At 43.5% G+C, this 288358-nt stretch overlaps 7 protein-coding genes across 9 annotated transcripts in view; 2 read left to right on the plus strand and 5 right to left on the minus strand.

Annotated features, from left to right (window-relative positions):
* Window positions 1–2363: 2363 nt before the first annotated feature.
* LOC135513926 (palmitoyltransferase ZDHHC8B-like) lies at window positions 2364–110238 on the minus strand. Its single transcript, XM_064936961.1, is given in 12 exon segments — window positions 2364–3462; window positions 4300–4432; window positions 4435–5443; window positions 6091–6197; window positions 14367–14484; window positions 14741–14876; window positions 15808–15899; window positions 16103–16205; window positions 16527–16699; window positions 17915–18072; window positions 20320–20441; window positions 109946–110238. Coding segments are annotated over 12 exon segments (2412 nt in total). The 5' UTR covers window positions 110050–110238; the 3' UTR covers window positions 2364–3305.
* A 488-nt stretch (window positions 110239–110726) lies between these two features.
* Window positions 110727–118523, plus strand: LOC135513927 (serine/threonine-protein phosphatase PGAM5, mitochondrial-like). Its single transcript, XM_064936962.1, has 6 exons — window positions 110727–111280; window positions 111513–111691; window positions 111889–112014; window positions 115031–115119; window positions 116267–116400; window positions 116632–118523. Exons 1-6 carry the CDS (start codon window positions 111069–111071, stop codon window positions 116780–116782), a joined length of 891 nt encoding a protein of 296 aa, XP_064793034.1. The 5' UTR covers window positions 110727–111068; the 3' UTR covers window positions 116783–118523.
* Window positions 118524–119115: 592 nt separating this feature from the next.
* Window positions 119116–129618, minus strand: LOC135513928 (ankyrin repeat and LEM domain-containing protein 2-like). The gene is given in 14 exon segments (XM_064936963.1): window positions 119116–120867; window positions 121027–121158; window positions 121628–122234; window positions 122237–122560; window positions 122762–122952; window positions 123040–123146; window positions 124964–125145; window positions 125267–125330; window positions 125437–125559; window positions 125846–126034; window positions 126358–126551; window positions 126764–126958; window positions 127488–128026; window positions 129476–129618. Coding segments are annotated over 13 exon segments (3051 nt in total). The 5' UTR covers window positions 128011–128026; window positions 129476–129618; the 3' UTR covers window positions 119116–120647.
* A 939-nt stretch (window positions 129619–130557) lies between these two features.
* LOC135513929 (golgin subfamily A member 3-like) lies at window positions 130558–146822 on the minus strand. Of its 3 annotated transcripts, none has more exons than XM_064936966.1 (24): window positions 146599–146822; window positions 144729–145071; window positions 143736–143903; window positions 141974–142086; window positions 140949–141697; window positions 140562–140670; window positions 140046–140352; window positions 139691–139893; window positions 139468–139605; window positions 139118–139279; window positions 138534–138902; window positions 138349–138426; window positions 137971–138234; window positions 137690–137784; window positions 137276–137492; window positions 136933–137076; window positions 136424–136621; window positions 136147–136263; window positions 135795–135934; window positions 135420–135552; window positions 135072–135194; window positions 134767–134931; window positions 133153–133310; window positions 130558–132797 (listed from the first exon to the last, which is right to left on the minus strand). In XM_064936966.1, exons 2-24 carry the CDS (start codon window positions 144901–144903, stop codon window positions 132602–132604), a joined length of 4521 nt encoding a protein of 1506 aa, XP_064793038.1. In that variant the 5' UTR covers window positions 144904–145071; window positions 146599–146822; the 3' UTR covers window positions 130558–132601. The 3 variants fall into 3 exon arrangements, with proteins under 3 accessions (XP_064793038.1, XP_064793037.1, XP_064793039.1); XM_064936965.1 differs by having other exon boundaries at window positions 143610–143903; XM_064936967.1 differs by lacking the exon at window positions 143736–143903.
* Window positions 146823–153765: 6943 nt separating this feature from the next.
* LOC135513930 (uncharacterized) lies at window positions 153766–197353 on the plus strand. Its single transcript, XM_064936968.1, has 7 exons — window positions 153766–153899; window positions 165780–166780; window positions 171026–171077; window positions 171609–171741; window positions 189075–189229; window positions 193079–193327; window positions 193575–197353. Exons 1-7 carry the CDS (start codon window positions 153819–153821, stop codon window positions 194403–194405), a joined length of 2502 nt encoding a protein of 833 aa, XP_064793040.1. The 5' UTR covers window positions 153766–153818; the 3' UTR covers window positions 194406–197353.
* An 84-nt stretch (window positions 197354–197437) lies between these two features.
* On the minus strand, window positions 197438–219965 carry LOC135513931 (E3 ubiquitin-protein ligase CHFR-like). Its single transcript, XM_064936969.1, has 19 exons — window positions 219844–219965; window positions 219203–219337; window positions 218062–218161; window positions 216700–216809; window positions 214501–214560; window positions 214148–214366; window positions 213667–213768; window positions 213385–213580; window positions 212995–213149; window positions 212670–212832; window positions 212437–212537; window positions 212000–212077; window positions 211590–211706; window positions 211408–211491; window positions 211093–211163; window positions 210687–210774; window positions 210258–210365; window positions 202376–202448; window positions 197438–201937 (listed from the first exon to the last, which is right to left on the minus strand). The coding sequence occupies exons 2-19, from the start codon at window positions 219309–219311 to the stop codon at window positions 201895–201897; spliced, it is 1977 nt and encodes a 658-aa protein (XP_064793041.1). The 5' UTR covers window positions 219312–219337; window positions 219844–219965; the 3' UTR covers window positions 197438–201894.
* Window positions 219966–284608: 64643 nt separating this feature from the next.
* Window positions 284609–288358, minus strand: part of fbrsl1 (fibrosin-like 1) — a 502878-nt gene continuing 499128 nt past the window's right edge. The window contains 4 exon segments of the mRNA XM_064936970.1: window positions 284609–285709; window positions 285712–286829; window positions 287011–287275; window positions 287943–288026. Coding sequence (XP_064793042.1) covers window positions 285474–285709; window positions 285712–286829; window positions 287011–287275; window positions 287943–288026 — 1703 coding nt within the window. The 3' untranslated portion in view covers window positions 284609–285473.

Genomic DNA, 288358 nt, shown 5'->3' on the forward strand with positions numbered 1-288358 from the left:
ACATTGACACTTTTTTAAATGACATCCGCTTTGTATAACTTTACATTGCTTCATCACAGTTTAATCGATAACATTTTTTACACTGTAGCATACAACAAACTAGCATACCCCCTTCCCTATATCGGCTATGGTACTTATTCATTAATTTACTTAAGTTATAAATTAACAAAATCCACTCAAAATACAAACATCCATTCCAAGCTTGAGTATCTGTATAAAAAGCAAGATGTATCAAACATTTTCGAAAGGTTGGAAATAAAAATATCAATAAAAAAACTACTAAATAGCAATGGGTGACAGGTTTTCATGTAGTAACACAGCTGAAGAATTTTTCCACTCTTGATATGAATCATAACAAAACAATTATACATGGATTTAACATAACTTATTATGGGTAGACCTATTATACTAAAAATACTAAGTCACAAAAGTAATAAATTGCCTATTAGATGTTTTGGCGTTGCATGGCTGACTGGTTAGCTGGTGGGAGTTGTCCTGAATATGGGGAGGACCGTTTTGTTGGGGTATTCAGGGTAGATCACAGATAACAGCCACCTCTGTAACACTCAGTGGCAGAGGCTTTTGTGTATCTTCTTAGCACTGGTCTGTGTCGGGGGTCACTCAAACATGATATGGAAATCAATAGATAGTCCAACATTCTATGTTACTGATAACTGTAGCTTATGGTATACTTAAGCATTAAGGCACGAGGGGATGTGGTATATGGCCAATATACCATGTCTAAGGGCTGTTCATGCTCACAATGCAAAGTGGAGTGCCTGGATACAGCCCTTAGCCATGGTATATTGGCCATGTACCACAAACCCGAGGTGTCTTTTTGCTATTATAAACTGGCTATCAACGTAATTAGAACAGTAAAAATAAATGTTTTGTCATACCTGTGGTATTGGGTGTGATATACCATGACTTTCAGCCAATCAGCATTCAGGGCTCGAACCACCCAGTATAAAGGGAAATAAATACTGGAGCTCAGCTAGAGTTGAGATGAATATGCTCCTGTACTGTAAGCCCTAAAACACCACCTCAAAACTCAGAGGATAAATGTAGTTGGAGAAATTCAAGACCTGTGTCTCTGAGTGCCACACAGCACTGTTGTATTGCCATTTAACAGTTTGATATCCATTCAGCCCATCTTGTGACGGTATTAGAACAGTATTAAAGATTGCATTGATCTAACACTGACTGGTGCGATGTGATATTTTCTCTGTGCTGCTCAGTAATGGCCAACATGTTGTTGATAGACTAGACAGACACGGTCAGCACCTTGAAAGCACCTTGAATTCATAAGAGGTATGTGTATATGCTTGAATCCAATGGATTGACGCGGTACGCTTGAATCCAATGGATTGACGCTGTACGCTTGAATCCAATGGATTGACGCTGTACGCTTGAATCCAATGGATTGACGCTGTACGCTTGAATCCAATGGATTGACGCTGTACGCTTGAATCCAATGGATTGACGCTGTACGCTTGAATCCAATGGATTGACGCTATGCGCTTGAATCCAATGGATTGACGCTGTACGCTTGAATCCAATGGATTGACGCTGTACGCTTGAATCCAATGGATTGACGCTGTACGCTTGAATCCAATGGATTGACGCTGTCGCTTGAATCCAATGGATTGACGCTGTACGCTTGAATCCAATGGATTGACGCTGTACGCTTGAATCCAATGGATTGACGCTGTACGCTTGAATCCAATGGATTGACGCTATGCGCTTGAATCCAATGGATTGACGCTATGCACGCTTGAATCCAATGGATTGACGCTGTACGCTTGAATCCAATGGATTGACGCTGTACGCTTGAATCCAATGGATTGACGCTATGCGCTTGAATCCAATGGATTGACGCTATGCACGCTTGAATCCAATGGATTGACGCTATGCGCTTGAATCCAATGGATTGACGCTATGCGCTTGAATCCAATGGATTGACGCTATGCACGCTTGAATCCAATGGATTGACGCTGTACGCTTGAATCCAATGGATTGACGCTGAACGCTTGAATCCAATGGATTGACGCTGAACGCTTGAATCAAATGGATTGACGCTGTAGGCTTGAATCAAATGGATTGACGCTGTACTCTTGAATCCAATGGATTGACGCTGTACGCTTGAATCCAATGGATTGACGCTGTACGCTTGAATCCAATGGATTGACGCTGTACGCTTGAATCCAATGGATTGACGCTGAACGCTTGAATCAAATGGATTGACGCTGTACGCTTGAATCAAATGGATTGACGCTGTACGCTTGAATCAAATGGATTGACGCTGTACGCTTGAATCAAATGGATTGACGCTGTACGCTTGAATCAAATGGATTGACGCTGTACGCTTGAATCAAATGGATTGACGCTGTACGCTTGAATCAAATGGATTGACGCTGTACGCTTGAATCAAATGGATTGACGCTGTACGCTTGAATCCAATGGATTGACGCTGAACGCTTGAATCCAATGGATTGACGCTGTACGCTTGAATCTAATTGATTGGTGCTATATGCTTGAATCCAATGGAGTGACGCTGTATGCTTGAATCCAATGGATTGACGCTGAATGCTTGAATCCAATGGAGTGATGCTGTATGCTTGAATCCAATGGAGTGATGCTGTATGCTTGAATCCAATGGACTGATGCTGTATGCTTGAATCCAATGGAGTGATGCTGTATGCTTGAATCCAATGGAGTGATGCTGTATGCTTGAATCTAATGGATTGGTGCTGTATGCATGACTTATTGGGTTAGAGGTGGCTCCCCATACCATGGCTATTTCAGAGAATGTGACTGAACAAAGACATGTGGCATCATCTGTATGTGTAAGGGTGTCAGTGTATTAACCTCTCGCGGCCTGGGTGGGAGGTTAGTGAGTGTGATCATACAGAACAGCACCTAGACCGCAACTGAGATGCTGTAAACGCCAAATTTAAGATCACATTCAGACTGTCCAATGATGACCAACGCAACAAGCCACAAAATTCAACAAAACACTCAGTAAGAACATCAGCCCTCAGCCCATCAAACACACACTAATCACTGCGCACTCCTCCAGTACAGACACAGAGACCAAGGGCTAGGCACGGAAAGAGCAGAGGTCCGCCAATAATTCCCAAGTAGGAAATGCTATGTGCCCCTGATTGGACAATATCGAATAAAAAAAAGGTCAAAGGAAGAAGAGAACCCTCTCTGTGTAGCACAGTTGTTGTTGTCATTGGATGTGGATGCCATGAGAATGCTGCCTCTTCCCTCAAGGTTTGGCGCCCCGGGCCCCAGCCCTTTCACACAGATATCTCATAGGTTGTGCCACCCACCCCAGTCACCTTTTTGACATTACTGTGGCGGCTAGGGCTGAGAGTGGTGCCCTGGGCACTGGAGCTGTTGGGTCCTAGATGGCAGTCTGTTTGCCCATTCACTTTACTTTGCATCATGGCCTCTCTGAATGGGGAGGGGCAAAAAACAAGAGGGCATAGTTATTTGAAGTGAGAACTAACTTAGATTTAGATATACATGCACATGCAGTATAAACACAGATCACATGGAAAGAAAATTCAGTTGTCATACCAGAAAATGTGTGTATTGTTCTCACATGCATGTTCTGGTGGTGTTAGTAGTTGGTCTTGTGTGGCTGGTCCCTGGAGCATGCACTATGTAAATGGCCATGACACGAGTTAGAGAAGTAATGAAACACATGCCAGTGTACCTGCTGGTGCTAGCATAAATTACCATGAGTGGTGTATTCATTACCCCAAAATCAGAATGACATTTTATGAAATAAAGGGTAAAAACCACAGTGTGTTGTTCGTGATAATCTAGGTTTGTACGGAGTTTCTGTAGGTGCTAAAAACATGCAGAGATGTAGATGTTGATATTCCCAGATGGAAGAGAGTGACAGGAGGGAGATAAGCATGCAAACAGAAGGAAATGATAGTGGGGTAATGCAACTTTATTCATCATGACAGACAACTTAGAAAAATACAAAAGTTTTTTTCTTACTATGAAAGCAAAACATTAAAATCCAGTGACAAACACCATGCACAGTACTTCATTGGATAAAAGGGTATAATATCGAAGGAAACTGTATGTATACAGATGCTACATGTTAACACCTAGCCTAAGCTCTCTCATCCTCACTACTCATCCACCGCTGGTTTCTAACCAGGCAGCCAGCAGGGCTTCGGGGCTTCCTATGGGGAGTGAGTTCTGTTCCCTCCCCCGCGCCTCAGCTCATTTCATGCACTGCAGGAGACGTTAGGGGTATGTTAAGATTCGTACCTTGGGCCACCAAGGCGGGGTGAGTCTGTTCTCTCCAGGGCGTGGATGAAGGAGAGTTTCTTGTGGGTGTAGGAGGGGGATTGGGGCATGGCAGGGGAGTGGTGGGGCTGGTGGGGTGGGGAGCGGCAGGGGGCTCAGGGACCCTGCCTCCCTGCATGCTGCTGTCAGCATGCAGGGAGCTGGAGGAAGTCCTGGGGGCACGTGCCAGAGAGGAGCCACCAGAGGAGCGCAACACGGGGGTCCGAGGCCCGTAGCTCACCACCCCCATCAGGTTGTCCCGAGAGCCTCCGTAGGCTGGAGGCGTGGGACCTCTGGAGCTGGGGTCCCGGGGACTATCCGGGTAGCATGTGGGAGGCAGGCCGTACCCTCCAGAGCTGTCGAACATGCCTGAGTCCTGAGCCTGGGCATAGGACTGAGCCTGGGAGCACCCCCCATGGTGCTGCAGCTTCTCCCTCTCCTCCATCTCCTTACGCTCCTGGATGGAGGCCATGATGGTTTTGGAGAGGTTGTCGTAGCGCACCGGGGACAGGTCCCGGTCCTGGGGGGACTGCCTGCCCCTGCTCATCCCCATCCCCCTGGAGCCCAACACCGGGGACAGGTCCCTGTTCTGCGGGGACTGCCTGCCCCTGCCCCTGCTCATCCCCATCCCCCCGGAGCCCAACACCGGGCTGAAGCTGGGGGGGACCTGCTGCTTCTGGATCTGAGGTTCAGGCCCCCGCACGTGGCACATTTTGGTTGGCAGGTAGGGTGAGTGCGAGCCCATAGAGGGCATGCCGGGGTGGGCCATGCACTCGGCTGCGGTGGCTGGGGAAATGCTGGGGTTGAGCAGGCTGTCGTAGGAGAGGCTGCTGTTGCGGTTGGACAGTGGGGAGAAGACGCTCTTGTAGGGGGTGGAGGTGACTGTCTCAGGCTGCAGGACAGGCAGCTGGCCCTTGTCCCTGCGCTGGTGGACCTGCTTCAGGTTGAGGGAGCTGGAGTTGATGGGATAGGAGTCCAGTTGCAGTGGGGAGGACTGGAAGGAGCGGTGGAGAGGGGCGTTGCGGTAGTCAGGCAGGTCCAGGTTGGGCTCTGAGCGGTAGTCGACATGGCAACGGCCCTCCTCCAAGATGGCTGACGCCTTACGGTGGTCATCTGGCATTACAATCTGACAAGACAAAACAACACAGAAGTAGTGAGAAATATGAACTATTATTTTGACTAGCCATACATACTATAATGACATTTTTGTTTTGTTCTGTATTTTACCCCCTTTTTTGTCTCATCGCTGCTACTCCCCAACGGGCTCAGGAGGCGAAGGTCGAGTCATGCGTCCTCTGAAACATGACGCGCCAAACCGTGCTTCTAAACACACACTCGCATAACCGGAAGCCAGACGTACCAATGTGTCAGCGGAAACACCATTCAACTGACGACCGAGGTCTGCCTGCAGGCACCCGGCAAGCCACAAGGAGTCGCTAGAGTGCGATGAGCCAAGTAAATCCCCCCTAGCCAAACCTTCCCCTAACCCGGACGTCACTGGGCCAATTGTGCACCACCCTATGGGACTCCCGATCACGTTCGGTAGTGATAAAGCCCGGGATCGAACCCGGGTCTGTAGTGACGCCCCTAACACTGCGATGCAGTGCCTTAGACCGGTGCGCCACTCGGGAGGCCGTAACGAGAACATTTTTATAAAAGATTGAAACGGCTGTTCATTTATATGCAGTCACACTCGCAACTGTGCAGGAATAAAGTCAAATATTGGGTAAGCCTGTTTGCAATTACTATTAGAATTCAGTAATTTAGTCTGACCTTCTCTCCTGCCGCATGGTAATGGACTTTAGGGATGGTGCCGAACGAGGGCCGGTACTTGTACATGGCCGGGGTGGAGGGATGGGTCTTGCCGGACAGGGAACTATCTGGAAGTGGAAGACACAGAACAATGTTACTGTGAGAGACAGACTATTATCTGGTGTAAGGATGTAAGCATCCATTTTATGGTGTGTTAGAATTGATAGGGCTGTCATCATCAGAGCCTTTCATGGCTCATTATGTTGTAAAAGTAGTCTTCACCTCAAGCTAAAAAAGAAAAGAAAGAAAAGAAGTCATTCAAAAGCTAACATATAAAGACAATCATAAGAAATCCTCCTTACATTGAAATCTTTGCTTTTACAGCACAACAGAACGTGGACATGTCCGAGCAAAGGTAAATATTGTGGTGCTGCATTGATTTTGTCATTTCAAATAATGCAGTAACATAAAACACCACCAAGTGGCAGTAGAGCTACTGTGATGGGAAAAAAACAGTCAGGAAGGAGCTCCAGACATAATGCACCATGACACAATAGATCAGGAATGGAGGTGGGGGGCCACAAAAAATCTGAACTCATCCTGAGGGGCCGAAGTGGCTTACAGGTGTGCGTACCCTCACCGAGTCCATAACTAATCTGGAGCAGATTGACTGAACCAGGCCCACTCACGACAAATGACACGACATTTCTCCTCGCTGATGAACAGCGATAGAGGACTGCCATGCTGGAGTTCATTCATCAAGCCTAACGAGCTATAAGTCACGAACTAGCACTGAGATGGAGCGCTTTTAGGAGGCCAGAGAGAGCAGTTCGGTGCAATACACCAGAGAGAGAAAGAAACAAAAAGAGACAGAAAGAGAAACACAGGGAGAGAGATACACACCAGTGATTTGTGGGTTGACTCATAACCCGCAGTCCTCGTGGGTTTAGGGTCATGAAATATTGTGTGGATGAAGAGCGGGTTATACATGTATAATTCTTGTGCAATTCATATCTACAGGCTACACCGAGGTTTCTCTTTCATAATAATTTATCTGACATTATAAACTGGGTGGTTTGAGCCCTGAAAGCTGATTGGCTGGCAGACATGGTTTATCAGACCGCATACCATGGGTATGACATAACATTTATTTGCAGACTCCACGCGTGCTGTCATGTGCCTTTTTCCTCAGGAGTGGCTTCCACCTGGCCACCCTCTCATGGCCACCCTCTCATGTTTTCTCCATCTCAGCCAATGAACTCTGTACTTCTGTCAGAGTTGTCATTGGGTTCTCTGTCACCTCCCTGACCAAGGGCATTCTTGCCCGGTTGCTCAGTTTGGTTGGATGGTCAGCTCTAGGCAGAAGTGACCATATTTTCTTCCCAATGATGGAGACCCATGTGCTCTTGAAAACTTTGAACACTCTAGAAATGGTTTAATACACTCCCCCAGATATATGCCACATCACAATTCTATCATGGAAATCTTATGACAGTTATTTGGGCTTCATGCTATAGTTTCTGCTCATGCTATAGGGTCCCACTGTAAACTGTGGGACCTTATATAGACAGGTGTGTTTCTTTCTAAATCATGTCTAAACAATTGAATTGGCCACAGGTGGACTCCAATCAAGTTGTAGTGACATCAAATATGATCAAAGGAAATTGGATGCACCTGAGCTCAATTGAGCATCATTGCAAAGGGGTATGAATAGTTATGTCAAATAGATATTTCTGTATTTAATTTTCAATAAATGTGTTAAGATTTCTGTCATTATTGTGTGTAGATGGTTGAGATTTTTTTATCCAGGCTGTAACAACAACATATGGAATAAGTTAAGGGGTATGAATACTTTCTGAAGGCACTGTATCCTCTCACATAGCCTAATATAATATTAGCTCCTGCAGAATTAAGCATACCTTGCAGTAAAATGATACACCAAATGTACATTTTGACTCAGGAACAGGAGTGGAGAAAAATGATTGATTTCTTCCAGCATCTTGAGAGAATGTATGCACGGTTAGGGATCGTATGTCAATGTGTTACCTTTATCAGCATCATAAAAACAGTATATATATTTTTTTTTTACCCCCTTTTTCTTCCCTCATCGCTGTAACTCCCCAACGGGCTCGGGAGAGGCAAAGGTCGAGTCCTGCGTCCTCTGAAACACGACCCACCAAACCGCACTTTTTAACACCCGCCCACTTAACCCGGAAGCCAGTCGCACCAATGTGTGAGAAGAAACACTGTTCAACTGATGACCTCGCCACTCGGGAGGTGGCTGATAGCTTATCAGAAACATGTTGGGTCGTTTTCACTGCTTTTCATTTCCTTAATTAAGCAAGTCAAGTTGACGAACAAATAACCGACCAAAATGTTGGAAATTATAAGCAGAAACGTATCTAAATTAGGCTTTTAAAAAAACATCCTGCACCCCTTCTCAAAAAATCGTTCCTCTGTCTCCGACTGAACAGCGCATTTTTAATTACTCTACTGTATTTGCAGGTTAGGGTCGTTCACGAAAATGGATCTCTCCTACAGACAGTGAGTCCTGTGGCTTGCTATATAAATTGGCTTGCTATATAAAGTGGCTTGCTATATAAAGTGGCTTGCTATATAAAGTGGCTTGCTATATAAATTGGCTTGCTATATAAAGTGGCTTGCTATATAAAGTGGCTTGCTATATAAAGTGGCTTGCTATATAAAGTGGCTTGCTATATAAAGTGGCTTGCTATATAAAGTGACTTGCTATATAAAGTGGCTTGCTATATAAAGTGGCTTGCTATATAAAGTGGCTTGCTATATAAAGTGGCTTGCTATATAAAGTGGCTTGCTATATAAAGTGGCTTGCTATATAAAGTGGCTTGCTATATAAAGTGGCTTGCTATATAAAGTGGCTTGCTATATAAAGTGGCTTGCTATATAAAGTGGCTTGCTATATAAAGTGGCTTGCTATATAAAGTGACTTGCTATATAAAGTGGCTTGCTATATAAAGTGGCTTGCTATATAAAGTGGCTTGCTATATAAAGTGGCTTGCTATATAAAGTGACTTGCTATATAAAGTGGCTTGCTATATAAAGTGGCTTGCTATATAAAGTGGCTTGCTATATAAAGTGGCTTGCTATATAAAGTGGCTTGCTATATAAAGTGGCTTGCTATATAAAGTGGCTTGCTATATAAAGTGGCTTGCTATATAAAGTGACTTGCTATATAAAGTGGCTTGCTATATAAAGTGGCTTGCTATATAAAGTGGCTTGCTATATAAAGTGGCTTGCTATATAAAGTGACTTGCTATATAAAGTGACTTGCTATATAAAGTGACTTGCTATATAAAGTCGGCAAACAGGAATTCAGTTATTTTTCTATTGAACGTTAGAATTTGCAAAACGTGTGACCTAAGCGACTTTGAACGTGATATGATCGTCGGTGCCAGGTGCGCCAGATCCCGTATCTCAGAACGGCCGCACTCTGTTAACCGGGAATGGTGCGACAAACAAAAAACATCCAGTCAGCGGTAGTCCTGTGGGCCACAAGAGATCAAAGGAGAATGGCAAGAATGATGCAAGCTAACAGGCGGGCCACAAACCGATAATGGCGCAGTACAACAGTGATGTGAAGAACGGCATCTTGGGACGCAGAACTCGTTGATCGTTGTCACGGAGAGCTATTGCAGCAGATAACCACACCGGGTTCTATTCATATCAGCTGAAAACAAGAAGAAGAGTCTCCAGTGAACACACGATCAACAACACTGGAGGCTTGAGGAGTGGAAAAACATAGCCTGGAACATGACAGCGAGTTCAGTTTACTAGAGTGGTCTGCGAAGTCCCAAGACCTCAACCCAAAAGAGCATCTTTGCGATAAGATGGAATGGGCCGCCGTCCAATCTGCAGCAAGTGTGTGATGCCTTCGCGCCACCATGGACCAACATCACTGTGGAAAGTTTCCACACACACAGAGAAACAGACACAGATTATTTTCTTCTCAGGAACATATACAGGATACTACCTTCTACAACATAACCTTCACTCCAAACCAAAACCCACAACCTGATTTTGGACGGAATCACCTGGAAGGCTTACAACTACCAAATATTATTATTCCAACACAATACAAATGCTCTGGAAAACAACAGAAACCTGAAAACACCATCCAACCTGGAACTGAGTCAGTAATGTTTAGTCTGAAGCTATATTTTATTTCCAAAAGCCAAGGAGAAAAATACATGACTTTACTTTATAAGGACTGATTGCTAAATTAAGGTCGCCAAGCTTGATACAACTTCAATTAGCACTGACGTGTCAAGTGAGAGGTGTCAAAGCCCTTCAGCCCTACAATGGCAGGAGAGTCGAACAGTCTACTCCAACCAAATGCAGAGGCCTTAGAAGATGCCTCCTGCTGTTCAGAGGTCATTCAAATACACTACCCTGTGTATGTAAAGAATGATAAGATCACAAAATGAAGCTCCTTATGGAAAATCAAGAGACACTTTTTGCTGACTATTATAAAAATGGGAACATCTGCAACCTCATCTTCCACACAAACCATCCCCTGGCATGGCACAGTGCTATATTAGCACACTACCCCTCTTAAGAGAGGTGGTGTTAACGAGGGGTGGAAACTCAGGATACTAGACAACGAGGACTCGGAGTCAGCTAATTTAATCTCTATAAGTCTGGAACAGTAATGGTACAGGGTAACCCCAAACAGCTTCAGCTGGACTTTCACCTAATCAAAGAATCAGGAGAAGCTCTCCCTTGAGAAAGATGCCCCCACCCCGAGCGGGTCAGACCAGACCTCTTCATTATATAACCCCACAGACGAGCAACCCCAAGCGGAAAGTCAACCTCCCAGCACAGAGTACTACCCCCCCATTGAAATTAAGGATACATTTACCCAGCTGGAGGTAAGGCAGGTGGAGCTGGAACAGCAGGTGTTTACACTCCAGTCAGCACAGACCCAGACAACATTCCAGCACAACAACACCCTCTTAACCAGACCCGGAGAGCTGGAGGTGGAAAGAGACATGTCTGCACTCTGGACTGTGGCGAGACAACTTCAACAATATAAAAAGAAAGAGCAGGAGAAGAACAAACCACTAGAGAAGAAGATCAGGCTGTGGGAGGAGAGGTTGAGGGGGATGGCGTGTGACAGAGAACAACCCACTAAAGAGGTGGCCACCCCCACAAAGAAGCCAGCAGAACAGCCAACCTCAGCTCCCGACAAAAGACTCGACACCACAGCAGAACAGTCTTCCCCAGACCCTGGCCATAGTGTCGACATCAGGCAGAACAGACAAATGAAGAACCCCATGCCCAGGGGATCTCACCCGCTCTGAGCACCCACTCCGACCTTCTGTCTGAGGACCAACTAGGTTCACCTAGCCACATAATAATACACACAAACGACCTGAGAGCCCAGCAGGAAAGGTTGGCCACAACACTTCTACTTTCCCCAATGCACAAGTGGTTATCTCCACCCTGCTACCACGAAAATACTTACACCCTGCTACCATACAGCGGGTAAACGCAAGCATTTCCCGTGACTGTGCCTCAAAACCAAATGTTTTCCTGGCCCATCACTCCACCATGGACTTGAACAGCCTCTATGACCAGGCCCAACCCCCACTCTTACACTAGCCCAAGCCAATGGCATGTACCAGATGCTCAACAGGCTCTGCTCACACTTACTGGTCTGAGGCCAAACCACATGACCAACAACATTGGACATTTTATGGAACACAAAGCCTTCACTATCTCATCCCGGAATATCCAAGGCCTGAGGTCATCTGCCTTTGGCCTAAAGAGCAGGAAACTGGACTTCATTAAAGAAATCGGAAATACAGACATTGTCATCCTACAAGAAACCTGGTATAGAGGAGACTGGTTGCCCTCTAGGTTACAGAGAGCTTGTAGTCCCATCCACCAAGCGACCAGGGGGTATGGTCGCTCAGGGGGTATGCTAATTTGGTAGAGCAGACCGAACTCACTCCATTAAATTAATCAAAACAGGAACCTTTTACATTTGGCTAGAAATTCAAAATGAAATTATCTTAACAGAGAAAAATGTCCTCCTGTGTGCTACCTATATCTACCCACTAGAATCCCCATACTTTAATGAAGACAGCTTCTCCATCCTCCAAATCAATCATTTCAAGGCCCAGGTACATGTACTAGTCTGTGGAGACCTAAATGCCAGACCTGGACAAGAACTTGACACCCTTAGTACTCAGGGGTACAAACACCTGCCTGGAGGTGACAGCATTCCCTCCCCCGTATGCCCCCCTAGGCACAACTATGACAACATAACCAACAAAAACGGGTCACAACTCCTGCAGCTCTGTCGCACGCTGGGTATGTACATAGTCAACGGTAGGCTTCGAGGGGACTCCTATGGTAGGTACACCTATACCTCATCTCTTGGCAGTAGTACTGTAGACTACTTTATCACTGACCTCAACCCAGAGTCTCTCAGAGCGTTCACAGTCAGCCCACTGACACCCCTATCAGACCACAGCAAAATCACAGTCTACTTGAACAGAGCAATACTCAAATCAGGAGGCATCAAAGCCAAAGGAACTGAGTAATATTAAGAAATGCTGTAGATGGAAGGAAAGTAGTTTGGAAACCTACCAAAATACAATTAGGCAACAACAAATTCAATCCCTTTTAGAAAAGTTCCTGGGTAAAACGTTCCACTGTAATAGTGAAGGTGTAAACTTGGCAGTAGAAAATCTTAACAGTATATTTGACCTCAGCTTCCCTATCAAATCTCAAATAGAAAACCGAAGAAAATGAACAACAGTGACAAAATCTAAGAAAGAAATTGAGAAACATGTCCAACCAAAAGCATAGAGACCCGGAAAACCTGAGTCGACGCCTTCACTATGTTGAATCACTAAAACAATACAGAAATACACTATGGAAAAAGAAGGAACAGCACGTCAGAAATCAGCTCAATGTAAATAAAGAATACACAGACTAACCACTTCTGGGAAAATTGGAAAACACGAAACAAACAACGACACAAAGAATTATCTATCCAAAATGGAGATGTATGGGTAAACCACTTCTCCAATCTTTTTGTCTCTATAACAAAGAACAAACAGCAAAAACAAATACATTATCAAATATAAATCTTAGAATCCAGTATTAAAGACTACCAGAACCCACTGGATTCTCCAATTACCTTGAATGAACTATAGGACAAAATAAAACCCATCCAACCCCAAAAGGCCTGTGGTGTTGATGGTATCCTCAATGAAAGGATCAAATATACAGACAACACATTCCAATTGGCTATACTAAAACTCTTTAACATCATCCTTAGCTCTGGCGTCTTCCCCAATATTTGGAAGCAAGGACTGATCACCCCAATCCACAAAAGTGTACACAAATTTGACCCCAATAACTACTGTAGGATATGCATCAACAGCAACCTTGGGAAAATCCTCTGCATTATCATTAACAACAGACTTGTACATTTCCTAAGTGAAAACAATGTACTGAGCAAATGTCAAATTGGCTTTTACTAAATGATCGTATGACAGACCACGTATTCACAAACTAGAATGCTATTTGGCCCTAAACAGAGAGTACACAGTGGCAGAATACCTGACCACTGTGACTGACCCAAACTTAAGAAAAGCTTTGACTATGTACAAACTCAGTGAGAATAGCCTTGCTATTGAGAAAGGCTGCCGTAGGCAGACCTGGCTCTCAAGAGAAGACAGGCTATGTGCACACTGCCCACAAAATGAAGTGGAAACTGAGCTGCACTTCCTAACTTGCCCAATGTATGACCATATTAGAGAAACATGCTTCCCTCAGATTACACAGATCCACAAAATATTTGAATATATTTAATATTTTGATAAACTCCCATATCTACTGGGTGAAATACCACAGTGTGCCATCACAGCAGCAATATTTGTGACTTGTTGCCACAAGAAAAGGTCAACCAGTGAAGAACAAACACCATTGTAAATATAATCCATATTTATGCTTACCTTTTTCCCTTTTGTACTTTAACCATTTGTACATCGTTACAACACAGTATATATACATAATATGACATTTGTAACATCTTTATTAATTTGGAACTTCTGTGAGTGTAATGTTTACTGTTCATTTTTATTATTTATTTCACTTTTGTATACTACCTACCTCACCTGCTTTGGCAATGTTAACATATGTTTCCCATGCCAATAAAGCCCCTTGAATTGAATTGAGAGAGAGAGAAGAGTGGAGAGAGAGGGGAGGAATGTAATGACTTTGCATAGATTGCCCATTATTACCTTGGCTGGACGTCAGCTGGCTCTTCAGCTGGTTGTAGCGTTCTGCTTTGGGAGGTAGCGGAGGCTGGGTGTCTAGGCCTTTGTCATCCACGGCCAGGCCATCCAGACTGATCTTGGACTTGACAGGGGAGATGACGAGCGGTTAAAAGTGGTCTTAAAAGGAACAGCAGGTGGAGGAACAGAACCAGGGATAGGCCAAAGGATATGACTGGGGGACAGGGTTAGGTCAAGGGACTGGCTGGGAATAGTACAGTTGAAGAGGACTCGAAAGATGGCTCGGTGAAATATAGACAACAGGACTGGGAATAAAACCAGGAATAGGACATGGAACTAGAAATATGACTGATGTATCTACTGAATGTACCGAAGCTTACTTTAGACTGGAGGATACTGGTGTGGATCCCGTTGTTGCTGACCTTGATGCTGATCTGTCTGTCAGAGAGGTCTGGTCTGATGAATGGGGGTTGGATAGAGACAGGGGGCTTCTTCCTGGGGTCCACACCATTGTACCTGTACAGAGGAGAGGAGAGACGACTCATCGTATGAGAGTTAGCCTGAGTCCCAGATCTGTTTGTACGGTCTTGCCAACTCCTGTGTTATTGTCAGGTGACAATGACATAGGATTTGACAAGACTGCACAAACAGATCTAGGACTCAGGTTATATGGGAGTATGGGGCGAATTCAATGGTGGATGATGACTATAATAAAACAGTTTCAGTCTCCACCTGGGTATTGTCTATCTGTGGCTATGTATACTGTTAATTTTAGCAGTGTAATATCTCCCAAAAGGTCTCTTTAAATCAGGCTCTGGGGTCTGGCTGCTGAATGTGTGTTTGTGCTGTGCTTGATTTCCCCTTAACTTTTGTGTGATTCAGTTCTCCCAGACATCCTCTGGGGGTATAGGTGACTTCCTCCAGGCAGAGAAAACACACACACACACACACACACACACACACACCTCTTTGGACATTGCTGCAGTTCTATTTCAGCAGTCTACTCAGAATGACTACAGCAGAACAGGTACCATGGCAACCCCCTCGGTCTTGGTTACAGCTGAGCTTTTTTTAAACATTTATATTTTTCTTCCCAATTTCATGATTACAATCTTGTCTCATTGCTGCAACTCCCCAACAGGCTTGGGAGAGGTGAAGGTCGAGCCATGCGTCCTCCTGCTCGCTTAACCCAGAAGCCAGACACACCAATGTGTCGGAGGAAACACAGTTCATATGATGACCGAAGTCAGACTGCAGGCACCCGGCCCACCACAAGGAGTCGCTAGAGCGTGATGAGCCAAGTAAAGCACCCCCGGCCAAACCATCCTCTAATCCGGACCACGCTGGGTCGATTGTGACCGCTGACTTTTTATTGCCCGTCTATCTGGCTCCCACCACACACCACCCACACCCCCTGACCTACAGTAGGAAACCATGTCCTCCTTACCTGGGCGCCAGGGGAGCACACAGGACATACTTGATGTTGCCACAGCAACCCCGCGTGAAGGGATTTACTCCTCCACGGAACTTGCCCGTCACCTGAGGAACAGAAGGCTTTGTTAGAATGGGGGAAGACGCAAGGCCTGAACACACACACAGCTAGAACTAGCTAGCAGATTTGAGTTGGCAAGTGAAGCTGCAATGCTGATATTGTGTCCTGTGTGATACATGGTAGAATGTACTGTATGTTTGTGAGTGTGTGTGTGTCTGGTTAAGCCGCTCTCAGCTGTGCCCCTTCTCACCTGTTCGTTAGTGGTGCGACCTCTGGCGACAAGGACCATATGGAAGCCTGTCAGGCCCATGACTGGAATGAAGAAGAGCCCTGCTATACACATCACCACTAGACTTGATATACGTAGTAAAGGAGAGCGCAACGTTGTTAGGAGCCATTTTAGCAGCTGCAAGCCAACCTGCGCTGTCACCAACGACTGTATGGCTGCCACGGAGCCATTCAGACAACTACTTTATTTTCACAATACAACATCACAATCCACCCGCAAGGATGTGATTGTCAACCCATAGAAAATGAGGGGGCCATTCTGGTGGTCCATTTTAATGATCAGACACACTTTTCCCCAGGGCCTTCAGACCAGACCACAAAAGGCCCTAGTTTTGATACAATAGAAGGTGAAATGAGACCCGGCTGGCGTCAGTGTGGAAGGATACGTGACGGTGGTGTGCAACGTGCCCAGTTGCTCCATGTGGTGCAGTACGAACAGCAGGCCGAAGGAGAACACGCCCACCATGTGGATGCTTAGCGACAGCAGGAACAGGAAGAAGTAACGGTAGTTCCTACGCCCGATACAGTTGTTCACCCAGGGGCAGTGGTGGTCAAAGTCCTGAGGAGAGACAGAGAGATAGGTGTTTAGGATGGTGGATAGGTAGTTGTTCACCCAGGGGCAGTGGTGGTCAAAGTCCTGAGGAGAGACAGAGAGATAGGTGTTTAGGATGGTGGATAGGTAGTTGTTCACCCAGGGGCAGTGGTGGTCAAAGTCCTGAGGAGAGAGTGAGAGATAGGTGTTTAGGATGGTGGATAGATAGTTGTTCACCCAGGGGCAGTGGTGGTCAAAGTCCTGAGGAGAGACAGAGCGAGATAGGTGTTTAGGATGGTGGATAGTTGTTCACCCAGGGACAGTGGTGGTCAAAGTCCTGAGGAGAGACAGAGCGAGATAGGTGTTTAGGATGGTGGATAGTTGTTCACCCAGGGACAGTGGTGGTCAAAGTCCTGAGGAGAGACAGAGCGAGATAGGTGTTTAGGATGGTGGATAGATAGTTGTTCACCCAGAGGCAGTGGTGGTCAAAGTCCTGAGGAGAGAGAGAGAGAGATGGATGGGTGTTAGGAGATGGTCATAGGGTAGAGTGGAAATTAACAGGATCATACTACATGATAAAAGCTCTTCCGTGTATTCACACACTCCCCAGAGATGTTTCAATCAATTCCATCATCTCTGATTGCATAAGTCAGATTTCTAGAGTTTCTGTACTTTAGCTGACTTTGTTTTTGATTGTGGTTGAGCGTCTACTGAAGAACACAGAACCAGTGTAAGTAGTTTGACTGAAATATAGGAGGCTACCTCACAACCTTTAGTTCAAAGTGAGATTTCAACTATTTTATGGAGAGATAGACTGTACATGAAAGAGTGGTGCACAGCCGCATCAGTAGGCTACTGGGAGAGCAACACAGCCGCATCAGTAGACTACTGGGAGAGCAACACAGCCGCATCAGTAGGCTACTGGGAGAGCAACACAGCTGGAGAGTGGAGCTTCAAATGGGAAAAACAAAGTTATGAAACCAATCTTCTGTTTTACTGAATGTTGCTTGGATGTGGTGTAAAACGTGATTTTGCAATCCACATAACATTGTTCACAGTATATTGACAGGTCTTATCTGTGAACACATACCATCAGTCAACTGAAGAGGTCACACATAGAAACAAGGATAACACCACATTGAAATGTCAACGGCTTACAAATGTGCTAGAGTGTGGTGTCTGTCGGTCTGTGTCTGTGTGTGTCAGTCTGTGTCTGTGTGTGTCAGTCTGTGTCTGTCTTACCTCCACACAGTTGTCACACACACTGCAGTGAGAGCAGCGGGGCGGTCTGTAGAAGTGACAGGTGGCACACCATTTCATCCGGACCTGAATTCCTTTGATCTCTACATTCTTGTAGAGAGGTGCCCGGAAATCATCGTCCTTGTCCTCATCCTCATCCGCTGTCACAAGGGGAGAGATCACGTTAGCAGGCAAGTACACACACAAACACACAATCTGATTCATGATTCCATTTGACAGGGGCAACAGGAGGTAGACTTAAATTAAACTCCCATGGTTCGCTGTCTGTACAAATTTACATTTTATAAACAATATGCATTTTGTAGCCCACATCTTTGGCATCAAATCTAAATTAAATGCATGTCACATACACAGTTTACAGCAGGTATAAAAGGTGCTAGCTCCCTCAACAATGCAGAACATGAATCAATAATATCAATGAAAAGAGTCAAGTCAAAAATAACAAGTAGAAGAAGTGATAGAATAGGTAGTATGCATTGTAATAATGGACTGGATTTACAAATATAAAGTGGGCAGTGGAATCAATAGTATATAAAAGAACAGCAGCGTTGACTCTATGCATGCGTATATATACACACGCACACACACACACACACACACACGTTTGAGTTTAAGGGTTGGTTGGATGTATTTAACCATTACACAGTAATGGTTAAAGCCCAGAGGGCCTGCATTTGGATGGATGACAACAAAACATGATCACATCAACTGCACACCCCACTCATTGGACTGCCACTGTCTTTCTCAACGAGTACATTTCCAGAGTTTATGTAGATCTTTGCACAATGGGCCACTTGACAATATTTCTATGTGAAGTGTATTGCTCTGGAGAAAGATAGGAAATAAAATGTGATGTCTTTTGGTTCATCAAAAAGCCCATTCAACCTGAAGGATGATCGTCATGGGATTCGTACACTTGGAAAGACCACACACACACACACACACACACAATCCTACTGAGAGGCTTCACGGTTGTTATGAGTTTTCAGACTCTTCAAATAGATTTAAAAGGTAACCGACTGGGAAACTGAATGTAAACATCTCCCCTGCTGTCTGCTCTTTAAAAACAATCGTCAGCAGACAAATTAAAGAGGCTTTATCATCCAATACACAATATAGGCCTTTACATTTCAAGGCTGTCAAGGCTTTACATTACAGAACAACAGAAGCCTTTACATTTGAACCTGGTAGTCACATTCACTGTACATACAGTACGAGTCAAAAGTATGGACACACCTACTCATTCAAAGGTTTTTCTTTATTTTTACTATTTTCTACATTGTAGAACAACAATTGTTTAACACTTTTTTGGTGACAACATATGTGTTATTTCATAGTTTTTATGTCTTCACTATTATTCTACAATGTAGAAAATAGTAAAAATAAAGAAAAACCATTGAATGAGTAGGTGTGCATACTTTTGACTGGTCCTGTACGTCATACACAGATTTACACCAATAGAAGGGAATAAACTGTCAGATACAGCCAAGCTCCATACAGCAGAGATGACAGCTCATGAGGATTGTATTGACAGGGTAGGATCTACGAAATATAACCCTGAGGCCCTACCGCTCTTAGAAGCAGGGATTTAACTGCAGTTTGTTTCTCCCCACACAGATACAGTGTGTGGAGGCAGGAGCAGTAGGATTATCCATGTGGCCACAGGCATCTCAATATAGTGGGCATGTGTTTCCCTCTGTAACACTCTCTCTCTATCAAACTACTGCAGCTCTCCACTCCTTACAACCACAGTAAGAAGAGACCACTTCAGGAAGATACATGAACCTGGCTGTGTCATATGTGCTGTAACCATTATTACCTGTTTATGGGGGGACAAGTAGTTCTTAAAGTCCAGAGCTTATTATGTTACAAACATGTTACAACCATAAGGTGTAAATGGGCCACATTCAACGATCATTATACTAAACATAGGGGCCGGGCCATCCCCCAGGAGAGTGGATGACACACACACTCACACACACACACACACACACACACACACACACACACACACACACACACACACACACACACACACACACACACACACACACACACACACACACACACACACACACAGTGTTTCCCTTTCTTTACCGTTACTAACAGCTGACTACCATCAAGTACTGCCAGTCTTTTTTCTAAGGCAGCAGCAGTGGGCCTCGTAACCTCGACCAGGACTTGGTCGCCAGGTCACAGGACCTGTAAGTCATGCATAGCATGGTGCAGAGAGGGCCCAGTTGTTAGCTAAAACAGGCATTGTGGGCTAATGGGTACTGAAAAGACCCAGACAGAGAGAGCGAGTGAGAGACAGACTGACAGACATAAAGAGAGAGAGAGACCCATTCATCTCATATAGACACTTTCAGTAGTAAAAGGGAACTGACCTTTGGGGAAGACTCCAGGGTCCATGAAGGTAGCCATGCTGAAGTTGGCCAGCACAAATAGGAAGACGACGCCATTGTAGAGAGGCACGGCGGGGGAGATCGTGTTGGTCAACCAGGGGCACCTGGAGAGGAGAGAGGACAGCAGTTAGGAAACTCCATTCATAGTTCATTCATACATAGTGATATCTGAGGATTCAGACATTTATTTTTTTATTTTACCTTTATTTAACTAGGCAAGTCAGTTAAGAACAAATTCTTATTTTCAATGACGGCCTAGGAACAGTGGGTTAACTGCCTGTTCAGGGGCAGAACGACAGATTTGTCAGCTCGGGGATTTGAACTTTCAAACCTTCGGTTATGAGTCCAATGCTCTAACCACTAGGCTATCCTGACATAGGAGGCACACAATGAATGACACACAAATGCACAATTAGATGTGCACATATGCATCTACATAAATTCAACAAAAAAGGAAACGTCCTCTCACTGTCAACTGCGTTTGTCAACAAACATAACAAGTGTAAATATTTGTATGAACATAAGATTCAACAACTGAGACGTAAACTGAACAATTTTCTCAGACACGTGACTAACAAAAATTGAATAACGTGTCCCTGAACAAAGATGGGGGGGGGGGGGTCAAAATCAAAAGTAACAGTCAGTATCTGGTGTGGCCACATTAAGTACTGCAGTGCATCTCCTCCTCATGGACTGAGCCAGATTTGCCAAGTCTTGCTGTGAGATGTTACCCCACTCTTCCACCAAGGCACCTGCAAGTTTCCGGACATTTCTGGGTGAGAATGGTCCAAGCCCTCACCCTCCTCACCCTCCAATGTTTGGATGTACCGATCCTGTGCAGGTGTTGTTACATGTGGTCTGCCACTGCGAGGACGATCAGTTGTCCGTCCTGTCTCCCTGCAGCTCTGTCTTAGGCGTCTCACAGTACGGACATGGCAATTTATTGCCCTGGCCACATCTGCTGTCCTCATGCCTCCTTGCAGCATACCTAAGGCATGTTCACACAGATGAGCAGGGATCCTGGGCATGTTTCTTTTGGTGTTTTTCAGAGTCAGTAGAAAGGCCTCTTTAGTGTCCTAAGTTTCCATAACTGTGACCTTAATTGCCTACCATCTGTAAGCTGTTAGTGTCTTAATGACCGTTCCACAGGTGCAGGTTCATTAATTGTTTATGGTTCATTGAACAAGCATGGGAAACCGTGTTTAAACCCTTTACAATGAAGATCTGTGAAGTTATTTGGATTTTTATTTATTATCTTTGAAAGACAGGGTCCTGTTTCTTTTTTTACTAAGTTTATATGTAAATATGTTGACAAATACTGATTCATACTGATAAAAGGATTGTAATCTGCCTATGAAATGAGGGATGGAGGGGAGATGCAAATGGGTTACTGCTGCACCCCCCTCCTCCTCCATACCCACAATCATCACCTCTACCACGCACTTTCATTTTCCAGGTATCTTTGCATATTTCACAGTATGTGATGATAAATAAGCCTGTGGATAAGATCAAGCTTGACACACAAAATGTCTTAGTGATTCGCGACGCACGCACGCACGCACGCACGCACGCACGCACACACACACACACACAGCAGTGGAAACAAGATTTTCAGTATCTTTAATCGTGCGCAAATGGGAAAACTATGCAAAAAGGAGGACACTGTGTAAAGCTGGAATTGCTTCTTCGCCTCTTGAGATTCAGAAATAATAACAATGGCATCATCAGCCATACATGGAACAGACCGGATCTCCTCTCATGAGGAAAGGGCTATACTTGGGTGCAGGGCTGAGCTATATTACAATGTCTAACATTTCCTGTAATTAGAGAGGGAGTTGCAGACAGACCGGCATGGATACAGACAGACAGCTCGTATAGGCAGTGTGTTCGTGTGTACCATCCATAGTGGAATCTCACTAAATCCTGGTTGAAAGATTCCTGCAATCAGGAGGGAATAAGCACAAAATCTGGGAATCCACCTACTGGGAGTTCTGGAAAACCTAGTCCAGGATTTAAACAGAATCATTAAGACATGTTGTGTGTCAAGCTTGATCTTATCCACAGGCTTATTTATCATCACATACTGTGAAATATGCAAAGATACCTGGAAAATGCTGCAATCAAGAATACCAAGTAAATGGAGAAGAAAAATGTAGTAGAAATGTCAAGACATTGACTGAGCCCAAAAAAGGTCTCTATGCCTCATCGCCGCTGCTGGGTCTCCTTCTAGAGGCCCACCTGAGCCACAATGCAGGGTGGTTAAGTGTAGCCAGCCATAGGTACACTGTAGATAGCTAGACAGACAGACGGGGCTTTCTGTTGGTCTAAATGAGGGAGCGGTGTTAGTGTACACAACAAATTAAATGTCTCATGGGGAAGAGGCAGCGGTTTCGAGGAACCACTCTTCTTTGATCATGCCCGCTCAATCAGCGTTACTGCTTTACACACACACAGTGCACACAGACTGTATGCACACACAGAGCACCGATTTCCTGGCATCTGTTAATGGAGGTGATCCTCTCTCCATCTTGCCTCTTCCTTCCCCCTCTGCTCTGTTCAATTATTCAGAGTGGAGTGTGTACTGTCGGTAGGAGAATGGGATGCTGTGCTAGGAGGCCTGGGGGAGCATGGTGACTCACAGTGATCCCCAGCACCCAGCCTCTGCTCTGGAGGAGGGCCAGTCAACCAGCCTCTGCTCTGGAGGAGGGCCAGCCAACCAGCCTCTGCTCTGGAGGAGGGCCAGTCAACCAGCCTCTGCTCTGGAGGAGGGCCAGTCAACCAGCCTCTGCTCTGGAGGAGGGCCAGCCTCTGCTCTGGAGGAGGGCCAGCCTCTGCTCTGGAGGAGGGCCAGCCTCTGCTCTGGAGGAGGGCCAGCCAACCAGCCTCTGCTCTGGAGGAGGGCCAGTCAATAAGCACCCAGCCTCTGCTCTGGAGGAGGGCCAGTCAATAAGCACCCAGCCTCTGCTCTGGAGGAGGGCCAGTCAATAAGCACCCAGCCTCTGCTCTGGAGGAGGGCCAGTCAATAAGCACCCAGCCTCTGCTCTGGAGGAGGGCCAGTCAATAAGCACCCAGCCTCTGCTCCAGTCAACCAGTAACAGGGACCAGAAACACCACCTGTATCAGTGCCCATGTGGATAGTCGGTTCCCACAGCTTCTGTGAGTATGGCAAAGCAGCGCTATATCATGTGGATAATACCGAAAAAAGGTAGTGAAGGGAGAGAAAATCCTAGAGGAGTACAGTGCACCGCGCAAATCTGCACTGCTTTCAACTAATAATCCCACTTGCCACGTAGAAAAACAGCCAGTATTATTATTATTATACCTACCTACCTAGCTACCTACCTAGCTACCTACCTAGCTACCTACCTACCTACCTACCTACCTACCTACCTACCTACCAACCAAACCTAACCTACCTACCGTTGAAGTCAGAAGTTTACATACACCTTAGCCAAATACATTTAAGCTCAGTTTTTCACACTTCCTGACATTTAATCCTAGAAAAATTCCCCTTCTCAGGTCAGTTAGGATCACCACTTTATTTTAAGAATGTGATATGTCAGAATAATAGTAGAGAGAATGATTGATTTCAGCTTTTATTTCTTTCATCACATTCCCAGTGGGTCAGAAGTTTACATACACTCAATTAGTATTTGGTAGCATCGCCTTTAAAATGTTTAACTTGGGTCAAACATTTCAGGTAGCCTTCCATAAGCTTCCCACAATAAGTTGGGTGAATGTTGGCCCATTCCTCCTGACAGAGCTGGTGTAACAGAGTCAGACTTGTAGGCCTCCTTGCTCGCGCACACTTTTTCAGTTCTGCCCACAAATCTTCTATGGGATTGAGGTCAGGGCTTTGTGATGGCCACTCCAATGCCTTGACTTTGTTGTCCTTAAGCCATTTTGCCACAACTTTGGAAGTATGCTTGGGGTCATTGTCCATTTGGATACCCATTTGTGACCAAGCTTTAACTTCCTGACTGATGTCTTGAGATGGTGCTTCAATATATCCACATAATTTTCCTTACTCACGAGGCCATGTATTTTGTGAAGTGCACCAGTCCTTCCTGCAGCAAAGCACAACATGATGCTGCCCCCCCCATGCTTCACGGTTGGGATGGTGTTCTTTGACTTGCAAGCATCCTCTTTTTCTTCCAAACATAACAATGGTCATTATGGCCAAACAGTTCTATTTTTCTTTCATCAGAGCAGAGGACATTTCTCCAAAAATAACAATCTTTGTCCCCATGTGCAGTTGCAAACCGTAGTCTGGCTTTTTTTATGGCGGTTTTGGAGCAGTGGCTTCCTCCCTGCTGATCGGCCTTTCAGGTTATATCGATATAGGACTCGTTTTACGGTGGATATAAATACTTTTGTACCTGTTTCCTCCAGCATCTTCACAAGATCCTTTGCTGTTGTTCTGGGATTGATTTGCACTTTTTGCACCAAAGAACGTTCATGTCTAGGAGACAGAACGTGTCTCCTTCCCGAGCGGTATGACGGCTGCGTGGTCCCATGGTGTTTATACTGGCATACTATTGTTTGTACAGATTAACGTGGTACCTTCAGGTGTTTGGATCCCAAGGATGACCCAGACTTGTGGAGGTCTACAATTTTTTTCCTGAGGTCTTGGCTAATTTTCCCATGATGTCAAGCAAAGAGGTCTTGAAATACATCCACGGGTACACCTGCACTTAAATCAGGCTAATTGATATTATTTTTCAGAAGCTTCTAAAGCCATGACATAATTTTCTGGAATTTTCCAAGCTGTTCAAAGGTACAGTAAACGTATGTATGTAAACGTCTGACCCACTAGAATTGTGATACAGTGAATTATTAGTGAAATAATCTGTTTGTAAACAATTGTTGGAAAAATTACTTGTGTCATGCATAAAGTAGATGTCCTAACTGACTTGCCAAAACTATAGTTTGTTAACAAGAAATTTGTGGAGTGGTTGAAAAATGAGTTTTAATGACTCCAACCTAAGTGTATGTATGTAAACTTCCGACTTCAACTGTACATACTTCCGTCTGAAGGACATGACACCTGCGAGGGTAAAAAAAAAAACACACCCTGTTAAAAACTCTTTATTTTTCATTCATACATTCATACATTCATACATACATACATACATACATCAAAAAAAGAAACATCCTCTCACTGTCAACTGCATTTATTTTCAGCAAACTTAACATGTAAATATTTGTATGAGCATAACAAGATTCAACAACTGAGACATAATCTGAACAAGTTTCACAGACATGTGACTAACATAAATGGAATGATGTGTCCCTGAACAGGGTCAAAATCAAAAGTAACAGTCAGTATCTGGTGTGGCCACCAGCTGCATTAAGTACTGCAGTGCATCTCCTCCTCATGGACTGCAACAGATTTGCAAGTTCTTGCTGTGAGATGTTACCCCACTCTTCCACCAAGGCACCTGCAAGTTCCCGGTCATTTCTGGGGGGAATGGCCCAAGCTCTAGCCCTCCGATTCAACAGGTCCCAGCCGTGCTCTATGGGATTGAGATCCGGGCTCATCGCTGACCATGGCAGAACACAGGCATTCCTGTCTTGCAGGAAATCAAGCACAGAACGAGCAGTATGGCTGGTGGCATTGTCATGCTGGAGAGTCATGTCAGGATGAGCCTGCAGGAAAGTTAGCACAAGGGAGGAGAATGTCTTCCCAGTAATGCACAGCATTGAAATCGCCTGTGTAATGCTCATTCTTTTGGCGATAAACGTGAATCCGACCATCACCCCTGGTGAGACAAAACCGCGACTCGTCAGTGAAGAGCACTTTTTGCTAATCCTGTCTGGTCCAGCGATGGTGGGTTTGTGCCCATAGGCGACGTTGTTGCCGGTGATGTCTGGTGAGGACCTGCCTTACAACAGGCATACAAGCCCTCAGTCCAGCCTCTCTCAGCCTATTGTGGACAGTTTGAACATTGATTGAGGGATTGTGCGTTCCTGGTGTAACTCAGGTAATTGTTGTTGCCATCCTGTACCAGTCCGGCAGGTGTACCAGTCCCGCAGGGTAGCCTAGTGGTTAGAGCGTTGGACTAGTAACCGGAAGATTGCGAGTTCAAACCCCTGAGCTGACAAGGTATAAGTCTGTCGTTCTGCCCCTGAACAGGCAGTTAACCCACTGTTCCCAGGCCGTCATTGAAAATAAGAATTTGTTCTTAACTGACTTGCCTGGTTAAATAAAGGTAAAATAAAAAAATAAAAAAAATAAAAAAATGTTTGGATGTACCAATCCTGTGCAGGTGTTGTTACACGTGGTCTGCCACTGCCGAGATGATCATCTGTCCATCCTGTAGCGACATCTTCGGCATCGCACAGTACAGACATGGCAATTTATTGCCCTGGCCACATCTGCTGTCCTCATGCCTTCTTGCAGCATGCCTAAGGCACATTCAAGCAGATGAGCAGGGACCCTGGGCATCTTTCTTTTGGTGTTTTTCAGAGTCACTAGAAAGGCCTCTTTAGTGTCCTAAGTTTTCATAACTGTGACCGTAATTGCCTACCGTCTGTACGCTGTTAGTGTCTTGACGACCGTTCCACAGGTGCATGTGCATTAATTGTTAATGGTTCATTGAACAAGCATGGGAAACAGTGTTTAAACCCTTTATAATGAAGATCTGTGAAGTTATTTTGATTTTTAAGAATTATATTTGAAAGACAGGGTCCTGAAAAAGGGGCTTTTCTTTTTTTGCTGATTTTAGAAACACACACACACACACACACACACACACACACACACACACACACACACACACAAACACACACAAAGTGCATTCATAAAATATTCAGAACCCTTGACTTTTTCCAAATTTCATTACAGCCTTATTCTAAAATGGATTGAATTTAAAAAAATCCTCAATCTACACACAATACCCCATAATGACAAAGTGAAAACAGGTTTTTAGAAATTTTAGCACATTTATTACAAATAAAAAACATAAATACCTTATTTACATTAGTATTCAGACCTTTTGCTTTGAGACTCGAAATTGAGCTCAGGTGCATCCTGTTTCCATTGATCATCCTTGAGATGTTTCTACAACTTGATTGGAGTCCGCCTGTGCTAAATTCAATTGATTGGACATGATTAGTAAAGGCACACACCTGTCTATATAAGGTCCCACAGTTGACAGTGCATGTCAGAGCAAAAACCAAGCCATGAGGTCGAAGGAATTGGTCCTTAGAGCTGTGTTGAGACACAGATCTGGGTAAGGGTACCAAAAAAATGTCTGCAGTATTGAAGGTCCCCAAGAACACATTGGCCTCTATCATTCTTAAATGGACGTTAAGAACCACCAAGACTCTTCCTAGAGCTGGCCGCAAGGCCAAACTGGGCAATTGGGGGATAAGGGCCTTGGTTAGGGAGGTGGCCAAGAACCCGATGGTCACTCTGACAGAGCTCTAGAGTTCCTCTGTGGAGATGGTAGAACCTTCCAGAAGGACAACCGTCTCTGCAGCACTCCACCAATCAGGCCTTTATGGTAGAATGGCCAGACGGAAGCCACTCCTCAGTAAAAGGCACGACAGCCCGCTTGGCACCTAAATGACTCTCAGACCATGAGAAACAAGATTCTCTGGTCTGATGAAACCAAGATTGAACTCCTTGTCCTGAATGCAAAGTGTCATGTCTGGAGGAAACCTGGCACCATCCCTACGGTGAAGCATGGTGGTGCAGCATCATGCTGCAGGGATGTTTTTCAGCGGCAGGAACTGGGAGACTAGTTAGGATCGAGGGAAAGATGAATGAAGCAAAGTACAGAGAGATCCTTGATGAAAACCTGCTCCTCAGTGCCTCACACTGGGGCGAAGGTTCACCTTCCAACAGGACAACGATCCTAAGCACACAACCAAGACAATGCAGGAGTGGCTTTGGGACAAGTCTCTAAATGTCCTCGAGTGGCCCCAGCCCGAGCCTGGACTTCAACCCGATCGAACATCTCTGGGGAGAATAGCTGTGCAACGAAGCTCACCATCCAACCTCACAGAGCTTGAGAGGATCTGCAGAGAATAAGAGTTTGTTCTTAACTGACTTACCTAGTTAAATAAAGGTTAAATAAAGATAAGAATGGGAGAAACTCCCCAAATACAGGTGTGCCCAGCTTGTAGCATCATACACAAGACTCAAGGCTGTAATCGCTGCCAAAGGTGCTTCAACAAAGTACAGTAAAGGGTCAGAATACTTTTGTAAAAGTGATATTTAAATATATATTGAATGTTTTGCCAAAAAATCTATAAACCTGTTTTTGCTTTGTCATTATGGGGTATTGTGTGTAGATTAAATAGGGAAAAACTATTTAATCCATTTTAGAATAAGGCTGTAACGTAACAAAATGTTGGGAAAAAATCAAGTGGTCTGAATACTTTCCGAATGCACTGTATATACATAGCCAGGGGCTTTAACTCACTGTCCATGGTGTTGGTGTGTTTGATGCTAGGCCTGTGGCGGTCATGACATTTTGTCAGCCGGTTATTGCCATGCAAAAGTCTGCCTGTCTCATGGTAATTATGCGTTAATTAACATAAACACATTTAGCAGCTTCAGGCCTCCACACATACAAGCTGCTGATGCGTGCCTTTGGAACATCTACATTTTAACAAGTCTAATAAACATTTTAAAATACACCATAACAATAAATCCATTATTTATTTTAGGTAAGTCTAAAGAAAGATTAACAGAATATGAGTCAGCCTACGTACGTTAGGCTATCTGGCTATGCGGCATGCCATTGGCTGTAGGCTTGTTCATTTAGCAGACAAGATATGCTTATAAGTCCCATGTTACCATGTTATATTATATGATTTTATAGTAGGAAGAATATAATTGAACTGTGCTGAATAAAATAGAAAGGATATTTTTCCCATTCTGGAGTGGCTGCGCATATGAAGGCTATGTTGAGCGTAAAAGTGATAATTTCAAACAGATCCTATAGGGTACGCTAGATTTAGAGTTATTTGGCAACTTTAGTTGTTAATGATACAAAACTTAGAATGTCTTAGAAATCAGAGCATACAGTATTTGGGCTGCATAATGTGACTATAGGCTATTAATAATTTGAGAACATTGCAAAAAAAGCTTGCGCACTGTTTCTTGCCTCAGGCTGAACAGCTGTTCTCTCATCAAGTGATCATATTATCATCCATCAGACTATTCTCAATGTAATAGTCTTTACTAATACAGTACCAGTCAAAAGTTGCAAAACACCTATTCATTCCAGGGTTTTCTTTAGTTTTACTATTTTCTACATTGTAGAATAATAGCAAAGACATAAACTATGAAATAACACACATGGAATCATGTAGTAACCAAAAAAAGGTCTGTGAATGATGTGTTTGAAACAAATCAAAATATATTTTATATTTGAGATTCTTCAAAGTACCCTCCCTTTCCCATGATGACAGTTTTGCACACTCTTGGCACTCTCTCAAGCAGCTTCATGAGGTAATGCATTTCAATTAACACGCATGCCTTTATAAAAGTTCATTTATGGTATTTCTTTCCTTCTTAATGCGTTTGGGACAATCAGTTGTGTTGTGAGAAGGTAGGGGAGTATACAGAAGATAGCTCTATTTGGTAAAATACTAAGTCCATAGCAAGAACAGCTCAAATAAGAAAAGAAAAACAACAGTCCAGCAATACTTTAAGACATGAAGGTCAGTCACTATAAAACATTACCTATTACTACGCTATTCAAAATCAAATACAAATGCACCACTGTAGGCTAACTCTAAGCTGCCTGACACAATCAATGAATCAACAGCGTCGCCGAGGCCTATACGTTCTTTCCCAGTATGAATAACAATACAGTCCACACTCAAAGGTGATTACTAGAATTAGTTTCATTTTAGAATATAGGCTAGACCAATTAAAGATATCTTACATTTGTAAATGGGGGGGTAACAGAACAGAGATCAACTAAGTTCTACAATGGTAGTTTGGGTGACAGTTTGGCTTCAATTTGGCTTCTAGGAGATGTTAGTTCGGCTTAAAATAGATTATCACAGAAAAGCAATACATTTTAGAAGCTGTTCCGCCTCCAATAAAATCCCAATTTCACCCTTGGTCTGTGAATGATGTGTTTTGCTCACAGTGATAAGAACACAGAGTGAGCTCCACAAAGCATAGTCATTCCAGCTGAAAGAGGCCATTAAGAGTACAGGAGCAGACCATGCAGTGGGTGGAAAATGTGACTCAGAGAGTAGGATACATAATTCATGCCACAGACATTTGTTAATTAAGTGGCAACAACAAATCACCATTAAACAATTATCAACGCCAATCACAAGTCTGTTTTACAGTAAACATAAGCACAAAAATAGTTTTTTTTTTTTTTTAACTACAAAAGTTGTCAAAAGTTTAAACAATGTTTTCCCTGTTTGGCGATGAGCTGAACCAAAAGGCCAAAAGGCCCACAACACACTGCTGGTGCCAAAAGTTCTAGAACCTGGGCACTGGGGAGGAAGAAGGCCTGCTGCAATCACCATGGTAATGAACCAGCCAGCCGCCACAATGTGACTGGAAGGTAATGAGGAGCTAGGAGGCCATTGGCCAGTCATCTGCATTCTACAGGACAGGCTGGCCAATTGGCCTTCAGCAGACAGGCTCATGGTTGGGTCCAAAGGCCAGACCCGTAACCCAAACAACAAACGGAACACAGATAAAACAGATTAATGGATCAGATGACAGGAATAAATGAAAATGAAAATCATATTTTACCATCGCCCTGACTTCTGAATACATCCTGCCAGTGCCATGGGAGAAAAATAAGCAAGCAGTGAAGATTATAGATAAATAAACCATACTTCCCTGGGCTAGCAGGCCCCGGTCATTACTAACACTCAGTCATATCGATCTACAAAGCCAGCCAGCTAGTCTACAGGCAAGGGCAGCTCTCTCTGGCAGCAGACCTCACTTTATCTTCATATGGGATCTCTCTGTAATATCAGAAACACCATGAGGATGTGCTGTTGCTGAACCTCTGCTGCTCTGTTCCTCCTTCCCATGGGGCAAAATGGCTCACATTATTAGAAAGTAACTTCTGACCATGAGGTGAATCTTAATTTCCACTAAGTCAAGCCTTCCCTTAGTCTCCCATTGACATCAATGCATATTAAGTTAACATTTTACTTAAGTGGAAGCTAGGATTCAGCTTGGTCTTTACCGAGCTGAGTGAAGACCAGGTCCTGGACTAGAGCCAGAGAAGTCAATTAATCATAACACTTCTGTAACAGTTTGAGAGTTTAGGACTATAAGGTTCTATCTGCATTTTTGTCCAAATTAACATAGCCTTGTTATGTTCAATGTTCTCTACCTACAGTACCAGTCAACAATTTAGAACACCTACTCATTTCAGGGTTTTTCTTTATTTTACTATTTTCTACATTGTAGAATAATAGTGAATACATCTAAAACTATGAAATAGCACACATGGAATCATGTAGTAACCATAAAAGTTGTTAAACAAATGTATTTTATATTTGAGATTCTTCAAAGTAGCCACCCTTTGCCTTGATGACAGCTTTGCATTCTCTCAACCAGCTTACTGAGGTAGTCACCTGGAATGCATTTCAATTAACAGGTGTGCCCTGTTAAAAGTTAACTTGTGGATTTTTTTTCCTTAACGCGTTTGAGTCAATTCAGTTTTGTTGTGACAAGGTAGGGGTGGTATACAGAAGATGATATTTTACCAAATAGGGCTAAGTCCATATTATGGCAAGATTCTAAAGATTCAAGTATTCTAAATACCCCAATTAATTTTAAGTTCAAACCAATGGGAGTTCGGGACTTTAAAGCCAATTATCTCAGAATCATAATTTTTCTGATAGAACCTTTTAGTTCCAAGCTCTCAAGATGGTTAGATAGAGAGGATGGTCTGGTACTACTTCAGTCTTGTATAGTGTAACCCTGCAGCCTTACTCAACACTCAGATCATGTCTACACTTGTTGTATTGATTGTAGCCAGATTACATGCAATTGTTATTGGACATTTCTGAATAGCAGAGATGTACAAAAAACAATGATTAGATAGTGAGGTTTTCGGTCATCATTGATGAAGTGTACAAACAATGCTCAAGGGATGAGCACCACACCACTAACATGCTCTAAATTCCATCTATGGGTGTTGGTTAAAATGTGGGGTTTCTGATAGCAAGCAATAGCTTCATCCTTAGAAATGCTTGATTCCTCAGAGTCCCTAACCATTGTGAGTATTACTGTACCTCCCATATCCTCTCAGGCCTCACCTTTCTCCAGTAAGGGAACAATGCCCCTATTGAGGTCTACCCAAGGACATATCCTCACATCATCACAAGCCTCACCCAGTGTCAGTTTAGGGACAATAAAGATATTCACATAATATAAATCATCCCCACCTTAGCTCAGGGACATAGATATTCACATGATAGAACCTCATTTTAACTATACACTGGCAGACTTCAGTTGGTGTTTGTCAGTATCGTTCTTGCGTATTAAGATTGAGTCTATACAATTATACAATCCTGTCAACTGCGAACTGGCACGTCAGCCGAAGCACAGAACAATCCCTGCTTTGAAAACTCAGCTGATCACGAATAGAACACTGAGATCTTCAGCGTGATCGGTTTGAGTCAGTTGATAACGCTAAATGTGAAAGAACATTTCCAACCAATCTAACTGAAATCTTTTCTCACAGTAATGGAAAACATATAAGTGGGAAAAAACAAGATTTGAGCGGAAAGCTGCCGGCTTTGAAGCTGCTTTTATCTGCTGGAGTGGTTCTGGGAGGGGGAAATGTGTGAGGGCAACGTCTGAGAAACCATCAAAGGGAATCGAGAATCAATCTGGAGTGCTTTCTGTATGCTTCATCTGAAATAAAAATAGAAACGGAAACAGCGGCAGCCAGGTATGACTTGGCACCTCAGACCAAACACTGAGGATGAAACGACAGACATTAACTACGTTTGGCTCTATTGTGACTAGATGAATCAGAAAACAATCATCAAATCACAAATTCAAATGCATAGTAACACCCCTTGCCCATTGTTAGTGAGGGCATTTTTGAGTGTGGCGCTACTCTTGCAATGGGCAGAGAGAGAAGTGCTTGTGGGGTTATTGCATGTTTCCACTCTTCCAGTCTGTCTGTCTGTGAGATTGTGCTCTCATTAATTAAAGTGTTAGTTAGGGTCATCCCTGCAGATGGAGACCATGTGTTGCTCCAGACTACCCACTGATCCCTCATGTCCTCTGATGGCCAGGCTCAGGCCTCGCCACCCTACCAACCCACAGGGATAGTCAGGCTCAGACCTCACCAACCCACAGGGATAGCCAGGTCTGAAGCGCAGCACTGATTATGTTATCTTTCTCTCATAATCAGGGACAGATTCAGACCTGAGCGATCAGGTTATTAGACTGAATCTTAGGCCAATCAAAAAGAAAACCAGCAGCCGCAGTACTAGGGACCACAAGCCGACCTTGAATACCCCTGAATATTCCCGAATACCCCTGGATACCCCCGAATAGCCCTGGATACCCCCGAATAGCCCTGGCTGCAATAGCGTCCTGCAATCTCAATCCCAACTCTTTCAAATCATCAAACCTCTCTTTTTCATCAGTCTCATCTCCACAAACAGATCTTTTCCCACCATAAAGCAGGAAAAAAAGAGAGAAAGAGAGCTTTTGCCTTATTGAAGTTATTTTCACTAGTAGTCGAACTCTCACTAACTCTCAGTGGTCAGATAACTCAGTCTTCACATCACAGGGTGTAGGAGCAGTAGCGGCACTGCTCACTGTGGCCCCGAGAGCTCGCTTTGTGTCTCTAATGCATGCACACTTCTGAGACAAACCACTCTGCGCTTACACACTTCACTTAGTATTCCACACACACCAACAGGCCCGCTGTCAATGGAGACAGCATAGATGAAAACAGCCTGTAAAATAACTGGTGACAGCAGGTCATACAAGAAGTGATTTTGCTGAAGGTAGGATGGGAAGGTGAGGAGCAGGAGATGAGGCGAGGAGCACAGTTTGTTTACTTGTAGGTATCTGAAGCTCGTTATTATGCTTGAAATAGCTTTCAGATGAATATAAATGACTGAACCTGGAGCCATTTAAGATACTTTGACTGATTAAACGTCTACTTCAGCTATGTATACAAAAGATGGGAGAGAGAGAGAAAGAGAGAGAGAAAGCCTTGGCTAAAGGCTGTTTCTCTATGACTAAGAAGCTGAAATGAGAACCTGTGCTGCTGTCGCTGCTAAAGAAAGCTCACTGCATTCCATCTAAGGTAAAAGCAATCACATTTACATAATTACATAACAGCCGTATTTGAGACTAAATAAAATGCTTTGCACTGTTGATCTTTATGTCCTGTATTTGCATATTCATTACCAACTTTCATCAACTGTAAAGGAAAAAATAAAATACTGTAACTCAAGGCTATTTCAATACCCTTCAAACTCGTGTTTTTTTTCAAGTAATCTTAAACTAATTCTTATCACACAGATGTATTATACATGAGATATTGTTGGCACCTCAGCTTAATGCAGCCTATAGGGAACATGTTTGTCATTTCCACAGTGGACAAGCACCTCAACATGCTAATGTGTGTGTGTAGGCCTGCTGGACATGGTGAGCATCATGTGGAGACTCAAGTGTGTGTTAGGGCCACACTCACCACAGCATTGTGGCCCCTAGGGTCTCCACGTCCACATCTATAGGGACTTTTAATCCTCTCCCCATTTGCCTGGCTGACAAGTTGGGAGTGTGAGTAATGCCCATTGTGCGTGGCAGAAGTTGGCTTACCCAACATCACATTCCTCATCAGTCTTATTCTAAGCTCAGACCTCAGGCAGTTGTTGGGGCCTGCTGCATGTGTGGCCACTGTAACATCCTGAAACAACCAATGGGCACTGCTGCATGTGTGGCCACGGTGACATCCTGAAACAACCAATGGGCGGATTCCATAAATCTTGTATACTGCACGTTTCTTAATTTAACACAAGGCCATGGTTTAAATGAAGAAAAAAACAATTATAATGAAAATGTAAATCCAATCCCTGAGGCAGCCATCTTTACTCTGTCGTTCCCATGTCAAATTGACTTTTAAAACATCTAGCTGGCCAGAGTTCAACATATTTAAAAAATAGTTTCACCTTCACTAAATTAGAATATCCTGCTACTTTCCTTCTCCTACTACTAGGTTGCCAGGACTCATCCCTGCAGCACACTGAGAGAACTGGGCTGAAACCTGAGGAGGAGACCCAGAAATACTAGACAACAACTCAGTCTCTGGGCCTTGCTGAGAGAGAGGGAAGTAGGGGGAGGGAGATCGAGAAAAAGAGAGGGGGTAGAGAGAGACAGAAAGAGCGAGAGAGACAGCGATAGACAGGGAGAGACAGAGCGAGAAAGAGAGTGAGAGAGTGTGCTATGAGGTGACCTGGGACCTGTCCATCCGTGTCTTTCCTTGACCTTGACTGCTACTCAGTGATGCTGTGCCCCATTGGCTGAGTGCGCATACCCCCTGCCTCCCTTACCCCTCCAACTGCTTGCCTCCTCTGACACAGTCATGACTGTTATGCCTTTAATCTCCCAGCGACATCTGCGAGCCATTCCGTGCGAACGAGTGAGGTCAGACCAACTCTCCAGTCACATCCTTTAGGAAGCTGAAGTTGAGCAGGACAGGACTGCCCCCACACGCTGTCCAACCTCTCTGACTGCTCTAACCTCCCTTCTCCTGGTTAGTAGCAGTCAGAAACAGAACAGAGAAGATCAGAACAAACTGTCCCTGCATGATAGATACAACATGGTGTGTAGATGATATTAAGCAGTGTCAATAAGCAGTGTCTGCCATGTATTTCACTTTATTTTGAAAACAAACCACTGCCATGATGACCATAACACAATGCTGTGTATTTCTCACTGTTGGCTGGTACAACAGAGCTGGCAGGGATTTATTGTTCAGCCTGCCATGCCTTCTGGTAAAATTGTATTTACAATGCAAGCAACAGATTTCGTAACACTGATTAAACGGACATAAGGCATGGTTTTCACAACACAATCCTCCCCCCCCTGCCAGGATGGGATCAAATCCTCTAGCTCCCAATCATCATCACTCGAGCATCAAGAGTAACCACATATTTAACAAACACAATGAGATCAGTTGTACACGTGAATGTCTGATTCTCAAATTCAGGTTTTTTAAATTTTTATTAGCATAATTAAACAATCAATTCTCAGTGCTTATCCTAAAATATTTTTCACAATGAGAGTGCACATAAAACAATTCATATACTTCACAGTATATACAAGGTAAGAGGCTAAAAAAGGACACTGGAAAATATCTTCCCATCTTAAATCCAGTGTAGCTTTATGTATACAGCTTTATATATACACATTAGTGATGCACAGATATGACATTTTTGGCCGATACCGATATCTTCATTGCCAAAAAAAAACTATACCAATAACCGATATTACATTTTTTTGCGGCCTTTTAAACATTCGAGTACAGTTAAATAGTTAACACACACACATGGATGCAACGATCTAAGGCACTGCATCTCAGTGCAAGAGGCGTAACAACAGTCCCTGGTTCGAATCCAGGCTGTATCACATCCGGCCGTGATTGGGAGCCCCATAGGGCGGCACATACTTGGCCCAGCGTCATCCAGGCCATCAACTTACTTGCCTAGTTAAATAAAGGTCACACACACACACACACACACACACACACACACACACACACACACACACACACACACACAAAAAGTTATTTGTTGGCCTTTACGTATGTCCCGATTGCCAATAAAACACAATAAAAACCTATTTCTTTCACTTACCTGCTGTGCGCTTTTGTTGTTCATTTGTTCAGTTGTTTCATTCTCAACCAGGATGGAACGTCGTTTGCGTCTTTTCGTGTAAAACCTATTCGACGTGTCAAAAAAGCTTGTTGACCAATCAGGACCCGAATATGACTGCACGTCACATAGTAATTTAACATGTTCGTACATTTTTATTTAGGTTATTACACATTGATTACACTATCACTCGTATTTCACATGTCACAACGATTCATCGATATGCATGCTATAATGCTGGTAAAATTGTCTCGCGCACCTACAGTGCTGGTCAGAAAAGAAAGCTTGCTAGCTCATGGATGCAAACAATGTTCTTCCCCAAATGTAGCAAAACGACAAATCTGTTTCAGTAGCTATAGTTAGCTAGCTATATATCTAGGTATCGTCATCTAAAATAACCATCATTTATAACACAGTTCTTATTTGATTAATGGTGGTCGGACCCATCAATGTGAAGCTAGCCACAATAAGGATTAGCCACAATAGTGGACTTTGCGGTTAGCCTTCAAAATAATAGTATAGCATAATTCTACTATTTTATTCATTTGCATCACTGTCAATGACATACTTTTATTTTGAATGAAAATCCATAATTCCACTATTGTGCCTAATCCTTATTGTAGCTAGCTTCACAACACAACACATCACTAGCCTTCACAACGCATCACTTGCCAGAGGAAGCTAGCTGGCTGCTTATAACATTGGCTTTGGGCAACAAGGTTAAGTAGCTGGCTAGCTATTCATTTTCATTAACTGAAGTTCAATTTCTATAGGTGAACAACAAGTGGCAACCTTGCTAATACTCACAAGGATTCCTAAGTCATTGCTAAGAATAATGAAAAAAAATGGACTGCAGTTTCTACTGGTCATTGTTTTCAAGCTGGTTGTATTGGTGCTAGCTAGGTACCAAGCTAAAGATAGTTAGCTACCCCAGAAGTTGCATTTGAACAAATTATGCTTTATTACCAACACAGTATTGTAAACACACCGTTTGTGTCTGGGGTTTGCTTGTTTGCAGACTTTTGTGTACAGCTTTGACAGTGTTACTGTATCTTTTTTGACACTCAAAGACCCAAACGGCGTTCCATAGTATTTATGTCGTGAAGCTAATAGCAGTGACGCTTTTACTGTGTAACTCCGGTAGGGCAACATCTGAAAAATCGCGCACTTGGTAATGTGTACCCACGACACCCACGACAGAGAACGGTTGATTGTCAAGGGCAATGAATTTCATTATCTTGGCTTTAATGGACTTCGCCTTTGAGTTGTCTCGCAGAAATGTTCTTACTCTTTCAAATGACTGCTCGACTTGTTGACTGCTCGATCCACACAGCAGACATTGTGTGGGCTAGTTAGGATTGCTGTGTTGCACGTGTAGAGCCACATTTTACGTGCGTTATTACGTCATGTACCTACGTTACATAGGTATGCACGGTAGCTTTGACATCGGTTTTTAACATCGGCGTTAAACTAGACATCGGTCGATTCCAATATGTTCACTGATATATCGTGCATCCCTAAAACACATAGGAGAGACCTTGGCCTGCCAGCAGCAGCAGACTAGAGAATACACAGGCTGAGGTTTGTCAAACAGATGAGTGAAGAGTCTGCAAGTAAAAATCACTGACGTTCACTCTTCCTCTCTCTCATTTCTCAAGCCAAGCTTCCTTGGTCAGCAGACGTTGCTGGTAACTGTGACGGATTCTCTGACTAGATGAAGATAGTGGACATTGTGATGGAGAGCCAAGTCTCGGCGTGACAGGAGACAGCTCAATCCACGCACGCACGCACGCACGCACGCACGCACGCACACAGTGATGGATGGCCAAGCATATGAGACAGGAGACAGACAGCTCAATGTAATATACAGTGCCTTCAGAAAGTAATCATACCCCTCGACACATTCCACATTTTGCTGTGTTACAGCCGGAATTCAAATTTGATTAAATATATATTTTTCCTCACCCATCTACACACAATACCCCATCATGACAGAGTGAAAACATGTTTTTTGAAATATTGAAAAAGAAATCCAGAAATATCCCATTGACATAAATATTCACACCCCTGGCAGCAATTACAGCTGTGAGTCTTTCTGGGTAAGTCTATCAGCACATTATTCTTTAAAACAAATTCTTCAAGCTCTGTGTAGTTGGATGTTGATCATTTTCAAGCAAATTGACACTACTGTTCAAAAGTTTGGTGCCACTTACAAAATGTCCTTGTTTTTGAAAGAAAATACTTTTTTTGTCCATTAAAATAACATCAAATTGATCAGAAATACAGTGTAGACATTGTTAATGTTGTAAATTACTATTGTAGCTGGAAACGGCAGATTTCTTATGGAATATCTATATAGGCGTACAGAGGCCCATTATCAGCAACAAACACTCCTGTGTTGCAATGGCACGTTGTGTTAGCTAATCCAAGTTTATCATTATAAAAGGCTAATTCATCATGAGAAAACCCTTGCAATTATGTTACACACAGGTGAAAACTGTTGTTCTGATTAAAGAAGCAATAAAGCCTTCTTTAGACTAGTTGAGTATCTGGAGCATCAGCATTTGTTGGTACGATTACAGTCTAAAAATGTCTAGAAACAAAGACCTTTCTTCTGAAACTCTTCAGTCTATTCTTGTTCTGAGAAATGAAGGCTATTCCATGCGAGAAATTGCTAAGAAACTGAAGATGTTGTACAACTACTCCCTTCATAGAACAGGGCAAACTGTCTCGAACCATAATAGAAAGAGTGGGAGGCCCCGGTGCACAACTGAGCAAGAGGACAAGTACATTAGAGTGTCTAGTTTGAGAAACAGATGCCTCACAAGTCCTCAACTGGCAGCTTCATTAAATAGTACCTGCAAAACATCAGTCTCAATGTTAACAGTGAAGAGGTGACTCCGGAATGTTGGCCTTCTAGGCAGAGTTGCAAAGAAAAAGCCATAGACTGGCCAATAAAAATAAAAGATTAAGATGGGCAAAAGAACACAGACACTGGACAGAGGAAGATTGGAGAAGATTGGAAAAAAGTGTTATGGACAGACAAATCTAAGTATGAGGTGTTCGGATCGCAATGAAGAACATTTGTGAGACGCAGAAAAAATGAAAAGATGCTGGAGGAGTGCTTGACGCCATTTGTCAACCATGGTGAAGGCAATGTGATGGTCTGGGGGTGCTTTGGTGGTGGTAAAGTGGGAGATTTGTACAGGGTAAAAGGGATCTTGAAGAAGGAAGGCTATCACTCCATTTTGCAACACCATGCCATACCCTGTGGGCGGCACTTAATTGGAGCCAATTTCTTCCTACAACAGGACAATGACCCAAAGCATAGCTCCAAACTATGCAATAACTATTTAGGGAAGAAGCAGTCAAGCTTATATTCTGTCTATAATGGAGTGGCCAGCACAGTCACCGGATTTCAACCCTATTAAGCTGTTGTGGGAGCAGCTTGACAGTATAGAACGTACAAAGTGCCCATCAAGCCAATTCAACTTGTGGGAGGTGCTTCAGGAAGCATGGGGTGAAATCTCTTCAGATTACCTCAACAAATTGACAACTAGAATGCCAAAGGTCTGGAAGGCTGTAATTGCTGTAAATGGAGGATTCTTTGACGAAAGCAGAGTTTGAAGGACACAATAATTATTTAAATAAAAAATAATTATTTCTAACCTTGTCAACATCGTGACTATATTTCCTATTAATTTTGCAACTCATTTCATGTATGTTTTCATACCCCAAACTTTTGAACGGTAGTGTAAGTCAAAACTGTAACTATGCCACCAAGGAACATTAATGTCGTCTTGGTAAACAACTCCAGTGTACATTTGTCATTGTGTTTAAAGGTTATTATCCTGCTGAAATGTTTGTCTCCAAGTGCCTGTTGGAAAGCAACCAACTAGGTTTTCCTCTAGAATTTTGCCTGTGCTTACCTCCATTCCGTTTATTTTTTATTTAAAAAACACTCTAGTCCTTGCCAATGACAAGCACACCCATAGCATGATGCAGCCATTTTTTTGTTTGTTGCTGTTTTACTTTAGTGCTTAATTGCAAACGGGATGCATGCTTTGGAATATTTGTATTCTGTAAAGCCGTCCTTCTTTTCAATCTGTCATTTAGGTTAGTATTGTGGGGTAACTACAATGTTGTTCATCTATCCTCAGTTGTATCCTATCACAGCCATTAAACTAACTGTTTTAAAGTTGCCATTTGCCCCATGGCGAAATCCTTGAGAGGTTTCCTTCCTCTCCGGCACTCTCCACATTGAGGAACACCTTAACCCAGCCAAGCGTTCACTACTGATTTAAACTCTACAGCTACTATTCCCCCAGGGGTACGCCAAATTCAAAATGTGATTCACATCTTCAAATAGTCCATTTAGTCCTCATCCAGCTGTAACGCATAGCATTCATTGCCATGTAACTGATGCGTTGTGGAAGTGTTGTTTGATGAAGGCATTATCTGTATAGTTTTTTTGACCTTTTCCCCCAGCATTTTCCCAGCCATATCCGCGGTAGCAGGAAGAATTAAGTCCTCCACAATAGTATGGGGCTTGCCTGTCCTAGCCACTTGATGAGGCGTTACAGCTGGATAAGTCAACAGATGTGGCAGGTCTGGCACAGCTTCTGGTATATGTCCGTTATGTTTATGGGGGGTCAATTAAGGAAGACATCCTCTTCTGCAAATCACTGGAAACAAGGACAACAGGAGAGGATATTTTTAAAGTACTGGACAGCTTTGTAACATCAAATGGACTTTGGTGGTCAAGATGTGTTGGTATCTGTACTGATACGCAAAAGCCATGACAGGGAGACATAGTGGAGTGGTAACGAACGTGCAGGCAGTTGCTCCCGACACCACTTGGGTACACTGCAGCATCCACCGAGAGGCTCTTATTGCCAAAGGAATGCCTGACAGTTTGAAAGACGTTTTGGACACTACAGTGAAAATGTTTAACTTTGTTAAAGCAAGGCACCTGAACGCCGTGTTTTTTCTGCACTATGCAATAATATGGGCAGCAACCATGTAACGCTTTTACAACATACAGAAGTGCGCTGGTTATCAAGGGGCAAAGTATTGACACAAATGTTTTGAATTGAGAGACGAGCTTAAAGTCTTCTTTACTGACCATAATTGTCACTTGTCTGACTGCTTGCATGATGACGAGTTTCTCACACAACTGGCCTATCTGGGTGATGTTTTTTCTCGCCTGAATGATCTGAATCTAGGATGACAGGGACTCTCCGCAACTATATTTAATGTGTGGGACAAAATTGAGGCTATGATTAAGAAGTTGGAGCTCTTCTCTGTCTGCATTAACAAGGACAACACACAGGTCTTTCCATCATTGTATGATGTTTTGTGTGCAAATGAACTCATGCTTACGGACAATGTCAAATGTGATATAGTGAAGCACCCGAGTGAGCTGGGTGCGGAATTATGCAGGCACTTTCCCAAAACGGACGACAAACAATTGGATTCGTTATCGCTTTCATGCCCTCCCTCCAGTCCATTTACCGATATCTGAACAAGAGAGCCTCATCAAAATTGCAACAAGCGATTCTGTGAAAATGTTATTTAAATCAGAAGCCACTGCCAGATTTCTGGATAGGGCTGCGCTCAGAATACCCTGCCTTGGCAGATCGCACTGTTAAGATACTGATGCCCTTTGCAACCACGACCTATGTGAGACTGGAATCTCGGCCCTCACTAGCATACAAGGCACAAACTGTGTGTGGAAAATGATTTAAGAGTGAGTCTCCTATACAATCCAACATTGCAGAGTTACAGTATGTGCATCCTTTCAAGCACACCCTTCTCAATAACCTGTGGTGAGTTATTCACCAATTTTGATGAACAAATAAGGTTTTATATGTAAGATGGCTAAATAAAGAGCAAAATGATTGATTATTGTTATTTGTTCCCAAGTCCTATAAGAGTTCTTTGCCACTTCCCACAAGCCGGGTTGTGACAAAAACTCACACTCATTCTTATGTTTAATAAATATATTGTATAGTGTGTGTGTGACAGGCTTACAATGATGGCAAAAAACAACATTTGAGAGTGCGCTGACCCTGCTGCTAGAGGGGGTACGCAGCTAGAGGTTGAATATTTAAAAAGTTTGAGAACCACTGCTCTACAGGATAATACAATTTTTTAGGAGATGCTAGATCTTTATTAGATCTGTGTTAAAGCTTTTTTTTTTTAAATATCTAATGGATTTATCGTGATTTGACATAATAGCAAAAAAGATGACCAACTTTTAATGGGAGATGCAGATTTAGCCCTGGATATTGATTCTAGCCTACAGTATAATCTGAAGTGTTTACCATATGAAGTTAATAATACCATTCCTTCCAACTCCCTGCTGTAATCCTAGGTGTGGAAAACAGATTTAATTCAGTCTTAATGATACAGTACTGTGTTAAACTACTAATATCCTCACCACTCGCCACACTCCCACAATACAAAACTAGACGATGTACTAACGGTCTCTGTCAGGCCCAATACAGCCCTATAAATGCAGTGCATCACCTCTGGCCATTAGGAAAGGTTTCTAGGGTGCAGTGCTAGCTCCACATTCCAACCAAGCCCACATGCCTGGGCTGGAGGGAGCTTGGGCCTGGGCGTGAGACCAAAGAGCCTCTCCCTCCCTCCATCCATCCCTGCCCTCCTACCCACAACAATGCATCCAGATGTGCTTCTCTGTGGACCACAGCTTCACACGTACAGCCACATCCTGGGGGCCATTCTAAAAACCGCCAGAGGTATACTGTAGTGGAGACAGTATTTACCTTGTATGTGTATTGAATATAGATCTAGTAAGGTGTAAAGTAAGAAATACTAATTGCTTTAAGCTGGAAGCTCCACCCACTTTCCCCAGACCATTCCATGTTGGGCCTTGATCCATCAGGAGTCCTGAGTTAAGGCAGGTGCAGTCAGTGAGCCTCCCCTGAGACTTCCCCCACCTCCCTCTCTCTCCCATCTCCATCCTCCATCTCTCTCTGCACCCAACCCTCTCTCCTCCTTTTATTTTGGAAATTATTTTTTTATTTAACTTTTTTCTGCTATTTACATAGTAAAAAACAATAAAACAACTTAACATTTACATACATTTCGACAAAAAAAATCATGACATCACACTTGCTCAGATCCACATGTTCCCACAGTATCCGCACTCAATGTTGTTTCTAATGCTTGTAAGACTCTACCCCATATTACTTGTTGTTTCTGTCTATAGACAGATGTTTTGCTATATTTAAATAAAGCATTTGATTCTTCCATTCTCTTAATGTTAGAGTATAATTTGACTTCCAGCATTTAAGTAATAGCTACCTCAAGATAAGTGAAAAAAATTATATTGTCCAACCGATTGGGTATCTCACCGTACCCCCATATGCCATATCTTGAAATATACAGATGGATTAAAATCAACTTACATTGTAAAACTTCTGACAGAAAACTTTTTAACTCTGCCCATAACTGTTGGATTTTATAGTACTCCCAGAAGGCAAGAATTATTGAGTCATTCGTTTTGTACTGTAGAATGTGAATTTTGTCTCGTATAACAAATTCTATACATTAGTTTATACTGGATTAAGCATACATTTTCATGAACTGTAATTGCATTCATTATGTTCCAACACTTCCTCCATCTTATGGCGATATCAGTTATTCTTTAGTCTTGGTTCCAATAGATTTTCTAAGTGATTGTCAGTTGGATAGGCTCCCTGCAAGGTTTTATATATCTCACCTATCATAGAAGCATATTTTTCTGACTCAAATAGGATGCCCTCAACATTGATGTCCAAAAGCATTCAGGTCTAAATTTCGTGATATAAAACTTTTAAGTTGCATACACTACCGTTCAAAAGTTTAGGGTCACTTAGAAGTGTCCTTGTTTTTGAAAGAAAAGCACATTTTTGTCCATTAAAATAACATCAACTTGATCAGAAATACAGATATTGTTAATGCTGGAAATGACCCTCTCTCCACTGCGATTCTCTGCCTCAAACCCTATTACGGGGGCTGAGTCACCGGTTTACTGGTGCTCTTCCATGCCGTCCCTAGGAGGGGTGCATCACTTGAGTGGGTTGAGTCACTGACGTGATCTTCCTGTCTGGGTTGGCACCCCCCCTCGGGTTCGTGCCGTGGGGGAGATCTTTGTGGACTACACTCGGCCTTGTCTCAGGATAGTAGGTTGGTGGTTGAAGATATCCCTCTGTGCTTTGGCAATTTTTTAAAAATTTGCTTTGGCAATGTGGATGGGGTTATATCCTGCCTGGTTGGCCCTGTCCGTGCGTATCGTCGGACGGGGCCACAGTGCCTCCAGACTCCTCCGTTCTCAGCCTCCAGTATTTATGCTGTAATAGTTTGTGTGTCGGGGCTATCCGCATTAATTTACTGTTTTATCCGGAGTCCTGTGTGAATTTAATCTCTCTCTCTTCTCCTCCTCCCTACAGTTTCAACTGTTCTGCCTGCAGCTATGGCACCCTGACCTGTTCACCGGATGTGCTACCTTGTCCCAGACCTGCTGTTTTCAACTCTCTAGAGTCAGCAGGTGCGGTAGAGATACTCTGAATGATCAGCTATGAAAAGCCAACTGACATTTACTCCTGAGGTGCTGACTATGATTATTATCTGACCCTGCTGGTCATCTATGAACATTTGAACATCTTGGCCATGTTCTGTTATAATCTCCACCCGGCACACCCAGAACTGGACTGGCCACCCCTCATAGCCTGGTTCCTTTCTAGGTTTATTCCTAGGTTCCCGGCAATTCTATTGGAGTTTTTCCTAGCCACCGTGGTTCTACACCTGCATTGCTTGCTGTTTGGTGATTTAGGCTGCGTTTCTATACAGCACTTTGCGACATCAGCTGAGCTAATCTGATTCTATTCTTTTAAAAGGCTAATTGATCATTAGAAAACCCTTTTGCAATTATGTTAGCACAGCTGAAAACTGTTGTTCTGATTAGACTAGTTGAGTAACTGGAGCATCAGCATTCGTGGGTTCAATTACAGGCTCAAATAACAAATCTAAGTTTGAGGTGTTCAGATCACAAAGAAGAACATTCTTGAGATGCAGAAAAAAAATGAAAAGATGCTGGAGGAGTGCTTGACGCCATCTGTCAAGGATGGTGGAGGAAATGTGATGGTCTGGGGGTCTGGTGATGGTAAAGTGGGAGATTTGTACAGGGTAAAAAGGGATCTTGAAGAAGGAAGGCTATCACTCCATTTTGCAACGCCATGCCATACCCTGTGGACGGCACTTAATTGGATCCAATTTCCTCCTACAACAGGACAATGACCCAAAGCATAGCTCCAAACTATGCAAGAACTATTTAGGGTAGAAGCAGCCAGCTGGTATTCTGTCTATAATGGAGTGGCCAGCACAGTCACCGGATTTCAACCCTATTGAGCTGTTGTGGGAGCAGCTTGACTGTATGGTACGTAAGAAATGCCCATCAAGCCAATCCAACTTGTGGGAGGTGCTTCAGGAAGCATGGGGTGAAATCTCTTCAGATTACCTCAACAAATTGACAAATAGAATGCCAAAAGGTCTGGAAGGCTGTAATTCCTGCAAATGGAGGATTCTTTGACGAAAGCAGAGTTTGAAAGACACAATTATTATTTAAGTTAAAATCATTTCTCACCTTGTCAACGTCTTGACTATATTTCCTATTAATTTTGCAACTCATTTAATGTATGTTTTCATGGAAAACAAAGACATTTCTAAGTGACCCCAAACTTTTGAACGGTAGTGTTTATTTGAATATGTTTCCATTGGTCAGTCCAAAATTGTATTTTAATTCTGTTATGGATTGAAACGCTGCTGGGATCAAAATGATATGTGACAATCTGGTATTTATTGTGTAGAGCTTTTTAGGGTCTCACGCTTAACACATACACAGACATAATCTGCTGTGTGCGTGCCAGATGGACTAGTCCATATTTTGCCTATTAGTCCTGTCTGACTAATAATTATCTGGCTAATAATGTTCCCCTCAAAGAATAAAATGGGACGTTGCAGTTTCTTCAAGAAAGAAAATGGGCTGTTGTGAGGGGTTTAAGGAAGATTTTTTCCCAGTCCACCCCTGGTGCGTGCTACATGGAAGCCATCATCACACGTCAAAGTGGGGTTCCATCTTTCTGTGGCGGTCTAATGTGCTATTGAAGGGCCACATTGGGAAACAAAGGAGTCCTTTGACAGAGCGAGCTGCAACTAGACACAACAATGACTCTATTTAGCAATTAAGCCTGGCAGCGTTAGGTTGGGAGAGCTCCCAGGACTGCAATATTCCCTGATCTCTTACTTGGAATGCAGAGGAGAGGAGAGGTGAGGTGAGGAGGTTTGTTTGGTGGCGGCGGCTGAGGGAAATAAGGGGGGTTCAATAAACAGAGCTGGCACAAGGTATTCTCTCTGTACCCAAGAACCACACTCAGTTACATTGAGAAATGAAATGACAACGCCGATATGACTGGGCATATTCACAGCGAAAGGAACCTCTTTAATCACGGATAGTGTAACATCAATATATGCAATATTGAGAGTGTCAATACGTTAAGTAATAAGTTGCATGTATTGAGTGGAGTGCATCACTCTACAGCGGTCAGAGAGACCCATCGAAAAGCAGAGGAGGTTAGTGGCACCTTAATTGGGGAGGACGGGCTCGTGGTAATGTCTGGAGCGGAATGAATGGAATGGTCTCAAATACATGGTTTCCATGTTTGATGCCATTCCATTCCCTCTGTTCCAGCCCTTATTATGAGCAGTCCTCCCCTCATCAGCCTCCACTGTTGAAAAGTGTCAGTCTGATCTGACCCCATTCAGGCGTCTAACAACACAGAGGTGAATGCAAATATTGGCCAGGGGTTAACACTAATCTCTTCTGTCTGGCCTGGGTCAAGTTCCGAACCAAAAAGTGTCCCTCCATTTTAGCTCGGTGCAAGGCACCAGAATGTATATTAACCAGCCGTGTCGGTCTGTTGAAACACAAGAGAGATGGATTGCACAGAGGAGCCTAAATACATGGTGGTGGTAACAAACAGGGAGGAGAAAGGATACTGTGTTAGCAGTAAGTCCCCATTTGTCCCGTACCCCTTGGCTCTAACCCTTCAATGTTTGCAGATCTGAAGAGTGGATATACACTCTTAGAAAAAAGGGTTCCAAAAAGGTTCTTTGGCTTTCTCCATAGGAGAACCCATTTTGGTTCCATGTAGAACTCTTTTGGGTTCCATGTGTAAAGGGTTCTACCTGGAACTAAAAAGGGTTCTTCAAATGGTTCTCCTACTTACGGGGACAGCCAAAGAACCCTTTTAGGTTCTAGATAGCACCTTTTTTTTGAAGAGTGTAGGTATAGGCTGGGTAGTGTTGGAGCTTCCACAATATTGCTTCCAACTTGAAAACGTGTAAACAGTGAAGGGTTAGGGCCAAGGGGAAGGGGTGGAGAGCAACTGGAAATGGCTGGCCGTGTTGTATGGGAGTTGCGGCGTAGGCTGGCCAAGCTTGCCTCTAAAAGTCTGGTTCCTTATTAAAAATATTACTGTGGAAGACCTATCTGGATTTGATAGACACTTGGTTTCCACTATCTGGCCTGTGACTGCCTGTGAGTAGACCAAATTATTCCACTGACAGGCACAAGAAAAGTGACTCCTAATGAAATTCTAGAGCAATATGTAGCTAAGGGCCGAGGCTGTGAGCTGCTTCGGGGCCGCCACCACTCTCCAATTCACAGGCACGCCTGACTGGCTGGCAAGAGCATGGCTGTGTCTGAAATGGCACCCTCTTCCCTATGTAGTGCACTGCTTTTGACCAGGGCTCCGGGAATATGGGGAATAAGGAATATAGTGCCATTTGGGATGCATCCCAGGAGCTCTGAGGGGGAAGCCTGGCTGTGCTGCAGGATAAACGCTGATGTCAGTTAACAGTAAATTCAATCAGGGTTTTACAACGCTCCTTTAACCAAGCTTTTTACCAGAATAAAATATATGCCCTTAGTTAGCAGATCCCTTCATTAAATCGTTGAGTGATGTCTGGGCGTGAATACTGCTGAATGTAGTTTAAATGAATGCGCTGGAGTACGTGACAGAATGAAGACTGATGATCTTCATCAAGATGGCTGTGTTCTTCTCAGAGAGTCAAGTTCCCTCATATTTAGCTGGGAGGAGAATCAATTCATAAATTAATGGCTGGATGGATGGAAAGAGGAATGATTGAACGAACGAACGAACGGGCAAGTCAATAGGAATGCAGCTAATATAAAAGCACCATTCCATTGCCCAGCAGTATAGTAAATAATGTTATTTCCCCTCCACAGCATAGGGTTACAGTGTTTATTTGGCCTTGATGAGAGGATTGCGAGTCAATGCATTTATTTGCTATGGGTGATGAGGGGTTTCCGAATTGTTTGCTATGGGTGATGAGGGGTTTCAGAGTTATTTGCTATGGGTGATGAGAGATTTCAGAGTTATTTTCTATGGGTGATGAGGGGTTTCAGAGTTGTTTGCTATGGGTGATGAGGGGTTTCAGAGTTATTTGCTATGGGTGATGAGAGGTTTCAGCTGTTAACTGAAGGTTAATGTGAGTAACCAGCAATTTTTGCCGTTTAGCTGGAGCACCATGCAGACCATTCAGCATGAAAAACAGACCAACAACCTCCCAAGCAGCAGAGTGTAGTGTAGTCTGAAACACTCTGAAAACAATGTGGCTAGTAAACGTGTGTTCAGCCAGGGCCAAATACTATTTACGACATCAGTACTGTATAGTTAAGTAGTGTCTCTGCTCTCTGCTTGGAGAGCACAGGACCTCTGACCACCGCATTGTCACCTATAACTCTCTCAGAGCAGAGCAGCTGTCCACACAGTATTACATAACAACACCATTTCTGCGTCCCAAATGGCACTCTATTCACGACATAGTGCACTGCTCTGGTCAAAAGTATTGCACTATATAAGAAATAGGGTGAATTTGGGATGCATTCCTTGGCTGTTATTACTGACTGGCTCATTATCCTACCATGAAGCCTGATGGTAAATGTTCTTTCTAGCCACACACCAGGGCCCTGCAGGTCAAATGTCTCTCTACTTGCTCCCTGTCCTCTCTCTGTCTGTGTCTGTGTGTGTGTGTGTGTGTGTGTGTGTGTGTGTGTGTGTGTGTGTGTGTGTAAATGTCCTTTCTAACCACACACCAGGGTCCTGCAGGTCAACCAGCTCCCTACTCTCACTGGGCCTACTGCTGGCCATGCTACTATACTACCACACTAGCCCCTCTCCAACCATAGCTCTGTTACAGTCAGAGGCAGCATCACACACACACACACACACACACACACACACACACACAAAACAATCGGAGTGAAGTGAGCATATCCACCGGGTCCTAAAATATCCCCACAGCTTCCTGTTAAACCCACATGAACAGGTGCTTCTATTTAAAGGATCAAATCCTCACCAATCCACTCCTGGAATCCCAAACATTCCTTTTTCACTCACTATACCCCATACATGTTGCAGTCAGGCCAGGGAAACAATGCCCATGATTCCAGGGTTGATTTAGGGTTAGCGGGAAAAATCACTTCGGAAACCACCACCCTTCCAATAGAAAGCAAACAACTATAATGGTGATTAGTCTTAGTGCTTTGACTGGTCTCTGGTTCAAGGGGACACACCTGAATTTACTTAGAGTGCACAGTACCAGGTCAAGCCTGTGCTGTGGATGTTCAAAGGCAAGAATGGCTGAGCGCTGACTGACACTGACATCCATCAAAGGCAGAAGTACTGTAGTCAGTATTCAGCATTTCTCTTAATCACTGCCATTAACCATGCAAAATGTGCATCCTATATTATGGTGGCAAAGCCAGTCTTTTCCCATCGGTGTCAGCCTCCATCCAGCTTTTCTGTTATCCTCACTCTGTGGACAATGAATACTGTCATGAGTCACTGGACTCAAACAAATAACCAGTATCATCTTGCTATAGGTTCTGTGAATATATTTTGTCATATATTGTGAAAAATGTCAATGTTAGGATGTAAAACGCTCTTGCTACATTAGGGGGAAAACATGCAATTTGCATAAGAATTGGAATACTACATAAGCTCATCAAGTGTGCTGATTACCAGTGGTGGAAAAAGTACCCCATTGTCATACTTGAGTAAAAGTAAAGATACTTTAATAGAAAAAGACTCAAGTAAAAGTAAAAGTCACCTTGTAAAATACTACTTGAGTAAAAGTCAAAGTATTTGGTTTAAAATATACTTAAATATCAAAAGTAAATGTAATTGCTCAAATACACTTAAGCATCAAAAGAAAAAGTATAAATGATTTCAAATTTCTTATATTAAGCAAAGCAGACGGCACCATTTAATTTTATTTTTTTCATTGACGGATAGCCAGGGGCACACTTCAACACTCAGACATCCTTTACAGATAGCCAAGGGCACACTCCAACATCCTTTACAAACGAAGCATGTGTTTTTGTATTTTGTCTTTATTTAACCAGGTAAGCTAGTTGAGAACAAGTTCTTATTTACAACTGTGACCTGGCCAAGATAAAGCAAAGCAGTGTGACAAACAACACAGAGTTACACATGGAATAAACAAGCGTACAGTTAATAACACAATATAAAAAAAAGTCTATATACAGTGTGTGCAAATGGCGTGAGGGAGTTAAGGCAATAAATAGGCCATAGTAGCAAAGTAATTACAATTTAGCAAATTAACACTGGAGTGATAGATGAGCAGATGGTGATGTGCAAGTAGAAATACTGGTGTGCAAAAGAGCAGAAAAGTAAATAAAAACAATATGCGGATGAGGTAGATGGATTGGGTGGGCTATTTACAGATGAGCTATGTACAGCTGCTCAGATAGTTGAATCTTAAAGTTAGTGAGGTAAATATAAGTCTCCAGCTTCAGAGATTTTGGCAATTTGTTCCAGTCATTGGCAGCAGAGAACTGGAAGGAAAAGCGGCCAAAGGGGGTGTTGGCATTGGGGATGACCAGTGCAATATACAGTGGGGCAAAAAAGTATTTAGTCAGCCACCAATTGTGCAAGTTCTCCCACTTAAAAAGATGAGAGAGGCCTGTACTTTTCATCATAGGTACACTTCAACTATGACAGACAAAATGAGAAACAAATCCAGAAAATCACATTGTAGGATTTTTTTATGAATTTATTTGCAAATTATGGTGGAAAATAAGTATTTGGTCACCTACAAACAAGCAAGATTTCTGGCTCTCACAGACCTGTAACGTCTTCTTTAAGAGGCTCCTCTGTCTTCCACTCGTTACCTGTATTAATGGCACCTGTTTGAACTTGTTATCAGTATAAAAGACACCTGTCCACAACCTCAAACAGTCACACTCCAAACTCCACTATGGCCAAGACCAAAGAGCTGTCAAAGGACACCAGAAACAAAATTGTAGACCTGCATAAAGGCTGGGAAGACTGAATCTGCAATAGGTAAGCAGCTTGGTTTGAAGAATTCAACTGTGGGAGCAATTATTAGGAAATGGAAGACATATAAGACCACTGATAATCTCCCTCGATCTGGGGCTCCATGCAAGAACTCACCCCGTGGGGTCAAAATGATCACAAGAACGGTGAGCAAAAATCCCAGAACCACACGGGGGACCCAGTGAATGACCTGCAGAGAGCTGGGGCCAAAGTAACAAAGGCTACCATCAGTAACACATTACGCAGCCAGGGACTCAAATCCTGCAGTGCCAGACGTGTCCCCCTGCTTAAGCCAGTACATGTCCAGGCCCGTCTGAAGTTTGCTGGTCAGATGAAACCAAAATAGAACTTTTTGGTAAAAACTCAACTCGTCGTGTTTGGAGGACAAAGAATGCTGAGTTGCATCCAAAGAACACCATACTTACTGTGAAGCATGGGGGTGGAAACATCACGCTTTGGGGGCTGTTTTTCTGCAAAGGGACCAGGACGACTGATCCGTGTAAAGGAAAGAATGAATGGGGCCATGTATCGTGAGATTGAGTGAAAACCTCCTTCCTTCAGCAAGGGCATTGATGATGAAACGTGGCTGGGTCTTTCAGCATGACAATGATCCCAAACACACCGCCCGGGCAACGAAGGAGTGGCTTCGTAAGAAGCATTTCAAGGTCCTGGAGTGGCCGAGCTAGTCTCCAGATCTCAACCCCAAAGAAAAACTTTGGAGGGAGTTGAACATCCGTGTTGCCCAGCAACAGCCCCAAAACATCACTGCTCTAGAGGAGATCTGCATGGAGGAATGGGCCAAAATACCAGCAACAGTGTGTGAAAACCTTGTGAAGACTTACAGAAAACGTTTGACCTCTGTCATTGCCAACAAAGGGTATATAACAAAGTATTGAGACAAACTTTTGTTGTTGACCAAATACTTATTTTCCACCATAATGTGCAAATTAATTAATTAAAAATCCTACAATGTGATTTTCTGGATTTTTTTCCCTCATTTTGTATGTCATAGTTGAAGTGTACCTATGATGAAAATTACAGGCCTCTCATCTTTTTAAGTGGGAGAACTTGCACAATTGGTGGCTGATTAAATACTTTTTTGCCCCACTGTACCTGCTGGAGCACGTGCTACGAGTGGGTGTTGTTATCGTGACCAGTGAGTTGAGATAAGGCAGTTTTACCTAGCATAGACTTATAGATGACCTGGAGCCAGTGGGTCTGGCGACGAATATGTAGCGAGGGCCAGCCGACTAGAGCATACAGGTTGTAGTGGTGGGTGGTAGAAGGGGCTTTGGTGACAAAACGGATGGCACTGTGATAGCAAACTGGATGCAGTCTGAGTAGAGTGTTGGAGGCTATTTTGTAAATGACATCGCCAAAGTCAAGGATTGAGTAGGATAGTCAGTTTTACGAGGGTATGTTTGCCGGCGTGAGGGAAGGAGGCTTTTTTTTGCGAAATAGGAAGCCGATTCTAGATTTCATTTTGGATTGGAGATATTTAAAATGAGTCTGGAAGGAGAGTTTATAGTCTCGCCAGACACCTAGGTATTTGCAGTTGTCCACATATTCTAAGTCAGAACCGTCCAGAGTAGTAATGCTAGTCGGGCGGGAGGGTGCGGGCAGCGAATGGTTGAAGAGCATGCATTTGGTTTTACTAGCGTTCAAGAGCAGTTGGAGGCCACGGAAGGAGTGTTGTATGGCATTGAAGCTCGTTCGGAGGTTAGTTAACACAGTGTCCAAAGAAGGACCAGATGTATACAGAATGGTGTCATCTGCGTCAAGGTGGATCAGGGAATCACCCGCAGCAAGAGCAACATCGTTGATATATACAGAGAAAAGAGTCGGCCCGAGAATTGAACCCTGTGGTACCCCATAGAGACTGCCAGAGGTCCGGATAACAGGCCCTCCGATTTGACACACTGAACTCTGAGAAGTAGTTGGTGAACCAGGCGAAGCAGTCATTTGAGAAACCAAGGCTGTTGAGTCTACCGATAAGAATACGGTGATTGACAGAGTTGAACGCCTTGGCCAGGTCGATGAAGACGGCTGCACAGTACTGTCTTTTATCGATGGCGGTTATGATCTCGTTTAGTACCTTGAGCGTGGCTGAGGTGCACCTATGACCAGCTCAAAAACCGGATTGCACAGCGGAGAAGGTAAGCTGGGATTTGAAATGGTCAGTGATCTGTTTATTAACTTGACTTTCGAAGACTTCAGAAAGGCAGTGCAGTATGGATATAGGTCTATAACAGTTTGGGTCTAGAGTGTCACCCCTTTGAAGAGGGGGGGATGACCGCGGCAGTTTTCCAATCTTTAGGAATCTCGGACGATATGAAAGAGAGGTTGAACAGACTGGTAATAGGGTTTGCAACAATGGCGGTGGATAATTTTAGAAAGAGAGGGTCCAGATTGTCTTGCCCAGCTGATTTGTACGGGTCCAGGTTTTGCAGCTCATTCAGAACATCTGCTATCTGGATTTGGGTGAAGGAGAAGCTGGGGAGGCTTGGGCAAGTAGCTGCTGGGGGTGCGGAGACGTTGGCCGGGGTTGGGGTTGGCCGGGGTACCAGGAGGAAAGCATGGCCAGCCGTAGAGAAATGCTTGTTGAAATTTTCGATTATCATGGATGTATCGGTGGTGACAGTGTTACAGCCTCAGTGCAGTGGGCAGCTGGGAGGAGGTGCTCTTATTTTCCATACAGTGTCCCAAAACTTTTTTAAGTTAGAGCTACAGGATGCAAATTTCTGTTTGAAAAAGCTAGCCTTTGCTTTCCTGACTGACTGTGTGTATTGGTTCCTGACATCCCTGAAAAGTTGCATATCGCTGGGACTATTTGATGCTATTGCAGTCCGCCACAGGATGTTTTTGTGCTGGTCGAGGGCAGTCAGGTCTGGAGTGAACCAAGCGCTATATCTGTTCTTAGTTCTACATTTTTTGAAAGGGGCATGCTTAATTAAGATGAGGTGAGGAAATTACTTTTAAAGAACAACCAGGCATCCGAGACTGAAGGGATGAGGTTAATATCCTTCAAGGATGCCTGGGCCAGGTCGATTAGAAAGGCCTGCTCGCAGAAGTGTTTTAGGGAGCATTTGACAGTGATGAGGGGTGGTCTTTTGACCGCGGACCCATAGCGGGTGCAGGCAATGAGGCAGTGATCGCTGAGATCCTTATTGAAAACAGCAGAGGTGTATTTGGAGGGCAAGTTGGTCAGGATAATATCTATGAGGGTGCCCATGTTTACGGATTTTGGGTTGTACCTGTTGGGTTCCTTGATAATTTGTGTGAGATTGAGGGCATCTTGCTTAGAATGTAGGGACTGCCGGGGCGTTAAGCATATCCCAGTTTACGTCACCTAACAGAATGAACTCTGAAGATAGATGAGGGGCAATCAATTCACATATGGTGTCCAGGGCACAGCTGGGAGCTGAGGGGGGTCTATAACAGGCGGCAACAGTGAGAGACTTATTTCTGGAGAGATTCATTTTTAAGATTTGAAGCACTGACCGTTTAGGCACAGACCTGGAAAGTATGACAGAACTTTGCAGGCTATCTCTGGAGTAGATTGCAACTCCTCCCCCTTTGGCAGTTCTATCTTGATGGGAAATGTTGTAGTTGGGTATGGAAATCTCAGAATTTTTGGTGGCCTTCCTAAGCCAGGATTCAGACACGGCAAGGACATCAGGGTTGGCGGAGTGTGCTACAGCAGTGAGTAAAACAAACTTAGGGAGGAGGCTTCCGATGTTAACATGCATGAAACCAAGGTTTTTTTGGTTACAGAAGTCAAAAAATGAGAGTGCCTGGGGAGGGCCTGGGTTAACCTCCACATCTCCCGAGGAACAGAGGAGGATGAGGGTATGGCTTAAGGCTATCAAAACTGGTCGTCTAGTGCGTTGGGGACAGAGAATAAAAGGAGCAGATTTCTGGGTGTGTTAGAATAGATTTGGGGCATAATGTACAGACAGGGGAATGGTGGGGTGCGGGTACAGTGTAGGTAAGCCCAGGCACCGAGTGATGATAAGAGAGGTTGCAGCTCTGGATGGGATAGTTATGCTTGGTGAGGTCACCGCATGTGTGGGAGGTGGGACAAAGGAGGTATCTGAGGCATGTTGAGTGGGACTAAGGGCTCCGCAGTAAACTAAAACAATGATAACTATCCTAAACAACATTGTACAAGGCATATTGACATTTTAGAGAGACATAAAGCGAGGCATAAAGCAATCACAGGTGTTGATTGAGAGAGCTAGCTAAGACAACAAAAGGGTAAGACAACAATGGCTAATCAGTTAAGACGACAACAACAACAGGTCAAATGGTGATGAATGGGCAGAGGGTCGGTTAACTACAAACAGTGCCTGAGTTTGAGGCTGGGGCCGACAGATAAACAAAAATAAACAAAATGGAGCACCGTGATTAATGAACAGTCCAGCAGGCATCAGCTATGTAGCCAAGTGATCATAGGGTTCTGTGAACAGCAATAGATGGAACAGGGACGCCGCGGGGTAGTCGTTACTACGCTAGCATGCCCGGGTAAGTAGAAGCGTCTGCTCCTACATCGGGCAAAGGCCGATTGAGGGCACAGCGGATGGAGTTACATCGGCGGACCAGTCGCGGTGGTACGGCGGGGGACCGTGTCAACATAGGGTCCGGGCCAGATGGTGAAAGAGGTATTGTAGTTGTAGTAATTTTGTTTGCTAGCCGGGAGATGCGCCTGGCTCGCGGCTAACTGGTGCAAGCTTCGGCTAGGTGCGTTAGCCACTAAAGCCACTTGGTAGTAGTTAGCTAGCAGCGATGATCCAATGCAGGTCCAGAGCTTACGGCATGGATCCGGTGGAGTAGTGGATTCTGGCCATGTTGGGCGTAGAGTACCGGAAGCATCGACTGAGTAGCAGAGTGATCACAGAGTAGGCCGGGAGGTGGGCCTGGCTCAGGGCTAGCTTCGGGGCTGGGTCACTCGGTGGCAGCTAGCTAGCTGTGATGAACAGGAGTAATGGTCCAGGGTTTACGGCAGGAATCCGACATTGTAGGGTAGAAAACAGTCCGATACTGGCAGGCTGGCAAGTATTATCGAGGCTAACAAAAATGGCTGGTGTCCGTGCAGAAGGTAAAGGCCGCTAAGCAGTGGCTAACAATGAGTAAATAGCTAGTAGCTAATTAGCTGGTTAGACTCTGATGGCTGGCTTTTGACGGCTAAAAGGTCTACAAAATAGCAGATCCGTATCATATTGGGTGAGGCGGGTTACCGGAAGGTATAATAATTTAAAAATGGAAAAGAGATTGAAAATAAATTGAAATATATACAAAAATACAAAAAGTAAATGAGAGGACGACAAACCACGTCTGCACTGCTACGCCATCTTGGATGCTAGTGAGTCCACCAGATCAGAGGCAGTAGGGATGTTTTGTTGATAAGTGTGTAAATTGGACCATTTTCCTGCCCTGCTAAGTATTCAAAATAAACTCAGCAAAAAAAGAAACGTCCCCTTTTTAGGACCCTGTCTTTCAAAGATAATTAGTAAAAATCCAAATAACTTCACAGATCTTTGTTGTAAAGGGTTTAAACACCGTCTCCCATGCTTGTTCAATGAACCATAAACAATTAATGAACATGCACCTGTGGAACGGGTGTTTAGGCACTAACAGCTTACAGACGGTAGGCAATTAAGGTCACAGTTTTGAAAACTTAGGACACTAAAGAGGCCTTTCTATTGACTCTGAAAAGCACCAAAAGAAAGATGCCCACGGTCCCTGCTCATCTGCGTGAACGTGCCTTAGGCATGCTGCAAGCAGGCATGAGGACAGCAGATGTGGCCAGGGCAATAAATTGCAATGTCCGTACTGTGAGACACCGAAGACAGCGCTACAGGGAGACAGGACGGACAGGATCAGTACATCGGAACATCACACCTGCAGGACAGGCACATGATGGCAACAACAACTGCCCAAGTTACACCTGGAATGAACAATCCCTCCATCAGTGCTCAGACTGTCCGCAATAGGCTAAGAGAGGCTGGACTGAGGGCTTGTAGGCCTGTTGTAAGGCCTACAATTCGCGTTTACTATTGAAGGAATGGGTTTCAGTGTGAAGCAAGGAGCTTTTAGGTCTTCACTAATTTGAAGGAATGAGCGTTACACCTAGGCCTGTACTCTGGAGCGGGATCGATTTGGTGGTGGAGGGTCCGTCATGGTCTGGTGAGAGAGGAGAGAGAGAGAGACAATGTTTACTTTGGGTGTTTCACTGTTTTCTTTTGCCTTCAGGGCTCATGATGAAAAACAGAGAGCTGCCGACGCCAACAGACCACCACCTAGCAGCCCAGCCATTGAGGCCAGGGCGATATGGCGTGCAGGTTGGGGCTTTCGGCTTTGACAACCACATGAAGGAATGATCCTATTGAACTTCAAGTGGAGGGTTAGGGTAGTCATTGTAATACTTGAGTAAAGGGAAACAGGCTTCTAGGGTTGAGTGTGAAGCAATGAGCTTTTAGGTCTTCACTTATTGAAGGAATGAGCGTTACACCGAGGCCTGTACTCTGGAGCGGGATCGATTTGGTGGTGGAGGGTCCGTCATGGTCTGGGGCGGTGTATCACAGCATCATCACACTGAACGTGTTGTCATTGCAGGCAATCTCAACGCTGTGCGTACCAGGGAAGACATCCTACTCCCTCATGTGCTACCCTTCCTGCAGGCTCATCCTGACATGACCCTCCAGCATGACAATGCCACCAGCCATACTGCTCGTTCTGTGAGTGATTTCCTGCAAGACAGGAATATCAGTGTCCAGCCATGGCCAGCGAAGAGCCCGGATCTCAATCCCATTGAGCACATCTGGGACCTTTTGGATTTGCGGGTGAGGGCTAGGGCCATTCCCCCCAGAAATGTCCGGGAACTTGCAGGTGCCTTGGTAGAAGAGTGGGGTAAAATCTCACAGCAAGAACTGGCAAATCTGGTGCAGTCCATGAGAAGAAGATGCACTGCAGTACTTTAATGCAGCTGATGGCCACACCAGATACTGACTGTTACTTTTGATTTTGACCCCCCTCCCCCTTTGTCCAGGGACACATTATTCAATTTCTGTTAGTCACATGTCTGTGGAACCTGTTCAGTTTATGTCTCAGTTGTTGAATCTTGTTATGCTCAGATATTTCCACATAGTTTAGTTTGCTGAAAATAAACGCAGTTGACAGTGAGAGGACGTTTCTTTTTTTGCTGAGTTTATAACTAGTACTTTTGGGTGTCAGGGAAAATGTATAGAGTAATAAGTCATATATTTTCTTTAGGAATGTAGTGAAGAAAAAGTAAAAGTAGTCAAAAATCTAAATAGTAAAGTAAAGTACAGACACCCCAAAAAACTACTTAAGTAGTACTTTCAAGTATTTTTACTTTAGAACTTTACATGCAGTGGAGTTAACAGGAGAGCGAGGATACAGCGTCGTCAGGATTACCTTCTCAAAGGGTAGCTTTAACAACCTTATCAGCACTGTCTGCACTTCTATTCTACTTTGAAAGAAAGATACCAGGGAATGCATCTCAAATGTACACAACTTTTGACTAGAGCTCTGTCAAAAGTAGTTTACTATCAAGGGAATAGGGTGCCATTTGGGATGCACCCAATGAGAGAGAAGAGTTCTGTTCTGCACTGCAAGGCAGTCATTAAAAAAATTAAAATGGGCAGCTAAGGGAGAGATTTCCTCTCATTCTCCTGTGAGTATGAGAAAGCGTCTCAGGCAGGTTCACTTATAGTGCTAAGGTGACTTGGCTGACGCTCGCAAGGGAGGGAGAGAGAGGGAGGGAAGAAGGAGAGAGAGAGACAATGTTTACTTTGGGTGTTTCACTGTTTTCTTTTGCCTTCAGGGCTCATGATGAAAAACAGAGAGCTGCCGACGCCAACAGACCACCACCTAGCAGCCCAGCCATTGAGGCCAGGACGATATGGCGTGCAGGTTGGGGCTTTCGGCTTTGACAACCACATGAAGGAATGATCCTATTGAACTTCAAGTGGAGGGTTAGGGTAGTCATTGTAATACTTTAGTAAAGGGAAACAGGCTTCTAGGGTTGAGTGTGAAGCAAGGAGCTTTTAGGTCTTCACTAATTTTGATTTTTTTTCCCCCCAGGCCACAGTTTGTCACTATTTCAACACCACTGTTTTCCCCTTCACCATGTTAGGGGAATGGATAGAATGGCTCTGGGTGCCATTTAAAAAAAAAACGGATTGCTGAAATAAAAAACATTTCTTCCAAGAATGAGAGTGGTACGGATTCGACCTAGAAACTAAAATGTGCTTGGCGTAATCCCTTTTCTCCCCTCAGTGCCGATCTGCAGGGAAGTCAGAGAACAAACAGAAATTATATTTCAACAGTCTTCATTACCAATGAAAATAAGGATAACAGCTTCCTCTGTCTGCTATTCACACAAGCAGAATGATGACCATTCAAAATATGAATTTCGTACATAGTGCCTGTGTGGTTGTCAGAGCACAATGGGACAGGCATGGGCTGCATCAGCTCAACATTTGTCACAAAGGCATGAGGAGCCCATAGTAAGAAAACTATGCCTTTATGGCTTTGTTAAAAAGCTGTGCACGTCCTCCATATCTCAACTTGGCCTGACCTGACATTAGCATCAGGATAGTGCAGTGTACACACTCAAATCGTAGTCAATAGATCCACAGCCTTGTCCATGACTCAAAGGTTTCCAACTGAAATACTTCAGCAAACAGACACCGAAAGACATTTAAGATGGAAAATAGTGAGTTCAGTTTACACTCAACATTAGATAGACCTACACATTGGTGGCCCTGAGGGGTTCCCTTTGAGTCGATGCAGACATTTGATGGGTCTGACTTATTAGGACTTATCCAGTCTAAACCTCTATCTCATCACCAGAGGCTGTAATGCTACTGTATCCTCAAAGAGCAGAGCTGGCAGTCAAACACTCACTACTTTATGCTCGGTTTCTCAGTCCTGAGTCACTGTGACTCAAACCCTGTAAATGAGAGGGGGACGGACGGACGGACGGACAGACGGACGGACAGACAAACGGACGGACAGACGGGACAGACGGACAGACGGGACAGACGGGACAGACGGGACAGGACAGGACAGGACACGGCAGGACAGGACAGACAGAGATGTCTGGTGACATCAGTGAAGTTATCGTATACTTGGGGAGGAAGACACAAGAGGGTCTGTCACTGTCACTTCACATGAGGAGAGGTGGTGAGATTTCACCTCAGCCATCAGATGGGTAGTAACAATGCCATGCACTCAGTGCTACTCTCTGGCCACACACAGGTCAATGATCTGGGAAATCCCTACGGACATGAAGAAAATATTTAAAAAACAGACAGGTTGCCAATTCAGAATTCAATCCACCGTTGAGACTGCAGAGTGCTCAGAAAATACTCTGGGAAAAACAGAGACACTCTAAATCGGGTGTTGGATTGATACAAGAACACGCACACACCAAAGGTCAACAAAAGAGCATAGTAGAACTGAAAAAAAGTCTGACAAATAATGAAAGAGGCACTGTAGCAAATAACATATTTACTGCAGGGATTCCCATGCTGACCAGGCTTCGGAATACACTGAGTGTACAAAACACTAAGAACACCTGCTCTTTCCATGACAGAATCCAGGTGAAATCCATGATCCCTTATTGATGTCACTTATTACATCCACTTCAGATGAAGGGGAGGAGACAGGTTAAAAGAAGGATTTTAAGACTTGAGACAATTTAGACATGGATTGTGAATGGGTGCCATTCAGAGGGTGAATGGACAAGACAAAATATTTAAGTGCTTTTGAACGGGGTACGGTAGTAGGTGCCAGGCGTACTGAGTGGTGTCAAGAACTGCAATGTTGTTAGGTTTTCCACGCTCAACAGTTTCCTGTGTGCATCAAGAATAGTCCATCACCCAAAGGACATCCAGTCAACTTGACACAACTGTGGGAAATATTGGAGTCAACATGGGCCAGCATCCCTGAGGATCGCTTTCGACACATTGTAGAGTCCATGCCCTAACGAATTGAGGCTATTCTCAAGGTAACTCAATATTAGGAAGGTGTTCCTAATGTTTGGTATATTCAATGTACAGTATATATATATATATATATATATATATATATATATATATATATATATATAATATAAATAAATCTGCTCAGACAAAATATGTTTTTCCTGTCTGATGTAAAATGTCAAATGAAATATCCCCATCCAACTGTACAAGGACACACAAACACATTAGGCGTCAATAGCACATAGATCAAGACACTGTTCAAGGACACACAAAGGTTGGGCCTCGATAGCACAGATTATACAAGAATATTGTCGCAGTCTGATGAAAACTTTGTAACAATTTTTGCCAATTGTATATATTTGTTTTGTATTGAAACCTCAATGTACTCTGAACATTTGATAACTGACTAAATAGCTTCTTAAGGTTTCAAAATGGTGTGTTCGTTAATGGTAAAATATGGCAGTTCCTTTTCAATTTCCTGAAAAGTGTCTGTTTGAGATAAGAAGTTTTCACCCGACAGCGACAATATTTTATCAACATGTATTTTGACCACCTTCCTCGTCCAGCATTTTGAATCCCTGAGTGCTCTCCTTTGTTGTAAGGCAGATCGTTGCTGTGGGGTTTTTGTAGATGTGTTGAGCTATGAAGTGTTATGCAGTCCTCCAGCTAAACATTAATGAACTCCCCAAGGCATGGAAGAAATAAATACCAATCTCTGACAGCGAGAGAAGAGGGGTGAAACATTTCCATTTAACAACATCTCGTATATCACACCGTGACAACAGTGTTGCAGAGCAAATTTGAAACAATTAAGTAAAAAAAATACTGTCTGGATAATTGAGGCTGGCCTGTGCTTCACCTCAGACCACATCGTAAACTCCCAATGGAGGTTCGCCCTCAGGTGAGCCGACAATGTGCCTCGGAGTTACGGAACAGAGGAATTATTTGTGTCCACAGAGAATGGCCCCTTCAGGCACCCTTACTGCCTCTCACAGGGGCATGATGGGAGGAACTGGCCCTGGAATTGACCTGGCCTCAACTCACCCTGCTTCTGAGAATCCAACACCAATCACATGTATTCAAACATTCACAATGAGGGGGAACGAAAGGAAAATAAAATGAGGTTTAAAAAAAACAGTTAGCTAAACATGAACAAAGTTGTATCTACTCCTAGCGACTGCCTGGAGCTGAAATGCATGCGTCGGTCTGTCCTCCCCATGAACATGGCTGGATGCAACAGGACACAGAGGGCAAGTTTCTGATCCCACTTCCAAAGAAATCAGCCAGCCAGCCAAAACCTCCACTCTCCACCGGACTTGGCAACTAACACAGGTTACAGCAAAGGGAGGCATCGAGGAGGAATGAGGGCCTTTTTTGCCTTTTCCCCCTCCATGAGTAAATGCACGTTTTATCTGACAACTCCCACCCTGCTGGCTGGTAGACCATGTGAAAAGATTCTGTGCCAGTTAAAAGACGTTAAATCAAAACTGGGATTCCCGAATGTGAAATGTTGCTTATCCTGTGTGAAGATGAGACACAGCATATTCCTGCACAGACAGCTGCCTGAAGGAGGATGAAGTTGGAGAGCTATCTCCGCTGTGGTATTACAGCATTAGTTAGGACTCTTCCACATCACAAAAAATATGGCCTCTGCCAAAGTAATGTCACTATTCATTGGTTAGAGAAATGACTAAGACATTTAATTCTCTTTCTCAATTTAAGATGATGGTTGACTGCCAATTAGAGCAGGGGGGCACTGCAACAGTATGCCTATTCAGGTTTGGCAGTATATAGAGAGAGAGAAAAGAGAGGAGAGAAGAGAGTGATGAAGGAGAGAGTTTGTGTGTGTGTGTGTGTGTGTGTGTGTGTGTGTGTGTGTGTGTGTGTGTGTGTGTGTGTGTGTGTGTGTGTGTGTGTGTGTGTGTGTGTGTGTGTGTGTGTGTGTGTGTGTGTGTGTAGTTCGAGAGGTTCTTTCCCAATCATTATGTCTGAAAGATGCAGAACTTCATGATTAAGGCAAATCTTTTAAATGGAAATATGCTTCATCTGCTTCCTCAACCTGGCCATGCCTCACCCTAGCCATCCTCAACCTGGCCCAGCCTGACTAAATAATCATAGGCACATTGTCAGTTAACTGATTGTGAGTCGCTCTGCATGTAATGTAAATGTCCCTCTTTCAGAACCAAAAATATACAATTAGTGCATTGCTTGTTCTTCTTCATAGTCCCTGTGATGTTCTGTTCTGCTGTTTGGTGTCAGTGGCTAGGAGCGGAGTGGACCGGGCCGGGTATGATAATACTCAACAACAGCATCCCTCTTTCCAGCCAAGATCCCCCAGGGTCCTGCTTATTACCAGTATACAGTTCATTCGGGAATTATTCAGACCCCTTGACTTTTTCCATATTTTGATTCAAAAATGTGTTTCCCCCACCTCATCAATCTACACACAATACCCCATAAAGACAAAGCAGGTTTTTAGACATTTTTGTTAAAAATAACAACACATTTACATAAGTATTCAGACCATTGACTTAGTACTTTGTTGAAAAACCTTTGGCAGGGATTACACCCTTGAGTCTTCTTGGGTATGACACTACAAACTTGGCACCCCTGTATTTGGGGAGTTTCTCCCATTCTTCTCTGCAGATCCTCTCAAGCTCTGTCAAGTTGGATGCGGAGCGTCACTGCACAGCTATTTTCAGGTCTCTCCAGAGAGACTTGTCCCGAAGCCACTCCTACTTTGTCTTGGCTGTGTGTTAAGGGTCGTTGTCTTGTTGGAAGGTGAACCTTCGCTCCAGTCTGAGGGCTCTGCAGCAGGTTTTCACGAAGGATCTCTCTGTACTTTTCTCTGTTCATCATTCCCTCAATACTGACTAGTCTCCCAGTCCCTGCCTCTGGAAAAACATCCCCACAGCATGATGCTGCCACCACCATGCTTCACCGTAGGGATGGTGCAGGTGTGTACCTTTCCAAATCATATCCAGTCAATTGAATTTACCACAGGTGGACTCCAATCAAGTTATAGAAACATCTTAAAGATGATCAATGGAAACAGGATGCACCTGAGCTGAATTTTGAGTCCTATAGCAAAGGGTCTGAATACTTTTCTAAATAAGTTATTTCTGTTTTCTAAAACCTGTTTTCATTTTGTCATTATGGGGTATTGTGTGTAGAATGATGAGGGTTTTCTTTTTTTGAATAACATTTTCAAATAAGGCTGTAAAGTAACAAAATGTGGAAAAGGTCAAGGGGTCTGAATACTTTCTGCCACTGTACACTAGTATTAAAATTCAAATCTCTTAACAAGTAATACAAATGTACGCTAACAGTACGTAGGCTTTTTTACATCTGCACATTTACATCACACCGTCACAGCAGAGCCTGTAGCCATTTCAGTCACTGGCTCGGTCCTCCCAGGTTTATAGTTCAGTCAAGAATGAATGGGGCTCTATTGAGCCTGGGCCCAGGGCTGTCTGTTGCATGCCTCAGCTCACAGTGGAAACTATGACCAGCCACCAGCAGGTGGAGAGAGAGAGAGAGACAGAGACCGTTAGGCTGGGTTAGCACCAGCGTGGGAGGCAGGCCTCTTAACACCAACCCTTCAAACATACAGTGTGAGAAATGCAGATGGCTGTATAATGAATCCTGTGTTAAGGTGCAGGGAATACATTTATGGAATTAACAGTGTTAGCACAGTGCTTATGACAACAGGAGCTGAGCAGGACCAGGTAATGAATAGTTACATGCTCCAGTGATATGGCTCTCATGAGAGCAGGGATTTCACTGGGGGTTTTGGCAGAGGAAAACATACTCCAGGGTTTAGGAGAGCCACGTTACTGCTGGCACATATAACTGAGCGTTTGTCCTCATTGGAAACATACAGGGAGGATTTCATGAGAAATGTCTGACTGTTCTTGAATGAAATAGCTATGACTGCTAGATAGTATTTTTGCAAAAGTAGAATTCAGTTCTAGAGGTGAAACTCAGTTTAATAAAATGTTTCCATGGTTTCCATGGTTTATTGAATGACACTTTGGAGGCTAGTGGATCTCCTGTCTTCAGCCTCCAATTCTGTATGCAACCGGATGTGCTGTGAGCTACATTTGAGGAAAGGGAAGGATGTTCAGAGAGACCCTTTCTCTCTGGTAATAAAAATCTATCCAGGGGAGCTGTTTTTTCTTTCTAATACCGAGAATGTCACCACTCAGTACAACACCATGATGTAATTTTGAGTCACAACTGACTGGGGAAGTGAGACTAAAGAATGTGTTTATTTAAACCCACAAAACTCCCTCATTACAAAATATATTTATTATGCAACCCCTAGCAATGTGTATATAGCCTACTATTGTTGGCGTCGGGCTCTCTGGCATGAGACACAGGAAAGAGCTCGTTCAGAGGGCACAGACATGCCACACATGCCCAGAAAAGGAAGCGTCACTCACTGCCGCAGAGGACCGCTACCCTACCCTCTGTCCTATGCCACCGTAAAATTCATCCAGTACCATGAACCAAAATAGTATATTTTTGTAATTGTGCAGAAGGAAGACAAAAATGAGCTGTGCAGTGAAGGGTGTTAAATATTTAGTGCGGTCCCTCCCGTCAGTGTTGGAGAGAAAGGGGCAAAAAGCTCTTCTCAGAATCTGCAGGATGATTCCAGGTCAGCTCAGAGAAGCAGGTCTGAGAGAGTAAAATAGATATTCCTCTATTTTAATCTCTATGACAGGGCTATTTAACAACATGTAACTCATCTCAGCCAGGCCCCTCTATGCCCTCCCAGTTGGCTTGTCTTTTGTGTGGTACTTCCTCCATGGGTCTCTGCTCTCCCTTTGGTTCTGTACTGTCCTCCCAGTGCACCTGGGCACCATTACCTAGGCTTCTCTGTATGGGCCCGGGCACCATTACCTAGCCTTCTCTGTATGGACCCGGGCACCATTACCTAGCCTTCTCTGTATGGACCCGGGCACCATTACCTAGCCTTCTCTGTATGGACCCGGGCACCATTACCTAGCCTTCTCTGTATGGACCCGGGCACCATTACCTTGCCTTCTCTGTATGGACCCGGGCACCATTACCTAGCCTTCTCTGTATGGACCCGGGCACCATTACCTAGCCTTCTCTGTATGGACCCGGGCACCATTACCTAGCCTTCTCTGTATGGACCCGGGCACCATTACCTAGCCTTCTCTGTATGGACCCGGCACCATTACCTAGGCTTCTCTGTATGGACCCGGGCACGGAGCAATCATTGAAAAATAATTGATTGATATTAAATTAAATTCCAACTGTGATAACATCTGGATAATTGGCTGTAAACCTTCACTTTCATCACAACCTCCCTTTTCGCTTAACGCTGTTCAATGATTCATGGTCGTTGAAGTCCACTGACCTCAGTGACACACTTCACGATCCAGCAGGCACATACAATAGTACAAGGGCATCTCAGATAATGTCCAGATAGATAGTGAGTGACAATGGAACTGCATTATCTATGATTCTGAATCTGACATCAACAGAACCAGTAGATGCTGGTTGATCCAGTACAGTGTGTGTTGGAGTGATGGAAATAGAAGGACCAATGAGAAAAGCGTAAAGTTTGGGCAGAGACACCAGCTGCAGTCTCCAGCCACCTAGTCAGCTGTTTCTCCTGGAATTCAAAGGCTGCTCTGTCGCCTGGCAACGCAGCTATTTATGGAACCCATTTAAATGTCATCTTGAATTTCATACAAACCTCTCTTGCCATCTATTAAACTTCAAACATCAATTAAGCCAATTGCAGCAAACAATTCAGCAATTCAATCCTATAGTCTGATCATTTTAATAATCTGATACAATTGAACAACGGTGACCATAATGGAAACTAGAGTGACTCAATTATGCCTTGGACACAGCTCATTCTGTGGGATCCATCTCTATTTTTCTTTTCTGAAACTATGCTTCAATGACAAAACCTGACAAAACCACTGTTTCTGAACTGCTTCTAACTAGTGAGGAACGTATGATGATGTCAGGGGAAAACCAAACTGTAGACATACAACGTATTAAATGAAATGCCATTCCAGGCAGTGAAGGGCATAATAAACTGTGCTACTAGTGCAGAGTTCGGCAACAGGGGGCCCAAGGCCCAAAACCGGCCTACGAGCAATCTTTTTTTGCCCCCCTAAGTTTATAGCCCCAAAAATAATATCTATATATTTTTTAGGCTTAGTTGTGGTCAATTTGCAGTGTACAAATAATTATAATTATATTCCAGCCCCCGGACCATCTGCTCCGACAAAAAAAAAAAAATATATATATATATATAAAATATATATATATTATTTAAATTATTTAAATCGGCCTGCAGCTGAATCTAGTTGCCTACTCCTGTTATAGGGCATCATGGTGGCTTTAGCACCAGGCAAGCCAGAGGGATACAATAATCCAGTGATTTCAGCTTGTAATGTGTGAAAATTGAGTTTGTTAATCATGAGGGAAGACCAAGGAAGAGAGGAACAAAAGACACTGGTAAGAACAGCATGTCTCTGTGGTTAGGTCTAAAAATGTATGCACACTTACACTCAAATCACACGTGTGAGTGTGCGAACACCCACGCATGCACACACGCACATACATTAGAGTTTTCCATGGTTTTAGTTAGTTAGTAGCCCTTTATTACACAGTACTGTAGGCTTCCACTCTGTTACCTCTTTCAGTAAGCGAATCAGAGGAGCGACAACACAAAAGGGAAGGAGAGAGAAGCACAATCACTAGGCTCAATGATATGTGGAGTCCTCTCTCTACATTACTGCTGTTTGAATTGATGCCTAGCTGCACAGCCCCAGGGATTACCCAGAGAAAACTAGATCTTTAGTTCAGAGTCACCTTGCAATTACTTCACTGTTCAGTCCCATTTATAGCGCAGACAGGTCACAGTTTGACTTACTAATACACACATTCAGTCACACATTCAACTCAAAACACAATGACGACAACATTAACACATAGCTTTTTGGGGCTAGTCTGACCCCTCATTGTGTCACTCTGGACTGAGAGTCCAGTTTGTTTTCTTAACCTGGCTGGTAATCCATTTGGGCTGGCAGTTCAAGTCTTTGCAAGAGCGAGAAGAAAAGTAACCTGAACCTTTGTGTTTGAATGGCTGTGTTTGGAGTTCACACTGCAGCTGAATGGACCGACCAGTGTGTGTATATGGGTGTGTGTGTCTTGTCTTTACACTGCTGATACAAGCTCTCTCTGTCTCGACACTCACTTCTGTCCCTCAGGGCTTACCTAGTAAAATAGACCTGACTTGACCCTTAAGCAGCACCACCATTCAAGGGATTACTCTATTTCTAAACCGGTGACACGTAAATTACTGCTTGTAGTGCATTTTTTTGCAGAGAATAGCGAGTCAAACACACATTTTTTAAATAGAATGGATGAAAACCATTTGGCTGAAATCCAACAATAGCAGACATGATCTGGTGGTGTTCTACAAATGGTCCCTGATGGGAAATACAACCTGTATCTTAAAGTGCTGACTTGCACACGTTACAGACTCCAGCACAATACAGCCCCAGGCAAGATTTGTACATACAGTTCTACCAGTGTGTTAAGTAGCCTAGCGGTTAAGAGCGTCGGGCCAGTAAAAAGAAAGGTTGCTGGTTCGAATCCCGAACCAACCAGGTGAAAAATTTGTCGACGTACTCGAACTAGGCACTTAACCCTAATTGCTCCTAGTAATTTGATCTGGATGAGAATAAACATAGTTAAAAGGTTGTGAAAGTGACAATGGTACACAAACAGAAGAAAGACAAAGTCACTGCATTGATTCAGCAACCAATCATGTCTTCTGTGGAAGACATTGACTTGTAAAGTTAAAGCTGCAATATGTAACTTTTTGGGCAACCCGACCAGTTAGTCACAAACTGAAATTAGTTGAACTATTAGAATTTTAGCAACCAGGAAATGGTGGAGCGATTTCTGCATAGTGCAGTTTAAGTGAAGCGTTTTTGTTATTTTGTTGTTCAAGCTGAAAATCACATTACAAGCAAACAGTAATAAAAAAAATAAAAACATAACTTCCAAGTGGAGTTCATCGTGAATGTGAGAGAATACACTGTGGTATCATCAGGTCTGCTGCAACACATCACCTATTTCAGTCCCAGACAAACAGGCAACTGGTTAGGGAGCAGAGCAGGGACAGAGAATCACTCAGAGACCCATTTTACATGCCAACACAGAACACCCATAATGACATCCCTGACTTTAGACCAGCCTTACTATAGACCTTGATTGGTCAATTTGTGACCTCCCTTGTTTAACACTTCATTCCAGGCTCAGGGCCTCATCACATCCCCCCAGAGGGCATCAGGGCATAAGGGGAGCCATTTCATGTTAAGTGACTGGAAAACACCTTCACAACAAGGTGCTTCAAATCATTTTGGAAGTGATATGTGTAACTGTGATTGTGTTTTTGAAGAAATCCCCTCAGCCCAGTGGAGGATGCAGGAAAGGACACCCGAAACCGAAAGCAACAGAGTCAAATCAAGCTTCCTTACTTGTGGGCTGTGAGACAGGATGTAAGGTTTCATAAACCACTGCCTCTCAGTTCTCAGCATTAGGTGCTTCCTTAGCAGTCTCCGGGTTCCTCCAGCTGCCACTGTTTTTACAGCGAGAGAACACAATGAATAAATGTATAGCCAGAGTTGTGTGTATGTGCCGATCCAGGTCTGTGAGTATTCATAGCCAGGGCTGTGTGTATGTGCCGATCCAGGTCTGAGGGTATTCCTAACCAGAGCTATGTGTGTATTCATAGCCAGTGCTGTGTGTCTGTGTGTGCGTGTATGCGCGCGCGCATGCATGCATGCTAACCTGTTAACCTTGTTAACCTGGTAGCCCCACAGAGACATATGACAAGCCTTCCCAAAACAGCCAGAGCTCTTCTAGTCAGGACACTCCTCTCCTCTGTAACATAGGGACAAATCTCTGCCATAATACACGCTTCATTAAGTCTTGGCGTGAAGGGGACTGGCACAATCACAGCATCAGAGCAGCACTAAGACACTCCACTCCATGTCATACTCAAAGAATTAAAAGAAAAAAAAGAAAAAAAAGAAGAGATAGCTCTAATGAAGAAACAGGATTGATACAGCCTGGACATCTAAATGGTAACTCACTGCAGTCTCATGGCTTCACACGAGATGCCACTATGATCCATTCACAGGTAGCTACCACAAGCCCATCAACTGAAGGCAAGGAGGTTCACATGCAGTACATCAGTTTCAATGGCCACTAACATATTGTAGTAGCTGCAGTATGACATAAAATAACTACGTCAGTGCGATTAAACCATTTTGAGTTCTTGATCACCTGAGTTAGAATACCTCATGATAAACTGCAGACCATACTATTTTTCAGTTTCCCTGCATTAAAATCTCTCCCAAAAGCGCTGCCTTTGGATATGCATTTTGCTGTTTGCTTATGGCCCTATACAGCTTGTTGAGTGCAGTCTTAGTGTTAGAACGGGTTTGTGGAAAATAGACAGCTATGAAAAATATAGATGAAAACTTTCATCTATAGCAGCAGTGTAAAAGAGGTAGGAGGGGGCAATGCAAATAGTCTGGGTAGCCATTTGATTAGATGTTCGGGAGTCTTACGGCTTGGGGGTAGAAGCTGTTTAGAAGCCTCTTGGACATAGACTTGGCGCTCCGGTACCGCTTGCCGTGCGGTAGCAGAGAGAACAGTCTATGACTAGGGTGGCTGAAGTCTACGACAATTTTTAGTGCCTTCCTCTGACACCATCTGGTATGGAAGTCCTGGATGGCAGGAAGCTTGGCCCCAGGGATGTACTGGGCCATACGCCCAACCTTTTGAGGTTCTTAGGACCCATGCTAAATCTTTTCAGTCTTTCCAGTTGCAGAGGGAGGTGTTTAGTACCAGGGTCCTTAGCTTAGTGATGAGCTTTGATGGCACTATGGTGTTGAATGCTGAGCTGTAGTCAATGAATAGCATTCTCACATAGGTATTCCTTTTGTCCAGGTGTGAAAGGGCAGTGTGGAGTGCAATAGATATTGCATCATCTGTGGCACTGTTGGGGCGGTAGTTTTCACACCATATTTACCCCTCCCTATCTGTACAGTTGAGGTCGGAGGTTCACCTACAGTTAGGTTGGAGTTATTAAAACTTGTTTTTCAACCACTCTACAAATTTCTTGTTAACAAACTATAGTTTTGGCAAGTCGGTTAGGACATCCACTTTGTGCATGACACAAGTCATTTTTCCAACAACTGTTTACAGACAGATTATTTAACTTATAATTCACTGTATCACAATTCCAGTGGGTCAGATGGTTACATACACTAAGTTGACTGTGCCTTTGAACAGCTTGGAAAATTGCCGAAAATTAAGTCATGGCTTTGGAAGCTTCTGATAGGCTCATTAACATAATTTGAGTCAAATGAAGGTGTACCTGTGGATGTAGTTCAAGGCTTACCTTCAAACACAAATCAAAAGAAATCAGCCAAGACCTCAGAAAAAAAAATGTTGACCTCCACAAGTCTGGTTCATCCTTGGGAGCAATTTCCAAATGCCTGAAGGTACCACGTTCATCTGTTCAAACAATAGTACGCAAGTATAAACACCATGGGACCACGCAGCCGTCATGCTGCTCAGGAAGGAGACGTGTTCTGTCTTCTAGAGATGAACATACTTTGGTGTGAAAAGGGCAAATCAAGCCCAGAACAACAGCAAAAGGACCTTGTGAAGATGCTGGAGGATACAGGTACAAAAGTATCTATATCCACAGTAAAACGAGTCCTATATCAACATAACCTGAAAGGCCACTCAGCCAGGAAGAAGCCACTGCTCCAAAACCGCCATAAAAAAGCCAGACTACGGTTTGCAACTGCACATGGGGAACAAAGATCGTACTTTTTGGAGAAATGTGCTCTGCTCTGATGAAACAAAAATAGAACTGTTTGGCCATAATGACCATCGTTATTTTTGGAGGAAAAAGGGGGATGCTTGCAAGCCGAAAGAACACCATCCCAACCGTAAAGCACGGGGGTGGCAGGATCATGTTGTGGGGGTGATTTGCTGCAGGAGTGCCTGGTGCACTTCACAAAATAGATGGCATCATGAGGCAGGAAAATTATGTGGATATATTGAAGCAACATCAGTCAGGAAGTTAGAGCTTGGTCGCAAATGGGTCTGCAAAAAGGACAATGAACCCAAGCATACTTCCAAAGTTATGGCAAAATGGCTTAAGGACAATAAAGTCAAGGTATTGGAGTGGCCATCACAAAGCCCTGACCTCAATTCTATGGAAAATATGTGGGCAGACCTGAAAAAAAACGTATGTGAGCAAGGAGGCCTACAAACCTGACTCAGTTACACCAGCTCTGTTGGAGGAATTCACCCAACTTCTTGTTGGAAGGTTGTGGAAGGCTACCTGAAACGTTTGACCCAAGTTAAAACATTTAAAGGCAATGCTACCAAATACTAATTGAATGTATGTAAACTTCTGACCCACTGGGAATGTGATGAAAGAAATAAAAGCTGAAATCACTCTCTAATATTATTCTGACATTTCACATTCTTAAAATAAAGTGGAGATCCTAACTGACTTAAAACAGGGAATTTGTACTAGGATTAAATGTCAGGAATTGTGAAAAACTGAGATTAAATGTATTTGGCTAAGGTGTATGTAAACTTCCGACTTCAACTGTACATATCTACCTCATACCTCTGCACATCGACTCGGTACTGCTATCCCATGTATTTAGCAAAGTTATCATTACTCATTGTGTATTTATTCCTCATGTTATTATTTTTCTATTTTTCTTCTCTGCATTGTTGGAAAAGGCCCGTAAGTAAGCATTTCACTGTTAGTCTACACCGGTTGTTTACGAAGCATGTGGCAAATAACATTTGATTTGCTGAGGCAAGTCATTCCTTAAACATGAGCATACTATAATCTGCAACATTACATAGGTAAGTGCTACTTATGAACTCCTTAAGTAAACCTTGCTTGCTGATGCACTTGACTTATTTTCCATCTAAACTCATTATCTGGGCTACATTGCTTCAGACCCCAAATACGGCCCCTGTAATACCAAAGTGATGAGGTCCATCTGGCTGGGACAGACAGAGCCCCTCTACTCAGCATGCCTGTCGTAGAGGAAGAGCTGAGTCACATACTGTTGTGTTGTGCTCTGTCTGCAGTGACAGATAGCAGCAGCACACCCGCCATGCACAGGTGTCATCCGACGAGTCCCTTCCCCACTCTAAGCCCTGCTTCATCTGTCTCATTCATACCCAGTGGAGCTGGGATCAGGGGGAAGTTAGGTTGAGTCCCAAAATGGCACCCTATTCCCTATTTAGTGCATTACTTCTGACCAGACTATGGTCAGAAGTAGTGCATTATATTTAGGGAATAGGGTGCCATTTGGAACGCATCCTAAGAGTCAGTCTGCTGAGGAACACCAGGTGTTCACACCATATGCAAAATGCACTGGCAACGCTGTGTGAATACTTAATGAGAGCAAGGCAACAACTTCCACACAAACATCACATGGTGGTAGCTACAGTACTGTAGGGGTAGACTACAATTTATACTTAGCTTTAAAACTGTCATTATTTACATTTATAAAGAAAGAAAGTAGCACACTCTTAGGTCTCTTGGGTGTGTGTCAGCTCATGCTTTTTACTAGATTATTTATGTTTATGACAGCGGAGGTCAGGTTGGGGGTAACTGGCTTTACACATCGTCATCACCACACAAACAGTTTAGTTAAGCTAGTTAGCTAACGATGTGCCTAGCCACTTAAGCTAGCTGACCTATAAACAAAGATTTATGTCATGATAATGTTGATGTAATAAGGTGGCGTCAGCTGACATGAATGTTTATGACTCATTAAGTCATTATTACTGTGTTATAACACAGGACCTGATGACAAAAGGGTCAAGTAAAGAGTAATAAAACAAGTGTTTGCAGACCTCTTTTCCGTGATGTGAACTTGTACTTGTCTTCTGAACAAAGTATGGTATGATTGAATTTAAGTGGCGTGAGGGAGAGAGTTGTCAGAACTGTTTTCACAGAATCTGGCCAAGATTAGTGAGGGTAGCTCTTGAATTGGTGAAAAAAATGTCCTCTGGGTGAGGAGAAAAGGTCTGGCAGCCAGCCATCTCTACTGAGCAGCTACTGGGACTACTGTAGTCCTCAGCCTGCCTCTCATAATCTTGCAGTGCGTTAAAGCAGATTGTGGATTAGCAACACCCATACACAGGGAAAGAAGGTGTTAGGAAAAGCCATGCATAATGTTACATATGTATTAATGCAGGTTCAAGAATATAGGGCAGTGAGGGGAGTGTAGAAACTGTATTGTCCGAGGGAAAAATAACTCTTGTGGTTTGTGTGTGTATGTATATATGTATGTGTGAGAGAGAGAGAAAGAAACAGAGTGAGAGAGAGAAACAGAGAGAGAGAGAGGGATAGAAAGTTGGGCATGGTTTTAAGCGGTTGGTCGGGTCCGACACCAATTGGCTGATTGGCAACTGCCTGGCTGCCTTTTCGCTCTATTAAACATTTCAATGAGAGAGAGGCCTTGCTCCAGTTACGAGATAGGCCTCACTCAGTCAACACTTAGCCCAGCAATCTGGAGAGCAGCTTGTGAATGAGCCAGAGAGGTGTTTAAATGGCAGCCGGTGTCACTGGCACACTGGGCCCTAATGGCTGACACAGAGACTGGGTTTCCACAAGACCTGGGTTCAAATACTATTAATTTCAAATACTTCAGTTGGGTTTGTAAGCTTGCCTTGCGAAAAGAAAAACGCAAACCCCGCTCATCACGAACTCGGATACCCCATGCGCCTTGACCTGTTGTTTCGGCCTGTTGTTTTCCGATGTTTTATATCGTTCATAAGAGTTTGTGTCAACACCTGCTACCAGTTAGCTAGCTTGCAATGGAGCCCGCTTCGCCTGGAATAGCTAGCAAACATTTCCAGCTCTGAAGAAGTTGTTTATTACGCTCTTGTCCGGGAAAATATTAACAATCCGGAGTTCCAATGCGGCAATTGTTTTCAGAATTCAATTCTGAAATAACTTGTCGGGAAAACGCAAATTCAAACTTTCTCGTTCTCAACTCCTGTGGCTGGACGCCGCTCGGGCTTGATGGATGTATCCTCATCTTGTCATCCATCCCTAACCGAATGTGCTACCTGGAACTTGCCTGCCAAGGAAGTTGTCTCCATCTGCTTCTCCTCCTCCATCTTGTAATGAAGTAGACGGAGAACAGCATGAGGATTGTTGCAATCAGCACTCGTCCCATGTCACAAGTCGTGGAAACCGAAGGCAGCGGCATTCTTCTAAGCAGACTGGAGTGTCTGCGAGCGGTCCGGAGCAGATTGACATGAGGAATAGTTTCGCCGCTCTGGTGCCTGATGATGTAATGGGCAGTTCAATGGTGAGAAATGTCTCAGTCTCTGAAGCAAAAACTGTGTGCTATCCAGGAGTACGACTACAGGACATTAATAAGCTGCTCCCAAACATTTTAAACCTACATCAGGACATCAATGAGCTGCTCCCAAACATTTGAAGCCTGCATCAGGACCTCAATAAGCTGCTCCCTAACATTTGAAACCTGCATCAGGACATCAATAAGCTGCTCCCAAACATTTGAAACCTGAATCAGGACATCAAGGAGCTGCCCCCAAACATTTTAACATTTTAAACCTGCATCAGGAAATTGAGTACTTCATAGTTAATGTGTGATTCAATGACATGATGAAGGACAGCTCATAACAGCTGAAGATGGATTTTAAAGAACTTATTGAGTCTCTGCTTGACACCAACAAATGCCCCACAAAATGTGGCCTTTTGCCCTCCCTAAATTCTAGCATTGAACATTTCAGCAAACGTTCAGTCCTCTGGCTACGTGACTACTGCAGCTCGGTGGGTGTAACATTTATTCATAATTTTGATACCTTTTGGAAACAAAGCTTGTTTTATAAAGAGGATGGAATCCACCTAAATCATTTGGGTTTCTGGATCCATTCACAGCATTCTAAGGCTGCATTGATACAATGACTTATCAATGACCCAAGCCCAGCTCAGTTAATCCCTACCACTGTGTCGAGGATGACATTCAGATACTGACAGAAAATCTCTAAACCCCTTTAAAAAAAATTGAATAAAAAAATCTCTGAAGCTCACTTCAGTCATAACATCTACAGAAAATACAGAAATGCCAATGGTGGAGGTGTTGCCGTTTATATTTAGAACCACATTCTTGTAAAGCTTAGACAACCTCATGTTAAATATTGTTGAAGTAATATGGCTACAGGTTAATCTGCTTCAACTAAAGCCTATTCTTGTGGGAAGCTGCTATAGACCACCACGTGGTCTATAGTCAGTATCTGGAGAACATGTGTGAAATGTAGGGCTGATTACAATTAGCTGACTGGTTGATTGTTTGGTAGTTTGGCTGTTGGTCGACCGAGATTGTTTTAGTCAAGCAGTAACAAATACATATATACAGTTGAAGTCGGAAGTTTACATACACTTAGGTTGGAGTAATTAAAATATTAGAATTTTTCAACCACTCCACAAATTCTTGTTAACAAACTATAGTTTTGGCAAGACAGTTATGCATTCTACTTTGTGCACGACACAAGTAATTTTTTCAACAATTGTTCACAGACAGATTATTTCACTGTATCACAATTCCAGTGGGTCAGAAGTTTGCATGCACTAAGTTGACTGTGCCTTTAAACAGCTTGGAAAATTCCAGAAAATATGTCATCGCTTTAGAAGCTTCTGATAGGCTAATTGACATAATTTGAGTCAATTGGAAGTGTACCTGTGGATGTATTTCAATGCCTACCTTCAAACTCAGTGCCTCTTTGCTTGACATCATGGGACAATCCAAAGAAATCAGCCAAGACCTCAGAAGAAAATTTGTAGACCTCCACAAGTCTGGTTCATCCTTGGGAGCAATTTCCAAACGCCTGAAGGTACCACGTTCATCTGTACAAACAATAGTATAAAACACCAAGGGACCACGCAGCCATCATAGCGCTCAGGAAGGACGTGTTCCGTCTCCTAGAGATGAACATACTTTGTTGTGAAAAGTGCAAATCAATCCCAGAACAACAGCAAAAGGACCTTGTGAAGATGCGGGAGGAAGCAGGTACAAAAGTATCTATATCCACAGTAACACGAGTCCTATATCAACATTACCTGAAAGGCCGCTCAGCCAGGAAGAAGCCGCTGCTCCAAAACCACCATAAAAAAGCCAGACTAGACTACGGATTGCAACTGCACATGGGAACAAAGATCATACTTTTTGGAGAAATCTGGTCTGATGAAAGAAAATAGAATTGTTTGGCCATAATGACCATCATTACGTTTGGAGGAAAAAAGGGGAGGCTTGCAAGCTGAAGAACACCATCCCCACCGTGGAGCACGGGGGGGGGCAGCATCATGTTGTGGGGATGCTTTGCTGCAGGAGGGACTGGTGCACTTCACAAAATAGATGGCATCACGAGGAAAGAAAATTATGTGGATATATTGAAGCAACATCAAGACATCAGTCAGAAAGTTAAAGCTTGGTCGCAAATGGGTCTTCCAGATGGACAAATAACCCAAGCATACATCCAAAGTTGTGGCTAAATGGCTTAAGGACAACAAAGTCAAGGTATTGGAGTGGCCATGACAAAGCTCTGACCTCAATCCCATAGAAAACGTTTGGGCAGAACTGAAAAAGCGTGTGCGAGCAAGGAGGCCTACAAATCTGACTCCGTTAACACCAGCTCTGTCAGGAGGAATGTGCCAAAATTCACCCAACTTATTGTGGGAAGCTTGTGGAAGACGACACAAAATGTTTGAACAAAGTCAAACAATTTAAAGGTAATGCTACCAAATACTAATTGAGTGTATGTAAACTTCTGACCCACTGGGAAAGTGAAGAAATAAAAGCTGAAATAAATCACTCTAATATTATTCTGGCATTTCACATTCTTGGTAATCCTAACTGACCTAAGACAGGGAATTTTTATTATGATTAAATGTCATGAATTTTGAAAAACTGAGTTAAAATGTATTTGATTAAGGTATATGTAAACTTCCGACTTCAACTGTACATATCTACTTCAATGACATCATACCCCCTGCACATCAACTGTGTACTGGTACCCCATGTATTTTGCAAAGTTATCGTTACTCATTGTGTTTATTCCTCGTGTTAATTATCTTTCCTTTTTTCTCTCTGCATTGTTGGGAAAGGCCCGAAGCATGTGACAAATAACATTTGATTTGCTTAGTCAAGTCATTCTATAAACATGAGCATACTGTAATCTGCAACATTACATAGGTAAGTGCTACTTAAGAAGTCCTTAAGTAAACCTTGCTTGCTGATGCACTTGACTAACACACACACACACACACACACACACACACACACACCTTAGTGAACTAATCCATTGCGGAGGCCTAGACTAAAATCCTATTTAAGTTTGATCCGAAAATGTGGTTGGTGGCTCAATATGGAGGGTGTGACGCAATTGCAAAGCCTCCAGAGGCATGCATAGGCCAAATCGAGCTCTGTACATCATCGCCAAGCGCATCCCAAATTTTTTTTACAAGAAGGAGGGCTCTGTATAGCTCCACAACATGATTGATTGACGGCAGAATGTGCTCTCTCCCGACTATTTGTGTTGATTCATTGTTTCATTGTGTGAATTATTTTTGTTTGGTTGTTGTGTATATCAGTTCCCCATGACATAGATCACCAGTAGTACATTTACCGTTAATTCCTATCATTTCTAATCCAGAATGTTTGTTACTTTGGTTGCGGTAATTTATTTTAAAGCATTCAATATTATTATTCCAGTCTTCCCATTATCATTGTGGACACTGTTTGCAGAGCGCACTACCTATGCTACACACACATTTTGGTTTATTTCATTCCATTTACGAGTTTTGTAAATTTAGTCATTGTCTTTCGTTTGAGCGCTCCTGTCAATGTTAAGTAAGGACCCGCACGCATAGAAATAGCCCTTTAGGCTACCTGGCCTGGGCGTCCCTGTCTGCGTCTGTAATACCAACATGTTTCAAGCAGACCACCATAGTCCCTGTGCCCAAGAACACGGAGGTAACCTGCCGTGGCTTTTGTGGCGCGATGGGTAACAATGCTTTGCGAGTGGCTGTGGTTGATGTGTGCAGAGGGTCCCTGGTTCGAGCCCAGGTTGGGGCGAGGAAAGGGACGGAAGCTATACTGTTACATTGATGCTGTTGACCCGGATCACTGGTTGCTGAGGAAAAGGAGGAGGTCAAAAGGGCGGTGAGTGCAACCGATGTGAAATGGCTAGTGAGTTTCCGGTTCCGGTTGGAGCGAGCGGTCGCATCTACACTTCGGTCCGCAGGTAGTATAACTTTTCATTACATTTCGTTATAGTACAACGGTTTGATTTGTCTAATCTTAGCAATTTCTTCTTAGCCAGCTACATAGCCGTCTTTGTATCAACGACAATTGCATAATTATCGTATTTCGTCGTCCTAACGTATCTGCCCAGCAGCTAGCTAAGCAGCTAGCTAACATCCACTGTCCACTAGCACTGTAGAAACTATTACACTCTACTGAACGACTCGATTAGCGTAGTGTCAGCGAGCTACATAGTTGTCTTCGTATCCAAGATAATTGTGCAGTTTAGAGTGTGTAGACTTAGAGTGATTATCTTAATTTACCGAGGTTAGCTAGCCAGCTATTTGTCGTCCTTAACGTTTGTTTGATCGTAGCTAGCCAGCTACATAGCCGTCTTTGTATCTAAGACAATTGTGTAGTCTAGAGCGATTTTCTAGGTTAGCTGGCCAGCTATTGTCGTTCTTCTAACGTAGCTAGCCAGCTAGCCCCCGAATAGCAGCACTGTAGTAACTATTACAGTACAACGGTTTGTTTTGTTTGATCGTAGCTAGCTAGCTACATAGCCGTCTTTGTATCTAAGACAATTGTGTAGCCTAGAGCGATTTTCTAGGTTAGCTGGCCAGCTATTGTCGTTCTTCTAACGTAGCTAGCCAGCTAGCCCCGAATAGCAGCACTGTAGTAACTATTACAGTACAACGGTTTGTTTTGTTTGATCGTAGCTAGCTAGCTACATAGCCGTCTTTGTATCTAAGACAATTGTGTAGCCTAGAGCGATTTTCTAGGTTAGCCAGCCAGCTATTGTCGTTCTTTTAAAGTAACGGAACGCAATCAACCTTGCTAGCTAGCCAGCTAGCCCCGAATAGCAGCACTGTAGAAACTATTACACTCGACGGAACGACTTGATTAGTGTAGTGTCAACATCGCAGCCACTACCAGCTAGCCTACTCCAGCAGTACTGTATCATTTCAATCATTTTAGTCAATAAGATTCTTGCTACGTAAGCTTAACTTTCTGAACATTCGAGACGTGTAGTCCACTTGTCATTCCAATCTCCTTTGCATTAGCGTAGCCTCTTCTGTACCCTGTTAACTATGTGTCTATCTATCCCTGTTCTCTCCTCTCTGCACAGACCATACAAACGCTCCACACCGCGTGGCCGCGGCCACCCTAATCTGGTGGTCCCAGCGCGCACGACCCACGTGGAGTTCCTGGTCTCCGGTAGCCTCTGGAACTGCCGATCTGCGGCCAACAAGGCAGAGTTCATCTCAGCCTATGCCTCCCTCCAGTCCCTCGACTTCCTGGCACTGACGGAAACATGGATCACCACAGATAACACTGCTACTCCTACTGCTCTCTCTTCGTCCGCCCACGTGTTCTCGCACACCCCGAGAGCTTCTGGTCAGCGGGGTGGTGGCACCGGGATCCTCATCTCTCCCAAGTGGTCATTCTCTCTCTCTCCCCTTACCCATCTATCTATCGCCTCCTTTGAATTCCATGCTGTCACAGTTACCAGCCCTTTCAAGCTTAACATTCTTATCATTTATCGCCCTCCAGGTTCCCTCGGAGAGTTCATCAATGAGCTTGATGCCTTGATAAGCTCCTTTCCTGAGGACGGCTCACCTCTCACAGTCCTGGGCGACTTTAACCTCCCCACGTCTACCTTTGACTCATTCCTCTCTGCCTCCTTCTTTCCACTCCTCTCCTCTTTTGACCTCACCCTCTCACCTTCCCCCCTACTCACAAGGCAGGCAATACGCTCGACCTCATCTTTACTAGATGCTGTTCTTCCACTAACCTCACTGCAACTCCCCTCCAAGTCTCCGACCACTACCTTGTATCCTTTTCCCTCTCGCTCTCATCCAACACTTCCCACACTGCCCCTACTCGGATGGTATCGCGCCGTCCCAACCTTCGCTCTCTCTCCCCCGCTACTCTTTCCTCTTCCATCCTATCATCTCTTCCCTCTGCTCATACCTTCTCCAACCTTTCTCCTGACTCTGCCTCCTCAACCCTCCTCTCTTCCCTTTCTGCATCCTTTGACTCTCTATGTCCCCTATCCTCCAGGCCGGCTCGGTCCTCCCCTCCCGCTCCGTGGCTCGATGACTCATTGCGAGCTCACAGAACAGAGCTCCGGGCAGCCGAGCGGAAATGGAGGAAAACTCGCCTTCCTGCGGACCTGGCATCCTTTCACTCCCTCCTCTCTACATTTTCCTCCTCTGTCTCTGCTGCTAAAGCCACTTTCTACCACTCTAAATTCCAAGCATCTGCCTCTAACCCTAGGAAGCTCTTTGCCACCTTCTGCTCCCTCCTGAATCCTCCTCCCCCTCCCCCCCTCCTCCCTCTCTGCAGATGACTTCGTCAACCATTTTGAAAAGAAGGTCGACGACATCCGATCCTCGTTTGCTAAGTCAAACGACACCGCTGGTTCTGCTCACACTGCCCTACCCTGTGCTCTGACCTCTTTCTCCCTCTCTCTCCAGATGAAATCTCGCTTCTTGTGACGGCCGGCCGCCCAACAACCTGCCCGCTCGACCCTATCCCCTCCTCTCTCCTCCAGACCATTTCCGGGGACCTTCTCCCTTACCTCACCTCGCTCATCAACTCATCCCTGACCGCTGGCTACGTCCCTTCCGTCTTCAAGAGAGCGAGAGTTGCACCCCTTCTGAAAAAACCTACACTCGATCCCTCCGATGTCAACAACTACAGACCAGTATCCCTTCTTTCTTTTCTCTCCAAAACTCTTGAACGTGCCGTCCTTGGCCAGCTCTCCCGCTATCTCTCTCAGAATGACCTTCTTGATCCAAATCAGTCAGGTTTCAAGACTAGTCACTCAACTGAGACTGCTCTTCTCTGCATCACGGAGGCGCTCCGCACTGCTAAAGCTAACTCTCTCTCCTCTGCTCTCATCCTTCTAGACCTATCGGCTGCCTTCGATACTGTGAACCATCAGATCCTCCTCTCCACCCTCTCCGAGTTGGGCATCTCCGGCGCGGCCCACGCTTGGATTGCGTCCTACCTGACAGGTCGCTCCTACCAGGTGGCGTGGCGAGAATCTGTCTCCTCGCCACGCGCTCTCACCACTGGTGTCCCCCAGGGCTCTGTTCTAGGCCCTCTCCTATTCTCGCTATACACCAAGTCACTTGGCTCTGTCATAACCTCACATGGTCTCTCCTATCATTGCTATGCAGACGACACACAATTAATCTTCTCCTTTCCCCCTTCTGATGACCAGGTGGCGAATCGCATCTCTGCATGTCTGGCAGACATATCAGTGTGGATGACGGATCACCACCTCAAGCTGAACCTCGGCAAGACGGAGCTGCTCTTCCTCCCGGGGAAGGACTGCCCGTTCCATGATCTCGCCATCACGGTTGACAACTCCATTGTGTCCTCCTCCCAGAGCGCTAAGAACCTTGGCGTGATCCTGGACAACACCCTGTCGTTCTCAACCAACATCATGGCGGTGGCCCGTTCCTGTAGGTTCATGCTCTACAACATCCGCAGAGTACGACCCTGCCTCACACAGGAAGCGGCGCAGGTCCTAATCCAGGCACTTGTCATCTCCCGTCTGGATTACTGCAACTCGCTGTTGGCTGGGCTCCCTGCCTGTGCCATTAAACCCCTACAACTCATCCAGAACGCCGCAGCCCGTCTGGTGTTCAACCTTCCCAAGTTCTCTCACGTCACCCCGCTCCTCCGCTCTCTCCACTGGCTTCCAGTTGAAGCTCGCATCCGCTACAAGACCATGGTGCTTGCCTACGGAGCTGTGAGGGGAACGGCACCGCAGTACCTCCAGGCTCTGATCAGGCCCTACACCCAAACAAGGGCACTGCGTTCATCCACCTCTGGCCTGCTCGCCTCCCTACCATTGAGGAAGTACAGTTCCCGCTCAGCCCAGTCAAAACTGTTCGCTGCTCTGGCCCCCCAATGGTGGAACAAACTCCCTCACGACGCCAGGACAGCGGAGTCAATCACCACCTTCCGGAGACACCTGAAACCCCACCTCTTCAAGGAATACCTAGGATAGGATAAGTAATCCTTCTCACCACCCCCCTTAATGATTTAGATGCACTATTGTAAAGTGGCTGTTCCACTGGATGTCAGAAGGTGAATTCACCAATTTGTAAGTCGCTCTGGATAAGAGCGTCTGCTAAATGACTTAAATGTAAATGTTAAATGTAGCTAGTTAGCGGTGACACCATAGCTAATAGCGTTTACGATCGGTGACGTCACTCGCTTTGAGACCTTGAAGTAGTGGTTCCCCTTGCTTTGCAAGGGCCGCGGCTTTTGTGGAGCGATGGGTAACGATGCTTCAAGGGTGACTGTTGATGTGTGCAGAGGGTCCCTGGTTCGGGGCGAGGAGAGGGACGGAAGCTATACTGTATAGGGATGAAGCAATAGGAAAGGCAAATATTACAATTGGCTCAGACCAGGGCAGCACGGCTGGCTCTTAAATCTACACAGAGAGCTAACATTCATAATATGCATGTACAGCGCTGTGAAAGTATTTGCCCCCTTCCTGATTTCTTTTTTTTTTGCACATATGTCACACTTAAATGTTTCAGATCAAACCAATTTTAATATTACACAAAGATAACCCAAGTAAACACAAAATGCAGTTAAGTGGTCATTTTATTTATTAAGGGAAAAAAGCTATCCGAATCTTCATGGCCCTATGTGACAAAGTAATTGCTCCCCTCTTGTTAAATCATGAATTTACTGTGGTTAATCACATTTTTTGGAAAGCTGAGTTCAATTTCACTAGCCACACCCAGGCCTGATTACTGCCAGACCTGTTGAATCAAGAAATAACTTAAATAGAATCTGTCTGACAATGTGAAGTAGGCCAAAAGATCTCAAAAAGCAAGACATCATGCCGCGATCCAAAGAAATTCAGGAACAAAGTAATTGACATCTATCAGTCTGGAAAGGGTTACAAAGCCATTTCTAAAGCTTTGGGACTCCAGCAAACCACGGTGAGAGCCATTATCTACAAATTCAGAAAATTTGAGTGGTGAACCTTCCCAGGAGTGGCCGGCCTACCAAAATTACCAAGAGTGCACTGAAGACTCATCCAAAAGGTCACAAAAGAACCCACAACAACATCTAAAGAACTGCAGGCCTCACCTGCCTCAGTTAAGGTCAGTGTTTATGACTCAACTATAAGACAGAGACTGGGCAAAAATGGCATCGATGGCATAGTTCCAAGGCGAAACCCACTGTTGACCAAAAAGAACATAAAGGCTTGTCTCACTTTTGTCAAAAAACATCTTGATGATCCCCAAGACTTTTGGGAAAATATTCTGTGGACCGACGAGACGAAAGCTTAACTTTTTGATCTGGCGTAAAAGTAACACAGCATTTCAGAAAAAGCTCATCTTACCAATAGTCAAATATGGTGGTGGTAGTGTGATGGCCTGGGACTGGTTTGCTGCTTCGGGACCTGGACAACTTGCTGTGATTGATGGAACCATGAATTCTGCTCCCTTCCAAAAAATCCTGAAGGAGAATGTCCGGCCATCAGTTCGTGACCTCAAGCTGAAGCGCACTTGGGTTCTGCAGCAGGACAATGATCCAAAACACATCAGCAAGTCCACCTCTCAATGGCTTAAAAAAAACAGAATGAAGGTTTTGGAGTGGCCTAGTCAAAGGCCGGACTTGAATCCGATTGAGATGCTGTGGCGTGACCTTAAAAAGTGGTTCATGCTCAAACCCTCCAATATGGCTGAATTAAAACAATTCTGCAAAGACGAGTGGGCCAAAATTCCTCCACAGCGATGTGAAAGACTCATTGCCAGTTATTGCGGCACAACCAGTTATTAGGTTTAGGGGGAATTTACTTTTTCACATAGGGCCATGAAGGTTCAGATAGCTTTTTTCCCTTAATAAATAAAATCATCACTTAAACACTGCATTTTGTGTTTACTTGTGTTATCTTGGTGTAATATTTAATTTGTGTGATGATCTGAAACATTTACGTGTGACAAATGTGCAAAAAAATAAGAAATCAGGAAGGGGGCAAATACTTTTTCACAGCACTGTACATCTCTAATACCTGAAAGTGGAGGAGAGATTGATTTTAACCCCCACTTGTTTTTGTAAGAAGTGGTGACGTGCTGAATGTGCCGAGGTGTCCGTTTAAACTACTAGCACACAGCTCGGACACCCATGCATACTCTACAAGACATGCCACCAGAGGTCTCTTCACAATCCCCTAGTCAAGAACAGACTATGGGAGGTGCACAGTACAACATAGAGCCATGGCTACATGGAAGTCTATTCCACATCAGGTAACTGATGCAAGCAGTAAAATCAGATAAAAATACACCTTATGGAAAAGCGGGGACTATGAAGAGACACACGTACACATGGATTCTATATTATAGATATGTGATAGTAGAGTAGTTGCCTGAGGGAACACACTTAATCCGCTGTGAAAAGTGATATGAAATGTAATGTCATGTAATATTTTAAAACGGTATAGAACTGCCTTAAAATGTTGCTGGACCCAAGGCAGCAGCTAATGGGGATCCCTAATATATACAAATACAGCTCTGTGACTAAAGCAAATGCAGGCTAAAGCAAATGCTAAAAGCATTTGAAATATGTCAAATAGTATTTGAACCCAGGTCTGGTTCCCACAGAAGACTGGGGACTATTGACTAACTACCAAACATACTTATCTGCTGGATCAGAGTTCTTAATATAGGGCAGATAAAGACAGGGCCTTTGTTCCACATGTGTGGGGGTGGAGAGGTTTACAGGTGTGCTGGGTTGTGTTCTCTAATAACAACATCAGACCTACCTGGTTTACCGCTGCTGTAGTCTCTACTCCGGACTAAACATCCTGACATGGCATAAGGGAGGATGTGTGTGTGGAGGCAGGGAAGTTAGCTGTTGTTGGATCAGGAGAGGAGTCAAATACCACTCTCACATATAAAATCAATAAGATGAGCTCATGTGGGAATCCCTGATCAGCATGAAGACACACAGGCCTGAGGCTCTGGTATGGAGGGGTGAAGTGGCTCCTCGGGGCCAAGGGGAAGTGCGCCCTGCACTTCTCTAGGCCCAACGACATGCCTCATTTGTCCCTCCCTCCCTCACCTCACTCACTCCATCCCTCCTAAACCACCTAAGGCAGATTGACTGTCATTCAGAAGGAGTTTTTCCATAGAAATGGACAAAAAATAGCCAACAGGTTCTGAATATATTTAGGCCACCAGAGCACCATACTATAACAGGAAGAAGAACTGTTGACTACATTCATAGAACTACTACCGTGTTGTTATAACAAACTGACTCAAATTGAATTTCTCAGCCTACTGCCTTCCTTAGAAAATGAACAGGAACATTATTATAAAAGATATCAGACTCTGAGCCAATGAGTATCAAGGTGCAGATCATGTTGTGGTTTTCCCTTGTCTTGAAACTCCCCATCCCGGATCCGGGATCGTGACTAAAGCCTCAGGCTCATTAGCATAACGCAACGTTAACGATTTCTGAAAATCGCAAATAAAATGAAAATAATGCGCCTACTCTCAAGCTTAGCCTTTTCTTAACAACACTGTCATCTCAGATTTTCAAAATATGCTTTTGAACCATAGCAATTCACTAATTTGTGTAAGAGTATGCTAAGCTAGCTTAGCATTTTGAGTAGCATTTAGCACGCAACATTTTCACAAAAACCAGATAACCAAATAAATAAAATCATTTACCTTTGAAGAGCTTCGGATGTTTTCAATGAGGAGACTCAGTTACATAGCAAATGTGCAGTTTTTCCTGAAAGCGTCTTTGTGTAGGAGAAATCACTCCGTTTTGTACATCACATTTGGCTACCGAAACGAACCGAAAATTCAGTCACCTACAACGTCAAACTTTTTCCGAATTAACTCCATAATATCGACCGAAACATGGCAAACGTTGTTTGGAATCAATCCTCAAGGTGTTTTTTCACATATCTCTTCATTGATATATCGTTCGTGGAAGCCTGCTTTCTTCTCTGAATTCCATGGAAAAATACTTGCAGCTGAGTTTTGCGCACCAATTTCGCGCAGGACACCGGGCGGACACCTGGTAAATGTGGTCTCTTATGGTCAATCTTCCAATGATATGCCTACAAATACGTCACAATGCTGCAGACACCTTGGGGAAACGACAGAAAGGGCAGACTCACTCCTCTCGCATTCACAGCCATATAAGGAGACAATGGAAAACGGAGCCTCAAAAAACCTGCTCATTTCCTGGATGCCGTCTCATCTTGGTTTTGCCTGTAGCTCACGTTCTAGGGCACGCACAGAGAATATCTTTGCAGTTCTGGACACGTCAGAGTGTTTTCTTTCCAAAGCTACCAATTATATGCATAGTTGAGCATCTTTTTGTGACAAAATATTGCGCTTAAAACGGGCACGTCTTTTTATCCAAAAATGATATAGCGACCCCAGAGTTTCAACAGGTTTTAAATCCCCAACTGTATATCAATATGTAATTAGTGCACGGCTCGTGTATAATCCATGAGGCGGCCGATCAATATCCTCATTCATTCTGACCAAGCTTCATTCTGTGCACCACAAGGCATCATCCCCCCGCCAGACAGACAGGGGCATGAAGAATATCATCAGCAAAAGGTATCTCCCTCCTCAACATTCCTCTCAGGCAGGCTAGCTAGTGCCTCATGACTGCAAACAGCATAAAGCAGGGGAGAAAGGTCCTCCATTTTAACACTGTGGATTCATAACACTACTGGTGTGTGACTGCTCTGTCTAACCTGCAGGCTAACTCACACTGTGTTCTCACCACGCAAGCAAAGCCACAGCCATTAAAGCCCTAATGACAACACACGCCACTTTAATTATGTAGAAAATGTCACAGAGGAAGGATTGTACTTTCCCCACAGCCATAGTTGGTTTTACTCCCACTTCTGCTTAATTGTCTGATTAAAGCATTTCAATCTCATTAGAGATTAAAAAATTAATGCTGGAGATGCTTTGCATACCTCCGTCATCTGAAATGCCACTATCATTTATGATTTATTAGCCTACATGTGCAATATTATAAAGCGAGAAAACGATGTGAGGGCAGGACCTGCACCAAGGTGAGCTAAAGCAGAGTTCTGTAGGAGGTTGATGTGAGGGCAGGACCTGTGCCAGGGTGACCTAAAGCGGAGTTCAGTAGGAGGTCGATATGAAGGCAGGACCTGTGCCAAGGTGAGCTAAAGCGGAGTTCAGTAGGAGGTCAATGTGAGGGCAGGACCTGTGCCAAGGTGAGCTAGAGCGGAGTTCAGTAGGAGGTCAATGTGAGGGCAGGACCTGTGCCAAGGTGACCTTCAGTAGGAGGTCAATGTGAGGGCAGGACCTGTGCCAAAGCTAAAGGGAGTTCAGTAGGAGGTCGATGTGAGGGCAGGACCTGTGCCAAGGTGAGCTAAAGCGGAGTTCAGTAGGAGGTCGATGTGAGGGCAGGACCTGTGCCAAGGTGAGCTAGAGCGGAGTTCAGTAGGAGGTCGATGTGAGGGCAGGACCTGTGCCAAGGTGAGCTAAAGCGGAGTTCAGTAGGAGGTCGATGTGAGGGCAGGACCTGTGCCAAGGTGAGCTAGAGCGGAGTTCAGTAGGAGGTCAATGTGAGGGCAGGACCTGGGTTTCCCTCGGTGGATGTGGCATTGGACCAAGTCTCTCCTGTCTCAAGCACTGGCAAGCTATAGTCCTTCCTTATCAGAAGACCACTTGCATAAAACTTGCACAGGGAACTGACTAAATAGGTGTCATCTAACCAGTGGAAGGACCGGTCAGAAACATCCCAGGGACCGGTGTTGGTCCACAGAACAGAGGTTGAGAAATAGTTTTAATCCACAGAGCCAGGTCAGGGGGCCTTGCCTCATCTGCTGTTCCCATCTGCCACCACACCTAAGCTGGGGGTCCTGTCATGCCAGCGGCCCCCTGAAGCCAGCTGTCCTCCCATTCCCCGGTCTCCCTGTCCCCCCTACCGGGACCTCTTCTAAGACTCAGTCCCACCTGCCCGCTTGACACAACACTACAAGCCAACAGGACCCTGAACAGCTTCTACCCCCAAGCCATGACTGCTAAATAGTTAGTTCATTAAATAGTTAACCAAACAGCTACCCGGACTATCTGCATTGACCCTTTTTGACTCATCACATATGCTGCTGCTACTGTTTATTATCAATCCTGTTGCCTAGACACTTTATTCCTAGTTATATATACATATCTACCTGGGTCGGCAGGGTAGCCTAGTGGTTATAGCGTTGGACTAGTAACCGGAAGGTTGCAAGTACAAATCCCTGAGCTGACAAGGTACAAATCTGTTGTTCTTCCCCTGAACAGGCAGTTCCACCCACTGTCATTGAAAATAAGAATTTTTTCTTAACTGACTTGCCTAGTTAAATAAAGGTAAAATAAAAATTACCTCATATCTCTGTACATCTACTTTGTACTGGTGCCTTGTGTGTGTATATAGCGAAGTTACCATTACTCATTGTATATTTATTATTACTTTTCTATTATTTCTCTATTTACTTTCTCTCTGCATTGTTGGAAAGGGCCCATAAGAAAGCATTTCACTGTTAGTCTACCTGTTGTTAACGAAGCATGTGACAAATAACACTTGATTTTATTTGATGGCCCATAGCTAATAAATGCTTCCAATCAGCCCCAACCAATTTTTTGATGTTTATATTTGAGGCAGTGCTTTGGAACACCAGGTGTGGGTTCTGATTCCTCAGCATTAATTCCTGTGTATACCCCCTCGAGTGGGAGTGTCCATTATACATTAAAGGATTTAAAGCAAACTCAACCTGGTGGGTTCCAGGAATTAATTTGACGAGTCCCTGATTGGTTAATATATATTGTCAGCACCTGGATCCTTACCCTGCTGACTGAGGTCTCTCCAACACATCATTACCTCAGTCAATCACTTAAGCCCAAGTTAAGCTTAAGCTAATTGCTCAGCTGGTTTGTATAGCTAGTATGAAGCTAGTACATAAATCAGCAAAGCCAGGGGTTATGGCACCCTATTCTCTATATTAGTGCACTACTTTTGACCAGACCCCTATGGGCCCTTGTCAAATGTAATGCACTATATAGGGAATATGGTGCCATTTCCCACCAGGATCAGGGTTGCATGAAGTCAGGGTTGCTTTAGGAAGTGTTTTGTTCTCATAGGAGGCAGCTGCAATGCTGTAGCAGCAACTCCTGACCTGAGCTATACACCTAGCAACTTTAAATACCGCCAAGCCATCTGAAAAGACAAAGTAAAGTTCCAATCGAACCATCAAACACATTAGCTAGCTCGGCAACTCTGCCCTGAATACAAAGCATGATGAAAGACTAAAAGGGGGTAACCTAGGCCTAATTTTTAAGCATTCGGCACATATTCTCACCTGTGCATTTTCAATTTGTGATACTGTAGCGATGAAATAATATGCTTAGCGATGGGGGACAGTAGACAGGCCTAGACAGCGATAAACAGCACAACCCTAAATGATATCATTACAGAGGAAGGGAGAGATTGTCAAGGGGAGGATAAACCCAGAGGAATCTGAGAGGCTTTGAACTGCTAAACACTTACCAGATGAATCCCGTCTCCTAGAAGAATTGCCCTGTCACGAAACGAAATACAGGACTTAAAATGCAGGAGATATTTTAACATAATGTAACAAAGGAACAAAAGAAGAAACAGAATGATTTCCCCTCCCTAAAATAAGTATGTCAATGTCACTAACCAACATCTAAACAACACACAAAGCACTGCTACTGTAGGAGGTGAAGGGGTGGGCAGAAAGACCAGGGCTAAGCTTCCAGAATGTTCACGAGAATAAACTATTTGTTATAAATCCAAATCAAATGTTATTTGAATTACTTAACGTGAAATGTTTATTAAATAAACAAAAGTTGAAAAAAGTAACAATAAAATAACAATAACGACGCTATAGACAACAGGGGTACTGCGTCCATGTGCAGGGATACAGGTTATTCGAGGTAATATATACATGTAGGTAAGAGTAAAGTGACTATGCATAGATAACAAAACAGTGAGTAGCAGCAGTGAAAAAGAAAATGCAAATAGTCTGGGTAACCATTTGACTAATTGTTCAGCAGTCTTATGGCTTGTGGGGGTAGAAGCTGTTCAGCAGTCTTATGGCTTGTGGGGGTAGAAGCTGTTCAGCAGTCTTATGGCTTGTGGGGGTAGAAGCTGTTCAGCAGTCTTATGGCTTGTGGGGGTAGAAGCTGTTCAGCAGTCTTATGGCTTGTGGGGGTAGAAGCTGTTCAGCAGTCTTATGGCTTGTGGGGGTAGAAGCTGTTCAGCAGTCTTATGGCTTGTGGGGGTAGAAGCTGTTCAGCAGTCTTATGGCTTGGGGGTAGAAGCTGTTCAGCAGTCTTATGGCTTGTGGGGGTAGAAGCTGTTCAGCAGTCTTATGGCTTGTGGGGGTAGAAGCTGTTCAGCAGTCTTATGGCTTGTGGGGGTAAAAGGTGTTAAGGAGCCTTTTGGACCTAGAATTAGTGCTCCCGTACCGCTTGCCTTGCGGTAGCAGAGATAACAGTCTATGACTTGGGTGGATGGAGTCTTTGACCATTTTTCGAGCCTTCCTCTGACACCACCTATTATAGAGGTTAAGGATGGCAGGAAGCTTGGTCGCAGTGATGTACTGGGCCGTACATCACTGGGGCCAAGTGATGAGGATGCAACCGGTCAGGATACTCTCGATGATGCAGTTGTGAAACCTTTTGAGGATCTAGCATGTGATGTGGTCTCACTTTCTATTAAGTGGTATAAAATACATGTATTGTTGCACTAACCACACATATAAGTATTACACTGTAACTACGCTGTACATGCCTTTGTAAATGGTTTCAATGTCGTGTGTATTATTGAAAGGGCCAGGGTAAAGCTTATTTTTTAGGTGTGTGTGTGACAGAGAGCAAAAATGATCCGAAGATAGAGAGGGAGAGAGAAATATAGAGAACGAAAGGGGTTGAGAGAGACACTGAACAAATATTGGGCATCCACTTGTGTCTACTTAGTCCATGTGTAAGCTCTTCTCTCAATGCACCCTCACACAGCATAATACTGCAGCTGCACTCAATGAAAAACATGAATACCATACCCCACACACTGGGTGCAGGCAATCCCAAGGTATCTTGATCTTCATCTAATCTAAATATCTCCTGTTTACCTCTAAGAGATGTATGGTTGCAGGGGATATTAAGAGAACAGGAGTCGTCTCCATGGCACCCTCAGTCCCAGCCCCAGTGAATAAAGTAGCTTGGGATTTATACTGGCATAACCTCCCTGTTTTCCATTATGGGCTATTTACTCTGAGACCAGGGGACAGTCTGAACTAGCCTGGTGAGGGGTTTTCCAGTCTGCTGTGTGGTGTAAAGGGTTAGTGGGGGTGTGGGGGATGGTGATGGTCGATAGAAACAATTCTATGCAACAACAAAAAAACACTCTACACTAAAACCATTCTGTGCTAAAAAAAACATTTTTTGTTTTATTTTAACTCCACACTAAAACCATTCTGTTAAAACCATTCTACGGGATCAGCTGGCGTTGGCAGACTCACTAATGGACACGGGGTTTAATCAAGACTTTAGAAATTACCTCTGAGAAGACACAAGGATTGCAAGCCACAGACAGGGACAAATAACACTGGCTGTGGCTCATGTCAGTGTCGTCCGAGTCTCCACCAACCATGTTGATCAAGACAGAGATACAAGCACTCAGTGGCTGATTTAGCTCCCATCCCTCTGATGTTCAGTCCTTAGTATGAAAGCCTACAGCAGTGCAGCTGGTGTGTCCGGATACAGACTGACAGATGACAGACACCACCTCACAGATCTGTTGAAATGGGGAGGCAGACTCTGCCACTTGCAACACTGACATACAATTCCAGCCCAACCCATCCCCATGGGCTATTTCAGTGAGGTCACGAAGAGAGAGAAGCAGCAGGACAAACAGAAAACATCCTTGGTCCAGATGAAATAAGAAAGAACTAATACTCCTTCTATACCCTTCTGCCCATAGAATCCTCCTGTTATCCCAATGCAGGGAAGATATCTGCAGACTTCCAAACACACACTATCAGAGAGCCCCTGCATCAATTAGATAACAATTCATGGCTGGAATGAGCCGAGCCATAACCAATTAATTTGTAAATAGTTATTTTAAATGGTCAGTAGCTAGGTTGCTATCCAACTGGTGACATATTTGAATGTGAATATTCTAAAAATCTGCATAAAAACAATATGCACATTTTCCCACCAGACGTAATGCACACATTATAGTACATTCTGGGGTTAAATTACCATGTACCGAATAAAACATACAAATTAAATGGGTTTCCATTTCATTTTCATTCTACTGATGTTTTCTCACCAAAATAATTTGCGTTATATAGTGAATGTGCCCACTCAGGTATTGGCCGTGTGCTCTAGCCAACAGCTAGCATATACAGTGCTGGTATAGCCAACATGATGGAATTATTATTGACAAAAAGAGAGAAAAAATGTGAATGAATAAATGACAGCCAAGCATCGATAATCATGTCACCAGAATAAGACCCTCGATATTTATGGGAAAGGAGCATCAAGCTCATCACCATGGACTTTCACCACCTTGTGAAGTTCATCATAATTTATTAAATCTGTAGCCTAATAAACTGTATACTTTGCCGAGCTGTAGTGGGTGGACCACACAACATATCATAGGGTGACTGCAAATTTACTTCAATATGAGAGTTTTATATAAAAATTTGCGCATTAAAGCGTTTCCACCGCCATTTCTTGCATAATACATTTTATCGACACAAAAAGATCACACCTTGTCTAGCGTGTTTCGTTTTGTTGACATTTGTAAAGATTACAGAGAAATTATCCTTTTCCATCAGGCCTGTTATGAAACGTTTTATCTGACATGTACTTCACCCACATAAAATGTTTGATGGAAACCTGGTTAGTGGTGTAAACATGCTGGTAACGTGGATAGGATTGTATCTAGCCAAGTAGCCATGTGGTCAGTGAGTCAATATTGGTAGATGAGATGGAGTATGAACAATCATTTCATACTGCTGTTGAGAGAGAAGAGTCACAGTAACGGAACAACGACAGCCCAGCCTCAGGTTGTGCTCTGATAACAATTATTCAGATTCTAAAGTAGTCTGCACCACTTCACACAGCCAAGGAAAACATTTCTCCCAGAGGAAATCCATGGCTAAGAATTGTCTGGACATTTTACTGTGAGGGGATTTTAATCACTATACATTTTTGACTAATGTTTCTGTCAAATGTGCTAGCCAACAAAACCTCTAACAAAACTTCCTCTTTTAAAAAAAACACAACTTTAGTATTCCTACTAATCATGACTGACACTGGAGTTTAAATACAAATATTATGCTTTAATTGGGGCCAATATAGTATCATTCAGGCTCTAAAAACCATTAGAACTGGTGCAAAGTGAGATACAGATTACAGTTCTGCTTGGTGGGCTGCGGTACCACTCAACATGCAGCTCACAAGCTGTTTTCATCTTAAACAGAGGAGAATCGATTTGGTCACACATTACAGCGTACAGCAGTATAATAGGTATTGTCTGGTCACCAAAGGCTCTGCATAAAAATCAACTACTGCAAATCCAGATTACAGTAAACCATTACTGAATTAACTCACTGACAAAAATATGGCTGTTATAATAGGGCTAGATAACAAATCAACTCAACAAAAATCCTTAACCACAAGATATTTTCAGGTAAGATGAATGAGTGCTTCTTCAACTCAGGTCTCCACAGTCAAATCAGTCCATGTGCATTGCACTCAGTCTATTCAAACTAAGTAAGGTGAAAAACAGACAAATTACAGAGTGTTGTTTCACCACTCACCCACTGCTGAGTATAGCAGCCAGGGTAGGCTGTGTATAGCAGCCAGGGAAGGCTGTATATAGCAGCCAGGGTAGGCTGTGTATAGCAGCCAGGGTAGGCTGTGTATAGCAGCCAGGGTAGGCTGTATATAGCAGCCAGGGTAGGCTGTGTATAGCAGCCAGGGTAGTCTGTATATAGCAGCCAGGGTAGTCTGTATATAGCAGCCAGGTTAGGCTGTGTATAGCAGCCAGGGTAGGCTGTGTATAGCAGCCAGGGTAGGCTGTATATAGCAGCCAGGGTAGGCTGTATATAGCAGCCAGGTTAGGCTGTGTATAGCAGCCAGGGTAGGCTGTGTATAGCAGCCAGGGTAGGCTGTGTATAGCAGCCAGGGTAGGCTGTGTATAGCAGCCAGGGTAGGCTGTGTATAGCAGCCAGGGTAGGCTGTGTATAGCAGCCAGGGTAGGCTGTGTATAGCAGCCAGGGTAGGCTGTGTATAGCAGCCAGGGTAGGCTGTGTATAGCAGCCAGGGTAGGCTGTATATAGCAGCCAGGGTAGGCTGTATATAGCAGCCAGGTTAGGCTGTGTATAGCAGCCAGGTTAGGCTGTGTATAGCAGGCTGTGTATAGCGGCCAGGTTAGGCTGTGTATAGCAGCCAGGTTAGGCTGTGTATAGCGGCCAGGTTAGGCTGTGTATAGCAGCCAGGGTAGGCTGTGTATAGCAGCCAGGGTAGGCTGTGTATAGCAGCCAGGGAAGGCTGTATATAGCAGCCAGGGTAGGCTGTATATAGCAGCCAGGTTAGGCTGTATATAGCAGCCAGGTTAGGCTGTATATAGCAGCCAGGTTAGGCTGTATATAGCAGCCAGGGTAGGCTGTATATAGCAGCCAGGTTAGGCTGTATATAGCAGCCAGGTTAGGCTGTATATAGCAGCCAGGGTAGGCTGTATATAGCAGCCAGGGTAGGCTGTATATAGCAGCCAGGGTAGGCTGTATATAGCAGCCAGGGTAGGCTGTATATAGCAGCCAGGGTAGGCTGCATATAGCAGCCAGGGTAGGCTGTATAGCAGCCAGGGTAGGCTGTATATAGCAGCCAGGGTAGGCTGTATATAGCAGCCAGGGTAGGCTGTATAGCAGCCAGGGTAGGCTGTATAGCAGCCAGGGTAGGCTGTATATAGCAGCCAGGGTAGGCTGTATATAGCAGCCAGGGTAGGCTGTATAGCAGCCAGGGTAGGCTGTATAGCAGCCAGGGTAGGCTGTATAGCAGCCAGGGTAGGCTGTATATAGCAGCCAGGGTAGGCTGTATATAGCAGCCAGGGTAGGCTGTATAGCAGTCAGGGTAGGCTGTATAGCAGCCAGGGTAGGCAGCATCCCAATGGCACCCTATTCCCTATGTGCTGCACTACTTTTGACCAGGGCGCATATGGCTTTTGGGATGCTCAACATAGTCCATTAAAACAATCATCAACAGCATTAATATCTCTATTCTGTGAGCATGTGTGGAGTGGACAGACAACATCTCAATCTAAGTGCAGGTGACATTAGGCAGATAATTTCTCATGCATGTTAATACAGAATTTACATTGTCTTTCCATTTGTGAACTATCCAAAGGTCTGTCTGACTAAAACTATGTGACAGTAGCTATAAGAGCTCCTCAGAACTACTACAAAGGCTGAGGCCAAAGACAAACAGAGGTCCTAGAGTGGCGAGGCTAGCCCTTCATGACCACTCGCATGTATGTCACTCTACTTGTTAAAGATGACTGAGTACCACAGCTCTTTCTGATGTGCCCATCTCTGGGGTCTGCTAAAGATGGACCGAAATGGCCAAAGATATGAAAACCCCACACTCGATCGGCCTATCTATCTCTTTCTCACCTGTGTCTGTTTCTATGGTTCTCTGGAGTACTTGAGACGTAGGCTACACTCTACCTACACACATCTCCTTTTAGAACTGTGAGACAGACACAGCTGTACTCCAGGCCTTCTTTCGATCTCTGTATAAATGGCACTTTTAGCACGAGGTGTCAGAAGCAGAGCTCTATTTCAACTTATTCCTGGTCGGTAACGAACCTGCCAAACAGTGAATAGAGGGGGAAACAGGGAGGAGACGCCCAGGGAGTGAGCGGTTGGAGGTCAAAATCAATCCCACATGTTCTCAGAAAGAGTATTTTCCACCACTAGGTGGAGAACAGAAACCCTGTACTTCCAATCCCAAGTGCCTCACTCCCCTTCCCCGCACTTTTTCAGCCACACTGCTGCTTTGAGCTGCTCTGGCTACATAGAGATGGCTTCATTTAGCCAAGCCATGGCATCACAGGGCACAAGTTATTTTTGACGGAGCTCAGAAAAAGCTTGAGGGCAAATAGAGAGACATAAAAAGAAAAGTTCTGAAGTAGCAATGCAGAAAAGCGCTCTCCCTAGCTTCGACACAGATAAAAGATTATGGCAAAATAAAGGAATTTCCCCCCTACTGTTTGAGGCATTGTGTTTGTCACATTCAAGGCAGAATGCAAAACGGCACAGAAAAACCCAAGCACAACATAAGGCTGTGTCTTCTCTCTAAGTTGGGGAGAAATAGGGCAGCAGCAAAACAGTTTGAGCCATCAAATCATTTTAAAGTCCAATAAGGCTCAGATCAAAACATATAAACATGATTCAGATTAAACCTCTGCTGCTTTCAAATCAATGCCAAAAACAACAAAACATAGATCAGTCTTTGTTAAAAGCACTTGGTCAGGCGCAGATGCATTACTGTATACATAACTTACAGTCATGCACACACCCAGTCCATTTCAAATGCCTAGCTGCCACATCTTATTAGAATTATACATAGCACTCATTTCAATAGCAACCTGTGCACGGCCGTGGGTAATGTCATGGAGGGTAGGCACGAGGCTGTGTTTTACCAGGCAGGAGGAACCTACTCTTTTCAGGACGCCAGACACGACCAGGGAAGCTGATCCGTCAGCATTATCTTAACCTAGTTGTCAGTCAGTGACAGGAGGCTAGGATGGAATCAGATTAGATGACCCAGCCTTTTATTCACTGGCCTCATTCACTCGTCAATACCAATGTAGGGGGAATATGTAAGGCATGCTTGTCTGTCTTATGTCAAACCTCTCTGACTCACTGCAGACAGGCTGTGGTTGGTTGGGTCTAGTTATGGGGTATGAAGTAATGGCTGGTCCAAGACATCTATCTGTGGGGAAGCAAAAGCTGGACATACCATGGTTATGGAGGAGAGGGATCTGATTTATGGTAGTACCATGCCATGGTTATGGAGGAGAGGGATCTGATTTATGGTAGTACCATGCCAAGGTTATGGAGGAGAAGGATCTGATTTATGGTAGTACCATGCCAAGGTTATGGAGGAGAAGGATCTGATTTATGGTAGTACCACACCATGGTTATGGAGGAGAGGGATCTGATTTATGGTAGTACCATGCCATGTTTATGGAGGAGAAGGATCTGATTTATGGTAGTACCATGCCAAGGTTATGGAGGAGAAGGATCTGATTTATGGTAGTACCACACCATGGTTATGGAGGAGAAGGATCTGATTTATGGTAGTACCACGCCATGGTTATGGAGGAGAGGGATCTGATTTATGGTAGTACCATGCCAAGGTTATGGAGGAGAGGGATCTGATTTATGGTAGTACCATGCCATGGTTATGGAGGAGAGGGATCCGATTTATGGTAGTACCATGCCATGGTTATGGAGGAGAAGGATCTGATTTATGGTAGTACCATGCCAAGGTTATGGAGGAGAAGGATCTGATTTATGGTAGTACCATGCCAAGGTTATGGAGGAGAAGGATCTGATTTATGGTAGTACCATGCCATGGTTATGGAGGAGAGGGATCTGATTTATGGTAGTACCATGCCATGGTTATGGAGGAGAGGGATCTGATTTATGGTAGTACCATGCCAAGGTTATGGAGGAGAAGGATCTGATTTATGGTAGTACCATGCCATGGTTATGGAGGAGAGGGATCTGATTTATGGTAGTACCATGCCATGGTTATGGAGGAGAGGGATCTGATTTATGGTAGTACCATGCCATGGTTATGGAGGAGAGGGATCTGATTTATGGTAGTACCATGCCATGGTTATGGAGGAGAGGGATCTGATTTATGGTAGTACCATGCCATGGTTATGGAGGAGAGGGATCTGATTTATGGTAGTACCATGCCATGGTTATGGAGGAGAGGGATCCGATTTATGGTAGTACCATGCCATGGTTATGGAGGAGAGGGATCCGATTTATGGTAGTACCATGCCATGGTTATGGAGGAGAGGGATCTGATTTATGGTAGTACCATGCCATGGTTATGGAGGAGAGGGATCTGATTTATGGTAGTACCATGCCATGGTTATGGAGGAGAGGGATCCGATTTATGGTAGTACCATGCCATGGTTATGGAGGAGAGGGATCTGATTTATGGTAGTACCATGCCATGGTTATGGAGGAGAGGGATCCGATTTATGGTAGTACCATGCCATGGTTATGGAGGAGAGGGATCCGATTTATGGTAGTACCATGCCATGGTTATGGAGGAGAGGGATCCGATTTATGGTAGTACCATGCCATAGCCCGTGGCAGATAACAACTGGGATATTGCTCTCCCTGTGAGGGGGTGGGAGAGAAGGGAAGGCTGGGAGGGGAAGGCATTTCTCTATCTTCATCGTCAGTGGAAACTCATCTTCAACAAATTGTTTGTGTTTGTCAGTTTCCCTACAGACGCAAACAAAAAAAACTCATGAACTCTAGATAGTATAAAATAAATACAATAGAAATTACATTGATCTACAGGCCTACCTCATGTAAATCAGAGACTCAAACTAACATAATCATCCTTATGTTTCTAATGAATCCCTCAATTACAAAGTATGGATGAGATGAGGCCATACACCACCATGTATAGCATGAGGCCATACACCACCCATGTATAGCATGAGGCCATACACCACCCATGTATAGCATGAGGCCATACACCACCATGTATAGCATGAGGCCATACACCACCATCTATAGCATGAGACCATACACAACCCATCTATAGCATGAGGCCATACACCACCCATGTATAGCATGAGACCATACACCAACCATCTATAGCATGAGACCATACACAACCCATCTATAGCATGAGACCATACACTACCCATCTATAGCATGAGGCCATACACCACCCATGTATAGAATGAGGCTATACACCACCCATGTGGCGGCAGAGTAGCCAAGTGGTTAGAGCGTTGGACTAGTAACCGGAAGGTTGCAAGTTCCACCCCCCCCAAGCTGACAAAGTACAACTCTGCCGTTCTGCCCCTGAACAGGCAGTTAACCCACTGTTCCTAGGCCGTCATTGAAAATAAGAATTAGTTAAATAAAGGTAAAATACTTGCCTAGTTAAATAAAGGTAAAATATATATATACCCATCCATAAAAAACCACCCATCCATAGCATGAGACCATACACCACCCATCCATAGCATGATACCATACACCACCCATTCATAGCATGAGACCATACACCACCCATCCATAGCATGAGACCATACACCACCCATCCATAGCATGAGACCATACACCACCCATCCATAGCATGAGACCATACACCACCCATCCATAGCATGAGACCATACACCACCCATCCATAGCATGAGACCATACACCACCCATCCATAGCATGAGACCATACACCACCATAGCATGATCCATCCAGCATGAGACCATACACCACCCATCCATAGCATGAGACCATACACCACCCATCCATAGCATGAGACCATACACCACCCATCCATAGCATGAGACCATACACCACCCATCCATAGCATGAGACCATACACCACCCATTCATAGCATGAGACCATACACCACCCATCCATAGCATGAGACCATACACCACCCATCCATAGCATGAGACCATACACCACCCATCCATAGCATGAGACCATACACCACCCATCCATAGCATGAGACCATACACCACCCATTCATAGCATGAGACCATACACCACCCATTCATAGCATGAGACCATACACCACCCATCCATAGCATGAGACCATACACCACCCATCCATAGCATGAGACCATACACCACCCATTCATAGCATGAGACCATACAACCACCCATCCATAGCATGAGACCATACACCACCCATCCATAGCATGAGAAAGTGGAAACAGAAGTGACAAATTGTGGAGGTTATGTAAACCTTTACCTTAAAATTGAACTCTATGGTTTCTGTGTATGCTGCCAAATCTGATGACTGTATTCAGCCCCAAGACATTTGATAAGGAGGAATTACAGTTCATCATATCTTACTGTATGAGCGACAGTACATAGTTATCGTTTCATGATTGATTAAAAAAAAATATAGTCCGTTTCAAGATTTGGGATTGGTCCATCAGCCATCAAACAACTATACTGTTCCTTTTAAAGTACAGACAGGATGTAGATTACAAACACAATCAGACATCACATTCCTGATAAAAAATCAACTGTGATAGAAATAATATAGTGTAGTGAAAAAGAGTGGGGTTAAAGTCTCAATGACCATGCAGAGATTAGTCATCTCCACGAGGGAGCCAACATTAATGAGAACTAATAAGGTATATACACAATTAAAACAATTATTTTCCATGTTATTGAAGGGGAGTAGAATTACATGCACAATAAATCCAACATTGCTTTTATATCGACCTGTGAGTCATCCTCATTCCTCCCATGTTCTTGCTGTAATATAGTACATGACTGTGAGGAGCCCTTTGAGAGAAAGAGAGAGAACAGCACAACCCAGCACCAAATTCATCTACCAGACCACTCCATAGCCTGAGGTGCTGCTTGTAAAAGAGGAAATATGGATGAAATTGTATTGCTATTTAATCTGACACGACTAGCCACAGACCCAGACCTGCTAAAAGAATTTTTAATGGTGAAACATAAAGATGCATGTATCTACCCAAACCTGAGGACAGGCAGTTGTGTAGTGATTTTATGAATCACTTTGGCATTGCGGATCTCAGTGAGATTATCAGCATCTATATGACACAGAAGACTGAAGCGTCCCCTATAACCTATCGCTCTCATGTTATCGGCAGTATATCAATCCTGTTATCTTCATCTCTGATGTTAACTCACTGTGACACTGCATGAGGAAGGAGAGCTCTGCTCTTTCCAGAGTAGTGACAGGATAGAAAAGCTGCACGGATGGAGAGAGAGACAGAGAGAGAGAACGAGAGCAAAATCTGAAGTCTAGTGATAATCTAAAAGAGGATGAGATATTCAAAATGTAAACAACACAAAGAACAAGGTGGGTGATTTAGCAAACCAGACAGACAGCCTAAATGCCATCATGCTATTTTAATACAGAAGGCTTATATCCTTTAAAATGATATCAAACAAACGGTGCTGATATCACTTTGCCCATATCAAAACAAACAATGTAGATTCAATTACTAAACTAACATCAAATGAACCTGAACCTCCCAATAAATCTGAACCACCCAATAAAGAGAGAGGACAGCAGCAGCAGCGCTTACTGAACCTCCCAATAAAGAGAGAGGACAGCAGCGCTTACTGAACTTCCCAATAAAGAGAGAGGACAGCAGCGCTTACTGAACCTCCCAATAAAGAGAGAGGACAGCAGCGCTTACTGAACCTCCCAATAAAGAGAGAGGACAGCAGCGCTTACTGAACCTCCCAATAAAGAGAGAGGGCAGCAGCGCTTACTGAACCTCCCAATAAAGAGAGAGGGCAGCAGCGCTTACTGAACCTCCCAATAAAGAGAGAGGGCAGCAGCGCTTACTGAACCTCCCAATAAAGAGAGAGGGCAGCAGCGCTTACTGAACCTCCCAATAAAGAGAGAGGACAGCAGCGCTTACTGAACCTCCCAATAAAGAGAGACAGCAGCAGCAGCGCTTACTGAACCTCCCAATAAAGAGAGGGCAGCAGCGCTTACTGAACCTCCCAATAAAGAGAGAGGCAGCAGCGCTTACTGAACCTCCCAATAAAGAGAGAGGGCAGCAGCGCTTACTGAACCTCCCAATAAAGAGAGAGGACAGCAGCGCTTACTGAACCTCCCAATAAAGAGAGAGGACAGCAGCGCTTACTGAACCTCCCAATAAAGAGAGAGGACAGCAGCGCTTACTGAACCTCCCAATAAAGAGAGAGGACAGCAGCAGCAGCGCTTACTGAACCTCCCAATAAAGAGAGGACAGCAGCAGCAGCGCTTACTGAACCTCCCAATAAAGAGAGAGGACAGCAGCAGCAGCGCTTACTGAACCTCCCAATAAAGAGAGAGGACAGCAGCAGCAGCGCTTACTGAACCTCCCAATAAAGAGAGAGGACAGCAGCAGCAGCGCTTACTGAACCTCCCAATAAAGAGAGAGGACAGCAGCAGCAGCGCTTACTGAACCTCCCAATAAAGAGAGAGGACAGCAGCAGCAGCGCTTACTGAACCTCCCAATAAAGAGAGGACAGCAGCAGCAGCGCTTACTGAACCTCCCAATAAAGAGAGAGGACAGCAGCAGCAGCGCTTACTGAACCTCCCAATAAAGAGAGGACAGCAGCAGCAGCGCTTACTGAACCTCCCAATAAAGAGAGGGACAGCAGCAGCAGCGCTTACTGAACCTCCCAATAAAGAGAGAGGACAGCAGCAGCAGCGCTTACTGAACCTCCCAATAAAGAGAGAGGACAGCAGCATCAGCGCTTAGTGAACCTCCCAATAAAGAGAGAGGACAGCAGCATCAGCGCTTAGTGAACCTCCCAATAAAGAGAGGGACAGCAGCAGCAGCGCTTAGTGAACCTCCCAATAAAGAGAGGACAGCAGCAGCAGCGCTTAGTGAACCTCCCAATAAAGAGAGGGACAGCAGCAGCAGCGCTTAGTGAACCTCCCAATAAAGAGAGGGACAGCAGCAGCAGCGCTTACTGAACCTCCCAATAAAGAGAGAGGACAGCAGCAGCAGCGCTTACTGAACCTCCCAATAAAGAGAGAGACAGCAGCAGCAGCGCTTACTGAACCTCCCAATAAAGAGAGAGGACAGCAGCAGCAGCGCTTACTGAACCTCCCAATAAAGAGAGAGGACAGCAGCAGCAGCGCTTACTGAACCTCCCAATAAAGAGAGAGGACAGCAGCAGCAGCGCTTACTGAACCTCCCAATAAAGAGAGAGGACACAGCAGCAGCGCTTACTGAACCTCCCAATAAAGAGAGAGGACAGCAGCAGCGCTTACTGAACCTCCCAATAAAGAGAGAGGACACAGCAGCAGCGCTTACTGAACCTCCCAATAAAGAGAGAGGACAGCAGCAGTGCTTACTGAACCTCCCAATAAAGAGAGAGGACAGCAGCAGTGCTTACTGAACCTCCCAATAAAGAGAGAGGACAGCAGCAGTGCTTACTGAACCTCCCAATAAAGATAGAGGGGACAGCAGTAGTGCTTACTGAACCTCCCAATAAAGAGAGAGGACAGCAGCAGTGCTGCGTAAACACACACAGCCCTATAAAGTGCACTACTGTTGACCAGAGCCAACTATTTAGGGAATCGGTGTCATTTGGATTAAGATCATTGGGGATGTACATTTAATTACTATCCTAAAAGTTCAATTAATGTGGTAGAGAAGAGATTACCACAAATGTTTTAAAACACCACAGACACCAGGAAACATCAAGCACTTAGCCCTGGATATTGTAATTAATCCATCTATCCAGCCCTCACCACCACCCCATCATGTTGGGGTGAGTAAGTACTGTATGAGATTAAAGACTCCCCTGGTTTGCTCTATGACATCCTATTGTATCATTATACACTTGAACATAACTTTCACAATGACCAATTTTTGTTACAATGTCCACACCAGCATACTATATAGTTAGAATGAAGCAATGTATTGGACATTCTAAGTGGTATTCTAGTATGGACATTGGATCGAACATTGCCCATACCAGCGTAATAGTGGTCATGGAGGAAAAGAGAGTAATTAATCAGGAAACAATGGAGTCTACTGGACAACTTGAGTATCGCCACGTTTAAATAAATCTATATTGTAAAGGAGGAAACAGATGTGGAAGTCAAAGATTAGATTTCTCTGTCTGTCCACATTGCTCTGGCTCCCTTTCCAATGTGTACTTACATGACTCCCTGGGAGATATTTTGCCTCTAAACACAACCAGCCACCTCTTCTATAACATATTTCCATAAAAACTGCTGAAAGCAGTACCCATCCACATGATCAATTGATAGTGTCCAGAAATCCATCTCACCCCCCTTTAAAAAGTGGATATTGGTCTTCGACAGCAAATGATAAGAGTTAGCTTCTGCATTTTTATCCATGGCAGGTAGAAAATGTATTGGACAATGGGCATTTGGTCAAGGTCATGGGGAAAGACGTTATACAAAGTGTTTGTGTCAGCACCCAGTCCAATGTTATAGCACATCTTGTTTCTGGAGAAATACCTAGAAGCTGGACCTACGTGGAGGAATCAGGGAACCTTGTCACATGGCATTATGAGCCTTATGTGAATGAGTGAATCATATTGTGGTCGTGGAGGACAGACACACTGTAAAGCCACTGACAGACAAGCCAGGCACAGCAGTAACAGTAACACTGGGCCAGAGCTCAGCTGGCACTTATACTATTCACAGTGTCTCTTCCTCCATGCCTGATATTACATGTGTGTGAAGAGCTGGCAATCACATGGCCCACAATGACTCACTCTATGGCTGGGAGAAGGCTCACAGGTCTTTCAACATAGTATACGTGGGGCTTCATATATGTGGTCTCCTGCTGTGTGTTGTGTTGTGGTGCACTGTGGAATGTTGTTTTGCATTGCGGTGTATTAAGGAGTATTGTGGTGTATTGAGGAGAATGTGGTTAGAGCGTTGGGCCAGTAACCGGAAGGTTGCTGGATTGAATCCCTGAGCTGACAAGGTAGAAATTTGTCGTTTTGCCCCTGAGCAAGACAGTTAACCCACTGTTCCCCGGGCGCCGAAGACGTGGATGTTGATTATGGCAGCCCCCTGCACCTCTCTGATTAAGAGGGGTTGGGTTAAATGCAGAAGACACATTTCAGTTGAATACATTTAGTTGGACAACTGACTATGTATCCCCCTTTCCCTATTGTGTAAAACATGTGTGCCCCACATACTTTAGTGTGGATGTGTACAGTTATTCCACCCCAGGGAGTTCCGTTATACATGGGCAAATCCTCTGAATATGTAACTGCATGAGAAATCAAAGAGCAAAGCAACACCAGGGTAAAATCCTAATCCTTACCCATCTGTTGGGGGTCAATGATTGGCCCATCTATCTGGCCCTGAACACAGCTTGACTGGAACCCCTGCTGCAATAGAGAAGCTGGGCAGAAAAACCGAGGTCTGGAAGATTGGAGAGGGACCTACGAAGTTTTCCACAGCACTGTATCAGCTACTGTGGTGACAATGCATTCAACTAGCACATCAGGGCTACAGCATTAGCCTACTTCTTCATCTGACCATTTGTCTATGCAAAGCCTCTTACAGCCAGGGAGGAAGCAGGGAGTTGTTGTTGACACTCCAATCTAGATTGCTGGGCAACAGGGCAAGCCAAGTCCATAGGTTTCCTATAATCTAAACCATTAACCCCCAGTACAAACACCATGCTACACCCTGAATAGTTTAGTCTGGGCAACATTTGAAACCATTTGCTTTACATTGCTTCTGTTGTTGTTTTTTGATGATTTTCTATTGGTTGTCTGCTAATAATTACATGCACCAGTTTCCCTTTTAAACAGCTGCTTTAAACAGCAGGAAGGAGAACAGTGTCATGGAATAAAGGCTGATTTCATAATCATCACATGAAATAACGTTACATCTGACGATTTATTTATCACATCGTGACTGCATGAGAACATCTGATGGTCCTTTTAGCAAAACATATGAGTCACACAACAGGTGTAGGACAAATAACATGTAATGTGGTGTGGCAAAGCTTCACTTTACAGTCTCTCGAAACCAGCCAGAGTAGAAAGTGACACCTATTTGTCCACAAAAGACAATAAATCTCACCAGTTCAGTCAAACCACTAGTCTCCATAAGCAAATAGACTCAGCTGTAAATCTAAGTGCAGATTCAAATTTGCAGCAGGCCTAGGCTGTACTCCAAATGTTACAATCAGATTATTAGCCGGTCTAGAAATGATGCATTTAAAGTAGATCACAGGGTGAATCAGAGATGCAATCCATGACGTGGGACCGTGTGTGTGCGTGTCTAGAACAAAACAAACAGAACAAAACAAATCAGGGTTGAAAAAAATAACTTTCACAAAAACATCACTCATTGTAAACCACATACATTTCCATAATGAAGGTGCAGCGGTACCGCTCGAAACACTACAACCTTCAGAGCGCATGCACATGAGTGACAGGAGTAAATGTCCCGTTAAACACTTAGATGTAGATTTCGAAGGCGAGGCAGTATTCCTATTCAATATTGAACTCATCCATAACCCAAGCTACCAGCTGCAACAATATTTATTCGCTGCTCCGTTGCTTGTTTTTCCCCGTAGAACTAAAGGAGGAACGAGCTGGCAAGTATGGCGGACTACGGCTTCATGGTAACCTATACCCGCTATGTGCCTACCCCCTAGGCTACTTCAAGCTTGAGTGGGGTGTCCAATGACGTTTATTCTAGAAAAAAATGAATTTGGGAAACAAATATAGCCTAAAGTTGGCCTACATGCCACAAAGGAGTTTCTACCATAATGCCTCAACACACATAAACATTGTTACCAAAACGAGTACAAGACAATAATAACATGTCCCGTGCACAGTCAAAACGTTTGATTAAACCATTCATAACAGCATAAAGATCCGAGCCGAAAAAGCAGTCTAAACCTCCAACAAAAAACTTCTAACAGTAATAGCCATTGGCTACCACCAGATCATTGGACCTAGGCTAGGACTGATACTAATGAGGACGCTTTATTATGTGTAGACTATTAGCAGAAGCATGTATGACTTAAACAAGGATAAAACTTACGTAAAAACGAAGAATAAGGTGGTGGATCCCACAAGAAAAGTGGCAGCTGTAGATACCGGGATGTATTTGGTGGGTTTAAATCTCTTTCCAACGCTGTTGGGCATTCTGTAATTTCCACATTCCTCAATTATTTATTCCAATTGGAGACGGTATACAGATGTAAAGATCCAGTCTGAAATATCTACATTTACCGATTCAGAAAATCTGTATTTATTACTGTTAAACGCACACAGATCCAAAGATAGTCAAGCAAAAATATACTGCGCTCCGAAAGACTAGAAATCCCACTCTAGCAATCCAGCCCACGAGTGAGGTCACAAAACCGCTTGAAAGGTGGAGCCTCGGTTGAAGATAACAATATAATATATTTTAAACCTAGTTTCATGCAAAACGAAGAGGACTGTGATGGGATGCTTAGGTTACAGTCAGGGGCCACACGTTTTATTCACCCTCAAATCGGATTTGATATATTTAATTTTGTTTAAAAAAATGTTGCATGTCTAAACCAGTCACTCATCACTATCGTTTTATGCAACTTTTGTTACATATACATTCCTTTTGACTTTGGCCCTACTGTGAGGGTAGAGAGTGAAAATCCAAAAGAGATTATTATTATTTATTATAATAAGGACCTCCACAAAATCTCTGCTCCCCTGCTGAATTTTCAGGTCTTTGGCATCTGTTTCATGGGCTGTGCGCGCCCTCTAATGGTGAATCATTTGTTAGTTTTGTCCAGCTTTCGCGTATCGTAATATCTGCGTTGAGCTGGTTCTTTGGCTCTAGCGAGACACCATAGTTCCAAGCACTGTATGTTTTCCTTTTTAATTAGCTGCTAGCTTGTTAAGTGATTCCAAGTAGCTTCATAATCTTTGACTGGACTTATTTTTAGCTAGCGATTAAAGAGTCGTTGGAGGGTATTCACTCTATTCCTGCACATAGAAAGGGTGTCAATCCACAGACCAGACCAGAGGCTGTCTAGCTAGGTCAGGATTAGCCGCTCCTCGAGACTGCTGGCTGCTCAGTTCTTGAAAGGGATCTCTTCTACTACAGACGTTGGGCGGCATTAGCAAGTTAGCTCGCTACCTAGAAACCGCACTGCACATAACCGATAGTTTTTCACAACATGTCATATCGGAGGACAATTAAAATAGTGTGTGGGTTCGCTGGCGGATCAGCGGTGCTGGTTGTTGCGGCTGCCGCAGCTGAATACCAGGGCTGTTTCGGCCACACGCGAGCCGCTCGGTGGAGCCTGTTCAATGTTTTGCAAGCTGCACAGCCAGCGGGGAACCGCACTGTTGAATCTACTGGAAATGCCTGGGACTTCAACTGGGATAAGTATGCCTCCTTTATTAGCTAAGTCTGATGCAGACTACTATAAAACATAGAGGGCGGTCAGATCTGTTCACGTGGGTCAAGTAGTTTAGTCTGACTGAGTCAGTGTGATTGATTGATATTAACAGCCAGCGACAACATGTTGACAGCCTGACAGGTCTGGGCTCTTGGCATGTCATCAAGAGAAGTAAACCGCAACACACATAACTGATTTGTTCCCTCTGTACTGTACTAGGCGGGACCCGTCCGCACTGTTGACAAATGGGAAGAAGAAGAAGGAGGTCGTCAGTGAAGACCCAAGCTCAGAGCAGGACAATGGGAAACCCAAAGCCACACGCAACATCCTCCTCATCAGACACTCCCAGTACAACCTGAGTGGCAATGGAGACCATGAGAGAATCCTCACCCCTTTAGGTTGTGTACCCAGTGCTGCTGTGTACTCATGTTGCTAAAGGCATGAAACATACACCTATTTCTCAACTCTACTCTCCAGCTCCACAGTTGGATTTTAGTGAATAAGAAGAGTATATTCAGCAGCACTCAACAGAGGTGGTGAAAGTGTTTCACAATTGCAGTCTGCTAATTTTGGGGACTGTGTTTGTGTTCTGCAGGTCGGGAGCAGGCTGAGTTTACTGGCCAGCGGTTGGCTGCCCTTGGGTTAAAGTATGACATCATGGTCCACTCCACTATGGCCAGGGCCACCGAGACTGCCAACATCATCAGCAAATACCTCCCAGGTCAGAACCATAGACCGGCAAACTTTACAGCTGAGGCGTATGCCGGAGTATATACAATATTTACTTTACAGCTGAGGTGTATGCTGGAGTATATACAATATTTACTTTACAGCTGAGGTGTATGCTGGAGTATATACAATATTCACTTTACAGCTGAGGTGTATGCTGGAGTATATACAATATTTTCTTTACAGCTGAGGTGTATGCTGGAGTATATACAATATTTTCTTTACAGCTGAGGTGTATGCTGGAGTATATACAATATTTACTTTACAGCTGAGGTGTATGCTGGAGTATATACAATATTCACTTTACAGCTGAGGCGTATGCCGGAGTATATACAATATTCACTTTACAGCTGAGGCGTATTCTGGAGTATATACAATATTCACTTTACAGCTGAGGTGTATGCTGGAGTATATACAATATTCACTTTACAGCTGAGGTGTATGCTGGAGTATATACAATATTCACTTTACAGCTGAGGTGTATGCTGGAGTATATACAATATTCACTTTACAGCTGAGGTGTATGCTGGAGTATATACAATATTCACTTTACAGCTGAGGTGTATATACAATATTTACTTTACAGCTGAGGTGTATGCTGGAGTATATACAATATTCACTTTACAGCTGAGGTGTATGCTGGAGTATATACAATATTCACTTTACAGCTGAGGCGTATTCCAGAGTATATACAATATTCACTTTACAGCTGAGGTGTATGCTGGAGTATATACAATATTCACTTTACAGCTGAGGTGTATGCTGGAGTATATACAATATTCACTTTACAGCTGAGGTGTATGCTGGAGTATATACAATATTCACTTTACAGCTGAGGTGTATGCTGGAGTATATACAATATTCACTTTACAGCTGAGGTGTATGCTGGAGTATATACAATATTCACTTTACAGCTGAGGTGTATGCTGGAGTATATACAATATTCACTTTACTTTACAGCTGAGGTGTATGCTGGAGTATATACAATATTCACTTTACAGCTGAGGTGTATGCTGGAGTATATACAATATTTACTTTACAGCTGATGTATGCTGGAGTATATACAATATTCATGAGGCGTTGCCGGACTATTTACTTTACAGCTGAGGTGTATGCTGGAGTATATACAATATTTACTTTACAGCTGAGGTGTATGCTGGAGTATATATTCAATATTGCCGGACTATTATTCACTTTACAGCTGAGGTGTATGCTGGAGTATATACAATATTCACTTTACAGCTGAGGTGTATGCTGGAGTATATACAATATTCACTTTACAGCTGAGGTGTATGCTGGAGTATATACAATATTCACTTTACAGCTGAGGTGTATGCTGGAGTATATACAATATTCACTTTACAGCTGAGGCGTATGCCGGAGTATATATAATATTTACTTTACAGCTGAGGTGTATGCTGGAGTATATACAATATTTACTTTACAGCTGAGGTGTATGCTGGAGTATATACAATATTCACTTTACAGCTGAGGCGTATGCCGGAGTATATACAATATTTACTTTACAGCTGAGGTGTATGCTGGAGTATATACAATATTCACTTTACAGCTGAGGTGTATGCTGGAGTATATACAATATTCACTTTACAGCTGAGGTGTATGCTGGAGTATATACAATATTCACTTTACAGCTGAGGTGTATGCTGGAGTATATACAATATTCACTTTACAGCTGAGCTGAGGTGTATGCTGGAGTATATACAATATTCACTTTACAGCTGAGGTGTATGCTGGAGTATATACAATATTCACTTTACAGCTGAGGTGTATGCTGGAGTATATACAATATTCACTTTACAGCTGAGGTGTATGCTGGAGTTTATACAATATTCACTTTACAGCTGAGGTGTATGCTGGAGTATATACAATATTTACTTTACAGCTGAGGTGTATGCTGGAGTATATACAATATTCACTTTACAGCTGAGGCGTATGCCGGAGTATATACAATATTCACTTTACAGCTGAGGCGTATTCCAGAGTATATACAATATTCACTTTACAGCTGAGGTGTATGCTGGAGTATATACAATATTCACTTTACAGCTGAGGTGTATTCCAGAGTATATACAATATTCACTTTACAGCTGAGGTGTATGCTGGAGTATATACAATATTCACTTTACAGCTGAGGCGTATGCTGAGGTGTATGCTGGAGTATATACAATATTTACTTTACAGCTGAGGTGTATGCTGGAGTATATACAATATTCACTTTACAGCTGAGGTGTATGCTGGAGTATATACAATATTTACTTTACAGCTGAGGTGTATGCTGGAGTATATACAATATTTACTTTACAGCTGAGGTGTATGCTGGAGTATATACAATATTTACTTTACAGCTGAGGTGTATGCTGGAGTATATACAATATTCACTTTACAGCTGAGGTGTATGCTGGAGTATATACAATATTCACTTTACAGCTGAGGTGTATGCTGGAGTATATACAATATTTACTTTACAGCTGAGGTGTATGCTGGAGTATATACAATATTCACTTTACAGCTGAGGTGTATGCTGGAGTATATACAATATTCACTTTACAGCTGGAGTATATACAATATTCACTTTACAGCTGAGGTGTATGCTGGAGTATATACAATATTCAGATCCAGGTCCCATGAGACTAACCAGTACCGTACATCAGGAGTGACCACATCTCCTTCTGGAGAGCTACCATCCTGAAGGATTTCTCAGACTGAATCTATCACTCCTGATTCAACTGAATCCATAGACCATATGGTTGAATCAGGTGTGTTTGTGTAGAGTAGGAGCAAAAGCCAGTAGTTCAGGAGAAGGGCTGGTCACCTGCTCCTATACATCTTGCTGATATTCACATCACCTGATACCAAGGCTTTATCTGATAACAGCCTTAGAAGCTTTGATCTCAGATATTTCAGATGTAAAAATGTCATGAATCATTATGAGTATTTCACTACTCACCGCGAACTAACTTTAATCTTCCGTTATGTTATTGGTTTAGGGGTGGAGCTGGTGAGCTGTGATTTGCTAAGAGAAGGAGCACCCATTCAACCTGTGCCTCCTGTCACCCACTGGAAGCCTGACGCTGTGGTGAGATGGCCATTCTGGGTTCTCAACGGCCTGTGTGTCTGTCATATTACCTCCTGTTCAGTGTCCCTTTCACTTGTTATCTATACTGAACAAAAATATAAACTCAACATGCAACAATTTCTAAGATTTTACTGTGTTACAGTTTATAGTTTACAGCTTCTATCTCAAGGCCATCAGACTGTTAAACAGCAACCACTAACATTGAGTGGCTGCTGCCAACACACTGACTCAACTCCAGCCACTTCAATAATGGGAATTGATGGGAAAGGATGTAAAATATATCACTAGCCACTTTAAACAATGCTACCTAATATAATGTTTACATACCCTACATTATTCATCTCATATGTATACGTATATACTGTACTCTATCATCTACTGCATCCTTATGTAATACATGTATCACTAGTCACTTTAACTATGCCACTTTGTTTACATACTCATCTCATATGTATATACTGTACTCGATACCATCTACTGTATCTTGCCTATGCTGCTCTGCATCATCACTCATTCATATCTTTATGTACATATTCTTTATCCCCTTACACTGTGTATAAGATATTAGTTTTGGAATTGTTAGTTAGATTACTTGTTGGTTATTACTGCATTGTCGGAACTGGAAGCACAAGCATTTCGCTACACTCGCATTAACATCTGCTAACCATGTGTATGTGACAAATAAAATTTGATTTGATTTAGAAGGAAATCAGTCAATTGGAATAAATTAATTAGGCACTAATCTATGGATTCACATGACTGGGCAGGGATGCAGACATGGGTGGCCCTAGGAGGGCATAGGCCCACCCACTGTGTAATGATCATGCTGTTTAATCCACTTCTTGATATCCCAAACCTGTCATGTGGATGGATTATTTTGGCAAAGGAGAAATGCTCACTAACAGGGATGTAAACAAATGTGTGCACAAAGTTTGAGAGAGACCTTTTCTGTGCGTATGGAACATTTCTTGGATCTTTTATATCAGCTCATGAAAAATGGGACCAACACTTTACATGTTGCATTCATATTTTTGTTCAGTATAGTTACAGCTGTCTGCTTGTATATATCATTCAATGCAATGCACTCAGAGGTCAGCTCAAACTCTCGTCTTACACAACCACTGTGGACCTTTCTACCACTCTACAGCAGTACCACGAGGACGGGGCCCGGATCGAGGCTGCCTTCCGCCGCTACATCCACCGCGCTGACCCCAAGCAGGAGGAGGACAGCTACGAGATCATCGTCTGTCATGCCAATGTCATCCGCTATTTTGTGTGCAGGTGTGTTGCTCTCCCGGGGCAGGCTGAAGCTGGACCAAAGCCCCATTCAACAAGATGATGCTAATCATCATGACTTTGTGTAGCAATTCCAATATACTGTATTATATCTTTTGCATTTCGTGACAATAATGATGTGCTTGCCAACATCCCATGACAGATGTGTATATTTGTTAGATCAGGGTGTATCGGTTGCTCTAACAGTCTCAATCTCTTTCTGTCTGTATGTCTCAGGGCCCTGCAGTTTCCTCCAGAGGGCTGGCTGAGGATTGGGCTGAACAACGGCAGCATCACCTGGCTCACCGTGCGCCCCAGCGGCAGGGTGGCACTGAGGACACTGGGAGACTCCGGGTTCATGCCCCCGGACAAACTCACACGGACCTGACCATGTTCCACCTACAGTATTCACTCGTTCTCTTTCTGAGAGGTTCAGATGTCGGTCGCAGGGTGAACTGAATGGCTCTTGATTTCTGCTTAAGTGTCTTGAAAGTTATTTTTTGGTGTTAATTTTGTAACTTCAATGTGCAATGAGATATTCTGTGGTGTTTTGTTGTGATCAACTCCCCTGCCATCGTTTGCCAACTAGGGGAAAGTGGGGTTAGTTGAGCCACCGCTTGTTTCTAGGAAACCATGCACAAAACAAATAATGTGACCAAATATTTAGGAAGAGGCAATCATTTCATGGAGTTTGGGAAGGAAGAAACCATATGGTAAGCAAGTTAGGGCCCCAAAACTGATTTTCACAAAGTTAAATGAATTTGTGTTATAAGTTCCATGATAATTTAGCAGGTGCTTATATTTGTCCTATTTCATACAACTACAAATGTATATTAATACACGTTTATTTGGAAAGGTGTCTTGTTTTTGTACATCACACCTCCCCCTGAGACACACTCAAAGAGTGGGGTCACAGCCAGGGTCTGCCATGATCAACGAGGACCGTGGAGCAATTAGGGTTAAGTGCCTTGCTCAAGGGAACATCAAGATATTTTTTTTTACGTTGTCGACTCTGGTATTTGATTTCAGTCACTGGCCCAACGCTCTAACTGCTAGGCCATCTGATGCTTGTATCTAAACCTATATGTAGATCGTTTTAAGATTGTTTTGTACAGCAGTTGGGGTCTTTAAAGCTACAATATGAGGTCCTAAACTTAGCATGAAAGTGCATCCTTGTAACTGTTTGGGCTAATATAGTCAAAATGTTTGCCTTGAGGTAACTTGAGCCAATACCACCATGACAAATTATGATTGCGTTTTGTCCGTTTTATACATAATATGCATAGTATTTTTGCAATGTGTCATGCATATGAACTCAAGATAGTGAATTTGTATTGATACAGAGCAGACATTATCATGCCTGTGTATTGAATTGTAAAACAAGAAGGGATCAAGCCCACCCCTTGAGGTTCTTAACAGAGCAGTCAAGGAAGTGAGAGGAGCAGCAGCAAGGAATGAAAACATACACTGAAGAGGTACAGTAACAAACATGTACCTGTGTGAAAGCGAGTCTGGCAGAGTAGCAGAGGAACACAAGGTCTCATCTGATGACTTGGAGTCTGAGCTTGATAAATCAAGAATCTCACGGACCAGTTGCATGGGCTTAGTAGCCTCAAATACAGAGAACTTGCCAATGAATTGGCCGATTGAAACGCCCCTGTCCCAGATAACTGGTCAAGAGATGGAAGGGTAAGTGATATTGAACAGCAAGATCTTTATCTGAAAGTAGGCATACATTTAAGACATTCAATATACCACAACCCTCCTTCCATTAATTAAACTTTGACCTACCAGCACCACCACCCACTTACCCCAAGGCGGCTCAATTTACCCTGTCCCTATGCTCAACTTACCCCATACCTGGGTTAGGTTGTGCCAAGAGTCCACTTTTTCTGGACAAGCTGTGTTTTCAAAAATGTTATGTTTATTTCCAGGAATACACAACATCATGAAATATATGTAGATATCATTGTTCGAAAGAATACTATATTTCCCTTGACATAGTGATGCTGAATGTAAAAGTTGCTCAACATACACCTCTCCCCAACAGAGTGAAAGAGGAGTATACAGAGTATGTGGTGCCCTTTCTGTCTTGATTTTGTATTAAACTGAAGGGGATTTTGTATTGATTCAGGTTTCTCAATTAACTGTTGCTGTAACAATGTCCTTAACTCAGAAAGCTGATGTGATGGTGACTGCCAGGGCCAACTCAACACTTATTATGAATGTAAACAGTATGCAAGTTTCAAAGACAAAGTGATAGGATTTTTAAACCAAAATCATTTGTCCAAAGTATGGCATATTTACTGTAGTCCTGTAAATGCTTCTCATGCTGTCCTTTTGTATTTGGATCAAAGCTTCCTCTTAGGTTTAGATACAGTTGTGTTCAGTAGAAACATGCAATAAAGGACACATGGTCATGTAAATGTTTTGTGTTCCTCAGCAGTACACTAAATAAGTTAGTTATAAAATAGGGTTAGCGTTAACTCAAGCTGGGACAAAAGCAATGATATTGTCTAACAGCAAATCTGATGCATCTTAGTGTTGGCATTACAAAGCTTGAAGGGATCAAATTAATATTTGTTAGTAATTTGAATGGTTTATGAAGTGTCATATTGTTAGTGTGCCACTGTCACACTAAAGGCACTCATATACAGTAGTAGAGAATAAGGGTGACACTGCCATTTAGGGCAATATTAGAAAGTGCTCAAAGGACAACAATTCAAAGATGAGGAAACTGTTTTATTGATTAATCAAAAGCAAATGAGGATCTGGACATACAGAAAAGGAGAAAATTCACAATTAATTGTTTTTAATCCTTTTTTAAAGAAGCACAGAATGCCAAAGCACAATAAGTATGTTTAAGTATTTAGGTGCAATTTGCAGGACTCCACATTCATAAAACATTTGGAGAACAGAACGAAATCTGTGTCACCTGTGAACACGAGAATGACAATACAATCCTCTCCATGAAAAGGTTGGTGCCTTTAATCAAGATTTTCTATTCACATTCAATATTACTCACATCTCTCATACTAAGAGTGACAATCTATATAGTAAGGGTGATTCTTATTCAATTTTGATTTAAAGCTGTTGATTTCTATATTCAGCTTTGCTGGCTGGCAGACCATTCTTTTTACAGCAGTTTGTAAATGGACCTTAATTTAACGGCGATACCTATCTTCATAGAGTTTAGCTACAGGTTCTTGCACATTCACATTTAGTAAGCCATTGATTACAAATGAGTAAACATGTCTTTGTTGCACTCTGCAGTAACCTCTTATGTACAGCTTGCCATTACTCTCAGACACCTTTAGAAAAACCAAGAACAGTTCAAGAAGTTTACCTTTCAGCTATTGTGTGAGGCCGACAGTCGTTAAAAGAGAAGTTAAGTGTGGAGACAACACAGAAATTACATGACACACAAAAACATTGGTACCTGGAAAATTAACACATCTATTTATGAATTAAATAACAAAATAAAAACATGGAAAACTTCAGTGTATTACCATATTCCCCATGTTTGCTTTGGAGCCATTTGTTGGGTGAGCTGCAGTCCGATGGTGGTTGCTATGCTGTTGTCAGGATGCATCAACTAACCAAACTGGACAGGATGTGGCTAATTCTGCATGGAGACTGACTGGTCCATCGTTTCAGAAAATTAAGGCAATTCCTGAACTTAGAAGAAACAAAATAACTGGCAGTTGGTTTAGTACACACATAAAAAGTTGGTTTTGTGCTACTGACTGACATTTAAAAAAAAATACTTTACAATATTGACATTTCTTTTTACTTCTTAAAAACAGCTATTTTCAGTTAAGTGAATCTTACCGACGATTCTATTCTGAAGTTTAACGAACATCTACTCAATGTTTTGGGGAGTGCAGCTGTATTACTGGTTATTAAAAAAGTTGACTGAGCTATGACACAGGTGTTTCACACTTACTATGAATAATATTAATTGTCAATTCAACACTCATACAGTACAAAGTACAGACTGAAGGAAACCTGGTTCTTTTTTTTCTTTTTTTAAGTCTGAGTGTACATCACGACCCGACATACTGAGAATCTTGTATGTATGCAATATATAGAAGTAGTACCATACATCATTAATACAAATCTTCAAGACACTTGTGCATATTTTGTTAGGTACATGGTTTTGAGCTCTGGCATATTTAACCACCGTGGTGGCAGGGCTGTAGCCTATTGTTTCTGGCCAGGGGGGGTTAGTCTCGGTCAGGGCTTGGAGTTGGCTAAGGGTCGTTGAAGTGCCTGAGGCGGATGCGCTGGATGTAGCTGGCATGTGCAGGGCTGTAGCGGTTGGGGCTGGTGAAGTCTGGAAAGCCTGTGTGTCGGGCGGGACTGAAGCGGCCACCAGCAGGGGACACCAGGCTGCTGACAGGAGAGCCATGTGTGAGGGGAGAGGCCTGATATACCCTGGGTCTGCTTTTTACCACTGCAGAGCTGGGCCAGCTGGAAGACAAACAGAAACAATACCACCACCAGTCTGCATTTATTTGGTTGTTTCCATACAATAGCAACTGACATTTAAGCACTTGTCAATGTGTTTCCATATTTACAAGGCAACTTGCAGGCAGTGACAACTGTTCATATACATGGAGACATGCATACCCTTGCATGTCTGATGAGGTGTACGTCTGCATTGTGCTTTTCCATTTCTGAATGCTGGGGAACTTCGAGGGGTCGATATCTGTGGCTTCTACTGCCGACAGGACCTGTCTGTCCAACTTGGTTGGTGAATCCCTGAAACAACAGACAAAACAAGAGAGGTAGGTTGAAGGGTTTGGCAGATTTGAATTTTGCTGTTTCTTTGCTGACATCTGTAAGCAGGAAGTTATCCCACTGTGCAGCTTCATTTTCCCCACAGAATACATAACAGCTCGCCTCTGCAGTCAGCTCTAGTACATTATCCTTAATTATAAACTTGGTGGTTTCGACAAAACATTTATTTTTACTGCTCTAATTATTTTGGTGACTATTCTATAAGGCACCTTGGGGGTTTGTGATATATGGCCAGTATACACAACAAGGCCCAAGGGGGTGTGATATATGACCAGTATACCATGGCTAAGGGCCGTGTCCTAGCACTCCGCGTTGCGTCGTGCTTAAGAACAGCCGTTAGCCGTGGTATATTGTCCATATATCACACCCCCTTGGGCCTTGTTGCGTAATTAAAAACCTCAGAACAATCACCCTAAACCTCATCACTCACCCTTCAATGAAAAGTCTTCTTCTGATGCGAGGTGGGGTCCGTGCTAGTAACTCATGGGAGTTGTCCAGGGACTTACAGGAGCTGGATGATCCTGAGCTGCTCAGATCCCTCCCCCCGTGATCCCACGACTTAGATCTGGAGCAGAGTGTGCGCCCTGACACGGTCCCTGGCCCCAGCACCCTAGTCCTTGGGCCCAGAGCCTCCAAGCTCTCCTCAGCCACAAAGTACTCCTCCAAGCTGCCGCTTCCACCTCTGGCCCTGTCTTCCATCCATACCACCACCTCTCCCTGCACCTCCCCACTCACACAGGTCCCCCTCCACACCCCCCCCTCCCTGTCCCCGGCCTCTGAGCTACAGCCCCTCTCAAACAATGAGTCTTCATTGGTGTCACCCCCCAGCGTGAGACGGCCCACCCCGGATGCCAGATCGTCCCGAGAGAGTCCTTCCCTGTGCCCACCGCGCCTGTGTCCCCCGCTCCTCCTCCTCTCCCTGTCTCTGGTGGGGTTGTCCACCCCATCCTGCAGGGACATCCTTTCAAACTCCACCATCAAGTTGGAGATGGGCGACAACACGCAGCAGGGGGATGAGGAGACGCGGGGGACATCATATCCCCATTGTGAGTCCTCTCTGCCCCCGTGGAGGGGCACAGGCCCAGGCCGTTGTCACAGATGGGCGAGAGGAGGCTTTCTGACACGGAGGAGCACAGGAGGTCTCGCTCGGCAGCTGTCTCGATGAGGTCATCGGGCAGGATGTGGAACTCACGGAGGCCCAGGCCGCCCACAGCACCCACCAGACTGTCCTTAGAACACGCCGAGGAGGTAATGCTGGTGAGTGCCGTATTCTGACGGTTCTTCATCTCCTCCAGGCTGATGTCATCACCCTCATCCAGGAAGGCCCCCACTGAGATGGAGTTGCAGAACTTCTTGGGCTTACCTGTAAATGGTAGAGAGGAGGGGAAACTGTTCATTTGAAGCACACAAGAAATGCATTTACTGGTCAATCTAAAGTTGTATGGGAGAATCAATTCAAGACCTTGATGGCTGTATCATCGCTCTCATTTCTCAAACTTGATCATCTGAATTCAATACCAGTACTATACAGTTTATCAATAGCAACTGGTGGTGATAACATTACCTGGGGAAGGGGTTCTGAAGCGGTTGCTGGTTTCGTTCTCCCCTGCCTCTTCATGTGCACGCTGACTGAAGTCCTTCTTGTTGAGGTACTCCTCCAGCTTACGGAGGCCGTCTGCTGAAGACAGGTCTGTAAAACTCTCCAGGAAATCCCAGTACTCAGCCCAGGGGTGGCCCAGCTCTCTGGCAAGGTCTCTGTGAGGGAGGAGAACATTACACTGTGGTTGAAGAAGCTGGAAAAAATTGAACGAAGTTGTTAAACTTCAGGCTTTCTAGACGTACCTGCCCACTTTCTCTGCTCCACGGTCAGGGTCAGACTTCAGGATGTGCTGGAAGTGCCCCGCCCTGTCTCTTGGGGGTGTCTTCCATACCCGGCGGAACTCATCTGCCTGCAAGGGGGACACCAATTAATCTTACATTTGGTGCACACGGAAAGTATTCAGACCCTTTCACTTATTCTACATTTTGTTAAGATTACAGCCTTATTCTAAAACATCTACACACAATACCCCATAATGACAAAGCAAAAACAGATTTTTAGTTTAATTTATATTTTATTTTAACGGAAATATCACATTTACATAAGTATTCAACCCCTTTACTCAGTACTTTGTTGAAACAGGCAGCGATTACAGCCTTGAGTCTTCTTGGCACACCTGTATTTGGGAAGTTTTCCATTCTTCTCTGCAGATCTTCTCAAGCGCTGTCAGGTTGGATGGGGAGCGTCGATGCAAAGCTATTTTCAGGTCTCTCCAAAGATTTTCGATCATGTTCAAGTCCGGGCTGTGGCTGAGCTAATAAAGGACATTCAGAGACTTGCCCTGAAGCCATTCCTGCGTTGTCTTGGTTGTGTGCTTAGGGTTGTTGTCCGGTTGGAAGGTGAACCTTCCGCCCCATTCTGAAGTTCTGAGCACTCTGCCGCAAGTTTTAAACAAGGATCTTTTTGTACTTCGCTCTGTTCATCCCTCATTCCCTCAATCCTAACTAGTCTCCCAGTCCCTGCAGCTGAAAAACATCCCCACAGCATGATGCTGCCACCACCATGCTTCACCGTAGGGACGGTGCCAGGTTTCCACTAGACGTTACGCTTGGCATTCAGGCCAAAGAGTTCAATCTTGGCTTCATCAGACCAAATAATCTTGTTTATCATGGTCTGAGTCCTTTAGGTGCCATTTGGCAAAGTCCAAGTGGACGGTCATGTGCCTTTTACTGAGGAGTGGCTTCCGTCTGGCCACTCTACCATAAAGGCCTGATTGGTGGAGTGCTGCAGAGATGGTTGTCCTTCTGGAAGGTTCTCCCATCTCCACAGAGGAACTCTGTCAGAGTAACCATCAGGTTCTTGGTCACCTGCCTGACCAAGGCCCTGCTGATTTCTCAGTTTGGCCAGGCGGCCAGCACTAGGAAGAGTCTTGGTGGTTCCAAACTTCTTCCATTTAAAAATGACGAAGTTCTTGGGGACCTTCAATGCTGCAGAAATGTTTTGGTACCCTTCTCCAGATCTGTGCCTTGACACAATCCTGTCTCTGAGCTCTATGGACAATTTCTTCTACCTCATGGCTTGGTTTTTGCTCTGGCATGCACTTTGGACTCCAATCAAGTTGAAAAAACATCTCAATGATGATCAATGGAAACAGGATGCATCTGAGCTCAATTTCAAGTCTCATAGCAAAGGGTCTGAATACCTATGTAATTAAGCTATTTCTGTTTTTTATTTTTAATACATTTGCAAAAATGTTTTTTTTTTAATGGTTTTCGCTTTGTCTTTGTGGGGTTATTGTGTGTAGATTGATATGGAAATCTTTGATTTCATCCATTTTAGAATAAGGCTGTAACGTAACAAAATATGGAAGAAATGAAGGGGACTGAATACTTACCGAATGCATAAGGTATCAGTTGTTGTTTTTTATACATTTGCAAAAGTTTATAAATACCTGTTTTAGCTTTGTCATTATGGGGTATTTTGTGTAGATTGATGAGGGAAAACAATTATTTTATCAATTTTAGAATAAGGCTGCAACATAACAAAATGTGGAAAAAGTGAAGTGGTCTGAATACTTTCCAAATGCACTGTACATCCTGTGTTTCAACAACAGCTCCCCATATGAAAATATAATGAGCTACAAAAATATAGAACTAAAGTGTAAAAATGGGTGATCAGAAGACAAAAAAGTGTGTGAGTTGAAAGAGGACATGATATGACAATGACCTTAGATGGGCTGAGTGGGCCAACGAATGCCCTAACTGACATCACTGGATCCATGGGACTTCGTATGAGCCTGGGAGCCAGCGAATGAGTAAGAGTTTCTGATGGCTCAGGTGACCAGGGAGCACCAATGACAGGCTGGGAAGAGTTGTCTGTGGCCCTCAGTAAGGGTATATAGCAGCGATCTGTGGTTGACAGAAGAGAAGGTGCCTTGGGGTAAACAAGTTGACAGAAGAGAAGGTGCCTTGGGGTAAACAGGGAAAAGAAAAAAACACAAGTCCTGTGATTGGGAGGAAGTGTACTTACCTTCCAAATAGTCACATATCTTCTGTTTCACCTCTTGGGTTTTGTTTTTTCTTTCACAAATAACCTGTCAGGAAACAGAAGAATTTCAAGAAATCCAAAAGTTATGTGGCTCAATGAGTAGTCATTAGCTAGCTTTAAAAAAAAAAAAGTATATATCTGGAGCAACTCACATCAGATGGCTTCTGGTTGTACTTGTTCTTGCAGTTTTTATCCGTATCAGGATGTGAACACAGGACATTCACCACTTCTGGACAACCAAACTTACAGGCAAAGTGAAGTGGTGTCTCAAAGCCCTGTGGCAGACAGAACCAGAGTTACACACATACACTATGAACAGAGGCAAGTCAATCCAAAACACACCAGTCGGTTACAGTTCAACATTTTTTTAAACACAGTTGGTCTGCACTCAAAAAGAAGCTTAATTTTTCAATTTCTTAAAATGATTTTGTCTGCACGGGGGAATCGGCTAAAAGCCTTATCTGCACAAATATTTTGGCTAGAAACCTTCTTCGGTGTTAAACCTACAGTTAAATCTATCAGCAGGTATATATGGAGAAAGGGTGAGATAAGGAGACTCACAGCTTTGTCTGGAGTATTGAGGTAAAGGTCTATGATGTAACGGATGCGTTTCTGCAGCATAGCCTCCAGGTCATCTGGGTACATGAGCCTCATGAAGTCAGGATTCTCTAGAGTTTCCAGCAGGAGCTGGGCGACACCCGGCTGATTCTCCTTTGCTGCCACGTGCATCACGTTGTACCGGCACCCCTCCTAGGAACACACAGTGGACATTGATGAAGGAAAGTAGTGCAGGTCAGTGTTGGGTCACAACTTGTTTGTCACAGCCACAGAGGCCTGACTTGAGACTGGGTTGTGGTTAGAAACATTCATTTGGTTGAAAAAAGGAAAACTAATAAGATTTATACTGAAATTGTCAGAGTAATAGATCAGTTCTGTTAGAACATTATAACTAATTTGGTCAACATAATTACTGAGTCATATTTGAAGGAGTCATATCTTTCTATCTGGCTGACTACCTATTTTTGTGATACTTCACTGTAATCATCTGCTGGCTGACTTCCTCCCTGACTCACCTGCACAACAGTGGGGTTGTCTCCAGAGCCAATGAGATAGCGTGGGTTGCTCCAGACCAGCTCACTGAAGGCTACCTCATCCCCCTTCTCCACAGCCTTCCTCAGCTTGGCTGTCAGATCCTGGCAGCGAGGGCTCTTGAAGCTGTTGGCCCTCTCCCTGTTGATGGTGTCTGCCTCCATGACAGGGACGTTGTCTAGTGCCACAGACAAGAGAGACGGAGACAACAGATTAAAACAGAGGTCATCAGAATATGTGATACACAATTTACTTGTTTAAAAATTTGGACAAGTCCAAGAAATGAATTGCCATCCAAACACCCTTGAAAAGCACTGACTTTGCATATTTTTCAAACTAATATATTTTTTTGTAAGGAGAGATAATTGTCCTTTTCAGCCCAGCACTCACCCTTGCAGAAGACCAGGCCTGGTTTGACAGGGGAGACACATGGGGTGGATTTACTAGGAGAGGGGTAATAGTCACAGATTCCCTTGGCAAATTTCTCAGCATCGTCTCGATTGGCAAAGGCTTTAAAGCGAGCTCCTTTCATCATCTTCACAGCCTGAAGAGCCTCCTTCTTATCACCATACACGTGGGCCCTATCTGGAAGTGAGAGAAAACAATGTACATTAAAAAGGTATGTTTCTATAGGCTATAGATAGCTCTTTATATCTACCTACAACGAGAAACATTCCAGGATGGAAACTTGATTCAAAATGGAAAAGATCATGGTCAGTTATTTTGCCGACATTACAAGCAAAGCAGCTCAAATTCTTACTACTAATTTTTTTGTTGCCATGCTAATGCAGAAAGCCATAAGGTGACAGGTGCTATGGATCTCAACCACTGACGGCTCAAAACCAAAATAACCCCTGAACAGCATGATGTCATGGAGAAGCAACATCAAATGTTTGAATTGGACTTTGAGCATAGTGTGACAACATGGTCAACATACAGAAGATGCGCACTGCACTTTGTGTAACCCAATAGCTAGCCAGCTAACAGTTCTCTGTCTTCGCATTTCTGTGTGGGAAAATAAACAATGACAAATACACGTTTGACCGATTAACAGCCCAAAGTGTAAATTGCAGGGGTAGTTTACATCAGCCCAGGTGAAATAACAGTTTCTTACCATTTCTAGCCAAGACATCCTCCCATAATGGACACACTCCATAGAACATTGGTAACACTTGGGCCATCTTTGAAGGAGTCTCTGCTGTATACTGAGAGCCAGTGTCTTCCCTATTGATATTAAAAGGGGCCCTTGACTTCACTGTCAGGCCAAGTTCCTCTTCCTCTGGGGGATTGAGCCCCATTCCGTAACCAAAGTCCATCTCATCACTGACAGCCTTCGGAGAGTCAGTGCCAGTCGCTGCTGATGTAGCACATGACGGCACTGGTTTGGCCTGCTCTGCAGCACTGGCCGCTGCTGCACTACTGCTTGTGGCTGGGCCTGTAGTGGTGGCATTACTGCTGCTGTCCGTCTCTGTGGTGCTGCTGCTGCCCTCGGCTCCCGCCAGAACGCGGGCCAACTTCCTCTCGAAGATGGCACGGGTGGTGGCCGTGATTGGACCGCACTTGAGGTCGGCCCTTGTGAACTCCTCTCGTAGCTCGTCTGCACTCAGCCCTCTCAGCCTGCTCAGAACCGCCTCCATGCTTCAGCTAGGCTACCTGTGTAGTCAGAGGGTAACACATTGTATGATATCACATTCAGATACAAACTGCTGTGTAATGATAGTGATAGTAAATGTTTCTATTTTGATTGAGCTACCTAGTCACCTCAATCAAAACGTCCTATTTTTTTGAGGATAAAAACTTAATTTGTTCCAACAGTAAAGTGCATTATTCTCATGATTCCTGTAATAGAAGTGTCTGTCCTGCCGCTGTGCCTGCCTGATTCGCTGGGACCGGATGTTGTAATGCATGAGCCTCTCACACTCTCTCCCCTTTCTCGTGATTGTATAACATTTCAAAATGCAATTGTTGGAAAAAACTACTTTGGAGGCAACTCGTTGTTCATATTAAAGAGAGGAGGGTCTCAGTTTTCTGAAGGTATAATATATCTGATATGGCTTTGAAATACGGAGCGAGAGAAATTGCGCATTGGCCATGCCGAGTAAACTACGCCTTAATGCAAAAATGTTTTAGGACATTACATTTACTGTTAAATGAATACATGGCTACTAGCAGTAGGTGCTATATTTAGTTAGCTATCTTGCTAATGTGTTTTGAGTTTCAACTTCCCCAGGTGGTGAATTAGAACCAATTGAATGAGGCCTATATATATCATATTAGTGCACAAAGAGATTAAGGCAAAAAATAATTCTACAAATTCTGGAGCCCTACTTTCATTAACCAAACATTCATAATTACTGGATTAAGTTGCATGTCAACATATTTTGAATCATGCATTACTGCTTGGACATATGTGTAACAACGTATTAATTGAATATCATCTCAGTAGTCTATTACACTTCCTAATGAAGCATTGTGAATTACTTTATAAAATGACTCAAACGTATTCTATTGTGTGACGCTGGTACCACCAACTGAAAAAGTTCAATATTTGTCTGGAACCCAGCCTTTTGAGCTAATTGACAAGTGCACCTTACTCCCCATGATCCTCGAGACCGACAATGAGTAGGTCTCTGCCATTAATGGACTGTTTCAAAGCACATAAATTCACAGCCTGACTCTGAATATGATGAAACCCCGAAATAAACTCAGTCAGCCTTACTTGATCAAACAGCGAAGTAACGCAAGTCTACATGCCGCTTGTTTTTTTGCAGGTTCACAAAACATGCAAGCCATGAAAGGAAGGGGCGATTCGAAAGCTTCGCACACAAAAAACGCTCCGATCAAAATCTAGATTTGTACGGAATAAAGCACGTTAAAAGCCTTTTGCGTTCGATGTTTTTAAACTTCCTTAGAATTCAGAGAAATCAGGGAATATTTCCAATCACCGTCGATGTAATCCTACTCATGCTCACGCCCAAGTGCAAGTCCTAATATCTATTTTTGTGCATTAACAATCTGATATCTCATGTCTTCATAGTGATGCTATTGATTCACGCTATCTCAACACATATTTGATGACAAAAGTCGTATCTACCTACTTACCAGACATCATCTTAACTGCTTATCGTTCATGATCTGAAATGTATTTTAATATTCAGCTGGGATAAACTGTTGAAACAGACACAATGCTCAAGTCAAGACCGTCTGGAATCGTCTCATTGTTTACAAGACATTGTGCGCATGCTCACTTCCGAGGGAGGGCTTTCGTTAGCGAACAGTTCAAACCAAACTAGTAATGGTGGTGTTGCTAGAAACAGTTCACTATGCAAGCAATGCATTTGAAAGGCAATAACGAAGTGACATTTGACACCTACCTATATGTAAATGCAGTACGTTAACTGAGTTTAGGCAAGCACGATTGAGTAATCTCATGTCCTTAGCTAACTGGCTAAATTAGTATGCTGACTCGCTAGCTAGTTACGCCGGAAGTTTAGCTTAGAAGACGCTAGCAAGCAACCCACTTTCCATAATATAACGTAGGTAGCTAGTTATTTTGGGACATGCTGCGAAAAGTATAACCCCACCAACAACATAAAATCATTTTAATACTTAAGAAAAAAAAACACCACCTAGCTACCTAAATTAGCTAACCGTGTAGTTATGACAAGTGCGTTACGAAGGAACAAGCTAACTAGCCCTACAACCAACAATTAGTTAGCTGTGCTATATTTAGTAAACAACTTGGATAACGCATTAATATATTTTATTAATGCAACGACTGGAACGTTTGGACTTGGAAATGTATATTATTCTGCAGTATTTGAAATGACAACAAAATGAACGTTAGCATGCACACCTCCTTGCTCTCCACCTGCCCTCACCGCGACGCTTTCAAACTATGTTGAGAAAGGACCCAGGTTTTGATTAACATAATGCCTGATCGAAATTGAGACTACTGTGAACAGTCTATGACTGCGTACTATGCTAGCCAGACAGTCTGGAAAAAACCGAGCAGAACATAAATCCTAGAAACAATTCGATAAGTACCTCCAAATATATAAGACATCTTTGGAATAGACCGTTTCGAAAATAAATTAAGCATGGGATCAATTCATTTGACTAATCAATTATAAATACTACAGCCTATCCATCAAATGTTAGGGAATTAAATAACGGACAATTGATGAATAGTGCAACTTTATGAGAAATACAATATCTTCCAATATACATTTTACATATTGAACAGCAAAAACAGCAAGGTTTATGTACATAACGCATTTATCCCTGCTCCATGTACCAAGCAAGGTTATGTATTCAAATATATAGATAACAGTGAAAGGTAGCTTGGAAAATAGTCAATGTTGGATTCACCAAGTCAACTAAGTTCGAACAGATTGTTACAAACCCTTCTTCAAAAACACAGTATGGAGCGCCATTAGTTATTACCAGTCAACTGAACACAGCTTTCCCTTCGACTAAAGGTTTTCCCTTCGCAGATATGTAATAAGCATGTTATTACAGTGTGGTTAAAAATAGTCAATTTACTTTTGACTGGCAAGATACAGGTTGTCTGGACATGAGTCTAACGGCATACAAAACATCAGTTACATTACAACTGCATGTGCTGTAGTTTATGATGTCCATTGCGGTCTACCTTTGGACTTTTAACAGTTGTCAGTTTGAATAAATATGCTTTGCAAGTTGCATATATCATCCTCAAATGTTTTTGCTCATCACACTATCAGATAATGATCAAAGTAATTCAATTATAGGACAAAGTAGAGAAAATGAAGTCTATTATATTAACCTCTGCAAAGAATAAAACAGTTTTCCTGGAGAGCAAATCAACCTCAAAAGGAATTAAACAAGCAATTGTGGGGTGGGCATTCTGTAAATATGAAACCATAGTAACAAAAGGTAATACATTTGAGTGCATCTCACTCATAGAAGTAGTAACATTGTGTAATAGTTCTTACACCTTCCCCTCCCTCAAAGTCAGTTACAGTAAGTTCTCTCTCCTTAATTGTGCAACATCAGTTGAGACTACCCAAATATTTAACATTAAACCATTCGGCTTGGAACTGCAAGCAGCTTAATCATACACCATAACCTACATTACATCCTGCACACCCACTTTCAACAGAAATAATGATACGTCCATTCATAACATTTAGTCCTTTGACAGCATACAAAATACTCCTCATTAAGGCTTTGTCATACACATTACTACAGTCCAAGCCAGCCAGTTAAACTCCGAATTTCTTACATAGTTGAGAAGAATTAAGTTTCCACAAAGTTGCAGAGCAATGATGATATGTTGATAGCAAGCTTTAAAAAAGAACAAGCAATTAAAAACCAAATAGATTGATGTCAATTTAATTTAAAAATGTGAGGCGTACTAAAAAGGAGAATGGTATTGATTCACCACAAACAGTTTGAAAGCCAAAGGGGCATTTGGCCAGATGATTCCCTAAATCCCAAACCAACCCCTAGCTTACAACCTGAGAAACTTGTGTAGATCAGAGGGGGAATATGGTTATTGCTTCACCGTGCCTTCCTATAGGCCTAGTAAACATTTTGCCATATTGTTAACACTTATCCAATCAGATTTACAGGATTGTCTAAGTTGAGGGACTAAGGGTCGATTTGGATTTCAACGTAAGTTTATGGAATGAGTGGCTCCTCTCATTCGCAGGCACAGAGGAATGGAAGAACAGTAAGAGGGACTACAGTATGCTTCTAACAGCATGCTTATCCATTTCTGCAGGCTTTAAAAACGGTCTCACGTATCTTACCGGAGCATGAGAAAGTATATCAAAAGTACCGGTATGTGTAAACAAACTTCTAGCTACAATAATTAAACCGGGGTATTGGTGAATTTGTATTGTTTGAAAGATACTTGAGAATAGGCCTTACTTGGTGTCTATGACTTCAAAACAAAAGACTGGTGGAATCCTCTAACAATGTAGTTGTCACTGTCATTTAAGATTCAATATTGTCATTCCTGAATTGTAAATAAATAAATATGACAGCCATAACAAAAATAGACAAAGTCCAAATAAAAATTAAAGCTATGGTATAAGTATAAATTACTTTATCCAACCACTGTCTGTGCTGATAATAATGCCAAATGTTGGCAGCAATTGATAAGAAATGGAGAAAAAAAAGAAGAAAAGTGCCCTTGTGGATAAAACTCCACTCTGTGCGTCTGCCTGAGAAAGTGCTGCATTACGATGGCTGTGCCTCCTCCTCCGCTCCTCCGTTACGGTCCACCTGGTTTAGAGGGGGAGATGTTATGGAGTCATTCTCCAGCGGCACCCCCAGTCGAGTCAATTCCTCCTCTGCGTTAGTCCATGACGTCATGGACTCGTGCACGGTGACTGTGTGCTCCTCCATTTGTTTCTGAAGGTTGTCCATCTCATGCCTGCATGAAACACACAACATTCACTTTAGTGTACTGGCATTTGATTCCTAATAGATAATTATAATACACCATCCACATGTGAGAAAAATACCTTTAGAGTAAAGGATTTCATGCATACATTCCTATTATTTGTCTTTCATTATGGTTATCACAAAACACAAGCTATTTTGAGTAACATGAGCTACAAAAGCATATTATCCATTCTCAGTTTACAACCGCTATAAACGGTGCAGTGAAATGCTTCTGTGCTAGCTCCCTCAACAATGCAGTACAATAACTAATAATAATCAAAAGTCCAATAAAACAGGTTTTCCATTCCCAGAAGTTAAAGGAAGACATGATGGGGAGTTCTTACTTGAGCTGGCGCAGACAGTTGTGCAGGTTATTGAGGGGCTCCTTGTTGACGGAGGCAGAGGGCTTGAGCAACTCATCCAGCAGGGAGGCAGGCACAGGGCAGTCTGGGATCTTCACCGGGGTCACTGGATTTGATGGGTTCGATGGCTCCATCCTCTGCTGCTCAATGAGGAATACAGCACAAAAAGAAAACTCAGCATACTGTCATAAGAGTGTCTTCAGAAAGTATTCAAAACCCTCGGCTTTCTCAAAATGTTGCTGTGCTATAGCCTGAACTACAAATGCAATTGAGTCACTGGCCTACACACAATACCCCATAATGTCGAAGGGGAATTATGTTTTTAGAAATGTTTACAAATTAACAAAAAAACAAAAAGCTGAAATGTCTTGAGTTAATAAGTATTCAACCCTTTGTTATGGCAAGCCTAAATAAGTTAAAGAGTAAACATTTGCTTAACAAGTAAAATAAGTTGCATGGACTCACTCTGTGTGCAGCAATAGTGTTTAACATGATTTTTGGATGAATACCTCATCTCTGTACCCCACACATACAATTAATTATCTGTAAGGTCCCTCATTCGAGCAGTGAATTTCAAACACAGATTCAACCACAAAGACTTGCGATGGGCACCCATTGGTAGATGGGTAAAAATGTGAAAAAGCAGACACTGAATATCCCTTGGAGCATGGTGAAGTTATTAATTACACTTTGGATGGTGTATCAATACACCCAAGTCACTAAAGATACAGGAGTCCATCCTAACTCAATTATCGGAGAGGAAGGAAACCGCTCAGGGATTTCACCATGAGGACAATGTTGACTTTATAAACCGTTAGTTTAATGACTGTGATAGGAGAAAACTGAGGATGGATCAAAATCATTGTAATTACTCCACAATACTAACCTACCCCTTTATCAACCCACATACCCATGTTACACTTTGATATTCTGCGTCTTCTCAAAGCCATGAAGGCGCTGGATGAGTTGTATGTTCTACCTACCCTTTCTCCATTTAAAGCTGCAATATGTGACTTTTTGGTAGACCCTTTGAAAGCAAGTCTAAGAAGCGGTTGATCTGTTCTATGTGCACTATTTCCCGGTCTCAGTTCAGTTTTGAGTCTATAACTTTCGGTTTTGTACACCAGCTTCAAACACAATAATTTGGGTTATTGAAAATATATTTCACAGCAGTTTGTATGGTACAATGATTCGCTACACTATGCATTGCTTATTTTGTCACAAACTGAAATTAGGCAAACTATTAGAATTTTAGCAACCAGTAAATGGCACAGAGATTTCTGCATATTGCACCTTTAACACACCAACAATATTTAAATAACATTACTACCACAGGGAGGTTGGTGGAACCTTAATTGGGGAGGATGGGCTTGTGGTAATGGCTGGAGTAGAAAAGGTGGAATGGTATCAAATACATCAAACACATGGTTTGATGCCATTACAGTCGCTCCATTCCAGCCATTATTAAGAGCGGTCCTCCCCTCAGCAGAATTCACTGATTACTACTGACGTAAAAATAAAACAGCGCCACACCTAACCCTGTTCTTCCTACTCAGTTTCGGCCAAGTAGCAACATTTCAGTCCCAGGTAGCTTACCTTTCGGAGGCGGTTCTGTTTGAGGTCCAGTTTGAGCTGCTGGTTCTGCAGCAGAACAGTCTTCATGCTGTTCCTCAGCTCCCCCACCTTGGCCTGCAGCATGAACTTATCCTTTCTGGTGCTGCTCAGTTCCTCCTGCACAGACTCCAGCTCCACCTTAATGCTCTAGAATGCAGAGCAAGGCAAAGTCAGGTACACAATGAACAATGACAGAGTTAAGGTGATCGTAAAGTATGCTTCTGTGGCTTAGATCTGTGGCGCTAGCCAGCTCTGTCCTCCTCAGTACACTGGTTGTGTGTGTGTACCTGTAGAGCTGTCTGCAGGCTGTCCAGCTCGCTCTGGCTGCACTGCTCCACCAGTTCCAGCTGCTGTCTCTGGGCCTCGATCTCCCTCTGCCTCTGCTCCACCTCCCACTTCAAATCCTCAACCTGGAGGAGAATATAGTCAAGTCAGTGACCGATGTCTCTTTCAACAAACAACTTCCTTATTCAAGGTCCTGGGTTGTGTTCAGTAGGGCACACCCTTTCAAAACAAAAATGTGCGTTCTTATTTCAAAAGTTCAGGCAGTACCTCCCAGTTTCAAACATTTCCTCCCTACTAAACAGGACCATGGTTGTGTCTATTGCGTAACGTTGTGTGGTATAGCTAGCTACCTCCTGGTTGGTGAGGGGCTGCTTGCTAAGCTGTTCATCCAGCTGTTTCTGGAGGATCTGGAGCTGGGAGTGGGCCTCTGATAGCTCCTCCTGGAACCTGGACACCTCCTGAGAGTGTTTCTCATCCTGAGCCCTATGGGGGGGAAGGAAAGGATGTTAAGGTGAAACAGGGTTAAAATCAAGGAGAGACATAAGATAAAAACTAAAAGATAACTTGGAGCTAGACAGGGTTATTACTTAAAATACAAGGACCGTGCATGCCCCAATGATTCTATCAACTAATAAGGCTAATCAAAATCTTCTCTTAATCTGTTAAACACCGCAGCATCATTCCAGGCCTTATTCATTAACTATAAACTGCAAATTGAGACTCACTGTAGTTTGTGTGCCTCGCTGTGCAGGGCTTTGACCAGCTCTTCTTTGGCCTGCAGGTCCTTCTTGATCTCACACAGCTCCAGCATGGCTGCCCTGTAATGCCGCCTGTTGTGGGCAGCCTCTGCCTTAGCTGCTGCCACCTAGTGGACATAACACATATTTACAGTCAGTCTCCAAAGGCTTCATTGAATGCATTACAGTATGCTACAATGTGGTAATGTAATGACTATGTTGTGGTTGGGCCAGTCTGCCACCTTCACTTCAGTGGCTTGTATGTGTATAATGTGTTACAATGTGTTAATGACGACAGATAATGACTATGTTGTGGCTGGGTCGGGTTCGGTGTCTTTACCTGCTCTTTCAGGTCCTTGACTTTGGCTTTTTCTTTCTCCAAGGCGACCTGTAGTGTCTGGACCAGCTGTTTCATCTGCTGGTCTTCCTCCTCTTTGCGTTTTAGTACAGCTTGCACCTGTGGAGAAGGGCAAGGAAGAGAAAAAAAACAATCAGTTCGTTAGCTTTTTAAATCAAAAAGAGAAACCACTGACTCAAAATGGTGTTACTTTACCCACAAAGCTATTTAATTGATCAGTGATCGAAGTAACTGAGAATGTAAGATTGAAGCCTTTCACCTGGAGGTTGAGCTGGACCAGGTCGGCCTCTCTCTTGGCCAGGGCAGTCTCTAGAATATTGGTATGCTCCCGCAGTGCATTATGGGACTGCCCTAGTCCCGTCAACTTCCCTTTCTCATGCTCCAGCTCCAGGGATAATTTCTTGTTGGCGTCTTCCAGTCGTCTAATCCTCCTCTTGAAGCATCGCGCCTCCTGCAGCTATGAATAAACAAGATAGACGATTTTACAATCAAGGTATCTAGGAAGCACAAGAACCATTGGATGCGAGTAATTTTAAGAGGGGTTGGGATAGTAAAACACACATTTCTGTTGGACATTTGTGGACAATGGACAATAAAGTAATCTTCTCTTCTCTTAATTGTCATTTGCCAGAGTCTCTCACATCATCGGGCTGGTGGTGTACTTATAGCCTGATTAAACTAGACAATGTAAAGCAATGGTGAAATGTAGCAAAATCGGTTTCGATGCCAGGATAGTGTATTTAGTTGTCATCGCCCAGACTGTCCCACCTCATCTTCTAGCTCCATTACTTTCTCCTGTAACTCTTCCAGCTCAGTGCTGGTGAGGGAGATGACCTCCTGAAGCTCCTTCTCTAGCATGGCCTTGCTGTGGCTCACAGCCTGGTGTTCACTCTGCAGAGCCTCAATCTTATCCTAGAACAAGGAGGTGGTTTAGATCAGCATTCAAACATCACAGTTGGCTACGGTTGTGCTGTAATCTGTTATTAGTATGGCCACAAGTTTTTCCTGACCACATGATCTGACCAGAAACAAACTCTGGACCCTAGTTCCTGGTTGTCATGTGATCAGGAAAAACTCTGGGTCCTGATTATGAGGTTAGTACTGAATGTACCTGCAGGGCCTGGTTGTTGCCGCCGTCTGAGACCTGGGCCTTGAGTTTGGCCAGCTCTGCCTCGGTGGTCTCCTTGTCGGCTAGGGCCTCTTGGAGCCTGCGACTCAGGATGCCCACTGCATTCTCATAGGCCTTGTGCTTGGCCTTCATATCCTTCTGCGCGCTGGTCAAATCTGTCCCCAGCCGCTTCATTCTCACCTTCTGCTCTGAGATGGCCCTGAGAGAGGAAAATAAAACAATTAGACACATTAGTGCACATCTAAAGCAATCTGAATAAAATTGATTATCCTGTCTGAGTAAGAGAGTTTCTTATGCCATTTACACAGATTCATAGTAAATCTGTTTGGGTCAGTACTATGGGAACAAAGCTAGCTCCAGAAGTTTGTCTGGCTGTAAAAAAGTTGTGTGTCTCACTTCCTGGCTTCAGACTGCATCAGGTCCACCTGTTTCTTCAGGCCCTCATTCTCCTCCGTCACCGCTGCTAGCTGGCTCTGGTCAAACTGCAAGGACTGTGGAGGGACATCAAAAACACACAATGGTTATAATCAAATGCCTATCAAATATAGAGTACTGCATTTTTAAAAGAAAGACAAGGTAAGGCAATGGGATGTCATGCAAGTACTGTCATGAGCGTAATGCAAAGAAACACCAAGAGCTACTAGAATGTCAGGCCTGTGTAGGACGGGGTCATGAACCTGTATCTGAGACTCCAGCTGATCCCTCTCGGTCTGCACAGACTGCAGGTGGTTCTCCAGGCTGTTCATTTGCTGCTGGACCCGAACCACTTCCGTCTGCAGCCGGCTCTGCTCCAGCTCAGCTTTCTGTTTCTCCCCATGGGCCTCCAGCAGCTCCTGCTTTAGTCCCTTCACCTCTGACACCAGACGCTTCTTAGTTGACTTCAGCTCGCTGATGAGCTGCTCCTTGGAGCTGGCATCCCGCCGATATGCCTCCACCATCACCTGATGGGTGAAAAATGGGAAGAGGTGTAAAGAGACGAGTCCTGTGTGTGAATGTGCATGTGTACACACAATCCTTCAAAAACAAAGGGTTACAGCATAGGGAGTGACAAGCACCTTTTGCTGCATGAACTGCTCTTTCAATTTCTGAGCTTGTTTCTTCAGGGTGCCATTATCCTGCTGCAGAGATCCAATCTAAAAAGAAAATGGCGTTTACTTTCTACTTAAGCGCAAACATTTTGCTCAACAGCCATAGAAGAGTGGGATTAGACCCTCTGGCTCCATGGTGGTTTGTTTCTCACCTGTGAGGATTTGACTTGGACTTCCTGCCTGAGCTGATCAAGGACATCTGAGGCCACCAGCACCTCCTCCCCCAGCCTCTCCGCCCCCTCGTCCAGCTGACTTTTATCAGCTCTGGCCACCTGGAGGGCCACCTCCAGCACGATCTTCTCATTCTGCAGGTACTGGATGTTCTCATCCTTGGCGTTGGTCTCTGTCTGCAGCTCTGCCAGCGTAGCCTCCAGCTCGAGGTAGCGGGCCTCCAGCTGGTTGATGGACTGCTCTTTGGTGTGAAGGCTCTCCTGAGTGGCTGTCAGCTGTCTCATCAGCTCCAGATGCTCCTTCTGGAGGGCCTCCAGCTGCAGGTCCTTCTGGGATAGGGTCACCTTCATCTGTGGAGGACACAGAGAGTGGTTACATGAGGCAACTGTTGCTCCCAAATAGCAAAACAGTGAGCGGACATTGACTTTCTCTCTACGTATTGGACTTTGTTTTTGTCTCACTCCTGATATTTTTGTAGATGTGTGTAAAACCCCTTCCTTTCATTGATTTTAAACAACTTCCCCTGAATGGCAAATTACCTTAATTTGAACAATTAATTATTTACCTGCTCTAGTTCTCTCTCCAGAGAACTGGCGGTGTTAGCCAGCTTCTGTAAGTGCTCTCGCTCCTCCTCGAACTCGTCCAGTTTGTGCTGAAGGTCGTCCTCCACCATGCTCTTGGCATCTTGTATCTGCTGATAGGCAGCTTCCTGGGTCATCATGTCAGCCTAGGGCCAGAGGGAGGGGAGAGGTCAGAGAACACACTGCTTAATAACCTCAATTCTAACGCTGCATCTTTTCTTTTGTCAGTAAATCTTTTACTTTTTTTCAGTAAAATTAATCAACAAACCATAACACAATATAAACACCAATCACACAACCTGTCATATTTTCATAATTTTAAAAGGGGACAGACCTCAATACTCTGCAGCTGTACAGCAATGCGCTCCTTCTCTTTGATTGAGCGATGCTGGGTTTGTGTCAGCTGGTGGGACAGAGTCACGTTCTCCAGCTTCAGGTGCTCCAAGGCACCAATCTGGGTCATCTGCCCAGCCTGGAAAAAACAAGTCAACTCCCTGACACATCAACTCCGTAACATGTCAACTCAGTAGAAGCAAGATACAGACAGACAACCTTACCTGCATGTTGGCCATTTCGCCCTGGAGTCGGACCCGAGCCTCCTGGGCCAGCGCTAGCTGCTGCTGGTACCACTGGCGGACCTGCTGCAGCGAGATGATCTCTGCCTGGGAGGTCTTCAACCTGCTCTGCAGGGTGGTGCGCTCCAGCTGGACCTGCTGGAGCTGAGTCTGGAGACCACCCATCTGCTGACGCAACTCCTGAACTGAAGGAGACCACCACCATAAGAAATAATTCACAAAACTTGACAAATGTATTGCAATCATAAATACCCCAATATTGTATTAGTATTGCTGTGAGGAGATGCTGATGTGAAAGTATGATGCCCATACTAGGCTATCCATCCATCCAACTCACCAGCGTTATCCCTGGAGGTCACATTCTGCTGCATCTCCTCTACCTTCCCCATGAGTCTCTGGTATTGCTCCTCAGCCACCTGCAGGTCGTTGCCCAGCGAGGCCAGGCCAGCGTTCTTGCTCTCCAGGTTGCCCTGCAGCTCCACCATGGCCCTCTCTAGCTGGAAGCAGCTCTGGCGCAGGGTGGACACTTCCTTGTTGAGGGAGCTCTGCTTCTCTTGGCTGGCATGGGACTGCTCCACCTGGGCCTGCAGCTGGGCATTGACTGTAGCCAGCTTGGCCTGGAGCTCAGTCTTCTCTTTCAGAGCCTGGAGAGGTTACGGGGAAAGAGGGTGAGGGAGTGATCTCCAGTATTCCCAATGGCTTGTGCATGGAGGGATTGTAGGGTGTTAGCCAAGCTATTCCAGTGAAAGTAAGTAAGTCTCAACATGTGGTAAGTTAAGTGGTAATAACCTTAGCTGATCCTATGTTAAGAGTATAAGCCATCATAGACACACCCCGTGTGTTAGTTAGTTACCTGGTTGGCCTCAGAAGACAGAGACTCTAGCTGGCCCTCCAGTCTCATCTTCTCCTTCAGAACCTGGAGCATTTCGTCATGTCCCATCACGGAGCTCTCCAATGACACACTACAGGAAATTAACCAATTGAGCAGGAAACAAGAAATTGTCCAATTGTGTGCTACTGGAACATTGAAGCAAATTCCACCAATTAAATTGTAAATTATTACTGGAAAGTAATGCTGATTCATCATATAATAGCAGTGTCCAAAAGCTGACTATCGTCCTTGTTTATTTAGTTTGAGTATGCAACAGCAATGTGCTTATGTTATTTACTAGTACTACACCAGTCAGTCTATGTGTTTCTATGTGCTATTACTGAAGAGCGGTGTGCTGGTCAGGTGTACCTGCTGGAGAAGCTGTCCCTGCGGCTGCGTGGTCCCCCGGTCCCCTCCCTGTCCTGCTCCAGCAGGTGCTGTTCGTCGCTGGCAGCCTGCAGCACCTCCTGCAGTGATGGGAAGTTGCCCATGGCCTCCGGAATGATCTCCCTGCCCTCCACCATGTAGTTCCCTCCTCTCTGCCTACCCACTGCTTCAGCCAGCATGACATAGATCCCAGTGCCCCCGGTGGAGATGGACACGCTGCTGTAGGTAGAGCTGTCATCCCCATCTCCACCAGGCCGTGACCCCATACCTGACTCGCCGCCGGCATCCATTTCCGAGGTGTTGTCCTGGAGAGACATTGATGACCCCAGCAGGGCCTCCAAAGAGGTCATCTCCACGGAGCCAACCTCTGACATCATGCTGACCTCGGACAGGGTGGATACAGAGCTCAGGTTGGACCCCAGGGAGCCCATGGAGGAGTCTTCAGACGTTCTGACCCCACCACCATCACTAGTGCCCCCTGCTGGCTCGAGGGTCTTGTAATCGGCTAGTGAGTGGATCTTGCTGGGGCGGGGTGATCGTGACTTTCTTTCCTTGGCTGGTGGAATGCCCAGGCTGCCCAGCTTAGGGCCCCGAGGGACGCTGGTTCGCAGGAAGGAGTACTCGGTGGTCATGGAGGTGGTGCTGGCCCGGGGAAGAACCTCTGGGTGCATCATGAGGTCTGGGTCCAGAGTGCTGAACCCACTGCGGCTCTTTGGGGTGGAGCGGTAGGACTGGAAGAGGAAAGAGAGATGCCGTGAGAATGAGCAGAAGGCGTAGTCTACTTCAGCCCAACATTCAGGACTTCAAAAACCAGGCCATTCAACTGAGACTAATAGAGGATCATTTTTATAGGTGGTGGATAGCAACAAAACTAGGCATTATGGCCTGCCATGCAAAAATTAATAGGGAGAACACTTCTGCTTTAAATTCAACTCTGTGCAGCTTGAAACTGACAGCTTTATCCTGATGAATGTATGCCTGGTGACTGATGCTGTTCACACACTCACCGTCTCCTTGTGCCTTTGCACTCTGTACTGTTTGAGCTGCTCCTCCAGCCGTCGGCGAGCATCACAGCGGATCTTCTCCTCATTCTCCATCTCCAGTGATGGCTCTTTGTCAGCTACAGGAAGAGCAGGTTTAACATAAGAAATGGAAGGCCCTCACTACACTCCTATACAACATAGAATAGGTTAACAATACCTAGGATATTGTCATACAAGCAAACAATTCATTTTAGGAGGAAACCCCAACTACGTGTGCGAACACTACTTCGTCCCTACAGTTCAGAGCCATTTTAAAATTTGAAACGAGAGTGCTTGTACGACATTGTTATCCATCCACCATGGTTAGGAGTGAAGCTGCATGCAACCCAGTCCTAACAATGCCATATGAGTCAGACTCAATCCATTTAGTCAGTCCACTCCAAGATCTTATTTTCAGGTTAGTAAAGTTTGACACAAAATAGTATCCAAACAGATTGTTTTTGGCTTGCGTGCTTAGTGAGTTTACAGAGAGCAGGTGATATTCCTGATTGATGATTCTCTGACTGCAATTGGCCAGGTGTGCTGATGATCAACCATGAGTTGTCAGTCAGTCAGTGCAACTTAGAAGTTAGCATGAGGACTTCCTGATTGTAGCATCATTTAAAGCAGAATGCACTATGAATGGAACAGAAAATGACACTATAAAATAGTTTTTTAACCCTTTTTTCTCCCCAATTTTGTGGTATCCAATTGGTAGTAGTTACAGTCTTGTCTCATCGCCGCAACTCCCGAACGGACTCGAGAGAGAGAGAGGCGAAGGTCGAGAGCCATGCGTCCGCCAAAACACAACCCAACTAAGCCACACTGCTTCTTGACACAATGCACATCCAACCCGGAAGCCAGCCGCACCAATGTGTCAGAGGAAACACCGTACACCTGGCGACCTGGTCAGTGTGCACTGCGCCCGGCCCACCACAGTCGCTAGTGCGTGATGAGACAAGGATATCCCTACCGGTCAAACCCTCCCTAGCCCAGACGACGCTGGGCCAATTGTGCGCCGCCCCATGGGCCTCCCGGTCGCGGCCGGGTGCGACAGAGCCTGGGCTCGAACCCAGAATCTCTGGTGGCACAGCCTTAGACCACTGCGCCACCCAGGAGGCCGACACTATAAAAGAGTTAATGTGACACTGTAAACATTCTATGTGGGAGTGGTTAGCCTTTCACATTCAACAAAAAGCTGGAGATAAAACAAGCTGTATCCTGTTATGTAACGAATAAACTTAAAGAATAAAAAATACTTTGCATATCGTGGTATCTGTAAGCCTAGACCATCATCCAAAACAACATTCACAACAAACCACACAAGTAAAGGATTAGTTCAAATACAACCACTAAGTTCTCAACAAAAGCTCCAAGACCCAAATCAAGAAATTAAATGACCACGGGTTTGAACAAAGTAAGCGGCTAAAACCACTAAAGCACATATCCACTGGATCCCTCTCTTAATTGGAGCGTAGTAAGCACAGGCAAGGAAATTAAAATATGGGATGGGGAACTAAATAAGTCAGCCTCTGAAGCAACATCCCAGAGCAATAGGTGGTTAAAATACATGGGTGGGGGGGGTGGCACTCACTGCAAGTACAGATTACAGTATGCTTACACAATTCAGTCTCCTGCATAGGCATACTCAGTCTGAGTGACTGCAATGCGTCACCCTTGTGAGCAGGGCCCTCAGCACTAGCTCCCTCAGACTTCTCTATCATGGGTGGTGGGATAGCGGCCACACCTTGGGATGGCTCTTTGGACTGAGGGCTGACAGGTGGGCTGGTGCCCTGGGCAGCAGGGGGCGACGGAGGCGGCAGGGGGCCATTTATACGGCCGGCCCCTCCTGCGCCTGGCCGCGGGCCCTCTGCCACTCGTTCTCCATTTGGCACCACCTCTGCCTTAACAAAACCTGCAACGAGGGAGGGGGGGGGGGGCAGTAAAGTCTTTAGTTTCCGGCATACATCCATCCAGTTTTGCATTTCACAACACAATGAGGGTGGATTGTGATATACTTGAGGTTTTTAAAAAAGGACTAGGAGGCAAGGCTCTTTTGAATTACTTAAAGTCTATTGTGGCTTTCACAGGTGACCGGTCAATCAAGCTTTGTCAAGCCAGAATAACAGTTTGATACTATACATTTTGTCATTTTTATTGAAGGCGAGATGTGTAGGAATAACAACGGCATGCTAATATGCCTTAGTGCAGTTGAGGTGACTATGAAGTCAGTGGCATGTGGGTCAGTTATGAGGCAAGGCTCAGAGCTGTGTCCAGACAATTCTGCAATTGCACACATAAGTACAAAGAGCGATACCCTGAGGTGGCCGAGTAATGACCTTTTCTCTGGCCGGTCGCACACAAGCATGTCATGCACAGCTTGGAAAGATACTGGCGGAAGACAGAGGAATTCCCTACATATAAGGAGTTCCTATTAATGCAGATTCCCCACAACAATAACAATATTTTCACAATTATGTCATGTGAAAAAAATACAAACATTCAGTTATGCTTTGCTATCCTTTAAGTTAGTTTAGGGCTCATTTTAAATAAATTTTTCTCTTACAATTAACTGGTTGAAGAAGAACACACTCCATTGTTTGATGAGAGGATGGAATTATTAAATCAGTCAGCAGTAGCTCAGAGTCTGACAGCTTGCCTAGAATTACTACATTAAAATACAAAGCAAATCAAATCACTTGAGGGGAAGGCTAGGGCATTTAGTAGGGCAAGAACTCACCATTAAGAACATCCCCTGATGCTGTCGGCTTGTCCAGCCCTCCTTTCTTCAGTAGCTGAGCGTCACTCACCACAGAATCAGCACCACCATCTTTGGACTGTGGTATCAGGTCTAGTTGATGGATTTCTACATTGGTTGTCTCCATCTCAGCAATGACTGAGTTGTGGTTTTCCATTCACATACAGAATAAAATGATGTTGCACTGGAGCCCATGGAAGGGATATGGTAGTCATAGGGTGTCGCTATGATCCTTTCAAAACCTTTTCATCCCGTTCGTTCAGAGTAAAAGCTTGAATGCAATGCAATTCAAGCATCCAAGGACACCCCAAAAAAATGGTCTCACCTGAAAATGTATAACATTAAGGTTTAGTTAGAATGGCAATTATAAAGTATTCAGTCTGATCAATGACAGAGTAATATAAATGCAAACTTGCCGTAATCTGACAGGATTTTCCACAATGATGGTGTAGTGCGGACGTAGACAAATAAAAAGAAGTGTGGCCTGCATTATTTATTAATACCATTGAAAATGTATTAGGGGTGGGCATTCTGAGTCTTTTCTGTGAGCTGGAATCTTTGGCTCAGTTCACCTAAAAGTGCTGTTAATTTGGCTCCTAAACACCTCTTCAGTAATGCTTAGAAATTGACATAAAACCATGAACAAATTGTGAATCTCTAATTTAAAGCCTAAAATGTTGACTACCATTATGTAAGTGAAATGTCAGTTAAAATACATTTTTATATGACTAAATGATGGGATGAAAAGGTGTTGGTCATATGCACATCCTTAAAAACGTAGGTGCAGGGCTAATAAAGAAAACTTGTGAAGAACAGTAAGGCCCGCACACTGTTTATGCTCCCAATGCACAGCTGTATTGACAATGCTTTTTTCTTTATAAAATTATTAGATGGCCTGCAAAAAAATGTTTTTACTAAATGTAACACACGGGAAAATAATTGCTTGGACCAGAATGAGGCTCTCTCCTCACTATACCGTTTCTGCACTGAGGAATTGCCATAAATTATCTGCAGATAATCTCAAAAAGCAATAGTAACAGTATGCAAATGAGGGAGCCAAATGAACGGCTCTTTCACATACGGTTCACCAAAAAAAAAATGAGCCGTTCCTTCGCGAACAACCAATCACTAAAATTTAATAAAGGTCTTTATTTTCAATAGATTTGGTAAAAATGTTCTGACCAACTGGGAGAAGGTGTTCTGGAAGAACAGCTCCACTAAGCAATGGCTAAAGCTGTCTAGCTAACAAGCTAAGTGGATTTAGTTAACGTTACATAAAATATAGCTAGCGAAATTCATTGACTAACTATGCCTTTGCAAATTGCAATCAAATAGCTACAAGGCTAATCAGTCTTGTATAAAAACAGATAGCTATTCGACAGCTTTACTACACATTCATTGCCTTGCTTATTTCCCAACTTGTAGGAAGCCAGCTAACACTATTGCTAACTAGCCAACTGCAATGACAGCAGCAGCCTCGACACAAGGTAACTTTAGCTGGGTGGTTAGCTAGTTAGCCAACTAAACATGCATCATATGGCAAGTTGGTTAAGACATGTAATACACAACGTGTCTGTTATGAAGATGGCTGGCCTTTAAAAATGTTAGTAACAAGCTTGTTAGTTCGCGGTCTCAACATATCAAGCAAAGACAGCCATCTAACCAGCCACATACATAGCTTACACGGGACTATTATTGTTCTACACCCCGATATCACACCAGTTCACGAAGTTCTGTAAATGTATAAACCAATGCAGGTTGTGAAATTATTAAAAGGTTTAATAAATAACCCAAATATTTATTTTTGACATGACAATAGTTGAAATGCACAGAAAATGTTTATAAAGCCAACCTTTTTCAGACGCCTCTTCGTTCTGCTTCTACGTGGCTAAATGGGTTCCATTATTTTACGTGTCCGACGAGAAACAGGATACTTGACATCGTTTTGTGGATTGATGTCTACTAACACGTATTAAATAATTGTATTTCTCATTTATATATTACTTATTTTTTTGTAACTAATTATGTATAAATAAGTCTATGCTTGGAAATGACATACATTCAAAGGTCAAAAATGGCAGACAAGTTGCTGCCCGAACTGTTATAATGAACGGACACTCGCCCCTTCGTAATTATCAGAAAAACATTGAATCCCTCTGGCGGTCGTGAAATAAAACTGCGACCTCATATCAGAAATTCTAGCTACAATATTTGCAGGATTGTCAGAACTGTAACAAAATGTTTCTGGGAAAAAAACTTTATTTCTGTATCCCCATAAAATGAGGTTGCAGTGTGTATAACTATGCGGATGCTTTACCGTCATTATGATGTCTTATGCAAAAAAGGTCTTTGAACATGTAAGATCGTTTATAATTAATGGTTAAGAACAATCATTATCACAAAACTAAAATTACACTGATCAAAGATCTAATCAATTGACTATTGCAAATAGTTGAAGGTGTCTAAAATAATCACTAACACCCATTATCGAGTAGCTAATTAGGCACCCAGTTGGAACATGATATACAGCTTTTTGACAAATATGCATATTTTATCAACCAACCGTTGCTCAATAGTATAGTAATACAAAATCAATTTAAAAAAATCTATTTCATCATTAAGATTACTTTATTGGTCAATTGCACCAAAGGTCCAATCAAAATCTGATTTCTGCATTTAACCCAATCAATAGACAGGTGCGGGTGCTGTTGTGTGTGTTTGAAAAGCAAAAAAAGGAAACATTTAAGACAAATTAAAATAAAGAGCTTGTCTTGTCTTTTCTCTGACGAGTCACAGCATCTGTGCAGTTCGGTCTACATACAATAAGGGGAAGGCAGCACTGCCCTGTCTTAACAGGCTACTGTGCGGTCGACTATGCTGTCATCAGGTGGAGCTGCTGCCTGTTAGAGCGGGGAAACAGACAGACAAGTACTGGTGAAAAAGGACTATGAATTTTGCTATGATGGAATGTATTGTTTGGAAGTTGATCGTGTAAAGAAGTTATAATGGTGATACAGACATGACATTATGTTTAAACAATCAAACCTTACTTGTATTGCTTCTACTGTATGTAGCTTAATTATTAACAATGTGTGGCTATGGATAGAATACACAGCTGGATAAGTAACAGTTCACAACAAAGTTCATCTGAACAGCAGCAGCCTTACCCTGGTCTGTACTTTTTCAGGTCATGTTCTTTAGGATGACAGTGCTGTATGTCACGTCATCATTGTCAATAAATGGGTCCTGCTGGTAAAACGACAACTGGATGTTAACACCACAACTCCTGAGACCCAAACGATGAAACACATTAGGCTACACTTCATAAATACTTTGAATAGGCCTCTGATTACAAAAAAAAATGATTTTTTTTGCCAAGAGCATGTAGGTTTACAATGGCATGTATGTTTAGAAAACTGGGAAGGGGTACAAAGTAAATTGAAAGTAGGTGATAAAACAGGTGTGGTTCCTGAGTTAATTAAGCAATTAAAACACCCCATCATGCTTAGGGGCATGTATAATACACTGAGTACACAAAACATTAAGAACTAAGTGGAGAGGTGCAAGTGGTAAGCACCAGATCTCCAGTGCTCCCCACAGCCCAGGTCGACCTGTGCCTGCACTCTAAAGTAAGCATTCAGCCTGGAGGAGTTGTGCCAAGGCTGCGCAGCAGAGCTCCCCCTCATCCCGTGCCTCCTCTATGCACCAGGCCTCCTGTAGGTCTCCCCAGCCTGGTGGGCCCTGTGGCAGCCCCACGCTGTCTCTGCGTCTCCTCCCTCCAGTCCGGGGCCCGCAACAACGAGGGTCCCCAGTCCGGGGTCGGTAGAGAGGGTCCCCGTACTGGGGGGGGGGGGTGTAGTACTGTCACGCCCTGACCTTAGAGAGCTTTTTATGTCTCTATATTGGTTTGGTCAGGGTGGGCATTCTATGTTCCTTTTTTTTATATGTTTTGTATTTTTTTGTTTTGGCCGGGTATGGTTCTCAATCAGGGACAGCTGACTATCGGTGTCTGATTGGGAACCATACTTAGGTAGCTTTCCCCCCCCCACCTATGTTTTGCGCGTAGTTTTCTGTTTAGTATTCTACACCTGACAGGACTGTCATTTATTCACGTTATTTTTGTTTCAGTGTTCAGTTCAATAAAAGTCCTGAACACGGCCACGCTGCGCTTTGGTCCGATTCTTCCTCAGACGACATCCGTTACAATATTCAGAGGGTATGAATTCTTTGTGAAGGCACTCTACCTGCCTATCTTTATCTAAGAAGTGTGAGACCCAACTGTGGGTCTCACAGGGTTAAGCAGAGGCACCAGATCTGTATTCACAAAACCTTGTCCTGCTTTTTGACTGTAACACCAGTGTATACACCCTGATGTGATGCTGGGGAAATTGTGTTTCCATAGCTAGGGTCGACAGTGAGGACTTGTGAAAAGCAGAAACAACCTCTATAATCAAAACATTTGCTTTGTGAGACGGTGTTAACCGAGAAGTTGTAAACTCATGTTCACAGTTAACCATTGTTTTGCAAATGCCGCCAGAAAAGCCCCAGCGGCATGACCTTGGCATCAAGTGAAAGCAGGTCCACTGAGGCCATGGCCTATTAAGTCCCAGGCCATGGAGGTGGAAACACAAAAGGCTAAGGCTTTTTTGTAAAACATTAGGGTATAGCCTGTGTGATTATACCAGGTTTTGATAACATTGAGATATGAACTCTACCACTCAAAGAGTGTACAGTCTCAGGCTACAGAAGAACAGAAAAGCAACACATATGTTTGTTTGAGTAAGGATATGAAATACTGTAGGTGTAGCACAAAACCACAATGGTCAGCTAAGCTAAAGCCAAATGATTCTACCGGAAACGTCTGTACCACATGGCTGAAGATGTCAGTTGAGCTTATTCCATGTCACAGAATGTTTATTATATACTGAAAAACAAGCTACTTCTGCTCTGCTTTGTCACAGTGGGTTTTGAAAAACTGCTTTTATTTTGCTCTTAGACATGTCTGTAATATATATTTAATAGGAAGTAAATTATAGACAAAGATAGTGAGTGATGAATTGAATTATGACAGAACGAAAATGTTCCCTTCAATATTTAACCTGCAATGCACACTCGAGAGATTTGGATGATCATCCAAAACCAGCACCATTGAGTCAATGACTATGAAGAGAAAATATTAGAATAACGTAGCATAACTTACCACTGATGTGTTTGTGGGCTGGTCTTTGGCCTTTTCATCCTCTGAAGTAAAAGAGAGAAAGATGTAAATGTTCTCCAATTGTAGTACTTACTGATACTTTAGAGCTGAGAAGACATGTTTTTCAGAGGATGTGTGCAGAGGTCATTCAATTATTGTTTACTCAATGAAATTGATCAGGTTTAAAAATAGTAAAATAAAGACTTTACTTTCTAAACATCGTCCAAGCGACAAAAGCACCAGCTATCAACACTGCCAAGATGCCCAGAGTGTAATGCTCGTCGTGGGTGGAAGAGGACCAATGCGCAGCCTGGTAAGTGTCCATATTGTTTTAATAAGAATACTGAACAAAACTAACAGTCCTGACCGGTGACGAAAAACACAGAACAGAAAATAATCACCCACAAAACACAGGTGGGAAAAGGCTACCTAAGTATGATTCTCAATCAGAGACAATGAACGACACCTGCCTCTGATTGAGAACCATACCATACCAGGCCAAACACAAAACCACAACATAGAAAAAAAGAACATAGACCACCCACACAACTCACGCCCTGAACATACTAAAACAAAGACATAACAAAAGAACTAAGGTCAGAACGTGACACAGAGGAATGAATAGGTCTCTCGGGGTTATGGGACTGTTGAAGGAGAGACATGTTTAAACTGTAAACTACAGTCCATGAAATATCACAGATAAATGGATGATTCAAATTATCACAGTAATATTTTATTGTTTATACAGTTGTGATAAATTGGAGATAAATCTGTTTATGTTCACAAGAATAAAGCTACTTATTACTGGATATGCACAGATATATTCTAGTCAGGAGGAAGGGATACTGTAAATAACAAAATACAAGATGCATTTTTGTTAATATCTGAAAATGTAGGCTATATTTATTTTAATATCTACTACTGTCATCAATTTGGCATGAGTAGGTCTAAGTGAGAAATACAGCTAAACGAGTGGTAACCTCTGGTAGTCAATCTCAACGCTCCCTTCAGCTTCTTGAGTTTGAAGGGTCCGTGTTTGGAGGGGCAGATGGTTGTTAAGTGGTTGGAGTTTGTCCTGTTTTGTGGGATAAAAATAATTGCATTATTCATTGACCAGTGTTCCAGGAAGACACAGGATCAACTGAATATACATGAAAATAACAATAAGTATCCATGACCCATATGTTTTATATAACATAAAGACAAAGTAAATGTAAATGACAGTAAAGGATTGTTCTGCACTCATTGGTGCAAGTGGTGGGAAAATCTGGGTTGTGGTTTGTGGATCGACTGTGATGTGAACAGGCATCTTCAGGTTTCTCACACTACACCAGTACCAGACAGTATTTCTTATCTTCAGTCCACTCATGATCACCAATAAGAAATTTGTTTTGGTGGAATCCTTGAACTGTTGTAATTGTACTAATGTTCCATCTAAAGTCCCAGAATTCCACTTCACACGAGAGCCACCTTTCCTGCACCACTTCGGTTTGGGCGCAGTGCACTCTGACACGGTTGTCAGGTGTACAGTGTTTCCTCTGACACATTGGTGCGGCTGGCTTCTGGATTTAATGGGCATTGTGTTAAGATGCTGTGCGGTTTGGCTTGGTTGGGTTGTGTTTCGGAGTACACACGGCTCTCAACCGTTGCCTCTCCCGAGTCCGTACGGGAGTTGCAGCGATGAGAAAGACTGTAACAAGAAATTGGGGAGAAAAAGGGGTAAAAAAACAACAAGAAACATGTCAGATCTTCAACATTATATCCACATTTAAATGGTGTGGTGTGCCCATTGGGATGTTTCAATATGTTGATAAAAACATGTTATGAAATCTTGTTTGCCAAAAGGCTGGAGAAACATAATACAGACTCCAAAAAGATATGGGAACGATTCTGGTTTTTACATAAAGGAATATCATGGCCACGAAGTACCACTTATCCGAAGAAATTAAATTATCTCCCTATGCATTTTGTTTGTATTTTTCTGTTTGCTTGGGTTGTTGGTTTGTCTTATTGATTATTATTTTTGTATTTTATGTGTTGTGGCCCAATGGGCTCCTGTATAGTTTGGTGTATTGTGTGATTCTTTTGTATTGAATATGAAAAAATGAAAAATTGTTTAATAAAAAACAACAACTATATTGTTTCATTTCACTGAATGTTTGGATTTGCAGACTAACTTTGTAGGGGGAATATGTGGGATAAAGAAGCTTGGTTCTTAGTAAAAGAACCAGGGTTGGTGTCAATTTTATAAATGTACTCATGAATTGACTGACCCCAACCTTGGCAAAAAGAATGTGTTTAAAGTTACAATGTTTAGTAGGAAACAGCAACCAAACTTGTAATAATCTTCAGATTAAAAGCAATGCTGATCATTTGATCATATATACACATACCCTTACTTGCGAGTCTGGAGAAGATGAGGTGGAGGAGGGAGGAGGAGAGATGAGGAGCCATGTGTGTGGGATTTTGGTCTCTGTCCCTTACCTGGTATGAATGCACAAATGTGTGTTTCTAAGACCAAGGTACCAAAGACAATGACTCTACCTCCTAATCTTCATAGGCATCACTGTTTATTACTCGCTTCCTGCTACATTTCCGTTAAAATGCCCCCCTCAGTGGCAGATAGCAACTATTACGTCCCTTGAGCTAGTTGTAATCTAAGGCTCTCAGTCCTATTTTTAATCTGTTTTTTAAATATGTTTTTTTCTCTCACAATTAACATAAAAGCCAAGACCTCTTGGTAGCAATACTATCAACAGGAAGGCTACATAAGGATTACCCTGGCCTGCACATGTCATTACCAAGAAATGTGCAGTGCAGTATCTTGTTCCACCACAAGACTGTCCCATGTACTCACTGACGTGCATATGAGTGAGTATGCTCAGGAATGATTACTTAAAATTGACAGGGCAGACAATAGATGAGACTCCCTCCTGATTTGCCCTTAAAGTTGTTAAAGCCAGCCAAACAATATGATAAACAGTTTAGTGAGCATTTTGTTCTATAATCAGAATATCAGATAATCTCATTAACTCCATGTGATACAGATCATCTTCAGGGCATTTGTAAATATGCTTTTGACAACTTTACACAAATGTTTTCTCAACTCTTCATAAGTCAAGTAATGTATTTGATGTGAAAAGATCTGATGTGATTTGTCAAAATACTAATTAGTGGAAAAAAGATTAGAATTGGGCTACCTGTGTAAATGCAGCCATAGGCTTAGAAGTGTAGCCTTCCTATATGATTGTATATTGCCTTTGCCAAAAGGGTTGGGCTTTTATGGCACAGGTGGTAGTGGACTCTCTCCCTAAATAGAGGTCCCATGGTTCAGCCCTGTTCCGCTCCAGTTTTCCATTCTCAATTTTCTACACATTCATAAAGTCATTATATCTACACCTACACTGGGTCAAGCTCACTTTGTGCACCCCCGCTTAATTGGTGGCACCAATGCAAGAGTAAGCTACCCATGTTCACATTGGGGTTGTGCACGGGACCTCCTAAATTAGAGTACTATTACCCTGCTACCAAGTTGCCTGGGCTTTTAAGGAACAGGTGGTGGTGCTCTGTTCCTTAATCACATCACAATCATGTAAAGTTACTCCAAATCAATGGTCTGCAGATTACCTACTACAAGAAAATGTAGGTTACTATTCATAATCCCACGCATGGTGCATTGAAAGTGTACGTTTTGTCAAAATGACTGTGGGCAAATTGTACTGACTGTCAAGTTGTGAGCGCTTCAGTACAACCCCCTGTGATTTCTGCATGCGGGTCCACGAACGATGAAAGCGCGCCCCCGAGACTTCAGGTGAATGGGAAGCGAGAGCGGGGTTTGGTTCAGTGTGCGTCGGGGAAAAGGAACAATAAGGAAAATGACCTGCAACAGCTCGTTCTGGGCACATGTGTTCATGACAGCGTATTTACTATGGGTCACGGGACGTGTTGCTCAGAAAGTAAGTAACACATGGCTGCTCTTTGTTTACAGTCTATATTTGCCTCATAAAAAAGCGCAGTGAATTGTTTCACCCGTCATCGGTCTTTTAGTTTAGTGACTGGCTGAAAACTTGTTAAGCAAGAATTAAACTGTATTAAGTTTCCTTGTTGTTGTTGTGTAGCTAGTTATTTTCCACCCAGGGAAAGACAGAATATAGACTTTCCTGGGTAATTTGTAATTATTGTGAGAACTTGATGCACTAAATGCACTGTAAAGTATTGTAGTTGTCCGGTATGCATGTGAACACCACCCGGGAATACACAGGGCTCATCTCTACACAAGTTTGAGCATAGTTTTATGTTAACAATCACTTTTTATTTATCTAATATCATTAACTTATAAAATGATCTACTATGCTATCGAGTGCTACAAAAAGCTTATTGACATTTCAATAGGAAGCTTCCAATAGTAATCACCCCAAGTTCAAAGTCATGCTGGGTTGGTAAATTGAGGAAAATAAGTCATTATTTTATGTGATTTTTCCAGTTGATAATTTTGTCAATTTAATGCAACTGTAAGATATTACACAAAAATATACATCAATATTAGGCTATAGCCAGATGTCTGCACTTCTTGATAATCAGCTGGCAGTACTCTCTGTAAGGCTGCATTTTCCAACCATGGGGAGGAAAACATCCCATGACACTGAGCATGCACTCAATTTTTTGTCCTCAACTATATCTAGTAGAGTTAAAGGCAATGGCATGCAGAGTCAGACAGAGAGAGCAGTGAAATGAGAACCACATGGATGAAGCCAGAGCAGGGCATGTTCACCTCCTGTTGGTCTGAGTCTGACTCACTCTCACTTTGTGGTGAAAACAACCCCCACTGCCTGACACTGACATGGATTTCATGACTTTATTCCTGAACTCTCATAAATCACCCTGTACATACTGTAGTGTAGAGAAACCTTACTCCTGCTCTCTGTTAAACAACACACAGCAGTTTCTGTCTGACACGGTTCCTAGTACAGTAGTATTTAAGTGTAAACCAACCGTTCCCTTACAATTCATTATCCGTGTTACATGGCACTGGATTGCATCAGTGGCTTTTTCCTGGTTATTGGGTTTCCACATTCACACTAAGGTGGGGTTTGGGGGTGTAACACACCTGAAACATGTTTAGTACAGTGGAGGCTGCTGAGGGGAGGACGGCTCATAATAATGGCTGGAATGGAGTCAATGGAATGGTATTAAACACATCAAAGATGTGGTTTGCATGTGGTTGATACCACTCCATTGACACCATTCCAGCCATTATTATTAGCCGCCCTCCCCTCAGCAGCCTCCACTGGTTTAGCAGTATGGTTGTGCAAAAGATGGTGCAGCAGAAGCAGTCCAGGTGACACTCTGGTTTGGGTTTCTTCTCAATTTGGTCCAAACTAGGAAGAAACCAGTATGTAGGCTACATTATTATTAATATCTGCTCTCCTTTTCTAAGTGTTCTGTATGTGAACATCTGACACTGTAGCATTGACTTACTGCACATATATTTATGCTATTTATCTGGGGAGAATTAAGCTATTGATCGCCACTGTACTGTATATGAAATATAAGACAGAGGCGTCACATGACCAAATTAATCCATAACATTACTGTGTCATAGTGTCTATGGGCCATGGAAGTGTGCTATTTAATTATGTTCAGTTATTAGCATTTGGGAAAGACTTCCCTAATCTGTTCAGTGCTTACAGGTGATTACCAGAGTCCAGCAGAAGGCATTCTTTTTAATCACCAAATTCTTCCAGACGACTTTGGCAGCAGTTAGAATGCAGTGGTACCATAAAATAAGTGGTACCACTTCCTATGTGGTTTCTGGTGCTGTAGCCTCTCTCAATTGATTGGACATGATTTGGAATGGCACACACCTGTCTATATAACGTCCCACAGTTGACAATGCTTGTCAGAGCAAAAACCAAGCCATGAGGTTGAAGGAATTGTCCGTAGAGCTCCAAGACAGGATTGTGTCGAGGCACAGATCTGGGGAAGGGTACCAAAACATTTCTGCAGCATTGAAGGTCCCCAAAAACACAGTGGCCTCCATCATTCTTCAATGGAAGAAGTTTGGAACCACCAAGACTCTTCCAAGAGCTGGCTGCCCGGACCAACTGAGCAATTGGGGGAGAATGGCCTTGGTCAGGGAGGTGACCAAGAACCCAATGGTAACTCTGACAGAGCTCCAGAATTCCTCTGTGGAGATGGTTGTCCTTCTGGAAGGTTCTCCCATCTCTGCAGCACTCCACCAATCAGGCCTTTATGGTAGAGTGGCCAGACGGAAGCCACTCCTCAGTAAAAGGCGCATGACAGCCTGCTTGGAGTTAGCCAAAGGCACCTAAAGGACTCTCAGACCATGAGAAACAATATTCTCTGGTCTGATAAAACCAAGATTGAACTCTTTGGCCTGAATGCCAAGCGTCGTGTCTGGAGGAAACCTGGCATCATGCATATGGTGAAGCATGGTGGTGGCAGTATCATGCTGTGGGGATGTTTTTCAGTGTCAGGGATTGGGAGACTAGTCAGGATCGAGGTGAAAGATAAATAGAGCAAGGTACAGAGAGATCCTTGATGAAAACCTTCTTCAGGACCTTAGACTGGGGCGAAGGTTCACCTGCCAACAGGACAAAGACCCCAAGCACACAGCCAAGACAATGCAGGAGTGGCTTCGGGACAAGTAACTGAATGTCCTTGAGTGGCCCAGCCAGAGCCCGGACTTAAACCAAATCGAACATCTCTGGAGAGACCTGAAAAAAGCTATGCGGCAACTCTCCTCATCCAACCTGACAGAGCTTAAGAGGATCTTCAAAGAAGAATGGGAGAAACCCCCCAAATACAGTTGTGCCAAGCTTATAGCGTCACACCCAAGGAGACTCTAGGCTGTAATCCCTGCCAAAGGTGCTTCAACAAAGTACTGCGTAAAGGGTCTGAATACTTATGTAAATGTGATTATTTCAGGTTTGTTTTGTAATACATTTGCAAACTTGTCTAAAATCCTGTTTTTTGCTTTGTCATTATGTGGTATTGTGTTGATGGGGGCAATTTAATAAACTTGTATTGGTCACATACACGTGTTTAGCAGATGTTATTGCGGGTGTAGCGAAATGCTTGTGATTCTAGCTCCAACAGTATAGTAATATCTAGTAAGTAATATCTGATAATTCACAACAATACACACATCTAAAGTAAAGGAACGGAATTAAGAAACATTTTCTGGGCTAATAATGTAAGAATTAACAAATAAAATAAAAAATACTGCAAAGTTGCCTAGAAACTAGAAGCACGGCTGCCCTATCTGTCTGCACCATGGTTGTACACCATTTAGAAGAAGGCTGTAACGTAACGAAATGTGGAAAAAGTCAAGTGGTCGGAATCCTTTCCGAATGTACTGTATGGAAATGCCAATTTATCTCCTAGAAAATGTGCAATTGTGTGTGATTTCATTGGATTACAAGTGCGGCCATTTTGGTTTCAGTATCGCAATTTGCTTCATTCTAGTTTTGATTGAAGTGTTGTTGGAGATAATCTGGGTTTTGTTTCTTTATCAACATTTTCCTTTTAATCCTTTTTAAATCTTTTTTAAATTTATTTTGTTTTTTCATTGCAGAGTTCTCCCTTGGGTAATTTTAAAATAAATATTAGTTATGACCACCCACTACTACAACACTAGGAAGGAGAATCTCTAAGCCTACAAACTGTCAAGACTCGTCCCCATCCACTGTGACTGAGTGGCGGTGAGCAGTAGAATTCTTAGAACTGAACAACAAAAGCCCTTGGTATATTGAATTGTCAGCGTCCCCAGCTTTAGTTTCTGTGTGCGTAGGGTGCTCACTATCTTTTCAATTATCTGCCTGATGGGGCACTCTAAATGATGCCTTTGTCCTCTTGTCCTCTTTTGTATAAAGTTGATTTTTGGAACAGAGTAAACAGGCTTGGAATTCATTGCATCCACCCCCAAAGGGGAATCTTTCAACTTTGATAAATCCACCACCCGAACATTTAGACAAATGAGAACCACCCTAACATCTAGACAAATGAGAGCATGTTTGACATTTGAAGTTATGAAATATTACAGTATCTTTACATAATTTCACTGCTTATTCTAATGTTGATTTTTAAACAAGCATTCACTGAGGAATTCATCCCCTAGCTAAATGTCTAAAGTCCATAAAGAGACTAGTTCATACTGTAAACACATATTGGTCAGACGGTGAGGTTGGCATGATGGTAAATAAACTGTACCGTTACTTTAAATGAGATGAATGGGCCAGGCAGAGGGAGTGAGCGAGAGCTCCAGCTGCCCAGCTAGCTGGCTTGGCTGTTCTGGCTGTGTGTGTTGTTGTCATCCTGTATGTTGGGGCTACTCGCTCAGCTGCTGAGAGATTAATTACTGAGGATGCATCCATTCACTGCCTGGATCACATTCCAAATCTGGAAATTATTTCTCCAAATTGGTCCGAACCACCATGGAGACATAACTCTGACTGACTGCATCTCATCAACATGCTTTAATTTCTAGGCTAGGCGTCCTTAGTTAATGACTGTTAGTGCAACCTCCTATCCAGAGAGGAAGAAAAATACAGGGAAAACTATGTTAATTGGTGTGTGCACCACAAATGTGGAACCCCCTATCCAACATCCCGCCCACTCAGCCACATATCTATGTGGAGTTGGAGGGTCCATCACCACCACTACAATGTTGAACATTCCACTGTCTCATGCGGAGCAGAGAAAATGTGTGGCCCCAACATTGACGACCAAAGATTATCGTGGCCTTGATGGTAATTTGAAAAGGTCAGAATTTTGTGTGGTGATTTAGAGCATGAGGACTGTGCTCTCCCAGGTCAGTGGGGGCAGCTTCAGCTAGAGCCCAACCAGGAAGCTCACCAATTGTTTGTAAACTCAACCTGAGTGAAGCTGAGGGCTTGGGATACCTGCATACACCACCACACCATGCTTAGAGTGCCTTCAGAAAGTATTCAAACCCCTTGACTTTTTCCACATTTTGTTACGTTACAGCCATATTCTAAAATAGATTACATAAAAACAATTCCTCAGCAATCTACATACTATACCCCATAATGACAAAGGTCCCAAAGAACACAGTGACCTCCATCATTCTTAAACGGAAGACGTTTGGAACCACAAAGACTCTTCCTAGAGCTGTCAAACTGAGCAATCGGGGGAGAAGGGCCTTGGTCAGGGAGGGGACCAAGAACCCGATGGTCACTCTGACAGAGCTCTACAGTTCCTCTCTGTAGATGGGAGAGCCTTCCAGAAAGACAACCATCTCTGCAGCACTCCACCAATCAGGCCTTTATGGTAGCCAGACGGAAGCCACTCCTCAGTAAAAGTCACATGACGGCCTGCTTGGAGTTAGCACCTAAAGACTCTCAGACCATTTTAAACAAGATTTTCTGGTCTGATGAAACCATGATTGAACTCTTTGGCCTGAATGCCAAGCATCACATCTGGAAGTAACCTGGCACCATCACTATGGTGAAGCATGGTGGTGGCAGGGATGTTTTTCAGCGTCAGGGAGACTAGTCAGGATCGAGGCAAAGATGAACAACCTTGATGACAACCTTCTCTAGAGCGCTCAGGACCTCAGACTGGGGCAAAGGTTCACCTTCCAACAGGACAACAACCCTAAGGACACAGTCAAGACAACGTAGAAGTGGCTCTGAATGTCCTTGAGTGGCCCGGACTTGAACCCGATCTAACATATCTGGAGAGACCTGAAAATAGTTGTTCAGCAATGCTCCCATCCAACCTGACAGAGCTTGAGAGGATCTGCAGAGCAGAATGGGAGAAACTCCCCAAATACAGGTGTGGCAAGCTTGTGGCATCATACCCAAGAAGACTCAAGGCTGTAATCACTGCCAAAGATGCTTCAACAAAGTACTGAGTGAAGGGTCTGAATACTTTTTAAATTTCTAAGAAATTATTGTTATTTTATTTAACTAGGTAAGTCAGTTATTTAAGAACAAATTCTTCTTTACAATGACGGCCTACCAAAAGGCAAAAGGCTTCCTGCGGGGACGGGGGCATGGGATTAAAAAATAAAGATAAAAACAATATAAAATAGGACAAAACACTCATCACAACAAGAGAGACAACACAACACTTCATAAAGAGAGACCTAGGACAACAACACAGCAAGGTAGCAACACATAACACAGCATGGAAGCAACACTACAATCCTGTTTTTGCTTTGTCATTATGTGGAATTGTGTGTAGATTTGATGAGGGAAAAAAAACAATTTTATACGTTTTAGAATAATGCTGTGGAAAAAGTCAGTGTGAATACTTTCTGAAGGCACTGTATTGTACAAGTTGTGGGCTCGTGTATCAGTGCCTTTTCACATCTGTGGACAGACAACACCGGGTGCAAGGATGTTGTGTCTTAGTATGGTGCTTCTATGACACACAGATTCAGTATTCTCCACAGTAGAAATAACACAAATGTCTATGCTCTAGATTTCTGTCTGTGTCTGACCTGACCAGCAACAGTGGCTAAATGACTGCGACAGACATACAGAGGAGCTTCTGAGCCCTGGGTTATATAACACTTCATCTGGGAGTTGGCATAGCTGAAGCGTCAGCCTGTGGAGCAGTGTCACTTTTCTACTCCAGTAAACAGCGCCTGGGAGGATCCCTGCCCCCTTGAGGGGCCCGTCTGGCTGTTTAGGAGCCAGTCAGGGGCTGTTTGTGCATGTGAGGGAAGGGAATGAGTGAGCGTGTGACAGTGAACGCAATGGGAAGTTGAGCCTCTGTGTCAAAGGTTTTAGCTGGGGCTTTCATCATACTAGTTGTATACTCACTAACCTGTTTCAATTCCTCAGTAAGCTCTTCAGTTGTTAGGGAGAGTTTTTTATGATTTATAGATTGGAATTGTGTTCAAAATTCATATTCCAAACAGCAAATCAATCATAGGGATATTCTTTTAGTAGGCTTTGTATAAAGTTCAAACTATATTTCAGGTAATTTGCAGTTCTGGAAATGTTGTTCTGACAAAGGATTCAAGTTGCTTAACAATATCAATATTATGGTCAACCTCAAACTAATCACAGGTTTGCATTTGACATTCCAATGCACAAGTCATTCTACAGCATTATATGCTTGGTTTCTCTGCTTTTGTACAGGGATCGTCTAGTCAATCTCCTTGTGTGGCACAACTCGGGTCCAATGACCGACCAGCAGGGTCTTCTGTAAACTTTCTGCCTGCTCCTACTTATTAACATCACTTCATTAAAGTGTTATCTCCCATCCCACCATGAAGTGGTGCAACCAAACAGCACTGCTGCCCATTGTTCCCCATGAGAAAAGGCTTCCTTGAATAATGCTGCCCTGGCTGCGACTGCCAGTGGAGAGGCCTGTGTCTGTGATGTAACAGAACTGGGATGTTTGGCATTATAAGAATGTCCCATTTGCATTTTACACTGTGGCACTTTGAGGCCATTCATGTGTAGTCTACCATGTACATCACACCACAGTGAGGGTGGCGGTCCTCCAGATAGCCAGTCCTAGTGCAGCCAGAGCCAGGAAAATGACATTCCCTGTCCCTCCTTCCCTGACAAAGTTCTCTCTCTTTCTATGTAGCCCACACACTGTCAATAGAAAGAGCCTGGCTACACGAATGTGGATTTGGACACTTATATTGGTCACAGAGACAGACAAACACACCCCTCCCTTCCCCCCCATGTTGTCAAGCTGTTCCCTTCATTCTATAGGGTATGGCACAATACCACTACACTGCACAACACCGTAGAGCAAACACGGAAATTGGCTTACTTTCTGCAACCTCTCTGGGAATGGCATTTGACCAGTTCAAATGTCATCCGCGTAATTTATGTATTGTTGTTGTGGCGCTCATGACATGAGTTCCTAGTAAGTCTAAGGCCATTTTCTCTTTTGCACCTTACTATGACATAATGTTTTCACACTAAACAGCAGATAAAGCATTGAGAAAGAAAAGGCTATTATACAACACTTAGAACTACTTGGGCTTCAAAGTGTGCCTTGATTCTTATAATTTACCACTGTTATATAAGCCTCCATCACTATCAAATTGTATTTACCACTGCATAAATTAGAATTAGTTTCTGTAATTATTTGATTTTGGTGCCCAAACTTGACAATGAGTGTACTGTGTCCATAGCAATAAAACATTTACAACTTTTCAGTTCATCTTAAAGAGCCAATGAACACCCCAGTTGGCACGTGTGTTTTTCTGTTGCAACAGAAAGTGTGTTTCTGATTCCGCGTTTGGTTAATGATGTTTGTCCCACATGAGACACTGTAGACCCGGAAGCCTATCACTCCCTCGAAATCCCCAGAATGAATCTAAGTCAAGAAATCTGTAATTTATTTAGACATTTTTGCTGAGGATGTTTTAGTTGCACAGTTTTACATCTAACTAAGGTGTTTGGTGCAGTATTTCTCAAGTAAAAAAATGTGCAACGTGTTGTTTTATTGAAACAAAGCCAGAGGTGCTGGGCAGGTCGGTCTCACCGTCTATGCTATTGGATAGAGAGAAATCACTTGCAGCTCCTCACCCATGTTAGTGGGCAAATGTACAGTACCACTCAAAAGTTTGGACACTACTCATTCAAGGGTTTTCGTTGATTTGTACTATTTTCTGCATTATAGAATAATAGTGAAGACGTCAACACTATGAAAAAACATATGGAGTCATGTAGTAACCAAAAAAGTGTTAATCAAATAAAAATATATTTGAGATTTGAGATTCTTCAAAGTAGCCACCCTTTGCCTTGATGACAGCTTTGCACTCTTGGCATTCTCTCAACCAGCTTCACCTGGAATGCTTTTCCAACCATCTTGAAGGAGTTCCCACATATGCTGAGCACTTGTTGGCTACTTTTCCTTCACTCTGCTGTCCAATTCATCCCAAACCATCTCAATTGGGTTGAGGTTGGGTGATTTGTGGAGGCCAGGTCATCTGATGCAGCATTCCATCACTCTCCTTCTTGGTCAAATAACCCTTACACAGCCTGGAGGTGTGTTGGGTCATTGTCCTGTTGAAAAAACAAATGATAGTCCCACTAAGTGCAAAGCAGATGGGATGGCGTATCGCTGCAGAATGCTGTGGTAACCATGCTGGTTAAGTGTGCCTTGAATTCTAAATAAATCACAGTGTCACCAGCAAAGCACCCACACACCATCACACCTCCCCCATACTTCACGGTGGGAACCACACATGCAGAGATCATCTGTTCACCTACTCTGCGTCTCACAAAGATCATCCATCAAATGTATTTATATAAAGCCCTTCTTACATCAGCTGATGTCACAAAGTGCTGTACAGAAACCCAGCCTAAAACCCAAACAGCAAGCAATGCAGGTGCACAAAGACACATGGTTGCAACCAAAAATCTCCAATTTGAACTCATCAGACCAAAGGACAGATTTCCACTGGTCTAATGTCCATTGCTGGTATTTTTGGGCCTAAGCAAGTCTCTTCTTATTATTGGTGTCCTTTAGTAGTGCAATTCGACCATGAAGGTCTGATTCACGCAGTCTCCTCTGAACAGTTGATGTTAAGATCAACTGTAGCATTTATTTCTGAGGCTGGCAACTCTAATGAACTTATCTTCTGCAGCAGAGGTAACTTTGGGTCTTCCTTTCCTGTGGCGGTCCTCATGAGAGACAGTTTCATCATAACGCTTGATGGGTTTTGCGACTGCACTCGAAGAAACTTTCAAAGTTCTTAATGTTCCACATTGACTGACTTTCATGTCTTAAAGTAATGATGGACTGTTGTTTCTCTTTTCTTATTTGAGCTGTTATTTCCATAATATGGACTTTGTCTTTTACCAAATAGGGCTATCTACATTGTCACAACACAACTGATTGGCTGAAACCCATTAAGAAGGAAAGAAATTCCACAATTTAACTTAACGAGACACACCTGTTAATTGAAATGCATTCCAGGTGACTACATCATGAAGCTGGTTGAGAGAATGCCAAGAATGTGCAAAGCTGTCATCAAGGCAAAGGGTGTCTACTTTGAAGAATCTCAAATATAAAATATATTTGGATTTGTTTAACACTTTTTTGGTTACTACATGATTCCATATGTGTTATTTCATAGTTTTGATGTCTTCACTATTATTCTACAATGTAGAAAATAGTAAAAATAACGAAAAGCCCTTGAATGAGTAGGCGTGTCCAAACATTTGAGTGGTACTGTACATCCTCAAATCAAACTTAATTTACCTGTTGTGACGCATGGATGTTCCAAACTCCGTTTTAGACGAGACTGACTTTATGACAATTTATTCTATTTACACTTTATAGTCAATTTTGACACTAGAATAACTGTTTCTGAATCCGATCGATGCCACATAGGCCATTTCCAAAGGGATTTGTTTTGCTTTTTAAAGACACTCCTTTAGTTAACTTTAACATACGCTGTTATTATAATTTGTCAATTGTATTTAATACAAACCAAAAACACATACTGGATTACTAGCACAACACATGATGGCTTATCTCTTTCAACACAAGTGGCTTGTCTCTTTCCCATGCATATAATATACATATTTTCCCATGGATAGAAATAATAGCTGAGATGAATACGCTGTTGCAATGTTTTGATCCAATGTTTTTAGTCCAATGTTGTTCACCAACATATTGCAAAATTGTTGAGTCATTAAGTGGTCAGGATAGGGAGGTCTGAAACAGATTGATTACATATGCTGTTACGTGATGGTCAGGCGATCAGGACCGTTACACCTCTGGCGTGATATCCTTAATAAAATGCATTCAATGCATTCATGTGCTTTGAAAACACCTCTTTCATTAACTGTACAGAACACACACACACACACACACACACACACACACACAGATATGTATGTCCTTACTGCCCTCCAGCTCTGTAAGGGACATTCTGACCTGGCTGTGAGGCTGCCAGCTGTATCAGCAATAGAGAGGCCTTTGAGTTGCAGTCAGAAGGACGGAGGGGATTGCTGAGGCCAAACCTAGCAGCAGCCTCTCTCATACAGTGATGACTGAAAAGTACATCCAGATTAGGCTTCTTAAAATCTGAGGAATGCCTTTGATAAATGCATGCATATGGAGAGATGAGATGGGCCATGGAGTGGCAATCAAAGCGTCTATCTGGCGTTGGTCGATGGCAGTGGTGCTGGTGCTCCTTTTGCACACACACCGTGTTTTAAATGTGTTTCCAGTCAGACTACTAATGTTGCCTGGGGCATTGGCTGGTTTGTTACCTGTCTGGTGGTGGAGGCTGCGCTGGTTGAGCCCCGGCTAGGTCGTTGCTCGGTTCCCACAGTCCATAACCTGGGCTAAGAGGAAAGCTCAAACACACCAGCCCTCCTACAAAGGTCTGGACCTGAGCTCTGGGCCCAGCAGCCCCAGCCACACATCTGCCACTGCTTAGCCAGGCTGAGGTCCCCTTCCACCGTCCACCCCACACACCTGGGAAGCATTACAGCCAGCTCAGCGTGTTTTAAGAAACCCTCCCCAGGGTTACCCAAGCACAGGCATGCAAGGCACCGCCATGGCTTTGATATACTGGCTGGCAGAAGAGGAGGGTTGAATAGTTCAGGTCTGGTTGCAGTTCATTGTTTTTTAGGCAATGTGCAATTCAGCTCAACTGTATTATTTGTTTAAAAGGCAGCCTTATTTGTATTATATGTCCCTAGACGTTATCATGTCTTTTTATTTTATTTTTATGTCTGCTGATTTTCTGTAAGTCAAGTGCTGGTATACAGTAGAGATGTCGATCATGAGAGATGCTAGCGTTTTTACGTACACTCATGGCCACCTCACCAAGCCCATGTATGTGATTATTGCAGGTCTACTTTGATTGTGGAGCGAAGGTGGATGTTGTGGATGTCCAAGGCCTCATCCTGTCTCCTGGGTTTCCCTATAACTATTCCTCAGGGACCCACTGTGTCTGGCAGTTCTTTGTGCCCGTCGGCCACCAGCTCATACTGGAGATATTTGACTTTGACGTGTTCGAGAGCCACGACCCCTCTGCCCAGTACACTGCCATCTCTAACTTGAAAGTGGAAGATGCTGAGGCTGACGATGGGGCAACGTACCCGTCTGGCGGTCCGGTCACAGATGAAAACATGTCAATGCTGGCTAAAGACGTCCCCGTAACTCAGGCTCAGGGGGGCAGAGCGAAAGCCCCCCAGTCCTCCTTCCAACATGACAAGGTCAAGCAGGTGGTGGTGCAAGAGCAGTCCACCAAGATGGAGATTGCCAAAGTCTCCAACTCTGCTAAAAGGTCCACCTCTGATATTGCATCCCCACATCCCCCCTCACACCTCCTACCCAGGGACCAGGCAGCGGTGAACTCAATCACCTCTCCTCTCCTCAGAGGCGACCCTGACCTGAACCCTACCCCTAACCCCAGAGCAGCAGCCCCAGACCTGGCTGTGGTTGTAGACAAGGCCACCACTCCGACCTCTCCGCCCCCCATGGACAATGAGTCAGTGAGCTCTGAGACCCAGGTGGTGGATGCTTGCCCCCACGACGTCCTCTACATCTCAGACCTCCTCACTTTCTCCTCGCGCTTCTGCGGCTCCAACCGGCCCTCCAGCAGCCAGCTGGTGTTTGGCTCCAGCCAGGAGATGGTAGAGGTCATCATGGAGTTGATCACCACCACCCACTGGGGCCGTGGCTTCGCCCTGCTCTTTCACTACCACAACCGGACAGAACCGGATGGAGATGACCCCCGGCATGCCTACGCCCCTGCCGGGGCCAGCAAGATGGGCTCTCTGCTGGCTGCCATGAGCGGAGCAGCCTTCTTTGCCATGGTGCTCACCAGCGCTCTATGCATAATTTTCAGGTATGTAAAAGCATGCAGAGAGAGTTGCTGTGATATGATATCCATTTGTCACATATGTGTTGTGTTATCAGGGAGTCAGAGCAACCTATTTATAGCCAACCAGTACGTCAGGGGTGACATGCAGAGAGAATTGTGCAAGTGTGACCGGTGTAGATTGCCTCTGCGTTGTGTTTTGATCGGCTTACATATACTGTACAGTGCATTCGGAGAGTACATTGTGTTACGTTACAGTCTTTTTCTGAAATTGATTAAATAAAAAAAGATCCTCATCAATCTACACACAATACCCGATAATTACAAAGCAAAAAATATATATATATATTTTTTTGCAAATGTATTAAAAATAAAAAACAGAAATACTAAGTATTAAGACCCTTTGTTATGAGACTCGAAATTGAGCTCAGGTGCATCCTGTTTCTATTGATCATCCTCTAGATGTTTCTATTTTATTGAAGTCCACCTGTGGTAAATTCAATTGATTGGACATGATTTGGAAAGACACATCTGTCTATATAAGGTCCCACAGTTGACAGTGCATGTCAGAGCAAAAACCAAGCTCCAGAGTTCCTCTGTGGAGATGGGAGAATCTTCCAGAAGAACAACCATCTCTGCAGCACTCCACCAATCAGGCCTTTATGGTAGAGTGAGCAGACGGAAGCCACTCCTCAGGAAAAGGCACATGAGAGCCTGCTTGGAGGTTTGCCAAAAGGCACCTAAAGGACTCTCAGACCATGAGAAACAAGATTCTTTGTTCCGATGAAACCAAGATTTGAACTCTTTGGCTTGAATGCCAAGCGTCAAGTCTGAAAGAAACCTGGCACCATCCATACGGTGAAGCATGGGGGTGGCAGCATCATGCTGTGGGGATGTTTTTCAGTGGCGGGGAAAGAGAGATCCTCGATGAAAACTTGCTCCAGAGCACTCAGGACCTCAGACTGGGGCAAAGGTTCACTTTCCAGCAGGACAACGACCCTAAGCACACAGCCAAGACAACACGGGAGTGGCTTCGGGACAAGTCTCTGAATGTCCTTGAGTGGCCCAGCCAAAGCTCGGACTTGAATCTAATCTAACATCTCTGGAGAAACCTCCAAGTTCGTGATATCCAATTGGTAGTTACAGTCTTGTCACATCATTGCAACTCCCGTACGGACTCGAGAGAGGCTAAGGTCAAGAGCCGTTGCTTCTTGACACACTGCTCGCTTAAACCGAAAGCCAGCCGCACCAATGTGTCGGAGGAAACACGTACAGCTGGCGACCGAAGTCAGTGTACATGCACCTGGCCGCCACAAGGAGTCGCTAGAGCACAATGGGACAAGGATATCCCAGCCGGCCAAATCCTCCCCTAACCGGACAACGCTGGGCAAATTGTGCACTGCCTCATGGGTCTCCCGGTCGTGGCCCCCCTATGGGACTCCCAATCATGGCCATTTGTGATACAGCCCGGGATCGAACCCAGATCTGCAGTGACGCCTGTAGCACTGCAATGCAGTGCCTTAGACCGCTGTGCCACTCGAGAGGCCCCGACCAAAAATACAAACATTTATACATTTTAGAATAAGGCTGTAACGTAACAAAATGTGGAAAAAGTCAAGGGGTCTGAATACTTTCCGAATGCACTGTAACAATAATATTGCTTCACATAACAGTACAATAACAAACACAATGTACACTATAGCTTATAGGCCTAGGCTAGCCAACTTTCTCAATGACAGCCAGGCGTTATGTACATGACATGCACTTGCGAACTGCTAACGGTAAAATATTGTCAACATTTCTTAACAAACAAAAACACATGGCATACCTGACAACAGGAAAAACTTGCTGTGCTGCCCTTGTACGCCAACTCCTCTGCAAAGTACAAATTCACAACGAAAGGGGACATGAATAGCCCAATGACGATGTAGCCTACAGTAAAAAGTACAATAGATGGCTAACATGTACAGTATGCATAACGTATCTGATACAAAGTTAACAAATCCCAATATACTGGTAGGAGACCATAATGTTACACAGTCAAGGACCATGTAAACTCATTATAAGTGGTTTAACATGTAGTATTAATTATGATTTTCATGACACAATTTGACTGTAACCTATCTCTTCCACATGGGTACATTAGACAGGGAAAGGTATGGGGCGCAGGGGAAGTTTTCAGGTGGATTACAGGAGAAGGAATGTACAGTACATTACATTTACATTTAAGTCATTTAGCAGACGCTCTTATCCAGAGCGACTTACAAATTGGTGAATTCACCTTCTGACATCCAGTAATATCAGGCATGGAACTATTCAGATTTTGTGTTATTATACAATATGAAATTCAATTTTTTTCTTTTGTCATACACATTTTGTGATTGATTTCCCTATTGACTCAAGCATAAACATAAACAAGACCATGCACAATGGGAATGATTGTCTCTTCATGATCCCTGTAGTTCACCTGTGCAACATCTTCAGGTAAAGCAAGCCATGCAGAAAGAAATGAGTCATAAAGATACCTTTGTCAGACACGTTTTGTGTTATAAATATATTTCCCTGACAACCTGAGACATGCAGTTCTCAAGCATAAACATAAACTAGACCATGCACATTCTGCACAATGGCAAGAATTGTCCTTTTATGACCCTCCAAGGGAGATGGCACAACTGTTGGGTCTTTGAAGTTGGCCAGTGTAACAAAGATTCCCCCCATGAATGAGATGGTAGCCGTGAATGGGATAGTCTGCCAGTCAGTCCTCCTCCTCCTCCACTAGTGTGCTGCTGCTGATGGCCTGCCTGTTGACTCAGCTGGAGGCCTTGGTTGGTCCCTGATGAGACCCAGTGAAAGGTTTGGGTGTAGCTGCCTTGATGTGCAGCATTATCACCATTCTACAGAGAGGGGGAGGGTGAGCGAGCGAGACACGGAGGGAACGAGACGGAGGGAGGGTGAGGGCCGTTCAAGGTGCAGCACCTGGCATCGATTCCAACTGACGAAGAGAAATGCAGCCATACAAAAGCCAGTGGGAGAATAAGGAAGGAAGACGAGAAGAGCAGAGATCCTTGTGCTGCTGTGCTGTGAGCCTCTGTCCTGCCGAGGTGCCATCATGGTTGTTTAATAGAACAAGAACAACATACAGTATCAAAAGGTGTAATTTACAGGTTGTTCTCTTGGTCGATCCCATGGGGAGACAACAGTAGCACACGCTGCTAGTACCAGTTCTAGCAGGGTGTAATATTATCCATGCCAGGTGACTAAATGAGTATCACCGTTGTACTCTACCAGCTTGATTCACATCTCTAGTTCCCTCCAGGAAGGTTTCAATTCCCATACATATAAAACATCTTTCTCTATGAAAATTCCCCTCAATCTAGTCAACTAAACTCAAAGGAAAAGCACTGTTTTTTTTATTACTTGTGCAATTAAAAAAAATGCTCAGCTTGAAAGCATTCTGTATTGAAAAAACAAACATACACACACAATACTTTATGATATACTGTTGCAACATACTGTACATCTCTGTGAAATAGGTTACACAGTAGAAATTGGTTATTCTCAAAAACCTATGTGTGGCTGTTGAGCACAATAAGCCCATTTGTGTAGTTCTTACTTCTTGCTGCTAATGAAAGGGAAATTGAAAACACACTTCTAATAAAATGAAAGTCTAATTACCAGGAACAACAACACACGGATTAAACATTATCAGGAAGCCAAGAAGGGCATTTCCATCATGCATAATATTTTTATGTATTTTTTTATTTGACCCTTTATTTGACCTGGTAATTTGACTCAAAACACATTCTCATTTACAGCAATGACTTCCACAGCCATGACTGCTTTAGAGAAATCCCTCATGCATGTTGGAGAGCAGTTAGAGTTGTATTAGTCATGTCCTGGCGCCATGGTTTTTAATTGTACCAGAAATGGGTATACAAAAGCATTTAGATCTTGGTTAATGAAGAGAATCCCCTCAGCTGCTGGAGCTGCCCTTTAAAGAAACAACCTGGGGCTGTTTGTATGTCGTCATTTAGCTAGCTAAACTTTTTATGTTTTGAGGAAGAACCTCAGTGAAGTTCCCATTTCTAATTGTGGGGGAATATGTTCATTTTGTAAAACATTTTGGAGAACAGTTGCCCTAAATAACAGTCAAGCTTTCACAAATAGCATGAAAGAGAATGTCGTCAAAAAGTAAATAATGGTTTTCAAAGATATGTAAAACAGTCAAGAAATGCATAACTGCAATGTTGTGGCTCTTTTTTTGTTTTCCAGACCGAAACTATGTCCGAAAAGAGCCAGCTCTTGCTCATCCAACAACTCTGAGGTAAACGGAAAACGACCCCTGTGTGTGTGTGTGTGTCCAGACATTCCTCTGTAGGCTCGCTTCTGACTGGAATCAGGGAACATTTCATTCATATCCTCTAGACTACAGCCACTGGAACAAATGCAAATACCCTCCGCTGGCCTGGCGCTGTTGTTGTCCAACTTCTCCCACGCAGGGCAGGCAGCCTGACTGACTGACTCACACACACACACACACACACACACACACACACACACACACACACACACACACACACACACACTACACTACACTTCCCTAATACACTTCGATTTGGGATTGAACTTTAGTGTGCTAACAAGGAAAGAAGCAAAACAGTCCTACAAGTTCTGGTCTCTTTTAGTATCTTATTGTCACGAGATCATAATACCCCATTGGTTATCAAAACATTTATTAATGGATCAAAACAACTTTAGTTCATGTCTGTATTTCATAGTGCTGTGCAGCCCTACTCCCTTGGTGTATGTGCTCTGGTAGGCAGCTGTAATAGTACTTGCTGACTCTAAATTGTAGGTGCAGGAGGGAGTGCAGAACTCTGGAGCTGACGTCCGTGAGCTGCAGCTGGTGGCTCCTAATCAGCCCAGCCTGGAGGTCCCTAGGACAGCAGGGAACGACAACAACCACTCCCTCAGCCTCACACACACAGGTGGGTATGCACACGCGCGCACACACACACACAATCTCCTCTCTCTCCCTCTAACACTCCCCTGTTTTTCCCTCTACTTGTGCTCCAGCCACCTAGCCTAGTGAATCCGCTCACTCCCCCTGACCTGCTCCCCCTCTCTATCTCCATGATTGAGTGGTACCGCTGGGGTGTTTGGTCTGGTACCGACCTGGCTGACTGACTTAATCTGCCCCTAAACCTAACTTACATGTTCAGTGTAATTGTGACACTGTTATTTCATTCGGCTGTGAAACTATGACAGAAAAATTGTACACTTGGCCTGACTGTCAGACCTCCAACACACAGTAATAGAGCAGGTAGGATTCTCAACAGTAATAGAACTTGTATGATTCTAAAGAATAATAGAACTGGTAGGATTCTAAACAGTAATAGAGCTGGTAGGATTCTAAACAATAATAGAACTGGAAAGATTCTAAACAACAATAGAATCCTACCAGTTATATTATTTCTAAACAATAATAGAGCTGGTAGGATTCTAAACAATAATAGAGCTGGTAGGATTCTAAACAGTAATAGAGCTGGTAGGATTCTAAACAATAATAGAAATAATAGAACTGGTAGGATTCTAAACAGTAATAGAGCTGGTAGGATTCTAAACAGTAATAGAGTTGGTAGGATTCTAAACAGTAATAGAGCTGGTAGGATTCTAAACAATAATAGAAATAATATAACTGGTAGGATTCTAAACAATAATAGAACTGGTAGGATTCTAAACAACAATAGAAATAATATAACTGGTAGGATTCTAAACAGTAATATAAATAATGGAACTGGTAGGATTCTAAACAGTAATAGAGTTGGTAGGATTCTAAGCAGTAATATATCTGGTAAGATTCTAAACAGTAATAGAAATAATAGATCTGGTAGGATTCAAAACAGTAATAGAAATAATAGATCTGGTAGGATTCTAAACAGTTATAGAAATAATAGATCTGGTAGGATTCTAAACAGTAATAGAGCTGGTAGGATTCTAAACAGTAATAGATCTGGTAGGATTCTAAACAATAACAGAAATAATATAACCGGTAGGATTCTAAACACAAATAGAAATAATATAACTGGTAGGATTCTAAACAGTAATATAGCTGTTAGGATTCTAAACAGTAATAGAAATTATAGAACTGGTAGGATTCTCAACAGCAGTAGAAATAATAGATCTGGTAGGATTCTAAACAGTAATAGAAATAATAGATCTGGTAGGATTCTAAACAGTAATAGAAATAGTAGATCTGGTATGATTCTAAACAGTAATAGAGCTGTTATGATTCTAAACAGTAATAGAGTTGGTAGGATTCTAAACAGTAATATATTTTGGTAGGATTCTAAACAATAACAGAAATAATAGAACTGGTAGGATTCTAAACAATAATAGAACTGGTAGAATTCTAAACAGTAATAGAAATAATAGATCTGGTAGGATTCTAAACAATAATAGAAATAATAGAACTGGTAGGATTCTAAACAGTAATAGAGCTGGTAGGATTCTAAACAGTAATAGAGTTGGTAGGATTCTAAACAGTAATAGAGCTGGTAGGATTCTAAACAATAATAGAAATAATATAACTGGTAGGATTCTAAACAATAATAGAACTGGTAGGATTCTAAACAACAATAGAAATAATATAACTGGTAGGATTCTAAACAGTAATATAAATAATGGAACTGGTAGGATTCTAAACAGTAATAGATTTGGTAGGATTCTAAGCAGTAATAGATCTGGTAAGATTCTAAACAGCAATAGAAATAGTAGATCTGGTAGGATTCTAAACCGCATAAGAAATAATATAACTGGTAGGATTCTAAACAGTAATAGAGCTGGTATGATTCTAAACAGTAATAGAACTGGTAGGATTCTAAACAATAATAGAACTGGTAGGATTCTAAACAATAATAGAAATAATATAACTGGTAGGATTCTAAACAATAATAGAAATAATATAACTGGTAGGATTCTAAACCGTAATAGAGCTGGTAGGATTCTAAACAGTAATAGAACTAGTAGGATTCTAAACAATAATATAAATAATAGAACTGGTAGGATTCTAAACAGTAATAGAGCTGGTAGAATTCTAAACAGTAATAGAAATAATAGATCTGGTAGGATTCTAAACAGTAATAGAAATAATAGATCTGGTAGGATTCTAAACAGTAATAGAAATAATAGATCTGGTAGGATTCTAAACAGTAATAGATCTGGTAGGATTCTAAACAGTAATAGAGCTGGTATGATTCTAAACAGCAATAGAACTGGTAGGATTCTAAACAATAATATAGCTGGTAAGATTCTAAACAGTAATAGATATAATAGAACTAGTAGGATTCTAAACAATAATAGAGCGAGTAGGATTCTAAACAATTATAGAGCTGGTAGGATTCTAAACAGTATTAGATCTGGTAGGATTCTAAACAATAATATAAATAATATAACTGGTAGGATTCTAAACAGTAATAGAGCTGGTAGAATTCTAATCAGTAATAGAAATAATAGATCTGGTAGGATTCTAAACAGTAATAGAAATAATAGATCTGGTAGGATTCTCAACAGTAATAGAAATAATAGATCTGGTAAGATTCTAAACAGTAATAAAAAATAATAGAACTGGTAGGATTCGAAACAGTAATAGAGCTGGTATGATTCTAAACAATAATAGAAATAATATAACTGGTTGGATTCTAAACAGTAATAGAGCTGGTAGGATTCTAAACAGTAATATAAATAATGGAACTGGTAGGATTCTAAACAGCAATAGAACTGGTAGGATTCTAAACAATAATATAGCTGGTAAGATTCTAAACAGTAATAGATATAATAGAACTGGTATTATTCTAAACAATAATAGAGCTGGTATGATTCTAAACAATAATAGAGCTGGTAGGATTCTAAACAGTAATAGATCTGGTAGGATTCTAAACAATAACAGAAATAATAGAACTAGTATTATTCTAAACAGTAATAGAGCTGGTATGATTCTAAACAATAATAGATCTGGTAAGATTCTAAACAGTAATAGAGCTGGCATGATTCTAAACAGTAATAGAGCTGGTACGATTCTAAACAATAATATAAATAATATAACGGGTAGGATTCTAAACAATAATATAAATAATATAACGGGTAGGATTCTAAACAATAATATAAATAATATAACTGGTAGGATTCTAAACTGTAATATAAATTAAAGAACTGGTAGGATTCTAAACAGTAATAGAAATAATAGAACTGGTAGGATTCTAAACAATAATAGAGCTGTTAGGATTCTAAACAGTAATAGAAATAATAGATCTGGTAGGACTCTAAACAGTAATAGAAATAATAGATCTGGTAGGATTCTAAACAGTAATAGAAATAATATATCTGGTAGGATTCTAAACAGTAATAGAGCTGGTAGGATTCTAAACAGTAATAGAGCTGGTAGGATTCGAAACAGTAATATAAATAATGGAACTGGTAGGATTCTTAACAGCAATAGAACTGGTAGGATTCGAAACAATAATAGAGCTGGTAGGATTCTAAACAGTAATAGATATAATAGAACTAGTAGGATTCTAAACAATAATAGAGCTGGTGGGATTCTAAACAATAATAGAGCTGGTAGGATTCTAAACAGTAATATAGAAGTAATAGAACTGGTAGGATTCTAAACAATAATAGAGTGGGTAGGATTCTAAACAGTAATAGAGCGGGTAGGATTCTAAACAGTAATCGAGCGTGTAGGATTCTAAACAATAATAGAGCTGGTAGGATTCTAAACAGTAATAGATCTGGTAGGATTCTAAACAATAACAGAAATAATAGAACTAATAGAACTAATAGAAACAGTAATAGATATAATAGAACTAGTATTATTCTAAACAGTAATAGAGCTGGTATGATTCTAAACAATAATAGATCTGGTAAGATTCTAAACAGTAATAGAGCTGGCATGATTCTAAACAGTAATAGAGCTGGTACGATTCTAAACAATAATATAAATAATATAACGGGTAGGATTCTAAACAATAATATAAATAAGATAACTGGTAGGATTCTAAACAGTAATAGAGCTGGTAGGATTCTAAACTGTAATATAAATTAAAGAACTGGTAGGATTCTAAACAGTAATAGAAATAATAGAACTGGTAGGATTCTAAACAATAATAGAGCTGGTAGGATTCTAAACAGTAATAGAAATAATAGATCTGGTAGGACTCTAAACAGTAATAGAAATAATAGATCTGGTAGGATTCTAAACAGTAATAGAAATAATAGATCTGGTAGGATTCTAAACAGTAATAGATCTGGTAGGATTCTAAACAGTAATAGAGCTGGTAGGATTCTAAACAGTAATAGAGCTGGTAGTATTCTAAACAGTAATAGATCTGGTATGATTCTAAACAGTAATAGATCTGGTAGGATTCTAAACAATAACAGAAATAGAACTGGTAGGATTCTAAACAATAACAGAAATAGAACTGGTAGGATTCTAAACAATAACAGAAATAGAACTGGTAGGATTCGAAACAATAATAGAACTGGTTAGATTTTAAACAATAATAGAAATAATATAATTGGTAGGATTCTAAACAGTTATATAAATAATAGATCTGGTAGGATTCTAAACAGTAATATAAATAATAGATCTGGTAAGGTTCTAAACAATAATAAAAATAATAGATCTGCTAGGATTCTAAACAGTAATAGAGCTGGTATGATTCTAAACAATAATAGAAATAATATAACTGGTAGGATTCTAAACAGTAATAGAGCTGGTTGGATTCTAAACAGTAATATAAATAATATAACTGGTAGGATTCTAAATAATAATAGAACTGGTAGGATTCTAAACAATAATAGAACTGGTAGGATTCTAAACAATAATAGAAATTGTAACGGCGTTCTTCGTTTGTCGCAAGAAAGTCGGACCGAAATGCAGCGTGTTGGTTACTCTCCTCACTATCCCTTCCACCCCCAATCTCTCCCTGTCTTCTCCATGTTCAGCCTTGCTTCCCACAGCCCCCGTTTAAAGAGACTAATGAGAAGCCAGAGCAGAAACCTGTCCCTATCCGTCCCTCTCGCTCTCCCTACACCCCTCTCTAACCTGGCCCACGTCAATACAAAATCCCCCTTTACCAAACCTAACAACACCCGTGCCCTAGCCCATACTACTCCAGCAAAGGCACAGTCCCAAAAGACATGGCGCACAGTCTCCTCCCTGCCACAAGAGGATCTTGGACAGGTGGGGGATTGCACTAAACTATACCGGTACAAGATGGAACGTACCGGCAAACACTTATGAAGGCTCAACCAATTCAGGTCCTTGAGCCTGTTGTCCAGACCCCTCACCTGCACTCCCTCCCAGACCACTTCCGAGATGCCTACTACAGGCGCCGGACTCTCTGCCTTTCTGACCTCCTCGTACAGGTGCCTATGATCTAAACCTACTCGGGCAACTTCAACCTCTGGGTGCGCACGCAGCCACTTGGCCGCATGACCAAAGTGCCACGGCAGCTGTTCCGCCCGAGGACCCGTGTTAGACCACACCATTATGCTTCTCGCCTGATACGAGAAAAATACCCGCAGAAGGTAACCGGACGGGTGTATCACTGGCTGAGCAAGCTCCATTACCAAGAAAGAAACAAAAATTGTGTCCAGCTTGAGGGGGAAATGTGGTACCCCCCTACCTCCCTCCCCGATGGGACAGATCATGCGTGCCCTGGCGACCCACTCATACCTGCCACTCCACATAAACTGAAACACAAGCTTCACTAGAGACCTTCTCAGACAAACCGGCAATGGGTAGATGTATGCCAAATACAAAAGCAACGGCAACACATCCACCTTTAGGACCAGGACTTTGCCCATAAAAGACAAATACCTAGCTTTCCACATTGCTAGCTTCCTCTGTACCACTGCAATACGCATGTTCCAGTTTAGCGTCGCTGAGCCGGAGGTCTCAAAATGGACCCCGAGAATCCTCAGGGCCCCCTCACAGAGAGATAACCCTCCAGGCACATCCGTTCTACCGCGCCATCTTCCGAAAAACTTGACGGAAGACTTTGCATGGTTCAGAACTGCTCCCGACGCTCGAGTGAAATCCCCAAAGATGGCAAGGGACCTTGTCAGGCACGAGTCCTTGCACAACAACAAGGAAGTGTCGTCGGCGTACTGCGTCATCTTAACACGCAGTCCACCACTTCCAGGGATCAGCAGACCTTCCACCCCTGTGTCTGCCCTAATGGCAGCCCCCAGAGGCTCCATGTACAGAACGAAGAGGAGAGCCGAGAGTGGGCACCCCTGCCTGACCCCAGACGAGAGGTCAAAAACGTCACCCAAGTGACTATTTACACTAACTCGGCACCCCGCTCCGACATATAATGTACGAATCCATCCTATAAACTTCTCCCCAAATCCTAATCGACCTAACACTCTGAATAAAAAGGATCTATTCACGCGATCAAAGGCTTTCGCCTGATCTAGCGCTGCTACCATTAAAGGCAGTCCTCTATCTTCAACCCAAGCGATGGAGTCCCTGATTAACTGTAGGTTCCATCTAATAGAGCGGCCCTCTACCCCGCACGTCTGATCCTCATGAACGACGTAGGGAAGGGCTGTGCGCAACCGGTCTGCTAAAACCTTTGCAAGTAGCTTGTAATCTACACACAGCATGGTCAACGGCCGCCAGTTGCCAAGGTCAGTTACTTCCCCCTTCTTATATAAAAGTGACAGCACACCAACAGCCATTGGATCCCCCTGGGACCCCCGTCTCAAGGATGGCCTTCAAGACTTCGAGGACCACTGGTCCAAGTATACCCCAAAACTTGAGATAAAACTCAGCCGGCAGCCCATCTATCCCAGGCACCTTCCATTTTCCCATCCTCCTAAGAGCGCTCTCAACCTCTTCTAGTGAAATCTGGGCCTCCATCACTTCTCTAATGTCCTCCGGCAACCGCCTGGACAAGTGTTCTAAAAACACATTTCCCTGCTCTACATCTATTTCCCTTTCCTTAAATAAACCTTGGAAATGATCAGTTGTCACCCTGACCATATCCTCTGGTTCTCTAACTATACTACCATTTTCTTCCCTAACACCATGCATTACCTTCCTACTCTGTCTTGCCCTAACCAACTTAAAGAACATAGCAGAACAAGTCTCATTATGTTCTAGAAAGCCGCTATGCGCACGCTCCAGGAAAGCTCGAGCCTTCCGCTCCTGCAACTCCCTGAGCTGCGCCTTTAGGGTTGAGGATCTCTCCCAGTCAAACGACCCGCCGAGGTTGCCTGCCTCGTATTCGAGTTCAATTAACCTTTGGATACGATCCACCTCCCTCCTCTCCTCCCTTTTTTTCCTCTTGCAATACCCTATTATAAAAGCCCTAATCCTCACCTTAACTAATTCCCACCACTCTAACACCCCCTCGCACATGGACCGGAGACCCTCAAGCCTCCTAAAGAAAACATAAAACCCGTCAACAAAAGCCTGCTCCTCCAGCACATCCTGATCTAACTTCCAGTACCCCTTACCAGAGGCAGACTGGCGACCCCACCTGCAGGAGCACCCCGTCGTGATCCGAAAAGAAAACAGGCAACAGCTGCCCAGACAACTTTCCCAAAGACCTGGGTACAAAAATATAATCGAGCCTCCGCTCAACCCCCCTGGAGTTACGCCATGTAGGACCGTCCATTTTCGGAGTAGTGTGCATACCACCATCTACCAGACCATGGCAAGCCATTAGCCTAGCAATGGCGCCTGCACTGTTATCCCCCCCTCTTCCTAAATCTGTATTAAAATCCCCCCCTATCACTAATTTCCTATTTGTGACACACAGGGGCGTCAGACAGTCCACCATCTCCTTCCTGTCTGCCACCACCTGTGGCCCATACACCACCACTAATCTAAATTTACAATCCCTTATCGTGACATCCACCCCTATAACCCTCCCCTGCATTACCACAAAAGAATCCTCCACTTTTACCTCCCTGTGCCCACACAAAATCCCTACCCCCGATGAGTGCACCCCCTACACCCCAAACCGACTCCCCCTTGTCCCACTCCCTCTTAAATCTACTAACATCCCCTCCATCCCTCAGGTGAACCTCCTGTAAAAAACAAAAATCAAACCCCACACCCTCCAAATAACTAAAAACCACCCTCCTTTTAACAATATCTCTTAAACACCTTACATTTAAACTAACAAAAGTAAAATTAGACTCCATGAAAAAAATAAAACATGTAATACACTCATTCTAAACTCAGACAGAAAAAAAACAAAAAACAGGAGACTCACCCGGGGGGCATATCTACCGGTGAGAACACCATCCGTAATCCCGACATCCCCTCCTCTTCCTCCATCACACCATCCCAGGATGCAGGAATAGTGTTTGGCTTCGGGGTGCCCTGCACCCTGGGTCTACCCCCACAATCCCCCCCCTCCCCAGTGTAGCAGCTGGTTTGGAAAAAAATTGGGGAGGCTGAGTCCCCAAACAAAAAGCTCCCCACCTCCTCCTGTACCCAGTCCTGAGTCTTGTTAGGTGTGTCCCCACCCAAATGAAGTTGAGAGTCTTGGGAAACCAGCATCAACCCAGAGGTTTCTCCCACCCCCATCACTCTCTTGGCCATCCCCTCCCCCTCACTGTCGGCCAATCGCACCCTCCTCTTCATTCTCTTCTTTGGTGATGGAGGCAGTGGAGAGATACCACCCCCCCCCCGCCAGCTCCTCCACCATACCCCTCATCTCTTCCACCATGTCACTTTCCCCCCAGTCCACTTGCTCTTCCACCGTCTTCTTCTCCACCACTCCTCCCTCGCTTTCTTCTCTCTCATGCTCCTCCACTCGGTTGCCTTCTTCCACCGCTTTTCCTGGTTCTCCTACTCCCGTGCCTTCCGTTTCCTTCTCTCTTCCATCCGCCGCTTCTTGCTCCTCTTCCTTCCTTGTGGCCTTCCCCTCTGGACTTGTATTCTTGTCATGAGGCGTGTTTCCTTCCCCTCCTCTTCTTCCCCATCCCCCGCTCCTGCTCCCCCCAGCCGCAGATGCATATGACCTCTGACGGGCCGGGCACCCCGCCACAGGTGTGCTGACGAGCCACACCCATGGCATGTCTTAGGCTTGTCACAATCCCTCGCCTCGTGATCCTCAGATCCACAAAATCTGCATTTTCTCATGCTGCACGAGGCGAAAATGTGTCCATAGGCCATACAGCGCCTGCAAAATGGGGGCTGACGTGCATAAAACAATGTCCCCCTGTCAGCCCCAAGGGAGAACATAGCAGGAGGATGAAGGTAGCCACCATGTCCCTTTGGGTCCTCCCTGAGGAGGGCCTGGAAACCTCTCCTCCCATTCCAAAACCCAAGGGAGTGTTTGAGGTGCCTAGCTGAGGAAACGTTATCCATGTATCTCCCCAGAAAAGCCCTCACCTCTTCATCCTTAACGTAAGGGTTGTAAATGTTAACAGTTACAACCCTAAAGTTATTCTTCGCCAGGCTTGATATTTCGTAGTGGCACATCGGCCTCTCACCTCCCACTGCTCTTGCCCTTCTCAGGATATCATCATGTTTTTCTTCTGTATATAGCGCGACGTCGTGCCTTGGAAACAAAACACGTCCTTCACCGTCAGCTTTAGAATCCCCATCAATATAATCCTTCCAAAAGATTCTCGTCCTAAAGGTTCCAACTCCTTTTCCTTCCAAGCAAAACGAATCGTGTTAGCCAGCCCAATCCCAGGGACCGACCGTGATGATGTATTTAGCACCATCTCTGCAAGGAGAATGGCGCTCGTACTCTTCTTCTTCCAATACAAGAAAAAAAGAAAATCCAAAAGTGACCGAGTCTGCCTGGTGAACACTAACACAGAGACAGGAACAATCACCCACGAAATACAAAGTGAAACCCAGGCTACCTAAATACGGTTCCCAATCAGAGACAACGAGAATCACCTGACTCTGATTGAGAACCGCCTCAGGCAGCCAAACCTATGCAACACCCCTACTCAGCCGCAATCCCAATAACTAAAAAAACCCACTATGAAATACAACAACATAAACCCATGTCACACCCTGGCCTGACCAACTAATTAACGAAAACACAAAATACTAAGACCAAGGCGTGACAGAAATAATATAACTGGTAGGATTCTAAACAATAATAGAAATAATATAACTGGTAGGATTCTAAACAATAATAGAGCTGGTATGATTCTAAACAGTAATATAAATAATAGATCTGCTAGGATTCTAAACAGTAATAGAGCTGGTATGATTTTAAACAGTAATAGAGCTGGTATGATTTTAAACAATAATAGAAATAATATAACTGGTAGGATTCTAAACAGTAATAGAGCTGGTAGGATTCTAAACAGTAATATAAATAATATAACTGGTAGGATTCTAAACAATAATAGAAATAATATAACTGGTAGGATTCTAAACAGTAATAGAGCTGTTAGGATTCTAAACAGTAATAGAAATAATAGATCTGGTAAGATTCTAAACAGTAATAGAGCTGGTATGATTCTAAACAGTAATAGAACTGGTAGGATTCTAAACAGTAATAGAAATTATAGAACTGGTAGGATTCTCAACAGTAATAGAAAAAAATAGATCTGGTACGATTCTAAACAGTAATATAAATAATAGATCTGGTAAGATTCTAAACAGTAATAAAAATAATAGATCTGGTAGGATTCTAAACAGTAATAGAGCTGGTATGATTCTAAACAGTAATAGAGCTGGTATGATTCTAAACAATAATATAAATAATAGAACTGGTAGGATTCTAAACAGTAATAGAGCTGGTAGAATTCTAAACAGTAATAGAAATAATAGATCTGGTAGGATTCTAAACAGTAATAGAAATAATAGATCTAGTAGGATTCTAAACAGTAATAGAAATAATAGATCTGGTAGGATTCTAAACAGTAATAGAAATAATAGATCTGGTAGGATTCTAAACAGCAATAGAACTGGTAGGATTCTAAACAATAATAGAGCCTGTAAGATTCTAAACAGTAATAGATATAATAGAACTAGTAGGATTCTAAACAATAATAGAGCGAGTAGGATTCTAAACAATAATAGAGCTGGTAGGATTCTAAACAGTAATAGATCTGGTAGGATTCTAAACAATAATATAAATAATATAACTGGTAGGATTCTAAACAGTAATAGAGCTGGTAGAATTCTAATCAGTAATAGAAATAATAGATCTGGTAGGATTCTAAACAGTAATAGAAATAATAGATCTGGTAGGATTCTCAACAGTAATAGAAATAATAGATCTGGTAAGATTCTAAACAGTAATAAAAGTAATAGAACTGGTAGGATTCGAAACAGTAATAGAGCTGGTATGATTCTAAACAGTAATAGAGCTGGTATGATTCTAAACAATAATAGAAATAATAGAACTGGTAGGATTCTAAACAGTAATAGAAATAATAGATCTGGTAGGATTCTAAACAGTAATAGAAATAATATAACTGGTAGGATACTAAACAATAATAGAGCTGGTAGGATTCTAAACAGTAATAGAGCTGGTAGGATTCTAAACAATAATATAAATAATATAACCGGTAGGATTCTAAACAGTAATAGAGCTGGTATGATTCTAAACAGTAATAGAAATAATATAACTGGTAGGATTCTAAACAGTAATATAAATAATGGAACTGGTAGGATTCTAAACAGCAATAGAACTGGTAGGATTCTAAACAATAATAGAGCTGGTAAGATTCTAAACAGTAATAGATATAATAGAACTAGTAGGATTCTAAACAATAATAAAGCTGGTCGGATTCTAAACAATAATAGAGCTGGTAGGATTCTAAACAGTAATAGAGCTGATAGGATTCTACACAATAATATAAATAATATAACTGGTAGGATTCTAAACAGTAATAGAGCTGGTAGGATTCTAAACAGTAATAGAGATGGTAGGATTCTAATCAGTAATAGAAATAATAGATCTGGTAGGATTCTAAACAGTAATAGAAATAATAGATCTGGTAGGATTCTCAACAGTAATAGAAATAATAGATCTGGTAAGATTCTAAACAGTAATAAAAATAATAGAACTGGTAGGATTCGAAACAGTAATAGAGCTGGTATGATTCTAAACAGTAATAGAGCTGGTATGATTCTAAACAATAATAGAAATAATAGAACTGGTAGGATTCTAAACAGTAATAGAAATAATAGATCTGGTAGGATTCTAAACAGTAATAGAAATAATATAACTGGTAGGATACTAAACAATAATAGAGCTGGTAGGATTCTAAACAGTAATAGAGCTGGTAGGATTCTAAACAATAATATAAATAATATAACCGGTAGGATTCTAAACAGTAATAGAGCTGGTAGGATTCTAAACAGTAATATAAATAATGGAACTGGTAGGATTCTAAACAGCAATAGAACTGGTAGGATTCTAAACAATAATAGAGCTGGTAAGATTCTAAACAGTAATAGATATAATAGAACTAGTAGGATTCTAAACAATAATAAAGCTGGTCAGATTCTAAACAATAATAGAGCTGGTAGGATTCTAAACAGTAATAGAGCTGATAGGATTCTAAACAATAATATAAATAATATAACTGGTAGGATTCTAAACAGTAATAGAGCTGGTAGGATTCTAAACAGTAATAGAGATGGTAGGATTCTAAACAGTAATATATCTGGTAGGATTCTAAACAATAATATAAATAATAGAACTGGTAGGATTCTAAACAGTAATAGAGCTGGTAGAATTCTAAACAGTAATAGAAATAATAGATCTGGTAGGATTCAAAACAGTAATAGAAATAATAGATCTGGTAGGATTCTAAACAGTTATAGAAATAATAGATCTGGTAGGATTCTAAACAGTAATAGAGCTGGTAGGATTCTAAACAGTAATAGATCTGGTAGGATTCTAAACAATAACAGAAATAATAGAACTGGTAGGATTCTAAACAGTAATAGAGCTGGTTGGATTCTAAACAGTAATATAAATAATATAACCGGTAGGATTCTAAACACAAATAGAAATAATATAACTGGTAGGATTCTAAACAGTAATATAGCTGTTAGGATTCTAAACAGTAATAGAAATTATAGAACTGGTAGGATTCTCAACAGCAGTAGAAATAATAGATCTGGTAGGATTCTAAACAGTAATAGAAATAATAGATCTGGTAGGATTCTAAACAGTAATAGAAATAGTAGATCTGGTATGATTCTAAACAGTAATAGAGCTGTTATGATTCTAAACAGTAATAGAGTTGGTAGGATTCTAAACAGTAATATATTTTGGTAGGATTCTAAACAATAACAGAAATAATAGAACTGGTAGGATTCTAAACAATAATAGAACTGGTAGGATTCTAAACAATAATAGAACTAGTAGGATTCTAAACAATAATATAAATAATAGAACTGGTAGGATTCTAAACAGTAATAGAGCTGGTAGAATTCTAAACAGTAATAGAAATAATAGATCTGGTAGGATTCTAAACAGTAATAGAAATAATAGATCTGGTAGGATTCTAAACAGTAATAGAAATAATAGATCTGGTAGGATTCTAAACAGTAATAGATCTGGTAGGATTCTAAACAGTAATAGAGCTGGTATGATTCTAAACAGCAATAGAACTGGTAGGATTCTAAACAATAATAGAGCTGGTAAGATTCTAAACAGTAATAGATATAATAGAACTAGTAGGATTCTAAACAATAATAGAGCGAGTAGGATTCTAAACAATTATAGAGCTGGTAGGATTCTAAACAGTATTAGATCTGGTAGGATTCTAAACAATAATATAAATAATATAACTGGTAGGATTCTAAACAGTAATAGAGCTGGTAGAATTCTAATCAGTAATAGAAATAATAGATCTGGTAGGATTCTAAACAGTAATAGAAATAATAGATCTGGTAGGATTCTCAACAGTAATAGAAATAATAGATCTGGTAAGATTCTAAACAGTAATAAAAAATAATAGAACTGGTAGGATTCGAAACAGTAATAGAGCTGGTATGATTCTAAACAATAATAGAAATAATATAACTGGTTGGATTCTAAACAGTAATAGAGCTGGTAGGATTCTAAACAGTAATATAAATAATGGAACTGGTAGGATTCTAAACAGCAATAGAACTGGTAGGATTCTAAACAATAATATAGCTGGTAAGATTCTAAACAATAACAGAAATAATAGAACTAATAGAAACAGTAATAGATATAATAGAACTGGTATTATTCTAAACAATAATAGAGCTGGTATGATTCTAAACAATAATAGAGCTGGTAGGATTCTAAACAGTAATAGATCTGGTAGGATTCTAAACAATAACAGAAATAATAGAACTAATAGAAACAGTAATAGATATAATAGAACTAGTATTATTCTAAACAGTAATAGAGCTGGTATGATTCTAAACAATAATAGATCTGGTAAGATTCTAAACAGTAATAGAGCTGGCATGATTCTAAACAGTAATAGAGCTGGTACGATTCTAAACAATAATATAAATAATATAACGGGTAGGATTCTAAACAATAATATAAATAAGATAACTGGTAGGATTCTAAACAGTAATAGAGCTGGTAGGATTCTAAACTGTAATATAAATTAAAGAACTGGTAGGATTCTAAACAGTAATAGAAATAATAGAACTGGTAGGATTCTAAACAATAATAGAGCTGGTAGGATTCTAAACAGTAATAGAAATAATAGATCTGGTAGGACTCTAAACAGTAATAGAAATAATAGATCTGGTAGGATTCTAAACAGTAATAGAAATAATAGATCTGGTAGGATTCTAAACAGTAATAGATCTGGTAGGATTCTAAACAATAATATAGCTGGTAAGATTCTAAACAATAACAGAAATAATAGAACTAATAGAAACAGTAATAGATATAATAGAACTGGTATTATTCTAAACAATAATAGAGCTGGTATGATTCTAAACAATAATAGAGCTGGTAGGATTCTAAACAGTAATAGATCTGGTAGGATTCTAAACAATAACAGAAATAATAGAACTAATAGAAACAGTAATAGATATAATAGAACTAGTATTATTCTAAACAGTAATAGAGCTGGTATGATTCTAAACAATAATAGATCTGGTAAGATTCTAAACAGTAATAGAGCTGGCATGATTCTAAACAGTAATAGAGCTGGTACGATTCTAAACAATAATATAAATAATATAACGGGTAGGATTCTAAACAATAATATAAATAATATAACGGGTAGGATTCTAAACAATAATATAAATAATATAACTGGTAGGATTCTAAACAGTAATAGAGCTGGTAGGATTCTAAACTGTAATATAAATTAAAGAACTGGTAGGATTCTAAACAGTAATAGAAATAATAGAACTGGTAGGATTCTAAACAATAATAGAGCTGTTAGGATTCTAAACAGTAATAGAAATAATAGATCTGGTAGGATTCTAAACAGTAATAGAAATAATATATCTGGTAGGATTCTAAACAGTAATAGAGCTGGTAGGATTCTAAACAGTAATAGAGCTGGTAGGATTCGAAACAGTAATATAAATAATGGAACTGGTAGGATTCTTAACAGCAATAGAACTGGTAGGATTCGAAACAATAATAGAGCTGGTAGGATTCTAAACAGTAATAGATATAATAGAACTAGTAGGATTCTAAACAATAATAGAGCTGGTGGGATTCTAAACAATAATAGAGCTGGTAGGATTCTAAACAATAATAGAGTGGGTAGGATTCTAAACAGTAATAGAGCGGGTAGGATTCTAAACAGTAATCGAGCGTGTAGGATTCTAAACAATAATAGAGCTGGTAGGATTCTAAACAGTAATAGATCTGGTAGGATTCTAAACAATAACAGAAATAATAAAACTAATAGAACTAATAGAAACAGTAATAGATATAATAGAACTAGTATTATTCTAAACAGTAATAGAGCTGGTATGATTCTAAACAATAATAGATCTGGTAAGATTCTAAACAGTAATAGAGCTGGCATGATTCTAAACAGTAATAGAGCTGGTACGATTCTAAACAATAATATAAATAATATAACGGGTAGGATTCTAAACAATAATATAAATAAGATAACTGGTAGGATTCTAAACAGTAATAGAGCTGGTAGGATTCTAAACTGTAATATAAATTAAAGAACTGGTAGGATTCTAAACAGTAATAGAAATAATAGAACTGGTAGGATTCTAAACAGTAATAGAAATAATAGATCTGGTAGGATTCTAAACAGTAATAGAGCTGGTAGGATTCGAAACAGTAATATAAATAATGGAACTGGTAGGATTCTTAACAGCAATAGAACTGGTAGGATTTGAAACAATAATAGAGCTGGTAGGATTCTAAACAGTAATAGATATAATAGAACTAGTAGGATTCTAAACAATAATAGAGCTGGTGGGATTCTAAACAATAATAGAGCTGGTAGGATTCTAAACAGTAATATAGAAGTAATAGAACTGGTAGGATTCTAAACAATAATAGAGCGGGTAGGATTCTAAACAGTAATAGAGCGGGTAGGATTCTAAACAGTAATCGAGCGTGTAGGATTCTAAACAATAATAGAGCTGGCAAGATTCTAAACAGTAATAGAAATAATAGAACTGGTAGGATTCTACCACAGACTGAATGAGTCGACATATTTTCTCATGATCACGGCCATAGAATGGCTCTAAATTGGGAGGTGGGAAGTGCAGCATTAGAAGTCTCAATGGAAAATGGCTTTAGTTTTGGAGTAACACAGGGTTTATCCCAGAACAATCCAAAGGCTCTCTCATTGTAGCTGAGCCCACAGAGAGATTTACAGGTCATGACATTTAACCTGTATAACGTGAGAGCATTAGGAACACCATGTTTCTCCTCACGCTGAGTTCAACCATGTCACCATGAGTGTTTTTCTATTTTTAGCACCTTGCAATGTCACCCTTCTGTATTCTTTCAAGAATTCATTCAAATAAGTATATTATTTTTGCATCTCGGCCTCCTTGGGTTATTCTTTTTCATGGATTGAGTGCAAGCACCTTTGGAACTCACTGAGTTAACAGAAATATGAGTGGACAAGTACTGTGGCTACAGTGGGTACACGGTGTACTGGGTACACAGTGCAGTAATATACAGTAGCCTATGGAGACCAAGCTGTAACATTCCATTTCAAGTGCTCTTTTAGGGAAAAGCAGTGAAAGTTAGTGTAAACTAAGGTGTGATGGTGCAATGCATCTGACTGTTGTGCCTTCAATGTAGCAATGTTTTAATTGTACTTGTCACAACTAAATGATTCAAAAACAACTATTCCTTCCTTTCCTTCCCAGGTTCCCCGGTCAGTGTTGGTGGTGATATGTTTGAGCATGCTGAAGTGGACCTCTCATCCAATGGTCTCACGGAACTGGACTTGGGGACAGATGAGGTGTTTATCATTTCATCTGCGCCCAGTACGAGCAGCAGACTGCTGTTCTCGGCCCATACGGTAAGGAGCGAGGCGAGGCAGGTAACCCTGGCTAGGACCAATCAAGGTGCCCTCCTCTAGGGGGGGGACACGTAGGCAGTTGCAGAGAACCTCCTCTCGGGGTGACACGCAGGCAGTAGCAGAGAACCTCCTCTAGGAGTGACACGCAGGCAGTAGCAGAAAACCTCCTCGAGGAGTGACACGCAGGCAGTAGCAGAGAACCTCCTCTAAGGGTGGCATGACACCCAGGCAGCAGCAGAGAACTTCCTATAGGGTAGCATGACACCCAGGCAGTAGCAGAGAACTTTCTCTAGGGTGGCATGACACCCAGGCAGTAGCAGAGAACCTCCTCTAAGGGCAGCATGACACCCAGGCAGTAGCAGAGAACCTACTCTTGGAGTGACACGCAGGCAGTAGCAGAGAACCTCCTCTTGGAGTGACACGCAGGCAGTAGCAGAGAACCTCCTCTAGGGGTGACACCCAGGCAGTAGCAGAGAACCTCCTCTAGGAGTGACACACAGGCAGTAGCAGAGAGCCTCCTCTAAGGGTGGCATGACACCCAGGCAGTAGCAGAGAACCTCCTCTAGGGTGGCATGACACCCAGGCAGTAGCAGATAACTTCCTCTAGGGTGGCATGACACCCAGGCAGAAGCAGAGAACCTCCTCTAGGGGTGGCATGACACCCAGGCAGTAGCAGAGGACCTCCAAGGGGTGGCATGACACCCAGGGAGTAGCAGAGAACTTCCTCTAGGGGTGACATGACACCCAGGCAGTAGCAGAGAACTTCCTCTAGGGTAGCATGACAACCAGGCAGTAGCAGAGAACTTCCTATAGGGTGGCATGACACCCAGGCAGTAGCAGAGAACCTCCTCTAAGGGCAGCATGACACCCAGGCAGTAGCAGAGAACCTCCTCTAGGAGTGACACGCAGGCAGTAGCAGAGAACCTCTTCTTGGAGTGACACGCAGGCAGTAGCAGAGAACCTCCTCTAGGAGTGACACCCAGGCAGTAGCAGAGAACCTCCTCTATGAGTGACACCCAGGCAGTAGCAGAGAACCTCCTCTAGGGGTGACACCCAGGCAGTAGCAGAGAACCTCCTCTAGGAGTGACACGCAGGCAGTAGTAGAGAACCTCCTCTAAGGGTGGCATGACACCCAGGCTTTAGCAGAGAACCTCCTCTAGGAGTGACACACAGGCAGTAGCAGAGAGCCTCCTCTAAGGGTGGCATGACACCCAGGCAGTAGCAGAGAACCTCCTCTAGAGTGGCATGACACCCAGGCAGTAGCAGATAACTTCCTCTAGGGTGGCATGACACCCAGGCAGAAGCAGATAACCTCCTCTAGGGGTGGCATGACACCCAGGGAGTAGCAGAGAACTTCCTCTAGGGGTGACATGACACCCAGGCAGTAGCAGAGAACTTCCTCTAGGGTAGCATGACACCCAGGCAGTAGCAGAGAACTTCCCAAAGGGTGGCATGACACCCAGGCAGTAGCAGAGAACCTCCTCTAAGGGCAGCATGACACCCAGGCAGTAGCAGAGAACCTCCTCTAGGAGTGACACGCAGGCAGTAGCAGAGAACCTCTTCTTGGAGTGACACGCAGGCAGTAGCAGAGAACCTCCTCTAGGAGTGACACCCAGGCAGTAGCAGAGAACCTCCTCTAGGAGTGACACACAGGAAGTAGCAGAGAGCCTCCTCTAAGGGTGGCATGACACCCAGGCAGTAGCAGAGAACCTCCTCTAGGGTGGCATGACACCCAGGCAGAAGCAGATAACCTCCTCTAGGGGTGGCATGACACCCAGGCAGTAGCAGAGGACCTCCAAGGGGTGGCATGACACCCAGGGAGTAGCAGAGAACTTCCTCTAGGGGTGACATGACACCCAGGCAGTAGCAGAGAACTTCCTCTAGGGTAGCATGACACCCAGGCAGTAGCAGAGAACTTCCTATAGGGTGGCATGACACCCAGGCAGTAGCAGAGAACCTCCTCTAAGGGCAGCATGACACCCAGGCAGTAGCAGAGAACCTCCTCTAGGGGTGACACCCAGGCAGTAGCAGAGAACCTCCTCTAGGAGTGACACGCAGGCAGTAGCAGAGAGCCTCCTCTAAGGGTGGCATGACACCCGGACAGTAGCAGAGAACTTCCTCTAGGGTGGCATGACACCCAGGCAGTAGCAGAGAACCTCCAAGGGGTGGCATGACAACCAGGGAGTAGCAGAGAACTTCCTCTAGGGGTGACATGACACCCAGGCAGTAGCAGATAACCCAGTCGAGGTATCAAACGCAGCGACAGGAGATTGAGGGTAGGAGAGGGTATGACCCAGCATTTTTACTTATGCTCTATTGGAATAAGAGTTGGCATAAGGCAGATCTGGCAGATATTAGAGAGCTGGTGAGCTTTCCTGCAGCCTAGCCTAATGGATATATTATCTGGGGAGCCAGTTTCCCAGCTTCAAGTGTGTGTGTGTGTGTGTGCGTGTGCGTGTTGCATGGTCTGTGTTTGTAAATGTTCAGACTTTTAATGGGAATATATAAAAACATCCTTTTCAAGTCATTACTTCAGAGTCATAAGTTATTGTTCTAATATCACTTAGTTTGTCAGGCAACAATCTTAGCCTGTGTGTGTGCACGATGAGGGGGGGTCTCGTCTAGACTAAACGAGCTGTTAGTGATTCTTAGTAAGGATTATTTCTCTTTCTGAAAGGAGCAACCCCTTAAACCTCTATCCCCCCAATCTTACCCTCCCCTGATTTTCAAGCTGACTGAGGGAGGATTTGTGACTGATGGGCCCTTCACCTCTGACCTGCCATTTATATCAATGAGACACCTACCGTAAAGACTCTCCGAGGCGGTTTTGCGAACACAGATTAAGCCTCGCCCTGGACATGGAGTTTCTCCATTGAGCTTACTTTTGGGTCCAGGGTGGCAAGGTAGCCTAGTGGTTAGAGTGTTGGGCCAGTAACCAAAAGATTTCTGGATTGAATCCCCGAGCTGACAAGGTATAAATCTGAACAAGACAGTTAACCCACTGTTCCCCGGTAGGCCGACATTGTACAATTTGAGGAACAGTTTGAGAACGAGAGGAACTACAAGGCAAGAAAAATACTTCAATATGAGGAACAAGTTCGTGTTAAGAAATATTGTTAACTGTTAAGTATATAAAAAAATCTGTGTTTGGAAAACTGTCCTTCAGAGTAGGAGAGCAGATCTTGGATAAGGTCCCACCCCCTGTTCATATAATTGTATTATGATCTTAAAGACAACACTGATCCTATATCAGCACTCCTACTCTGAGAATCTTTGTGGGTATGGGTCTTGGGATCATAGAGGTAGGAATTGCTGACTGTACCCACTATCAGGCAGCACTTTGTTGTTGTTTTGGATCACATGCCTGATTCAATGGTTTGCTTGTTGCCCTTTTAGGTCAACTGTGATTTGAGGTGCAGGTCAGTGCTTGAATATAATGCAACCTCTGATTCTATGCAGCTATTTCTATCCAGCTATCTCTAGCAAATGTCTCATTTACGCTCCGATGCAACAGGTGGTGAAAATTCCATTGACTGAGTGCTCAAGTCAATCGAATATGCATTGTATTCACACAGTGGCTCATTTTCCTATGGTCAAATAAAATAATAAAATAATCACATGTAAGTGCTTCCAGTTTTCAGAATAAGACGTTTTCTGTGATGGCAGCAGTTGGTAAAAAAAAATGCACTGTGTAACATTGCTACAGCGGGTTCACTGGGTTTAAGCAGTTTCAGATGCTTTTCCATTGAAGAACTCTGTTTGTTTACTACTCCCCATGAACACAGACACTGCATGGTGGGTTTGATTGAATTATATTTGATTTGTTTTTTTGTGTCTCCCTCCTATCAGCAGCGGGAGAGGTTTCTGAGGCACAGTGACACCGGCCCAGGCCCTGTCAGTGACTGGCCCTCTCCAGACCCGGCTGCCTCGCCTACAGAGACCCGTGCTGCCCAGGATGGCAGTGCCAGCTGTGCCCGACCCCGGCCGCGGGCCTGGAGCGTCCGCACCTTCCAGGACTTCCTCCCTCCACTGCCCCAGTTACACAAGAAGTGGTGCAGTTGGAACTCCACCAGTCCCTTCACTAAGCTGGTGGACAGCGTTAGTAGCTTGGTCATTCAGCAGTGCTGTTGAATAATAGTCACACCGTCATAAACTGTATATCTTTACATTTTTGTTATTTAGCAGACACTTTTAACTAGAGTGAGTTACAGTCATGTAATATATGTTTCTATGGATTTTTAAAATAATTTTTCAAGACTCAGCTCAGATTTAAAAAAACAACAACAATGAATGTCATGTTGCACTGCAGAGAGATATGTGCTGACTAGATGTTGTTCCCCCCCAGGCCCCGTCAGGCTTTGTGTCAGAATGCCGTGGGGATGACAGCAGGAAAGTGTTCTCCGACCCCCAGTTGGAGGCCCAGGATGACAGTAACGCCTCCGACTCCTCCATGAGTAACGTCTCGTATCCCCTCACCCTGCCCGCCCAGAGGCAGCGCCGCCTAAACTCCACTAGCAACATGCGGCGCTCCCGCTTCACCGGGCCCTGCTTCGGCCTGCTCTCTGGGTCCAGTCCCTCAGACAGCACCAAGGCCCCCGGGGGCTCCCTCCTCCAGGCCTCCCCGTCCCAACCCAGTAACAGTACCTCTGGGCAGGGGCAGCCGGAAGAGGGGCAGGGTGGGAAGCGCCGTGATTTCCCAGCAGAGAGCGACCACGTCAGTGTCCCGGTGTTTGCCATCTGTGAAGAGGAGGACCGGCAGCCCTTGATCCTGGCTGAGCACTTGGGGCATTCCTCCATGAATGGAGTGAGTCGGGGGGTGTACGAGGCAAAGGGGCCCGCTGGCGGAAGCCTCAACCCTGGCCCCCAGAGCGCAGCCAATGGCCCCCTCCTCCAGAGGGGAAGGTCAGAGTGGAGGCCATGGGGGAGTCAGGCCTCAGGAGGGGCCAGTCCTTACCCTCTCCCTCACGCCTCTGGCTCACACACAGCCACCAATACTAACGAGTCCGCCTTTGTGCACAGCACAGCCAATCAGATCCAGATGCCTTCCCTCAGCCAATTAACAGTGCCATGCAGTGTGACAGGCAATGTGACCAGTGACAGTCCAGCATCCAGTCCATGTGACAGGAGAGCGGACAAACAAAGTATGCACTCTTGGGTTGGCCCAGCAAAGCAATAATTAACTATTTTTAGTGCCACCTTTGTAAAATGCAAAAACTAACTTTTTGATTACTGAAATCAACTTTTATATGGCATTTCTACATTCTTGAAGTCAATTGCTTTATGGTGACAAACTGGATGTTTTCATACACACTATATATATTTTTATAAAGTTAAAGGCCCAATGCAGACTTTTTAAAATCTTAATATCAAATACTTTCTGGGTAAAATTAAGTACCTTACTGTTATAGTTGTCCAATAAAATGTTAAAACATATACAGAAATAGCTTTTTAGCAAAAAATGTCTTTCATCACATTCCCAGTGGGTCAGAAGTTTACATACAATCAATTAGTATTTGGTAGTGTTGTCTTTAAATTGTTTAACTTGGGTCAAACGTTTCGGGTAGCCTTCCACAACAAGTTGGGTGAATTTTGGCCCATTCCTCCTGACAGAGCTGGTGTAACTGAGTCAGGTTTGTAGGCCTCCTTGCTCACACGTTTTTTCAGTTCTGGCCACACATTTTCTATAGGATTGAGGTCAGGGCTTTGTGATGGCAACTCCAATAACCTTGACTTTGTTGTCCTTAAGCCATTGAGATGTTGCTTCAATATATCCACATAATTTTCCATCCTCATGAAGCCATCTATTTTGTGAAGTGCACCAGTCCCTGCATTAAATCACCACCACAACATGATGCTGCCACCCCTGTGCTTCATGGTTGGGATGGTGTTCTTCGGCTTGCAAGCGTCCCCCTTTTTCCTCCAAACATAACGATGGTCATTATGGCAAAACAGTTCTATTTTTGTTTCATCAGACCAGAGGACATTTCTCTAAAAAGTACGATCTTTGTCCCCATGTGCAGTTCCAAACTGTAGTCTGGGTTTTTTATGGCGGTTTTGGAGCAGTGGCTTCTTCCTTGCTGAGCGGCTTTTCAGGTTATGTCGATCTCGGACTCGTTTTACTGTGGATATAGATACTTTTGTACCGGTTTCCTCCAGCATCTTCACAAGGTCCTTTGCTGTTGTTCTGGGATTGATTTGCACTTTTCTCTCCAAAGTATGTTCATCTCTAGGAGACAGAACGCGTTCCCTTCCTGAGCGTTATGATGGATGTGTGGTCCCATGGTGTTTATACTTGCATACTATTGTTTGTACAGATGAACGTGGTACATTCAGACGTTTGGAAATTGCTCCCAAGGATGAACCAGAATTGTGGAGGTCTACAATTTTTTTTCTAAGGTCTTGGCTAATTTATTTTTATTTTCCCATGATGTCAAGCAAAGAGGCACTGAGTTTGAAGGTTGGCCTTGAAATACACCCACATGTACACCTCCAATTGACTCAATTGATGTCAATTAGCCTATCAGAAGCTTCTAAAGCCATGACATAATTTTCTCGAATTTCCCAAGCTGTTTAAAAAGGCACAGTCAATTTAGTGTATGTGAACTTCTGACCCACTGGAATTGTGATACAGTAAATAAGTGAAATAATCTGTCTGTAAACAATCGTTGGAAAAATGTATTGTGTCATGCACAAAGTAGATGTCTTAACCAACCTGCCAAAACTATAGTTTGTTAACAAGAAGTTTGTGGAGTGGTTGAAAAACTAGTTTTAATTACTCCAACCTAAGTGTATGTAACTGCATATTAAAACGAGATGTCCGTTCACCTAACAGGGTTGACCTTAAAATGAGGGACAGGTTTATTTATTTTTTCTTAAAATTAATCACAAATCACATTAAATAAATAATCTTCAGAAATTACTTTGTCGAAGCAACAAAATAACTAGTGCTTCACAATGATGGAGAACCCGTTGAGAAAGTTTGGGTTTAAGTGGGTAAAATCTCCCTGAAAGTCACAGAGGGCTCACAGAGAACGCACGAGGGACTTTAGCAAGTCCTTATTAGTATAAAATAATCTGATTTATTGAATTCTCCATGTGGTCAAGATTAAAGGGCACTTCACTGAATATAAACAGGCATTAACGTTAACATTCTATTCAATATTTGTGAACAATTTCTACTTAAAATATCAAAGGGATGCAAAAGGCACTCATTTTGTGGAATGAAAATGAGCTGTTATTAGCAAAGTGTTTTGGAACTCTTTGTTATTGGTCTATTTACCTACACCGCCTGGTGATGTCACCAGGCAAGCCAAAATACCACCCATGCAAACCTGCTGATTTAGAAGGTCCTGTATAAATTGTATTTTCAACCAGCAACTATCAGGAAATAATGCTGATAAAAATGTTTACGTTTTTACAGCGTTGGTGATACATTCAATCAGATTGACATCCGTTTTGCATTATTTTGGCGGAATCTGAGGTGGAACTGCGAGTTGTCAAATCAAGCGACTCATTGCGTTACCTTTTCGCAGACATTGGATGCAACGGAACCACACCCGAATATAATCCCACAAATCCCATGCAGCCACGTTACAAATTCAAACTCTCGAATTGGCTGCTGGGCATATATCCCCCCCATCCAAATGAACATGAAACCATGCATTAGCCTCACATCAATGGTTTGACATTTGAGTCATTATTTCCACCATGGACAGAGCCGACACTTTCTAACGCCGTAGGGATACTAAGGAAGGGAGTGGTTTGTGACACATAGGAGCAGCTGCTCACTAATGTCAGCTAATACAGCAGTTACACATCCAACACCGCCAAACGATCTGCTATGCGGATGTCGGCCAACGCTCAAATCCTCATAGATTGAATCCTGGCCTTATTTTTATCAGCTGTTGTACAATATGACACAAAACACAGGAACAACAGAATGTTGACGGCAATGGGCCTTTAAAACATCATCAATATTTGCTGTTTACCACACAGACATTTCCAGCTTCTGTATAATTAAAAAACGTGAGAATATTGAATATGGAAACATTGTTTTTATTTCCCATGCCCAGTTCATTTCCCAACTCCTGTGAGCACTTTTCTACCAGTTAAAGGCTCAGCGCAGTCAATTGTTTTTCTGGTGTTTTGTTTCATATTGTACAACAGTTGATGAAATTGACACTGATCGACAAAAAAAAAATCACACTGTTACAGAGTTATTCCTAATTTTATTTAACTAGGCAAGTCAGTTAAGAACAAAAACATCTTATTTACAATGATAGCCTACCCCAACCAAACCCTGATGACACTGGGCCCATTATGTGCCGCCCTATGGGACTCCCAATCACGGCCATTTGTGATACAGCCTGGAATCGAACCAGGGCCTGTAGTGATGCCTGAGATGCAGTGCCTTAGACCACTGTGCCACTCGGCACATCTGGACAGGACTTTCTCATCAGCAGGTTTGCATGGGCGGGAGTTGCAGCTTTCCATTGTGACATCCCTTGACATCTTTTGGTTAAAAGACCAATAACGGAGTTTCAAACCTCTCTGCCAATAACAGCTAGTTTTCAGTTTTCCCCTCCCCACGCAAACTACTCCCATACAGTCCTAGCTAAATTCTTGCTTGAGAATACATTTTTTGCTAAAAAGCTTTGTTTTTGCCCATTTCAATGGAATCTATTACAGCAAGTTACTTAATTGTTACTCAGAAATTATTTGATTGAGATAAAAACAGCTGCACTGGGAATGTAACTCATTTGATTATTTTTTAAATTAAATTATAAAAATCTTAAACATAAGCACTTCCAACGCAATAGCGCCCCCATGCTTGTGTGTATGTTTACCTTTTGTCCAACAACCTTAACCTTGGCGCAGTGGATGATAGTAGTTCCACAGAGCTCCATGGAGATGGTTTATGCTTACACTACTACTCTGTGCCCTCCAGTGTTAAACTGATGTTGCTCACATGCAGTATATTAATGTCAAAGCTGCAACAATGTATCCAAATGTATTCCTAAGGCTGATATTGAATTCTAAAAGGGAATTGATCATTGTAAAAAGAAAAATGACAAATGCAGTAACTAACCTTTCAATAGAAGTAAGCATATATGACTAGCTATAGAAAAACATGGTAACAGATAATAAATAGGGTTGGTGGGAATTTGTGCAAAGAACTTTTAATAAAGGTTTCCATAAATTGCTGCTTCAGTTTTTGATCATTTGATGGCCATTGAAAGTGGTCAGTAGCAAGTCATGCATCTTAAACACAATGAGGGAACACATTTAGCAATACGTTATTAGTGCACTAGAACAGACATGTTAGAGCCATATACATAAGACGTATTTTAGCATTGCTAATACCGGGGGCACAAAATGCTCACAAAGGCATTCAACTAGGAATCACAACTCCAGTCCTTAAGAATCACAGTCCCATTGGTTTTCAGTTATATCTGGCTATATATTGATAAATCAATACCACTTTATTATGTTGATTAACTAATTGATCAGAGTGCAGTGCATACACCTGGTTGAACTCCCAGCTTTAAATTGGTCGCCGATTGACAAAGGTAAAAAAATAAATTAAAAAAAACAGCAGCCGCTTTCAACGAGGACCAGTTGTGTTCCCCTGCATTAAAACGTAACAGCGCTACTCTAAATGCCGTCCAGTCAGTCCCCCACTTACTAGAATCCACAAAACATAAAAGTACAGACCGGATTGTTCAGAACATCTCGGGAGCTCTGATGAGGTAGAATTCAACTTGCCCCTGCCAGGCCTTTATACTGACTGGTCATATTGTTAGTACAGAGCATCTTGGTCCAGACTTTCTCACAGAGTAAATATTTTCCCTAGAATACAGTGTTTCCCTCTCAGAATGCAAAGCACCCTCCAAAGCCTCCTTAACACCCATTCCTGATCGGTGGCTTGCACTGTTGTTGGCTTAGGGTGCCCAGATCCTCCTGTTATAATTAAGGTTCAGCGCTGCTGTAGGGAGGGATAGGCTGGCTGGCTGGGTTGTGCTGAGCTATTGCCTGAGCCTATGAGGAATGCCGCAGTGTGAACCCACAACAGGGAAACCGCGACTTTGGGCTCTATTAAATCCGTAGCGCTGAAGATCAGCTTTATAGCGCGATTGACAATTAAAGGCAATGGTCTCACAGTCGCGGAGACTGCATTCACTGTACATGCTGCATATGTCAGCTCAATTGGAAGTGATCTTTACATGGATCTACCACGATACGGATTGAATCCAGCCCGTAAGATCCCAAATAAAGACACAAGCTCTGGCAGAAAGCGTGCCCATATTTGCCCCCCTTTATACCAGCCCAGAAGAGTCGGTCTGAGCGAGTGAATATTGCCACTAAACAGCCCCAATGAGGGTATATTGCGACATAGGTAGAGTTTCAGCTCCAATCCTGAGTTCCACACACATTGATTGCACAAGGATATTTCTAAATGGATGTTTTAATATCCATTGAAGTTACAGGACAGCGTTGAACCTGCACCGTTTCTGCAGTGCTTATTACAGTTCAGCTTGGTGCCAGGATTCAAACAAACGCAGATAAAGTACCAGTGTGCTCCGATGCACTTTTAAAGGTCATTTCTGCTTGAGCCGACATCCGTGGCCTTACGTGATCTCCATGAACGTTTGGGAAGTTGCCTTCAAAAGTCTATAGCTGTGAACAGGTCGTTAATCTGTGTTTGTTTGAATCCCAACCTAATTGTAATCTTGATTAAGTCTTCAAATTAGTGATTCATACATTCAATGTGTGCGAGCTGAATTATATAAGTAAAAAACCTCAAAGCTAGACTTGCTTGTAAACACTAACAGTTCGAGCAAACTACTTTTTCCTCTTAAATCATTGTCAATTTAATGTCACAATTTACTAAATTAAAGACGGATGATTTAAAATTAAACTATAAATTTAAAATGACGAATGACAAAGTGAATAATGTCATTGCATTTCTGTCAAAGTATTTTTTTTTACTGCAACAGAATCTAATGACTTGCATACAAAATGTTTTTTCTGTACTCTACTTCACTACGAACAACTTAGTTATCTTTTTCCTACTTTTCAATATATAAGGCCTCATGAATAACATTAGTATATCAGGCCATTCTATCTAGACTAAAGGTCTGCAGACATTGGGCCGATTTGACTTCCATAATGACTAGAATGACAGCCTACCGGGGAACAGTGAGTTAACTGTCTTGTCCAGGGGCAGAAGGACAGATTTTTACCTTGTCAGCTCGGGGATTCAATCCAGCAACCTTTCGGTTACTGGCCCAACACTCTGACCACTAGGCTACCTGGTTCGATCATACTAATAAGTATGATAGAACACGTACGATCAAGTTGCTTGCTTAATTAATATATTTAGCCAACACCACTAACTTAATATAATGTAACAAGGAAGAAGGATTTCACCCCCTAAACTCTAGCAAACCATTGTGCATTCTAACAAAAAAACGGCATTGGCTGTTAGTACTAGTTTAGGTCTGAGAAAGCTTCTCTAATGCACCATTTTAAAATCAGCTTTATGTTGATTACCCTGAGCAAAGCATATAACTGAATACCCCGGTCTTTCCCAGCCTCAGATAAAACTACATTTCCACATATAACCCTTATCCCTACCGGAAGAACTGAAATCCTAACTAACTTTCCCATTGATTCTAGTTGAACCATGTTATTCTCAGCTTTGACAGGGCTTTTTGCCCTTGTTGGGAAATCCACATCAAACTAGCAGAATACCCCCTTTTCCCAACACTAAGAACAACTCCCTTTCCATAGCACTTGTCTTCTCAGCCAGCAGTCTTATTAATATGCAGAAGCAGCAACAGTCTGAATTCAAAATGGTGCCACTGAATCTGTCATCCATATATATGAACCACAAGAAACCTCAAAGTCTGTATATGGATAAGTCTTTTGATAACATAGCTGTGCTTCAACCCAATTTGTTTGGGGGGGAAGTTTCTATAACCAACATATGAATACTACTTAGATGTTTAGAACACCACAGTAAGCAGTTGAGTAGGAAGCTCTAGATTCTAATTCAAATACATAATTCTCCAATATATCTAAAGTACTAGACCACAAGTTAAGAGAAAGGAAAACACAGAAATAGGATAAGTATCAACATCTTACTAATATCAATATGATCCTTAAACTGTCACAAAAGATGGCATTGCATCCTGTGTAACAGCACATGTATGGCCAAAGTCCATTTTGATTGCCAATGGTCTTCAGTAGATTTTTTTTATATATCCCTCACCCAAAAGGACATGATACTGGAATGAAGGGCGATGATGATCATATTCCACACAAGATATAAGTCTGTCATCATCATATAGGGGAATCCTCTCTTACTGTGTGGAGTGCATAGCATTATCCCACTCACCCCTACTATACCTATAACACTAGGCTGGCTAATCATGACCCAGTAAAAAGAGTGTGATTGTAATTTCAGCATATCATCAAATACATAAGCCGATAAAGCCTGTGAGAGAACTACAAGTTATATTACCTAAGAGATACCTTTCCTCATGGCAAGGCGCTGCTTAATAAGGGAGTAAAATGAGAGTAATACAGGAGATCCTTGGAAGTCTGTGTACGCTCCAGTGTTCGCAGGAGAGCCTTGCATAGCAGGTCACCTACGAGGCTCTTCAGCTCTTGAAACGGGTCTGCTCACATATGTGGTTGAATTTCCTGCAACAAAGTAAAAGGGAAACAATACAAAACATGTCCCATCATGTATCAGAAGCAGAGCTGCTGTGTGAAGAGCTGTGAAGTGTGAAGGAGTGATTCAACTTTTCCTCTCACACCAGGGTTGATTGGCCAAGCTTATACAATAACGCCCTCTGTTGGTAAAATGCATGTACAGCCACGCAATAGAACGCATATCTATCACAGGAGGCTACAGAGGGGAGGACGGCTCATAATAATGGAAAGAATGGAATGGCATCAAACACATGGAAACCACGTTTGATACCATTCCATTTATTCTGTTCCAGCCATTACTATGAGCCCGTCCTCCCCAATTAAGGTGTCACCGGCCGCCTGTGATATCTATCCATACAAAATCTTAAACTCGGACCATGGAGACCTATTCAGAAAATGGAATAAAGACCACATCTTGTAACTTACGTGGCATGGTGTGCCTTGACTTGAGTACGGCAGTTGCGTCCCCAATAACAGTCTGGCCGAGACGTCACAACAGCTGTGGGAATGAATATCAAACAAATAAAAGCTTCATTCATATTTAACACATGCTAGTTCACTGTATTGATGTATTGTGATTGCTTCCAAATGAATTGCCTCTGAGGACATTCAAGTTTCCTGAACGGGAATTGTCATTTCTCAGTATCCAGCATTTAGAGCAGGGGTTCCCAAACTTATTTTCTCACAACCTCAACCATGTGAAAAGAAACGGTCTCCTAATTAACAGCTAACGTCTACTTTATTTGGGCCCATGGCAGAAAATACAAAAACATTTAACAGTATTTCTGATTGTCTTAACTCACCATCACATACTTTTAATGTGGAGTTATGACAGTCAATTGCAAATGAGTCAGACATGATGTGTCTTATCTCACCACCACTAATGAGATGGGTGTGCTTGAAGCATGTCGCGTCTGAGGTTCTCAAAGTCGACGCATCTCATCTCTGCTGTCACATCCAACCTGGATGATATTTGGTTTTAAAGCAGACGAGAGCACTGAATTGATATGATCTGGCGAAGGGTACCATGAGTTTTATGGTTGCTTTCAAGACAACTGGGAACTATGAGGTCAAATCATCACGTCAGTGATCTTCAGATCGGAAAGTCGGGACTCTAGAAAGAGGCCATAGTTCAAGTTGGAATTCCGAGTTGGGTAACCGTTCAAAAATATATGTTTTCCGAGTTCACAGTCGTCTTCAATGCAGGCAAGTCGGAGATTTACAAGTTCCCAGTTGTTTTGAACGCAACATCAATGCTCAGTGATGGAAAGCTGCTGCGGTCATCCCCCTCTTCAAAGTGGGTGACACTCTAGACCCAAACTGCTACAGACCTATATCTATCCTACCCTGTCTTTCTAAGGTCTTCGAAAGCCAAGTTAACAAACAGATTACCGACCATTTCGAATCCCACCGTACCTTCTCCGCTATGCAATCTGGTTTCAGAGCTGGTCATGGGTGGACTTCAGCCATGCTCAAGGTCCTAAATTACATCATAACCGCCATCGATAAAAGACATTACTGTGCAGCCGTATTCATCGACCTGGCCAAGGCTTTTGACTCTGTCAATCACCACATTCTTATTGGCAGACTCGACAACCTTGGTTTCTCAAATGATTGCCTCGCCTGGTATACAAAGTACTTCTCTGATAGAGTTCAGTGTGTCAAATCGGAGGGCCTGTTGTCCGGACCTCTGGCAGTCTCTATGGGGGGTGCCACAGGGTTCAATCCTCGGGCCGGCTCTCTTCTCTGCATACATCAATGATGTTGCTCTTGCTGCTGGTGATTCTCTGGTACACCTCTACGCCGATCACACCATTCTGTATACTTCTGGCCCCTCTTTGGGCACTGTGTTAACTAACCTCCAGACGAGCTTCAATGCCATACAACTCTCCTTCCGTGGCCTCCAACTGCTCTTAAAACCCAGGGAAAACTAAATGCATGCTATTCAACCTATCACTGCCTGCACCTGCTCGCCTGTCCAGCATCACTACTCTGGACGGCTGACTTAGAATATGTTGACAACTACAAATACCTAGGTGTCTGGTTAGACTGTACACTCTCCCTCCAGACTCACATTAAGCATCTCTAATCCAAAATGAAATCTAGAATCGTCTTCCTATTTCACAACAAAGCATCCTTCACTCATGCTGCTAAACATACCCTCGTAAAACTGACCATCCTACCAATCCTCGACTTCAGTGATGTCATCTATAAAATAGCCTCCAACACTCTACTCAACAAACTGGATGCAGTTCTATCACACTGCTATCCGTTTTGTCACCAAAGCCCCATACACTACCCACCATTGCGACCTGTACGCTCTCGTTGGTTGGCCCTCGCTTCATACGCATTGCATAACCCACTGGCTACAGGTTATCTACAAGTGTCTGCTAGGTAAAGCCCCACCTTATCTCAGCTCACTGATCACCATAGCAGCACCCACTCGCAGCTCGCGCTCCAAAAGGTATATCTCACTGATCACACCCAAAGCCAATTCCTCCTTTGGTCATCTTTCCTGCCCGTTCTCTGCTGCCAATGACTTGAACGAACTGCAAAAATCTCTGAAGCTGGAGACTCATATCTCACTCACTAGTTTTAAGCACCAGACGTCAGAGCAACTCTCTTCCAAGAGTTGGCGGTGAGCAGTCATCACTCGTGTGGAACACTTCGTGACCACGTTTACTAACACTATTCTGGATATTAGCTCATATCCCGCTTAAGGTATTATTCTGGATAAGTTGTTTACATGCACCTTCGATTACCCACTCATGAGTATCCCTGTGACCATGAATAAACTAAATGTTCCTAATTTAAATATATGGGTTAAACGGAATAGTAACTGAAATACGGACTCTGACTGTAGGGCCTGTAACCGCTCACATGTAGCGTAATATAATATTAACTCCTGGAGTATTGTGCATTTCTTGCAGTGAAATTATACAACAAATGTTAGCTTTGTCTTGGGAACAGGAGTGGAGAAATATTTCTGTTTCAGCATCTCTCGAGAAAATGCGAATGTGCCATCTTTGACACTTAGGCAAGCAGACAGTATTTCAACCACATAAAATATTCACCCAAGACAAATTGAAGTCTTATCTGAAAAGTATTTAAATCGTTTTCTCAGCTTTTCATTTCCTTAAAACCGGTTAAACGGATGACATTTGGACATTTTGGATAGGTCCAATCTTTCCACTGTTTTGGAGTTATTGCATTTTCTACCCGGTTCCTAAACGAAAACAGACAAACAGTTACCTGTGTTAACTAGATTACTAATGTATTCATTCTATCGATGTAAGACATTCTTGTGAGCACTACTTTATTTAGTCTTCTGGTGCAATACATTGACAGAAGAGAAGCTGCATGTATCTAACTATAGTTGACAAACAAATGGCCTACCAAATGTCAGAAATAAGCAGAAACTTAGTAGTAAATTAGTGAATAAATTATAGTAGGCTAAATTATGTAATTATTATGGTGGATCGAACTGTGCAGGTAGCCTACTTTTTGAAGGGATTCGTTTGAAAATCAGATGAAAACATCCCACAACACCCATGACATGTGAAACTGAGCCTGCACAGACCGCAGAAACAACATAAAAATGGGATCAAATTTTACAGCATCCCTTTATTCAATCAGCATATCCCAGGCATTTTACCCGGGTTTCTCATAACCGGAATACAAGCTTTTTCGGTGTTTATGATGTTTGTGTGTCAACTCAAAACCAGAATGCTTCAGTATCCTGAATAATAATGGGATAGTAGTGTGCATGTAAATGTGGTCACCAATGCCATTTTCTGTTAGAAACATTCACAGCCGATGGAAAGGGGCATGTTTCGCTTTAGAAAGACTCCAATAAAATGTAGAATGTTTTTGTATTTCTCCAGCGTTCTTGAAATAAGTTCAGTTTCCCAAATATGTCTGTTACATAGGCAACGAGACATTTTTATTTTCATTACACAGAAAGTCAACCAAGTTTTATATATTGTTATTTTTTACATCCATTGTGAAGGTCAACCGTTCCTCTCTCTCAATGCAAACAATCTTTCCAACACTCCCCCTCGACAACCACCAAGCCTCGGTGTGAATTATAACATTGTCATGCCCTGATCCCATATCTCCACATTGTTTCGCAAACAGGCATGTGCGCAGTGTGTGGTTTGATGTGGTTTACAATCAAAGTTACCTGCTGCAGTATATCTCTGAGATCTGTGCTCAGCTCTTTTGCCGCCAGTTGCTCTCGGTGCATCATACAATGCATCCATAAGGCAGAGGGAGACATACTCATAACTAGAGTGCAGAGGCCTGCCTGCCGTCCCGCCATAGATGGAGTGTGCAAAAGTCCATCCTTCGATTGTTTTTCGTCAATATAGCCATGAAACACACTGAACATCCCATGTGCTGTTTCATGCTCGGGAATCGTGAGACAGAACAATCTGTCTCCTTGGTTAAATAGCCCTTACACAGCTCGGAGGTGTGTTCGGTCATTGTCCTGTTAAAAAACAAATGATAGTCCCACGAAGCCCAAACCAGATGGGATGGCGTATCACTGCAAAATGCTGTGGGAGACATGCTGGTTAAGTGTGCCTTGAATTCTAAATCAATCACAGACAGTCACCAGCAAAGCACCCCCACACCATAACACCTCCTCCTCCATGCCTTACGTTGGGAAATACACATGCAGACATCATCCCTTCACCCATACCGGGTCTCACAAAGACACGGCGGTTGGAAACAGAAATCTCCAATTTGGACATGTTTCCACCGGTCTGATGTCCATTGCTTGTGTTTCTTGGCCCATGCAAGTCTCTTCTTTGTTCTTATTTTTCCTCCCCAATTTCGTGGTATCCAATTAGTAGTTACAGTCCTGTCTCATCGCTGCAACTCCCATACGGACTCGGGAGAGGTGAAGGTCGAGAGCAGTGCGCCCCCCGAAACACAACCTAACCGAGCCGCACTGTTCTCGACCTTCGCCTTTCCCGAGTCCGTATGGGAGTTGCAGCGATGTGCTTCTTGACACAATGCCCACTTAACCCGAAATCCAGCCGCACCAATGTGTCGGAGGAAACACCGTACTCCTGGCGACCATGTCAGCGTGCACTGCACCTGGCCCACCACAGGAGTCACTATTTTTTATTTTTTTCCCCCCACCTTTATTTAACCTGTTTGACTAGTTGAGAACAAGTTCTCATTTGCAACTGCGACCTGGCCAAGATAAAGCATAGCAGTGTGAACAGACAACACAGAGTTACACATGGAGTAAACAATTAACAAGTCAATAACACAGTAGAAAAAAAAGAAAAAAAGAGTCTATATACATTGTGTGCAAAAGGCATGAGGAGGTAGGCGAATAATTACAATTTTACAGATTAACACTGGAGTGATAAATGATCAGATGGTCATGTACAGGTAGAGATATAGGTGTGCAAAAGAGCAGAAGAGTGAATAAATAAAAACAGTATGGGGATGAGGTAGGTAAAAATGGATTGGTTATTTACCGATAGACTCTGTACAGCTGCAGCGATCGGTTAGCTGCTCAGATAGCAGATGCTTGAAGTTGGTGAGGGAGATAAAAGTCTCCAACTTCAGCGATTTTTGCAATTCGTTCCAGTCACAGGCAGCAGAGAACTGGAACGAAAGGCGGCCAAATGAGGTGTTGGCTTTAGGGATGATCAGTGAGATACACCTGCTGGAGCGCGTGCTACGGGTGGGTGTTGCCATCGTGACCAGTGAACTGAGATAAGGCGGAGCTTTACCTAGCATGGACTTGTAGATGACCTGGAGCCAGTGGGTCTGGCGACGAATATGTAGCGAGGGCCAGCCGACTAGAGCATACAGGTCGCAGTGGTGGGTGGTATAAGGTGCTTTAGTGACAAAACGGATGGCACTGTGATAAACTGCATCCAGTTTGCTGAGTTGAGTGTTGGAAGCTATTTTGTAGATGACATCACCGAAGTCGAGGATCGGTAGGATAGTCAGTTTTACTAGGGTACGTTTGGCGGCGTGAGTGAAGGAGGCTTTGTTGCGGAATAGAAAGCCGACTCTAGATTTGATTTTCGATTGGAGATGTTTGATATGAGTCTGATATGAGTTTACAGTCTAGCCAGACACCTAGGTACTTATAGATGTCCACATATTCAAGGTTGGAACCATCCAGGGTGGTGATGCTAGTCGGGCGTGCGGGTGCAGGCAGCGAACGGTTGAAAAGCATGCATTTGGTTTTAAGAGCAGTTGGAGGCCACGGAAAAAGTGTTGTATGGCATTGAAGCTCGTTTGGAGGTTACAGTTAAATTTTGCACGCCCAATTTTTCAGTTTTTGATTTGTTAAAAAAGTTTGAAATATCCAATAAATGTCGTTCCACTTCATGATTGTGTCCCACTTGTTGTTGATTCTTCACAAAAAAATACAGTTTTATATCTTTATGTTTGAAGCCTGAAATGTGGCAAAAGGTCGCAAAGTTCAAGGGGGCCGAATACTTTCGCAAGGCACTGTAGATAGCACAGTGTCCAAGGACAGGCCGGAAGTATACAGAATGGTGTCGTCTGCGTAGAGGTGGATCAGGGAATCGCCCACAGCAAGAGCAACATCATTGATATATACAGAGAAAAGAGTCGGCCCGAGAATTGAACCCTGTGGCACCCCCATAGAGACTGCCAGAGGACCGGACAGCATGCCCTCCGATTTGACACACTGAACTCTGTCTGCAAAGTAGTTGGTGAACCAGGCAAGGCAGTCATCAGAAAAACCGAGGCTACTGAGTCTGCCGATAAGAATATGGTGATTGACAGAGTCGAAAGCCTTGGCAAGGTCGATGAAGACGGCTGCACAGTACTGTTTTTTATCATTGGCGGTTATGATATCGTTTAGTACCTTGAGCGTGGCTGAGGTGCACCCGTGACCGGCTCGGAAACCAGATTGCACAGCGGAGAAGGTACGATGGGTTTCGAGATGGTCAGTGACCTGTTTGTTGACTTGGCTTTCGAAGACCTTAGATAGGCAGGGCAGGATGGATATAGGTCTGTAACAGTTTGGGTCCAGGGTGTCTCCCCCTTTGACGAGGGGGATGACTGCGCCAGCTTTCCAATCCTTGTGGATCTCAGACGATATGAAAGAGAGGTTGAACAGGCTGGTGATAGGGGTTGTGACAATGGCGGCGGATAGTTTCAGAAATAGAGGGTCCAGATTGTGCGCGATGGGACTAGGATATCCCTGCTGGGCAAACCCTCCTCTAACCCAGACGATGCTGGGCCAATTGTGCACCGCCCCATGGGTCTCCCGGTCGTGGTCAGCTGCGACAGAGACTGGACTCGAACCGAGAATCTCTAGTGGCACTGCTTGCACTGCAATGCGCCACTCGAGAGGCCCAAGACTCCTCTTCTTATTGGTGTCCTTTAGTAGCGGTTTCTTTGCAGAAATTTGACCATGTAGGCCTGACTCACACAGTCTCCTATGAACAGTTGATGTTGAGATGTGCCTGTTACTTGAAGTCTGTGAAGCATTTATTTGGGCTGCAATTTTTGATGCTGGTAACTCTAATCAACGTATCTTTTGCAGCAGAGGTAATTCTGGGTCTTCCTTTCCTGTGACGGTCCTCATGAGAGCCAGTTTCATCATAGCGCTTGATGGTGTTTGCAACTGCACTTAGAATAGTTCTTGAACTATATATAGTTCTTGAAATTCTACGTATATATAGTTCTTGAAATTCTACGTATTGACTGACCTTCATGTCTTAAAGTAATGATGGACTGTCATTTCTCTTTGCTTATTTGAGCTGTTCTTGCCATAATATGGACTCGGTCTTTTACCAACTGGGGCTATCTTCTGTATACCACCCATACCTTGTCACAACACAACTGATTGGCCTACACGCATTAAGAAGGAAAGAAATTCCACAAATTAACTTAACAAGGCATACCTGTTATTTGAAATGGATTCCAGGTCACTACCTCATGAAGCTAGTTGAGAGAATGCCAAGAGTGTGCAAATCAGTCATCAAGGCAAAGGGTGACTGTTTGAAGAATCTCAAATATAATTTTAATTTGTTTAACACTTTTTTGGTTACTACACGATTCCATGTGTAATTTCATAGTTTTGATGTCTTCACTATTATTCTATAATGTAGAAAATAGTACAAATAAAAACCCTTGAATGAGTAGGTAAAACTAAAACCTTTGACCAGTAGTGTATACATTAAAAAATCCTCTGTATTTTGGAAATTCTCCCATGACCCCATTTGCATATCAGGCGACCCCACATGGGGTTGCGACCCCTAGTTTAGGAACCGCTGAGTTAGAGGCTGCTCTCGCTCACCAGGAAGCGCCGAGGCAGGGATGTTCTGTCTGTATTTGTAGGCCAGCTCCCCGAAGGCTCGCAGGCCACAGCAGAAACAGAGTATGGCGTTACTGTTGATGCGATAATCTGAGATATAAAACATGGAGAGAGAGAGAGAGGGAGAGATAGAGTTACTAGTGCGTCCCAAAGTGAGTTGGAATGATGCTCTGCACTGTCAGTAAGACTGAGAACCATGTTCAAGATGGGAAGCTTAAAGGTGGAATTGCAGCTCATCGTTTTTGCAGTCACGAGATATGGAAATAAAAGACCTGGATATGGTGTCTCAGGAAGCACATTTATATGATGTAGGAATTTTCGGAGATGTGCAATGCAAATGCAAAACAGACAACCTGGAACGCTTCCAATCTCAAGTTTTATGTGAGGTGAAGAGGATAGTGTCAGACTGACCAGACAGATAGAAGGTTCCCTGTTGCAGGCCCTGAAGACCCTCCTGTAGCATGTCCCTCCACGACATTCCTCTGGCTGACAAGTAACTCTATAAGGCGGAAGGATGACAGGTTATATATTAGACGTTAGTGGTCGCTGTAGTAGAGAAGTTAGAAAACAATGCAAAGGAAATAGATTCACTTAACCTGGGTTATGTAACCAGACACCAGTTTCCCAATTCCTAGATACAGATTTAGACTATTCATGGACTAAAAAGCATTGTCAATGGAGAATCTTCATTGAAATAGCTTTTAAATCCAGGACTAAGCTTAATCTGTGTCTGGAAAACCGGCCCAAAGAATGCAGATGCTGATTCTGGGTGTTCAGACCGATCAATGGTTAGAGCCGAAGAGCAGAAAGGAAGTACCTGGAGGATCTCTGATTCATAGTTATTGCTGTTCAGAACACCGTCCAGGCATTTGTCTGTAAGGTTGAGTTCTGTGGACAAAGACATGGATATTATGTCTCATACTGGTAAACATGATACTGCAATGTGATAACAAATTATGTGTAAGACATTGGGACAATACAGGCAATATTTTGGTAAACTTCACTATTTTCAATAAACTAACCACAATGATAGCGTTACCTCGGAAATCCCTCAGAAGCTCTGGTTTATTTGTTAAAAATATTAGTGACAAACTTTGAAAGTAAATCTAGAAGTAGTAGAGCAGAGACGCACCACTGAATCGTGCGAGGCAGCCCTGACAGCCGATCCTCTGGCAGCCCCAGTACATGTGACAGAAGGGCCGCAGGCACGCCACACCTAGCCAACACAAAGAACCACACCCATCAGCACCTTCAGCCAAAGCACTCTTGCCATTGGTCCATTAATATTGATTGACAGGCCTGCGGGCCACTCACATTGCTGAGCGGAGAGTTGCTGGCCAATGAGCTCTGCGCGGCGGTCTGGCATGGGCTGCAGGCAGCAGGTGCAGATGACATGGCTGCCCAGAGGAGGACAGGTGTAATCCTGAGGAGCTGCAGGAGGACAGGACACAGAGAGACATGTCCTCTGGGTCAAGGTCCTGAAGGCTGCACTGTATTATCCTTACAGAATCTACAGATCCAACTATTACGCTACAAGCATTGTCACATATTTCTGTGTCCAGGCGAGTACAACATACTGATAATTCATTTGATCTGTAAGTGCACTACATTGTGTTGTCATAACTCCCGAATCAACCAACACAACATAAAACACTTACATATTAGAAATAAAAGCATTATATAAATGTAAGCCGTTACCAACAGATGGACACATAGTTCAGTACCTGTAGTGGGGACATCGGAGCATGTTGATAATGTTGATTCCCCAGCCCCAGGGGGTTTCCCTGGCCTGTCCTCAGGAGTTGATGGGGCTGGTCCTAGAAGAGCTGGTGGGGCTGGTCCTAGAGGGGCTGGTGGGGCTGGTCCTAGAGGGGCTGGTGGGGCTGGTCCTAGAGGGGCTGGTAGGACTGGTCCTAGAAGAGCTGGTGGGGCTGGTCCTAGAAGAGCTGGTGGGGCTGGTCCTAGAGGGGCTGGTCCTAGGGGGCTGGTACTGGTCCTAGAAGGCTGGTGGGGCTGGTCCTAGGACTGGTCCCTAGAGGGGCTGGTAGGACTGGTCCTAGAGGGGCTGGTAGGACTGGTCCTAGAGGGGCTGGTAGGACTGGTCCTAGAGGGGCTGGTAGGACTGGTCCTAGAAGAGCTGGTGGGGCTGGTCCTAGAAGAACTGGTGGGGCTGGTCCTAGAGGGGCTAGCCCTGTGGCCCACAGTACCTGGCTGACCTCCTTCCTGTATCCTGGACACTGTCTGCACATCACAACAGGCTGGCTGTGGAAACAACAACAGGAAGAAGAAGAATGTTTTAGAGGGAGAAAAACAAACCACACTCTCTTGATCAACCATACACACAGGGTAACAGACATTGTCACAGTCACACACACAGCTACTCTTCTGTCTGACCCAATGTCGGAGGTGTCACTGTCGTTGTCGGAGAGCTCAAAGAGATAATCTGAGCTGCCCTCTTCATCAGAGAAGGAACGCTCAATCTTAGGCTGCAGCATGTCCCGAGTTATCTTGTTCCGGCTGTCCATGCTCTTCAGGTCCTCCTCACTGCGACACTTCTCTGTGGACACAAAGGGTCAACACAGGGTCAACATTTCCATGCTTTATTTGGGTCCACAGACATAGACACAAATACCGAGTTCAACAGGGGGAAGAGCTGGTCGCTACCCACAATAGTGTTAATGGGGGTACAAGGGTAGAGTCGGGCAGATTGACTACAAACCCGGGTGTTGGATAAGGTAGGCCTCCACCAGGTTGTTGAGGATGTGGTTCTTGCGGATCCTCTCTACGGGGCAGCGACAGGTGGGGCAGAGAGACGAGCGCTCCATCCAGCCAGAGTAACACGCAGCACAGAAGGTGTGCATACAGGGCTGCAGGCTGCATGAGGGACACACAGGGAGCAGATACCATTAACACGCAGTAGAGCCACCTTTCTGTCTTATAGAACAAAATTAGAATTACTAGGAATTATAAAATGTTGTGTTAATACGACTCTTGATACCTTATATTTATTGAACCATTGCTATGTTCATCTGCTGCTAGGAGCCACAAGCAATGGAATAGAGGAGTGGGCCTATTTTCTAATGTAGTAGTAGGTAGAGTCTTGCTGTACCTGACACAGTCATGAAGTAGGTCCTGACAGATGATACAGGTTAGGGACTCCTCCATCTTGTCAGTCTTGGCTTCTTCCACAGTCACAGCCACAGCAGCTTTTCCAAACAGATCCCCGATAAGAAAAACCTTAGCTGGGCTGGGGCCGACCGCCGCAATACTGGAAGTATGTGGCAGTCCAAAATCATAGTCCTTGTCTAGGAATGGAAAGGGGGGAAACACTGTTACGATCAAGTGTCACCAACTAAGTGTCAATATGCCACAATGAACTGAATGCACTGACCAGCACTGTCAGTTTTCCTCCTTTTTCTCTCTGGCTCCATGTCCCCCTCCTCCTCCTTATACAACATTGTGACTCGGTTCTGGGCTTCAGTCTGTCGTGTGTCTGTTGAGCAGAAGAGGTTAGTGTTGTGCTGCCCAGCCTTGCCTTCAGCAACAGCAGGATAAGGGAGAAAGGATGCACAACAGAGAATGATCAAAAGGCCATATGATTGGGGCAAATTCAGTTACCTGTGCCTGTTCTTGAATATGGGAAGATTTACAAGTAGTTGTGATCATAAAAGTCTGGCATAATATCATTCGGCAAGAGCTGTCCTTTGAAAGAAGTAAGGGAGCGTGAACAAAGCTGGCACAATCAAGGGGAGACCATGCTATACCGGTCGAAGAATTTGAGGAGGAGGGTGAAACACAGATTTACTTCCCAGTCTCTGCTTCCTCTCAATGAGCACCATAAAGAGGAAGCACAAGCCAGATGGAAATCCTACCTAAGGCAGAGGAGTGCAGGAGGGAGGCTGCAGAGGAACAGGCTGTAGAGGAGGAGACTGTGTGGAGGAGGTGGGAGGAGGTGGAGGGCTGGGGTTCATCCAAAGCATGCTGCTCCCGTGGAGGTCCAACAAGGAATGGCTCCACAGACACACATACTGCTGCTGTAACAGGGCAGGTCTGGGCTTTCTGCTGCATTACTGAGCATCTGGTGGCACCACCTGACATGGTGAGAAAGGGTGGAAAGCAATAAACAAGCTAATTAAAACCACCCCACAAATGCGTTTCATTAAAACTATGCAAAATCAAGAGGTAGCAATCAAATATCACATTGATTTGGTTATTTTATACTTACCAATTGTGTCTTGTGAGAATGTTCTCTCTGGTTTTATGGACTGATACATGTAGGCAAGGTCTGTAGAAGCAAGATATTGTTATACCTCACTCAATTGAAAAGAAAATACCAACTCATGAAAAAAAAAGGAAATTACAAACTTAAGAACTATAAAAAGACGACACCAGGCCCATCCACATTGACTCAGAACAAATAGAATCAGTTGAGCAATACAAATATCTTGGAACAACAATGATTGTATTTCGTGAAGATTAAATAAATATCAGGTCAGTAAAAGAATATCAACCATATTCTACACATCAATTGTTCAGTGTTCTCACGCCTGGTACAAGCAGATATCCATCCATAGCAAATAAAAAATAACTAGTACTAAAGCTATCAAACAAAATCAGTGGAGTTAATCTGAAGAAAAAGGAAGTGCTGTTCTTGGAGAGAGTGGTGGGCAGGAGTGAAAATTGCCACCAATCTGACTCACCCACTCAACCAGGAGTAGTACCAGCTCATACCATCAGGCCGCTGATACAGTGTCCATCTTTACAAAACCGCCAGAGCCTAGAAATCCACCAGTCTAAATCAACTGACTAAATAACTGCTCAACCCTAACTGAATTATGAACTGTATCCACATGTGTTGTCTGCTGTAGTTATTGCTTGTGATTTATGTATGCATTTATGTACCTATTGGTGATGCTGTGCTGTTTGGTGAGATGCAAGACAAATTTCGCAAAAAGGGACACACAAATTATTATTATTATTATTGTTGTTGAGGCAAAAGTTTGTGTACAATTCGTTAAATATCCCCAAAAAGGGAAAACATTACTCTTATTTTGAGAGGTCATTCTTGCCCATCTGGTCCAACTCAGTTTAGACACATTATGTAAGTTCACTGTGTACAGTATGCATTTATAACCAAGTTGACAGCACTGGAAGGTACACAGGAAAACAAGTGGACTAAAAGACCTGTATGCACTAAATCAAATCAACATTTATTGGTCACATGCACATGGTACAGTGAGATGCTTTCCTTGACAATGCTTAACAATGGTGTGCACTATGCAGTATACTACGGTTGCAAAACTACTGGTAATTTACCAAAGTTACTGGAATTTTCAGTCATTCATAATAATAATTTAGTGGATGCTTATAGTTGTCCTATTTCACAAGTACAAGTGCGTATTATATGCGAATTTGAATATATATATTTTTTGCATATCCAAACTCCCACTGAGACACCCTTGAGAGAGTGGGATCACGGCCAAGGTCAGCACTTATCAACGGCAACCCTGGAGTAATTAGGGTTAAATACCTTGCCCAAGGGCACATCATCATATTTTTCACCTTGTCGGCTCGGGGATTTCAACTAGCGACCTTTCGGTAACTGGTAATATACTCTACCTGGTGCCCTGGTCTACGGTAATCTATTGTAACTTTGGACATTTGCACTTCAATAACTTAAACAATATACATTTTATATAAATTATTCATTTTTTCCCATTTGTGTCCATATTGTCCATGACTTTCTAGTGGATAGACCATACGGTTCAAGAGAAACAGCCTAATTAATGAAAAAAAGCATCTAAAAACAACAATGGCATCATTTTCAATTAACTCTGCAAGTCTTTCAACTATTGATTTTTTTTCCACAACCAGTTTGGTGCAAAAACAATTACAACAAAGATATAGTAAAATAAAGTGTAAAAAAAAATCTAAAACTAAGGATCTCATGCTGAACACGAACGGTATTCACCAAGTTGATGGGTTATATTTAGGATAATGTTGTCATTCTATTTGTTATATTAAAATCATCTTATTTTACATGTTACATAAATTCCAGAAAGTTTTCATAATTCCAGTAGTTTACCGGTAAACTTGGAAAGTTACCATTTACATACCCTCACTTTGTAACCCTATGCACTACTAATTTATACACACCGTCTGAAGAAAATAAGGAACACATTATATGCTTTCTACAGCCTTTCTTTATACACTTACAGATGGATCTTAATTGGATCACCCTGCTGTTACAAGAAAATTCCTGCACAGCAGAAAATGCGAACTTGTATTGTCGGTTTAAAAAGGCTTTAAAAGTTTGTAATTTCCACCTAAAAATATCAGGCTTAATTTGCCTTAACTAAAAATGTATAATCCGCTACAAAAATTAGAGCCAAACACTCCAATCAAAATAAGAAAGAAAACGTACTTTGCTCTGGTTCGTTTTTCCTGTATACAAAGTAGATGACGTCTCCATTCTGCAGCATATGAATCTGCTTCTTCACCAGCTTAGACATGTTAATCACTGTACCATTGGTGCTAGAGGTGTGAAAAACAAAACAAGAACACTGGTCTGTCATTGTATTCAATGTATTCAATCAGCAACCTTGGAAGAAATCCAAGACTAGAGAGGACTGTGTCTCAGTTTTAGCTGGCTAGAAAAACTTGCTGCAGTTATTACTATAGTAACAGTTAAATAGTAGCTTCTCTTCATGGGATATATAGGGATGGAATCTCACCCTACACTATTGAGACACTACACTGTCGCATTCCATCTTTCTATTGGAAAAGCATCCACAATATTCAGGAGCAAAACAGTAAGAGCTGCCACTTTGCTCAATGATGTAAAGCCTAAAGCTTACCGTTTGCTTCCCAGTCAAAAAAGTTGGTGCATATATTATGACCACATTTTGTGAAGTTTTTCTTCGTTTTTGATTTTCGGACGCATATGGCAGGTTTTTTTCCCGGCTGTTCGAGCACACACATTTTTTTTCTTAAGGCTTGTTGAATTTCGGTAGCCGAAGTCGACCCCCTTCTGTGATGGGTCAACAGTAGGGTTCTTCAATAAAGTGTTTGTTGTCATTCAACGACAGACTAGTTTTCACTTTCACTTGAGAAATACTGCACCAAACATCTTAGTTAGATGTAAAATTGCACGACTAAGACCTCTGGCAAAAATTTAAAAATTAATTACAGATTTCTTGAGTTATCTTTTTGAGGAAGTGTATTTGTTGCTATGGTGTTTCATGAGGGACAAACAGTAATATTGCCGCTTTTTTTCAACAGAATGTATTTTAAGGAAGTACAGACGTTCACGCCGCCTAGCCAAGTTCTGCTAGGAGCAAACCGAACCTATGTATGCGGACACCTTAATGCAGTGTGCACACTAGAGAAATGCATGTAGAGAAAATGACTTTCATCGTGCTGACTTATTAGCGCATGGTAAAACACAACCTCTTTAATTGATGGTTAGTGTAATTTGCCAGCTGGTTGCTTACACTGAAAATGAGATTACACTGATGTGCAGTGCTGGGCAGGCAGATATCTGTTCAATCCACCATGAAATACACTGATCAGTCACTATAAACAGGATTACAAACAAATACAATCTGCATAATACATTTTCCTATAACAATAAAACAAACACAGGTTAAAATCTATTTAGCCTAATTAACTAAGATAAATGCTCTACATTACCATATTATCGTATTGTTAAACATACATAATTGATCAGTTTATTCTTGAGCCTATAAAGTACTTAGAAAAAAATTAAAAAAGACTCCCTTCATACCTTGTGTCCTCCAGCCACACCAATCCTGAGCTCTTATCTTGCACTATCTTACAGTGATCCCCCGAGACCAGTTTGTTAGCAGGAAAGGAAAGATCACAGCCTGGTGAAAGAAAAAGTTATTTACAGTTAATAAAATGCACCAAAAATGTTTTACAACATAGTTAAAGATGACTATTTTCAACATGACTTGAATAAACTAGATGTTGTCATACAGTAGGCTACTGTTGTGGAGCTTTTGTGCTATATTGTGTGTAAAAAAGCATTTTGTTTCCGTCATGTTACTGTAAACAAAAACAATTTGGGCCTACTCATTACCCATTTTAAAATAGCAGGAAAGCAAGTATTTAGGCAATGGCCACATGGCTGATGATATCGTCACGAGTGAGCTTGGAAAATACCACATTGAGATTGTACGACTATGCTGATTTATTGTTGATGCATTCCTCTCTTCTTTTATACCATATTGTGGGTGCTGCATAACAGACTAGCTCATTAGACTCAGTCTCTTTGTACCGGAAAGCAGACTCCTGGAACTCAATATAATAGAGCAGAGACACAGACAGAAACCTAGGAGATATAACCTTTCCTTGGTCAAAATCCATACAAAAAAACTAGCCTACTTAATATTCTGCACACATGTTCTCAATAGACGGCTTTGTTATCATCAGAGAGGGTGTCTAAGTTTGGTGAACTAAAGACTGGGGGTATTGTGCCTTGAATTAACTGGTTTTATTAAAGAGCCCAGACACTGCCCGACTCATGTCTAGGATATGGTAGTTTCTGTCTATAAACACCAAGACATTTATAAACAAGCCACATACATTTACTTAAAAGTGTTCAACTATAAAAATAAAAACATAATTTTATGAAAAGTGTTATGTCTTAAGTTTTTACACGTTATTATGAATGTGCAAGCAATAATCATTAATATCGATAACAGGGCGTTTTGGTAGTTCACAAAATATGTACCGTTTATAGATAATCGTTAGCTAGTGTCCTACCGCATTACATTCTCTATCTTTTATAAATTAGCCTAAAATATGGTAGCTGAGTTTCTCAACTCCACGATATGTTGAGAAACTCAGGTAACAATATGATGAAGTGAATGTGTTAGTGTCACTGTGTGGGATAGTAATTGTACCTTTTCTTCGCCCGACAGTGCATTCCCTGTTGACAAGCAATACTTCAGATTGAGTGTCCACTTTTACTAACTTCCCCCATGGTTGACTCCTTCCATGCTTCTTCTCCATGTCCAAAGCTGATACGTTCCAGTTTTCTATATTGATCAAATCATGATGCAATCGCTGCTTTAAAAACACTCTACTTAGATCAGTGGCAAGAAATATGTCATCCAATAACTTAACCTAGCTAGTTATTATTTTAGTTGAGAAATATGGGGCACTTTCCAGCGAGCCAACTACCGTTTCCCTAACCTAACAAACTGTAGCTAACGTTAGTTTAGTTGGGAAGGATAAACAATGAAGCAACCACCCTGTCTGGAACAAGAAACGCCTGGCTAACTTGCTAGCTAATGTAAAATATTTGATTAGCAAGGCATTTGAGTAAGTTCATGTTAGAAGTTAGTTAATCAAACAACTCGATGGTGAACATGCGACAACAAGCAACTTCATTTTCAAAATAAACCTGGCTTAAGCTTGCTACTGACGTTCGCTGGCTAGCTAACGTTAGCTTGTTGCAAATAGCTAGCAATTAAATTTAGGAGCTAGAAAGAAATACGATTTAGCTAACTAGTTAGCTACCTTGAAAATATAATTACTATACCCTCAAAGGCACGATTATTTCATTCGGTTATTTTTGCTTGAAGGTGTTTTGTCCCTTAATTTTCCAGTTGGCACACACACTAGTTCACTTCCTGACAACCAAAGGTATTTACAGCCAGCCATCAGCTGGAGGAGGGGCGGGGAAAGCAGTCTGAGAAAATGAGGTCTTCAAGGGAACGCCTGCCACTCAACCACCACTACACGCGAAGAAGAGAAATCAAACCCCTGCTTGTTAATTAATTAGATTAGAATGGTGTGTTCTTATATGTACATTTGTTTAGCTATTTAGATTCACCACATTTCTCACAGTAAAGCTACTCAATGTCAAAACCCTGGATATATAACCAGGCTTTCAATGGGAATTTGGAGATGAGGGAAGCATATTTGGGGGAGGGGCCAAATTAAGGTTATGGTTAGATTTAGGGTTAGGGTTGAACCGGGATGTGGACATGAGTTTAGTTTAGTTTGTGATGGTATCAAACCTTAGGTTGCATGGGTCTATTGCAGCTTCCTGCACTGTCTGTTTTAGGTCAAATTAGTCTGGTCTGGAGAGGCTGAGGGACCATGGAGAGGTTGTTTGTCAGAGAGATCAAGTCAGACGGGTCAGCTTTGACGGTTTAGTATGGGGGACAGCTTTGACAGTTCAATATGAGGAAGACATGGGCTGATGAAGTGCTACGGGTAAACAGGTAGAATAAATAATATTAATACATGCAAATGCATCAATTAATTAAATAAGAAAAAATTAAATAAATAAATAATGAAGTAAATAATGAAAAATCACAAGGGATCAAAGGGATTAAGTGCTGTAAAAAGTGAAGTGCTTAATATAAGAATTAAAATAGATTAAAGACAAAATACTAAATGTAGAGACAAACGAGACAAGGTAAATCAATAATATTCTTTCCTGAAATTCCTCCTTCTGTTGGTGGCCCTTCTGGCTCTCCTAATTGGTTCTCCAGCCCTCCACCAACCCCACCAGGCAAAGGCCATTCATACGCCAACCCTAACCTTAGCTCCTTGTCCACATCCTGTTTCAATCCCACCCCTACCTTCAACCACAACCCTAACCCTAGGCCTAGCTTCATGTCCACATCCCGATTAAATCCTAACCCACAACCAGAACCCTAACCTTATCTCCAGTGATATAGTGGGTAAATAGGTGGGTAAACTATTATTGCTGTTCGCAGTGAATAAAGTAACGCTCCCTATACTTTCAATGCATTTTTCCGCAAAAGTTGGCTAAAACCTCACACAAAATATAAAAGGTGCGCAAACTGTGGTTACCCTCCACTACACCACTGTGTATCTCTAACCCTAGGTCCAGCTTTTACCCTATTTTACATACTGGAGCTCGGCTCCACCTGGCTCTACCTTTGATCCAGAAGGAAGGTACAATCAAAGTAACAATGCAAAAAATTATACTATGTATGGAACTTTATCAGGCAATTATGAATAGTAATACTATGTTTTATCACACCGTAATATCATAGATTGTCCATTTATATAATTACACATGGGGTGGCAGGGTAGCCTAGTGGTTAGTCCTTTGGACTAGTAACCGGAAGGTTGCAAGTTCAAACCCCCGAACTGACAAGGTACAACTCTGGCGTTCTGCCCCTGAACAGGCAGTTAACCCACTGTTCCTAGGCAGTCATTTAAAATAAGATTTTTTTCTTAACTGACTTGCTTAGTTATAAATATAGGTAAAAAAAATATCCCAAATCATTCCACACACCAACTGCATTCCAACCCCAACTGAGACAGATCCTCTGCTCCGCCTTATCTCAGTTCACCGGTCACGATGGCAACACCCACCTGTAGCATGAGCTCCAGCAGGTGGAGACTCTCACCAACTTCAAACATCTGCTATCTGAGCAGCTAACTGATTGCTTCGGTAAATAGCCCACCCAATTTACCTCATCCCCATACTGTTTATATTTATTTACTTTTCTGTTCTTTTTTCTGCTCTTTTGCACACCAGTATCTCTACCTGCACATGACCATCTGATCATTTATCACTCCAGTGTTAATCTGACAAATTGTAATTATCCGCCTACCTCCTCATGCCTTTTGCACACAATGTATATCGACTCTTTTTTTTTCTTTCCACTGTGTTGGAAAGAAACTTGACTTGTTTATTGTTTACTCCATGTGTAACTCTGTGTTGTTGTCTGTTCACACTGCTATGCTTTATCTTGGACAGGTCGCAGTTGTAAATGAGAACTTGTTCTCAACTAGCCTACCTGGTTAAATAAAGGTGAAAAAAATAATAATAACAAAAAATAACTGGGATCAGGTGGTGGACTGACAGCTCATGTTAAGCCTATCACCAGGAGAACCTGCCCGTCGGCCTGTAGACAGCAGTGACGTGAGTTAGCGGGCCAAGCTGAGGCAGCAGCAGTCAGCTCACCTCGCCGCGACGGCCCTAAGATGGATGGAGAGTCCCTGAGGGCCCCCGCCTGGGTCAATGGATGTCTCTTCTCTGTTTGTGTCTGATTGCAGAGTGACAGCCTCTTTAATCTCATTGCCTGTCTGTTTGTGCTGCTCTCCTCTCCTGGCTCTCCTGTCTACTGCTAGATTGGGGTGTTATCACTTTGGATGGGGTGACAAATACCAGTTTAGAAATTCTAACCAAGAGGAAGAGAGATTGTAGATTCTTTAACCAACAACTTTTTTATACGATTTGATTTGCAAAAATGGAGCAGTTAACAATCACTCAGTGGTGCAGAGTTAAGGGCCTAACGAACAAAGTTGGGTCTCAGCTATTCTTTAAAAAAGTTGCACAGTTCAAATCAAACTTTATTTGTCACATGCGCCAAATACAAGTTTAGATCTTACAGTGAAATGCTTACTTACAAGCCTTTAACCAACAGTGCAGTTCAAGAAAGAGTTAAGAAAATATTTACCGTGCCTCCCGGGTGGAGCAGTGATTAAGGGCGCTGTACTGCAGTGCCAGCTGTGCCACCAGAGACTCTGGGTTCACGCCCAGGCTCGTAACCGGCCGCGACCGGGAGGTCAGTGGGGCGACGCACAATTGGCCTAGCGTCGTCCGGGTTAGGGAGGGCTTGGTTGGTAGGGATGTCCTTGTCTCATCGTGCACCAGTGACTCCTGTGGTGGGACGGGCGCAGTGCGCGCTAACCAAGGTTGCCAGGTACACGGTGTTTCCTCCGGCACATTGGTGTGGCTGGTTTCCGGGTTGGATGTGCTGTGTTAAGAAGCAGTGCGGCTGGTTGGGTCCTGTATCAGAGGACGCAAGATTTTCAACCTTCGTCTCTCCCGAGCCTGTACGACAAGATAGTAGCTACTACAACAATTGGATACCATGAAATTGGGGAGGAAAAGGGGTAAAATAAATAAATACATATTTACCAAATAAATGAAAGTAAAAATAATAAAAAGTAACACAATAAAATAACAACAACAAGACTATATACAGGGGGTACTGTTAACGAGTCTATGAGCGGGGGTACAGGTTAGTCGAGGTAATTTGTACAATTTGTAGGTAGTGGTGATATGACTATGCATAGATAACAAACAGCGAGTTGCAGCAGTGTAAAAAAAGAAAATGGAGGGGGGGGTCAATGTAAATAATCCGGTGGCCATTTGATTCATTGTTCAGCAGTCTTACGCAGCTGTTACGCTTGCCGTGTGGTAGCAGAGCAAACTGAATGGCAAGAAGCTTGACCCCAGTTATGTACTGGTCTGTACGCACTACCCTCTGTAGCGCCTTATGGTCAGGCTGTGATGCAGCTGGTTAGGATGCTCTCAATGGTGCAGCTGTAGAGTTTATGAGGATCTGGGGATCCATAACAAATCTTAACAAATCTTTTCAGTCTCCTGAGGGGGAAAAGGTGTTGTCGTGCCTTCTTCCTGACTGTCTTGGTGTGTTTGGTGTGATAGTTCATTGGTGATGTGGACACCAAGGAACTTGAAACTCTCAACCCGCTCCACTACAGCCCCGTCAATGTTAATGGGAGCCTGTTCGGCCCTCCTTTTCCTGTAGTCCACAATCATCTCCTTTGTATTGATGTCCTGACAACACACTGCCAGGTCTCTGACCTACTCCCTATAGGCTGTCTCATCTTTGTCGGTGATCAAGCCTATCTGTTGATGCGGTATGCAAATTTGAGCGAGTCTAGGATTTCTGGGATAATGGTGTGGATGTAAGCCTTGATCAGCCTTTCAAAGCACTTCATGGGTATCGACGTGAGTCCTACGGGTTGGTAATCATTTAGGCAGGTTACCTTTGCTTCCTTGGGCACAGGGACTATGGTAGTCTGCTTGAAACATGTAGGTATTACAGACTCGGTCAGGGAGAGGTTGAAAATGTCAGTGAAGTCACTTGCCAGTTGGTCCGTGCATGCTTTGAGTACATGTCCTGGTAATCAGTCTGGCCCCGCGACTTTGTGAATGTTGACATGTTTAAAGGTCCAATTTGTAAGTCGCTCTGGATAAGAGCGTCTGCCAAATGACTTAAATGTAATGTAAATGTCTTGCTCGCATCGGCTACTGAGAGTGTTATCACACAGTCGTCCAGAACAGCTGGTGAATGCTTGAATGTTGCTTGCATCGAAGCAAGCATAAAAGGCATTTATCTCATCTGGTAGGCTCTCGTCACTGGGCAGCTCGCATCTGGGTTTCTCTTTGTAGTCCATAATAGTTTTCAAGCCCTGCCACATCCGACGAGTGTCAGAGCCTGTGTAGTAGGATTAATCTTAATCCTGTATTGATGCTTTGCTTGTTTGATGGTTCGGAAAACGGGAAAAGAGAAGACTTTCTTAGACTTAGTATTAAACAAATCGTAAATGACCTCCCATTTCATTGAGATTCAAACCTTCATATAGTGCAATTCATTCTCAGAAGGGGAAAGGAACATATGAATTAAACATCTGTACATGCTTCATCACCACACACAAGGCAATCGCTTCGTTGACACTGTCCACATCGCCAGGGGTCACCATGATGGTAGTGGCCCCTAACTCTACCTTGGGAGCACCATCTACAGAACCCGCATGGTGGGCATGGCCTATGGCCTTGCTGCACAATTAAATCAATGTTTTTACCTCGGTGGTCTGGATTATCATCATCTTCATCAGACATGTAATCAGGCATAGGAAATAAATCAGGTAAATAAATCATCCAATGAAATATTGTAGCCCCCAAGTATCAAACAATGACTGGACCCATCCAATAGATTCCAATCGTTGTCCGGTTGGTGCTCATTTGTAAGATCACTACTGAGCTCTTTCAGATGTTCCACTGCAAAAGTAAAGTTACCGTCACCCTGGGGGATGAATGTACAGCAATGGTCACCTATTATTTGGCACACTCTACAGGAGATGTGATGCTACTACTACAGCGAACTTCCCTTCCAGTCAGGTGGCCTCCTGTATACAGGGATCTGTGGCTATTCTTTCAAGCGTTGTACCATCTTTGACAATCCCCTCACTGAAAGTTGAAAATAGTGTCTGAAATGACAACACTATCTCTTCTAAAATCTGCAATTAACACCTGTATGCAAACATTCTGTCTCAAACACATGCCCCGTATGTACTTAACCTCCTACATTTGCATTTGCATTAACCCGTTAGTCACTACTGCTCGTCCACTTATATAGTTATTAACATATAGTAAAACATGCTCAAGTCAATTGTACTGTATTATCCAGATAGCTATATGTATTGATGCGCTGTAACATTAGAATTCTGATAACATGGTTACAAAATTACAAGATTACACTGTCGCAAGTGGCATTTTAATGACAGATCGGTATCTCAATGCATTTTTTACAACCTAAATTACCATACATATCCCAGTGTGCAGACCTCCACAATCAACCTGATACCTCAAATAAACAGTTTAGGGCAAACCTTAATCAATTTACGGGCACAGTTGACCACCCCCCTCTTTCCTGGCACTCTTCTTCCTACATTTCTTCATGTTCTGCTTCAGATAGTTTTTCAGTTCGTCCTACCAATGGCACATGTTCAAAGTGGATTGCCCTTGATAATGTCTCTTACCTGAGTCGCCACTGTCCTTCATAGTCCATTATGTCTTCCTACCAGTACACAAGCAGCATGAGATAAGTTTGGACGGGATCTCTCTCCATGCTTACTCCACATGAGCTCATGTCACACTCCTGAGAGAAAAGGCATGAGAGAAAAGACAGTTGATAGCTTCGACTGGATGCTATGGTTGCTGGCTAAGGCTCAGGTCACAAAAGACAGGGCCATATTGAACGCCATTTTTGCCATTACTTTAGCCAGTTAGAGGGGGTGAGATTCACACTGTTCTCCAAAGTATCCCTTCCATGCATCTAGATACCCTATATGGTCACCTTAGCTAAAGCTCAAGAGAGGACAGACCAAAACAACAGTTTTACCCTTGTGTAGTCTTAACATTCTGTATACTACCCTTGTTCTAAGGATAAAAAATGACCCGCCTTCACTAAACCCCTAAAATAATGCAGCTTAATTCAATTTTAAACCCCAAATCTATTTTGCATGAAGAAACAGCCTGTCATTCATCACAAACTCTGTGGATATCTGCGTTTTCCCTCTTCACATTGCAGAAAGACTGCATTTAATCAGTGGACACCACTGTCACACCCTGATCTGTTTCACCTGTCTTTGTGCTTGTCTCCCCTCCTGTGTATTTATACCTGTGTTCTCTGTTTGTCTGGTGCCAGTTTGTTTTTGTTCATAGAACCTACCAGCGTTTTCCCCCTTGCTCCTGTCTTTTCTTAGTTCATGTTTTCTAGTTTTTCCCAGCTTTGACCCCTCTGCCTGTCCTGACCCTGAGCCTGCCTGCCGTCCTGTATTTCTGCCCCACTACTCTGGATTACCAACCTCTGCCTGACCTGACCCTGAGCCTGCCTGCAGTCCTGTACCTTTGCCTCAACCCACAAGGTGTATAAACAACAACAATAAATAAGAATAAAATAAGATAATAGATACAAAACAAAAACGTGAAGAACATAATTCAATCAAATCTAATTAGCACATGTAGGACAGTATGCAAGTGTCTTTTCACATGTGCAGCACATAGTTCTTGTTTTACAGTCCTTCTTTTGGGGCAGAATTGGCATTTCTTTCTCTTGCCTGCCCCAGCTGCAGCCTCAGGTGGATCAGGACAAGATTTAGCCCCCTGAACAGCTTTCACAAGTGCTGCAGAAGCTGCTGTGCGGGGTAGGCACTCCCTTCTTTGAATGTGTGGGGTTACAAGTGCCTTTCCTAGCTTCTCCAGGAACACCCTCCTCTTGTTCTGCAAATCAGGCATCCAGGTAGGGTTGATCTTGTTCCATATCACGAAGGCATTGTATGACAAATCAATGATGTTATGGAAGATGACCAGAGGCCAGCGGGCAGCCATCCTCCTGCAGCTGTAAGTTCCAATCACCTTGTCCAGGTTGTCCACACCTCCTTTGTTGTGGTTGTAGACCAGGATGATGGCTGGCTTTGTGTCCTCACGAATACTGATCTCAGCCCTTTGTTGCAGTGTGCACAGGAGGACCACATTCTTGTTCTTCTTTGGGAGGTAAGAAACTAGAGTGGTGGTGGGGGTGAAGGCAGACTTTCATGAAAAGGCCTCTCTCCCCTTTGTTGCGAGGAGTGCAGGGGGGAGCTCAAGCGTGTTCTTTCTAACTGTGCCAACCATGGTGATCTTCCTCTTCTGGAGCTGCTGATGAGTTCAGGAGCTGCTGACGGAGTCCATCCAAATAATCTTGCCTCCTGGACTCTGTCCACGCATTTCAAGGCTGCATTGAAACAATGACTGGTAATGATCCAAGACCAGCTCAGTTTATGCCTACCACTGTGACAATGGGTCATCTTAATGCTGCCTTAAATGTACATCATCTTAAGGGCATTGGCAAACACAATGTAAGTCATTTAATTTATGTACCCCTAATTGCACCGAATACATATGTTTATCCTACAGCTATTGTAAGCAGTAATTACACTGTTAGCATTGAGGTGGTGTGCAATAGTTGGAAGACCACTTTATGCAGCTCACCCTTTACTATCAGCTCCAATGTAAATAACATGAGTAAGTATACCTTGATAAGCTTCCCAGTAAAGCATTAAAAACAATCAAGCAACCCAGAAAAGTGCTAAAAATAGCCCATATTAACATGTAGCCTAAGAAACACGGTCCATGAAGTCAATAACTTGCTTGTAACAGTTGACATTCATATTCTGACTATCTCTGAAACTCACTTAGATAATACCTTTAATGATACAGTGGTAGCAATACATGGTTATAACATCTACCGAAAAGACAGAAATGCCAACGGAGGCGGTGTTGCGGTCTATATTCAGAACCACATTCCTGTAAAGCTTGGAGGCAATCTAATTTTAAATAACTGTTGAAGTAATATGGCTACAGGTTCATCTGCATCACCTAAAGCCCATTCTCGTGGAGAGCTGCTATAGACCACCAAGTGCTAACAGTCAGTATCTGGATAATATGTGTGAAATGCTTGATAATGTATGTGATATCAACAGAGAAGTATATTTTCTGGGTGATTTAAATATTGACTGGCTATCATTAAGCTGCCCACTCAGGAAAACACTTCAAACTGTAACCAGTGCCTGCAACTTGGATCAAATAAAATAAAATGTATTTATAAAGCCCTTCTTACATCAGCTGACGTCACAAAGTGCTGTACAGAAACACAGCCTAAAACCCCAATCAGCAAGCAACGCAGGTGTAGAAGCACGGTGGCTAGGAAGAACTCCCTAGAAATGCCACAACTTAGGAAGAAACCTAGAGAGGAACCAGGCTATGAGGGGTGGCCAGTCCTCTTCTGGCTGTGCCGGGTGGCGATTATAACAGAACATGGCCAAGATGTGGCCATGTGGGGTCAAATATGTGGGTCAAATAATAATAATCACAGTGGTTGTAGAGGGTGCAACAGGTCAGCACCTCAGGAGTAAATAACGGTTGGCTTTTCATGGCTGATCATTCAGAGTATCTCTACCACTCCTGCTGTCTCTAGAGAGTTGAAAACAGCAGGTCTGGGACAGGTAGCACATCCGGTGACCAGGTCAGGGTTCCATAGCCGCAGGCAGAACAGTTGAAACTGGAGCAGCAGTACGAAGGGGTGGACTGGGGACAGCAAGGGGTCATCAGGCCAGGTAAATCAAATCAAATCAAATCAAATTTATTTGTCACATACACATGGTTAGCAGATGTTAATGCGAGTGTAGCGAAATGCTTGTGCTTCTAGTTCCGACAATGCAGTAATAACCAACAAGTAATCTAACTAACAATTCCTAAACTACTGTCTTATACACAGTGTAAGGGCATAAAGAATATGTACATAAGGATATATGAATGAGTGATGGTACAGAGCAACATAGGCAAGATACAGTAGATGGTATCGAGTACAGTATATACATATGAGATGAGTATGTAAACAAAGTGGCATAGTTAAAGTGACTAGTGATACATGTATTACATAAGGATGCAGTCGATGATATAGAGTACAGTATATACGTATGCATATGAGATGAATAATGTAGGGTAAGTAACATTATATAAGGTAGCATTGTTTAAAGTGGCTAGTGATATATTTACATAATTTCCCATCAATTCCCATTATTAAAAGTGGCTGGAGTTGAGTCAGTGTCAGTGTGTTGGCAGCAGCCACTCAATGTTAGTGGTGGCTGTTTAACAGTCTGATGGCCTTGAGATAGAAGCTGTTTTTCAGTCTCTCGGTCCCAGCCTTGATGCACCTGTACTGACCTCGCCTTCTGGATGATAGCGGGGTGAACAGGCAGTGGCTCGGGTGGTTGATGTCCTTGATGTCCTTTATGGCCTTCCTGTAACATCGGGTGGTGTAGGTGTCCTGGAGGGCAGGTAGTTTGCTCCCGGTGATGTGTTGTGCAGACCTCACTACCCTCTGGAGAGCCTTACGGTTGAGGGCGGAGCAGTTGCCGTACCAGGCGGTGATACAGCCCGCCAGGATGCTCTCAATTGTGCATCTGTAGAAGTTTGTGAGTGCTTTTGGTGACAAGCCGAATTTCTTCAGCCTCCTGAAGTTGAAGAGGCGCTGCTGCGCCTTCTTCACGATGCTGTCTGTGTGAGTGGACCAATTCAGTTTGTCTGTGATGTGTATGCCGAGGAACTTAAAACTTGCTACTCTCTCCACTACTGTTCCATCGATGTGGATAGGGGGTGTTCCCTCTGCTGTTTCCTGAAGTCCACAATCATCTCCTTAGTTTTGTTGACGTTGAGTGTGAGGTTATTTTCCTGACACCACACTCCGAGGGCCCTCACCTCCTCCCTGTAGGCCGTCTCGTCATTGTTGGTAATCAAGCCTACCACTGTTGTGTCGTCCGCAAACTTGATGATTGAGTTGGAGGCGTGCGTGGCCACACAGTCGTGGGTGAACAGGGAGTACAGGAGAGGGCTCAGAACGCACCCTTGTGGGGCCCCAGTGTTGAGGATCAGCGGGGAGGAGATGTTGTTACCTACCCTCACCACCTGGGGGCGGCCCGTCAGGAAGTCCAGTACCCAGTTGCACAGGGCGGGGTCGAGACCCAGGGTCTCGAGCTTGATGACGAGCTTGGAGGGTACTATGGTGTTGAATGCCGAGCTGTAGTCGATGAACAGCATTCTCACATAGGTATTCCTCTTGTCCAGATGGGTTAGGGCAGTGTGCAGTGTGGTTGAGATTGCATCGTCTGTGGACCTATTTGAGCGGTAAGCAAATTGGAGTGGGTCTAGGGTGACAGGTAGGGTGGAGGTGATATGGTCCTTGACTAGTCTCTCAAAGCACTTCATGATGACGGAAGTGAGTGCTACGGGGCGGTAGTCGTTTAGCTCAGTTACCTTAGCTTTCTTGGGAACAGGAACAATGGTGGCCCTCTTGAAGCATGTGGGAACAGCAGACTGATATAGGGATTGATTGAATATGTCCGTAAACACACCAGCCAGCTGGTCTGCGCATGCTCTGAGGGCGCGGCTGGGGATGCCGTCTGGGCCTGCAGCCTTGCGAGGGTTAACACGTTTAAATGTTTTACTCACCTCGGCTGCAGTGAAGGAGAGACCGCATTTTTCCATTGCAGGCAGTGTCAGTGGCACTGTATTGACCTCAAAGCGGGCAAAAAAGTTATTTAGTCTGCCTGGGAGCAAGACATCCTGGTCCGTGACTGGGCTGGATTTCTTCCTGTAGTCCGTGATTGACTGTAGACCCTGCCACATGCCTCTTGTGTCTGAGCCGTTGAATTGGGATTCTACTTTGTCTCTGTACTGACGCTTAGCTTGTTTGATAGCCTTACGAAGGGAATAGCTGCATTGTTTGTATTCAGTCATGTTACCAGACACCTTGCCCTGATTGAAAGCAGTGGTTCGCGCTTTCAGTTTCACGCGAATGCTGCCATCAATCCAAGGTTTCTGGTTAGGGAATGTTTTAATCGTTGCTATGGGAACGACATCTTCAACGCACGTTCTAATGAACTCGCACACCGAATCAGCGTATTCGTCAATGTTGTTATTTGACGCAATACGAAACATGTCCCAGTCCACATGATGGAAGCAGTCTTGGAGTGTGGAGTCAGCTTGGTCGGACCAGCGTTGGACAGACCTCAGCGTGGGAGCTTCTTTTTTTAGCTTTTGTCTGTAGGCAGGTATCAGCAAAATGGAGTCGTGGTCAGCTTTTCCGAAAGGGGGGCGGGGCAGGGCCTTATATGCGTCGCGGAAGTTAGAGTAACAGTGATCCAAGGTTTTTCCGCCCCTGGTTGCGCAATCGATATGCTGATAAAATTTAGGGAGTCTTGTTTTCAGATTAGCCCTGAGGCATGGTCCTAGGGATCAGGTTCTGAGAGAGAAATAAAGAAAATAGAGAAAAAGAGAGAATTAGAGAGAGCATACATAAATTCACACAGGAGACCGGATAAGACAAGATAAATACTCCAGATATAACAGACTGACCCTAGCCCCCCGACACAAACTATTACAGCATAAATACTGGAGGCTGAGACAGGAGGGGTTGGGAGACAATGTGGCCCCGTCAGACGATACCCCCGGACAGGGCCAAACAGGCAGGATATAACCCCACACACTTTGCCAAAGCACAGCCCCCATACCACTAGAGGGATATATCCAACCACCAACTTTCCATCCTGAGACAAGGCCGACTATAGCTCACGGTTGTCAGTCAACCAACCAGGGTTATTACAAACAGCACAGGAATTAAATCATCAACATGTATTGATCACATCTTTGCTAATGCTGCAGATATTTGCTTTAAAGCAGTATCCAAATCCATAGGATGTAGTGATCACAATATAATAGCCATATCTAAGAAAACCAAAGTTCCAAAGGCTTGGCATAATCTAACGTATAAGAGGTCATACAAGACGTTTTGTAGTGATTCATATGTTGATGATGTAAAGAATATTTGCTGGTCTGTGGTGTGTAATGAGGAGCAACCAGACGCTGCAATTGACGCATTTATGAAACCACTTATTCCAGTTACTAATAAGCAGGCACACATTAAGAAAATTACTGAAAAACTTTTAAATCCCCTTGGATTGATGAGGAATTGAAAAATTGTATTCTTGAGAGGGATGAGGCAAAAGGTATGGCAATTAAGTCTAGCAGCCCAACTGATTGGCAAACATATTGCAAATTAAGAAATCATGTGACTAAACTAAATAAAAATAAAAATAAACTACACTATGAAACAAAGATACATTATGATAGGAAAAAAGCCAACTCGGCTCCTTCATTCATTGAATCAGATGGCTCATTCATCACAAAGCCCACTGATATTGCAAACTACTTTAATTTAATGGCTTTTCATTGGCAAGATAAGCAAACTTAGGGATGACATGCCAGCAGCAAATGTTGACACTTGCATTTCCAAGTATATCTGACCAAATTATGAAAGACAAGAACTGTACTTTTGAATTCCGTGAAGTCAGTGTGGAAGAGGTGAAAAAATATTGTTGTCTATCAACAATGACAAGCCACCGGGGTCTGACAATCTGGATGGGAAATTGCTGAGGATAATAGCAGTCACGTCCTGATCTGTTTCACCTGTCCTTGTGCTTGTCTCCACCCCCCTCCAGGTGTCGCCCATCTTCCTAATTATCCCCTATGTATTTATACCTGTGTTCTCTGTCTGTTTGTTGCCAGTTTGTCTTGTTCGTTCAAGCTTACCAGCGGTTTTCTTGTCAGCTCCTATTGTTTCTCAGCCTCTCTTTGCTAGTCCTCCCGGTTTTGACATTTTATACCTTTGCTCCACCTCTGGATTACTGAATCCTGCCTGTCCCTGACCCTGAGTCCACCTGCTGTCCTGTACCTTTTCCCTTACCCTGGATTTTCGACCCCTGCCTGCCTTGACCTGTCTTTGCCTGCCACTGTTGCTACAATAAACAGTGTTACTTCGACACAGTCTGCATCTGGGTCTTATTTTGATTCTTGATAAGCAGACGATATTACCACTCCTATTTGCCACATCTTCAATTTAAGCCTCAGGCCTCAGGCATGTGCCCTCAGGCCTGGAGGGAAGCTAAAGTCATTCCGCTACCCAAGAATAGTAAAGCCCCCTTTACTGGCTCAAATAGCCGACCAATCAGCCTGTTACCAACCCTTAGTAAACTTCTGGAAAAAATTGTGTTTGACCAGATACAAAGATATTTCACAGTAAACAAATTGACAACAGAATTTCAGCATTCTTATAGGGAAGGAAATTCAACAAGCACTTAACACAAATGACTGATGATTGGCTGAGAGAAATTGATGATAAAATGATTGTGGGGGCTGTTTTGTTAGACTTCAGTGCAGCTTTTGACATTATTGATAACATTCTGCTGCTGGAAATACGTATGTGTTATGGCTTTACACTCCCTGCTATAATGTGGATAAAGAGTTACTTATCTAACAAAACAGAGGGTGTTCTTTAATGGAAGCCTCTCAAATACAATCCAGTTCGAATCAGGAATTCCCCAGGGTAGCTGTTTAGGCCCTTTGCTTTTTTCAATATTTACTAACGACCTGCCACTAACTTTGAGTAAAGCCAGAGTGTCTATGTATGCGGATGACTCAACACTATACATGTCAGCTGCTACAGCGACTGAAATGACTGCAACACTCAACAAAGAGCTGCAGTTAGTTTCAGAGTGGGTGGCAAGGAATAAGTTAGCCCTAAATATTTCTAAAACTAAAAGCATTGTATTTGGAACAAAACATTCACTAAACCCTAAACCTCAACTAAATATTGTAATAAATAATGTGGAAATTGAGTATAGACGACTAAACTGCTTGGAGTAGCCCTAGATTCTAAACTGTCATGGTCAAAACATTATGATGCCGTTAGTCGCTAAGACGGGGAGAAATCTGTCTATAATAAAGCGATGCTCTGCCGCCTTGTCACGTTCGTCATAACGAGGAGACCAAGGCGCAGCGTGATTTGAATACAACCTTCTTTTATTTAAGGAATACACACTAAACAAACTAACCAAAACAACCAAACGAACGTGAAGCTATGAACAACGAGTGCAGACACAGGCAACTACACATAGACAATAACCCATAAACTATCCAAGGCATATGGCTAACTAAATATGGTCCCCAATCAGAGACAATGATAAACAGCTGCCTCTGATTGAGAACCAACCTAGGCAACCATAGACATAAAAACACCTAGACTGGAAAACCCCATAAACATACAAAAACCATAGACAGGAGAAAAACACATATATCACCCTCGTCACACCCTAACCTAACCAAAATAATAAAGAAAACAAAGATAACTATGGTCAGGGCGTGACACGCCTTAACAACACTATCAACAAGGCAGGTCCTACAGGCCTAATTTTGTTGCACCTTGACCACTGTTCAGTCGTATGGTCAGGTGCCACAAAAAAGGAATTGGCTCAGAACAGGGTAACACGGCTTGCCCTTGGATGTACACAGAGAGCTAATATTAATAATATGCATGTCAATCTCTCTTGGCTGAAAGTGGAGGAGAGATTGATTTCATCACTACTTTTATTTATGAGAGGTATTGACATATTGAATGCACAGAGCTGTCTGTCTAAACTACTGGCACACAGTTAGGACACCCATGCATACCCCACAAGACATGCCTCAAGAGGTCTCTTCACAGTCCCCAAGTCCAGAACAGACTATGGGAGGCACAGAGTACTACATAGAGCCATGACGACATAGAACTTTATTCCACAGAAAGTAACTCATGCCAGCAGTAAAATTAGATTTCAAAAACAGATTAAAAAAATACCTTATGGCACAGCGGGGACTGTGAAGCAACACAAACATTGGCACAGACACATGCATACACACACACACACACACGATTACATACACGATTGCACCATACATACACATGGATTTAGTACTGTAGATATGTGGTAGCGGTGGAGTAGGGGCCTGAGGGCACGCAGTGTGTTGTGAAATCTGTAAATGTATTGTAATGTTTTTTTAATTGTATAAACTGCCTTCATTTTGCTGGACCCTAGGAAGAGTAGCTGCTGCTTTGGCAATCGTAGCTGGATTGTGTGTCATAGGCCACCCAAATCTTGATTCCATACTTTGCTGGCTTGCTAGGCATATACTGCAGGAAAGGACAGTGACCTTTTGACAAAAGAGATTACTATCAGTAATTAGTATCAGTGTTGATACATAATAAAATGAACAGTGAAAACCACTTACATTACAGATATGATAATAAAAATGTACCTCTGAATGGAACCAATTGCTCATCCACTGTTACTTCAGGCCCAGGGTTGTAGAGGTATGGCAGACGCTCCACCCACTTCTCCCAGACCTCTCTTACGGCCGCCAATTTGTCTCTCACATGTCTTGCAGGTCTTGACTCACGGTTATCAAATCGTAGCATTCTTGAGAAAGTGTGAAAGACTTTCAGTGGCATCTTGGCAAGGACAAATCGGCCTTCCACTCTCTGCATTCCAGAGACTACATGTAGCCTCGCCTCGGGACCTATACACACCCGCTAAGATTAGCAGCCCTATGTAGGCACGCAGGTCAATGTCATCCATCCTTTTCCAGTTGTCTCCAGATTTATGGAAACCCTCCAAATATGTCATCCCCAGGATGGCTGGTGTGATGAACATGTACAATGTTGAGGTGATGTCCTGGGCATGGGCATCTGCATGTCTTGTGAGCCTTGTCATCTGCATGTCTTGTCATCCTTATGATATTTTGTGCTGCCATCCTGCCCTGGTTGTCATATGGTGACAAGGACCATGTTATGTTGCTGTTCTTTGACAAAAATATCAGCTTCGGGGATTTCTTCATCTGAAGATGATGTATCGTGCTCTGGGTTGTAATTCTTCCCCATCTTCATCTTCAGATACCTCCTCCTCTTCTAAATCATTGTTCTCTTGTACCTCCTGGACTTCTGAAAAAAAATCTGATCTACGACCTGTTGAGCACTGAAACGTGCACTCATGGCTTCAGCAAAGAGAGAACTGGGGGAATGTTATCTGCAGCATCTTTATATCCTCTGACTGCATTCCCCATTAGTAAACAATGCTTTCAATAAATTTTTATTTTGTCTGAAATTTTGTTTATTTTGTCTGAAATTTTGTTTATTTTGTCTGTGAACTTGCGGTCGTGGAGGGGAGATGCTGCACATGCATAAGAAAGTTTTAGTTTTGTCTGACACCGTGCCCAAACCGGCCGAGCGCATGCACCATCATGCGCAAATTGATTTTGTCCCCCCACACCAAACGCAATCAAGACACGCAGGTTAAAATATCAAAACAAATTCTGAACCAATTCTATTAATTTGGGGACAGGTCAAAAAGCATTAAACATTCATGGTAATTTAGCTAGCTAGCTTGCAGTTGCTAGCTAATTTGTCCTATTTAGCTAGCTTGCTGTTGCTAGTTAATTTGTCCTGGGATATAAACGTTGAGGTGCTATTTTACCTGAAATCCACAAGGTCCTCTACTATGACAACTAATCCACACATAAAACGGTCAACCAAATCGTTTCTAGTCATCTCTCCTCCTTTCAGGCCTTTTCTTCTTTGGACCAACGACTGGCAACTAACTGTCATAAAAGGTGTATTACCATCACCGACCTCCGTTCTTCTTTCAGTCACCCACGTCAGTATAACCAATGAGGAGATGGCACGGGGATATCTGCTTCTGTAAACCAATGAGGAGATGGGAGAGGCAGGACTTGCAGTGCGATCAGCGTCACAAATAGAACTGACTTCCGCGTATTTTAGCCCTTGGCAACGCAGACGCTCATTGGCGCGCGCGAGCAGTGTGAGGGCAATAATTGAATAACATGTATGTTTACATTTATTTTGCAACGCTCGCGCACGCAATTCTCTAGGTGTAATTATTATTGCGATGTTTCACTTTTTCTAATGTTGAGGTCACTCTAAGAAAGTAATCAAATTTCAAGTTGAAAATACATAATTTAGGGGAATTTCTCTACTGTTAAACATAGCGGCGGGTCATTTTTGACCCTTAAGACAACACAAGGGTTAAGACATGTCTGATTCAGGAAATTCAGTCCAGCTATTCATCGTATGACAAATTATTACATTCCCAATTTTTCTAAAACCAACATTTCTAAGACAAATGTCAAAGAGCATAACAACACACTTGTTGAAACTATTTTTCAAATTTGCTTATACTCCCTTATCATACTGGCGACCTCATGGCAGAGTTACAGGGTCAGGGAGTTACAGCGCTAAACCTCAGGAACAAATCCCAACCATACAACAGACCCAATCTGTTGAGATTTATATTGAAACAAAGACAAAAACAAGAACAACCAAAACAACAGCAATACACTTCTTCATGTTATACTTAATTCTCACCCATTGTCTCTATCATATCTAGTGAGGTTGATCAGGCCTCACCAGAAAGTCAGGACAAAGGTCCTACAACACCATTAAGTATTTTCTTTCCCTTTTATTTCCCTGTACTTTCGAAACCATTTAAAAACATTTCAAACATTTCCATCATTTTGCTTATCTGGTTTACAACCAAATTAAAAAGACCCCACATCAATAGATCAAACACAGTATTAACACCACGAACAAATACTCATAACCGGAGTGTTGTGTGTGCGTGTGCTGGTGCTGGTGTGTGTGGTAAAACGTAGGGCAAAATCAATAATTGGCCAGCCCTTACATATTTGGGAGCTCCCTCTGCGGCCAGATACCTTTCTTTATACTTTATAAAACTCCAGAATTTCACTAACTGTTTCCCAAGACAACAGCCTCGGGAAACATTTCAAAGAGAGAGAGACACCCCATCCTCTCTTAAAAGAGAAAATAAACATTTAGTTAGTTTTCACTTTGCTAAATCTTAATCAGTCCAAACAATAAAACATTTGAATTCTTACTTTCCATTTGGCTTTGTTACTTTCACTACTTTACATATATGTTTCCTTCAACTCAGAAAACTCTCTCAATCACCATCACACAGTACATTTATCTTACACTCTAACACTGTCTTTCTGTCTAACGTTACTTTACCATGTGAACAAAAAGTTTTAAATTCCAGAAAAAACAATACATGTCCTCCCTCCACTCATTAATAATAATCCATCCCAATGTTTATGTACCCTTTATGTACCCTTTATGTACCCTTTATGTAGCCTATACTTAGACACGACAACATTTATCTCACCACCCAGTCTAGCGATTTACTCTTGTAAATGACTGATCTCTCTTTTCCCCCATGATTTTACATAACCACCGCATTACAATGCCCTTCATGTTCACGAACAAAACATTTTAAAAGGCCATTTTAAGTTTGGCAACCCCAATGCTGGCGTCTAACACAATTGCTTTTTCAACACTCTCCCTTTAGTCAATATTATAAATCTATTTCAGAATAAGATGGAATAAAGTGTCTCAAGAGATTAAAAAAACAAGGTTCTTCTGAACTTGCGAGGAATAGTAATTTTAACCTATCGAGTAAAGTCTTCTATTAATGATTATTAATCTTTACCTTGCATAAGTCTCATTATAAACATCGTAAAATGCTTGGTTATCTGCATGAACCTTAGCATAAATAATGAATCAGTGCATATCTTAAAACTTCTTATGGATGTCCCACCTCGACAACTTCCGGTGAAATTGCAGATCGCCAAATACAAATTAAATTAATATAAATATTTAACTTTCATGAAATCACAAGTCAATACATCAAAATAAAGCTTAACTTGTTGTTATTAATCCAGCCGCCGTGTCAGATTTCAAAAAGGCTTTACGGCGAAAGCAAACCATGCGATTTTCTGAGGACAGCGCTCAGCACACAAAACATTACAAACAGTAACCAGCCAAGTAGATTAGTCACGAAAGTCAGAAATAGCAATAAAATGTATCACTTACCTTTGATTATCTTCGCATAGTTGCACTCACAAGACTCCCAGTTACACAATAAATGTTTGTTTTCTTCGATAAAGTCCCTCTTTATATCCAAAAACCTCAATTCTGTTGGCATGTTTTGTTCAGTAATCCAATGGCTCAAATGCGGTCACAAGAGGCAGACGAAAATTCCAAATAGTATCCGTAAAGTTCGTAGAAACATGTCAAGAGATGTTTATAATCAATCCTCAGGTTGGTTTTAGCCTAAATAATTGATCATATTTCAACAGGACTATAACGTCGTCAATATAAAAGAAAAACAAGAAAGGCGCGCTCTCGGGATTGCGCACCAAACAGTTTGGGGATTTTCCACTGGCTTCTCATTGAAACTGCTCATTCTCCCTCATCTTTCAGAATAAAGGCCTAAAACAATGTCTAAAGACTGTTCACAGCTAGTGGAAGCCATAGGGAACCGAATAAGGGTCCTATCACTTTAAATGGTGGATAGGCTTTCAATGGAAAAACACCCATTTCAAAATAATAGCACTCCCTGGATGGATTTTCCTCATGTTTTCGCCTGCCATTTCAGTTCTGTTAAACTCACAGACATGGTTTTAAAAGTTCTGGAAACTTTATAGTGTTTTCTATCCAAATCTACCAATTATATGCATATCCTACTCCTTTCCGAGTAGCAGGCAGTTTACTTTGGGCACGCTTTTCATCCAAAATTCCAAATGCTGCCCCCTATCCCCAAAAAGTTTATTATTTTTTTACTAACTATCTTAGTCAACCACAGAACTACATAACAAACAAACAGTAGATATTGGTTACTAACACAATGCGTTGATAACATGATAGAAAAGTCCCTAGTGGGCTAAGCCGATGTGACGGCTTGGTAGACAAAGGAAAGGGGTGGAGACTGAGAAAGAGCAGGAGAACAGAAGGATAACTATACTCACAGAAATTGATAATACTTTACATGAATGACCTCTCATTCGAAAATAAATTGCAATTTACATATTTACAAGTGTATGTCTTGCTGTCTTTCTCTGTGGTCGCCAGTAAAAGACTTGGTAAAAGACCAAGTCCATATTATGGCAAGAACAGCTCAAATAAGCAAAGAGTCATGAAGGTCAGTTAATTCGCAGAATTTTAAATGAAAGTTTTATCAAGTGCAGTCGCAAAAACCATCAAGAGCTTTGTTGAAACTGGCTCTCATGAGGACCGCAACAGGAAAGGAAGACCCAGAGTTACCTCTGCTGCAGAGGACAAGTTCATTAGAGTTACTAGCCTCATAAATTGCAGCCCAAATAAATGCATCACAGTGTTCCATTAAATTACATATCTCAAATTCAACTGTTCAGAAGAGACTGCGTGAATCAGGCCTTCATGCTCAAATTGCTGCAAAGAAACTACTACTAAAGGACAGCAATAAGAAGAAGAGACTTGCTTGGGCCAAGAAACACAAGCAATGGACATTAGACCGGTGGAAATCTGTCCTTTGGTCTGATGAGTCCAAATTTGAGATTTTTGGTTCCAACCACCGTGTCTTTGTGAGACCCAGAGTAGGTGAACAGATGACCTCCGCATGTGTAGTTCCCACCATGAAGCATGGATGAGGAGGTGTGATGGTGTTGGGATGCTTTGCCGGTGACACTGTCTGTGAATTACTTAGAATTCAAGACACACTTAACCAGCATGACTACCACAGCATTCTGCAGCAATACGCCATGCCATCTGGTTTGTGCTGTAAGGACTATTTGACCAAGAAGGAGTGCTGCATGAGATGACCTGGCCTCCACAATCACCTGACCTCAACCCAATTGAGATGGTTTAGGATGAGTTGGACCGCAGAGTGAAGGAAAAGCAGCCCACAAGTGCTCAGTGTATGTGGGAACTCCTTCAAGACTGTTGGAAAGCATTCCAGGTGAAGCTGGTTGAGAGAATGCCAAGAGTGTGCCAAGCTGTCATCAAGGCAAAGGGTGGCTACTTTGAAGAATCTCAAATATATTTTGATTTGTGTAACATTTTTTTGGTTACTACATGATTCCATAGGATTCCAGAACTATTTAATAGTTTTGATGTCTTCACTATTATTCTACAATGTAGAAAATAGTAAAAATAAAGAAAACACCTGGAATGAGTAGATATGTCCAAACTTTTGACTGTTACTGTAATGTCAATTATAAACATTTTCCCAAAAAAGTGATACCAACTTCCCCGGAGAATTTGTGCCTTTTAATTGGTCATGACACCTGATACCTTGTATTATAACCAATACAGAAGCATCTGCCAATTTGCTACTGGAGAATATGGGAGACCTAATGCCTTATACCAGTGTCACGCTTCAAATATCACTGTTGTTGTCAACACATATTCCCCAAATTAGGGTCCATCGTCCGTTCATCAAATAAATCTCTCATCAATGCACACACATTCAGGAAACAAAAATAAACACACAAAACAAACAGTATTTGGTTAGGAACGTCTTCCTTTCTTCTAATTCAAATGGAGTTAATTCTTCCTCATCAAAATATTTTCTAACAAGTTAATGTAATGTAGGACTGTCACATCTACTCCCGCTCCTCCTCTCCGGCGTTCGATGTCCCCAGTATACTAACCACCGGTCCTGCGATCCATCATTATGCACACCTGGCATCCATAATTACGCGCACCTGCAGATCATTATGATAATCACCTGGACTCCATTACCTTCCTGATTACCTCTCCTTCAACTCCCTTGGGTTCCTTCCTCAGTCAGTATTGTTTCTGTGTTAATGCATTATCGACACTGTTATGGTGTCTCGTTTCAAGTTTGTTGTTTTATTAAACATTTCACCTGCTTCTCGACTCACAGCGTCTCCGTGACCACACGGTAATATTCCTTACACACATTTTTATATAGTTTATAAATACGTCACAGGATTCCCAATCATAATCAAAGGGGTTACAACGGCTTTTGGAGTTTGCCAACTTCTACCGCGGCTTCATCAGGAACTTCAGCTCTGTCGCAACTCCTCTCATCTCTGTCTTTAAGGGAGGACCCTTCGATTGGTGTGGAGCCCAGCATCTGACAAGGCCTTCTGTCTCCTTAAGGGACGTTTCACCTCCGCCCCATTGCACAAACATCCAGGTCCCAAGATATCCTTTGTGGTGGAGGTGGATGCTTCAGAGGTAGGAGTGGGGGCAGTTCTGTCTCAACAACAGGGTAATCCACAGAAATTGTACCCCTGTGCTTTTTCCTCTAAGAAACTGTCCCCTGCAAAGAGGAATGATGATGTCGGGGATCGTGAGCTCCTGACGGTGAAGTTGGCATTAGAGGAATGGAGACACCTGCTGGACGGCGCCAAAGAGTCATTTGTCATTCTCACCTACCATCGGAACCCTGGCCCCGTGGAGTCTGGGCCAGTCCGACACTCCTGCGGTTGATGAGTGTTTCCGGAGTGCAGAAGAAGTGTGGAGCGACGCTCACGTGAGACTCCAGTGCACCGCCCAGCGTCAAAAGGAGAAGACAGGTCGCCACCGCAGGGTGACCCATGTGCTACACCCTGGGGATCGAATCTGGCTTCCTACCAGGAACCTCCCACTCCATCTGCCCTGCAAGAAACTGAGCCCCCGGTTTCTGGGGCCGTTCAAGGTTCTCCGGAGGGTCAACGAGGTGACATATAGGTTACAGCTTCCCAGTCACTATCGTATCTCACCTTCTTTTCATGTCTCCCTTCTCAGGCCGGTGGTTCCTGGTCCCCTAGCTGATGAAGTCCCCCACGATACCCCTCCACCCCCCTGGACATCGAGGGGAGTACAGCGTATGCTGTCAGATCCCTACTGGACTCCCAACATTGTGGGGGTTGGTTCCAGTACCTTGTGGACTGGGAGGGGTATGGCCCAGAGGAGCGGTGTTGGGTTCCGGTGGAGGATATTCTGGATCCCAACGTCATCTGTGATTTCCACCTTCACCGCCCGGACCAGCCCGCTCCTCGGGGTCGTCCCTCTGGATGGTGCCTTCCTGCGGCGGGAGCCGCGTGTCGGAGGGGAGAGTACTGTCACGTCTACTCCCGCTCTTCCCCTCCGGCATTCGACGTCGCCGGTATACTAACCACCGGTCCTGAGATCCATCATTACGCACAACTGGCATCCATCATTATACGCACCTGCAGATCATCATGATACTCACCTGGACTCCATTACCTTCCTGATTACCTCCCCTTTATCTGTCACTCCCTTGGGTTCCTTCCTCAGTCAGTATTGTTCCTATGTTTAATGCATTATCGCCACTGTTATGTTGTCTCGTTTCAAGTTTGTTGTTTTATAAACCTTTCACCTGCTTCTCGACTCACAGCGTCTCCGTGGCCACATGGTAATATTCCCTACACACATTTTTATATAGTTTATAAATATGTAACGGGATTCCCAATCATAACCAATTGTTTCTCACATTTACTGATCAATTATTAACCTGCAGGAATATTTTCTTACTTCTACCTCAGGACCCTGTCCTGGTATCTCTAGAGTACCTCAGAATCTTAACCTGGAATAGCTTTCATCAGGACTCAGTCCTGGTATCTCTAACATGCATTACCTATTCCTGGATTTTCTAAAAGTTCCCAGAACGGATTGTGCACAACCTGTTCCCAGAACAGGATTGCTGAAGGTTCCCCTTCCTTCATTTGAGAGTTGTGTTTAATCAAATCGGTCTCACCCTGAACTCTATCTGTTCGGGGTGGTGTATCCGTCCAATGACGCTTCCTGCCGGATCAGAGGTGGGTCCCTTTCTGCTCCACTTAATCAGAGTGTGGGCTCACAGAGCCACGTCTACTTTAGCCCCCCTGCACAGTTAACCCTGGTCAGCAGGCAGAGTTAGCCATCCCATACACGCAGCCAAATTGTCGTGGAAATTCTCACCAAAAGGAAGAGAGACTGTAGATTCTTCAACCAACAACTTTATTATATGATTAGCAAAAACGGAGCAGTTAACAATTACTCAATTGTGCAGAGTTAAGGGCCTAACGAACAAAGTTGGGTCTCAGCTTTTATAAAAATCTATTGAACAGGTAGCAGAAGTGTGGAAAGAATGGGTGTGTACATAGTTACGAAACTAGTGATTATCATTTCTTCAAACTATCTGCTGACACCGGGTATATTCTGAATGATTAGATCATGATACTGCTAATCATGCTATTCTCTGTTCTCAGCATGTGTCCACACAACTGGGATTCTGTAGATACTGAGTAACAGGATGTTTCACATATTGTGGTTTCACCCAATCTTATGACTAGAACGGACATGGTTGGTCTGTATCAGTAGAGAAACACAGAAGAGACAGTTTTCTAAGGTTAATACAGAAATACAGAATAGACAGGGCCTAGTTTGTAATTTTCCCCAACAGTGGTTCTTTGAGAGAGAGAGAGTGTGTGTGTGTGTGTGTGTGTGTGTGTGTGTGTGTGTGTGTGTGTGTGTGTGTGTGTGTGTGTGTGTGTGTGTGTGTGTGTGTGTGTGTTTTGGGGGTTTGGTGAAATAGCAGCAAGCAGCCCTGGCCTCCGTATCAAATGTATCTGTCTAAAATCTGATTTATGGATGAGGACCTAAAATTCCCCTTAAAGTAGCTTGAATATTTATTCTAATGATGAGGGAGAGGATATATGTTGGCTTTGACATTCATTTTCAGACAGAATGGTCTTCTCAGATGACAGGTGACTGAAATTGCATCTATTTATTTCATATTTGGAGTCTTCACTTTCAATCCTGATATCTCTGATACATTGTGTGCAAAAGGCATGAGGAGGTAGGTGAATAATTAACATTTTGCAGATTAACACTGGAGTGATAAATGATCAGATGATCATGTACAGGTAGAGATATTGGTGTGCAAAAGAGCAGAAAAGTAAATAAATATAAACAGTATGGGGATGAGGTAGGAAAAATTGGGTGGCTATTTACCGATAGACTAGGTACAGCTGCAGCGATCGGTTAGCTGCTCAGATAGCAGATGTTTGAAGTTGGTGAAGGAGATAAAAGTCTCCAACTTCAGCGATTTTTGCAATTCGTTCCAGTCACAGGCAGCAGAGAACTGGAAGGAAAGGCGGCCAAATGAGGTGCTGGCTTTAGGGATGATCAGGGAGATACACTTGCTGGAGCGCATGCTACGGGAGGGTGTTGCCATCATGACCAGTGAACTGAGATAAGGCGGAGCTTTACCTAGCATGGACTTGTAGATGACCTGGAGCCAGTGGGTCTGGCGACAAATATTTATTTTATTTATTTATTTTTATTTCACCTTTATTTAACCAGGTAGGCAAGTTGAGAACAAGTTCTCATTTACAATTGCGACCTGGCCAAGATAAAGCAAAGCAGTTCGACACATTCAACGACACAGAGTTACACATGGAGTAAAACAAACATACAGTCAATAATACAGTAAAACAAGTCTATATACGATGTGAGAAAATGAGGTGAGATAAGGGAGGTAAAGGCAAAAAAAGGCCATGGTGGCAAAGTAAATACAATATAGCAAGAAAAACACTGGAATGGTAGATTTGCAATGGAAGAATGTGCAAAGTAGAAACAAAAATAATGGGGTGCAAAGGAGCAAAATAAATTAAATACAGTAGGGGAAGAGGTAGTTGTTTGGGCTAAATTATAGGTGGGCTATGTACAGGTGCAGTAATCTGTGAGCAGTTGGTGCTTAAAGCTCGTGAGGGATATAAGTGTTTCCAGTTTCAGAGATTTTTGTAGTTTGTTCCAGTCATTGGCAGCAGAGAACTGGAAGGAGAGGCAGCCAAAGAAATAATTGGTTTTGGGGGTGACCAGAGAGATATACCTGCTGGAGCGTGTGCTACAGGTGGGGGATGCTATGGTGACCAGCGAGCTGAGATAAGGGTGGACTTTACCTAGCAGGGTCTTGTAGATGACATGGAGCCAGTGGGTTTGGCGACGAGTATGAAGCGAGGGCCAGCCAACGAGAGTGTACAGGTCGCAATGGTGGGTAGTATATGGGGCTTTGGTGACAAAAGGGATTGCACTGTGATAGACTGCATCCAATTTGTTGAGTAGGGTATTGGAGGCTATTTTGTAAATGACATTGCCAAAGTCGAGGATTGGTAGGATGGTCAGTTTTACAATGGTATGTTTGGCAGCATGAGTGAAGGATGCTTTGTTGCGAGGAAGCAAATTCTAGATTTAACTTTGGATTGGAGATGTTTGATATGGGTCTGGAAGGAGAGTTTACAGTCTAACCAGACACCTAAGTATTTGTAGTTGTCCACATATTCTAAGTCAGAGCCGTCCAGAGTAGTGATGTTGGACAGGCGGGCAGGTGCGGGTAGCGATCGGTTGAAGAGCATGCATTTAGTTTTACTTGTATTTAAGAGCAATTGGAGGCCACGGAAGGAGAGTTGTATGGCATTGAAGCTTGCCTGGAGGGTTGTTAACACAGTGTCCAAAGAAGGGCCAGAAGTATACAGAATGGTGTTGTCTGCGTAGAGGTGGATCAGAGACTCACCAGCAGCAAGAGCGACCTCATTGATGTATACAGAGAAGAGAGTCGGTCCAAGAATTGAACCCTGTGGCACCCCCATAGAGACTGCCAGAGGTCCGGACAGCAGACCTTCCGATTTGACACACTGAACTCTATCAGAGAAGTAGTTGGTGAAACAGGCGAGGCAATCATTTGAGAAACCAAGGCTGTCGAGTCTGCCGATGAGGATGTGGTGATTGACAGAGTCGAAAGCCTTGGCCAGATCAATGAATACGGCTGCACAGTAATGTTTCTTATTGATGGCAGTTAAGATATCGTTTAGGACCTTGAGCGTGGCTGAGGTGCACCCATGACCAGCTCTGAAACCAGATTGCATAGCAGAGAAGGTATGGTGAGATTCGAAATGGTAGGTAATCTGTGTGTTGACTTGGCTTTAGAAGACCTTAGAAAGGCATGATAGGATAGATATAGGTCTGTAGCAGTTTGGGTCAAGAGTGTCCCCCCCTTTGAAGAGGGGGATGACCGCAGCTGCTTTCCAATCTTTGGGAATCTCAGACGACACGAAAGAGAGGTTGAACAGGCTAGTAATAGGGGTGGCAACAATTTCGGCAGATAATTTTAGAAAGAAAGGGTCCAGATTGTCTAGATTGTCTGATTTGTAGGGGTCCAGATTTTGCTGCTCTTTCAGAACAACAGCTGAACGGATTTGGGAGAAGGAGAAATGGGTAAGGCTTGGGTGAGATGCTGTTGGGGGTGCAGTGCTGTTGACCAGGGTAGGATTAGCCAGGTGGAAAGCATGGCCAGCCGTAGAAAAATGCTTATTGAAATTCTCAATTATGGTGGATTTATCAGTGGTGACAGTGTTTCCTATCTTCAGTGCAGTGGGCAGCTGGGAGGAGGTGTTCTTATTCTCCATGGACTTTACAGTGTCCCAGAACTTTTTTGAGTTAGTGTTGCAGGAAGCAAATTTCTGCTTGAAAAAGCTAGCCTTAGCTTTTCTAACTGCCTGTGTATAATGGTGTCTAGCTTCCCTGAACAGCTGCATATCACGGGGGCTGTTTGATGCTAATGCAGAACGCCATAGGATGTTTTTGTGTTGGTTAAGGGCAGTCAGGTCTGGGGAGAATCAAGGGCTATATCTGTTCCTGGTTCTAAATTTCTTGAATGGGGCATGTTTATTTAAGATGGTTAGGAAGGCATTTAAAAAAATATCCAGGCATCCTCTACTGACGGGATGAGATCAATATCCTTCCAGGATCACCCGGGGGGGCCAGAGCAGCAACAGTTTTGACTGGGCTGAGCGGGAACTGCAGGTCGATTAGAAAGGCCTGCTCGCTGAAGTTTTTCAGGGAGCGTTTGACAGTGATGAGTGGAGGTCGTTTGACCGCTGACCCATTACGGATGCAAGCAATGAGGCAGTGATCGCTGAGATCTTGGTTGAAGACAGCAGTATTTAGAGGGCAAGTTGGTTAGGATGATATCTATGAGGGTGCCCGTGCTTAAGGCTTGAGGAGGTACCTGGTAGGTTCATTGCCCTGGGGGAATTTGTGTGAGATTGAGGGCATCAAGTTTAGATTGTAGGATGACTGGGGTGTTAAGCATGTTCCAGTTTAGGTCGCCTAGCAGCACGAGGTCTGAAGATAGACGGGGGGCAATCAGTTCACATATGGTGTCCAGAGCACAGCTGAGGGCAGAGGGTGGTCTATAGCAGGCGGCAACGGTGAGAGACTTGTTTTTAGAGAGGTGGATTTTTAAAAGTAGAAGTTCAAATTGTTTGGGTACAGATCTGGAAAGTAGAACAGAACTCTGCAGGCTATCTTTGCAGTAGATTGCAACACCGCCCCCTTTGGCAGTTCTATCTTGTCTGAAAATGTTGTAGTTTGGGATTAAAATTTCAGAATTTTTGGTGGTCTTCCTAAGCCAGGATTCAGACACAGCTAGAAATGCCTATATGTAGCGAGGGCCAGCCGACGAGAGCAAACAGGTCGCAGTGGTGGGTGGTAAAATATGCTTTAGTAACAAAATTGATGGCACTGTGATAAACTTCATCCAGTTTGCTGAGTAGAGTATTTGAAGCTATTTTGTAGATGACATCGCCGAAGTCGAGGATCGGTAGGATAGTCAGTTTTACTAGGGTAAGTTTGGCGTCGTGAGTGAAGGAGGCTTTGTTGCGGAATAGAAAGCCGACTCTAGATTTGATTTTAGATTGGAGATGTTTGATATGAATCTGGATGGAGAGTTTACAGTCTAGCCAGACACCTAGGTACTTATAGATGTCCACATATTCTAGGTCGGAACCATCCAGGGTGGTGATGCAAGTCGGGCGTGCGGGTGCAGGCAGTGAACGTTTGAAAAGCATGCATTTGGTTTTACTAGTGTTTAAGAGCAGTTGGAGGCCACGGAAGGAGTGTTGTATGGCATTGAAGTTCATTTGGAGGTTAGATAGCACAGTGTCCAAGGACAGGCCGGAAGTATACAGAATGGTGTCGTCTGCGTAGATGTGGATCAGGGAATCGCCGGCAGCAAGAGTAACATCACCGGCTCGGAAAACAGAGAATGCACAGCGGAGAAGGTACGGTGGGATTCGAGATGGTCTGTTTGTTGACTTGGCTTTCGAAGACCTTAGATAGGCAGGACAGGATGGATATAGGTCTGTAACAGTTTGGGTACAGGGTGACTCCCCCATTGAAGAGGGGGATGACTGCGGCAGCTTTCCAATCCTTGGGTATCTCAGATGATATGAGAGAGAGGTTGAACAGGCTGGTAATAGGGGTTGCGAAAATGGCGGCAGATAGTTTCAGAAATAGAGGGTCCAGATTGTCAAGCCCAGCTGATTTGTACGGGACCAGGTTTTGCAGCTCTTTCAGAACATCTGCTATCTGGATTTGGGTAAAGGAAAACCTGGAGAGGCTTGGGCGAGTAGCTGCGGGGGGAGGGGCGGGGGGCGGGGCTGTTGGCCGAGGTTGGAGTAGCCAGGAGGGAGGCATGGCCAGCCGTTGAGAAATGCTTGTTGAAGTTTTCGATTATCATGGATTTATCGGTGGTGACCGTGTTACCTAGCCTCAGTGCAGTGGGCAGCTGGGAGGAGGTGCTCTTGTTCTCCATGGACTTTACAATGTCCCAGAACATTTTGGAGTTAGAGCTACAGGATGCAAATTTCTGCCTGATGAAGCTGGCCTTTGCTTTCCTGAATGACTGCGTGTATTGGTTCCTGACTTCCCTGAACAGTTGCATATCGCTGGGACTATTCGATGCTATTGCAGTCCGCCACAGGATGTTTTTGTGCTGGTCGAGGGCAGTCAGGTCTGGAGTGAACCAAGGGCTATATCTGTTCTTAGTTCTGCATTTTTTGAACGGAGCATGCTTATCTAAAATGGTGAGGAAGTTACTTTTAAAGAATGACCAGGCATCCTCAACTGACGGGATGAGGTCAATATCCTTCCAAAATAGCCGGGCCAGGTCGATTAGTAGAAAGGCCTGCTCGCAGAAGTGTTTTAGGGAGCGTTTGACAGTGATGAGGGGTGGTCGTTTGACTGTGGATCCGTAGCGGATACAGGCAATGAGGCAGTGATCGCTGAGATCCTGGTTGAAGACAGCGGAGGTGTATTTGGAAGGCCAGTTGGTCAGGATGACGTCTATGAGGGTGCCCTTGTTTACAGATTTAGGGTTGTACCTGGTGGGTTCCTTGACGATTTGTGTGAGATTGAGGGCATCTAGCTTAGATTGTAGGACTGCTAAGCATATCCCAGTTTAGGTCACCTAACAGAACAAACTCTGAAGCTAGATGGGGGGCGATCAATTCACAAATGGTGTCCAGGGCACAGCTGGGAGCTGAGGGGGGTCGGTAACAGGCGGCAACAGTGAGAGACTTATTTCTGGAGAGAGTAATTTTTAAAATTAGTAGGTCGAACTGTTTGGGTATGGACCTGGAAAGTATGACATTACTTTGCAGGCTATCTCTGCAGTTGACTGCAACTCCTCCCCCTTTGGCAGTTCTATCTTGACGGAAAATGTTATAGTTGGGTATGGAAATCTCAGAATCTTTGGTGGCCTTCCTGAGCCAGGATTCAGACACGGCAAGGACATCAGGGTTAGCAGAGTGTGCTAAAGCAGTGAGTAAAACAAACTTAGGGAGGAGGCTTCTAATGTTGACATGCATGAAACCAAGGCTTTTTCGATCACAGACGTCAACAAATGAGGGTGCCTGGGGACATGCAGGGCTTGGGTTTACTTCCACATCACCCGCAGAACAGAGGAGGAGTAGTATGAGGGTGCGGCTAAAGGCTATCAAAACTGGTCGCCGAGAGCATTGGGGACAAAGAGCAGATTTCTGGGCATGGTAGAATATATTCAGGGCATAATGCGCAGACAGGGGTATGGTGGGGTGCGGGTACAGCGGAGGTAAGCCCAGGCATTGGGTGATGATAAGAGAGGTATCTCTGGACATGCTGGTTGTAATGGGTGAGGTCACGGCATGTGTGGGAGGTGGGACAAAGGAGGTATCAGGGGTATGAAGAGTGGAACTAGGTGCTCCACTGTAAACTAAAACAAATATAACTAACCTGAACAACAGTATACAAGGCATATTGACATTTGAGAGAGACATACAGCGAGGCATATAGTAATCGCAGGTGTTGATTGGGAGAGCTAGCTAAAACAGTAGGTGAGACAACAACAGCTAATCAGCTAGCACAACAACAGCAGGTAAAATGGCGTTGACTCGGCAGAGAGAGTCGGATTAACTACACACAGAGCCTGAGTGCAGCTGGGGCCGACAGATAAAAACATCAACAAACAGAATGGAGTACCGTGATTAATGGACAGTCCAGCAGGCATTAGCTATGTAGCCAAGTGATCACAGTGTCCAGCAGGCACAAGGTATGTTGCCAAGTGATCACAGTGTCCAGGGGGCAGTGGTAGATGGGGCAGGGAAGCTAGACTGGCGAGTATTATCCAGGCTAAAAAAAACTGTCTGGCTATGCAGAAGGTAAAAGCCACTAGCAGTGGCAAACAATGACTAAATAGCTCGTAGCTAGTTAGCTGGTTAGCTTCTGGAGGTTCTTGAATGTGTTCTAAAAATTAAAAATAATAGCGATTCCGTATCACATTGTCTGAGGCAGGTTACCGGAAGGTATAATCTAATTAAAAAACAAAAAGAGATTGAAAATAAATATGGGTCCAGTGAGTGGTTGGGCTGGCTGGGGGCGCAGTGATTCAGACAGTTAGCAGGCCTGTGCTAATAAGCTAACAGTTAGTAGGCCGGGGCTGTCAGGCATATGTGTATAGGTGGCAGGGAAGTCAGGCGCAGGAGAGTCAAACAGAGTGTAAAATGGAGTCTTTTAATAACACTAAACAGAAAAAGGAACATAAACAAATATGGGTACGAAGAGCCGTCGCGCACCTATACAACAAAAACACTACACTGACAAACAATCTCTGACAAAGACATGAGGGGAAACAGAGGGTGAAATACACAACAGGAAATTAATGGGATTGAAAACAGGTGTGTGGGAAGACAAGACAAAACCAATGGAAAATGAAAAATGGATCAATGATGGCTAGAAGACCGGTGACGTCAAACGCCGAGCACTGCCCGAACAAGGAGAGGCAACGACTCCGGTAGAAGTCGTGACAGTACCCCCCCTCCTGACACGAGGCTCCAGCGGCTCCAGCAGCGGGCAGTGCTCACGTTTGACGTCACCGGGGACCGACCCCTCGACGACCCGAAGGGCGAGTTGCAGGGCGATCCGGATGGAGACGGTGGAATTCTGATAACATGGAAGGATCTAACACGTCCTCCACCGGAACCCAGCATCTCTCCTCCGGCCCGTAACCCTCCCAGTCCACGAGGTACTGAAGGCCCCTCGCCCGACGTCTCGAATCCAAAATGGATCGAACAGAGTACGCCGGAACCCACTCGATGTCTAGAGGAGGCGGAGGAACATCACGCACTTCAGCCTCCTGGAGCGGGCCAGCCACCAACCGGCCTGAGGAGAGACATGGAACGAAGGGTTAATACGGTAACTAGTGGGCAGTTGTAACCTATAACATACCTCGTTCATTCTCCTCAGGACTTTAAACGGCCCCACAAACCGCGGACCCAGCTTCCGGCAGAGCAGGCGGCGGGGCAGGTTTGTCCCCTGGTGCGAACACTGGGGCCTCACTGCGGCGACGGTCTGCGCCAATTTTCTGGCGCCTTATGGCACGCTGAAGGTGGACGTGGGCTGCCTCCCAGGTTTCCTCAGCGTGCCGAAACCAATTGTCCACCGCAGGGGCCTCGGTCTGGCTCTGATGCCAAGGAGCCAGAACCGGCTTATACCCTAATACACATTGAAAAGGAGTAAGGTTAGTGGAGGAGTGACGTAGCGAGTTCTGAGCCATCTCTGCCCAGGGCACGAACTTCGCCCACTCCCCCGGCCGAACCTGGCAATAAGACCGCAGAAACCTACCCACATCCTGGTTAACTCTCTCCACCTGCCCATTACTCTCGGGGTGAAAACCTGAGGTAAGACTAACCGAGATCCCCAGACGCTCCATGAATGCCTTCCAGACCCTTGATGTGAACTGGGGACCCCGATCAGACACTATATCCTCAGGCACCCCATAGTGCCAGAAAACGTGTGTAAATAGGGCCTCTGCAGTTTGTAAGGCCGTAGGGAGACCGGGCAAAGGGAGGAGACGACAGGACTTTGAAAACCGATCCACAACGACCAGGATCGTGGTGTAACCCTGTGAAGGTGGAAGATCAGTCAAAAAATCCACCGACAGGTGCGACCACGGCCGTTGTGGAACGGGTAGAGGTTGTAGCTTACCTCTGGGCAGGGGTCTAGGAGCCTTGCACTGGGCGCACACCGAGCAGGAAGAAACATAAATCCTTACGTCCTTAGCTAAAGTGGGCCACCAGTACCTCCCTTCAAGACAGCGCATCGTCCGACCTATCCCAGGATGACCAGAGGAGGGTGACGTGTGAGCCCAATAGATCAATCGGTAGCGGACAGCAGACGGAACGTACAGATGACCAGCTGGACACTCAGGGGGAGAGGGCTCTGCATGTGACGCCCGCTCAATGTCCGCGTCCAGCTCCCACACTACAGGCGCCACCAGACACGAAGCTGGGAGTATGGGTGTGGGATCCATGGATCGCTCCTCTGTGTCATACAGCCGAGACAATGCGTCTGCCTTAACGTTCTGGGAGCCTGGTCTGTCAGAAAGAGTAAACACAAAACGAGTGAAAAACATGGCCCACCTTGCCTGGCAAGGATTCAATCTCTTCGCCTGCCGAATGTACTCCAGATTGCGGTGGTCAGTCCAGATGAGTAAAGGGTGTTTAGCCCCCTCAAGCCAATGCCTCCACACCTTCAAGGCTTCTACGACAGCTAACATCTCTCGGTTCCCCACATCATAGTTTCGCTCCGCCGGGCTGAGCTTCTTCGAAGCTTCAGTGGCGTATCCGAACGCTGAGAGAGCACTGCTCCTATCCCAGCTTCGGATGTGTCCACCTCCACTATGAATGGCAAAGAGGGATCCGGATGAGCCAGCACAGGCACCGAGGTAAACAGAGTCTTCAGGTGCTCAAAAGCCTTGTTCGCCTCAGCCGACCACTGCAAGCGCACCGGGCCCCCCTTTAGCAGTGAGGTAATGGGAGCTGCAACCTGACCAAAACCCCGGATAAACCTCCGGTAGTAATTGGCAAACCCCAAAAAACGCTGCAACTCCTTTACCATGGTTGGAGTCGGCCAATTACGCACGGCTGTAATGCGGTCGCTCTCCATCTCCACTCCTGAAGTGGAAATCCGATGCCCTAGGAAGGAGATGGATTGTTGGAAGAACAAGCATTTCTCAGCCTTGACATATAGATCATGCTCCAACAGGCGACCAAGCACCCTGCGCACCAGGGACACATGCTTGGCGCGTGTAGCAGAGTATATCAGAATATCATCGATATACACCACTACACCCTGCCCGTGCAGGTCCCTGAAGATCTCATCTACAAATGATTGGAAAACTGATGGAGAATTCATCAACCCATATGGCATGACAAGGTACTCATAATGACCTGAGGTGGTGCTAAATGCCGTCTTCCACTCATCACCCTTCCGAATACGCACCAGATTGTACGCACTCCTGAGATCCAATTTTGTGAAAAAACGTGCCCCGTGCATTAACTCAATAACTGTATTGATCAGAGGAGGCGGGTAACTATATTTCACTGTGATTTTATTAAGACCTTGGTAATCAATGTACGGGCGTAAACAGCCATCCTTTTTTTCACAAAAAAGAAACTCGAAGAGACGGGTGAAATGGATGGCTGAATGAACCCCTGTTGCAGGGATTCAGAGACATATGTCTCCATAGCCTCCGTCTCCGCTTGCGACAGGGGATACACGTGACTCTTGGGATATGCAGCGTCTACCAGGAGATCTATCGCACAATCCCCCTGTCGATCGGGTGGTAATTGAGTCGCCTTCTTTTTACAGAAGGCGAGAGCCAAATCGGCATATTCGGGGGGAATGCGCACGGTGGAGAACTGGTCTGGACTTTCCACTGTAGTAGCACCAACGGAAACCCCTAAACACCTACCTGAGCATTCTCGCGACCACCCCGTGAGAGCCCTCTGTGGCCAAGAAACAGTGGGGTTATGGCAAGCTAACCAGGGTAGGCCTAGCACCACAGAATATGCAGGAGAATCAATAACGAAAAGACTAATCTTCTCCTTGTGACCCTCCTGCGTTATCATACACAAAGGTGCGGTTACCTCCCTGATAAACCCTGACCCTAATGGTCGACTATCTAAGGCATGAATAGGGAAAGGCATATCCACAGGAACAATAGGGATTCCTAAACTATGAGCTAAACTTTGATTAATGAAATTCCCAGCCGCACCTGAATCTACTAGCGCCTTATACTGGGAATGCAGGAAAAAAATCAGGAAAAGAGACTGAGACAAACATTAGTACAACAGAGGGCTCTGGATGAGAAGGGTGCCTACTTACCTGGGGTGATGCCAGAATGCCCTGCCTGCCTTCTCTATTCCCAGAGGAACCAACCCGGCACCGACCAGCAGTGTGCCCTCTGCGACCATGAATGGTGCTCGAGCGGGAACCCCCTCCTGTCTCCCTGCGCACCATCCCTCCCAATTCCATAGGTTCGGGAGAGAGGGTGCGGGAGGATGGAGCATCCAGACCCCGATCTAGACGTCCACAAGTAGCCAGCATGTTGTCCAGCTTGATGGACATGTCCACCAGCTGGTCGAAGGTGAGGGTGGTGTCTCTACAGGCCAGCTCCCGACGGACGTCCTCGCCTAGACTACAATGGTAATGGTCGATCAGGGCCCTGTCGCTCCATCCAGTGCCGGCAGCCAAGGTCCTAAACTCCAAAGCAAACTCCTGAGCACTCCTCGTCTCCTGCCTCAGATGATAGAGGAGCTCACCCGCTGCTTTGCCTTCAGGTGGATGATCGAATACTATCCGTAATTGGCGGGTGAACTCCTCAAAATGGTCCAACGCCGTATCCTCGCTTCTACACACAGCGCTGGCCCATTCCAGGGCTTTCCCGGTGAGGCATGAGACGAGGGCATAATTCTTCCCACGGTCAGATGGTACTGGGGAGGCCGTGGCTAGATACAAGTTCAGTTTAAGGAGGAAACCCTGGCAGCCGGCAGTATCTCTGTTGTATCCCGTGGGTAGGGATAAATGGATCTTCGGTTCCGGAGAGGAAAAAACGTTCAAGGGAGATTCCGGTTGTGGTGGTGGTGGCGCTGGAGAAACTCCCTGTCTCTCCCAGCGATCCATATTCTGGACAATGCGATCCATGACGGAGCTTATACAGTCAATCTCCTCCTCTTGTTCCCGAACGCGTTCCTCCAGCTCCATGAGCATAGTGTCCTCTCCTGCTGACTTCATGGTTTTGGTCAGAGATTCTGTCAGGCATATGTGTATAGGTGGCAGGGAAGTCAGGCGCAGGAGAGTCAAACGGAGTGTAAAATGGAGTCTTTTAATAATGTCCTAGTAACATGCTCCATAACACTAAACAGAAAAAGGAACATGAACAAATATGGGTACGAAGACCCGTCGCGCACCTATACAACAAAAACACTACACTGACAATAAACAATCTCTGACAAAGACATGAGGGGAAACAGAAGGTTAAATACACAACAGGAAATGAATAGGATTGAAAACAGGTGTGTGGGAAGACAAGACAAAACCAATGGAAAATGAAAAATGGATCAATGATGGCTAGAAGACCAGTGATGTCGAACGCCGAGCACCGCCCGAACAAGGAGAGGCAACGACTTCGGCAGAAGCCGTGACAGGGGCTAAACAAGCTAGCAGCTAGCAGACCGGGGCTAAACAAGCTAGCAGTTAGTAGACCGGCGCAGGCTAGCAGTTAGCAGGCCAAATTAGCAAGCAAGCAGATTGCAAGGGCTAGAAAGTTAGCCTTTGGGGGACGTCGTGATGGGGTTAAGTCTGTTTATGCCTCTTCATGCGTGACATCGATAGACCGGTTGTGGGTCCGGATATTGTAGCCCAGGAGTATGCTTCGGTGTTAGCACATTACATTTAGTCCTATCGTCACGTACGGTTATTATATGCTTATCTACCATTATGAAGGAACTGCATTTATAATGAAAATTATGAAGCTGTTATGAGCTGTACTGAATTGACTCTGTAATCAATGATGTGGGTTTAAGCCTTTCACTACAACATCACAGGATCTCTCTCATGCTCTGATTGGGTGTGTGTGTGTGTGTGTGTGTGTGTGTGTGTGTGTGTGTGTGTGTGTGTGTGTGTGTGTGTGTGTGTGTGTGTGTGTGTGTGTGTGTGTGTGTGTGTGTGTGTGTGTGTGTGTGTGTGTGCGTGTGTGTGTGTGTGTGTGTGTGACTCACTCTGAACTGAAAACATGCTGTCAGAGAGCTCCGGGAGCACTTGGTCCAGAAGGGACCACTAAAAACTTTGAAATAGGATTTTTATAAACTTCAATTACAAGTGTACTAATCTTTCCTGTTTAAGAAACACTAGAGCATCTGTGTAATAGAAATAGCAAATGAGTCCTTAATGCAGGGCTAATCTGTGCAATTCCCCCTCTTCTCTTCCCCAGCAGACAGGCAGTGCATTATTAATGAGCAGAGTGGAGGCTGATGAGGGCAGGGGCCTCTCTTCACTAATGCATTCATTTCTCATTGTTAGCTGTCTGTCTAGAGAAGACAGCAATGTACGCAGCAGTCACACAAACACATGCACATGAGACATACACACAGTGTGGTTTTTAGACATAAATGGCCGCTTAGCCGCACAGCCGCAAACATTTATTTGTATTTATAATTTATTTTGTTAGTTAGGTTAGTAGAATACACAATATGCAATTTTGAAATTTGGTAGTGCATCAGCAGTTTTCCTGTTGTTACTGTATGTCAGTCACTGACAGTCACATAATTAGCCCATGTCAGCTAACATTTTATAGATTGCTAGGTAAGTTAGTCTAGCTAGCTACCTAAATCTTGTAGTAATCATGGCCGTATTACTGACCGCAAGACACGTGTACAGGGGCCCTGACCTCCAGGAGGTGCTCATTGATTTTGTTTGTCACTCTCACTCAGATATCATATGAACATTGCGTTGGTCATAGCAAAATGTGTAGAATTGCAGGCAATTAGCATTAAACTGCAACATTTTCTCTCCATCCTGTGGAAAAAAATTTGTAGAACTACAGGAAATTAGATTTAAAACTAGAAAAGTTTTTCCTCCTCCCCATGGAAAAATTAGTAGAATTGCATTAAATTAATATTAAAACTATATTTTTTCTTTGCCCCATGGAGACATTTGTAGAATTGCAGAAAACGTGCTTTAAAACAGCAACATTTTCTATATGACCCTTGGCAAAATGTGTAGAATTGCAGGACAGAAATTTCTGGATAACAATTAAGTACCTTACTGTGACTAGCAAAGAACAATTTCTCAAACAACAATTTAACATGGACTGTCTGGGAGTGGTCTGAGTGTGGAGGGGAAAACTGAACATTTGCTGTTATTGGCAGAGAGGTTTGGAACTCTCTTTCTTATTGGTCTATTAACTAATTGCCACATGGTGATGTCACTATGGAAGGCCAAAACTCCATCCTACCTTAAATAGGCTGAAATTTCAGGCTGTCTTTCCAAACAGTTCTGACACTATAAGGGTATTATCATCATTTTCAAAATGTAACTGTATTAAATACAGTACCAATCAAAAGTTTGGACATACCTACTCATTCAAGGGTTTTTCTTTCTTTTTCTATTTTCTACATTGTATGACAATGGCGAAGACATCAAAACTATAAAATAACACATATGGAGTCATGTAGTAAACAAAAAAATAAATGAACACCTGCCGTCCTACCTGGGAGATCTGAATGTTACATTGAGGGACTTTACCCTTCTGAACTTCCTGCAGAACAGATTACTCAGGGTGGGGCTCAGGAGCGTGTGTGCATGTCATACACAGTGATGAACTCAATTTGTGTGTGTCAAGTTTTTTGTCCCCCAACACATACAAATTGAGTTCATCACTGTTTATTCCTAAAATAAGGAAAAACTAAATTAATTGCCTGCAGAGCAACTATGTGCCATACATTGATTTAATCTCTGTGAAGACAATTATACTTTTTTAATATTGTACAAACATATATTTAACAAAGATGAATGACAGCAATGAGATGTAATGTCTCTTTCTTTCTCTCTCTTTAGACAGGCTGGTTGTTTAGCAACAAAATCGATGTGTGCGCAATCACGGGGCAAATCAGACGGGGGTTGGCTTGGATTGTTGACAACATGTAAACTATATTTCATCTTGAATGTTTCTCTCAAATACATCATTGCAGTTGTTGGTTAGCGAGCTCAAGAATATTTGCCAAATTAGCATAGACATCAGTGAAAACACCTTAAAACAAGACATGGTATCAAGAACAAGATCAAAATAGCTGAAACGAGTCACATACAATCTGGCCATCCAGAATCACAACAACACACAGACTTCTGCCCCATTGAAGCGTGCACATCCTTTTCATGACGATGTCAGCTAAGCTATCTATGTACAGGTAACTGCAAAAATAAAGGAAACAACCAATATAAATTGTCCTAATAGGCCATTGGGCCACCACGAGCCAGAACATTTTCAATGCACCTTGACATACATTCTACAAGTGTTTGGAACTCTACTGGAGGGATGTGACACCAAGCTTCCTTCGAGAAATTCCATTAATTGGTGTTTTGTTGATGTTGGTAGAAAACACTGTCTCAGGCACCGCTCCAGAATCGCCCATAAGTGTTCAATTGGGTTGAGATCTGGTGACTGAGATGGCCGTGGCATATGGTTTACATCGCTTTCATGCTCATCAAACCATTCAGTGACTACTTGAGCCCTGTGGATGGGGGCATTGTCATCCTATGGGGGCATAGCCATTTATGGTCATGGGTTGACCTGGCCAAGGCTTTCGACTCTGTCAATCATCATCGGCAGACTCGATAGCCTTGGTTTCTCAAATGATTGCCTCGCCTGGTTCACCAACTACTTCTCTGATAGAGTTCAGTGTGTCAAATCGGAGGGCCTGTTGTCCGTGCGTCTGGCAGTCTCCATTGGGGTGCCACAGGGTTCAATTCTTGGGCTGACTCTCTTCTCTGTATACATCAATGATGTTTGCTCTTGCTGCTGGTGAGTCTCTGATCCACCTCTACGCAGACGACACCATTCTGTATACTTCTGGGCCTGTGTTAACAACCATCCAGATGAGCTTCAATGCCATACAACTCCCCTTCCGTGGCCTCCAACTGCTCTTATATACTAGTAAAACTAAATGCATGCTCTTCAACCGATCGCTGCCTGCACCTGCCCGCCCGTCTAGCATCACTACTCTGGACGGTTCTGACTTACAATATGTTGACAACTACAAACACCTAGGTGTCTGGTTAGACTGTAAACTCTCCTTCCAGACTCACATCAAACATCTCCAATCCAAAGTTAAATCTAGAATTGGCCCCCTATTTTGCAACAAAGCATCCTTCACTCATGCTGCCAAACATACCCTCGTAAAACTGACCATCCGTCCAATCCTCCACTTCGGCGATGTAATTTACAAAATAGCCTCCAACACCCTACTCAACAAATTGGATGCAGTCTATCACAGTGCCATCCATTTTGTCACCAAAGCCCCATATACCACCCACCACTGCGACCTGTACGCTTTCGTTGGCTGGCCCTCGCTTCATATTCGTCGCCAAACCCACTGGCTCCAGGTCATCTACAAGACCCTGCTAGGTAAAGTCCCCCCTTATCTCAGCTCACTGGTCACCATAGCAGCACCCACCTGTAGCACGAGCTCCAGCAAGTATTTCTCTCTGGTCACCCCCAAAACAAATTATTCTTTTGGCTGCCTCTCCTTCCAGTTCTCTGCTGCCAATGACTGGAACGAACTACAAAAATCTCTGAAACTGGAAACACTTATCTCCCTCACTGTCTTCAAGCACCAGCTGTCAGAGCAGCTCACAGATTACTGCACCTGCTTTGTATTTATTTATTTTGCTCCTTTGCACCCCATAATTCTACTTTGCACATTCTTCCACTGCATATCTACCATTCCAGTGTTTTACTTGCTATATTGTATTTACTTCACCACCAGGCCTTTTTTTTGCCTTTACCTCCCTTATCTCACCTCATTTGCTCACATCGTTTATAGACTTATTTTTCTACTATATTATTGACTCTATGTTTGTTTTATTCCATGTGTAACTCTGTGTTGTTGTATGTGTCGAACTGCTTTGCTTTATCTTGGCCAGGTCGCATTTGTAAATGAGAACTTGTTCTCGACTTGACTACATGGTTAAATAAAGGTGAAATAATTCAAATAAAATACATTTATGCGGGGGCATATGAGGGGCCAAAATAATGGGCGACTGGGCATTTTTATATATGACACTAAGCATGATGGGATGTTAATTACTTAATTAACTTAGGAACCACACCTGGGTGGAAGCACCTGCTTTCAATATACTTTGAATCCCTAATTTACTCAAGTGTTTCAATTATTTTGGCAGTTACTTAACTGTGTATAACAGTGGAGCCTGCTGAGGACCGTCGCTGGAGGCCCCGTACTGGGGATGGTCGCTGGAGGCCCCGGACTGGGGACCATCGCCGGAGGCCCTGGACTGGGGACCGTCGCAGGAAACTCAGGACTAGGAACTGTCACCGGATCCTCTGGACTAGGAACTGTCGCCAGAAGCTCTGGACTGGGAACTGTCGCCGTATGCTCTGGACTGGGAACTGTTGCCGGAAGCTCTGGACTTGGAACTGTAGCCGGATGCTCTGAACTGGGAACTGTCGCCGGAAGCTCTGGACTGGGAACTGTTGCCGGAAGCTCTGGACTGTGGAGGCGCACTGGAGACCTGATGCGTGGGACCGGTATAGGTGGCAAATCAAATCAAATTTTATTTGTCACATACACATGGTTAGCAGATGTTAATGCGAGTGTAGCGAAATGCTTGTGCTTCTAGTTCTGACAATGCAGTAATAACCAACAAGTAATCTAACTGACAATTCCAAAACTACTGTCTTATACACACAAGTGTAAGGGGATAAAGAATATGTACATAAAGATATATGAATGAGTGATGGTACAGAGCAGCATAGGCAAGATACAGTAGATGGTCTCGAGTACAGTATATACATATGAGATGAGTATGTAAACAAAGTGGCATAGTTAAAGTGGCTAGTGATACATGTATTACATAAAGATGCAGTAGATGATATAGAGTACAGTATATACGTATACATATGAGATGAATAATGTAGGGTATGTAAACATAATATTAGGTAGCATTGTTTAAAGTGGCTAGTGATATATTTACATAATTTCCCATCAATTCCCATTATTAAAGTGGCTGAGAGTTGAGTCAGTGTGTTGGCAGCAGCCCCTCAATGTTAGTGGTGGCTGTTTAACAGTCTGATGGCCTTGAGATAGAAGCTGTTTTTCAGTCTCTCGGTCCCAGCTTTGATGCACCTGTACTGACCTCGCCTTCTGGATGATAGCGGGGTGAACAGGCAGTGGCTCGGGTGGTTGTTGTCCTTGAAGATCTTTATGGCCTTCCTGTAACATCGGGTGGTGTAGGTGTCTTGGAGGGCAGGTAGTTTGCCCCCGGTGATGCGTTGTGCAGACCTCACTACCCTCTGGAGAGCCTTACGGTTGTGGGCGGAGCAGTTGCCGTACCAGGCGGTGATACAGCCCGCCAGGATGCTCTCGATTGTGCATCTGTAGAAGTTTGTGAGTGCTTTTGGTGACAAGCCGAATTTCTTCAGCCTCCTGAGGTTGAAGAGGCGCTGTTGCGCTTTCTTCACGATGCTGTCTGTCTGGGTGGACCAATTCAGTTTGTCTGTGATGTGTATGCCGAGGAACTTAAAACTTACTACCCTCTCCACTACTGTTCCATCGATGTGGATAGGGGGGTGTTCCCTCTGCTGTTTCCTGAAGTCCACAATCATCTCCTTAGTTTTGTTGACGTTGAGTGTGAGGTTATTTTCCTGACACCACACTCCGAGGGCCCTCACCTCCTCCCTGAAGGCCGTCTCGTCGTTGTTGGTAATCAAGCCTACCACTGTTGTGTCGTCCGCAAACTTGGTGATTGAGTTGGAGGCGTGTGTGGCCATGCAGTCGTGGGTGAACAGGGAGTACAGAAGAGGGCTCAGAACGCACCCTTGTGGGGCCCCAGTGTTGAGGATCAGCAGGGTGGAGATGTTGTTGCCTACCCTCACCACCTGGGGGCGGCCCGTCAGGAAGTCCAGTACCCAGTTGGACAGGGCGGGGTCGAGACCCAGGGTCTCGAGCTTGATGACGAGCTTGGAGGGTACTATGGTGTTAAATGCCGAGCTGTAGTCGATGCACAGCATTCTCACATAGGTATTCCTCTTGTCCAGATGGGTTAGGGCAGTGTGTAGTGTGGTTGAGATTGCATCGTCTGTGGACCTATTTGGGCGGTAAGCAAATTGGAGTGGGTCTAGGGTGTCAGGTAGGGTGGAGGTGATATGGTCCTTGACTAGTCTCTCAAAGCACTTCATGATGACGGAAGTGAGTGCTACGGGGCGGTAGTCGTTTAGCTCAGTTACCGTAGCTTTCCTGGGAACAGGAACAATGTTGGCCCTCTTGAAGCATGTGGGAACAGCAGACTGGTATAGGGATTGATTGAATATGTCCGTAAACACACCAGCCAGCTGGTCTGCGCATGCTCTGAGGGCGCGGCTGGGGATGCCGTCTGGGCATACAGCCTTGCGAGGGTTAACACGTTTAAATGTTTTACTCACCTCGGCTGCAGGGAAGGAGAGTCCGCATGTTTTCGTTGCAGGCCGTGTCAGTGGCACTGTAATGTCCTCAAAGCGGGCAAAAAAAGTTATTTAGTCTGCCTGGGAGCAAGACATCCTGGTCCGTGACGGGGCTGGTTTTCTTTTTGTAATCCGTGATTGACTGTAGACCCTGCCACATACCTCTTGTGTCTGAGCCGTTGAATTGAGATTCTACTTTGTCTCTATACTGACGCTGAGCTTGTTTGATTGCCTTGCGGAGGGAATAGCTGCACTGTTTGTATTCGGTCATGTTTCCGGTCACCTTGCCCTGATTAAAAGCAGTGGTTCGCGCTTTCAGTTTCACGCGAATGCTGCCATCAATCCACGGTTTCTGGTTTGGGAATGCTTTAATCGTTGCTATGGGAACAACATCTTCAACACACGTTCTAATGAACTCGCACACCGAATCAGCGTATTCGTCAATGTTGTTGTCTGACGCAATACGAAACATATCCCAGTCCACGTGATGGAAGCAGTCTTGGAGTGTGGAATCAGATTGGTCAGACCAGCGTTGGACTGACCTCAGCGTGGGAGCTTCTTGTTTTAGTTTCTGTCTGTAGGCAGGGATCAACAAAATGGAGTCGTGGTCAGCTTTTCCAAAAGGAGGGCGGGGCAGGGCCTTATATGCGTTGCGGAAGTTAGAATAGCAATGATCCAAGGTTTTGCCAGCCCTGGTTGCGCAATCGATATGCTGATACATTTTAGGGAGTCTTGTTTTCAGATTAGCCTTGTTAAAATCCCCAGCTACAATGAATGCAGCCTCAGGATGTATGGATTCCAGTTTGCAAAGAGTCAAATAAAGTTCTTTCAGAGCCATCGATGTGTCTGCTTGAGAGGGAATATATACGGCTGTGATTATAATCTAAGAGAATTCCCTTGGTAGATAATGCGGTCGACACTTGATTGTGAGGAATTCTAAATCAGGTGAACAGAAGGATATGAGTTCCTGTATGTTTTTGTGATCACACCACGTCTCGTTAGCCATAAGGCATACGCCCCCGCCCCTCTTCTTACCTGAAAGATGTTTGTTTCTGTCGGCGCGATGCGTGGAGAAACCAGCTGGCTGCACCGACTCTGATAGCGTCTCTCCAGTGAGCCATGTTTCTGTGAAGCAAAGAACGTTGCAGTCTCTGATGTCCCTCTGGAATGCTACCCTTGCTCGGATTTCATCAACCTTGTTGTCAAGAGACTGGACATTGGTGAGAAGTGTACTAAGGAGTGGTGCACGATGTGCCCGTCTCCGGAGTCTGACCAGAAGACCGCCTTGTTTCCCTCTTTTATGAAGTCGTTTTTTTGGGTCGCCGGCTGGGATCCATTCCGTTGTCCTGGGTGAAAGGCAGAACACAGGAACCACTTCGCGAAAGTCATATTCTTGGTCGTACTGATGGTGAGTTGACGCTGCTCTTATATTCAGTAGTTCTTCTCAACTGTATGTAATGAAACCTAAGATGACCTGGGGTACTAATGTAAGAAATAACACATAAAAAAAAAAAAAACTGCATAGCTTCCTAGGAACGCGATGCGAGGCGGCCATCTCTGTCGGCGCCGGGCTAATGACACGCACCTCAGGGCGAGTGCGGATGGGAGGCACAGGACGTACTGGACTGTGGAGGCACACTGGAGGCCTGGAGCGTAGAGCTGGCACAATGCGTTCTGGCTGGAGGCTCACTTTAGCTCGATACGTGCAGGGTGCTGGCACAGGACGCACTGGGCTGTGAAAGCATACTGGCGATACAGTACGTAGAGTCGGCGCAGGATATCCTGGTCCGAAGAGGTGTACTGGAGACCAGGAGCACTGAGCCGGCATAACCCGTCCTGGCTGGATGCCCACTCTAGCGTGGCAAATGCGAGGAGCTGGAATAGAGCGCACCCGGGCTATGAATGCGAACTGGAGACACCGTGCGCATCACTGTGTAACACGGTGTCTGACCAGTCACACACTCCCCACGGTAAGCACGGGGAGTTGGCTCAGGTCTAACACCTGACTCTGCCAATCTCCCCATGTGCCCCCCCAACTTTTTTTTGTGGAGCTACCTCTCGGGCTTCCATGCTGGCCGTGTCCCCTCGTATCGTTGCCGTTCCTCCTGCACTATCTCCACCTGCTTCCATTGCAGGGTCCCCTGCCATTACCTCCTCCCAGGTCCAGGATGTCCTCCACTCATCTTTCTCCCGGGCCCAGCATGTCCACTCCTCTTGAACACGCTGCTTGGTCTTTTTGTGGTGGGATCTTTTGTCACGTTCGTTATAAGGATCGGACCAAGGCGCCGCGTGGTATGCGTACATTCTTATTTATTTAAAGAATGAAACACTGAACAAACTAACAAAATAACAAAACTAAACGTGAAGCTATACAAACGAGTGCTGACAGGCAACTACACATAGACAAGATCCCACACCAGAAAGTGGGGCTACCTAAATATGATCCCTTCAGAGAGAACGATAAACAGCTGTCTCAGATTGGGAACCATATCAGGCCAACATAGATATATAATAACCCCTAGACCTACAAAAACCATAGACATACAAAGAAAAGCTAGACATACAAAAACCCCTAGACATACAGAAAACTAGAGTACCCACCCTAGTCACACCCTGACCTAACCAAAATATATACAAAAACAGAAATATCTAAGGTCAGGGCGTGACATGGAATGGCATCAGACACATGGAAACAATGTGTTTTAAGCATTTGATACCATTCCAGGTAAGCGTAATGTGTGTAGGTGTGTGTTAATTTCAGGGTCAGAGAATGACAGCTTACCTCTGTCCTAGTCCAGCTGCACTCTGATCCTCTGGGGTTTCTGTAACATTGTGATAGGAAAAACTGTCCCTTATGGGGAGCTTGCTTCGTATTGACCTTCATAATAATATACAGTCCACCTTTGAATCCTCATCCCTCCCTTCCTTTGGGCAGACTCTGGTATGACACCCATGAACCATCTTGTATTGTCCCCAACCTCAACGTCCCAGGTGTGTGTCCCTGAGTTAAGGCCCTCAGAGCCCAGGACCCATCGCCAGGTATCAAACCTCTCTGGGATGTCAGGAAGCTGCTGTAGCTCTTCACTGATTCTCACACTGGTCAGATCCTCAGACAGGATGAAACGTGGGTTGGCAGTCTTGGGGTCCAGAATCACAGGAGTTTAACAGAGGGACCTAGAGATTAGAACTGGTCATGATATCAGGACTGACCAGGAGAGAGGGAACTTGTAATTAGAAACATCATGTATCCATGCTTATTGTCTTTGAACGCTATACTTGTTGTGCATCTATTAATTGTAGTATAAGAACATATTGACTAAGTACAAAATAAGAATATATGTTTGTGCATTTCAAGTTAATTTAGAGAAGCTCAAACATGTTCTCTTACTGTTTGTCTGAACAAACGGATAAGTGGGAACTTAAGCTAACAGTTCAAATATACTCACTGAGTATCACCATCTTCTCTCAGACTCTATATTGTCTGCATATTACAGAGATATTGCTCCTTACCTGAAGGAATGAAATGTCTTAAGCTCTCAGCTCCTCCACTATGGCTTTAATTGTGTCTAAAAGAGATGACATCTCTCTGTTCATTTCATCAATCTTCTTCATCATCTGACACTTCTGCTCCTCTTCCTCGCTCCGCAGCTATCTTGGCCTCCTCTTCCTCTCATAGAAACTGGTGAAGCTTCTTAAACTCATCATTAATCTGCCTTGATGTGTGCTGGGTCTGGCACTGGATATAAAACATTCTCGTGTAATTTCTTCTTATCATCATTCTCACTAAGCCAGACACTCTCTGTGCAATTTCAATACATGTCTATTGCATTGGAACAACACGTTCTTACCTTAATATGTTCAGCTGTTTGATCATAGGTTAGTTTAACTTCATTAAAGTTAGTTGTAGGCTAGTCATGTGTTTGAGGCCCATGTGGTCTCCTGTATGAGCGTGTGTGGGGGGGTGGTCTCAACTAAGCTAGGTAGTTAGGATAGTAGAACACACAGCGTGCAATTTCGAAATTTGGTTGTGCATCAGCAGTTTTCCTCTTGTTTTTAGATTGCTAGATAAGGTAGTCTAGCGAGCTATCTAAACCTTGTAGTAATCATAGTCAAATTACTGACTGGGCAAGCAAAGCACATGCCCAGGGGCTCTGACCTATAAGGGGCCCCCATTGATTTTGTTAGTCACTCACTCAGATAACGTGAACATGGCATGTCACGGCAAAATGTGTATAACTGCATTGCATTAGCTTTAAAATAGCACATGTGTCAACCCCATGGCAAAATGTGTAGAATTGCAGGAAATTTGCTTTAAAACTGCAACATTTTCTCTACGCTGCCAAGAGGGAGGCGACAATTGTTTTTGCCCGTGAGGTGTTAGAAATGGCTCTGCATACACACATGCGAGACACACACACTCAAACATATGTGCAACACGTACTGTATCTCGAATATTACACACATGCATGCACACACATGCATGCACACAAACATACACACACGCACGCACACACTTCTTACAGAATAATGCATGAAGCATACCACCATAACCAAAAAATGAATTGTCCTTTGAAAATCAAAAAATCACTTCACACAATTGTGAATTTTTGGCAAGTTGTCAGACACCAGAGATGTGATTATGAATTAGCTATAAAACACCTCAAACACCTACAATGCCAATCAATATCTCCTAATTGGATCAAAGATGACTCATGACAGCTGTATAAAACATCAAACAACTAATTAAATGAATAAATGGGAAATAGACGCTTAATGTTGCCAAATGGGAACCAGAGGAGCCGACTCAAGCCCAGGAAAAACGATTATTTTCTGCCCTCTGAAATTATCTAGCTGACTCTGGCTAATTGCTGGAGGATGTCCTCTTAACTAACTGTGAAAAGCTGTGTCTAATTAGTGCAACATTAATCAGGCATTAGCATGTTATCACAAGGTTAACTTATCAGTAGGAGACAGAGGGAGCTGGATGTGCCAACCATCACATACTGTGCACTGGGCCAACACTGCCACAAGGGGTAGTGGTTGTTCTATGCATGAATCATTATAACACTGATCCTACAGATAAAGCTGAACTGAGTAGGAGGAGACTTTAGACTGGTGTACATGCAGTGATTTCTGATGCCTGATTAAAAAATAAATGTCCAAATTCAATGCAAGTACCCATTTCCTGTTGCTTGTAGTGCACGTTAAGGATTTAAAAAAACAGAAATTCAAATGGCATTAAAAGATATTGATCTGCTTCTAATTTTCTGTTAAAGTATTTTAATGTCAAGGGCATTAACATGGCTTCTAGCATTACAGTGTCTGTCTCAAATGATCCACACGATCAATGCCAAGCAATTGTGTGCTTGGTGGAGCAGTTGATTCCACTAATAAAGATTGACTAGATGGTGATTTAATCTTGATTGTTCCACCAGTGATATGTGAATATACAGTGAGGCCCAAAATTATTGGCACCCATGAAGATGAGCAAAAAATACTGTTTAAAATCAAAAATACAAATACTGAGCTATATTGAATGCTCGGTAAAATATGACCATTAAATTATTTTATACTAATAAAATTGCTCACAATAAAAAGTATTTTGTTGAACAAGTAATACGATTAAAAAAAGAAAAGATAGGGGTCAAAAGTATCGGCACCTCTGTTTTCCGTACTCCAGCAACTTCCCCTTGCGAGAATAACAAGACTGAGCCTATTCTAAAATATTTTATGAGATTGGAAAACACATTGGGAGGGATCTTAGACCATTCCTTCGTCTGTGCTTATGGCCTGCCCTCTTCAATTCAAACCACAGGTTTTCAATTGGGTTCAAGTCGGGAGACTGACATGGCCTTAGCAAAATGTTGATTTTGTGGTAAATGAACCATTTCTTTGTGGAATGTGATCTGTGCTTGGGGTTATTGTCTTGCTAGAAGATCCAATTCCAGCCAAGGCAAAGTAGGTATGAGGTACTTTTCTGCATATACTTCCATTTTTCAATGCCTCTTTCTCTGAGCAATTGTATTAGCATACATTTTTTTGGGGAGCATACAATATAGCTCAGTATTTGTATTATTTAGCTCATACAGTCTTTTTTGCTAATCCTTATCAAGGGTGCCAATCATTTTAGACCTGACTGTATCTTAAACAAGACAGCATGGGTTCTCTGCAATTGCAGACAAAGACAACTGTATTTTATCAAAGGACATTTTCAGTAAAAAACATTGTAATTTTGTAACTCGTGCAAGGAACAATTTCATATGAATTGTATCATTTTTATTCCAATGTGTGATGGTAAACTAGATGTTATTAAACAATTAGATAATTTGTAGAGTACAAAAATACCATAATGTGATACCTGGATGCATTGTCATCATATGTACAGTATAATGAATGCGGAACAAAAATATAAATGCAACATGCATTCATTTAAAAAACTGTACTGAGTTACAGTTCATATAAGGAAATTTGTCAATTGAAATTAATTCATTAGGCTCTAATCTATGGATTTTACATGCCTGGGCAGGGGCACAGCCATGGGTGGGCCTGGTAGGGCATAGGTCCACCCACTTGGAAGCCAGGCACACCCACTGGGGAGCCAATCAAACTGAGTTTCTCCCCACAAAAGGGCTTTATTACAGACATAAATACTCCTCAGTTTCATCAGCTGTCCAGGTGGCTGGTCTCAGACAATCCCTCAGGTGAAGAAGCCGGATGTAGACGTCCTGGGCTGGTTACACGAGGTCTGCGGTTGTGAGTCCAGTTGGATGTACTGCCAAATTCTCTAAAACTGCCTTTTATTGTCCCCAGCACAAGGTTCACCTGTGTAATGATCATGCTGTTTAATCAGCTTCTTGATATGCCACACCTGTCAGGTGGATGGATTATCTTGGGGTGGCAGGGTAGCCTAGTGGTTAGAGCGTTGGGCTAGTAACCGGGAGGTTGCAAGTTCAAATCCCCGAGCTGACAAGGTACACATCTGTCGTTCTGCCCCTGAACAGGCAGTTAACCCACTGTTCCTAGACCGTCATTGAAAATAATAATTTGTTCTTAACTGACTTGCCTAGTTAAATAAATTAAAATCTTGGCAAAGGAGAAATGTTCACTAACAGGGATGTAAACAACCTTTTGAGAGCAATACACTTTTTATGTGTAAGAAACATTTCTGAGATCTTTTATTTCAGCTCATGAAACATGGGACCAACACTTTACATGTTGCATTTATATCTTTGTTCAGTATATCTATTGATCCAAAGGGAGGAACTGCTTTAGCATGTTGTTTTGTTCTGTTCTGAGTTCATCATCAATGAACGTCTCCCAAGACTCATCAGGATTCAACAGAAGAAGAGCCATAGTACCTCCACCTCCATCTCCACTGGTTCTGCCAGTCACTAATTTGTGAACGAGCCTGGGAGATCACAGGCTGACAAATCTCCTGTGCCTCCCTGACTGTCAAGCCCTCTGCCTGCAAATCAAAGACAAAAGAACAGAGAGAGCAGAGAGCACAGTCTCAGCCATTACATTTAGAGACGATTCTGTTCCATTTAAAGCCCCAGGCATGCCCCTTTGAAAATGCCTATTAGTCTGGGTGAGAAAGATTACAAGCAAATAAAATGACATTCATTGTGATATTGGATTTCATAATGCCCTCAGAATTGTAATTACACCGCACTTATACTTTTCATTTAAAACCATTCTGCCACAACAAAGAAATATTAGGGAAAGGGAATGAGCAGGTTAGTCTTTCTATTCGGTGAGTGCAAATTGGAGCCTGTTTTTCTAGACATAAAATAATGAGCCAAGAATGAAGGTACTAATCATAATCTAATCAGATTTGTGGTTTATTAATGTGAAATGGGAGGCATTATTTTGATCTGTCATGCCTATTGTAGCTTAGATCATGCTGAAAAAAAAGGCATTGCATTACCTATGCTGCATGTGTAGTGTAGAAATTATATTAGAATGAATGGATCAAATTCCCTACAATACCCCTGTAATGCAATAAGTGTATCAATGCACTCTATTTTCTCCACAACGACTCTTGTAAGTTATAGCCTACCACACTAAGGCCACATGTGACCTATCTGTCAGGGCTATTCTCTCCCATGCTCTAGTCCCACAATGCAACATTCTAGGGAGAGAGAATGTGCAGGCATATGCTGCCTGGCTTAAACCAACAAGCAGAGGGAGAGATAAGAGACATTCTTGAGCGGCACAGAAACAAGGCCTGGAGAGGGCCTGCTTGATAGCAATACTTGTTGTTCTGATGTGTTAAATAGCTGGCCTTCAACACCCCAATCAATCGCTGAGTGAGGCACTGTGTGGCCAAGGGTGGTGTGAGATAGCCAGATGGCTGAAGTCAATGGAGCTTTGCCTAAACCCCTTTGTGTCACACAGCAATAATTATGAACTTGGCTGCGCAGGCTGGAGTCGCTGGCCATGGACCACACATTAAGCAGTTTAGGATTAATATATTCCTAGTTTAATAATTATCAGATAAAACCAGGGGTGTATTGCAGCACAGAAATCGGAGGAGGCACAAAGTATGTGAGCATGGCAGGGGGGGTGTAAGGATGGCGGAAGTTGGCAAATTTTTATATTTTTCAAACACCTGAAACAGCCATTTCCTGCAATCTAGACCCATAATCATTATGCTTAATTCAATGTAGAAAAAATCATATCTAAGCGTACCTCTTAAGCTTTCTGTATCCTCCTGATTAGTGTTTATTTTTTTGAAAGAAACAAAATATGGGCCTCCCATTTACATTTACATTTAAGTCATTTGGCAGACGCTCTTATCCAGAGCGACTTACAAATTGGTGTAGCGGTCTAAGGCACTGTCTTCCAGGTTAAGTGGGCGGGTGTTAGAAGTGCTGTTAGACGTGTCATGTTTCAGAGGATGCATGACTCAACCGTTGCCTCCCGAGCCTGTTGGGGAGTTGCAGCGATGAGACAAGATCTAAATTGGGGAGGAAACAGGGGTAAAAAATAAGTAAATAAAATAAATATGCTTCTCTGTGTCTGCTAAAATCTGGGTGAAATATTGAAACGAATGTGAGTCTTATTCAGTAAATGTAGTAATTGCTTTCTTTTCTAAAGCCTACCAACCTTGCCAGCAAGCATGCCAGGTAAGATAATTAGACAAGCTAGCTTCTCTGACTTGATTGATAGCCTGAAATGGCTTCTTGGTAGCTAGTTATAAGGTTGGGAGACTGGAAACCTATCTGGGCTAGCTAAAGCCAACTTCATAAAATTGCTAGGTGGCTAGTAGTATTACAGAAAAACAACACAAAAAATTAAATAATAATAATAAATACATATATCACTACCGGTCAAAAATTTTAGAACACCTACTCATTCAAGGGTTATTCTTTATTTGTACTATTTTCTACATTGTAGAATAATAGTGAAGGCATCAAAACTATGAACAAACACATATGGAATCATGTAGTAATCAAAAATGTGTTAAACAAATCAAAATATATTTTATATTTGAGATTATTCAAAGTAGCCACCATTTGCCTTGATGACAGATTTGCACACTCTTGGCATTCTCTCAACCAGCTTCACCTGGAATGCTTTTCCAACAGTCTTGAGGGAGTTCCCACATATGCTGAGCACTTGTTGGCTGGTTTTAGTGTGAAGATAAAAAACATTGTGACATTGAGCACATTGATAGTCTCTGTTTAAAAGACTCTGCATGGTCAATCCAACATCTGCAGTGGCCATACAGCATTTCCCTTGATGCGGCCTCCACAGAAGTTAGAGAAAACATACTTATTGCGCTGTTGTGAAGTAAGTTGTCAAGGTATATGAGTTTGTGTTTATACACAACATTCCGCCCCCACATTGTTAAGACATTTGTGAGGCGCACAGCACAGAGCTTTATTTGGCCTCCAGAGGCTCTGCAATTGTGCCACACCCTCTGTAAGGAGCCTCCAGATCACATTTTTGGAGTAAGCATAAATTCACTTTTAGTCTCCTGCATGCCATTTGTTTTGTCCGCTTTGCATCTCTGCTCTGATACAACATGTTTATTTTTGTTGCAGTAAGGTACCACTTTGTGTTGTTTCTAGAATCATGCCCACCAGCCAGAGGGTTGTGTTTCAGTCATTATGACACAAGCAAACAGGAAGCAAGCGAAGTGACCCATTGAATGTTGCTAAGTGTGCACATAAGAAGGTCTGCAGGACAAGGCAAGCATTTTGAACGTGTTCCAAGTCTACAAAGGCCTGTGTTGACTACTCAGCAAACAATCCGCTTGGCAAGCCTCATTGCAAGTAGAAGAGCAGCCCTTAAGCTGTACCATTACCGAACAGAGAGAGATAAGATAGGGATTGTTATCTTGTGCATGGAACTCCTGCACATATATCAGATACGCGCTTTCAAAGTGTGCTCCTGCCAGACAGAGACAGAAAGCCAACTAGAGAAGCCAGGCTGGGCTATGGGTGAAATGCCCCATCTTCCTGCTGAAGCCGGATACATAAAGTATCTGCCCTGGATCCCTTTGTTGCCCTGTGCACACAGATTGTACATCGAGAGCAGATTGTACACAGAAAGCATTGTACACAGAGAGCAGATTGTACAAAGCAAACACTACTAATACCAGGATAGATCTAGGATATTAGACAGTTGGAATGGTCAGGTCAACTGTGTGACAATCTGTTTCACCAATAGAATCAATATAATAAAGGACTAAATATTGAACAAAACAACAATAATGAAAATGCATTGGACTACGATAATAGTGCATCTGATTTAATATAAGTATGGACAAATAAACATCTTATCTTACACTGTGTTATATAACATAGTCACAACATAATGATAAAGCCATTTGTGATATATCCATGTATATCCTAAAGCAATATTGTAATTACATTATTTATCAAAGTACACAATAAACATACAGTATTAGAAACAACAAATGCCAAACCTATAATAACTCACACGCAGGGGACTGTGTTTATATAGAGTGTTTATACAGTAGGCCTATGAGCCTTGTGTTGCCTGGCTGCAAGAGGAGTTTAAACACCACATTGTACATGAGGGACAAAAGATAATCAATGCTCTCTGCATGCACATTGCCACCATATCACGATGTTGGCATCTTCCATGTAGCTTGCTGACTGTAATTAAAACTGAGGTTGTATGGAAACCATCCAAAGCTGAGACCAGAGAGGAATGATATCCTCCACACTCGACCCCCAGAGAGATGTTAAACTGATACCATTCCCTTCCCTTGTGTCTGTAACATGCCGTAGCTTGTCATTGCCCTCTCAGGCAACAACAGCACAATCTCCAGAAATGTATAAAACATGATTATAATTTTTTAAATCTCAAGAACAGTGGACATATTGTGTATAGAATAATAGTAGCGATAATGCCACGTCCTGACCTTAGTAAATTTTTTATGTCTCTATTTTGGTTTAGTCAGGGCGTGAGTTGGGGTGGGCATTCTATGTTTTGTTATGTGTGTTGTATTTCTATGTGTTTGGCCTGGTATGGTTCCCAATCAGAGGTAGCTGTCAATCGTTGTCTCTGCTTGAGAACCATACTTAGGTAGCCTGTTCCTGCCTGTGTTTGTGGGTAGTTGTTTCCTGTTTCGTGTCGTTCACTCTCTTTATTGTTTTTTGTCATTCAGTGTTCAGTTTATTTAATTAAATTTAAAATGAACACTTACCACGCTGCGTGTTGGTCCGATGATTCCTATTCCTCATCAGACGAAGAGGAGAGTCGTTACAGATAAGGATTTATTTCAGCTTTTATTTCTTTTATCACATTCCCAGTGGGTCAGAAGATGACATACACTCAATTAGTATTTGTTAGCATGGCCTTTAAATTGTTTAACTTGGGTCAAACGTTTTGGGTAGCCTTCCACAAGCTTCCCACAATAAGATGGGTGAATTTTGGCCCATTCCTCATGACAGAGCTGGTGTAACTGAGTCAGGCTTGTAGGCCTCCCTGCTCGCACACGCTTTTTCAGTTCTGCCCACAAATATTCTATAGGATTGAGGTCAGGGCTTTGTGATGGCCACTCCAATACCTTAACTTTGTTGTCCTTAAGCCATTTTGCCACAACCTTGGAAGTATGCTTGGGGGTCATTGTCCATTCGGGAAAACCCATTCGCAACCAAGCTTTAACTTCCTGACTGATGTCTTGAGATGTTGCTTCAATATATCCACATCATTTTCCTGTCTCATGAGGCCATCTATTTTGTGAAGTGCACCAGGCCCTCCTGCAGCAAAGAAACCCCACAGCATGATGCTGCCACCCCCGTGCTTCACGGTTGGGATGGTGTTCTTCGACTTGCAAGCCTCCCCCTTTTTCCTCTAAACATAACAATGGTCATTATGGCCAAACAGTTCTATTTTTGTTTCATCAGACCAGAGGACATTTCTCCAAAAAGTACGATCTTTGTCCCCATGTGCAGTTGCAAACCGTAGTCTGGCTTTTTTATGGTGGTTTTGGAGCAGTGGCTTCTTCCTTACTGAGCGGCCTTTCAGGTTATGTCGATATAAAACAAATTTTAAATATATAAATATAAATATATCCCATTTAGCAGACGCTTTTGTCCAAAGCGGCCTTCACTCAGGGTTATGGCGTCGATGCTCTATAAAACAAATTTTACTGTGGATATAGATGCCTTTGTACCTGTTTCCTCCAGCATATTCACAAGGTCCTTTGCTGTTGTTCCGGGATTGATTTGCACTTTTCGCACCAAAGTACGTTAATCTCTAGGAGACGGAATGCGTCTCCTTCCAGAGCGGTATGACGGCTGCCTGGTCCCATGCTGTTTATACTTGCATACTATTGTTTGTATAGATGAACGTGGTACCTTCAGGCATTTGGAAATTGCTCCCAAGGATGAACCAGACTTGTGGAAGTCTACAATTTTTTGGGGGGGCCTTTGCTGATTTCTTTAGATTTTCCCATGATGTCAAGCAAAGAGGCACTGAGTTTGAAGGTAGGCCTTGAAATATATCCACGGGTACACCTCCAAATGACTCAAATGATGTCAATTAGCCTTTCAGAAGCTTCTAAAGCCATGCCATCATTTTCTGGGATTTTCCAAGCTGTTTAAAGGCACAGTCAACTTAGTGTATGTAAACTTCTGACCCACTGGAATTTTCCAAGCTGTTTAAAGGCACAGTCAACTTAGTGTATGTAAACTTCTGACCCACTGGAATTGTGGATTGGGAACTGTCACCGGAAGCTCTGGATTGGGAACTGTCATCAGAAGCTCTGGATTGGGAACTGTCCCCCGGAAGCTCTGGATTGGCAACTGTCACCGGAAGCTCTGGATTGGCAACTGTCACCGGAAGCTCTGGATTGGCAACTGTCACCGGAAGCTCTGGATTGGGAACTGTCACCGGAAGCTCTTGATTGGGAACTTTCCCGGAAGCTCTGGATTGGGAATTGGAACTTTCCCCAGCAGCTCTGGATTGGGAACTGTCGCCGGAAGCTCTGGATTGGGAACTGTCGCCGGAAGCTCTGGATTGGGAACTGTCACCGGAAGCTCTGGATTGGGAACTGTCACTGGAAGCTCTGGACTGGGAACTGTCCCCCGGAAGCTCTGGACTGGGAACTGTCCCTTGGAAGCTCTGGACTGGGAACTGTCCCCCGGAAGCTCTGGATTGTGAACTGTCGCTGGAAGCTCTGGACTGGCAACTGTCGCTGGAAGCTCTGGACTGAGAACTGTACATCAGGGAGAGTGCGAGGAGCAGGCACAGGAAGTACCTGACTGGGAACACGCACTTCAGGGAGAGTATGAGGAGCAGGCACAGGACGTCCCGGACTGGGGACACGCACTTGAGGGAGAGTGCGAGGAGCAGGCACAGGATGTACCGGGCTGTGAAGACATACTGGAGACCTTGTGCATATAGCCGGCATCAATGGTACCAGTTGGATGACACACCTCTCCCGGTAAGTGCGAGGAGCTGGCACAGGACGTACTGGGCTGTGAAGACGCACTGGAGACCTGGTGCATATAGCCGGAATCAATTGTACCGGAACTTTAACACACTTCGCATGTCAAGTTTGACGAGCTGGCACAGGACGTACTGGGCTGTGAAGGCGCACTGGAGACTTGGTGTGTATTGCTGTCATAAATTGTACAGGAACTTTAACACACTTCTCAGGACGAGTACGGGGAGCTGACTCAGGTGGCATCGGACTGCTAACATGCTCCTCAGGGAGAATGCTATGCATTCTACACCAAACCAACAGCTCTCTCACTTCACTCTCCTCCAATTTATCCAACAACTCCTCGAAGGTCTCTAACTCTCCCCTCCGTTCACTCTCCTCCAATTTATCCAATAACTCCTCAACGGTCTCTGACTCACCCCTCAACTTCATCGACCACCCCGTGTGACTCCCCCCCCAAAAACATTTTTGAGGCTGCTTCTTGGGCTTGCGTCGTGGCCGCGAACCCTGTCGTCGTCGCTGTCCTCCATGTTCTACTTGCGTCTACCGCAATGGAAGGCGATCCTGTCCTGCCAGGATTTCTTCCCAAGTCCAGGATCCCTTCCCATCCAGAATCTCTTCCCAAGTCCAGGATACTTCCTCCTCCTGGGCACGCTGCTTGGTCCTTTGTGGATGGGATCGTTATAATGAATATCGGACCAAGGTGCAGCGTATGTTGAGTTCCACATAATTTAATAAAGAAAGTGAAACTTAGCAAAAACAAATAAACATTAAACTAATAACAAACCGTGACTACAGAGAATGTTACGTGCACTAACTCAAAACAATATCCCATAAACACAGGTGAGAAAAACAGCTGCTTAAATATGATCCCCAATTAGAGACAATGATTCTACACCTGCATTGCTTGCTGTTTGGGGTTTTAGGCTGGGTTTCTGTACAGCACTTTGAGATATCAGCTGATGTACGAAGGACTATATAAATACATTTGATTTGTTTTGATTACCAGCTGCCTCTAATTGGGAATCATACACAAATACCAACATAGAAAAACAAACCTAGAACCCCACATGGAAATGATAAACTAGACTAACCCCTAGTCACGCCCTTACCTACTCTACCATAGAAAAGAAAGGCTTTCTCTGGTCAGGACGTGACACAGGTTAAAGAAGGATTTTAAGCCTTCAGACAACTGAGACATGGATTGTGTATGTGTGCCATTCAGAGGGTGAATGGGCAAGACAAAAGATTTAAGTGCCTTTGAACGAGGTATGGTAGTTGGTGCCAGGCGCACCGGTCCGTGCCAAGAACTACAACGTTGCTGGGTTTTTCATGCTCAACAGTTTCCAGTGTGTATCAGGAATGTTCCACCCCCCAAAAGAAATCCAGACAATTTGACACAACTGTATGGAGCATTGGAGTCAACATGGGCCAGCATCGCTGTGGAACGCTTTCGACACAAGTAAGGTTTGAAATGATAATTTTTGTTGTAAAATATTACATCTGTTTGGGCTTCTTGCTGTCAATTTGCAGTCTTCAAATGATTTGTAATTATGTTCCGGCCCCCCGACCACCCGCTTGGCCCGAGGCTGAATGTAGTTGATGATCCCTGGAATAAATGCTTATGAATATCACACAAGGGGGGATACAGATAGAGTAAATCACCATTCTTATTCCACTGCTTGGAAAAACTCCAGAGTTCTAGAGAAATACAGTCACGACAAGATTCACATTGAAATACACTTTTCTCATGACAAGCCAGAACCAGGAGGTTGGCAGTGCCATGCCAGCCTGTGGGCCCTCAACCAGAGAGAATTACCTCCACCCAACCAGATGCAGCCAGATGCATACGTAAATGGTATTCGTTTTTACGGCTTGTGTACGTAATAGTGCCAGTGTGGGAGAGTGAGGTTCCACTAAACCATGGGAAGAAATCCTTCAAAAATGAATGAAAGTGAAAAAAATATTTTGGCTGCCTGGTGGCTCGATCTGTCTGCGGTCCCCTCTCCCTCCTTCCTCCTCCTCTTTCCTGTCTCTGTCCACATTTCACTCTCCGAGACATGACTGTTTGAAATGTGCTAATATAAATTCTGTCTCTCTCTCTGCCTGGGCCAGTCTCTGCACAGCCCTACAGCAATGTGAGATGGCAGACATATTTGCCATTGGGCCAGAGGTGCAAAGACATTAGACAGCACTGTGTCACTGGGGCCTGGAATTCAATGTCCGGCTCAGTCTAACGCCACTGAGTCCTCAACTGCAGTGTCCTGGATACTGTGGGCTATCTGTTGGTGTTGAGGGCTATACAAAGTTGTATATATACAATACACACAGACACCACGTGACCAATGTTAACACCAGTGTTAACAATCCACTGTAAATCCAACTGACCATCTATGTTCCCTCTTACTGGTTCAGATATAAAGGTAAATGGAACCCATTTCTCTAGTGCACTACTTTTGCTATGTAGGGAATAGGGTGTCATATCTGACGCAGATACTATATAGTCTAGCGATGAACAAAGTCTGAGGTGTTGACTGTTCCCTCTTGGAGAGCTGGGTCTGAACTCACAGCCTAAGCAAAACCCGACCAAATCACCAAGCCCAGCGGAGTCCGGAAGCCCTCTGGCCCCCAGCAATTCAAACACGATCATGGGGCCTCCAAGTCTCATGACCAATCTCAAAACACCCTTCAAATGGCAACTAATGTATTAGCCCTGGCTGTGGAGAGAGCTGCATAGCTGCTCAAAATGGTTTCATACATGTTTTATCAGGGGGAAAAAGCAGCTTGGACCGGTCCATTCATTCGTTGCCCATCTTATTAGTTGGCACAGCGCTATTAGCTGCCATTGTGACGGAAGAAAGTCCCCGGGCCTGACCCTCTATACGTTGCCTTTGGGGTGAACTCTGTGCCAGGAGCTTTTTGGAGGTATTAGAACACCATGAAAATACAATCCCAACCTTCAGCATTGAGGTTTCTTCTTGATAAACACAGGGGATTATCAGAACAAAACACAATGTCCTGCCTCATACATACCCTTCTTTATACCATTCTATCCTATTCATTGTGTAGGAAAACATGCTTTTTTTAATACAGAGCCTTGGAAAGTCGCTTATAGGCTGAAACACCAGAAACACATTCTGGTATATATCTGCATAACACTGATATTGTTTCTACGGGGGGAAATGCTGAATTGCTCAAGAAGAAAAAGGCTTTGTCTCCTGTAAAATGGCAGACCTTGTAATAATCCACTTTGCTGCGTTAGATACGCTGTTAAGCAATGTGTCAATTGATTCCCATCTGCTGATGGACTGTGTGTTGAAATAAATTGACCTTGCTAGACAATGAGTAAAATTGATGGAGCATTCATCTCCCACAGAACCTCTTAATGTTCAACCATAAAATGAATTGAACAAAGCTGGATAAGGGATGAAGGGAATAAGGGAGGGATAGAATTTTTTTTATTTGTCCACAAAAGTCAGTAAATAAAAGCCCCCTCCCCTCTCCCTCGTAAAATCAATGTGCTGTAGCCTAACAGGTAGGGAGGGGGGTTAAGTTCATGCTGTTGACTGTCTGATTAGGATTAAAAGCACATGGTAGTAAAGTGAAGCACGCAGCAAACAGATGCTCCCTGTCGGACCATCTTGGAATATGTGGCTCAATTACAGTCGGCCTAAATTGAAAGCGATAGTGATTTAAGTCTTCCCAATACACCATCTTTTCAAGGAGACCTTTTCAAGCGTCTGCCGTCCAGTGAGTCTCAGACAGAAAAGCAGTATTGATTTTCAATAACATCACTTAATGACCTCACTGTGGTTTGATCTGGGCTGCCATTACGCTCTGATACCCAGGGACAGGATTGGCGTGACTCGCGGTCGGCGAGAGAGAGATGGAGGGGGGTTAGGGTGGAGGAGGGGGATTATCAGGGCTCGGAGGCAGGGACAGACAGAGAGAGAGAGAGAGAGAGAGAGAGACAACACTGTATATATACATAATATGACATTTGTCTTTATTCTTTCGAAACTTCTGTATGTGTAATGTTTACTGTTAATTTTTATTGTTTATTTCACTTTTGTATATTATCTACCTCACTTCCTTTGGCAATGTTAACATATGTTTCCCATGCCAATAAAGCCCCTTGAATTGAATTGACAGAGAGAGACAGACACAGACAGACAGAGAGAGAGAGAGAGAGAGAGAGAGAGAGACAGACACAGACAGAGCGTGACAGACAGAGCGCGACAGACAGACAGACAGACAGACAGACTCAAATCTCAGGGAATTTGACCAAAGTTCTCAATTGGTACAAAATATATATAGAGTACTACACACTACTATTACTTAGGTTTAAAAATAAGCTCAACTGGACACCTTAATGAGGCAGTGAATGAACTGAGAGATAAAGCACGCAGGGCATTCTACGCCATTAAAAAACAAATTCAAATTGAAATACCTATTAGGTGTGGGGTCCACTTGCAAAACAAGATTTCACCAAATGGGACAAACACCCCATTGAAACCCTGCATGCAGAGTTTTGTAAGATTCTCCTACATGTCCAGAGGAAAACTACAAACAATGCATGCAGGGCAGAATTAGGCCAATATCCATTAATAATAAAAACTAAAAAAAAGAGCAATTAAGTTTTGGAAACATCTAAAATACAGTGACCCCCTCTCATATCATTACGAAGCCCTACAATGCCAAGAGCTGAGCAAAGAAGAGTCCCCTCATCCAGCTGGTCCAGGGTGCTGAGTTCACAAACCTGTTCTACTAACACATTGAAGCCCCAGGACCAGAACATCCGATCAATCAGAATAAAACAAATTATAACACAATCAAAACAAAACTACATTGCTTATTGGGAAAGACAAGCACAAGCACAAAGCAAAATGCAGTGCTATCTGGCCCTAAATCAACAGTACACCATGGCAAACTTTTGACCGTGGTTACTGATCAAAACCTTGACAATGTACAGGCTCAGTGAGCACAGCCTATGCAATTGAGAAGGGTAGACACAGGAAAACCAGGCTCCCTGTAGAGGAAAGGCTGTGCAACCACTGCACAACAGCAGAACCTGAGACAGGGCTGCATTTCCTGACAAAATGTCAAAAAAAATATATAACAATTAGAGATGGTCATTTCCTCAAATTTTAAACCCTTATTCAAGGTTTCAAAGACCTCTCTGATGAGAGTAGGCTACCCATCCTGCTGGCGGAGGACGCAGAGAGCTGTGGGTTGGCAGCGCAACACATTGTTGCCTGCCATGAGATGAGGGACAGTGTCTGACAGACCAATCAACCTGCACATGTCCTCTACTGTATGCTTATTGTTATTGTTCAGTGTATGGTTATTTTGACCCCTGGTTATTGTTGTCACTGTTGTTCCGTTGACAATTTTTCTTATTATTTTCATATTGTAAATATCAAAAGTAAGCTTTGGCAATATGTACATTGTTACGTCATGCCAATAAAGCAAAATTTAGAGAGAGAGAAGAGGGGTTAGGGGTGGAGGAGGATTATCAGGGCTCAGAGGTGAGGCAGAGACAGAGAGAGAGAGAGAGAGAGAGAGGGAGAGAGAGAGAGAGAAAGAGAGACACAGACAGAGAGAGAAAGAGAGACACAGACAGACAGAGAGAGAGAAAGAGAGACACAGACAGACAGAGAGAGAGAGAGAGAGAGAGAGAGAGACAGACAGACAGAGAGAGTGAGAGACCCGAATTGATAGCGGGAGTGGATGTCTATGTGCGCCGCTCTTGGACCGCTGCGGTGGACCTTCCAGGCTCATTAGCGAAACAGATGAGCGCGAGGAGAGGATGGGGGAGAGAGAGAGGGCATGGGAGAGAAGGGTGTGAGCGGGGGGGGGGGGGCGAGGCTCTCCTCTCCTCTAACACCCACTGCCTCTCTCCCAGGCATGACTCCTCTTAATGAGTCCAGACCGCAGGTCAATACTCTGCTCGTCCGTCAGTCAATAGCGGTTACCTGCAACACAAACACTTAAAACCTGCTTTCTTACCAAATCAATGTCCTATTAGTCCCACCGTCTATTGCCTCTCTTCCCAATCCCATCGATCCCTCAGGAGAGCTGAGTGATCTGCAGCTGATCCATGTGAGATTACAGTCAAATGAACAGAATTAGAACCCCCATTGGCTCCATTGTATTTATTTTATGATTTGTTAGCGATGAAATGAGCCAGCTAAGACACTGGCAGTATTGGTAATTCTATGAAAAATAGTTTCCGTCAGTGATTTATGAATTATTGTTATATCACCATTCTACAATTAGGAGGGGGTTACAGCCAGAAACCCTGCTCTCAGAGAATGATCATAGAGGTGAATAAAAAGAAAACTGCAGAAATTAGGTCCAAACTTTATTCCGTACAATTTTAAATCATGAATGTTCGTTTTCATTTTTTTTGCACGCCTAAAACTCTACTTGTTTTGTATACAAGTCTAAAAAACAACAACTGCACAACACCACAACGGTCGACAGAGAAAGTCCTATTGCCGCCCAATCAAAAGTGTCTTCCTTTGCTGTCAATTAATTTTACTGGGGCTGCATGTAAGCTTCTAGTACAGTTTCTCTGTAATGGGGAAGTCTGTAGGTTTATAATTCCATGGCCATCATTGGAAAAAAAACATGTTGAGTTATTCCAAGTTCCTCTCCCTCAATCAACATTATCCAACAGGTGGCTCTCCATCGGGGTGCTCAGCGCCTCTTTGCATAGATTGCAGATGATCATTCCAGCCCCCTTCTGATGCCCGCCCTCCTTCCCTCCCATTGGACAGGATCGTCTGTTACCATGGTTTCCAACCGGCAAGTGGTTCAGTTTTGATTTAATTTGTTTTTCTAGAAACATTTATAAAGCCTAATAAATTTACATTGTAATTTTGCTGCAAGGAATATCAACAAGATATTTACATGAATTTTCTTTACAGAGACCGAACAAAGACCTCGTAATATATATTTGTCTGCATATCTCAAAGGCAAAGCAAATAAAACGCAAAAATTATTTAATGTAATTCCGTACATTATCACTAATGAGTATTTCCATGTACCATGAGGTTATGTTACTGTTGTAAGGGTAAAAAGTCCAGTCTGTACCATGGAGCATCATCTTTCATATGTCTCACAATGGACTGGGATATTGAAAATAAGAGACTAACGCACAAAATACAAATTCATAAAAATGATGTCTATACATGGAACAAGGATAGGAAATGTACAAACTCATTTTAATCAGAATATCACTTTTCGCTCAAAATCGAAAAAGGTTTTAGATTAATATATTAATATCAAATTTTATGTCGGAAACCAACATACACATACTTTTTGATTCGTGTTCTTCTAACCAACATTCTCATCAGCCTGTCCATGTCAAATAAAATCATGGCATGTGCTTCTTCAACCTTACAAATCTTTCCTTTGTACAATCATACTGTTTCCTCGTTTACTAATGCCTTTCTCCATTGTAAAGCAGTGCATTTTGTTCTCTCTAGAAGGTTCCAAATTGGGGAGTGAGTCTTGTCATCCATGTCCTTTGTCTGTATGTAAAGCTACCGTGCCTCCACTTCTTTGGGGTTGCGGGAGGGGGAGTAATCTCGGGGGTCCTGGGTGGTGAGGGGGGTAGTCCTTCTGGGGGAGGCTGGTCTGGCGCTTCCCGCTGCCACTAGTGGAGGGGGGGCGCTAAGTGCAGCGGTGGGGGGCGTCCGGTTCAGCAGGCCATTGTGTCCAGTGGAGGGGCTGAGTCTGGGGTAGGGCATGCCGCCCAGGTGGGGCATGAAGGGGGCATGTGTGGCAGGTGTCCCTCCATGGGGGACTGGTGCAGCTGGTGAAGCCGCGCTCGGTCCAGCTCCTCCCTCAGGTGCTGGCGCTCCCTCTCCTCTGCCTGTTGCCTCATCCTCTCATGCTCCCGCCGTACCTCCAGCAGGTGCTCATGGTGGGAGTAGTCGTGGGCCTCTCTCTCCCGGTAGGCCCGCTCCTGCTCGTATATGCTGGGGAAGCGCTGGGCCTGTTCCGCCCTCAGATGGAAGTCCATCCTGCGCTGCAGGTCCATGTTGCGGTAGGCCTCCCTCAGTGGGTCCCAGGGGAAGGCTTGGTGGGGCATCCGGTCCCTCCCTGCAGCAGCAGCCAGGGGGCTCACTCCCATAAATGGAGCCATGCGAGCCCGGTCTAGCACGTTGAGACTGCCCATCTGGTGCATTGCGCTCATGGAGAGGGGCAAGGAGTGGGCCATGTGCACCCCGTGCAGGGAGCCGTGGGTGGGCATTTCACTGCAGCGTGGAGAGGGGTGCGGGGGCTGCTGGGACAGAGGAGGGTGGTGGTGGTGGTGGTGGTGGTGACCAGGCTGGGGGGGTGGAGGGGGTAGAGGCTGAGGAGGAGGAGCAGGCTGAGGGGCGGGCTCGGAGCTCACAACCACCACATCCTGGTCCTCCTTGCGCTCCTCCTTGATCTTCATGTCGTTCTTCACCTTGTGCAGCAGCAGGTCCCCCCCGGAGGAAGGACGAACCTCCTTCCTGTCCCTGTCCCCATCCTTGAGTAGCGTGGGTGGGGGGCCACCAGCCATTTTCATGCCTGTCTCAGAAAGGACAGCCTTGGAGTAGGGGGAGGGCGTGCGGTGGGCTGGTTTGATTGAGTCTTCTGAGGAGCGTCTGTCTCTGTCTGTCACCTCCTTCCCTCCTCCAGGGGAGCGGCTCTCCTTTACCTTAACCTCCCCCACTATGGCCACCTCTCGGTGGCGCTCCGGGAGCTCCTTCTCTGCCTCCCGTACCCGGTCCACGCTGCCGCTGTGGTGGCGACCCGAGTCGCTGGAGTTCTGGCTGTTAGAGCGGATCAGGCTGCTGATCTGGTAGCTGGTTGGGGCCGATGCAGGGGACGAACGGTTGGAGTGACGGTTACGGTCAATTGAATCTCTGAGGGGCACAAACAAAATAAAAATACGTATTTATCAGAAGGTTAGAATGGAGTTAAACATTTTTTTTTTTAAACTTTAGTTGGAAATATGTGTGCATGAAAATTAGCATTCAAATAAACACTTGAGTTACTTACAACTGATACAAATAACTCAGAGTTGTATTCATACAAACTACATACCTGTCTTTATCCTTATCCTCTTTGCTGATGGATGAATCCCTTTTCTCCCGTTCTCTCTCCCTCTCCCGTTCCCGTTCCCGTTCCCGTTCACGCTCGTGGCTGTTTGCTGAGTTGCTTCGCTCCGTGTCTGCAGACTTGGGCCACTGCGGAGGGGTGGGGAAGGAGGGTGGGGTCCGGTGGAGCCTGTTCCAGGTGTCATGGTGAGGGCTGCCGAAGCCTGGCAGGCCCCCTGGGCCCTCTTTATGGCCGAAGACACTGTTGGAGCCTTAAGGAGAGGCGACAAGGAGAAAAGAGTGTAAGCGAACCAAACTAAACTCCCTCCTGGACACACAACATAAGATGGAGAGACTGAAGACAAGAAGAAAGAAAGAAAGAAAGACGGGCCAGGTTAATGGCTTCCCCCTCTGCACTTCTAGCTGCTTGAAACACAGACCCTACTCTGCTCTGCTCCCCCATTCACTCCTCTCTCTCAGGGCCTTTTCACTGGAAAGTGGGTGGATGGGGGGGACTCAATTACCCTCTGGGGTGAGGGTAGTGAAAAGCCGGGGAGACCTTAGCATTCCACAGGGTGTCTATTTCACTGAAATCCATTTTGCTACAGGGCAACTGATTTGGCAGAGAATGAGAGAGAGGGAGGGAGAGGGCGAGAGAGAGGGAGAAAACCCTCCACAGTGGTGATGAGGGGGCTTTTAGATTAATTAATACATGAATAGCAACCTAACAGAAAGCCTGTGAGTGCTGTGTGCGTTGGCAGTGTTGCTGTCAGGTTAAAGCCAAGCTACTGGGGAGGGGGGGTGGACGGAGAGACAGAGAGAGAGCTGTGCTTCCTGCCTTTTTGTTCCTCCGTGTTAGTTTTATTTTGGCATTTGATGCAGAACTAAGTGCCTTGATTTCGTCCTCCCTGGCCCACGAGGGGAGGGGCGGGCGCTTACCAAGCGAGGGGTTGCCTAATCCTCCGAAGGCACTGGTTGAAAGGTTGCCGAGGCCGCCAAAGGTACTGGAGCGACTGAAAGGATCTGCAAAATGCCAAACAGGGATTAGCTGAGCCGGCTGGAGGAGCCCGACCACTCGTTCCACTCTGCTTTTCTCTTACAAGCAGAGCTGTGGGTTTTCTAGTGCTGCTATCCTGCTTCCTCTAATCCTACTGTGTGTAGCAAGCTAGCGAGGCTTGCTACCTGCTCTGGCCACACTGGATTTACTCCCACACTGTCCGTAATGGAGTGGAGCCTTTAATCTCTGACCCTGATTCTAGGGAAGCACTGTCTGATGGGAGACTGAGTATGATGGGGTCTAGGTTGGAGCTGGACTACAATCAGACAGGGGATTTGGAGGTCTCCAACAGTCAGGC

Source organism: Oncorhynchus masou, chromosome 25 (assembly GCF_036934945.1).
Source record: "Oncorhynchus masou masou isolate Uvic2021 chromosome 25, UVic_Omas_1.1, whole genome shotgun sequence".
NCBI lineage: Eukaryota > Metazoa > Chordata > Actinopteri > Salmoniformes > Salmonidae > Oncorhynchus > Oncorhynchus masou.

Excerpts from the sequence above, each read along its gene's own strand:
- LOC135513929 (XM_064936965.1), bottom strand. The coding sequence starts at position 144,903 with ATGGAAAACCACAACTCAGTCATTGCTGAGATGGAGACAACCAATGTA. Across the intron at positions 138,427-138,533 it reads TCCAAGTCAAATCCTCACAG|ATTGGATCTCTGCAGCAGGA; the intron begins GTGAGAAACAAA and ends TTTTCTTTTTAG. Across the intron at positions 137,077-137,275 it reads GCAACAACCAGGCCCTGCAG|GATAAGATTGAGGCTCTGCA; the intron begins GTACATTCAGTA and ends TCCTTGTTCTAG.
- LOC135513927 (XM_064936962.1), top strand. The coding sequence starts at position 111,069 with ATGTCATATCGGAGGACAATTAAAATAGTGTGTGGGTTCGCTGGCGGA. Across the intron at positions 111,281-111,512 it reads TGGGACTTCAACTGGGATAA|GCGGGACCCGTCCGCACTGT; the intron begins GTATGCCTCCTT and ends GTACTGTACTAG. Across the intron at positions 111,692-111,888 it reads GAGAATCCTCACCCCTTTAG|GTCGGGAGCAGGCTGAGTTT; the intron begins GTTGTGTACCCA and ends TGTGTTCTGCAG.
- LOC135513931 (XM_064936969.1), bottom strand. The coding sequence starts at position 219,311 with ATGGAGAAGAAGCATGGAAGGAGTCAACCATGGGGGAAGTTAGTAAAA. Across the intron at positions 214,561-216,699 it reads GAAAAACGAACCAGAGCAAA|ACCTTGCCTACATGTATCAG; the intron begins GTACGTTTTCTT and ends TTGCTTCTACAG. Across the intron at positions 213,769-214,147 it reads CCTGCACTCCTCTGCCTTAG|ACACACGACAGACTGAAGCC; the intron begins GTAGGATTTCCA and ends TCTGCTCAACAG.
- LOC135513930 (XM_064936968.1), top strand. The coding sequence starts at position 153,819 with ATGACCTGCAACAGCTCGTTCTGGGCACATGTGTTCATGACAGCGTAT. Across the intron at positions 171,742-189,074 it reads CCTCAGCCTCACACACACAG|GTTCCCCGGTCAGTGTTGGT; the intron begins GTGGGTATGCAC and ends TTTCCTTCCCAG. Across the intron at positions 189,230-193,078 it reads TGCTGTTCTCGGCCCATACG|CAGCGGGAGAGGTTTCTGAG; the intron begins GTAAGGAGCGAG and ends CCCTCCTATCAG.